At 46.2% G+C, this 288,358-nt stretch overlaps 1 protein-coding gene and 1 long non-coding RNA gene across 2 annotated transcripts; one reads left to right on the top strand and one right to left on the bottom strand.

The window, feature by feature from the left end:
- Window positions 1-27,097: 27,097 nt before the first annotated feature.
- LOC146782785 (uncharacterized protein F54H12.2-like) lies at window positions 27,098-28,225 on the bottom strand. Its single transcript, XM_085637250.1, has one exon. It carries the CDS (start codon window positions 28,223-28,225, stop codon window positions 27,098-27,100), a length of 1,128 nt encoding a protein of 375 aa, XP_085493376.1.
- A 124,502-nt stretch (window positions 28,226-152,727) lies between these two features.
- Window positions 152,728-282,828, top strand: LOC146782784 (uncharacterized). The gene is made up of 5 exons (XR_014972409.1): window positions 152,728-152,859; window positions 223,526-223,624; window positions 223,800-223,940; window positions 224,106-224,215; window positions 282,567-282,828. It is a non-coding gene; the product is annotated as an uncharacterized LOC146782784 (long non-coding RNA).
- Window positions 282,829-288,358: the final 5,530 nt, after the last annotated feature.

Genomic DNA, 288,358 nt, shown 5'->3' with positions numbered 1-288,358 from the left:
AGATTAGTCTGATCTTAATGATGTTTTGTTATTATGTGTATCTTTCATGACCTGTCTTCGGAAGGACGATTAAAGAAAGAATTGAATTGTGTTCATTGAGTGCTGAGCTTCATTGAGTGTGCATGTGAATAGCAACAGCAGCATTTACAGGATGTGACAGCTGCAAGACTGCAGGATAAGACAGCATAAATTAGAGCAGCAAGGGCAGGGGTCAAAGTGACTGAATAGGGCACTCAGGATATAACAGAAAACACAGTGACAACATTGTGAGTGAAAGCAATAGGCGCGAAAGAGAGTGACAGTAAGTGTGCTGAAATAATGTCACGAGTTGAGATAGCACTTGTATTTTCACTCACTCATCCACCCTAGTAGATGAGGCACTTGCTCTGCACGTATGTGTGTTACCTTTATGCAACATGTGCTTTAATACACATGTTCTGTGAGCAACGAAAGCTTGCACTTCTGTTCCAATATCATGTGTGTTCTGCAGGAAGGGAATCTTGCACAGTGGCTGTCTTCGGTGAAAAAGAAAACCTTGGCCAAATGTACAACGCCATTTTGCAATTTGCAACTGTAAAATGGCTTTTTGCAGTGGCGGCTGGCATGTACAGAGGGTGGTGTGACAGGGGGCACAACAAAAAATAATAATAAATAAAATAATAATGTCTTCTGGAAGCTCAGGATGCAGGAAACTGCACTACCCAATCCTGGCGCTGCTCTCACAGCATTAGAGCAGCATCAGGAGTGGATAGAGCAGGCTCTCTCAGTGCTCCTAAGTCCGGCCCCCGGAAGTCCCGCCCCGGAAGTTCGGGCCCCGGAAGTGCAGCCCCTGAAGTGGGGCCAGTGTAATGTGTGCGCCCCCTACCCTTGAAATGGCAGCGGTGCAGGTGTGTCATAGGCGTAGAAGGGTGGTCTGGGGGATGGCTGGGCTAGCTGCAAACCACACAGCAGGGCCTACTAGGTGTGTTTAGGGTTATGGGCTGGCCGAGCAGAGACTTACTTGTGTGCGCCATGTTGGTTGGTCAATCAGGGGCATGTCCGGGCATATTCAGCGTGGTTGCGGCTGTAGGCTGGCGTTTGAGCAGTGGCGACGTTCATCTGTGGAATGGGAGCCCTAGAGGGGTGCTGGGTCTTTTTTGGGGTCGGCCAAGCCCCCAAGGAGGCGTGCCTAGTACATGTGGGCTCCTAATTGGCAGACCAGGGTGTGGTGGCGTAGCCATGGCCAGCCAAGGGCTGGATTTTCAATGTCACCGCTGCTAGTTTGCTGATGCAGTAATTTTTCCGCCTAATTTTACATAGTCTGATGTAAAATGCCAGTAGTTATGAAAAAAATAATAAATAAAATATATGAAAAATAACTAAAAATCAGCCAAGGGCGGGAATGCCAGTGTCCCCACAGGAGGCCGGGAGCTAGACTGGGAGTTTGCTGGTGCTGTAATTTTACCGCCTATTTTTAAAAAAAGTCTCTGATGTAAAATGACGGTAATTATGAAAATAAATAAATAAATAAATAAAAATGAATAAATGTTAAGTCAAGCCAGGGATCTGGTATGCACACTGTCATGACCCTAGGCTGTAAGGTTGCTGGCTGAACATTTTGCACAGCCTAATCTTAAAGTCTCTGATGCATAGTGATACTAGTTATGAAAATAAATAATTAAATAAGACGTGTGTTATACCATTATGGTCTCTTTCTGAGTGGGGTGTCAGGGCTGATAAACATGGCAATCTTGTAAAGCACTCGTTAGGGGTATGGTAACATGCCCCGTGCAGGTGTCTGTAATGGTGAAATATGCTATAGCAACCAAGAGTGAGTTGGATGGCTCAAGTTTCACCTAAGAGGAGGCAAACCAAACAGTATAGTTATGTAACAGGGTAGAAAAAAGTACTGTTGCAACCCAGAAAGAGCGGGACGTACCAGAGTTTCATAAGAGCGGTAAAACTAAAATGTAAGGTGACTGATGTAACATTTTCATGGTCTAATTTTAAACCACCTTAAAAGGCTGCAAAGACACAGAGAGGCTTCTACATAGGAGTCAGCTGGGAGGGCCTGATAAGCAGGACCGTCTTGTAAAAGAGTGGCGCGAAATTTACACATGGTGCTTTTAGGCGGGGCGATGCATGAGAGAAGCAGTGAAAGTATGACATTTTTAAAGGCGCGCTTTTACACATTGGGAGGGTGCAGAGGGAAAAAAAATTGAAATGTAGCACGCAAGCTTTTTCTTCATGAGATTCCCGCCTGCTTAGAGGGAATCCTCGGGGTCTATTTATCAGGATGTAACAGATGTTAAAGCACAACATTTTAAAGGGCGCGCTTTTTACACACTGGGTGGGTGCCGGGAAAAAATTGAAGCATAACACGTAAACTCTTTTTCCGTAAGTTTCCCGCCAGTCTAGAGGACGGCCCCCATGGCCTATTATCAGATTGTAACAGGTATGAAAACAGGGCCCTAACTTAAACACGTACTGACACTCTGAAAAGTGTTTTGGAGCACATACCTGCATCTCGGCGATTGAACAGGCGCGGGCAGAAGACTGCAGGGTTAACATGGCACACCGTGGCAACAACCATGAAGATAAAGCAAACTCTATACTTAATGTAAGTAGCTATGAATGTTGTTTTTAAACTTAGAAAGTATTACTGGCATTAGTTAAAACTCTAAACAAGGAATAACTGTAAAAGCATGAACGTATATGTTGTTGTAGTACTATGACATAGAGGCTTAGCAGTTTTAGGAGGGTGAAAAATGACAAAATAAACCATTCCCTGTTATACACATACCTTAAATGCTGACTGTCTCCATGGTATGTGGTGAGGGTTGTTGGGGTGGTCTTCCATAAATACCACGATCGTGAATGTTGTACCTGATGCTGGAGTCGGTAAAAGAGGGGCTCTTAAGGTGTTAGCAGGGACACTGGAGGCTGGCATGTGGTTTTATAATTTAAAAAAAAGAATATAGCCCACTGGGGACTCGAGGTGAGGGGATCTGTGGGGGCTGTCTGGATGCACCCATAGCAAAGACTTCAAGGCTATGGAAGGCACTGAGGGTGATTTTTTAAATATTTGCGGGGCTGTGGAAAGTTGTGGAGACTGTCCCATAAGTCTCCAGCATCAGCAATCTATTTTTTAAAATGGTAGCAGGGGCTGCAATGTCACAGCTCACCCAACAGCTGTTTTAAGGGCACAGCCGCCCGCCAGCAATGCCTTCAGGCTGGCGGGTCGCGGAGCTATCGACCTAGGGGCCTCCGACTTTGTTATTTTAAAAATAAATGCGGACCTGATGAGGAGCAGCGGAGGCTGCCCCTAACGTCTCCGCCGCGTGGCACCCGTGGTCAGGCGTCTGCAACACCCCCAACTTGCCTCCGAGGGGCTGGTGGCGGCGTGCTACTGCACGCTCGGGGGACTGCGGCGCATGTGAGCCAGTCGCGGAGGCCATCGGCTTCTTTGTTGACTTGGCTGGGGATCGGCGGAGGCTGCCCGTAATGCCTTCCTCCCTCAGGGGGGCTGATAGCGGCGTGCTCCTGCTGGGGGACTGTGGAGCTTGTGAAACGGCGAGGCTCAGACCGGATTCAAGCCGCTCTGAGCCCCGCCAAGTAATCCTGTAGCCACGATGGGGGCGGAAGCGCTTAAACAGTGCGCCCGCCCCCATCAATGTCGCGCTGTGCACCAGCCATGGTGTCACAGCGTATTAAGCCCCCGTTTTATAAGCACACATCCCAGGCCCCTTAAAAACGTGGCGAAACATGCCTCGCGAGGAGAGGCGATAGTTCTGTATTGGAGCAAGTGTTTATGACCCATGGGATAGTAGGGAGTCACAGAGCCGGCTCAAACATCCTGTGATCCAGGGCAAACCGTAATGTTAGTCTATAATGCCCCATGGTGCTCATGTAAAGTGCTCTGAAGCCCTCTGGGTCAGCTTCACGCATAAATAAATCAAGATATATTTTAATGAATATAGGTCTTTTATATATATATATATATATATATATATATATATATATATATATATTTCATTTCAAACTTTATTTCGGCAGTAAGCCATAAAAGTCAAGCAAGAATATATACATATATACAATTTATGATTATTAATATAAAATTATTACATACAGTTGGAAAGAGATTTATGGGTATCTCCATGAATAAGCAATACCACATATAAAACTATAAATAACAATTTAAATTAATTAAAAGCCAGAAAAAAGTTAATTACATGGACTGAAGAGAACAATGTGTCATATACCTAAATAAGAAGGGGAAAGCAAGGTATACATCAAAATTGTTTACAATTTATAACCAAAACGTTTTCTGATAAAGTGCACACTATATAGAAATCTACTCGTGCCAAACACCACTAATTGTGAGGTGTTTGACTTCAATATACGCTCTGCTTCTTTATAGGATCTTACCCCTACATAATTGCAGACGGGTTTGATCCAGCAAGCCCTTGATTTCTTATATGTCGGGCAGAAGAAGAGTAAATGAGCAACATCTTCTTTAGCCCCTAAAGAGCAGAGGGTGCACAGATCAGAACCTTTTGCCCCTCCCCAGCTACATGAATATGCGTTAATCTGTAAAACCCCATACCTGAACTGCAAATATAATGTTTTTGCTAAAGGGGGGCCGATCTCATCCATAAATTGCTCTAAACTAGGTGTATCTTTAAGATTCAAAAATTCCAAAGTCAGTCTACCGGACGTTGAGCTATGCAATAGCTCTCTGTTAACATGCGACCAAAATGTATCCTTTACAAATTTCCTGGAAGATAAGGTCATATTCTGGGGAGCTTTCCAAAGATGTGTTAGCCCTAATCTCTTATACCACTTTGAGACATACTTTAGCCAAGGAGTATTCAAATGGCCCTCAATCTGGGTTAGTTCAACCAATCCACTTTTATAAGCACTCAATTCCGGGGTTACCCATAACCTGACCCAATACAGCAATGGTCTTAGTATTGCTTGATAATCTGTTTTTTTGAGATTGATGTCAAGGAATACGGGAACCAAGGGAGTTTTAATTGGTATTTTAAGTAATCTACGCACAAAGTCGTTTTCCGCTTTTACAAAGGTATTGTTACAATAGTAACCCCAAACCTCAGCACCATAAAGGGCAGCCGATTGTGCCTTTGCTTTGTATACTTCAAGTGCCGGTGAGATAGCTTTAGAATAGCTAGCTCCGTGCAATTTTAGAATGGGGATTGAGTTTTGCTTAAGTGCTAAGGAGCTTTTATCCATCTGTCCTTTCCAGGACAAATTACTGTCCAACATTATCCCCAGATAATTAAAGCTCCCTACCTGTTCCAATTTTTTATTCTCTAAGAACAGGGTGCTCCTAGGGGATTTCTTAGGGTTTATGGACATGTACTTAGTTTTGCTAGGATTTATCTCTAGCCCCTTCCCCACACAGTATTTCTGAAAGGTATCAACCAAATTTTGTAAGCCTCTCGGAGTCTGAGAGATAAGGATGGTATCATCGGCAAATAATAATGCTGTGACCGCTTCACCACCTAACTTCGGAGAGTGATGCACACAATTCCTTAAATAACTTGGAATATCGTTAACATATAAGGAAAAAAGTGTTGGGGCTAGTACGCAACCTTGGCGCACACCACGCTCTACGGGTATGGCCCTTGGGATTTCGCCATCCTTTCCCCATCTGATTTTGGCATAGTTCCCCGTGTGGAGCCTGATGAGTTCTTTGAGTAATTCCCCTGGGACCGCCATGTTCTTTAGTGTTCTCCATAGCAATTTACGCGGAACAAGATCAAAGGCTGCCCTGAGATCCACAAACGCCACATAGAGACTACCCTTCCTTAAATTTATATACTTCCAGCAAATACACATATATATTCACTTAAAAAACCATAGGTTTCACACATGTTATGGTTAGCTGGGCATTTCCCTCGTAAAAAAACAATGAAATTCCCCGTTATAGTTAGTGCAGGCAACTATAACTCACGCGACCGCAATCCGCTGCTGATGACGTCAGATATTACATCACTGTATTTAGACACTTATTTACCCATGTCTTCTTCCATTCATCTTTAGCTATACATATATTTCATTTTTTCTTTTTTCAGAAAGACACATATGTCATCAGTGATGTAATATCTGATATCATCAGTAGCGGATTGCGGTCGCGTGAGTTATAGTTGCCTGCACTAACTATAACGGGGAATTTCATTGGTTTTTTACGAGGGAAATGCCCAGCTAACTATAACATGTGTGAAACCTATGGTTTTTTAAGTGAATTTGCAAGGTTTTTTAAATGCTAATTCCTAACTATAACGTGTGTGAAACCTATGGTTTTTTCAGTGAATTTGTACGGTTTTTTAAATGCTAAGTTATGTATTTATTAATTTATTTTTTTAAACAAAACTTTTTCTCGGCGCGCGCGCGGTCGCCAGTAGATAGTTATAGTTAGGACCGTGTTTCCATAGGAAATCCGCAACATTCTATTTGGAATAACTTTATCGCCGATTGACGAAACCTCGCGAAATGTTCAAAATAGGTGGGGCGCTCCGCTCCGCTCGTACCCTGAAAGTCTCGGGGGGATTCGTCAAGCGGGGGCTGTGAAAAAAGGGGGGTCCCAAAACGCATTTTTCCCATGCAATTTTCCATAGGGACCTTTAGTCCAAGCTACAGCCCAAACGGCTGAACAGAATTACTTTGAATTTGGCAAAGAGGTAGTCCTCAGGTCAGGAATGTGCCTTTTGCATATCTGGAGTCAATCTGTTCATTAGTTCCTGAGAAAATTGCAGTTAAAAGTACATACATATCTATAGGTGTGTGTGTGTGTGTGTGTTCGTGTGTGCGTGTGTGTGTGTGTGTGTGTGTGTGTGCGTGTGTGTGTGTGTGTGCGTGTGTGTGTGTGTGTGTGTGTGTGTGTGTGTGTGTTTATTTTTCATGATAGTTCCTGACGCTGGGTACTACCCAAGAGAGTGTTAAAGGGAGAGCCGTGAAAAGGACAGCACGACTCTTAAAAAGGGGTCGCCTCCGAAGAAATGCGCCCGACAAACACCACCCCCACTTAAAAGCCGAACTGCCACCAAGAAAAGGGCTCTACAAACACCGGCTGTTTTCAAAAGCGGATCTCCTACTGAGAACCGTGTTCTACAGAAGCAACAATCAGGTGAGCTTTTAACAAAGGGGGGACTAAGTTTTTAAAAAGCAGGTTGCACTCGTATCTCAGTGTAAAGTAGATTGACCCAGTATTCATCACAAATGTTTGTAAGAAAGCTCAGTGTGGGTCACTGTCACTAGTTTATACTTTTCTAGTTTTTAATATATATTTTTGTTTACATGTGTAGAACCTGTACAAGAGCATGGGGGAAAAGAAGAGTCGCTCATGGTGGGCCGTTTGTCTATACATCTAAAGGACATCACGAAGGCGATGCAAAATGAACCAGAGGCAGCAGCTGGTGAGAGAGGGGATGAGCTGATGGACTGTATTGGCGAAGGTGTTAAAGACAATGGGTTCGTACATTTACCAACGCAGATGCAGCAACAGATTTTTTGTAAACCTGTTGAAGAGACGGTTGAAGGCTGTAAAGCACCTAAAGTAAAGCCTTCATGTGTAAAAAAGTTAAAGACGGATCTACCAGCTGCTCCCAAAATTCCAAACCGCCACGTAGATTCATCTTTTAAAAAAAAAAAAATGCAGCAGAGAGGCCTCAGCCACCCTTTTTTTCCCAGCTGCCTAAAGTTCTAGCGGGGGGACAGGTCCCAATAGACACCCCCTCCCGAGACCTTTCCACACCGCTTAGTACGGATAATAAACAGAGAGTTAGAGGCGTGATCGCTAAACGCTGCAAGAAGTCTGCAACAAACAAAGACTTAGGTCATCTACCCTTAGATCTCCAAGGGGATGGGAGTCCCCTACCACATAATGACCCAAAGGTAGGTGTGGAGGTTCATGAATGAGTCAGCGCAGGCATTGTATGCAAGTTGTATAAAGCTTCTTCAGGAGATGTCAGTGTTAACAGCTAGTTCTGAAATAACACCAACAGAAGCGCACAACAGTCTTTCTAATGTAAGCTATGCGGAATACAGAGTCCCGCCCCCTAGCCCCCTCTCAGCTCACGCCTCTGCGGCCCTGGATTATTATGATCAGCATTTAAATTTCGCTCAGCAAGTGCCACCCTCTACACCCGAGGGGTCCTATGAACCTACTAGTCCCGTCTCAAGTGTAATAATACTGTCTTCCCCCTCTTCAGACCATAATTATAGTTCAGCTTTGAACGGGGTTGAAAAGCTGCATTACGAATTAGCATCTGGACCCGAGGCATCCGCAGCGGGTTGTTCGCATTGGGAGCCTATTTCTTTAGACACTCTCGATAATAATATTGAAAAGCCCAGAGGAGCACTGACACTTGTCGTCTGGACTAATGCACAGATGTGCTCACAGTGGGACCCCTCTTTAACAACAAGCAGAGCCGATAACAGCCATAGAACAGTTAATACTGACCCGGGGGTAATCCTAATGAGTACCCAAAGTAATATAAACCCTACATTAACAGACCCACCCTCCAACAACGGCAATTCTGAAATAGTTCCTAAAACGGTTTTACTGGCCGATATCAAAGAAATGCAGCAGGCTATCAAGCAAGTAAAAGCTAGGGTGAACTATAATCTTAAAACATGGGAGGGGAAAAAACAAGAACGACCATTAAATAGCGTGTTGGCTGAAATAAATCAGGAGGTAAAAAGGTGTAAAAGCTATGTGTTATCAGCCTGTGAATTAACAGCTACCGGCCTAATGCTCATGCCATTATGACTAGGCCCGCAGGTTCCCCTAAAAATTTCTAATTCTGGACTTATGAATAAAGCTACATATATATCAAAATAGAGAAAAACTATTCGTAAGATACCTAATAAGGTTCAGCGTATCTTGTGGCCTGTTAAGAACACAAAGGCGTTAGAAAAGGTCAGCGCAGGTTTAACGACCAAGGAGGCCCTGATAATAATGTGTAAAAACAACCCCATTGAGCCTGAAACAACACCAGTCTGTAGACCACGTACAGCTGAAGTAGCGTTAGGGGAGCCGTCACAGCATGTAACAGAGGGTGATAACTGTACAACATTCGCGGCTACAAGTTTTCCCGTTCAATCAGTACGCGGTAGGATACCTCAAGACACACTGAGTGATAACAACCGGAAATGGCTTAATAGATCGCGGCTTAATCGTCGCTTAATAACTACCTTAAAGAAAGCACGCATGCATGCCAGAAGACGGTATAAAAAACTGGTTACGCAGGCCCAAAGACAGACCTCACAGGAGCCCACCCCTTCGGGTTCTCCCCGTAGCCCCAGCCAACCAGCTGAAGACTTAGAGACAGTGTTTTTAGAGAGCGTCAGAAGGTACACGCACCCTGTAGAAAAATTTAACGCCGTAGAACATTACGAGGAGTTTAGATTTGTCAACCTTGACCGCATAAACTCAGCAGATCAAGGCATGCTAGCTATTCATCAGGCTATACAAGCACTCATCGAACGCTTGTTACAAGATGTGGGACCTAATGATTTTTTTCAGCTGCGGTTCCAAGGACAGGGTCTCGATAGTCCTTTATTTACAAGAAGAACACCCCGCGATGTCTTTGATGCTGCAGACTTTTTAGAAAACCTCTCTAGTCTATTGCAGAGTAAGAACGAGATAATGGCTCACGGGACCTTTAGAATAGTAGCTTTAGTTGTTCGAGGTCGTGCGGGGGGTGGTTCTAGACCTTTAAAGACTATTCTGTACAGTAAAATCATAGGAAAAAAACAACAATGGCTGCTGGATTTTAACACCCCGACATCTAATACATGCCTGGCAGCTAGCATAGCAGATCTATTGGCGGCCCGTAACACCGCCGATGCTGTTATCTTGTCTAGAGCTAAGGCAGCCCACACAGTGCTTAAAATACCTACAAATTACCCTGTTGGTTTTGGAGACCTTGGGCTTTTTGAGAACTATTTTAACATCACCATGAAAATTCTGTACCACAACAGCTCCTGGCGGTACTTCACTACGGGGCAGCCTCTAAAAAACAAGACCCTTTATGTTCTTCACCACGAAAAGCATTTTTACGGTATCCTGAATTTAAAAGGATTTTTAGGAGCTAGGTATGTGTGCCCATATTGTGATCACATTTACAGCAATCAGATAAGTCATGACTGTGCAATGTATTGTAAAATGTGTCAGACGGCTGGATGCGAAGTCGTTGCCGAGCCCAAGGTGCGCTGCAGCATATGTAATCTATTCTGCCGCTCACAAAAATGCCTGCGCATACATAGTAGGGTTGTGCGCTGCAGCCTTAAAACAGACTGTGCGCGCTGTGGGCATTATGTCACAGCTGGTCACAAATGCCGGGGCATGAAGTGCCCCTGTGTAAGGCGTCTTTACAAGAGGCTGGAGCACACATGTGCTACATGCGTAAGGGCCAACAGCCCCCTAAAACCGAAGATTATATCATTTTTGATATAGAGTGCACCCAGGAAACATCGGTACACGAGCCCAATTATATTTACGCTCATCATCTAACTTCGAATGAGAACTGGGAGTTTGAAGGTCGCTCATGTGTGAGTGATTTCCTAGACACCTTCATGCAGCCCAAATATAAGGGGTATACCATGATGGCTCATAACTCAAAGGGGTATGACTCATTTTTCATTTTACAAAAGATGAATAGCGAAAAGATGCCTGTAAAACTTATCACCCAGGGCTCAAAGTTAATGCTGGTAACGGCTGTAACCTTACAAATACGCTTTATAGATACCTTACATTTTCTGCCCATGAAGCTAAGTAAGCTGCCAAAAGCTTTTGGGTTTGCAGGGTGTAAAGGTTATTTTCCCCATTTTTTTAACACTTGGGCTAATCAGAATTATGAGGGGCCTATGCCGCCGCCGTCCAGCTATGGAGCAGATTATATGATGCCTGATGAGAAAAATAACTTTTTACAATGGTATGCTGAAAACAGTGACAAAACTTTTAATTTTCAAGCAGAGTTAAAAGCCTACTGTCAGGCGGATGTTATTATATTGCGCCAAGCTTGTAATCTTTTCAGAGATGCAGTTGTAGAAATGACTAAACAAGTGGAAGTAACTAACCCAAACACGCCTCGGGAGACCGAATCTATAGAGTACATTGATCCTTTTCAAAGTATTACGTTGGCTTCCATGTGTATGTCTATCTATAAGCACATGTTTTTACAGCCGGATAGCATAGCTTTAATACCCCCAGACCTCTATAGCGGTAAACAAAAGTGCTACTCCACACCTTCGATACAATAGCTCATTGTTAGACCTGGCATCATTGGCATGAGTCTCTCCTCCATTTTTTTCTGTTTGCCTCCTCCGTTTACGATGTTTTTGCTGGATTATTGCTTTGGGCACTGTGCCACTGCTGATCAGTGCCACAGTGCAAGTGCTCCCTATGTTAAATTGTTACATTGATTGGTGTTACCATGATTGGCTTGGTTGACTTACTGTTCAGACCCTAGTCTAGTGCACTGAGTGTGCCAAGGGCGTGTAAGTTAACTGCTGCTGGTGGGCTTGCAGCACTGGTTGTGCCACCCACAGAAGCAGCGTGTAAAATGTGTCTCAGGCCTGCCACCGCAGCGCCTGCGTGCAGTCCCTGACTGCCATGTCGACTTGGTAAGGAAACCTACTTACCAGTCTCTATACCTTCACTTTGCCACATTTCAGACACCTCTATGGTAGGCCCTAGGGCAGGGTGCATTGTTGGTAAAAGGTAGGTCATGCCCTGATGTGTGTGGCATGACCTAATAGTGAATTACAGCCATTTTTCGTTTTTCACTATTGAAGGGCTACCTGCCTCCAATAGGCCAGACTGGGCAGACTGATTATTAACTCCATTATAATCTATCTGACTCAGGGAGCATGGTAGCAAGTCGAGTTTAGTATCCCTGAACTCAGAATTTAATAACACACCCTTTAGGATGGATGGTTTTTAAATTCTATGTTTGAAAATAGCACTTTTAGAAAGTGGCTATTTTCTTGTCCAACTATCTACCGGTCTCTGCTGGTTTGGTGTGTGTGTCAGGGGCTGGGTAGCTCCAGAGGTCTGAGTGAGTCAGTGTGGGGTGAATGGGGCGTTTACACATAGAGTGAGGGAAGAGTAGCCTGCCCTGCCTGACACAATACTGGCTCCGCCTCCTGCTGGGCGACTGATAGCCCTGCTCCTGCCAGTGACAATACTGGCTCCGCCTCCTGCTGGGCGGCTGAGGACTCTGCCCTGCTCAGTGAATAGGCCAGGTGCCTCTGCCTGGCAACACCCACAACAAACCTGAGATGGTGGGAATCTCCCTGTTGGGACAAAGGGAACAAAGGAGAAATGGGGTATAAGAGAAGGACCCCTGAACCAAGAACTGAGATCACTTCTGACAAGGAAACCTGTACCAAGGACAAGAAGCCTGCTGATCTAAGGACTTGCCCCCCCTTTCTGCCAGAGTGCTGATTTGCTGTGGAGGAACCTGAAAGCTGCTTCTTTATTTTTGCCAAGGAACAAGGAGAGAGGAACTTGGTGTGTACTCTCTGAACACTTGCTAGGAAATCTCCAAGGACTGGAAGAGTGCCAGTCTCCTGCTGAAGTCACAGGGCCAAAGGACTTCACCATTTGCTGAATTGCTGGAAAGTGTTGTTTCCAGTGCACCAGGGGAAATCTGCAGTCTCGACGCCGCCGACGCCGCCGAATCCAGCTCGACACCGTGAGTAACGGCTCCAGTGTCCCGAGCCTTCGACGCCGGCCGCCGGGCCCGATCGACGCCAGCAGCAACGCCAGTGAGCAGTGGGTATCGGCCCCGGCTCCAAGTGACCCCGTCTCGACGCCGGTATCGACGCCAGTGAGGAGTGAGTATCGGCTCTACCTCCAAGCGACCCCGTCCCGACGCCGCTGCTGATCGCATCGACTCGACGCCCTTCTCGACGCCGTGAGCGCTGCTCCGGCCCGACATCCCTCGACGCCGCTGCGGATTGACCCGACTCCGAGGCACGACCTCGACGCCGATCTCGACGCCGTGGATCATCGCTTTCTTCGTTTCTCAAGGTACTGTACTTGTGGGGTCGGTTGCAACTCCAGGCTCGACGTAGCGCTCCTCGCGGTCGACGCCGAACCTTGGGAATCTTGTAGACTCGACGTCGTGTGACTCCTGTGGGGGTTACATTGTTGCCAAAGAACTGTGCTCAGAAGAATACTTTGCTAAAGAACTATTTGCCAAGAAGAAACCTTACTTGAACTATTATTTTTCCTTCCAAAGAGTATTTATTAAGACTGTGGTATATTTTTGTCGTTATTTGGTCTTGTGCTAAGCCTTATATAAAAATACTATTTTTATAATAACTTCTGTGTCGTGTCCATCTGTAGTGTATTCACTTTATTACTGTATGTGGTCATAAATGCTTAACACACTGCCTCTGAGATAAGCCTGTCTGCTCTGCCAAGCTACCAAGGGGGTAGCAGGGGTTATCTGAGTGTGTAATCCCCTTTCCCTGACTAGAGTTGGTTGGTCCCTATTTGTCAGAAGTGTATACCTCTGCCAACTAGAGACCGCCGGTTCTAACATTGGTGGTCAGCGGTGAGGATTGAACTTTGCATTTATGACTCATGTGCAGTGACTAGTGTACGCTACATAGTGAAAGCAGACCATAACGCAGCCACAGTCTGGTTGGTAGGATTGCCTATTTTTGTTCTCCGCTTTCCTGGAGCTTATTTTCTTAAACACTGCCAGTTTTGACCATGGAGAATGCCGGAGCTGCTACACCTGTGGAGAATGTTGTGGGGGAATTCGATAAGGAGAAGATAGATTCCTACACGCTAAAAGATCTAAAAGGATTTTGCAAGCAGTTTAAAGTTCCTACCACAGGTGTCTCAAAGAAAGAGGGCTTCCTCAAAGCGCTGAAGGCCTGGTTAGAGGCCAGAAATCCCTCTGATCCGGTGGTGGTACCGGAAGAGGAAGAAGAAGAGGAAGAGGAAGAGCCCACAGGTGGGCCAGTGTCATCTCCAGGCAGTAGTGCGTCCTCTAGGAGCCTTTCCCCCGAAGAATTAGAAGACAGGGAGAAGGAGAGGGGGTACAAGTTAGAAATGGCAAAACTTAAATTAGGAGGGCAGTTGGAATTAGAGAATGCAAGAAGCAAGAGAGAAGCTGAAATGGAGAGCAAAAGATTAGATTTTGAGAGAGAGAAATTAGCGTTTGAACGTGAGAAGATGGTGAGGGAGATGGAGCTTAAAACTAAGAGTTTAGAGTTGAATCCCTCTGGTGGCAGCACTCCATCCGTGCCTGCAGAAAGTAGGTTTTATTTTCCTAAGGATGTGATCAAAGATTACAGTAAGAATGAAGATATTAGCCAATGGTTTAAAGCATATGAGTTAGCATTGTTGGCCCACCGGGTCCCTGAGAAGGATTGGGGAACGGGGTTGTGGAGCCGCTTTACAAACGAGGGGAGAGATACCTTGTTGAGCCTTCCTGCTGAGGATAGGATGTCTTATACTCATATGAAAGATGCTTTAATGCTGAGATATGGCTTAACCCCAGAAAAGTACAGACAAACCTTTAGAGAATGTAAGAAGTTGCCTGGTACTACGTGGGTTGAATATGTGTCTTTTTTCTGCAGAACCATGGATGGTTGGATAAAGGGTAGCAAGGTTGATAGTTATGATGCTCTTTATGATTTGTTTGCTTGGGAGCACTTGTCTAATAACTGTTTTCCAGAGCTACGCCAGCACCTTGTTGACAGCAAGCTATCTAACCCTAGAAAACTTGCTGAGGAGGCGGACCGCTGGGTCAGTACCAGGGTCCACAAGGGTCCAGTGGGAGACTCAGCCAAAGGTGGGCAGGGTCCCCAGCAGAAGAGTGGGGGGGACAGGGGTAAACAGAGGGAGTTTCAGAAAGGGCCCCAAAGTAGTCCCCAAGGGAACCAAGGGAAGGGTTCCCAGCCTCCCCCTGTAAAGAAACCAGAGGCCCCGACAGGTAAACCTGTTCACAGGGGCCCCATGACCTGCTATGCCTGTAAGCAGGTGGGACACCGTTATTATGATCCCCAGTGTCCCATGAAGGATTCGAATGCACCGCCGCGTGCACCCCCTCGTCAGGTAGCGAGTGTAGCCCTGGGAGGGGAGGAGATGGGTGCCCCCGGTGGGTGGGGTCCCGCAGAAATGTCCCTGGTCTCTTTAGGAGACGTGGAAATGGTCCCTCCAACCCCTCTGCCTAGTAACACTAAGAAATATAGGCAGTGGGTGACCATTAATGGCCATAGGGTGGAAGCTCTCAGAGACACCGGAGCGAGTGTGACAGCTGTCAAGTGTCACTTGGTGTCCAGAGAGCAGGTGGTCCCTCATGCATTCTACCCCGTTGTAGCTGCTGACAACTCACAGAGTAAGTGTGAGGTAGCTCAAGTTCCTTTTGAGTGGGGGGGGGTCTCAGGTACTCTTCAGGTTGCTGTGAGGCCCGCCATGCCTGTTGATTGTCTCTTGGGCAATGATTTGGAGGACTCCCCTTGGGCTAAGGTGGAGAGAAAAGCGCATCTGGAAATGTTGGGTCTGCCTGAGTGGGTGTGTGCGACCACCCGGTCCATGTCAGTCAGTAAGGGTGTTGATGGGGGCCCGGAGCCTGAAAGTATGGCCCAGGTCCCAACCGTGAAGAGAAGAGGCAGGGGGCGCGGGAAACCGTCCCCCATCGTTCCCGCGGTCCAGGAGGGAGCAGACCCTGAGGGGGATGCCCTGGAACCGACAGGAGAACAAGTGGCCGAACTGGGAGACCTGCCCGAGCTGACCCATTGGCAGCAGGATGGTGGTCCCTCCAGGGAGGAATTTTGTGCTGAACAGAAAGTGTGCCCTTCTCTTGTGGGTATGAGGCAGCAGGCCTCAGCCCAAACGACAGGTGATCAGTCAGGATCACATTGGGTCTACTGGGAGAACGACCTCCTGTATAGCGAGCCTAAGGCTGCTGAACCTGGGTCAGCCCGTGTGCTGGTGGTACCCCAGCGCTTCAGAGCCTTCCTACTGGGGTTGGCTCATGACGTTCCGTTAGCTGGACATCTGGGGCAGGACAAGACCTATGACAGGCTTGTCACCCATTTTTATTGGCCCCAGATGAGAAGGGATTCAGATATCCATTGTAGGACCTGTCAAACTTGCCAGGCAAGTGGGAAAAGTGGGCGGAAGCAGAAGGCTCCCCTCCAACCTTTTCCCGTCGTCAGTACCCCCTTTGAGCGAGTGGGAATTGACATTGTGGGGCCACTGGACCCCAAGACAGCCATGGGCAACAGGTTTATCCTGGTCTTGGTGGACCATGCCACCCGGTACCCGGAAGCCATCCCTCTCCGAACAGTGACGGCCCCCGTGGTGGGACGGGCACTGATGGGGGTTTTCTCCCGCATGGGGTTCCCCCGAGAGGTGGTGTCAGACCGGGGCACCAACTTCATTTCGAATTATATGAAGTCTCTGTGGAAGGAGTGTGGGGTAACCTACAAGTTTACCACTCCTTACCACCCTCAAGGTAATGGGCTGGTTGAGAGATTCAACCGGACCCTAAAAGGCATGATCATGGGTCTTGAAGAACCAATGAGGCGTAAATGGGACGTCCTCTTGCCATGCCTGCTGTTTGCTTACCGTGAGGTGCCACAGAAGTCTCTAGGGTTCAGCCCCTTTGAGCTTTTGTATGGTCACCCGGTAAGAGGACCTTTGAGTCTGGTCAAAGAAGGCTGGGAGCAATCTCCCAGGAAACCTCCCCAGGATGTATATAGTTACATGCTGGCCTTTAGGAACCAGACTCGGCGCTTCAGAGATCTTGCTCAGGCAAATCTGGAGGCCAGCCAGGAAGAGATGAAGCGGTGGTACGATCAGAATGCCACTCTGGTTGAGCTTCAACCTGGTCAGAAAGTTTGGGTCATGGCCCCTGTGGAACCTTGTGCGCTCAAGGACAGGTGGACTGGACCGTTTGAGGTTGTGGAGAAGAAGAGCGATGTCACCTACTTGGTGGACTTGAAATCTCCCAGGAACCCCTTAAGGGTCCTGCATGTCAACCGGTTAAAGCCCCACTTAGAAAGGTCCGAAGTGGGCATGCTCCTTGCCACAGATGCTGGGATGGAGGAGGAGAGTGAGCCTCTTCCTGACCTCCTGTGTGCAAAAGAAAAAGATGGGTCAGTGGATGGTGTTGTCCTCTCTGACACACTGACCCCTGAGCAGCAGCAAGATTGTCGCCATCTGTTGGTACAATTCCCTGATCTGTTCTCCTTAATCCCTGGTGTCACTCAGTGGTGTGTCCATGATGTGGACACCGGGGACAGCACTCCTGTGAGGCACAAGGCCTACAGGGTGACTGACAAGGTCAGAGCATACATCAAGGAGGAGGTCTCCAAGATGTTTGCCTTAGGGGTGGTTGAGTCCTCTAGCAGTCCTTGGGCCAGCCCAGTGGTCTTGGTCCCAAAGGCTGCAGCGCCTGGTGCTTCACCAGAACTTCGGTTCTGTGTGGATTACCGAGGACTCAATTCGGTCACCAAGACTGACGCGCACCCCATCCCCAGAGCTGATGAGCTCATCGATCGGTTGGGGGCTGCCCGGTACCTTAGTACGTTTGATCTAACGTCTGGGTACTGGCAGATCGCCTTGACTGATGGGGCAAAAGAGAGGTCTGCATTCTCCACACCAGAGGGGCACTACCAGTTCCGTGTGATGCCCTTTGGGATGAAGAATGCCCCTGCCACATTCCAGAGGTTGGTTAACCAGGTACTGGCCGGGCTGGAAGATTTCAGCGCCGCCTACCTGGACGATATAGCAGTGTTCAGCGCCAGCTGGGAGGAACACTTGCGCCACCTCCAGGAAGTGTTGTTGGCCCTGCGCAGAGCAGGCCTCACAATCAAGGCTAGTAAGTGCCAGATTGGGCAGGGTTCAGTGGTGTACTTGGGGCACCAAGTAGGGAGCGGCAAGGTGGCCCCCCTGCAACCCAAGATAGATACCATCCTGGCTTGGGAACCGCCCAAAACCCAGACTCAGGTGAGAGCCTTCTTGGGTCTCACGGGTTACTACAGGAGGTTCGTCAAGGGGTATGGCAACATTGTGCACCCCTTGACCTCGCTGACTTCCAGGAAGCAGCCGAGACTTGTGATCTGGACTGACGCCTGTCAGAAAGCCTTTGACACCCTGAAAACTGCAATGTGTACAGCACCGGTCCTCCAGGCACCCGACTTTTCAAAAGAATTCATTGTCCAGACGGACGCTTCAGAGCATGGTGTGGGGGCTGTTCTAGCACAGATGAATGAGGAGGGCCGAGACTTACCTGTAGCCTTCATCAGCCGGAGGTTACTTCCCAGGGAACAAAGGTGGAGTGCGATAGAGCGTGAGGCATTTGCTGTGGTCTGGGCGCTGAAGAAGCTAAGACCCTACCTGTTTGGGACTCACTTCCGGGTTCAGACAGACCACAGGCCCCTCAGATGGTTAATGCAGATGAGGGGTGAGAACCCAAAGCTGTTGAGGTGGTCCATTTCCCTACAGGGGATGGACTTTACGGTGGAACACCGCCCTGGTACAGATCACGCCAATGCTGATGGTCTGTCCAGATTTTTCCGCCTTAGTGATGAGGACTCCCTGGGTGAAGGGTAGTTCTCCCCACATTTCAGCTGGAGGGGACACGTGTTAGACCTGGCATCATTGGCATGAGTCTCTCCTCCATTTTTTTCTGTTTGCCTCCTCCGTTTACGATGTTTTTGCTGGATTATTGCTTTGGGCACTGTGCCACTGCTGATCAGTGCCACAGTGCAAGTGCTCCCTATGTTAAATTGTTACATTGATTGGTGTTACCATGATTGGCTTGGTTGACTTACTGTTCAGACCCTAGTCTAGTGCACTGAGTGTGCCAAGGGCGTGTAAGTTAACTGCTGCTGGTGGGCTTGCAGCACTGGTTGTGCCACCCACAGAAGCAGCGTGTAAAATGTGTCTCAGGCCTGCCACCGCAGCGCCTGCGTGCAGTCCCTGACTGCCATGTCGACTTGGTAAGGAAACCTACTTACCAGTCTCTATACCTTCACTTTGCCACATTTCAGACACCTCTATGGTAGGCCCTAGGGCAGGGTGCATTGTTGGTAAAAGGTAGGTCATGCCCTGATGTGTGTGGCATGACCTAATAGTGAATTACAGCCATTTTTCGTTTTTCACTATTGAAGGGCTACCTGCCTCCAATAGGCCAGACTGGGCAGACTGATTATTAACTCCATTATAATCTATCTGACTCAGGGAGCATGGTAGCAAGTCGAGTTTAGTATCCCTGAACTCAGAATTTAATAACACACCCTTTAGGATGGATGGTTTTTAAATTCTATGTTTGAAAATAGCACTTTTAGAAAGTGGCTATTTTCTTGTCCAACTATCTACCGGTCTCTGCTGGTTTGGTGTGTGTGTCAGGGGCTGGGTAGCTCCAGAGGTCTGAGTGAGTCAGTGTGGGGTGAATGGGGCGTTTACACATAGAGTGAGGGAAGAGTAGCCTGCCCTGCCTGACCCAATACTGGCTCCGCCTCCTGCTGGGCGACTGATAGCCCTGCTCCTGCCAGTGACAATACTGGCTCCGCCTCCTGCTGGGCGGCTGAGGACTCTGCCCTGCTCAGTGAATAGGCCAGGTGCCTCTGCCTGGCAACACCCACAACAAACCTGAGATGGTGGGAATCTCCCTGTTGGGACAAAGGGAACAAAGGAGAAATGGGGTATAAGAGAAGGACCCCTGAACCAAGAACTGAGATCACTTCTGACAAGGAAACCTGTACCAAGGACAAGAAGCCTGCTGATCTAAGGACTTGCCCCCCCTTTCTGCCAGAGTGCTGATTTGCTGTGGAGGAACCTGAAAGCTGCTTCTTTATTTTTGCCAAGGAACAAGGAGAGAGGAACTTGGTGTGTACTCTCTGAACACTTGCTAGGAAATCTCCAAGGACTGGAAGAGTGCCAGTCTCCTGCTGAAGTCACAGGGCCAAAGGACTTCACCATTTGCTGAATTGCTGGAAAGTGTTGTTTCCAGTGCACCAGGGGAAATCTGCAGTCTCGACGCCGCCGACGCCGCCGAATCCAGCTCGACACCGTGAGTAACGGCTCCAGTGTCCCGAGCCTTCGACGCCGGCCGCCGGGCCCGATCGACGCCAGCAGCAACGCCAGTGAGCAGTGGGTATCGGCCCCGGCTCCAAGTGACCCCGTCTCGACGCCGGTATCGACGCCAGTGAGGAGTGAGTATCGGCTCTACCTCCAAGCGACCCCGTCCCGACGCCGCTGCTGATCGCATCGACTCGACGCCCTTCTCGACGCCGTGAGCGCTGCTCCGGCCCGACATCCCTCGACGCCGCTGCGGATTGACCCGACTCCGAGGCACGACCTCGACGCCGATCTCGACGCCGTGGATCATCGCTTTCTTCGTTTCTCAAGGTACTGTACTTGTGGGGTCGGTTGCAACTCCAGGCTCGACGTAGCGCTCCTCGCGGTCGACGCCGAACCTTGGGAATCTTGTAGACTCGACGTCGTGTGACTCCTGTGGGGGTTACATTGTTGCCAAAGAACTGTGCTCAGAAGAATACTTTGCTAAAGAACTATTTGCCAAGAAGAAACCTTACTTGAACTATTATTTTTCCTTCCAAAGAGTATTTATTAAGACTGTGGTATATTTTTGTCGTTATTTGGTCTTGTGCTAAGCCTTATATAAAAATACTATTTTTATAATAACTTCTGTGTCGTGTCCATCTGTAGTGTATTCACTTTATTACTGTATGTGGTCATAAATGCTTAACACACTGCCTCTGAGATAAGCCTGTCTGCTCTGCCAAGCTACCAAGGGGGTAGCAGGGGTTATCTGAGTGTGTAATCCCCTTTCCCTGACTAGAGTTGGTTGGTCCCTATTTGTCAGAAGTGTATACCTCTGCCAACTAGAGACCGCCGGTTCTAACACTCATGTACATCTCTTTTTTATTTTTTTTATTTTTTTATTTTTTTATTTTAATTTTCTCGATTCAGCAGCACAATTCATTATTTACAGACCATTATTTGTAACAGAGAAATAAACAAAGCCCGTACATAGAGACAGAAAAAACAAAGCAATCAAACCAAAAATGCATTATTAAATATATCATTGCTGTATCCAAATTCTGATCGGTTCCCAAATGGCCGCCCCCAACTTTTTCTTTGCAATCCCTTTCAATTTATATAATGCCCATTCCATATTATATATAGGAATAAGTTTTGCTCTCCAGCTTGTGAAGGCAGGAGGCTCAGAATCCAGCCACTGAGATGTTATACAAGACCGCAAAACTGACATACAGATAAATTTAAATCCTCTATCAGATAACGACTGCCTACCCATATCTGTACTGAATTCTATTCCAAACAAAACCAAAGAGGCCGTGACAGATATTGGTATTCCCAGAGATTGTGACAGGAACCGTTCAATATCCAGCAGGAGTGGCTGTAAGGCAGGACAGGAGTAAAACATGTGCAGTGAGTCTGCTGCGTAAAGTCCACACCTTGAACAATTAGCCCCCTTACCAGCCTTCCACTTTGCTATCCTTCCTGGCGTATCATATAAATGAAACGTGGCCATATATGATTGACTTCTAAGACTACCAGAAAGCAAGATAGAGCTAGCCGTTCGCATTACTAATTGTAAGTCCAAATTAACTATCGACGCTTTCTCCTCCCATATTGCCTCCTGCCTTCCTAAGTCATCAGTTTGTATTAGCATAAGCTCTGCATATAATTGCCCTATTTTACATTTTCCTTTTATTAAATCCAAGACACGGATTTGTAATGGGTAACATTCTCTCCCCACAATAGCGGCCTGTAAGGCACTTCTTAATTGTAAATACTTAAAGAAATCCGCCTTTCCAACCCCGCATCTGCTTTGTAAAGTTGAGAAAGATACGATCTCGCCCTGCTCCAGCAAATCACCTACTAACCTAATACCAAGCTGTGACCACCTACGCATAACGGAGTCCTGAAACACCACATAGGATAAGACTGACGAGTCTAACGGTGTATACCGTGTAATACAAGGAATAGAAAACAGTTTGCAAAGTCTCTTCCAAACTACATAGGCCGCCTGAATGATTTTAAACCTAGTCTTTTTTTGTAGTAGCTTGGCTCTAATACTTTTTAAAGTAACCCTTGTGCTGAATTTCCCAAACACCACTCATAAATAGATGGAGAGAAAGCAGAATCCAACACCGTCATCCTGCCCCAAATCAAAACACCCATTAATTGAAACAGCGAGGCTGAATAATACAAATAAAAATTTGGGAGTGCCAGACCTCCACGTTCCGATGGCAAGTAAAGCCATTTAATTGCCCTTCTAGAGCGGTGGTATCCCCAAAGAAATCGTGAACACATCCGTTCTATTCTGTCAAATAATTCTTTTGGAAAGAGGATAGGGATAGCCCGAAACAGATACAGCAATTTAGGAAAGATAGACATTTTCAAAACATTAGCCCTTCCATATAAGGAGAGATGCAGCCGATTAATTCTCTCCAAAATTTTATTTGAGGAAGCAAGTATCGGCTCTACATTAATACTCGGAATGTTTTGAATTTTAGATGAAACAATTATACCCAAATACATAGCCTCTGTGGCCACACCCACCCCTAAATCCCCTAGAGACCCAGCTTCTGAGTGCAGTACTTGAGTCTTCCCCAAATTTAGTTTATAACCAGATACTATTCCGACATCTCTAACAAAGAAAACATCTACATTCAACACGCCTTACAGGGTGGTGAATATCGTGTAGGGCCTTATTACTTGGATGGGTACGCCATGATCAATGGCAGGCCAACAGCGTTTGAATACAATGGTTGTTTTTACCACGGATGCCCCCGATGCTACAAACCCCATGAGTTTAATAAACTGCTGGGCACCAAGTTTGAGCATCTTTATAGGCGTACACTGATGAAAGCTCAATATGTTGAAAATGCGGGTTTCATTATGAGAACCCTCTGGGAACATGAGTGGGCTGACATGCTAGCATCAGACGCCAAGCTAGGTCCTTTCTTAAAAGTCAGCAGCTACCTGAACCAATGGAACCTCGCCACGCCTTATTCGGGGGCCGTACAAATGCTATACAGCTGTACCGAACTTTGGGTCCGGGTGAGAAAATACACTACTATGATTTCACAAGCCTGTATCCCTTTGTCAATAAAGTGAAGTTGTACCCCAAAGGGCACCCAACAATTATATACAGGGACTTTAAATCTCTAGACACATACTTTCGATTAGTTAAGTGTGAAATTTATCCGCCCCAGGGTCTTTACTTTCCAGTGTTACCCTACAGAGTCGATAGTAAGCTCATGTTTCCCCTTTGTCGAACCTGCACTGAAAGTAAGGAGGCTGCCTTATGCATGCACAGTGAAGCACAACGGATGTTGCGGGGTACCTGGTGCAGTATAGAGGTTCAAGAGGCTCTAAAAAAAGGATACCGGATGGGTAAAATATTGGAGATTTGGCACTTTGAAAGGACAACAACCCACCTTTCTTCCGAGTATATTAATTTATTTCTCAGAGACAAACAGGAGGCATCGGGGTTTACAGAATGGTGCAGTGATGAGGACTCCAAACAACACTACATCGATGAGTACTATGCTCATGAGGGCATAAACCTGAGGCCAGATTTTATAGAAGTCAACCCCGCAAAGCGCCAGCTGGCAAAGTTATGCCTTAACTCCTTATGGGGAAAATTTGCGCAACGCACAAACTTGTCAAACACAACCATCGTCACAGATCCTGACGACTTGTTTAATTACCTTTTTGCACCCGGTTATGACGTCTCCGGCTGTGAGTTTATTAATGAAGATACTGCTATGCTGAGTTGGAAACATGCTAAAGAGTACCCCACAACGTGTAACAATATAAACATCTTTATAGCCTGTTTTACAACTGCACATGCTCGTCTGGAGCTTTACAAGTTGTTAGATAAACTGCAGGAGAGGTGCCTGTATCACGACACAGACTCTGTTATATTTGTAAGCAAAGTAGGGGACGAGGACCCTCCTCTAGGAGATTATCTGGGGGATTTAACTAGCGAACTAGAACCTGATGAGCACATAGTCGAGTTTGCTTCAACTGGTCCCAAAACGTACAGCTACAAAACGTCTAACAATAAAGTCTGTATGAAAGTCAAAGGTATAACATTAAATGTTAAGAATACCTTAAAAATAAATTTCGACAGTCTGAAGAATCTAGTGACCGAGTATGCCGCAAAGACCGATCATTCCTGTGACGGAACAATCGTTGTAAATCAGCCTTCTATAGTGAGGACCAAAAAAAGATGGGAGATCACGACACAGCCGTTGCATAAAACCTTGAGAGTAGTGTTCGATAAAAGGGTCTTAATGGCCGACTACAAAACTATCCCTTACGGTTATTAAAGATGCATTACTACGGAGAACCTCTAACAGCATGGATACCAGATTGCAGCACCCCTTTTCATGCGTTATAGCGGGGCCCTCCAATTGTGGGAAAAGCTATTTTATAAAAAAACTATTAGAAAATGCACCAAGTGTTTTATCCCAAATGCCTAACAATATTATATGGCTTTATTCCTGCAGGCAAGATTTTTATAATGACCTCACGTACCAGTTTCCTCATATTCGATTTATAGAAGGGATACCTAGTAGCCTTAATGACGATGACTTATTACCCAAGGACCATGTGAATATGATAATTGTAGATGATCTTATGCGGGAAGGAGGGGACCATCCTGAGATAGAGCGATCTTTTACTCAATATTCGCACCATCGTAATCTGAGTATATGTTACATCGTACAGAACTTGTTTTACAAGGGTAAGAGCAGCAGGTCTATCGCTCTCAACGCCTCCTACCTAGTTTTATTTAAAAACCCCAGGGAGAAACAACAGATAGCCATTATAGCTAAACAAATGTATCCTGGCAACACCCAGTTTTTTATGGAAGCCTTTAACGATGCGACCACTAAGCTCCACGGTTACTTACTGGTAGACTTAAAGCCTCGTACTCTAGAAGACTACAGACTGCGGGGTGAAATTTTCCCACCAGAGCTACCGGTTGCCTACACCCCTAAACCAATACCCAAAGGTTATAAAAAGATTCGCTAAAACGCCCGAAACCCATTTACCCGCTAAGCTTCACGCCATAAGGTATTAAACATGTCTGCTCGTTTACGCCGTAATATGGCTCTCCTAAAAATGTTGATTACAGCCAGTCCCCCACAGAGAAAAGCCCTACTGTGTGCTGCCTCGGACGACTTAGTTGGTGCCATTTCAGAAATTGCTCTAAATACCCTAAAAGGTAACATTCCTATTTCAACGAACCAGTACAAGGTGTTGAAGAAGAAGTGCCAAATCATCAAGAAGCTTAGTAATAAAAGGGTCTCCCTTACTTCTAAGAAGAAACTGGTAAAACAGTCGGGTGGATTTATAGGTTCACTGCTGGGTATAGCTATACCTCTAATTACAAGCCTCCTGTCGCGGAACTGATGGATTATGCCCAGAAAATGTATCTAGTACCCAGCATCAGCTTGAGCAGCTGGCACCTACTACTGGTGATACATGGGACATAAGGAGATCTGAAACGCTCCGTTTGGATGCTGAAATTAAAGATATTTTGAACTGCACAGACTTAAAGCCTGAAGCTAAAGCGGGGCTTTACTCCCAAGCGCTTCAAAATTTCTTGCAATATTATAAGCAAATGCAGGGTGAGAAAAACAAACTGACTTTATATACTGCCGCTGGGGAGCAGCCTCCGATAACCGCTGCAACACCACAAGAAGCCACAGCGCAAGCGCAGCAACACACATCCCCTGACGCTTTTGTTGAGAGTTTGTTACATAATATAAATCAGAGGTATAAAGGGGCAGCACAGATGCTGTTAAGTAAAATGGCCGATTCTAAAGACCTGACAGCTTGGAATGACCGCGGGGAGTTCATCTACAAAGGTCGGCCAATTGCTGGGTCACACATGTACGATCTGATCAAAAGTTTCACGCATCCTAAGACGCTCTCATGATAGACGGCCCCTAGAGGTTGGGAGCAGTTTCTAAGCGCTGCTGCGGAACTTAAGATTCCATCATCGCTTGTAGGTAGCACCGGACATCGCCAGCAGCTTGAACTTCTGAAGCACCCCAGGAACGGGGGTGTCGAATCCCCACCGCTATCATCTGCTTTTCACACCCCTTCAAAATCACCCACTTCACCTTTCTTTACGCAGCTAACCACCTCGAGTAACCCTAAAGATGTGCCTCTGGAAGCTACAAAGTCTCTATTTAAAATGAAGGGTTGGCTCCCCTATTAAAATGTAATATTACTGCATATTTGTATATTTTGTTTATATAAAAAAGTTGTACAAAACTGTGTTTACCTTACAGTCTTCACTATGTGTTTCTTTATTAGCTCGATGGTAGCTTCTACGCGTGTTATTCTTTGAATATTTCGAAATACATGTAATAAACATTTATAACTTTTCAACACTCTCCTGGCTTTTTTTCTTATCGCAGAATGAAAAACATGGAGTCGGCGCTGTTGTTAAATATAGGCTTTTATTTTTTATTTTGAACATGAGCATTACAAAGCTTTACACTTTTGACAAAAATCATACTCGGTTGTAACTGCGGTGGGACTAGGCTTCAAGCCTTCTTTCATAAAGCGAGTGACAAGTCTATCATTGTTTACACGATCATTTGAATATAATTTTAAAAAATTTCTAAAATTCAGACCCTGCGACATTTTACAGATAAAATATATACAGTGTTCCCCACACGTAATAGATAGAGAATCTTGTATCTGCAGTTTGTTATATTCAACTCTAGAAGCCACTTTTTTAAAATACTTGCATATGGGTCTGGTATAGATGCTGTGCTCCGGAAACTCTGCGAGGCTGTCAAACACAGTGACCCTGTCAATGTCCAAAAACATAGCAGCCCAGTGTGTTCCCGGCTCGTGATGAGGATCGGTGTTAAAGACCAAAGATCGAGGTCTTTCATAACTTATTTCAGTCGGCAGGCCATCACTTGGATAAACATCTAGAAAGTATTTATTAGCGTCTTTATGGCGGCTTAAGAAGTCTCGTAAGTGAATAGTGTCCATTTTATATATTTTTTATTTATTGATTTTTAAAGATAATCAAACAGAATCTGTCGGGGCGTGATTAACTTGTATCACACTATCAAATACAGCAAATACAACCTTGTTCACATTCGTCGTTAGGGCTGCGCTAAAGCGGATTTCAGATTTTACATTTCCATTTTTAACCAGGCTGTAATGGTCCCCATCTTCCATGTCAGGGGTCAGATCAAAGGCAAACAATGTATAGCCGGCACCATATCCTTCGCGTGATACGACGACCCCCGAATCACGCAGGTGTTTCCCGGTTATCGACACTAAGCCGAGATATTCTCTAATAAAATTTCCAGATCCAAAATTGGGTGTGTAGGACTTTGCAGGTATGACAGCTCCCTCGTGAACCAGGGCAGCGTAGTTGATACCGTAGTGCTTGAAATTAAAAAGGTTGGAGGTGTGTACTCCGCTAAAAGCTGTATTGTCAACAAACCCTATAATAACAAGTTTTGGTAGCTGGCCCAGGAACAGATTTTGCTGCTGTGTTAATCGGGTGCCTACCGGGATGCTGTAGACTTTCATAGAGACTCTTTCAATGGCATATTTAGCATTTGACTGTTGTAGAGCTTCAGCATGAGCCAATATGACCGACGGTGACACATTCACTCTCTTTACATACAGGGTAGCAGACTGTATGAGCAGTTTATACTGCTCAGCATCCCCTGTAATGAGGCAAAAGGCATCTTTGTTACGGTTGAGTTTGATCTTGAGGTCGATGCCATTAACGATTAGTTTATCCTGGAAGAAGAGGTCTGAATGTATTCGCCGCAGGAGATCAAACTCTCTACTTCCGGCCGCAAAGCCTGCTCTTTTTACAAAACCTGTATTAGGTCCGTCTAGAGCAGTGTTTTCAAACTCCGCATAAGTGTCTTTGTAGAAAAGCTCAGCTGAAAGCTGTGTGTCCAAAACGTCGCTGCTGTAGTTCAGGATACTCTCCATGTAAGCCCTGTAGGCGTACATGTTGTCATTCTGCGTGATGAGTCTGTCGCCCAGGGTAATGTCCACCTGATTAAACAGGGTCGCGATGGGGTAAGCAATGGTCGCTACTTTAGCGGTTGCAGCAATAGCGGATCCATCCGCTTTTACAATTTTACACACCAAATGTAGCAGAGTATTGTTGAGATCTAAATACATATCCGTGGACCCTGATACGTAAAACTCTATCGGGGCCAGTGGTGTCAGGGCGGCTAATGGCGATACCTCCATGAAAAAACTGTTTTCAATACTAGTCTGGGTGTGCTTTAGAGAAAACAAATCTAACTCCAACTTAGCGCATTCACCCGAGGCGCAGTGTACAAAAGCCATGTTTTAGGGTGACAAGTCTTTTAGAAAATGTTAACGGTGGATGCTGTTCTCTTCTTCGTAGCTCTCTTCCGTCTTGGGGACCATCTTTTGTGAGCTCTTTTTGAAGTACGCTTCCTTTTTTTATAGGGAACCGGGGGCCCCTGCGCTGCGAAGACCTCCGCTTCCTTTTAATACTAAGGTGCGGCTTATACAACAGTCCTGACCCTTCTTGAGGTTGTCTGTTCATACGCTCAATGACTGCCGACTTCACCGAACCCACCACATCTTGGGCAATATTCTGGGCTGCTGTCTTTACATGCGGTTTTGCTATTTCATAGCCTTTTCTCAAAAAAGGCATCGCCCTTCTGAACAAACTACGGAAAAACCTCCAAGACCTGCCCCGTACATAACAGGTGCTCCTTGAAAGTAGGGGGGCCCTCCATATCCCGCCTGATGCTTGTAATACTCTCTATACATAGATGGGTTACCATAGGCTTTCATGGCTACCATGCTGATCTCTTAATAGTCACCTCCGCGGCGTGGCCTGAAATGAAGCTTGACAATAACTTTCCCGTATTTAAAGGACACGGGCACAGACTGGTCATCAAAGACCATGATTGTTATAGTGTCAAAATGACTTTTAGAAATTGTCACATAGTCAGGCTTAATATACTGAATATTAGCTATTGTGTTGTTTTCGCCCTTCACTTGAACCCATCTCAACAGCGGAGCATAACTTTCTCCCACTCTCTGCGTTCTATTATACCCGTATAAAGATGTATGATGTTACAACGCATGCTTTTACAACGCATGCTGTTACAACAACATTTTAAAAATGCAAATGCAGTGACAACGCAAGTCTTTACAACGCAAGTCTTTACATCGACTTGCACTAGATGGCGTGCTAACATTAAAAAAGTGTAATTTACTATTCTAACTCCAGTCCACGTAACAGTAGGGAAGGTGTTTGGATAGTAAACTACACTATTTTTAATGTTAGCACGCCATCTAGTGCAAGTCGATGTAAAGACTTGCGTTGTAATGGCATGCGTTGTCAATGCATTTGCGTTGTAACAGTTTCGTTGTAATGGCAGTGCGTTGTAAAAGTTGCGTTGTAAAGGTTGTTCCCCCCGTATAAACATAGAGGGTATAGAACCCCCCAGCAATTTTGAAACACGTCAGATCTGGCTCTTGTATGTTTTTTATATGCTGTACAGTTCCTAAAACCTTGCTCAACTTCTCACTAGTGACAAACTGTGCATCCTGGCTGGGGGCTTTAATAAAAACCTTCCTTTTAACGCTATCTAACACCAGCTGAACGTCAGATAGCCCATCAAGGCCGGACATTGTCTTGTTAATGGCATCCACCACAGCATTGACAGTAGGGTAGTACCCGTGGGGAAAGCCTGTGATGTATAAAGGCTCGGTCTGGGACTTCTTTATACTAAATTTAGCTTCAGCCCTTTTAAAAGTATTCCATGTGCGAGGGTATTGGATTTCGGTTAGGGCGACTTCCCAATCCCCTTTCAAATCCACAGGTTTAGCCAATTTGACAGTGTAATTTGATATCTTATTATCAGGGAACATACCCAGCGATGCATTAGAAGGTAATGTAATATAAAAGGATGCCGTCTCCATATTGCTTTCTTTTAAGAGCTAACGTCCTCACACGTCCTGCATTGAGTTGGCCGGCACCCAACTGTTAAATTTCTCTGGCCACCCCCGCCATTTAACAAAGGCTTGTTTTTTTGCCCCCCGGCATTTCCACTCTAGAATCTTTTCAACCCTGTAAATCCTATCTACATCCACAGGGATCTTTAACTCTTCACTGTAAAAAACACCTGTCACAGGTTCACTAGAGTAGTCCTTCAGCCTGTAAATGTACACATCTTCTTTAAGCTCAACACTATTAACTATGAATATCTAGTCGCTGAAGGTCTGCTGATAACCTTTCGTAAAGGCCCCTTTCAATTTTGAAACCCTGACATGATCCCCCTTTTTAAAAACTGGGTCCTTTACTCGGGCTTCGGAGTAACGGCCTTATACCGTCTGCCACACGGATAGAGAATTGTCGGACGTTACCTCTACAGGAGCCATTCTGATAGTTCTATGATAGCTGGCATTATAAACAGCTACAAAATCTTGTAGAACAGGTAGGTATTGATAGGTGTTGTATGCCGTGAAGTATCTCCACATCTTAGATTTTAATGTTCTGTTAAAGCGCTCTATAACAGCTGCTTTTACCTCCGTATGCGTTTCAAAATGTTGTACCCCATACTGCTTTAATAATTTTTAAGTTTTTAAGTTTTGTTTAAAAATTCTTTTCCGGCGTCTGTCTGCAGTTTTTGAGGGGTTCGGCCCTTCCTGAAGATTACTTTAAAGGCCATGGTGACGCTTGCTCCGCTTTTATCATTTAGAGCTTCTGCAAAGGCGTATTTAGACAGTACATCTATAACTGTTAAAATGTAACGGGCTCCGTTATTATGCTTTGCCAGATCTTGAAGGCTTATTATGTCAGCCTGCCATTGATAATCTATTTGCGCATTAACAATAGTGGGCCTCCTCTTAAAACGTCTCCTCGCTGGCTTGTGAAGTGAATACGCCTCTTCACCGGATAGCCATGCCTTCACCAAGGTTCTGCTTAACGGCTCATTTTCAGCTTTAGCCCTTCTAATCAGCGCTTCGCCGCTACCGAAGCCCGCTACATCCTTTGTATCATAATAAAGCTTCTTTAACAAAGCCCCCGACATGTTAACACTTCTGAACCACAAAATGAAAGACGCTTGTTTTGTGTATAAACACTTTATTATAAGTAACTAAAATAACAAAATATCACAGTTCCATAGTTTACACTGTAAGTAATAATAGTATTAAAAGGGCCTATACAAACGAATCAAGACGCATACATATAGAATTGGTCGTTTGTCTTGAATGTCTGCGTAAAGTCACATATCTTGATATTTTTAAAGATACATAGTCAATAGCACTGTATAGGCTGGCCCTATCACCCCTCCAATAACTTTGTACGGCTAGGATACTAGCGGCTGTCAATAGTTCATACAATTCACGATTGCACATCAGGAACCCATTGTTTCTAAAACAATTCTCTGTTAGAAGTTCAAAGGCTAAATTTAAGCTGTACATCCGGGGTAGTATTAAGCCACGCCTATAGTATATGTACGTGTTCCAGAATGCCTACTGCGCAGTCATCCACATACTAGTACCGCATCCGCATAAGCATCTAGGGCTGCCATGCCGTTGAGCCTCTAGCAGCCAGACCATTTTTGAAAAGCACAAATCTGCCGGCTGTAATTCAACTATTCTTTCTTTAACCAAATCGTATAATACTTTAGCGATACACAAGTAGCCGGGCGCTGACTCCGAAACATCGGGGATCTCCAGCTCCTGCTCCATGTCCTAAAATAAGTAGTAAACAGTCAAACAGTCATTTATAACAACAGTGTTTCAGGGCATCCCATACATTCACACATTGATTCCCCGGCTCTTTGTAACAACAAGCTAATATGCGTTGACAATTTATTTTACTTTTAAAACATTTTTCGAGGGTCCATACAACCCACCTGCTTTCTACTTTTATAATAAACATCAGCAACATGCTTTTCTATATATCGTTCTGCCCTCTTTCTAATAGCTGCCCTCATGTTAGAAAGTTTTGCACAAATGTGATACGCGTTTTGAATTTCTCTGAGTGCCTGCGACAAGACCTTCACCATAGCGGGCCTGACATTTTCTTCACCAGATAGCTGATACACCGACTTTAATAGATTATATAACTTACGAGGGTCTATCAGGTGACATATATAGCGAGCGGTTACAGCGGTATAGGAGGGGAATAGACAGTCATGAGCCGTCTGTTGTGGATCCTTAATTTTATGCCCATAACATCGAGAATTAAAGTCCCGCTTCAGACAGGCGTACACAACACTAGCTGCAAAACCTTTAATATGCTCTCTATCAGCGCATGTTACACATGGGGTCTCCTTTTCAAGAGCTACAGATTCCAATGCCTTTTTATAGTACTTACAGAGTTCATTGTTCTGACTGGTGGAGCTTTCAATCTGTTTTGAACAGCACAAGCAGTTCATAAGGAAGGTCTTAGCAGCCCTGGGAGTCTCCTCAACCTCATCGCATTTTTCTGCTGCTTTCTGCAGTTCAAAAAAGAAAGAAAAAAGGCTATTAGTTGACAAGACCTAGCATCACATATGCTTAAAATGTCTACATTAAGATAACACTAACCTCCACATCTGCAGGGGCCTCCACTGTTGCTCTGGAATCTTGCGAAGTGTTAAAGTCCATTGACTCATGAGCTTCCTACAGTTCAAAAAGAAAGAAAAGGCTGTGAGTTAACCAGGCCCAGCATCACTTATGCTTAAAGTGTCCACTTTTAAGATACGCACCTCTACATTTTCACGCTGCTCCAAAATCTTGAAAGATGTCAAGATCCATCGCCTCATGACCACCACTGTTCACCGCAGCTTGTTGGTCGCCGATAGCCTCCCAACCTGCTTCCTCCTCCAGATATCTCATATCTTCATACACCTGGCAGTGGGGTGGGGTTATAGTTTCTGCCGAATCTTCCATGTCTGTGAAACTATTTTCATCCCCTGCTTCTTTACACAAAGTTTCGCTGTCGCTTGTTGACACCTTAATAGGTAATATCAGCTGAGGCCTATCCTCAAGGCTGAGAAGGGCCATCCTCCAACACAGATCCTCATGATAACCTGTGACTTCGGAGCTCTCCTCTTTAGGGCCCTCTTGCAGCGTCTGCTCATCTATTACCAAGGGACTCAAGCGGCGAAAATACTTGTCAATAGTGTTCACCCTGTGATCAGTGGTATCCTTCCCCGTAAGATAGTTGTATCGCTTCATGATACAGAGGTTCTCTCCTGGTGTAGAGTTTAACACTAGCTGTTAAGGGTCTCCCTTATATACTGTGTAAGCCCCGTAAAGGGGTGTATCCTTCTACGTCAGTCTCCATGACTGTGCATTTATTTTCATAACTACGGTCATTTTACATCAGACTTTTTAAAATTAGGCGGCAAAATTACCGTACCTATAAAGCAGCAGTCTAGCATCCCGCCTCCTGTGGGGACACTGGCATTCCCGCCCTTGGCTGATTTTTATTTATTTTTTATATATTTTATTTATTATTTTTTTCATAACTACTGGCATTTTACATCAGACTTTTTAAAATTAGGCGGAAAAATTACTGCATCAGCAAACTAGCAGCGGTGACATTGAAAATCCAGCCCTTGGCTGGCCATGGCTACGCCACCACACCCTGGTCTGCCAATTAGGAGCCCACATGCACTAGGCACGCCTCCTTGGGGGCTTGGCCGACCCCAAAAAAGACCCAGCACCACTCTAGAGCTCCCATTCCACAGATGAACGTTGCCACTGCTCAAACGCCAGCCTACAGCCGCAACCACGCTGAATATGCCCGGACATGCCCCTGATTGCCCAACCAACATGGCGCACACAAGTAAGTCTCTGCTCGACCAGCCCATAACCCTAAACACACCTAGTAGGCCCTGCTGTGTGGTTTACAGCTAGCCCAGCCATCCCCCGGACCACCCTTCTACACCTATGACACACCTGCACCGCTGCCATTTCAAGGGTAGGGGGTGCACACATTACACTGGCCCCACTTCAGGGGCTGCACTTCCGGGGCCCGAACTTCCGAGGCGGGACTTCCGGGGCCCGAACTTCCGGGGGCGGGACTTCCGGGGGCGGGACTTCCAGGGCGGGACTTCCGGGGAGGGACTTCCGGGGCGGGACTTCTGGCTCCTACGTCACTTCCAGGGGGCGTTCCCACCTGTCAAAAAATGAATGGTGACGAAAGGTATCACTGTATACTACTATAGCCTGTTTACCATCTCTCTGACAGGCTCTGTTTGTCCTTCCACAAGTTTCTGCTTTTCTGGATTTCTTTTTCTTTTCCGAGAAATATTCCATGAGATTGTATGTTTCCCTCTTTCTCCTTGTTTTCCCATTTTTCTCAGCACATTTTCATAACATCACAAAAATGTCATTTCCCACCACCTTGTCCTTCGTCCTGCTCTTACACATGCGTTCCCTTTTTCCCAGCTTCTCTCTTCAGGCTACTCTCCATGCTTCAATCTCTCTCGTTTCTTCGCTTCCACCCACTCCACGTGGATCTGTCTCTGTTTGTTTACCGCTCTACGCTCTCTGTGTTGCTTCCTCCTGCCTGCACCTTCTTGTGTTGTTTGTTTACCCCTGCCCTCCTTTTGCTTCCCTGCCCTCTGTAATTCCACCCTCCGTGTTGCCTCCCCCACCCGCCTTCTTCTCCACTGATCTTCTTTCCCCCACTTGCTTGTGTTGCTTTTTTAGGTCTCGCCTGACCCAGCGCATGCGCTGGTCTGGCGAGACTTATTGAGAGGGCTCCAAAAAGTGCTACCAGACCGGCCTAGAGCTACAGTGCATGTGCGCGGGCACGCGTGCCGCGCTACACCGCGATTACTTTCACTTTCGCAGCCGCACGGCCGCTTTGATGTTTGATCGCGATCCCTTTCGCGGCCGCACGGCTGCTTGGCATAGCCAATAGGTCTCGCTTTTGGGACCTTATAAGTATTTAGTTATGCAACTGTTGCATGGCTAAACACTTAGAAGGTCCCAAAGGCGAGACCTATTGGCTATGCCAATGCTTGTTTGTTTTCCTATCCAACTCAGATCAGTAAAGAGAAAAAAACACTTGCGTCATTTCGTAGTAATGTGCGTGTTTGGCGTATGCTCCTACAAAATGCCTCAGCCGGCTGCGGGGGCCTTTTTATCTTGTTTAATAATGAGCCAGGCTGCACAGCATCAGGGATGCTCTACACCCAGGGCACGAATCGGGGCGGTGCGGATCACCACACTGAAATGCGTTAGGCGAATGCCAGATGTGTGGTACTTGTCAGGGCTGAATTAGATGGCGTGGATTTGGACAAGCTGTGCACGCTAAGGCTTTTAGGTCATGGGGTAGAAAGTGGAAGTTTGACTACTTTTCTTTGTAAAAATAATATGGCTGTTTCTGTCCCTTCAGGTACATTTCTGAACAATTTGTTAAGCTAAATTCTATTGTTGCATTGTGTGCGCATGCAGGGAAGAACAAGTGTCTGGCAGACATGCAAAAAATCATCCTACGTCTCAGTATTAACTTCCACACTTCTAAGCAGTAATTCCAATCCTAGAATGAGTTACCTGTTTGCTGTACAGTGACAGTTAGTAAAATGAGTAAGTGCTTTGCGAGCGTGTACAAGTAGCAAAGGTTTTAAAGGGACTTGTTTTCGTGCAAGGTATTGCTTTTCCCAGTTCACAGAAGGGATAAAAAACATCTCCAGATAATAATAGGGTTGACAGGAAGATGCGATAGTAGAATATTGATACTTGTGGATCTGGTGAGGACTGCGGGCAGCAAGTGCTTGATACACTATTTGCATAAGAAAATACTATATATTTTTTTCATTATCCTCCATTAGTTATTAGTAAGGAAGGGGGAAGAGAAGCGTGCACCAACAGCATTCGGTTAGTCTTACGGAGACAAAGAATGCTGTGGACTGTGGTAGATGCCGCCCAGAAGTCATAGCTATTTGTATCAGGAGATGCCATTGAAAGGAAGTGGAAATGCGCCTTAGGTGTTGCCGGTATTGATGGCTACTGTGCGGTTGCAGACTTTGCTGGGCTGACAGTGGGTGGGGAAATGCTACGTTGTCACTGTAGGTTTAATTACATGAATCGCGCATTCTCTCTGGTGTTTGTCCTTGGGGTACTTGCTGACTGGTGCTACACATGGGATCAGGTTTGCCTTTGACAGGAGGTATGGTTTAGTGGGGTGCATAGTGTAAACTAATGTTGGCGTGAGAAAACAAAAATCGGACCCTCTGTACATTTAATATTATTGTGTGCATCATGCAGAGGATGGAAAGTAGCAGGAACGGCTTTGATGCCGTAGAGGCTAGCAGCAAGAACTGTTTTGGGGTGGTCAGTTGAAGAGATTGTTTAACATGTTTTAAACTACCACAGTGGCATTGGGGAGGGCAGCAGCTGAAAGGCTCGGTCTTTACTGGTAGGCAGTGGTTAGATGGGAACCGGCCATCAGTCTTTCTGTCGGTGGTGGACAGGTGAGCAGTGAGCGGCGGTCACGGGTTCACAGTGACATCCGAAGGGTGGTTTTAAAGGCGGGCAGAAAAGCATAACTGCGGGTTTCGTAGGGTGAGAGTAGAGTTAATGGATGTGTTAGTAGCAGGCACGACGGCAGTGGTCTGTGTTTGGAGGTGGTTAACTGAGCGGGCTTCGCTTGGAGGTGGGTCATCAAGTAGGAGGATGTGTTTGGTGGGCCGGCTGGAGGCAGTGTTATGTAACTTTGCTGGAGGGTGTAGCAGTATTTACTGAGATATGTAAATCGCCGAATGAAAGGGCGGATGTTACCAATGGAGGAACCAGAATCCTTTTATTATGGCTGGAGTGAGCCCCTGCAGTATGGCGGGTCGCTGGCCTGAGAGCTCTTGACTGACGCAGATAATGGGAGGCCCCCTCCATGTACTTTGCAGGGGAGCCACTCGAGTTTTGTTACGCCACTGCTTGGCAGTCTCTGTGACATGAAGAGACATGGCACTGCAGTCTCTTGACATGGAACAGCCGAATTGGGTAGTCTCGGGCACAGGAGAAGGCCAGGCTCTGCAGTTTCTGCAAGCGGGAGAGGTCAGGCTGGACAGGAAGAGACACAGCACTGCAGTCTCTCTAGCACTGAACAACCGGACTGTGCAGTCTCGGCCATGGGAGAAGGCCAGAGGGCTGAGATTGCAACAGGGAAAAGACAGACACGGCAGTCTCTGCGAGAGGAAGAGACATGGCACCGCAGTCTCTCTGGCATGGAACACCGAGCTGTGCAGTCTCAGGAGAAAGAAGACAGGCATGGCAGTCTCTGCGACAGGGAACGGGAGGCTTTTCAGCCCGATTAACAGGGAGACCTGAAAAATGCTATCAGTGGACCATCCGATACAAGCTGTCCGCAAGCGGTCCCTTAGCTGCAGTTGGTAGTCCCATGAAGATTCTTCGTCTGCAATAGGAGGAGGCTTCTCTTTCGTCCTGCAAAATCTGAAGAGTAAGATGTGTGGTCATTACTTGTGTCTCGACTTGCCAATCTTGTTCACCCCTCCCATGGAGCATGGGTACTTTACCATCACTTTTAATTGGCTGGCTTTTAGAAAGTAAACTTTTCCTTGCTTAAAGCATGTGTAGGCTAATCAGTATTTGCTCTCCAATTTCTCCCAACTACTGCCCCATTATGTCTGCACTGCAATAACAGATGTACAGAGTATCGGGTTGATACAGTACAGTGTGCACCTTGCATTTTTTTTTATCATGGTCACGGTGTATTAAACTTGTCAGTATAATTAAATGTGGTGTTCTAGGTAGCATAATAAAAGGTATAGTTTTGATAATCACAATTGTAGTTTCTAGCATGTGGTTTTCTCTGTTTTTTTTACAACGCACAAACTCTGCTTTTATTCATGGTGCCATGTTTTAGTATACCTCGCTTACAGCACTTAGTGGCTTGATTAAAGTAGTTGTACACCAAACCGCATCCACATTTGGGCTGTTAATTCCTCCATACAGGGACCTTAAGTCACATGCTTAAGTACTGAGCAGCTTCAATTGTTCGATCTTGCAATTCGTGCAAATGATAGACCTGCTGCACATGTAATGTCACTTCCTGTTTGTGATGTCACTTCCTGTTGTGATGTCACGTCCCACAACGTCACTTCCTGTGACACCACCTAGCTCAGGGAATCCCCCCACTTCTTTTTTAGGTCTCGTCTGACCCAGCGCATGCGCTGGTCTGGCGAGACTTTTTGAGAGGGCTCCAAAAAGTGCTACCAGGCCAGCCTAGAGCTACAGTGCATGTGCGCGGGCGCGCGCTCCGCGCTTGACCGAGATTACTTTCACTTTTGCGGCCGCATGGCCGCTCTGATGGTTGATTGCGATCACTTTCGTGGCCGCACGGCCGCTTGTTTCTCTTTAGTAACGCATCGCCTTCACTTGCTTTTGTGCTCAGACTCCTTCAGAATTTCGATGCTTTTCTAACTTCTAACACCCTCCGCAGAATTCGGCCTCTTCAACGAAAATTTACTAGCGTTTGGGATTTTTTTTCCTCGTTCCGTTTCCTTTGTTCATCTCTATAATCTTCATGCTTTCTTCTCTTTATTTTACGCACCATAAGTGCTTTTCTTTAGAGACCATTCTGTGATTCCAAGGCTGCCTCGGTAGCTGTACGTCTGTTCAGAATTTCAATGTGATTTCCTTCATTGCTTATGCATGCATGCTAACAGTTGGGCAGGGCGATGAAGGAAAACAAGTCATTCGGAAAAAAAGCAGAGGTAAGTCATGGGGGAGGGGGTCCAGGTCTCTGGCTGCTTTATAACACCACTCTCCCAATTCCCAGTGATGACCAATAATTATAAACCTTAAGGAAATGTATGAGATCACACATTCGACTGAGACTTGTGGACGAGACTTTTTTTGTTTCACTGCTGCCAGCCCAGGTGGCAGAAAACACTCTTTCTCGTGTTAGGTGTGTGTCAGTGCTAACAAAGCACCCTTTGGTTTGGTGGTTTATAATGCTTTCTGATCTGTGATGTGTCAGCATTTCAGCAAAGGTCTAATGAGCACAAGCTATACAAATGTACAGAATGTATTCTCTTAAAGGTGCGCAGGGTGTTCAGCAGTAGGTATGGAAACAAAATTCTAAAAATCCTCCAAGCTCATTCAAAGCTAGGTGCAAATAAAAGTCAATCCTAGTCATAATAAAACATGTTAAATGAGCGCCAAAACGCCGCGCCTTTGTGTGTGCCGTTGAAGAAATCAAATGTCCACCTAATTAATCTCTGAACATTTTTGTGGTTGAGTAAATTAAGAATGTTTGCTTCGCAATGGAGATTTCTGCTCTTCTTCTCGCTCGTATCTGCTCCTGTGGGCTTATTAATGAAGCTTATTTTAAAGGTGATTCTTTACTGTAGTTACACACTACAAACATCATTTGTGGATAACATGGAGGTCATTTAATTAATACACTGGCCTTCTCCCCCCTCAAACCTGTCAGATGGGGCAGACCCAGCACAACCGCCAGCTGGTTCACCTTGGAGTTCAAATCCTCCAAACACACCTGCAAATGACTGGAAAGAACGTGGGGCGCCAATAAAATGCCCAACGACCAAGCCAACTTCAACAAGCATTGCCATAGCCAATAGGTCTTGCCTTTGGGACCTTATAAGTGTTTAGCCATGCAACAGTAGATGTTGTTGCATGCATATTGTGCTGCATAACTAACTACTTATAAGGTCCCAAAAGCGAGACCTATTGGCTATGCCAATGCTTGTTTAGAACTTGTGCCCTGTCTACACCAGACCTAAAACCATGGGCACAGTCAATAGGTCCCAAAGGCACGATCTATTGGCTTTCTTGAGGCACTTAAATGTTAATACTGTAGTGGGGGACAGGGCCGGACTGGCCATTGCGGGCACTGGGCGTTTCCCCAGTGGGCTGGAGGGGTGGGGGCTGGTTTTGTTCCCATGGGTGCTGGTTTTGCTGCAATATCGGCCCCCTTTAACAAAAGTGGGAGTGATGCTTCACACTAGCACCCTGGGGGGCGGGGGGCGGTGTTGCAGCAATCTGCCAGGGCTGGTTGCTGTTCTCATTTCGACCGTGGTGAGGGAGATAGCTGTGATAGCCTTTCAGTTGCAGACGCCAGCATCTTGCCCCTTGTTGGTTCATTAGCACTGCCCTAAAATAAATGAGTGTTCTAAAAAGTCCTCAGTCCCAGTGGGTTTGGGCACTCAAAGACAAGAAGACCGGCAACCCCCTCTCCTGTGATTAGACTGTGCCACCAGCCACTTAGTCTGTCTAAAGAGACAAGAGATAACCAAAACAAACTTGCTGACGCTTCTCTTCTTGAGCCTTTGCCAACAGTTTGGCGCTTCCCATGGCGCACCTGCAACCCCTATGCTAAGCACACTGGCTTGAACAATAATTATGACATGGCTGGTAGGAAGCCCTAGGTCATGTGTAATATTTTCAGCAGTCCTGTCTTTTTGACCAACAGACTGTACGTACTTGGATTATTGACCTTAATGTTACAATGTTAAAACTGAAACTACAAGTCCCAGAATGCAATGCGTTGAGTGCATAAAAGCCAAAGCTGGCTAAAGGTGGCACACATGCGTGGCAGCTATTAAAATATAATTCATAGTGAGCATTATGTCTGTTAATCATTATGAAAAAATTTGCCGATAACTTTGCTATAACGTGCACAAACATTTCATCAAAAAAGGCAACGCATTTCACCCATCCTTTTATGTTTTTTAGAGATCAGACAAGGAGGGAAAGGTTTGAGATGAGCCACATATTTGTTTTCCCTGGAGAATGAAAACAAATGTGACATGGACAGAGAGGCCAGATAATTTAAAAAATTTGGTGCTAATTAGTTGAGTACCTTTTGAGAAATTGGTAAAAAAGAACTCTTTTTCAAATAGTATTCAAGAGGTTAATTTAATGTATAACTTTCTATCTAGTTCGCCAACTCTTTTAGGACTCTTGTGTGTGCAAACAAGAATGGGAAGCACCAAAATCTGCATGTTATTCACCATTATCGTGGAAAAACAAGTAATAGGTACTATTTATTGCACCTGATCAATTGCGACACCTGAGGGTTCGGATTTTATCAGTTGCGACAAAAGAGTGTATCAGGCGCTGGACCAGTTCTAACGAGGGCTAGTGTGTTACCTGGTTATAACCGAACCATTTGGTTTAGGGGGCTTGAAAATTATTTTTTCCTGTTCAAGGGATTTAATAGTGCTATTTTTAAATAAATCCCCAACCATCGTACACTTAATTTCAAACCATCTGTCCAATAAGGCTAGAGTGAATTCATGGTTACGCCCTATTGGCTGAAGGGGGAATAAAAGGGTAAATCTCCTCAGTAGAAGGGAGGGATACCGTCAAACATCAAACAAAAGTGACAGTTGTCCCGCCCAGGAAGTGACGTCATCATTGACCAGGACTTCCAGTCCCCGGGTCCCTTCCCGGAACTGACATCAGTGTAGGTGTGGTGCCACGTGACCGTGAGGGGGTCAAGTGTGTTGTGACATCACTACGGTCACGTGTTAGTCACTTGTTCATGGCCACTGTGTCTAGGTGCAGGGCCAGCTTTAGTACTGGTGGCGCCCTGTGCGACAATGTTTGTTGGCGCCTCTCCAATGACCACCTTGCCAAGGATTCTCTCAGTACCACCATTTGACAATGCCCCCCAAGTCTCCATAACCACTGTCTGTTAGATTCATTTAGGTTTATAGCGCCATTCATACCAGTTTAAGGTGTGGGAACACTTTACATCACACACACATTGCATGGAGACAATCATAGGTGTGTAAATCAGTGTATAGGAAATGTTACAAAGGACAGAGGCCTACAAGGTGTAGGAGTCACATGTCATCCATACTGGTAGGCAGTATAGTTTGAGAGTCGTTGGTCTGGAAAAGCACAGATTCAGAATTTAAAATGTAACACAATTGTTAGGGGTTTTCTTTAATAAGAAGAATTGATTTCTACCCAAATGAACCCTTTTCGCAATATTAGAATAAGGAAAGACTGAGCAAAAAAACATGTAGCTGTAATATATTCCTTGCAGTTTGCAGCCGGCTCTTTGACCACAGTTAATTGCTCACTGCTCTATATTAGGATTTTAACTTTTAAACTTCAAGTAACAAAAGTATCTCTCTAACAAATGCATTAACCCTTTGACCTATTCATAGGTATGCACTTTGTGATCTGAATGGGACATGTTCTTTGCAGCAGGCATATTAACCCCTTGGGTGCGGGTTTATTTCCCGCGCTGTGCGGGAGAAATAAACGGTGGGCGGGATTACGACAGCTCCCGGCCGTCATGCGCACACGCCCACCGTGATGCATGACGGCCGGGAGCCGTCGTGCGCATACAAGGGGTTAACCTTCTGGCTATGATGAGCCAAAACCTGCACTACCAGACAAAGCTCTGGTCTCTCTCCGGGAAGAACATTAATCACCGGAGTTATCTTGACATTTTTATCGATGCTTGAGAACTGCTGGGACAAGGAATGTGGCAGGTGCTTTTTTTAAAAATTGTTTTTTAAATTTATTTTTTACAACATAGAACATATAAACCTCAGCGCATTGTCGTTACAGGGTTGCAGCCCTCATTGGCTGTGTTAATGGTAGTACAGTTTCACAATAATATGAGCTTGGCTGCCCCCCTATCCACTGTCGCCATAAGAGGAGAGGAGTGTGAGGAAAGGGGAAAGGATAGGAATTAAGGAAGAGAGCAAAAAGAGGTAGCATACAGAGGTTTACTTTCTTCTCGTCAGTGTCTTGATCCTGTGGGGGTGTGCTACAGAGCCAATTGTTTCATTTTGTTAGTACTATTCATGGCGGTTCATATGGGTCTAGGAGCTCGTCCAAGGACGCCCACATTCCCCTGTAGGGATGTCTCCATGGTGAGTTTCGCAGGGCAGTGTTGTCAGCGCCTCTAAGGTACGTCACCCAGTTGATCCACCCCTTGAAAGTTGCCTTGGAGGTGTCTTTCCACTTGATGAGTACTATTTTAACTGCCGCTGTTAGTGGGAGATCCAGTAGGTCTCTGTCTTGTTGTGAGTCTAACTCTGTTGTCATGAATGCGGTGGCGAGGGTAGCAAAGTCTGCTTTTAGTGTGCATCCTAACGTCCTATTTATGAAGGTGAATATTTTCTCCCAACAGTTTTTAACTTTGGGACAGTGGTAGATAAGGTGTGCCAGGTCCCCCTTTTCCTTGTTGCAATTCCAGCACTGGTGGCCTATTCTGTTGAGGTTCGCCATGTATTGAATGATTGAGGGCTAGTGCTTTTAGAGTTTCGCTTTGGACACGGCTGTTCTGATTTTAAGGAAGTTGTACAGTTCTATGTCTGGTAGATTGTGCTTTGTGATTAGCATGCTGAAGGAGGAGGGACTACCTCCCTCTTCCAGCTGCGCTGGGTATGCAATACCTAGCCTTTTCCATGTATCTATGGAAAGAGGTTTTACCCTGTATTTTATCTTTGTGTTTGCCTACAGTGATTCCCACATTGAGTTTTTAACGCTGTGTTCCATTTTTTGGTCTATTTTCAGCAGGGCAATTCTTGTGTTTTTGAGTATTGGGTTTGCTGCTTGTGTCTGTTTGTTGGCTGTGAGGAGAGCTATTGGCTCCAGGTTGTCTAGCATGGCTCTTTCAATAGTGAGCCAGACCGGCGTATACTCCTGGCTAGGCAGGACCCAGAGGGCCCCCTGTTTCGCTAGAAAAGCACCTTTGAATGTTTTGAAGTCTGCCACATTTAGTCCTCCCATTTTCTTGTCTAGCCTTAATTTTTTAAGGCTTATTCTCGCTTTTTTCTCCCGCCATAGGAATTTATTTATCATTTTGTCAATTTTGCGGTGGAACTCGTCAGTGAGTATAAGTGGGAGCATACCCAACAGGTAGTTGACCATTGGAGTGATCATCATCTTTATTGTCTCTATCCTCCTCCACCATATCAAAAATGTGGGTGACCAGGCCTTCAATAGCGTCTTTGCCTTTTCTAACAGTAGTTTTTCATTTTGGTCGAGTGCACTTTTGAAGTCTTTGCCGAAATGTATACCCAGGTATTTAATGAACCCCGTTTTCCAGGCTAGGCCTGAGTTCCCCAGAATCTCTTTAGTGGTGTGGATGTTAAGTGCAATGTAAAGCGGAATGGTACAATAACAAAATAAAATGATTATTGTCCGGATGGGCCACATGTGAATTAAGACCAAGAATTGGGCCTTTTCAGGTTATTGAGCGGGTACCAACAACCAAAAAGTGGCAAAAGGAAACCACCCCCCCCCCCTTTTTTTTATTTGTTAGGTATAGCTAATTCAAACCGGATAACATAGCCTTCTCATTAAGCCATATAAAACAGATCAAATTATCAGGTGACCCTGAATAAGTGTATATAGCATAGAGGTGGACAGCCATTATTGCCCAGTTAGGCTCCTGGCTGGGTACAAGTAATAACAGGCGGGAGTCCTTTACTAGAATACATCCTCACCCAGAAATATGGGATACCAGAAGCTCAAGGGGAACTTTGGTGGACATCGGTGCAAAAAGTTATCAAAAATTTAATGCTTGAGTGGTATATTAAAGTCATACCTAAGAGATTATTAGTAACCATTGCTGTGTTTTTGTTCTACTTCACAGAGTGCAGAGCGGTGCTGGGCGATCAAATACTGTGACCTTTCGAGGGCTACAGACAGAGCTGGCGGCAATTAAGGGGGGATTCAGCATTGTTGCTTTCAGTGGTGATGGTGCACTGCTTTAAAGATTAGAACGGGCCGCACCTGGTCAGCAAATGCTATATTGTGATCACTGACTTCGGTAGGAGACAACTTCCCAATTATAGGAAGCTCCCCAAGGCCCCTAGTTCAGGTGAACAGGAAGTAAACAATTAATTACACAACTGAGGGCAGAGTCTGTGGCATGGAAGAAGAGGGGTACCGGTTACCGGGTCACCTTCGCAGAGAGGGGTAGGGGAACAATGAACGAGGTTTGGCGGGCGGGAAACACATTGACTTGCCCGGGTAATAAAGAGGGACACAACGGAAGTTAAGAAGCACATGGTTGGGGTGGGAACAAACGCTTACCCGGAAGTAAAGGTGTGGACACCAGAAGTGAAAGGTCACCCGGCCGGGTGGGAACCGGCTGGTTACCCGGGAGTATGTGGGCACCGGAAGTCAAAGGGTCATCCGGTTGGGGAAGCAGACGCTTACCCAAGGAGTGTTTGGCAACCGGAAGTAAAAGGTTACCCGGTCGGGCTGGAAGCAGAAGCTTGCCCGGAGTGAAAGGGAAGGGTTGCGTCCCCAGGGATAGGTCACCAGGGCAAGGAGAGCTGCACTGAAGGTAAGGCACAGTGCAGCATGTATTACACAAAGTGGGTTACTCTGAGATTATTCCCTGGAGGTCCCTGGCAGGGGCTCCATCCCAAGAAGGGAGCTATACAGTGGTCAAATAAATAAATAAAACGTCAGGCCAAATGTTCTTCGGAACATATGGGCAATATTTAATACAAACTGTTGTAGGTGTATTAGAAGAATTGAGGCGCAGTTATGCAGGGGGGGGGCCTTCCTGGCAACGAAAGCTCCCAGAAAGGCTTGGCGGTACTTACTAAGCGATCCTACTTAAACTTAGCATCTGCCGAACTAGAACAGGCCACAAACAGGTAACAGTCAGGACCCAGGGGGTACTGGCAAGCCACCACAATGGCCTTGGGGGTTGAACCGGAAAAAAATAGTCAAGGGCGGAGCCTGTGGCCTGGAAGAAGTTGGGAGGCGTGATGGCACCGGAAGGGTAAGGTCACACGGTCAGGTTGGAAGCAGGCGCTTACCCGGAAGGAAATGCATGGTGGTACCTACCGGAAGTGAAAAGTCACCCGGTCGGGTTGGAAGCAGATGCTTACCCGGAAGCAAAGGTGGTTGCACCGGAAGTGAAAAGGTCACCCGGTCGGGTTGGAAGCAGAAGCTTACCCGGAATGGAATGTGTGGGGCACCGGAAGTGAAAGGTCACCCGGTCGGGTTGGAAGCAGATGCTTACCCGTAACGAAAAGTGTGGTTTCACCGGAAGTGAAAGGTCACCCGGTGGGGAAGTGAGTGATGGCCGGCACTGAATGTAGGGCACAGTGCTTCTGGCTATGGTACAGAGGTCACAGGCTTTCAAATAAATTGAAGTAATGCAGGTGGAAGGATCTCTTGTAAGTTTAAACTGCCTGATAAACTGCGGCCTCAATTCTGCCATAACGTGAAATTGGTGTGGTCTAAGTTTGTGGGATCCGGGTGGGGCGACCAGGTGGGGGGTGCCTTCACTATGCCCCTTGGTTCGGCCCCCCCACCCCAAAAGGGGGGGATGTGGCTGGACCGGGGGCCTTAGTGGAGGCCACCCCCCGGGAGCAGAACCCGGGCTGGAAAGGGCGGGGTTAAGGGGAGCGTAGGCAGGGAACTGGCTGGGCAGCAGATTAGGACACTGGGTTCAGCCCAGCCATAAATTTAGGCAAGGAATTTGGCTGGAGGTGGTGGTGTAATTAAGCAGAAGCGTGGGTCGCAACACCCTCTTTCTCCTGGGAATGTTACGGAGAAGTTCCACCCACCCACCCGCTGAGAAATTCAAAAGTGGAGAGCGGGGTACACTTAGGAAAAGTCAATCGCAGGGGCAGAGGAGACTTACAGGAGGGTGTGTTACTAGTAGAGGATAGTGATCCTACTTAAACTTAGCATCTGCCGAACTAGAACAGGCCACAAACAGGTAACAGTCAGGACCCAGGGGGTACTGGCAAGCTACCGCAATGGCCTTGGGGGTTGAACCGGAAGAAAATAGTCAAGGGCAGGGCCTGTGGCCCGGAAGAAGTTGGGAGGCGTGATGACACCGGAAGGGTAAGGTCACACGGTCAGGTTGGAAGCAGGCGCTTACCTGGAAGGAAATGCATGGTGGTACCTACCGGAAGTGAAAGGTCACCCAGTTGGGTTGGAAGCAGATGCTTACCCGGAAGCAAAGGTGGTTGCACCGTAAGTGAAAAGGTCACCCGGTCGGATTGGAAGCAGAAGCTTACCCGGAATGGAATGTGTGGTGCACCGGAAGTGAAAGGTCACCCGGTCGGGTTGGAAGCAGATGCTTACCCAGAATGAAACGTGTGGTTGCACCGGAAGTGAAAGGTCACCCGGTGGGGAAGTGAGTGATGGCCAACACTGAATGTAGGGCACAGAGTGTAGGGCAACACAACGCTCCCACCCCAAGTCAGCGCCGGTGCGGAGGCAGCGATCGCACAGCCCTAGAGCTGGCCCTGTCTAGGGGTTCGGAATATGCAAAAATTGCAGCACTAAAGTTGTGCGTAGTGTTTCTGAGGTTAACAAGGCAAGGCATGGTCAGTCAGGTGACAGGAACCGATGTCTGCCTCTTCACAGGAAAGAGCAGGGGAAATACACAGCCAGCCCTGCAGCCCCAATGACTGCCTAACCCAAAGGGGCTGGTCAAATGCGGCTTTAAAAAAAAATCTTCATGCAGCACATGTACAGACTGGATCAACGAGGGAGTATCCTGCCTTAGAGCAAGATAGCTAAAAACCACAAATATAGATGCTTTGATGAAGGAAACTGTGTGTAAAGGGCAGATAAGTGAGGCCAACACGCCCGTAAGGGTTTCATGCAGATACACATTTTCTAGAGGAGTTACTACCCCCACCCCCTATTATCTTATGTGTCCTGCTTGTTACTGCTTACTTCAAATAATGAACTTTCAACATCTGTTTTATTTTCTATGCTTTTCACAGTAGCATCCAGGTGATGTGAAGTGAAACCCAAAACCCCAACCCATATTCCTGTGACATCCCTCACCAAAGTGAGACCTATGCATAATTAGCAAATGTGCCCCTACCATGTATAGAAATGCCTCCCCAAGCGGCTCGACACGCAAGCAGTAGCAGAAGCAGCCACAAACCTTCTATTTTATATTTGAGGACCTTTGGCCGCCACCAGCCTCAATGGAGAAAAGCGCGGATCAGAACGGCAGTGAGCAAACTGGTACAGGTCAACTGGTACAGGTAAGTAAGGGTGGATGGTTGCATATTTACGATAGATTGTTTATGTTTCTCCCAATTATAATGGCTTTTGCATTTTATTGTAACTGTCCCCTGCAACATAGTGCTGGTGGATGTGTGTCTCTGCAAGCCTTCTTGATAACCAGGCACAGATCCAGCTGCAAATGGCTGTAATACACCCATGTTTATAGCAAGGCGTGTGGCACAGCTCATAGAAGCAGCTTAAGTGTGTGTTCGGCATGGCAGGGATGTTGTGTCCTCAATATAGTATATCCACAATATAGTAAACCTTTTTCAAATACAAACAAAAATAATGTGCAGCTGTACTCACCCTCAGCGATAGGTCCGGGGGGGGGGGGGGGTATGTAGTGCATCCCTAGGACTCTGTGGTGCTGCCCCTGCTCCTAGGTAAGGCAGGCAGTGCGTGTTGTGGCCCAAGGGTCTCTGGGGTGGGCGCTGGGACTCTGTGTTGCGGCCTCTGCTCCTGGAATGTGGCAGGTGGCCCCTGATGGAGCCTGGGGTTCTGGGGTGGTGCCCTGTGTGCCTTTGGTATGGTGGCCGCTGGGGTCTGTGATGTGCACCGTGCTCCTGGTATGTGGCAGGTGGTCCCTGGTGGGGTCCCTGAATCAGGGGTGGGGCCCTGTGTGCCGTGGGCATGGTCCCAAGGCTCCGTAGTGTGGCCCGGGGTTCTATGATGTGGCCCCCGCTCCTGGTATGTGGCAGGTGGTCCCTGGTGGGGTCCCTGAATCAGGGGTGGGGCCCTGTGTGCCGTGGGCATGACCCCAAGGCTCCGTAGTGTGGCCCGGGGTTCTATGATGTGGCCCCCGCTCCTGGTATGTGGCAGGTGGTCCCTGGTGGGGTCCCTGAATCAGGGGTGGGCCCCTGTGTGCCGTGGGCATGGCCCCAAGGCTCCGTAGTGTGGCCCGGGGTTCTATGATGTGGCCCCCGCTCCTGGTATGTGGCAGGTGGTCCCTGGTGGGGTCCCTGAATCAGGGGTGGGGCCCTGTGTGCCGTGGGCATGGCCCCAAGGCTCCGTAGTGTGGCCCGGGGTTCTATGATGTGGCAGGTGGTCCCTGGTGGGGTCCCTGATTCAGGGGTGGGGCCCTGTGTGCCGTGGGCATGGCCCCAAGGCTCCGTAGTGTGGCCCGGGGTTCTATGATTTTGGGCCCCGCTACTGGTGTGTGGCCGGTGGTCCCTTGTGTGGCCAGGGCTCTCGGGTGGGGTCCTGCGCTCTGTTGGTATGGCAGGCAGTCCATTTTGAGCCGAGGGTGGTCCGCTGATGTCTGGAGCCATAATACGGCTGCCTCCCTCCTCCACCGACGTCTGACACATGCAGCCTCTTACAAACCGAGAAGTTGTATGGCTGTACAGGCAGCCGCCAAACAACCCTCATGGGTCGGAAGAGGCTGCACGTGTCGGTCCTCACGGCCCCACCTAGACCAGGCAACACAAGCCTGACAGTGTTCCGGCACCTGGAGTATGGCAGCTCCAAAGTAAATGATGAGCATCTGGTATATTGAGCCATGCTTAATACTTTATATGTGTTTGCAGAATGGAGTCATTCTCTAAGTAACTGTACACCTTTTCTGACTGCTGTTTGGAATTATAGGTGTCTTTTGTTCTGTAACCATTCTCCATCTTGAATCATTTTGTGCACAGCAGCAGATGACTGCACGGAAGAGTTTGGCTTCAGTTTATTTTGATTTTCTGGCTAAGAAAAAGCACGTGGAAGGGGGTGGGGCATAATAATGTAATTAAAAGCCTGGCTTAAGGGACAGATCTGGCGCCTGGGGAGCAGGGTACGAGCCCTTATGCTGGTGCAAAATCCTGTGATTCTGTACAAATCACTTAATTTCCCATTGCCTACCAAAAACAAATGCATCCAGGTGTAATGTGATAAGTGCTGACGTAAAACACCTAATGCTCTCTCAAGATAGAGAATGGTCTAGGTGTATGCTTCTTGAACACTGTGGAACTTACATAGAACTGCTACATATGCATGCTAAGCTATGCAAGTATGAAGTGCGCATGGCACTGTGGAAACCCTTCTGACAATAAGGAAATCTGTAGGACTTTTCGTGGATAATGTAGAAACAGATATGTTGTTTTGTCCTTAAGCCAGGAATGTGAACAGGTCCCACAGGAAAGTAGCAATGTAACTTTCTTGGGGTGCAGTGTAGAAGGTTTCATGGAAATGTGTATATAATTAATGAAATATTATGAGAAGATACAAATAAATGATTACATTAAATGGTTAATATAAGAAGGCTAGTTTGGGAAATTGGCTAGAGAATGTAGACATGGCGCAAAGCTAAACAGGCATTAACATTTTCTGTTGGAAATGTAGCAAATGCCACAGTGCACTGAACAGCGGCTAGGGTTGTATTTGGTAATTATGCAGCTTTGTTTAAAGCAGTAATATTAGGCCTTCCAATTACATCTGTTGATGGTTTGACAATATTGTTGAGAACTACTCCATCTTAGACAAAGCAATGTCTGGTAGTGCTTACATGAAAATTGGCGTTTACAAAAATGTACAAATAAAACCTGTTTTTCAACAGCTGCATGCCTGATAGGAGAGTGAGTTAGGGCAACCCAGAGATTTAGACTTCTTAATTGATTAGTGATGTTTCAAACCCCCTGTTCAATGACCTGCTGTTGGATCCGCAATATGTTAAGAAAGGGTGCTCCAACAACTGTAAATTAATTTATATTATGAACAACACTTTTTGACGTGTGTTGTTTGTTAGAGTTGATCTTAAAGCAAACCTGTCTGCTCTACCCCCACAGTATCTTCCAGAAATAACATTTGACCCACGAAGAAACAGTTGTCTTTCAGCAAGCTATAGGTATTTAGAGTTCTATAGTTCTGAGCCCTTTGTTAACAGTTTTTTTTTCTTCTAATTGGATTCTTGTGTATGTGTGATTTTTACAGGTTATGATGTCGAGGTTCAATTTGCGGTCGATGTCCTAAAACAAATCGTAGAGGCTCAAGACGCAACGCTCACCATACAGCATAATTCTGCTCTAACAGGTAAGTAAAAAGGGTGGGCGGTCTGCTGTAAACTCTATGTAATCATTAGTCCTTTAAAGGTCCAAAACACCCTAGAGGTTCTACGGTGGACCTCCGAGAGTGTGCAAAGTCGTTGTATTATATTGTAAATGTAACAATTATTTATTTTTCTTTGAAGTTCCAATGGTGGCGTACAAGGACAGTGTACCGCTACCGCTGCAAAAGGTAAAACCGCAAGCAAAAAAGGAGGTCCAAAAAAGGAAGTCTTCAGCGTCTAAAGACAGGCCGCAACAAAGAAAGGGACTCCCCAAAGGAGCGAAGCAGGTGTGTTTTACAAAATTCAGCGTTCAAAAGAACCCTGAAGTATTTTTGTCTCACACAGTCTGTTCCTAGATAGCTGAGTCACTGGGCGAAGGAGGAGGCGGTTATAAATGTAAAGCAAACGGTGGGCGTGGCTAGCACCCGTGGAAAATGGCGGGCGATTAATCTCCTGCACGGACCCCAAATTGGCAGCATAATTGTTGGAAATGTAGCGGCTCGGATCGAGGAATTCCCGAGTTGCTGCGGTAAACTGTAAGTGGCGTTTTTTCTTGAATTATGTAGCGGAGCACTTTCCTCTCAGTCTCGGCCGCCATTTTGCTTTGCGCTCCGTGAGGAAGCTCTACCGTGCATTTCTCTCAAAGAGGCTAATCTCTTTATAAAAATCCTAAAACCCTCAGTTATCTTAATAATTTGCTCCCTTCAGGATGTGGAACACCTCATTTTATTCTGGTCTTTTACTGAAAGACTAAAATTTGCTATAAAAATTAACATTATCTCTGCATTGAATTTGTGCTTTCTCTGGCGTTTTGCGCCATATTGAACTGCTCTGGGGAGCCCAACACTCCACTCATTTTTTATTTTTTTTATGTGAAAAAGCTTGGATGCTACCTCCTGCCCTTTCATCTCAGCGTCTTAAGAGGTACCTCACTAAGGTCTGAGGTTATGGTTGTCTCTCTCCTCATGTGCCTCCCTGCTGATTTGACACAGTCCTGGCTGCGCCTGACCTTGTTTGTAAGCCATTGCCAGCTAAATTCAGTCATTGCGCACCCTCTGGCTTGAGATTAAATGCAGCTACTGATGTGGTTATCAGACAGTGGCGCCTACAGGATGCTACTTTGAGTGTCACACAGTGGCCACGCCTTCTATTTCTATTGATGTGGATTTTCAATTTCATAACACGTTTATTAGACTTTGAGACTGTCTATACTAAAACACTTTTTCCCAGTCTGGATGCATGGGCAAACTACTTAAAGTTTCTTCCGATTCATCACCTCTGATACGCAATTCTTCAACTCGCTCTAAATCCCGCTTGTATTGTTCATCCATGGATGACTCATCGAATACTTCGCTTTAGGACACCACAGCCTCCACTATTGCGCCTTCCTCTGGTACGAACAAAATGCCAAGCAAACGTTTAAAGAAAGATCCTCCTTCTCCTCCCAAGCAACCATCTTCGGTTTCTTTGGACTTACTTCTAGAGGAAATCATAGCTCTCCGTCCATTTGTTGAGGAGACCAACTCTAAATTACAGATTCTAACAGACAGATGGTCAAGCCTGGAAGACAGGTTTACTACAGTGGAGCAGAATCTTGAATCTTTAACTTCTGCCAGCAGCAAAATGGATGCCCTACATTCTCAGGTGTCGACCCTTCAAAAAGCAAGTCGAAAACGTGGAAAATAGAAACAGGCGGAATAATCTTCGCATATATGGATTATCAGAAGGCTCAGAGGGTTCAGACCCCATCAATTTCTTTAAATCGTTTCTACCCAAGGTCCTTAGTTTGCCCCAGGATACCCAGCTCAACATTCAACAAGCTCATCGCTTGGGGTCCTGTCTCTGCAACCCGAGAGGGGTTATCTTATATTGTTTAGAATATACTGACCTGCTTAAAATTCTCTCAGTGGACAGAGCAGCTAACCGTGTTACTTGGGCAGGCAATACTTTGTTTTTTTCTCAGGACTACTTGAAACCCACTGCTGATCAACGTAGAGACCTTCTGGCAATGAGACCACATCTTCGTTCTCCTGGAGCACGGTATGGCCTTTTTCACCCATGCCTTTTCAAGGTGACCATCAACAATAAGACTACTACATATGAAGACCCTATAAAATTGAAAAGTTTTCTCAACTCTTGCCATGCGAAGTCAATGGACACATCTTCATCATCCTCATTGTTTAACAAATAGTTGCTGTTGTTCCATTTTGACTGAGTTCTTACCTGAGTCCTTAGCTTTTCACATTTACTGTTAATGACTCTCTTCATTTTTGCTTGATTGAGGACAATGCTCCTCTCTGCCGGTTTGTTTTGAGTTGTTCATTAACCTCTTTTTCCTTCCTTGCAGGTTTTGTTCCCTAGTTGTACTTCCCCATGTATTGTATTGTTCGTCAGTTCTCGTTCCTTGACGTTCCCTGCTAGAAGTCTGGATTCGTCATTCTTCCATGTGGCCTCATCTCCCCCACCTTACATGTGTCTCGGATTATTTGTAAGTATGTCTTTTGTGTCTTCTTTATTGGCTCTCATACTACTTCTTTTTCTTTACCTTCTTGCTTTTTTCACCTTTTCTCTTCTTTCTTATCATCACACTTGCTACTTCCTTAGCTGTTTAGACCTTCTTTCATATTCTCTTTGATTGACCTTTTTAACTTACCTACCCCTTTTTTCTCTCCCTCTTCATTTTCTTAAGTTTCAAGGTTTACCTACATCTAATTGCATCTTACTTGATATATGCATTAGGGCTAGTTCATTTTACTATTTATTTAGTTTCCTTGATTTATGGCTTTAAAAATCATTACATGGAATGTTAAAGGGCTAAATTCCCCTATTAAGAGACAACGGATATTATCCTACTTATCCAAATTGTATGCTAAAATTGTTTTGCTGCAAGAAACCCATACAGAGTCTGAGTCTTTAAAGCTTAAGAAAAATTGGGTTGATGAAATCTTTTTTTACCTGGCGATGGCAAAAGAAATGGTGTTATTACTCTAGTTCACAAATCATTGAAGACCTCTCTTATTTCACAAGAGAGAGATGATGAGGGTAGATAGCTGTTTACCAAGTTAGACATTGATGGTGTTTCGCTCTCTCTTTTTAGGTCTCGCCTGGCGAAAGCAGCGCATGCGCTGTTTCTCGCCATGGAGAGGACCTTTTGTAATCGATTCTCCCGAGGGCTTACATGCACGCGTCTCTATGGACAAAGATGGCTGTTCTCGCCATTTGTCCAATGCAAACAGAATGCGCATGTCCGTCGGACTGTGGACAGTCCGACGCCATCTTGTTTGGACTGGTTTCAATGTGTGTCGGTGTCTATCTGTACTTAATTACTCTTTCGACTCCTAACTCGTTTTTCTTCAGCAGCATTACTGTCTTCTGCCACATGGTGACAGCGGAGCAACACAATCACAGCACCTTATTGACTCAAGTAATTTGTTTTAACCTGTCGCTCTCAGGTTCTTTGAGAGGCGAAAAGTCAGCCCCTCAGAAGGCAGGAGACCACAAGTTACAAAGACCTCTTTTTCTTAGGTTTGCTGTTCTAACGGATATAGTGGGTGCGTGGCTCAACCACAGAATTAAATTTCACGAAAGAAATACCAGCGACACGACATGGCAGATTGTACTATTAGCAGGGCAGAATGGGGAACAATGTAAATTGTAGGTTAGAGGGATAAAAACACTTCCATCATTGTTTAATCAGATTTTGGGAGCAAACCTATTAAGAGCATATTCAGCGAGCTTCTGCCTGCTGTCTCCTTTGACCCCAAGCCCCTGCTCTACTAAGGACACATGTACTCCGCTAACCATCCATTATCCTCCTGTGATCTTCCCGAAACATGCTTGCTTTTCATCATTTTAGGCATTCTATACATTACTCCGGAGCATAATGCAACTTTCTTACTTTTCTTTAACAAGACGCATTAATCATCGTTGCACAACAAGCCCATCATTTCGTGTCAGTGGGAGTGGGGAAGTGACAATAAAAGCTCAGGCAAGATGGATGGGCCTGACTGCAGGTTCGCACAACATACAGGTTAATCAAGTTTATTTACATTTTTGGAAGTTGCCCTTCTTTTGTTTTTATTTCGACACGGTTCGTGACCATCCGCTTCTGGCAGTGGATTTTTTTTTTGGGTGAAAGAGGCCCTGTTCTCCCTTCTCTGCTGACTGGTGCGCCAAGGGGAAACGGTGGCGTTCATTAATCATGCGTGTCTCCTAATGCAATAATAAAAATGATCTTCGAGCAGAATATTAATTATTTCTTTCTGGACACCTGTCCTTACGCACCTCTGCTTCTTGTGAGGAGGCGTCCTACTGACAAGCCTCAGCTCTTATTAAAATCTTATATTTTACAATGCTTCCGTGGGTGCGGCGAGTTTGGTAATAGTGCCAGCAATAACATGCCTGCTTCGGGCCGGTTCTGTGGTGACTACTGAAAGAGGCTCGGGCGCCGCCCAGGTCGCCTTCACTGGCCCACCAACACAGCTGGTAAATCTACAGAGCGCGTGATTTTTCTAATTCTCCGGTTCTACGTCAAGGTGAAGCTTTGCCTTTCATTCTACATCGGAATTCTATTTTTGGTTTCATGACGGATCCGTTTCTAAATCTTCAAATGACACTACAGTGGCAAACGTTATAAAAAAGGGTATTTTTTTGGTCAAACATGGTTTTTGGGGGTGAGAATGTCACACTTCTCTTAACTTGCAAAGCCGACACCTAGGATTCTATATTCTTCCAAGCTTTTTATTTTTATTTAGTGTCCATTTTAGCATGGATGTGCTTTCAAGAAGTTTGCCCTTTGTTCCTTAATACCTGCATTTTGCAATATTTGAAGGGATCACACGCCCCTCCAGTGATTGCCAACGTTTTATAATTTGTGTGGAACTTCACATGGACATTGCTTACACCCTGTCCTGTTGTGGCTTCTAAATTTAAATGCAATTTATTCGTGAAGAATACTTGTATGCTGTCTGTTGCCAAGTCAAGGGATTTAAGTGGGATGAAAAAACCGGGGGGTCTCTCAAAGAGGAGTGTCCGGTGTAATTAGGGTATGGTTTAAAATATGTAAGCTAAAAAAATGTGTTTAGCATAGTATGCCACCCGACTTCTAATTTGCTGTTTCGGTCATTGCATCCAGATATATCATACAACAAGTAACATTACACCTACAACAAGGCCGGAGTATTGGCTTTTCCAGTGGTTCTTAGTTGCATAAGATAAATAAGCAACAACTATGGCTTCCTGTAGGGAATATTGAAAATGCTTCATTTCTGAAATGATGTGACTGTGAAATAACGATAACTAGTATCTTTGAAGTTACATCAAAGGCAGTGAAGCATGGTACTGCTAAAGAGTTAAGATTTTTTTTTCCCATCCTGAGGGTGGGGTCAAAAATGAAGCGCTCAACAGGGACCCATCCCAGCACCTGCTTTTTAGAACTGACGGTGCTGAGCACCGGCAGGACACGGCCCACTTAAAGCCCCGGCTAAGTCTGATTCTTAGTCCCGGCATTAAGCAGAGTTCCTCAGAGCTGCATTGTGCTTCCGTTTATCATCAGTAAAAGATTTGAATCAAAAAGCCTCTGCAATCTGTTTTGCAGAAACATATCACCGCAGACCTGCTTATCACCCTGACCTATTTACGCTACTCTTTTACTTTAGGCACTTCCTGTTGGAGATGGGATATTGTTATATAGTATTTATAATGTGCCAAATGAGGCACCAGTGTCCTCATGAAAATGATGGTCAGAAGGATTGACTAGTACTGCACAAGCATACCAATAACAAACATTGGCAAAACTAGAAGGTCTCGCCTGTTGGTTTTGCCAATGTCTTCTAGCCATGCTGTAATGCATCCTTGATGCTTTGCAGCACGGCTAATAAAACAAGCATTAAAAATGCAATAGGTCTCGCCTTTGATTAAGTTTAAGCCATTTGCTTTGCTATACAATACCATTAGCAAAGCAAATAGCTTTAACTTAATCAAAGGCGAGACCTATTGCATTTTCAATGCTTGTTAATGTATGCCCCTACTTCTGGCGACGCTCCCTTTTGGTCCCATATCCATCAACTGATTTCTCATAATTTTGATTACAACGTAATTCTTGCTGGGGATTGTAACCAAGTTTTTGACCCTTGTTTAGATTGGAAATCTGCAGTTTCTTTCACTCCTTCAAAAGCACATAAAACTATCACACAAACTATAAAGCACTTACATTTAACAGACGCCTGGAGACTGTGTGATCCGTCTTTGCAAGAGTTTACTTTTTACTCTCCACCTCATCAGACCCAGTCAAGAATTGATTTTTTTTTTTACATCACACAGTGTCCCCCAATCTCTAATATATGCAGATATAGGCCCCATACTCATTTCCGACCATGCCCCTGTCTCCATCCTGTTAGACATACTGCCTCATTCTGACCACCCCAGGAGATGGCGCTTTAATAATTCCTTGCTTTTAGACCCTCATTTTAATACTTCCTTTAAATCTTTCTTCAACGATTATTTATTTTTAAATAACAATGACTCTACCCCCTTTTATATAATTTGGGACGCCTTTAAAGCCTCTGCTCGTGACTTTATTATTCGGTATACTTCTAACGAACGGAAAACAGCCCAGGCTTTAAACAAAGAACTTCTCTCTAAGATAAAAAAATTAGAACACACTTATTACACTTCCAAATCGAAATGTTGTCTAACTGATCTTATTAATGCCAAGATTCAGTATAACAAGCACACGACTGATGCTGCCTCTCTGTTTCTTTTAAAGACCAGTGCTAAATTCTATGATGGACAAAATAAATCTGGTAAACTAATTGTCTAAAGACCAAACATAATAAACTTCATATTGAATCCATAATAACGGACACAAACACTTCTAAATACAAGGACGCTGATATTTTACAAGAATTTGTTCGGTTTTATGAACAACTGTATACCCCTGAGTTCTCTCCCACTGACGATGACATTTCCCTTTATCTCTCTTCAATTCATAAGCGTTCATCCCCGTCTCTACATCTTGATCTTCTTGAAACTGATTTGACTCAGACTGATTTACTTAATGCTCTTACATCCCTTAAGAAGTATAAGGCCCCCGGTCCTAACGGTCTCACTGTTGAATTCTTTTTGCATTTTGCTCAAATAATCGTACCCAAATTGCATGCTTTTTTCCTCTTTTCTTTCTTCTGCTAGTACCTCTGGCACTTCTCTGGAGGCCTTGATCTGTCTTATCCCAAAGGAGGGAAAGGATTTACATTACTGCAAAAACTACCGACCCATTTCCCTAGTGAACTTAGATTACAAAATCTTCTTGAAGTCATTAGCTCTTCAATTAGAATCTTCATCTCCCTCATCTCTTAGGCAGGGAACAATCGGGCTTTGTCAAAGGACGATCTATTAATGACAATACACATTTGTTTTTTGACATTATCTCCAATCGCCAAACTTTCCAGGACCCCTTGCTGCCATTGCCCTAGATGCCGACAAGGCTTTTGATAGAGTATACTGGCCTTTCATCATTCAGACACCAAAATGGTTTGGTTTTGGCCCAAAAATTATCTCCTTGATTTCTCTGCTCTACTCAATTCCTAAAGCACCATTTTTGCTAATGGTCTTACATCTCCCTACTTTACTCTCCATAGAGGAGTAAGGCAATGCTGTCCCCTGTCTCCTTTCCTTTTTAACCTAGCCCTAGAACCCTTCTTGTCTAAAATAAGACAGAATCAATCCATCACGGGTTACACCTCTAATTCTTTACAGGTTAATTTAGCTGCATATGCTGATGATGTTCTTTTGTTCCTTTCCCAACCCATTTGAATGAAGTCCAATCATATTCTTTAGTTTCGGGTTACAGACTTAATAATGACAAGTGTGAAATTTTACCCTTAACTAAATATACTTTTATAAAGGACTTTTCTATTTCCAACTTTACTTGGAGTCCACTTCACATAAAGTATCTAGGTATATGGTTCACCTCCTCCATTAAATAATCAATTCCTCTTAATTTTAATAAATGTATTGAGAAGCTTAGCTCCCTCACATCCAAATGGCACCCTTTATATCTTTCATGGTGGGGACGTCTTGACACCATTAAAATGATGCTAATGCCTATTATCCTCTATCTTCTTTCTAATATTCCAATACCCATTCCTACAAAGTGGTTCCACAAAATTAACTCCATCCTTACTTCTTTTCTTTGGTTGAATAAAAAACCTAGAATGTCCTTATTGAAGCTGTCGTGTCCGAAATCTGAAGGCGGTATTCGTTTCCCTGATTTTCCCAAATGTCATAAAGCCTTTCTACTAAAACATATATCCAAGTGGTTGTCTGTCCCTTCTCCTTATTTGCCTCTTTGGATCGATCTAGAGAGTTCCTTCCTTTCTCCATTTTCTTTTCAAGAATATTTATCTTTTACACAAAAACCACAAAACTTATATACACCAATTATTAAACATACGTGTAACAGTCTGAATAAACTTCTTCATACTGAGCCGCACGACTTCAATACCTTTTTCAACTCCACCATATGGTATAATAACTATATTTGCATTAAGAAAAAAACGATTTATTGGAGGACTTGGAGAGATAGAGGCCTTTTATGGATGCATAAATTATTCGAAAATGACACTTTTCTCACTTTTTCAAAAGCATGCTCTCTTTTTCATTTACCTCCCTCTTTTTCACATACATTTCTGATGACAACTTACATACGTGATACCACTGACTTTCTCAATAAAATCAACACCATTGAGCTGAACGACGAAGATACAATTACCTTATGCATCATCGATGTGTGTGCTCTATACACATCCATTCCGCATTTGCAAGGAATTGAAGCAGTTGAATCATTTTTAGTTGAGCAACCCCTTGAAGAAAACTTGAAAGTGTTCATACTAGAATTGTTACAATTCACTTTACACCATAGCTATTTTAGATGGAATAACACATTTTTCCAACAACTATCTGGTACTTCAATGGGCAATTGTGCAGCTCCATGCTATGCTAATCTCTATATGCAGAAACTGGAACGTGATCACATCTTATTCAACTCGGAGTGGTGCGATAAAATCTTACAGTTTTGGAGATATATAGACAATCTTTTTTTGATATAGCGGGGAGAAATTGCTGATCTTCATCAATTCCTAGAATTCTTGAATACCATCGATGATAGAATTCAGTTTACTCATAATATCAACTCTAATCAGATACCGTTTCTGGATGTACTTGTCATGAAACAAGGCAAAAAATTGATGACAGACCTCTATAAGAAAGATACTGACAGAAACAATACTCTACACTATAACAGTTGCCATCAGACCTCACTGAAAAAACATTTACCTTACTCACAAATCCTAAGGATTAAACGAATTTCATCGAACAAGGAAATTTTCGAAAAAAACTAAGAATTCTTTATCACCAAATTCAAAGAAAGAAAATATCCTACTCCCGTCATAATCAAAGCCATCGAGAGAGCAGAGGCTATCGAACGAACACAACTACTTAATAGCCAAAAGAAATCGGATACCATTAACAGACCAGTATTTGTGTCCAAATACTCAACAAAAAGTCTACAAATTAAAAAAGTGATTCTGAAATATTGGCCTATGATCTGAAATGAAAGTGACTTCAATGGGATTTTCAACTCACAACCACTATTCGCATACCAACGCACAAAAAATCTGAAGGAACTTTTATCTAAACCTTCCAAACCTATAACTACTATTCACAGAGGAACAATCCCTTGCTTAAATTGTGGTCACTGTAATAACATCATCAAAGGCACCAGCATTCTACATCCCACCAAAGGAACACCAATTCGGCTACACACCACTGCTACATACGATTCAAATTTTTTAATTTACTTATTAAAATGTCCCTGTGGACTACCATATGTGGGAAAGTCCGAACGAAAAATCAAGGTGAGACGAACAGAGCATAAGAGCAATATCAGAACTAAATCCGAAAAATCACCGGTTGCGGTACATTTCAACAAGGAGAGACACAACATCAGTCAATTGAGATTTCTGGTACTAGAAGTCGTGAACATGATACAAGGAGTTGACAACAACAAAAAACTTTTACAAAAAGAACTTATCTGGATAAAAAAACTTGATTCTTGTCACCCAAAAGGGCTCAATAACCGTTTGGAATACAGCTGTTTTTTGTGAACTATGTATCAGGGTACTGCACACCTCTTTACTATGTCACTGGTACCATTTGCCCTTATCAGTTTATTATTTTTTTATGTTTGAACTTTAACTAGCTCTCTTTTTCTTTCATCAACCTTTTCCTCCACTTTACCACATTGCTTGTCGTTCCACTTTTCCCATTCTCATCCTTTCTGTTTTTACACTATGTTAACATGGCATTCACTTCCTCTTCCGAGAATTGTCAGTTTTCTCTTTCTACACTTCTTCGCTCCTCATTTCAACTGGTCTTACACCATCTCAACATGGCACCCATTCTATTCTATCCATTCAGAATTGTCCGTCTTCCCTCCTTGCATTTCTTCGCACCGTGCCCTCTTAAGTATCTTTGGACGCGCCGGTAACATTTTAGTCACAGAGAATTACCAGTCCAATATGGCACGTTTTTCCTTTTCCGTTAGTCCTGTTTCTTTGTCCTACCATTTTGACGTGTTTAAAAACCAGCACGTTCGCAACCCTTCTGATACCTCCTTATGCTGTGGTTTATTGGGAGATCTCCGATCTATAGGTAAGCTTCCATTTTTGACGCTCTGTTTCTTTGAGCGTTTTGCTCCTAATGTAGCACGCTCTTCACTTTTCTGAATTTATTTATAGATACTACGTCGCATTGAACTCCGATTACTGTCACGGATCCACAGTTCTGCGTTTAACTTTAAACAAGGTAATTTCACTGACGGTTTGTTTTCACTGATATGATTTACTTCGATTTTCTCTGTTTCCTGAACTCTTATGTTGTTTTCACGCTCATCATTCCGCATCTAATTTAGTCCCTCACTTGAACTATTGGTGCACACTACTTTCTCCACCATTTTTTCTTATTCTCGCAATGGTATACAATTGTTTACAACGTTTACTTTTGTACCTCGTGCACTCTTTTCATAATGTAACATTTCACCATCCCCTGCGTTTTTGTAATGGTATCCAGTTGCCTATTTAATATGCCTTTTACTTACTTTCCATGAGCTTAATATTATGTTTCCCATGACATTGTGAATTATGGCATTATTTTTAAATTGCTCTTAACCCTAGGTCCTGTGTCTTGAAAGTGACCCTAACTTATTTATTCATTTACAGGATTACTAACCCCTGATGAAGAGTCTTCTGAATCGAAATGCATTGGGATTATTTAAAGGACATTCACATATAACCCTGCTACTCAAGATGTATTGAATCTTATTTATCTGTATACATGAAGAGCATCATGATTCTGAATTATGGTGATTAATTAAAAAGAGTTTTTAGATTTCAAATACACAAAGATTGTGAAATTGATTTAAAAATTCGTTAGGCCCTTCGTGGACCAAAGACGGAGTGCATCTGAGGGACGCTAAGTACTTTATCTTGGTTCTATTTACTAGCCCTACGTTCTGCCATATTAGAATCTTACTCCTATTTTCAATCCTTTCCTCACACCCCCTTACCATTAGACCATACCTGGGTTGAATATCCTTTGTAGATCGCCTAAGGCTTCCATCCTTTATACCCACTTAATATCCCCACTTTTACCAAGATCCAAAACAAAGCTTGAGATTTCTTGGCAGACTGATTTAGGTACACACTGGCCCATCTCTGTTTGGGATAAGATCTGGACGAAAATTAGAAGGTCTTCCAGAGCAGCTAGTGCTACCCAAACCCTTTTTAAAAAAAATTATAACAGACTGTTGTTAACACTATTTCCTTGCACAGAATGTATTCCGATACTCCTGATACTTGTTGGTCTTGTTCATTCCCACAGACAGATCTTCAGCACTTACTCTTTTCATGTCCACATGTTTATGCAGTTCTGGAAATCAGTTTGGTCTCAAATTAATGTTATTTTTGGGACTAACATTCCTCTTACATTTGCAAATAGATATCTAGGTAGTCTCTCCACTAGATGGAATAAACCAAAAATACAAACGCAAATCATTGACCCATTAGTAGCTACTGTCTTTCAGCAGATCACAAAAAATTGGAAAGATGCTTCCAACCTCTTGTATTTAGCTTGGTGGTACTCTGTATGTCATAACCACAGACTTGACACAACTTTTGTATTTCCCATGTCTCTGAAACAAAAAAGACTACATTTATGGCCTCCTGTTACGAAGTTTTTGGATAGTAGTGCTAAAAGATCTTTTGCTCCAACACCATGTATTCAGGAAGTTGCTCAACCCCCTTGATCTCTCTGATTTTGTCATTTTTCTAAGTTTTTACCTGATCAAATGTAATTTTGTTTTAATTGTATGCCTATCAATATCCGAACCAGTTTTCCTTTTCTTTACCCTTTTATCTTTGCCATGAATTTTATTTTCTTGTATGACTACTTGCCTATATGCTATTAACGATATTTCTCGTAATGTTTCTTTTTGCTGTTATGCTATTTGATATTTTGATGTTTCCTTCTTGACATACTTTTAATAAACTTAACTTTTGAAACTTAAAAATAAATGTAAAGCAAAAGTTATACAGGCATTTCCAAGCATGGGCTTGTAAAGAGTTGTATATGTTCTTTTTTTGTTTTCTAATATGTATTTTATTTTTATGTTTATATCCTAGAGCCATTGCAGAAGGTCTCTGTTGGAGTACTCAGAAAGGTTAAGCGGACATCGATGCCTTTAAAGGACATAAAGAAGCCCTTCAAAATGGGCAGACAACAAGCGGTGAGAGATGCACTGTGCGCCACGACATACCATGCACGGACTATGCAAGCGCAGACCATAGAGACATTCTTTACTCTACACCCTATAATACTTTACCATTGAAACCCACGAACAATACATTGAATACTCCTACTGCTAGCCCTTTTCTGGCTAGGGTTGTAGACCTCAAAGGTTGCACACTTCCAGCCGCAGACACTCAACAGCCAGGGTTGTGTAAAATCCAGGAAGGTGATCTCAAGCTATGCAAAAACCCAAAAGTTAGTCGCCTTTCCTTAAAGAACCAGAAGAAGCCTGAGGTCCGGGGCCTACATACTGTCGCTTTAGATATGTCCTTAAAATAAAAGTTACAGCTCAGACACGTCTCCATAATCCACAGGTAGCTAAATGTTCAACATCTGAGAGGGTGAATGTAGATGTGCTCCCCAGAGGCGGATCCCCAAAACCACCTATAAATATAGCGCATACATTTTGGGATTAAGGGCTTGAATGCAATCAACCCCAAGAGGACAGACCTATAAAAATCACTCAGACTCTATCTGATGTAGGGCTTGAAAACGATGATCCAGATCAGGACTCTTATTCTGCATGTATAAGGCTTCTCAGGGGCCTGGCAGGGGTGTCAGAGAGTTCTGAAACACCAGCCAAAGACGAAGCCGGTCACAGTGTGCTTTCTAGTGTGGACCCTAAGGGGCTGCAGACACCTGTTATCAGTCGCTGCACTTCCTACACCTTTACGGCTTTGAGCTATTATGACCAGCATTTAAATTCCCCATATCTGATGTCACTGGTTACACCACCAGGCGCGTACGATCCCACCAGCCCCCGTCAAGTATAAATCTACCATCACCCGCCTCAACATACCCCAACAGCAGTACAGGGTAGAGTGAGTGTCAAAATCAGAGTTTTGAAACAGCATCTAGCGGTGATCTTTCCTCAGGAGTAGCCGGGTGCTCGCATTGGCACCCCCATTTTTTGATCCCCCAAAGCCCAGACCTTCAGAAAGGTGTTAGTGGGGGTGGCCAGAGAGCTCTGCTAGGTGAGATTCTGGATAATATACACCACACCCATGCTGTCACAGATGATGTCACGGAATATGAAATGTTAGACCATAAAGCTCTACTAGAGGCATATATGAAAGACATGCACCAGGCTGTTAGAAAACTAAAATCCAAGTTGAACTCTAAGGACCCAAAACTGGGCAAGCCACAAAATGAGAACAGGGCTTTGAGTGATGTACAGCGAGAGACAATCATGAGGGTACAAAGGTGTAGAAGAGTGGTGTAACAATCTTGGTTGCAGACATAAGGATTATGCCATCCTGACTGGGCCAGTTGCGCTCCCTAAAGAGCTACTGCTCCTCATTTATGAATAAAAAGATCCAAAGGCCAAAATATAAACAGAAGGTACAAGATATACTTGCTAAAGCACACCGTTTCTTAAGGGCCTTCATGACCAAAAGAAGTTAGAGCACGCCAGAGAGGTGCTAAAAGTTCCAAATACCAAGACACCTCATCCTGAACTTACTGCGGTTAGACCCCATAACACAAATATAGGAGAGGCCCCCAGACACTCCAGACATTTCAAGCGTTCTTGTGGTAAAGTTGAGAGACCTGGATACAGCTAACTATTAGGAACCAATCTGGGAAGATGAACGTTGGAACGCGTTCTTCTCTCTGCTGGACACGCAGAGGTAGCTGGACCCCAACAATCCCCAGAAATCCTCCGACGAACACTAAACCAGAGACACCAGTGCTCATCCGATAATCTCAAGGGAAGGGGGTTTGGGAACAAACAATAAAACTAAAATAAAGAAAGAAACAACTGGTGCGCGTTCATGCCGGTGGAGAAGCAAACTCCGGGTCACAGAACAATCTGGGACATCTGTGCTAAAGCTAGGAATGAGTATGGAGACCAGCACCTGCAGCAGTAGTAAAAGACATCAATAAGAACACAAATAATCAATGACATAAATCATGCATAAACGTCTGCATTGGGTCACGATAAAAGAGGTCTTTTAGAATGATTAGAATAAATTAGAACTGCACTCACACCATCTGGCGCCAAAGATAAATACACACTCACAATATTGTGCCAACGAAGATTACACATAAGCACCTCATACATTCTTATTTCAATGAGATAAGACATAATCTGTATCCTTCAGCTGAAGTATGTCCAAGGCTTGGGAGCGTTACCAAGACCTTCTTTCACTGAGAAAAAACAGAGACGTAACAGGATAACAATAAACACTGCAATACTAATATACACTTCTATCAGCAAGAACTATACACGAATTACATAAATGATATGAGGAGGAAATGACCAAAATCCAAGCAAGTAGCTTAAAGTAAGCTGAGCGGGAAAAAGAGGGAACTGTGATATAGGAAACGAAGTCAGGAAGTCTCTGACTGCGAAGAGTTTCGTGCATAGCTACCCAAGATCTCCCTGATAACCAGAAATGAGCCGGGAGTCAAAGCAATTGAATTCCACTGAGCACAAGAGTTAAATGTAGCCCAAAAAGGATTTAGACTTATCTGCGAGTAGCAGCAGCAAGGATGGAACAGGACTCGTCCGACCACCACCTGCAGAGAAGAGCCGTCAAGCCGCAGGATCTTCAACAGGAAACTCAATGCGAAGCACTGAAGCCGAGCCTGGGTGAGAGTTAAATACCTTTTGCCAGGCTCATGAGTCATGTAGGCTGCTGAGTCATGTAGGCTGCTGAGTCATGGAGGCTACTGAGTCACGGATGCTGCTGAGTCACGGAGGCTTGTTGAGTCATGGAGGCTTGTTGAGTCATGGAGGCTTGTTGAGTCATGGAGGTCGCTGAGTCATGGATGTTGCTGAGTCACGGAGGCTGGTTGAGTCACGGAGGCTGGTTGAGTCACGGAGGCTGCTGAGTCACGGAGGTTGCTGAGTCATGGAGGCTGCTGAGTCATCCGGTTGCTGAGTCATGGAGGCTTGTTGAGTCATGGAGGTTGTTGAGTCGAGCACTGGCATTGCTTGGGAAACAAAGATAAGGAAAATACCACCACATACCAGAGCAGAGAATTAAAGAAATATAAGTCAGCTTTTCTTCCTCAGGGAACACGGGGAGTAAAAAAAGGGCGAGAGGCATGTGTTGAGAACCTGCTAGGAGTCCCTACCCGACAGGCAGTTTTCCTAGGTAGGATGTAAGTGAGTGAAATGCATCTAGCTCCCTGGGGTTCACCCTGAATAGTTCCCCCACTACTGCTGGAGTGCGGAAGGCGGTGGGCAGTCCGATGGATCCTGACACTAACACACAGAAGGTGTCAGAGTACGGGCTGTAGGTAGAGGGCCGGTGAGCGCATTTTCAACAAGCACAGCCGAGCTAGTTCAAAAGGGTTGTGGGAGGTTGCCTAAAAGCGGGAGACTGGTAAGAAACAAAAGTGGGCTAATAGTGCCAAGCAGCGTAGGCTTTTCATAAGTAAAGCCAGAATTTTTGCTACAAGGAGGCTTAAAAATACTCCGCCTCAGAATCAGTGTGAGCTACCCCATAATGATTCTTCAGAGAGCCCCACACAGAAAACCCAAGCTGAGGATTCGTAGATGTTGTTTTTAGAGAGGGTCAGAAGGTACCATCGAAATGTTGCGAGATTTAATGCTACAGAGCATTATGAAGAATTCAGGTATGTTGACATAGAACGCATAAACTCCTCTGAGCAAGGGGTTTTAGCTATTCACCAGGCCATGCGAACGCTCATAGAACAGCTGTTACACGATGTGGGCCCCTAATGATTTCTTTCAGCTCTGGTTCCAGGGGCAGGGTATTGACAGTCCCTTGTTCACCAAGCGAACGCCACACGATGTGTTTGACGTTGAGGAATTTTTAGAAAACCTCTCTAATCTTTTACAGAGTAAAGCAGAAATAGTAGCAGTTTTGACCTTCAGAGTAGTCGTCCTAGTTGTTGGTGGTAGTGAGGGGGGTGTTTCTAGACCTTTAAAGAGTATCTTGTACAGTGAAATCACTGGAAAGAAACAACGCTGGTTGCTCAACTTGAACAATGGCGCAACCAATGTGCGTGTCTGGCGGCTAATATGGCAGGGTTACTATTAGATCACAGTACCACTGACGCGATCGTGCTGTCTAGAGCGGCTGAAGCCCATGCAGCGCTTGAAATACCACCTGACAGACTGGAAGGCTTTGGGGACCTAGGACTTTTTGAGAACTATTTTGCCATTATGGTAAAGGTTCTATACCGTAGCAGTTCTTGGAAGTATTTCACAACTAGAGAGCTTCTGAAAAACAATACGGTTTACATTCTACATCATAAAAATCACTTTTACGGTATCTTGAACCTGAAGGGTTTTCTAGGAGCCAAGTATGTGTGCAGTCATTGTGATCACATCTACAACACACAGACTGCTCATCAGTGCGAAATGCATTGTAAAATGTGTCAAAGGGATGGTTGAGTCGTTGCCACTGATCAGAAGGTACAGTGTCCTAACTATAATTTATGGTTTTTGGATTGATTTTGGTATCTCCCTGCATTTTGTGATAATGCTGTTGACTCCCATGAGTCCTCCATCTTGGCGGTTTCGTCCGATCCTCATTCCTGCTGGACTACTCCGTGTTGCCTGAATTGACCTTTCTTCTAGTTTACCCCCCACCTTTGGCCTCCCACACCCCTCTCTTTGTATACTTTCTCCTATACTTGGGTTGTTTTGGACCATTGGTCCCCAGCCGGTTTGTCTGTCTCTCACTTGACTGCTTTGTCCCCCTGAAGTACTTTCCCCTTGCTGGTCTGCCTGACACTTTCTGTATTCCTTTCCCCTTTTAAGGCCTCGCCTGACCCAGCGCATGCGCTGGTCTGGCGAGACTAATTGAGAGGGCTCCAAAAAGTGCTACCAGGCCAGCCTAGAGCTACAGTGCATGTGCGGGGCGCGCGCGCCGCGCTTTACCGCGATTACTTTCGGTTTTGCATAGCCAATAGGTCTCGCTTTTGGGACCTTATAAGTATATAGTTATGCAACTGTTGCATGGCTAAACACTTATAAGGTCCCAAAGGGGAAACCTATTGGCTATGCCAATGCTTGTTACCATTCCCCCTCTACTTTCCATTCCCCATTAGACGTGTGTCCTGGCCTTGCTATGCGCTAATAACTCTTGTTATTGTGTTATAACTGTTTTCTCTTTGTTTATACTTGGCTCCGTGTAACCTATGTAACTTTGTAACCTGTAACTCGCTGATCCTCATGTAAAGAGCTCTGATACCTCCGGGTCTAGCCAGCGCTATATAAAACTCTGCAAATAAAAACAAATAAATAAAAATAAAATCTATTTTGTCACTCCCAAAACTGCTTGAGCTTACTCAGGGTGGTTATTTGCTGCATCATTAAAACAGATTGCGCGGGTTGCAGGCGCTTCACAGCTGCCGATCACAAATGCAAAGGCATGAAATGCCCTAGGTGTAAGGTGTCTTTTCGCGCTGAAACAGAACACATGTGTTATTTGACTAAAGGCATGCTCTAGACCAAAACAGAAGACTACACAGTGTTCGATATAGAGTGTACCCAGGAGACCGGTGTGCATCAGCCTAACTATACTTATGCATACTGTAGGAGAGTGGCTTCGACTGCATAGTTGCCCCCAACTTTTTGCTGATGTTTTGACTGTTTTATGACTTTAGCCAGGCTGTGGCCCTGCTATCCAGGACCCCAGCCTATCTGCTTCCTCTGGTAAACTATGTGAGTACCCTAGGTACCAACCAATTGGATGCTGGGCATGCCCTACCAGTCCCTGGTAGATGGTACCCTAGGTACCCAGGGCATGGGTCCCCCAGTAGGCCTACCAGGGCTGCAGCACTTATTGTGCCACCCTGGGACAGCCACCCAAACTGACACCACCAGACCACTACTGTAGTCTGGGTAAGGTGGTGCTAGCACCCCTTACAGGGATGTAGGTACCCTATATCCCACACCATTACAACACATATACTCTCATAGGTCACCCCTATGGCAGGCCCTGGTAATCCTACAGGGCTGGGTGCTGAGGTATGTGTGAGGGGGGACCCCTACGTGAGTAGGACCTCTCTGCAACCCTCGTAAAACCGTTACTGGTTTGTTTGTAGTGTAGCCATACCATATACTCTAAACCTCATTATAAGTGAATCGCGTCATCGCGATAACTTGAGAATGGCTACACAGAACCATATCGTGTTTGGTGTCAAACATGAAGGAATCATACCCCCAGTCCAGCCATGGGCATGGGGGCACGATTCCCCCTTGCTAGGAGGGTGATATGGGAAAAGCGGCAGAATTTAGACACCAATTTAAAAGTGCACATGTACCACAAAATGGCTACTGTCCGCCACCTACACGACTCTGGCTGGCTGTTGCTGGGGAAAACCCCAGCCTCGCCAGCTGGACAATAGGGCTCCTGTGGCAGGGAGGTGCCAGCACCTCCCCAGACAGGATAATATGGATTGGAACAGGGTGGGTGCACCAAATGTCCTTTCAGAGTTGCACGTAGGCAGCTGCAGAGCCCCAATTCTGCATACACCGCCTGGAACCGGTTCAGGGGCATCCTGCCCCTCGCCCAGGCGGGAAACACACAAAGGGGAGTGGGTGTAGCCACCCTTTCCCGCCTCTACTCTGATTGGTAGGCTCTATTTTGGACCATTCCCTAATCTTGGGGATATATGGGAATAACTTTGCCCTAGAGCCTTAGATTCGTCCAGAACTTCACAGAACTGACCTTCGACGAGCTGCTGCCCAGCTGACTGAAGAAATCTCCCTTGGGATAAAGGAGTTATCCCCCTGCTTGGCAGGCACCTAAAAGACTGCAAGATACCCGGTTGGAACTTCGCTACTCTCACGAACTTTGACGCCTTCCATCAACCTTGAGGTGGGTCTCCAGTGCATCCCAGAGTCCTATGAGCGTGCCCAGCAAGTCTGAGCACCGTGGACCACGTGGGTGCCGAGATCCCTGCATACCCCGAGACCCCGGCCACCTCTTGCATAGCACCCGACCCCGACCAGTGGGGAAGTGGTGCTTTGGCCCATTTCTGAGCCAACCTTCCAGCAGCATCCGCGCCAACGCTCAGCTCCCTAGCCCGCTCCGGTGGCCCGTGGGAGCCCTTTTACGCACTCCATTTTGCTGCCCCCCGCGGTCCCTTGTCTCTCGACTTGTGGGCCCTGACGGAGGAAAACCTATCTTTCCAAGAGTTCCCCTGGTTGCTCCAGGCCTGCTCTACGCTCCCTGCAAAGGTGAGCACCCTCAGACCTCGTGGGTCTGCACCAGCAGCTGCTTTGTTCATCTTGCGTGGGTTGCGGTTGCCAATGCTTAGTGGATCCAATCGGGACACTAACACCGCAGCGACCCTCAGCCGACGTGGGACAGTTGCCCTCCAGAAGCTGGCCTTCCTTGAAGCCTCCCGGAGCCCGTGACTGCAGAGCCCAGCTGTACCTTCTACACCTGAAGCACCCGACTTCCACGAGCTCCTTGCTGTGAGCTCCCTGATCACTTTGCTGTGACCCAGACTCTGTCCCCTCTGCTTTCAGGTTCATCTTTATCTTCTCTTCAACTTTAATCTTCACGACTTCAACGACGCTTTCAGCTAGCAGCAGTTTGGACTACTTTTCCATAGAAAATCAGCCCGCGACCCGACACCAGAATCGACCTATGCACCCGGCTTCCCTGGGGCAGGTAACAGTGGTACTTCGGTACTCCAGTGGTGGTGGGCTCTCCAAAGCCTTAAGTCTCAAACCTTAACTTTGTACTGTTGCTAGAAGTGTCCTTAAACTTTAAATATTCAACCGCGACATTCTCCATAGGCTAACATTGCGATCCCGATAGCAGCTCTTTGCACTGCACGCGTCTCCCGTGGGTCCCCTCTCTCTTAACTGTGGGTGGATTCTGAAGGGGCAAGCGATCCTGAATGCCCTAGGCATTGCCTGTAGAATTGTCGTGGTTCTTATACCACTATTTTAGTATATGGTCTGGTCCCCCCCTGGGGCCCATTGATTTCTGTGCTATTTATTGTGTTTATAAACGCTTGTTTGCATTGTAACTTTGCCACTAGCCACATAAAGTGACTGTGGGATTCTGTCTAGAATAAATACATATATTTTATATATATACACCTGTGTGGGCTACTCTTTCATTTGGTTATTCAAGAGGTTATTATGGTAAAACAATAAGCTTAACACTCCTTCAAGACTTAGCCTGAAGGCTGCTCTCCACAGCTACCACTAGGATAGCTTTCTTTAAAGGTTGTCTTAAACCTATCATCAATAGGAGTCGAATTGGACTGGTGCAAGGTGTCCCTATAACTAGGAACAGCATATGCCAGGCCAACTTCTCACATTGGTGTGCAGCGGTTGGATTCAAGCTTGCCATTGTTTTACCAGATAACAAATTGAATTTCTAAAGTGAAAGCCACTTGGTACCAAAGGTACATATAAATTCAAGCTAGAATACAATAAGTTCTACTGAACTTAGAGTTGTGTGTAGAGGGTTTAGCACACCTTGACTACAACTCAAGAGAGGGTTCAGTAGGCCACACTTAGTGTAGGTAGATACACCACTATCACTACACTAGACATGTCTTCAGGAGCAGGTGCCACTAAGGCTCTGGAAGGACCCCAAAGGGTCCCAGTTGATAAGTATGATCATCTCTCCTTTGCTGAGCTCAGGGAGATGTGCACCCTTAGAAAACTGAAGACAAACAAAGGTGCCAACACCCAACGTCTCAGGGAAATCCTGCTCATAGCAGACTTTATGGAGTCCATAGGGTCCAGTGGGGTAGACAGAGTGGGTGGGCATCCTTCAGAAGAGGACACTCTCAGAGTGGACTCTGATGAGGATCAGGAAGAGGATGAAGATCCTGACCTGGAAGAAACAAACCACTCACAACATGGAGGTGATGGCTCAAGAGGCACTCCCTCCACCCTTAAAAGGAGAGTGGTGGATCCAAGAAGGAACAGATCCCCCTCAGTGGGATCCAACCATTCTGGGAGATCCAAAGGGTCCTCTGCCTCTTCTCAGAGAAGAGAATCCTCCCATGAGAGGAAATGCAGACTGATCAAATTTGAGCAGGCTAAGCTTCAGCTTAAAAGAGAACAGTTAGCATTGGACAGGGAAGCCCTGGAGCTTCAGAAAGCTTCAATAAAGTGGGGTCTAGAGACCCCTGGTGGCAGTAAGGAAACCCCTAGAGTTAGAGAGAAAGTCCCTGACAATAGGAACCTCCACAAGATTGTGCCCCCCTATCAGAATGGGGATGATATCCACAAATGGATATCTGCTCTTGAAAGGGCCTGTAGAGTACAGAGGGTCCCAGTAGAGCAGTGGGCAGCAATCCTGTGGCTCTCCTTTTCAGATAAAGGAAGAGACAAGCTCCTCTCTGTAAGAGAAGAGGATGCTGATGACTATTATATCTTGAAAGCTGCTTTAATAGATGGGTTTGGCTTAACCACTGATCAGTACAGACTTAAGTTCAGAGACACCCAGAAAGCACAAAATCAGGATTGGGTAGACTTTGTGGATTGTGCAACCAAGGCACTGGAAGGTTGGTTAACTGGCAGCAAAGTAAATGATTATACAGGATTATACAATCACATAATGAGGGAGCAGATCCTTAATAATTGTCAGAATCAGCTCTTACATCAGCACCTGGTTGACTCTGATCTGACCTCTCCCCAAGAATTGGGAAAGAAGGCAGACAAATGGGTCAGAACCAGAATTAAGCAAAAGGTCCAGCCCTTGGGAGGTGCAACTAAAAAGGAAGATGCCAAAAACTCTGACAAGGGTGGGGAAAAGGGAAAAGACCAGCAGTCTTCAACAGGCCCCCAAAAAGCAGCATCTGAGAATACCAAGAATAGCAAACCCAAACAACCAAGGAAGCCATGGTGTAAATACTGTAAACAGACTACCCATTGGACTTCAGACTGTAATAAGGCCAAAGACTCCAAAAGCACCACACCTGCCCCTAAGGCTCCTGTTCCCCCTAGTACAGTTATAGGTGTTGGTGCACAGAACAAGGGCATAGTAGGGTTGACCCTGGGATCTGGAGAGGACTCTGGCCTAGTCAGAACTCCTACTCAGGCTGTTCTAGTTTGTGATGGGGACTTGTCCCTGTTTGTGAGCCCCAGTGGTCTGGGTAAATACAGACAACAGCCAACCATAAATGGAAGGGAGTCACTAGCTTACAGGGATACAGGGGCTAGTGTCACTATGGTGACTAAGGACCTTGTAGACCCTAGCCAGATCATACTTGGAGAGACATACCAAGTGACCAATGCTAGCAACGTTAGTACAGACCATGCTCTAGCTGTTGTGAACTTCTCCTGGGGAGGGGTAACTGGCCTCAAGAAAGTTGTGGTGAGTGCAGACCTACCTGTTGAATGTTTACTAGGGAATGATTTGGAGACCTCAGCATGGGCTGAGGTGGAGCTAAGTACCCATGCAGCAATGTTGGGTATACCAGCAGAAGTATTTGCCCTGACAAGGTCAAAAGCAAAGCTGACAGGAACTGAACAGGCCTTGGATCCTGGAAAAATGGACCAAGGGCCTTCCAAGAGGAGGAGTAGCAGGGGTAAGGCCGAGCCTTCCCCCCAGGATCAGTCTGTAGAGACTCTTTTAGCAGAAGAGGATCTATCTCCTGAAGAAGGAACTGCCCCAGAGGAACTGGAACCTGATCAGGTTGAGTTCTTGGGGGCAGGGGGACCTTCTAGGGCAGACTTGAGCCTGGAGCAGCAGAGCTGCCCCACTCTTGAACCCCTCAGACAGCAAGCTGCTGCTGAGGCTGCAGGGGATGCCAGTGGGACCCATAAGATTTATTGGGATGAAGGGCTCCTTTACTCTGAGGGTCGAGACCCCAAGCCTGGTGCAGCCAGGAGGTTGGTCATACCTCAGAAGTTTAGGAGCTTCCTGCTCACACTGGCCCATGATATCCCCTTAGCAGGACACCTGGGCCAAAATAAGACTTGGGACAGAATTGTCCCACACTTTCATTGGCCCCACATGAGTGAAGACTGTAAGAGCTTTTGCAGCTCTTGCATTACCTTCCAGGCAAGTGGCAAGGCAGGTAAATCCACAAAGGCCCCCCTGATACCATTGCCTGTGGTGGGGGTGCCCTTTGAGCGGGTGGGGATTGACATTGTTGGTCCCTTGGACCCACCAACAGCATCTGGGCACAGGTTCATTTTAGTGGTAGTGGATCATGCCACTAGATACCCAGAAGCTATTCCCCTTAGGACCATCACAGCTCCTGTGGTGGCAAGGGCCCTCCTTGGAGTCTTCTCCCGGGTGGGGTTTCCTAAGGAGGTATTGTCTGACAGAGGTACAAACTTTATGAGTAGTTACCTGAAGGCAATGTAGAAGGAGTGTGGTGTCAACTACAAGTTCACCACCCCTTACCATCCTCAATGCAATGGTCTTGTTGAAAGGTTCAACAAGACCTTAAAGGGTATGATTAAAGGACTACCAGAAAAGCTTAGGCGAAAATGGGATGCTCTTCTGCCCTGCCTTCTCTTTGCATACAGAGAGGTGCCACAGAAGGGGGTTGGCTACAGCCCTTTTGAACTTTTGTTTGGCCATCCTGTTAGAGGGCCACTTTGTCTAGTGAAGGAGGGATGGGAGCAACCTCTCAAACCCCCTAAACAGGACATAGTGGACTACGTACTTGGTCTCCGCTCCCGGATGGCTGAGTATATGAAGAAGGCAACTAAAAACCTGGAGGCAAGTCAGGAATTACAGAAAGCCTGGCATGACCAAAAGGCTGTCCTGGTGGTGTACCAGCCAGGACAGAAGGTATGGGTGTTGGAGCCAGTGGCCCCAGCAGCTCTCCAAGATAAGTGGAGTGGACCCCATACCATTTTGGAGAAAAAGGGAGAGGTTACCTACCTGGTAGACCTTGGCACTCCCAGAAGTCCCCACAGGGTACTTCATGTGAATAGATTGAAAGCATATGTGGACAGGGCTGACATGGGCTTGCTCATGGCAACAGATGAGGGACAGGAGGAAGAGAGTGACCCTCTCCCAGACCTGCTCTCTCAGAACCCTGACGATGGGTCAGTTGATGGAGTAGCCTTGGCAGGCAGCCTCACTGACCAGCAGCAAGCAGACTGTAGACAGGTTCTACAAGCTTACAGACATATGTTTTCTCTGACTCCTAGTCAGACCACCTGGTGCACTCACGAAGTGGACACTGGGGACAGTCTGCCTGTCAAGAATAAGATCTACAGGCAACCTGACCATGTCAGGGACTGCATAAGGACTGAAGTCCAAAAGATGTTGGAGTTGGGAGTAATTGAGCCCTCAGATAGCCCTTGGGCTAGCCCAGTAGTCCTAGTACCAAAACCTCACACCCAGGGTGGTAAGAGAGAGATGAGGTTCTGTGTAGACTACAGGGGTCTCAATGCAGTCACTAAGACTGATGCTCATCCAATTCCCAGAGCAGATGAGCTCATAGATAGGTTGGCCTCAGCCAAATATCTGAGCACATTTGATCTGACAGCTGGCTACTGGCAGATAAGGTTAGCTGAGTCTGCAAAAGCCAAAACTGCATTTTCTACCCCTAGTGGGCATTATCAATTTATTGTGATGCCCTTTGGTTTGAAAAATGCACCTGCCACTTTTCAAAGGTTGGTGAACCAAGTCCTCTCAGGCCTGGAAGACTTTAGTGCAGTATATCTGGATGATATTGCTGTCTTTAGCTCCACCTGGGAAGATCACCTGATCCACCTGAGGAAAGTTTTAGAAGCCCTGCAAAAGGCTGGGCTCACTATCAAGGCTACTATGTGCCAGATAGGGCAGAGTCAGGTTGTATACCTGGGACACCTTGTAGGTGGAGGCCAGGTTCAACCTTTACAGAGCAAAATCCAGACCATCATGGACTGGGTTGCTCCAACCACCCAGACTCAGGTTCGAGCTTTCTTGGGCCTGACTGGTTATTATAGGAGATTTGTAAAGGGATATGGATCCATAGTGACCCCCTTGAATGATCTCACCTCCAAGAGGATGCCCAAAAAGGTTCAGTGCACTGTCAGCTGTCAGAAAGCTTTTGATGACCTTAAACAGGCAATGTGCTCTGCTCCAGTGCTCCAAATCCCCAACTACTCCAAAGAATTCATAGTTCAAACTGATGCTTCAGAGGTGGGGGTAGGTGCTGTGTTATCACAACTGAATGAGGAGGGCCAGGATCAACCAGTAGCTTTTATTAGCAGAAGGTTGACCCCCAGAGAGAAACGTTGGTCAGCCATAGAGAGGGAGGCCTTTGCTGTGGTCTGGGCCCTGAAGAAGCTGAGGCCATACTTGTTTGGCACTCACTTCATTGTTCAGACAGACCATAAGCCCCTCCTATGGCTAAAACAGATGAAGGGTGAAAACCCCAAACTACTCAGGTGGTCCATTTCCCTACAGGGGATGGACTATACAGTGGAACATAGACCTGGGAGCAACCATGCCAATGCAGATGGCCTCTCCAGATATTTCCACTTAGAACATGAAGACTCAACTGGTCAAGGTTAGTTTAATGTCCCTGCGTTTGGGGGGGGGGTTGTGTAGGAGAGTGGCATCGACTGCATAGTTGCCCCCAACTTTTTGCTGATGTTTTGACTGTTTTATGACTTTAGCCAGGCTGTGGCCCTGCTATCCAGGACCCCAGCCTATCTGCTTCCTCTGGTAAACTATGTGAGTACCCTAGGTACCAACCAATTGGATGCTGGGAATGCCCTACCAGTCCCTGGTAGATGGTACCCTAGGTACCCAGGGCATGGGTCCCCCAGTAGGCCTACCAGGGCTGCAGCACTTATTGTGCCACCCTGGGACAGCCACCCAAACTGACACCACCAGACCACTACTGTAGTCTGGGTAAGGTGGTGCTAGCACCCCTTACAGGGATGTAGGTACCCTATATCCCACACCATTACAACACATATACTCTCATAGGTCACCCCTATGGCAGGCCCTGGTAATCCTACAGGGCTGGGTGCTGAGGTATGTGTGAGGGGGGACCCCTACGTGAGTAGGACCTCTCTGCAACCTTCGTAAAACCGTTACTGGGTTGTTTGTAGTGTAGCCATACCATATACTCTAAACCGCATTATAAGTGAATCGCGTCATCGCGATAACTTGAGAATGGCTACACAGAACCATATCGTGTTTGGTGTCAAACATGAAGGAATCATACCCCCAGTCCAGCCATGGGCATGGGGGCACGATTCCCCCTTGCTAGGAGGGTGATATGGGAAAAGCGGTAGAATTTAGACACCAATTTAAAAGTGCACATGTACCACAAAATGGCTACTGTCCGCCACCTACACGACTCTGGCTGGCTGTTGCTGGGGAAAACCCCAGCCTCGCCAGCTGGACAATAGGGCTCCTGTGGCAGGGAGGTGCCAGCACCTCCCCAGACAGGATAATGTGGATTGGAACAGGGTGGGTGCACCAAATGTCCTTTCAGAGTTGCACGTAGGCAGCTGCAGAGCCCCAGTTCTGCATACACCGCCTGGAACCGGTTCAGGGGCATCCTGCCCCTCGCCCAGGCGGGAAACACACAAAGGGGAGTGGGTGTAGCCACCCTTTCCCGCCTCTACTCTGATTGGTAGGCTCTATTTTGGACCATCCCCTAATCTTGGGGATATATGGGAATAACTTTGCCCTAGAGCCTTAGATTCGTCCAGAACTACACAGAACTGACCTTCGACGAGCTGCTGCCCAGCTGACTGAAGAAATCTCCCTTGGTATAAAGAAGTTATCCCCCTGCTTGGCAGGTACCTAAAAGACTGCAAGATACCCGGTTGGAACTTCGCTGCTCTCACGAACTTCGACGCCTTCCATCAACCTTGAGGTGGGTCTCCAGTGCATCCCAGAGTCCTGTGAGCGTGCCCAGCAAGTCTGAGCACCGTGGACCACGTGGGTGCCGAGATCCCTGCATACCCCGAGACCCTGGCCACCTCTTGCATAGCACCCGACCCCGACCAGTGGGGAAGGGGTGCTTTGGCCCATTTCTGAGCCAACCTTCCAGCAGCATCCGTGCCAATGCTCAGCTCCCTAGCCCGCTCCGGTGGCCCGTGGGAGCCCTTTTACGCACTCCATTTTGCTGCCCCCCGCGGTCCCTTGTCTCTCGACTTGTGGGCCCTGACGGAGGAAAACCTATCTTTCCAAGAGTTCCCCTGGTTGCTCCAGGCCTGCTCTACGCTCCCTGCAAAGGTGAGCACCCTCAGACCTCGTGGGTCTGCACCAGCAGCTGCTTTGTTCATCTTGCATGGGTTGCGGTTGCCAATGCTTAGTGGATCCAATTGGGACACTAACACGGCAGCGACCCTCAGCCGACGTGGGACAGTCGCCCTCCAGAAGCTGGCCTTCCTTGAAGCCTCCCGGAGCCCGTGACTGCAGAGCCCAGCTGTACCTTCTACACCTGAAGCACCCGACTTCCACGAGCTCCTTGCTGTGAGCTCCCTGGTCACTTTGCTGTGACCCAGACTCTGTCCCCTCTGCTTTCAGGTTCATCTTTATCTTCTCTTCAACTTTAATCTTCACGACTTCAACGACGCTTTCAGCTAGTAGCAGTTTGGACTACTTTTCCATAGAAAATCAGCCCGCGACCCGACACCAGAATCGACCTATGCACCCGGCTTCCCTGGGGCAGGTAACAGTGGTACTTCGGTACTCCAGTGGTGGTGGGCTCTCCAAAGCCTTAAGTCTCAAACCTTAACTTTGTACTGTTGCTAGAAGTGTCCTTAAACTTTAAATATTCAACCGCGACATTCTCCATAGGCTAACATTGCGATCCCGATAGCAGCTCTTTGCACTGCACGCGTCTCCTGTGGGTCCCCTCCCTCTTAACTGTGGGTGGATTCTGAAGGGGCAAGCGATCCTGAATGCCCTAGGCATTGCCTGTAGAATTGTCGTGGTTCTTATACCACTATTTTAGTATATGGTCTGGTCCCCCCCTGTGGCCCATTGATTTCTGTGCTATTTATTGTGTTTATAAACGCTTGTTTGCATTGTAACTTTGCCACTAGCCACATAAAGTGACTGTGGGATTCTGTCTAGAATAAATACATATATTTTATATATATACCTGTGTGGGCTACTCTTTCATTTGGTTATTCAAGAGGTTATTATGATAAAACAATAAGCTTAACACTCCTTCAAGACTTAGCCTGAAGGCTGCTCTCCACAGCTACCACTAGGATAGCTTTCTTTAAAGGTTGTCTTAAACCTATCATCAATAGGAGTCGAATTGGACTGGTGCAAGGTGTCCCTATAACTAGGAACAGCATATGCCAGGCCAACTTCTCACATTATACCATCTAATTTCTGATGAAAATTGGGAGTTTGAAGGTCCTACATGCGTGCACGATTTCCTTAATACATTCATGCAGACAAAATTCAAAGGTTACACCACTCTTTCTTTATTTTGTAAAATATGATACGTGAAAAGATGTCTGCAGGGGGAACAACCTTTACAACGCAACTTTTACAACGCACTACCATTACAACGCATTTTTTACAACGCATAATCCATTACAACGCATGACATTACAACGCATGACACTACAACGCATTTTTAAAAACTACCTTTACAACGCATTCCATTACAACGCATACTACCATTACAACGCATACCATTACAACGCATAATATTACACTATACTATCCAACACTTACCCTACTGATGCACCCCCTGGAGTTAGAATAGTAATTTTTACCCCTACACTATCCAACACTTACCCTACTGTTGCACCCCCTGGAGTTAGAATAGTAATTTTTACCCCTACACTATCCAACACTTACCCTACTGTTGCACCCCCTGGAGTTAGAATAGTAATTTTTACCCCTACACTATCCAACACTTACCCTACTGTTGCACCCCCTGGAGTTAGAATAGTAATTTTTACCCCTACACTATCCAGCACTTACCCTACTGTTGCACCCCCTGGAGTTGGAATAGTAATTTTTACCCCTACACTATCCAACACTTACCCTACTGATGCACCCCCTGGAGTTAGAATAGTAATTTTTACCCCTACACTATCCAACACTTACCCTACTGTTGCACCCCCTGGAGTTAGAATAGTAATTTTTACCCCTACACTATCCAACACTTACCCTACTGTTGCACCCCCTGGAGTTAGAATAGTAATTTTTACCCCTATACTATCCAACACTTACCCTACTGATGCACCCCCTGGAGTTAGAATAGTAATTTTTACCCCTATACTATCCAACACTTACCCTACTGATGCACCCCCTGGAGTTAGAATAGTAATTTTTACCCCTACACTATCCAACACTTACCCTACTGTTGCACCCCCTGGAGTTAGAATAGTAATTTTTACCCCTACACTATCCAACACTTACCCTACTGTTGCACCCCCTGGAGTTAGAATAGTAATTTTTACCCCTATACTATCTAATACTTACCTTAAATGTAATTTAATATTATGCGTTGTAATGGTATGCGTTGTAAAGGTAGTATGCGTTGTAATGGTAATGCGTTGTAAAGGTATTTTTTAAAAATGCGTTGTAGTGTCCTGCGTTGTAATGTCATGCGTTGTAATGGATTATGCGTTGTAAAAAATGCGTTGTAAGTGCATGCGTTGTAAAAGTGTGCGTTGTAACGTCATACATGCTGTCTGCAGAGCTCATCACCCATGGTTCCAAACTAATGCTGTTAAAGGCTGAACATTTACATATAAAGTTCATAGATACTTTGAATTTTCTGCCCATGAAACTGAGCAAGTTGCCTAAAACCTTTGGTTTTCCAGGTTGTAAAGGTTATTTCCCCCACTTTTTTTAACACCTGGGCGAATCAGAATTATGAAGGAACCAATGTCTCCCCTTGATAGCTACGGTGTTGAGTATATGATACCTGCTGAGAAAGAGAAATTTCTACTGTGGTGCAGTGAAAACAGTGAAAAGACTTTTAATTTTCAAACAGAATTGAAAGCATACTGTCAGGCTGATGTAATGATCTTGAGACAAGCTCGCAACCTCTTCAGAGACGTTGTTGTAGAGATGAAAAAACAAGAAAAGGTTCTGAAACCCAACACTCCAAAGATGACAAAATCCATAGAGTACATCGACCCTTTTCAACACGTCCCCCTGGCTTCCATGTGTATGTCTATCTACAAACACATGTATTTACAAACTGAAAGCATAGCTATAGTGCTGGACGACCTCGATAACGGTAAACAAAAGTTTTATTCCCCCCCGACTATTCAATGGCTCATGTACGTCTCTGGCAAGAAAAACATCTTCATCCAACACGTCTTGCAGGGCGGCGAATACCGGGTGGGATCTTATTTCCTAGACGGGTACACTATGAGTAACGGAGTACAAATGGCCTTTGAATTCAATGGGTGCTTTTACAATGGTTGCCCCAGCTGTTACAAGCCCCACAAGTTTAATAAACTGTTGGGTACCAAATTTGAATACTTACACAGGCGTATTCTGTCGAAGACGTAATATGTTGAAACCTGTGGTTTTGTTCAGAGATCCCTCTGGAAGCATGAGTGGCTAGATATGTTAACTTCTGATGAGGAACTTGTCTCTTTCTTTGGGAGCCGCATGGTACACCAACCTTTGGAACCCCAAGACGCCTTATTTGGGAGGGCGTACAAAATCTATACAGTTGTACAGGGTGAGAAAATACATTACTACAATTTCACAAGCCTGGTTCCTTTTGTGAACAAGATGAACTTATACCCCTTAGGGCACCCCCCATCATTTAGAGGGACTTTAAAGCCTTAGATTAATATTTTGGGCTAGTTAAATGCCAAGTCTACCCGCCACAGAGGCTTTACTTCCTCGTACTATCCTACATAGTAGATGATAAGCTAATGTTCCCCCTGTGTCAAACATGCACTGAAAGTAAAGAGACTAGCAAATGCAGACACACTGAAGAGCAAATGATTCTCACAAGGACCTGGTGTAGCACTGAGGTACAGGCGACCCTAGAGAAGAGTACACCAAGTTTAGCACTTTGAGAAGACCACAACCAAACTCTTTTCTGAGTATATTAAATTGTTTCTCAGAGACAAGCAGGAGGCATCGAGGTTTCCAGAATGGTGTACTAGCTAAGCCTCAAAGCAAAAATACATTGATGATTACTGTGCTCACAAGGGTATAGGCTTACGGCCCGAGGTAATAGAGGTCAACCCCGGCAGATGCCAGTTAGCCAAGCTATGCCTCACTTCATTATGGGGAAAATTTGCACACCGTACAAACTTGTCAAACACGACCATCAACACAGATCATGATGAAATGTTTGATTATCGTTTTGCGCCCTATTACGAGGTGTCCAGCTGTGAGTTTATTGATGACGAGACTGCAGCTCTGTGTTGGGAATACACAAAAGACTACCCCACAACCTGCGACAATATAAACATCTTCATTGCCTGTTTCACAAATGCGCACGCTCGTTTAGAGCTTTACAATGGAATGGAGAAACTTCAAGAACGGTGTCTGTATCACAATACTGACTCAGTTATTTTTGAGAGCAAGGGCTGAAGATCCCCCACTCAGAGATTATCTAGGCAATTTGACCAGTGAGCTAGAAAAGGATGAGTACACCATCGAGTTCACCTCATCTGGAGCCAATATCTATTCTTAGAAAACGTCTAACAACGCAGTGCTTATGAAGGTCAAAGGCAACACCTTAGATGTAAACAACACTGTCAAAATCAATTTTGACAGTCTAAAGGATCTAGTGAACAAATTCTCAACCTCCAACGATCATGGAAATGATAAAACAACCATTGTAAAACAACCTAGCATAGTCCGGTCCAAAAAAGGGTGAAAAATTACAACCCAGCCGCTGCATAAAATCTTGCGCATATTGTTTGATAAGAGGGTCCTGACAGAAGACTATAAAACCCTACTGTATGGTTATTAAAGCTACATTAGTGTCTCGCAACCCTTCTATGAACACCAGGCTGCAACACCCCTTCTCCTGCATTTTAGCAGGTCCCTCAAATTGTGGTAAAAACTACTTTATAACGAAACACTTAGAAAATGCTTCCAGTGTTTTATCCCAAACCCCTGACAATATTATCTGGCTTTATTCTTGCTGACAAGATCTTTATACGGAACTATCCCTAAGATTCCCACACATCACATTTATAGAAGGTATACCCAGTAATCTCAATGACGATACTTTATTACCTACAGACCTTGTAAACATGGTGACTGTACACGACTTTATGCACGAAGGTGGGGATCACCCAGAGCTAGGGATAAACCTTTACTCAATATTCGCGCCATTGCAATATAAGCATATGTTACATTGTGCAGAACTTGTTTTACAAGGGTAAGAGCAGTCGTTCTATAGCTCTGAACGCCTCAATCCTGGTTTTATTTAAAAAGCACTGCGTCAAACTACAGATATCCATTATAGCTAAACAGATGTACTCGGGAAACAACCAGTGTTTCTTGGCAGCCTTTGATGATGCTGCTGAGAAACCCCATGGTTACTTACTGGTAGACTTAAAACCCAAGACTATAGACTCCGAACCGGTATTTTCTCACCCGATCTCCCCGCACTTACACACCTAAAACCAAGCACAAAACCTATTAAAAGCTTTGTTAAAGAGTCTCCAGTACATCTACACTTTAGACCTTATAATACACGGTGTTGGCCATGTCGGTGGGTCTACGTCGTAATCTAGCCCGCCTAAAAATGCTAGTTATAGATAACCCCCAGCAAAGAAAGGCCATCCTGTGCGTGGCTTTGGACGATTTAGTGGCTACCATTTCAGAAATAGCCCTAAATACCATAAAAGGTAATGTCCCTATATCAGAGCGCCAGTTCCATGTTTTGAAGAAGAAGTGCCACCTTATCAAGAAGCTTAGTAATAAAAGGGCAACCCTCATTTCTGAGAAGAAACTGGTAAAACAGTTGGTAGGTTTTATAGGATCTTTGTTGGGCATAGCTATACAACTAATTACAAGCCTCCTAACTGGGAAGTGAAGGAGCATGCCTAGAAGATGTACTTGGTACCGAGGCAACAGCTGAAACAGCTGAGGCCATCTACTGGCGATGGCTGGGATTTATGGAAAAATTAGATGCATCGTCTGGATGCTGTGATTAAAGACATTTTGAACCGTACAGTTTTAAAACCTTACGACAAAGCAGGTCTTTAATCTGGCGCTCTTCAAAACCTAAAAAAATATTATAGGCTGGGACAGGCTGAAAAAAACACACCTGACTCTATATACCATTGACTGGGAACAGACGCCACCACCCCCTTCAACGCCTCCAGAACCTCCCCCAGCCACAGACATTTTTGTTGACGACCTGTAAAAAAATATACGTCAAAGGTACAGAGGGGCAGTGCAAATGTTTCCTAAGTAAAATGTCGGCTTCTAAAGACTGAGCCTCGTGGAATGAGTGAGGTGAATTTCTCTACAAAGGTCAACTGGTTGTTTGATCTCACATTTATGACCTAGTTAAAGGTCTTACGCACCCCAAAACACTCTCACTCCAGAATGCACCTAGAGGTTGGGAACAGTTTCTGTGAGCCTCTGCGGAACTCAACATCACGCTCGTTGGTAATGCCGACAACAGACGGATGCTTGAAAGTTGGAAGGCCTCCCTCCCTCAGTGGCCAGCAACCTCTGTCGTTCCTCGACTATCACCCTCTTGGAGCACCGCTGCTCGGCCTGTGGAACCTAAAAAAAAGACATTGGCTGAAGCACACATGTGGTTTACCATCTGATGTTTCTTCTGACTTTTGAACCTACTCATATTTGTGGGTGTGTTTGATGTGTATAGTTTTGCCATAGTTAACATTTTGACTGTTTTCTTCTTTTATTTCTTTAGTAAGTTTATCAGCGCGTTGCTTGTACTTTGAAAAAACTGTTTTGTTACTAAACCTTTTTACTTTTATCATCTTGTTTCTGTCAACTTTTAAAGCATATTAAATTTGTGTCCTTGCGTCAGAATAAAAATGCTGAGTCTGCACTCAAGTTTTTAGTCTTTTATTTTAGACATCCACCAGTACACATTAAAGTTGTTACACGACATTACACTTTTGACAAACTGCGTATTCTGTTTTAACAGACCTTGCTGTAGACCTAGAATTTTCTTTCACATATTTCATAACAATACTTTCATTGTTAACTAGATCATTCGAATATAGAGTTTAAACATTTCTAAACATCATACTCTCAGACATTTTATGAATAATATATAGGATCAACTCTTTCCCCTACCCTCTTCAATCTCTACGTCGAACCGCTAGAAGAAGTACTACATACCACCAAACATACCACCAATATCTCCTACTACAAGCATGCCGATGATACCCAGATCTACAATAAAATCTCTTTTCCGGAGGAGATTTATTCCCTCAATGAGCCACTGAAGTAGACTGTTCAATGGCTCACCTCCAACCAGCTCAAACTAAAAGTTCCTTCTAATCTCCCCTCCCAAAACCAACCCTGACATTCGGGAATGGACTAAGTCGGTCACAGCTCTAAACTGCTCGCCGACCTTAGTGGATTGTGCCAAATCTCTCGGAATAATGTTTGACAGCAACCTGAATATACGTGACCATATCAACTCGATGGCTAAAACCGCCAGGTTTCACCTGAGCTACCTGAGATAACTAAAACCATTCCTTGACACTTCTGACCTAAAAATTGCAGTCCAGGAACTAGTTATCTCCAGAACCGAATATGGATGCTCTACCCTCTCTGGCCTACCCAAGATCTCCACGTCCTGCCTCAACGCCGCCGCCAGACTCCTAACAGGTTCAAAAAATTTGACCACATCTCAACATATCTGAAAGCTCTGAACTGGCTTCCTCTTGAAGCCAGAATCCTACTCAAACTGGCATGTATCACTCACAAGGAGCTACACACTAAATCCCCTGCATTTTTCGCTCAGAGGAGGAGACAGAAACTTACGGCCCACCAGAGACCTTTTGCTCCAGCCACCCCGTTTTCAAAAGAAAAAAACCTACAATCGTACATTATCTGGGGCCGCACCAAGAATCTGGAACTCACTGCCGCCTGCCATCAGAAGAATTCCCTCTCTGGTACTTTTTAAAAAGGTAGCCAAAACATTTCTAATTGGCAAGTTCCTCTCGGAACACTTGCATTGCACACATTGTTCAGCGACCTTGTTTTATTTTGTTGCTACTACACCCTGGACTGTCCGGCTGCTATCCACCTTGCACCTCCCTGTACTCCCACACATCTAACTCTTGGACTTTCTCTACATTTCAACTTGAAAATTGTATGCACTTGTTTTAGTCCCTAATGTTTCAACTCCCTACCTACGTCTTACTTGTATGCAACTTGTAAAGTGCTCTTATCGAGTCATGTTCGCGCTCTATAAAACACTAAATAAATAATATACAATGCTCCCCACATGTGATGGAGCGAGAATCCTATACTTGTATTGTGTTATACTCCACCCTCGTAGCAGCTTTTTTTACATACTTGAATATAGGTTTTGTATAGATGCTTTGCTGGGGCAGCACCGCCACTCTGTTAAAAACTGTAACCATGTCATTATTTAAAAACAGGGCCGCCCAGTGAGTTTGTTCCTTGTAATGCGGATCTGTGTTGAAGACTAGCATGCAAGGTCTTTCAGACCCTATTTCACCAGGTAAACCCTCGCTTGGAAAAACACCTAAATAGTATTTCTTAGTGTGTTTATGGTGGCTTAAGAAATACCGAATCTGAGCAGTGTCAATTTTACAATATTTTAAAGATAGTCAAACAAATTCTGTCAGGCGTGGTTGATTTGAATGCCGTTATCAAATACAGAGAATACAACGATGTTCCCATTCACAGCCAAGCAAACAGCGTGTAGTCGGGTAGTCTTGTAGTCTGTCCCATAACCTTCTTTTGACACGACGGCTCCCGAGTCCTGCAGATGCTTCCCTGTTATCGAAACCAAGCCCTGATAATCTCTGATAAAATTAGCGTCTCCAAAGCTGGGTGTGTAGGGTTTTGCAGGTATCACAGCCCCCTCGTGGAACAGCGACACAAATTTGATATTGCAATGTTTGAAATTGAAGGGGTTTGAGGTATAGAGACCACTAAAAGCTGTGTTGTCAACAAAACCTATGATAATAAGGCTTGGTAGCTGCCCCAAAAATAATATCGCTGATGTGTTAATTGGGTACCAGCTGGAATGCTGAATATCTTCAGAGCTACTCTTTCAACGGCGTACTTGCCGTTTGATAGCTGTGAAGTTTCAAAGTGAGCCAGTCTGACGTTTGACGACACCTTCACTCTCATTACAAACAAACTAGTAGACAGTATGACCAGATTATACTGTTCCGCATCCCCGCTGATGAGACAGAATGATTCATTTGTTGCGGTTAAGTTTGATCTTAAGATCAATACCGTTGTTGAACAGTTTTTCTTGGAAGAAAGGTCTGAATGTGTACCCCCAAAGAGGTGAAACTGTGTACTGCCGGTGGAAAAGCTTGCTCTTTTGACAAAACCTTGATTGTTACCATCCAGCTCTTTATCTTCAAAATGTGCATAAGTATCCTTGTAGAAATGGGGAAATATATGGCTTATGTCTTAACGCCTCTAAATCAGTCGCCTACTCCTTTTATGATACCTATACTTCGCACTATTTACAATTTGTCCAGATGCAATTTAGAGTTGAGCCTGTTACCTTTAAATATTTGGGAATTCGCATATATGGATCCAACGCAGATACCATTGATGGTAATGTGGTGCGGACAGTAAATTCACTACGTTCCCAGATTATCTTCTGGAATACGTTACCATTGACAGTGGCGGGCCGCTTGGCGGTGTCTAAAAGTTTCAAAGTGAGCCAGTCTGACGTTTGACAACACCTTCACTCTCATTACAAACTAGTAGACAGTATGACCAGATTATACTGTTCCGCATCCCCGCTGATGAGACAGAATGATTCCTTGTTGCGGTTAAGTTTGATCTTAAGATCGATACCGTTGATGAACAGTTTTTCTTGGAAGAAAGGTCTGAATGTATACCCCCAAAGAGGTGAAACTGTCTACTGCCGGTGGAAAAGCTTGCTCTTTTGACAAAACCTTGATTGTTACCATCCAGCTCTTTATCTTCAAAATGTGCATAAGTATCCTTGTAGAAATGGGAAAATATATGGCTTATGTCTTAACGCCTCCAAATCAGTCGCCTACTCCTTTTATGATACCTATACTTCTCACTATTTACAATTTGTCCAGATACAATTTAGAGTTGAGCCTGTTACCTTTAAATATTTGGGAATTCACATATATAGATCCAACGCAGATACCATTGATGGTAATGTGGTGCGGACAGTAAATTCACTACGTTCCCAGATTACCTTCTGGAATACGCTACCATTGACAGTGGCGGGCCGCTTGGCGGTGTCTAAAATGGTTATGTTGCCCAGACTCCTTTATCATTTTGTGAATCTTCCGGTTGTCCTACTGAGCTGGATTTTTAAAACACTAGATACCCTGTTGTCTTCTTTAATTTGGGGGGTGGGTATACATAGGTTGGCGTTGGCTAAGTTGCCGCTACCTAGTAATGCGGGGGGCTGGGGGCACCTGATTTTAAAACATATTGTATAGTCGGACAATTACAGTGGTTGGCATATGGCTTGGCGGGAAAGAATTTATTTGAAATTGGGCATTCACCTGACTTTTTAAAACAAGGAACCCTTCAATCACTGCTATGCCCGGGTGCGGAGAAACTGCGAGATCCTCCTTATCTTCTACATGTTGCACTACACTATTGGAAACAAGCCCATAAGTTAGCAAAGCTGCCCTTTCCATACGCCCTGAATATCCCGCTCTGTGGTTTACCTACTAGACGTGGGATAGTATCAATGAATCGGATAAAGGGGTGGACACAATTGGGGGTAGGGACAGTCGGTGAGTTCTTCCTGTATGGCCACCTGATGCCCCACGAGGAGTTTGTACGCAATCATTCCGTGCCTGATGCTTTGTTTCTCACTCATGCAGCAATATTGCATTTTATTTGGAAATATTGGCTCATAGACCAGAGGGAACCTTCAACTTTCCAATTATTGAAATCTATTCACATAATGGGGCATGGCCGGCACCTAGTACGTTGGTTCTATCGGGGTTTGAGGGACCACTTACATACCCCATTACAGCATCTCAGACAGAAATGGGACATAATACTTCTGCGTGAGTTAGAAGATAGAGAATGGGCCCTAATTTTAGAACACCCTCAGCGAGTCTCCTGTAATTGCCGATTAAAAGCGATACAACTATTCATATTACACAAAGCATATCTTGCCCCGACAACATTACGGAAGATGTTCCCAAATGCATCCTCGGTTTGCCCGAGGTGTCCGACACAAGATGCTGATTTTATTCATATGCTATGGTACTGCCCAGTACTGAGGGGGTTCTCGTCAGAAATTGCCCAGAGTCTAGCAGTACTGACAGAACACACACCATGGGCCACGATTGAGGCCTGTCTCCTGGGGCTCTTCCCGCTCCCCAAGAAGGCGAAGTTATTACGTCGTTTTACAGAATTGGCTCTGATGCTTGCCAAAAAACTGATTACGCAGCGCTGGAAATCTCGCACGGCGCACCGTGTAGGCAAGTGACGTGAGGAGGTTATCAGGTGGGCGGTTGCAGAGAAGGAGTCATTACAGCGTGAGGAATATAGGGGACTACGAAAGCATCCAATATCCTTAGAATGGGCGCACATGATAGAACTTTTTAAAGCAGGCACAGGTGAGGAGTTAGAAGACTCGCAGATTACAGTGTTGGAAAGCGGTACACTAGTTTGATTACTGTTTGTGAATTGATTGTGTTCCTTTCTCCCCCCCTTTCCCCTTCCTTTCTCTTTCCTTCTCCCCCCCTCTCCCTCTCTCCCTCTCCCCATTTCTCTTACCCCCTCTTTCACCGTGCCCCCCTTCCCTTTCCCCTGTAGTTTCAGACCTGACAGTCACTCAATACGAAACATCTGGTTGGGTGTATTGTCTATGTAGCTGCAATAGTTATTACTGTTTAGTTTGGGTATTGTTTGGGGTGGGTTTCATTTGGTGGGGGTTAATGGGTACTGCGATTTCCGTCAATATTCGTAATTCTACACTATATGCACTTATAAAGTATGCACATTTATATCTTTAGAATGCTCTCACACTTAATAATGAGTGGATCAGAATTATACATAATGAAAACACAGAATATATATGTGACTAATGTTATCTTGTTATAGGAAAATGTAAACAAAATGTCTAATCATGATTAAGTATGCATGTATACCATCCGCAGTACTCAATAAAAATTAGTGTAAAAAAAAAAAAGTATCCTTTGTAGAAGAGCCCAACTAAAATCTGTGTGTCCAGGGCGTCACGCCTGTAATTAAGAATACTCTCGATGTATGCTCTGTACAGCAGCAGTGCGTCCATTAGGGCAGTGGGGCGTAGCCCCCCCGCCCGCAGCTTCCTCGGCGTCTTTGAACTTAAGTAAACTGAATCACTTTACTTAAGTTCAAAGGCCGAGGGAGATCCGACAATCATGTCAGTCAGCATGACGTCGGACCGCCCACCCCCTTCAGAGTCTGAAGGGGGTGGGCGGTCGGCGTCATGTTGACTGACATGATTGTCAGACGGATCAAGGGCAACAGGCAGCAGCTGCAGCACAAGTCGCATGAGTGGGGAAGGTGAGCGAATTTTCGCGCCATACCCAGTCATGCGCACTAGTGACTGCACAGGCTGGCACAAGCCCATTAAGAGAGCGAGGGTTGAGCAAAGGCTCAAACCTCGGTCTCCTAATGGGCAGGTGGGTGAGCATTAACCGTGCCGTAAGCCAATCCTGGCGCTGCTGGCAGCGTCAGTATTGGCTGAGATGGACTGTAGGCGCCATTGCGCCAACGGACCTGAGGCGGCGCGGACCTGCGCAGGACCTGGGTATGATTTTTTTTTTTTTTTTCATTGAATATTTTATTGAGTTTTTCCAACCAACGTACCGATAAATCACAGTTACATACAATAGCAACATGTAGCAGATCCAACCATCAATGTACATAGCAGGAGAAATCGGTTCTTCAACATTTACTACCCTAGCCCCCCCCACCTCCCTCTCTACCCCCACCCCCCCGCTGTCAGCGTGCCCGCGTCAACCCCTCCTGAGCCTAGCCATTAAGCACCCACAGGTCCGTGACAGTCGAGCTCAAATCAATGGAAAAGCCATCCTCCTTGTTCGCAAAGGACCAGAGGCTCCACTTCCCCAGCCATATGCGCTCCATGCTCACGCCCTGATCACCCAACCGCTTCTCAGTATTTAGTGTAGGTGCTGACTCCTCCTAAGTATGCCTAGGTGGTCTCGTCCGGGGTATTCTCCCCGACAGTCCTAAAGGGACCCACCCCAGGTCCCGCAATCTGGTCAGTGTCTACAGAAGCCCTATCCCCCTCATCCAGCTCCTCCAAGGAACGAAGCCCCTCTACTAGAACTCCCCATTCCCTTGCCGCATCCAGCGCCTTGTCATTAGAAGCCCGCTGGGCCAATTGTAGCCGAAGCGTCCCTTCGCTCCCCGCCCATGCCAGGAATCTCGCCTTCCACCTCCGAAAGCTTGGCCCAGCCTTTGCCTTCCAGTGCATGGTGAGCTCCCTCTTCGCCATTATCAACCCCAAATCATAGAATTTGCTCGTAATTTTAGTACTGGGGGGGACCTCGGGTATGATAAGGATTTTTATACTCCCACCCCCCCCAGCCCCCACGCGACACCCCCCACCCCCGAGCCGCGACTGCCTATCACACAGGTATGGTGCCGAGCAGGGTTAAGGATGTGTTGTTGGGCATGTATTCCATGCGGGTGTTGCTTGCCATAGGTGGATTGTAGTAGTTGTGCGTCAGTACCTGCCACGGACATCCAGGGTGTAGCGTTCAAAGCCCGTCCCCTTGCAGACCGGTACCCGCTCTCTGTTGTCCTCAAGCCATGACCTGTCTATGTCGGGGGAGCTGCGGGCATCCATCTTACTGAAGAGATGAAACCCCACCCCCACGTGCATTGACTATCTTTCGTGAGCGCAGCAGCGGTGCATCCATTAGGGCGTTGGGGCGTAGCCCCCCCGCCCGCAGCTTCCTCGGCGTCTTTGAACTTAAGTAAACTGAATCAGTTTACTTAAGTTCAAAGGCCGAGGGAGATCCGACAATCATGTCAGTCAGCATGACGTCGGACCGCCCACCCCCTTCAGAGTCTGAAGGGGGTGGGCGGTCGGCGTCATGTTTCATGTCAGACGGCAAAAACCAAAAGAAATGATGGACGGAGTGTTGAACATTGCAAGCACTCACCCCCAGTCAACTGATCTGGGTTTAATCCATCACCGTTCTTTAGCCCACTCTGCCACCCCAGTTCAGACATGGCCATATGCAAATCAGTCTGACCCTGTGCCTCATGGGAACAGTCCAGCCCGAACTGCCAAGCCATGTCTTTCCTGGACCGGAAACAAGCTTCCTAGGACCGGTTTCTGGCATTTCAACCGTCTTCAGCCAGGCTTGCTTGAATCCAGTTGCAAAGTGAGCAAGGGACTCACGTCTGAGCATACCCTGCCAACTTATGGCGAACAAAGCAAAAACCAAAGGAAATGATGGACGGAGTGTTGAACATTGCAAGCACTCACCCCCAGTCAACTGATCTGGGTTTAATCCATCACCGTTCTTTAGCCCACTCTGCCACCCCAGTTCAGACATGGCCATATGCAAATCAGTCTGACCCTGTGCCTCATGGGAACAGTTCAGCCCGAACTGCCAAGCCATGTCTTTCCTGGACCGGAAACAAGCTTCCTAGGACCGGTTTCTGGCATGATTGTCAGACGGACCAAGGGCAACAGGCAGCAGCTGCAGCACAAGTGCGCATGAGTGGGGAAGGTGAGCGAATTTTCGCGCCGTACCCAGTCATGCGCACTAGTGACTGCACAGGCTGGCGCAAGCCCATTAAGAGAGCGAGGGTTGAGCAAAGGCTCAAACCTCGGTCTCCTAATGGGCAGGCGGGCGAGCAGTAACCGTGCCGTAAGCCAATCCTGGCGCTGCTGGCAGCGCCAGTATTGGCTGAGATGGACTGTAGGCGCCATTGCGCCAACGGACCTGAGGCGGCGCGGACCTGCGCAGGACCTCGGGTATGATAAGGATTTTTATACTCACCCCCCCCCAGCCCCCACGCGACACCACCCAGCCCCCACGCGACACCCCCCACCCCCCGAGCCGCGACTGCCTATCACACAGGTATGGTGCCGAGCAGGGTTAAGGATGTGTTGTTGGGCACGTATTCCATGCGGGTGTTGCTTGGCATAGGTGGATTGTAGTAGTTGTGCGTCAGTACCTGCCACGGACGTCCAGGGTGTAGCGTTCAAAGCCCGTCCCCTTGCAGGCCGGTACCCGCTCTCTGTTGTCCTCAAGCCATGACCATGACCTGTCTATGTCGGGGGAGCTGCGGGCATCCATCTTACTGAAGAGATGAAACCCCACCCCCACGTGCATTGACTATCTTTCGTGAGCGTCTCCCAAGCTTTGTTTGTGAACATCACACACTTTTGAATGCTTCGACATTCCAGGCAATTACCGCTGCGCTTGTTTTGATGGCTTCATGTTGGCGGACGATGGTCATAATTGTCTCGGTAAGGAGGCGGCTTTCACCACTTGTCCTAATGGCACTTTAAGCGTTCACACTGATGGCGATCTGTAAAGGCTCTGAAGTGTGTGATGTTCACAAACAAACCTTGGGAGACGCACACGAAAGATAGTCAATGCACGTGGGGGTGGGGTTTCATCTCTTCTTTTTACATTTAGAACTTTTTTTGCAAATGGCACAGCAACTGCTACCTGTTTGCCTTAGACGCAGCTGTGGTGGGTGGGAGGACGGAGCACAGAGATGAAGAGACAGCAGGTGAATAAATCCATTAATCGGATTTATGGTGGTCATTTGTGCAGCACTGGAATGTGTTTATGGCAGCACCGGTATGCATGGGATGACGAAGACGGCGGGATCGTGACATTTCACAAGACTGGCCTCAGTGTGTCAGGAGTGTGTTTGAAGGGACAGGTGTGTTTATGATTTCACACGCGCTGCTTGTGATGGGGCAATTAGGCTCAATCTGGGGCTTTATCTCACGGGGTGGGTTGTGATAGGGGACCTGTGCACTGGTACGTTTATGTGTGTGTATTCATTCCATTGTATAAACTGGGTGTCGTAGCACAAGCGATGTAGTGTGATTGCACAAGTGCGTTTACGTATGTCTGAATTCACTGTATATTTATAGTGCCAGAAGTGTTTACAGGATAGCGCCTACCATCACTACAGTGCTTAGAAAGGGACATATGTACATCAGTTTGTGCATGACATCACTTATAGATTACCCCCACCCCCATGTTTTGCCAGCCGCGACTGCATAAGCCCTCCGATGCCACTTGACCAAGTTTGCGCTGTATAAAAACTACAAAAAAGGCCGTTGACCTGCCTTTCAGGATAGCACATTCTGTTGTCTTGCTCAAAAAGATCATTATATGCAAAGGGCTGCAAAGCGTTTGAAAATTATACCAATTTGTCACCATTGAGTTTAATTTCACTTTTCATAGATCTTCACTCGTTTATTTATTTTGCATGTTTGTTGTCAGTTTTTGTCTCGGTCAAGGTTTGCTAACTAACATACATCGGCACAAAAGTTGCCTGGATTTCCGCCCTACCACTTTCAAATGTCACCAGCCGCCACTGGCTCTGTAGGCATATATGTTATCACTTTGGGTGATGAGTCGATCACCGAGGGTGATGTCTACCTGATTAAACATGGCCGCAATGGGGTAAGCAATCGTCGCCACTTTAGCAGCATCTGGTTTGTTGGCCCCCTCCACTTCTACGATTTTACAAACAAGATGCAGCAGAGTATTGATGGGATCCAGATACTTATCTGTGGACCATGACTCCAAGAACTCTATGGGTCCAGCGGGGTCAAAGCAACTAGAAGCGAAACTTCCATGAAAAAACTGTTTTCTATACTGGTCTGAGTGGGCTTTAGAGTGAACAGGTCTAACTCTGATTTGGCACATTCGCTTAATGTGCAATGTACGAAGGCCATGTTTCACCTTGTTGCGTTTAAAAAAAAGTTTACGCTAGCTGACATTCTTTTGTTCCTCGAGGCTCTCTTCAGCCTTGCGTATATTCTTTTGTGACCTCTTTTTGAAGAGCACCCCCTTTTTTATAGGGGACAGGTGCACCCCGATGCCTCAAAGACCTTCTCTTTCTTCTAATTCTTGCGCACAGCTTGTACACAAGTCCTGCTCCTTCTTGGGCTTGTTTGTTCATGCATTCGGAGACAGCCAAAGATCCCACCACATACTGGGCAATGTTTGAAGCCGCCTCTTTAACATGGGTTTTGCAATTTCATAGACTCTTCTCAAGAAAGGCATGACTCTTCTAAACAAACTACGGAAGAAACCCACCAGACCTGCCCCGGCTCTACCTGACTTTTTATATGTTGTATTGTTCCTAAAACTCTTCTTAATTTACCCGTACAGCTGAACTCTGTATCGTGATTTGGAGCTTTAAGAAACACCTTCCTTCTAACGCTATCTAACATAAGCCGAATATTGGAATAGGTTTCAATATTGGCTATGGAGTTGTTGATGGCCTCGACAACCGCTGCAACGGTGGGGTAATAGCCGTGGGGGAAGTCAGCATGAATGCTCAAGTTCATGCTTTATGTTAAATTTAGCCTCAATCATAAATGTATTCCATGTTCTTGGGTATTGTATTTCGGTTAGGGCTACTTCCCAGTCCCCTTTTAGGTGTACATGTTTAGCCAATTTCACAGTGTGATTAGAAATTTGATTGTCAGGGAACATGTCCTTGGAGGTGTTGGATGGTAGGGTAATATAAAATGGCTCTGTCTCCATATTGTTGCCTTCAGAGAGCCCCCGTACTCACACACCCTGCAAGGAGCTGTTGGGGACCCAATTGTTACTTTCTCTGGCGACCCCCGCCATTTGACAACGGCCTGTCTGTGAGCCCCCCTTCCTTTCCATTTCAAAATCTTTTCAACCCTGTACACCCTATTTGGATCGTTCGGCACCTTTTGTGACTCTTTGTTGTAAAAGCCACACGCCACCGTTTCCATGTCATAGTCCTTTAACATGTTAAGATATCTATATATATATATATATATATATATATATATATATATATATATATATATATCTTCGGAACAACTTGGCAGTGTCCCCCACCAGAGTATCCACAGCACAAAGGGATTCCACAGCACGGCAAGGCAAGTAATTTGATTTATATTTATTTAATTTTTTTCTTTTTAACACCAAGTGCAAAAACAACAGGGACGGTCGACGCGTTTCGGCAGATGCCTTCAACTGGACCATAGAGTCCCCTCATCTAGACTATCTTTTTACAGTGATAAAGTGCAAAAAAAAGGGTTACATTGTTTGTTTCCATTAAACACATAGACTAGAATGTTAACCCACATTCCGCTTATCCTAATATGGCATATAATGGATGCCATTTTCTTTCAATTTTACTTTTTTATTTTCTATTTTCTATTTTCATATTCAAACATTATTGGCGGTATTTTCAGTAAAGTACTCTTACTCTTTTCGGGATTAAACATTTTTGGGGAAAACATTCATATATAAACATTAAACATTAAATGCTTAAAAGATCATCAAAGTCATGCTCATGGTCGTATATAAACTCAAATTAGAAAGAACTACTGAGTTTGAGCCCCAACTAGACTGTAAATGGAACTCTAGATAAAATTGATATTAAAGTAAAATCAAGAAGGTTACAATGAATAATAAAGACCATGGCCTCAGGTGGCTTATTCCCAAGCGATTTCAATTAGTTCTTAAAAATAGGGAGAAAGAAGAGAAAGTGACCCGTGCAAAGTGCAAATTACATATCGACAAAATATCAATTTCGATTTATCATTACTTCCTATTTAGCATGTTTCCAATGTTTGGACAAGGAAGTTATAATAGAGTGAAGTTCAGCAGCCTCATGAGACATATTTTGGATCCTAAGAGTTAAAGTAACTATGTATATATATATATATATATTTCTCCAAGCGTTTCTTTGTCAGGGACATAAAACGTGGCGCACACACTTCGATAATCTTTTCAAATTCTTTATTCCGCTCCAAGGGCAGACAAACGCGTTTCGGCCATGCTGGCCTTCGTCAATGTCAATGCACGCAATGTTTGCACCGGATAAATAATCATTGTTTAACCCACGTCATCTCAGACTAAAATAGAAAGAGGACTGCAACATTCAGAAAGACTCCTTCACAGCCGATCTAAGCAGTTGCCATTTTAAGCTAGTGAGGAAATGCTATATAATCCTATAGCTAGGTTCCGCCAAAGTGCACATAAATAATTAACAAACATGTTGTTTTCAATTTTTTGCCAGGATTATTCATAAATTCATTAGAATAACCTTTCATCACAAATTACGCCCTGAATGAGCTTTTAAACATATATGTGCAATTATAATTACAGTGAACATTTCATTCATGTTTTTTATGGCTGTTCTTTAGGCAGCTCAATTGGCCCTCCTTCATGATGTTACACCCAAATTGGCTGGGAACATGTTGCATTTAATCCATGAGATTTAGCCCTGAATGGGCATACATCATTACAGACTCACAATTCCTATCAATCATTCTATGGGTTAGACCTGTTAACAATTAAAAACAATCAAATTCTTTACAAAATGTAAACTTTCTGGGAGGGAAAAGCTTTCATCAAAATATATTTAAATATATGAAGTTTTTCACCACAGTATTGCCATCAATTCATTTGAGATACTCTGTTTTTACCACAACACATGCAATTATGATTCTTTTCTTATAGTAATTTCATTCTTTTCTCATTTTTTCACCATAGATTTTTCAGTTTTTTACTCTTATACCTTCCATATCCTCATTTTTCCTTATGACATATTATTGCATTTTCTTATGTCACAGTTATTTATAACAATTTTTCGATTCCTGCTTTTTGGTATTTTAGCCAACATGTATCCACAATTCTTCCTCACAGTTTAATCCATTCGGTGCCAGGGTACGAAGCTCTATGATGTATTTTGATTCTAACTGTCTAAGAGTTCTTATCCTGCCACCACCTCTTCTAAGGGGTGGGACTCGATCTAGGCAGAAGAATTTTAAAAGATTGCTGTTACTTTTATGTTTTTCGGCAAAGTGCCTGGCCACAGGATAGTTATTATCAATTTTAGTTATTGCACGCATGTGCTCTAAAATTCTCTTCTTTGTTTGGTGTATTGTGCTCCCCACATATCGAAGGTTGCACGGACACACCAAACAATAAACTGTGAAGTCTGAATTGCAGTTCAATAGTTTAGTAATGTTTCTCGGCCGCTCATTGCCAGGAATCAAATAGCTTTTTGTAACTATGCTGTTCTTACATGCCTTACATTTTAGACAAGGATAGTAGCCTTTGATGTTATGATGGCATGTATCTTTTTTAGAAAAATAACTGTGTACTAGCATATCCTTTAACAAAACATTCTTCCTATATGTTATGCTAGGTTGTTTTGGAACTTTTTTGCCAATGGTTATATCTGCCTGAAGCATACCCCAATGTTTCTTAAGAATCTTACGAATTTCACCAGAGTCTGAGGAAAAGGTTAAAATAAGTCTAATGGTGCCATCATTTTTTACTTTTGGGGGCTTTCTTAGTAGATCTTCTCTTTTCCGTGTTTCTGCCCTGTCTGTTGCTGCCTTAAGAATATGCTTAGGATACCCTCTCTGCTTGAAACGGTCCACGGCTTCTCCAGTGGCTTTTTTATAATTTTCTTTTGTAGTGTTGTCCCTTTCCAGACGAAGACATTCCCTATACGGTATACTGTTCACCAGACAGCGTGGATGCTGGCTGGTGAAATGCAGAGTTGCATTTCCTGCAGTAGGTTTGCGGAATAGTCTTGTCTTCAGGGTATCATTATCTGCATATACCAAAAGGTCTAAATATGGTACTTCCCTTTCACTGATGGTTCTTGTGAAGTGGAGATTAATGTCATTTTTGTTCAAACTTTCGAGGTATTCCTCTAATTCCTGTCTATTACCTGTCCATGTGAAAAATATATCATCAATGAAGCGGGTCCATATTCCTATCTTCTGTGCCCACGCTTCATTGATCCCTGCCCAGGCCACGTGCTTCTCCCACCAGCCCACGAAAAGATTCGCGTAGCTGGGGGCGAAGCACGTGCCCATCGCAGTACCTTGTTTCTGAATATACAGTTGTTCACCGAAGGTAAAGATGTTATTATTCAGACAAAATGACAGAAATTGTAAGATCATTTCACTGTGTTCTGTGTATTTCAGTGATCTCGTTTTCAGAAAGGATTTTATGGCCATTTCTCCCTGACCGTGGTGGATACTTGTGTACAAACTGGTAATATCTAAAGTGACAAGAAAGAAAGAGCTATCCCAGGTTATATTGTCAATTATCCTGATAAAATCTGTGCTGTCCTTTATATAAGATACCAGATCAAATACAAATGGACATAGCACATTATTCACCAGGATTGAGGTGTTTTCCAAAAGGCTACCCATGGATGAGACTATTGGTCTCCCTGGGGGTCTTTTGTCATCTTTGTGGAGCTTTGGAATGTGATAAAATGTGGGGGTAACAGGATGTTCTGTTTTGATGAATTCATATTCATCTGGACCTAAGATCCCCTTGCCTTTCCAAAAATCAATCATGCCATAACATTCTAGAATGCTTTGATTGTAATCTTTAGTTGTAATTTTTTCATAGCATACATGATCATTTAAAAAAAAAAAAAAAAAAAATATATATATATATATATATATATATATGTATATACACCTTTTTCAGGCTCCACACTTTCCAATATAAATATCTCATTGCTAAAAGTCTGCTGGTAACCCTTTTTAAAGACCTCTTTTAACTTTGACACCCTAACATGATTACCTTCTTTTAAAAGAGACTTCTTTACTCATGCCACAAAGCGGCTCCCGTACACCATTCTCCACACTTCTAAGGAATTGTCTGTCATTACTTCTACGGGAGACATTTTGATGGTTCAGTGATAACTGCCATTATAAGCCTCTATAAGAGCCTGTAGAACATCCACATATCGGTATGTGTTGTAGGTCGTTAAATATCTCCACATCTTAGGGGCATATTCACAAGGAGCTATCACCGAATTAACTGCACTTTATCGCAGCCAAAGTCATGTTAAATTTACCTCCCCATTCAGAAGCTGGCGCTAACAGCCCACAGCACCAGTTTACCCGCGATAGCAGCTGCAAAAAAACATTGTCACAGAGGATCACCGCAACTATCGCTAATGAGATGCAGAGTGGGTGTTCCCGTGCCAAAAGCCGCGACCACACCACATCTCAACATTCTCAACCACCAGACAGATCGGCGATCAAAACACAAAACAGGCGATAAGGTGTGTCAGCACCAGGAAATCTACAGCTGCTCTGACCTGGTGTTAAGTTGGACAGCAGCCAGCACCACAAAAGGGAGACCATCCCAGGGCCATATTGGAAGGGCAACAGATGCCATGGAGCCACACATCATGCGGCCCGGACACCCAGGAGGGCCACAACACCCACCACCACCACTCCCTGGCACCCCCCAACAAAGACATGCCACATCAGCTACACAAAAACATGTACAATATATTCTGCATGATGTCGCACAATCACAGCAGTTGAAATGCATGTATCGGCACAGAAATGAGCATCACACATTCACTTTTGAAGAAACAAATAAAACTTTATTAACATGAACACCGAAATTAAATGAAGACACATGGCGGCTCCCCGCGGGACAGTCCATAGGTCACAGCCTGCAAGACAAAAAACATGATGAGAAGGTGTGTCCTGCGCACATCAAAGGACAGAGAGAGAGTGAAGGAGAGAGATGAAGAGAGGGGGAGACAGAGAGAGAGAAGAAGAGAGTGAGAGAGAGAGAGAGAAGAAGGGAGAGAGAGAGAGAGAGGGAAAGAAAGAGAGAGAGAAGAAGGGAAAGAGAGAGAGAGAGAGAAGAAGGGAGAGAGAAAGTGAGAGAAGAAGGTAGAGAGAGAGAGAAGAAGGGAGAGAGAGAGAGAAGGGAGAGAGAGAGAGAAAGAGAGAGGAAGGGAGAGAGAGAAGAAAGGAGAGAGAGAGGGAGAGAGAGAGAGAGAGCCACCCCTGGGCACCCAGGCCACACTGCTCACCTGCTGCCACCGGTGTGCCTCCAACCACATGCCGGTATGTAGAGCAGTACACCAGGACACACATCTGAGTCAGAGCCGTCATCTGAAACAGAATCCAGACACATGACTGGCACAGTACACACACTTGCACAAGACAACAACAGCGCCTGCCCGCCCATGCACACCCAGTCAGAGGCATCACAAAGGCACCCGCCGCCCACGGAGCATGCCCACCCATGCACACCCAGGCCTCACTGCTCACCTTCCGCCACCGGCGTGTAGACTGGATGTCCCACCACGTGTCACTGCAAGCCACAAGACCGGGGCCCGCGGACATGGCACCCTCCACACCATGCAGCCACGCTCCACAGGCCAACAGGTCTCACGTTTGTTGCTCGGTCATGAATACTCCATGGCAGAGGACATACCAGTTGCACCCGGCAAGATCGCAGGCTGCACACCCGCTCAGTTTTGATTTGTTCAGCATTTCGTACTTCAATTGTGTGTCTTTTGCACACCCGCTCAGCCCAATGGGTGCCACAAAGTCTGTGACCCGGGAGCGAGGCCACGAGGCGGTAGGCCCGCGCTGCCCGCTGGCTCTGGCCTACACTGCGGTCCAGCAGGGCTCACGAAACCTGCGTTGCCCGGACCGCCAGGACAGGGCATCATCGCAGGGTGCCCACCCGCTCAGCAGTTTAAGGTGCCACTGAGTCAGTGCACCCAAAGTCACAATCCCGTGGCGGGATGCGACTAACCGTGTGCAACCCCAGTCTGCGCCACGTGGTGGTCAGCCTGTGCCGACCACCACGTGGACAACACATGGACACCACGAGACAACAATCTCTTAGGCCCTTCATGATTGGGAACCGTGGCATCCCTCATCCAGTCGCCACGGTCAGAACAAAATGTGACGTCGTCAGCCCCTTATGTTGGCGGAGTCACATTGCCTGTGACGCCTGTGCCGGATGGGTGTGGTGTGCGTGCAACACTGTCCTCAGGGAGTGGCTGTGACATGCTGACAACTAGACCAGTGACCTGCACACCACCAGCGAGTATGCCTGCCACGGGAAGCAATGAGGGCCCCCCCTCTGAGCGTAAGCAGAGTGGTCTGGCCTGTCGTACGCCGGACCAGCGCAGGGCTTGCCACAATGACACATGGGCTCTGGGCGTGGTTCTGTCCATGTCCGGACATGGAAGTGAGTGATGCGTGTGTCCCTGTTGTAGTGTTCGTGGGACCCAGTACACAAAATGCAATGTAGCACCCTCTGACTGGCATCCCACAGGATGAGCATCATTGACGCAAGGGTAATCACTGCCCCTACATTCATCCACACATGCATACATGACTGATGAAAGATGTGACACAGCAGTGCGTCAATAGATGTTTATTGCACATCCAGTGCAGTTATGCAGCTGGAGTGGTTCAGGGCAATGGCCAGCACACTTCACAATATGGGCCAGTGGAGGGCCAGCCAGAGTCCATGCGGGGATGACAAGTCCTGCTGAAGGGAAGGGTACATTCCGTAGCCTGGTCGCCGTGTCATTGGTCACCAATCCGGAAGTGGCGGTCCATGTCGCTGTCCAAGGTGAGTGCATCGGAGTGTGTCGTGGGTCAGTGTAAGGTCATGAGGCCATGTGCGGGACCAAGCAGAAACAGGCCAGGTGGCGGTAATGAATGCTAGTGCCTGGTCCTTCTGACCACAGTCCCATCCACGTCCTCGTCCCCAGGTGTGTTCCCTGCTTCACCTGTGGGTGTTGCTGAACCGGCTGCCGCACTGTGTGCCACTGACACATCAGGGGCCTGAGTGGATCCGGCTGCCGCACTGGGTGGTACTGACACACCAGGGGGGGCGGGGATGTGGATGGTGTGGGGGCAGCAGCATTCATCTGCGCCATGCCTTGTGGCGGTAATGCCATGGTGGAGGTCAGTAGGGCATGATAGATACCAGCTACATTTTGATGATGTGCAGCAGTGGCTGCCATCCTTTCTGCCTCCATATGCACCATGTCCTCCATGAGCCTCCGTACGTGTGCCAGCTCACGGCTGGCATCGCTGGAGCCACCCTGAGCGGACAGGTGTTTTTCTCACCGTGTCATGACTCAAGCGATGTCAGTCAGGGATCATTGGAGACCATGGGGCGGACATAGACACCCAAGAATGGCGTCCAGTTTGGCAGCCATGATGCCGCAGCCCACCCGCACCTGCTCAGCCGTCTCCATCTGGCACTCCAGCACACGGCATTGGAAGGCCATGTGTTGTTCCTGGAGGTCTTGGGAGGGTGCCGGGGCTGTGGGTGCCTCCTGCTGGGTGGCTTGGGTGGTGGGTGGGGTCTCATCGATGTAGCTGGCCTGCCCTGAGCCTGGAGGTGAGTGGCGGATGAGCTCAATGATGTCTTGGATGGTTTGGGTGTCGATGCTGGCGTTGTCCTCCTCGTCATCCATGAAGAGTGGCTGGAACTGCTCTGCCGGAGGTGTTGATGGTGCCTCTGCGATGTGAAGGGGAGATGGTGTATTACAATGTCTCCACATGTGTGTAGACGCATGGTACAGGTTGACATTCTGACAGCATGGCATTGTACATTGTGACAGTCTGTGGATCTGGGCGATGACCCAGTGTCATTGTGGGTGTGTACTGTGCCCTGCTTGAATGTGCATGTGTGCCATTGTGCCTATCTCCACCCGTCCCCCCAGGACCTGGTGGTCACTCACGCTGTTGCGGTTGTGTTGTGTCCTGTTGAGCAGTATCCGGTGCCCCGACTACGGCCACAGTCTACACACTTATGACTGTCGACACCAGCTCCTCCATGTCATCCAGCTCCAGCTGTGGCGCTGGGCCCCCACCTCCGGTCTGCATTGCTGTCTTCTGGTTGGCGGAGAGTTTCTCCTTGGTCTTCCGCTTGATGTCATTCCATCACCTCTTGACCTCGTCCATTGTCCACTTGTGCTCTCTGACGACATTCACCTTGTTGACGATGTCCCCCCATATTGCAGTTTTGGTGCCCAGTGACACGTTGGAGGTTACGAAGAGTTGTTGATGGTGTTCCTTCACCTCCGTGACTATGATCCTGTTCACCTGCGGACTGAACTTCGTCTTCCTTGTCTTCTTGTCCTTGACCTTCCCTGTCCCCGAGCTCCCAGGCTGGTTGTCCGGGGTGCTTGTGGGGTTGCGCTCGTACTCTGCCCTGCTCCGGCTGCCTCCATGGTGCTTGGGTGTAGGTCAGTTTGTGTGTGGGTGTTTTTTATGTTTTTATGGAGATTTTTCCCACCCACCAGATGTATGTTGCAGGCCTGGCGCTGCTTATCGCTGATTTCCTCATTGCGCTTTGGACCATCGCAGGTTTTTGGGTGTTGTGGTTTGTGTTTTTATCTCCATCGAGCTGATTTTATCGCAGGCATTCTCTACGGTTTCGGCAGACTATCTATCACATGCTACCGCCTTGTTGTGAATCCCACGTTGTCACGGGGTTATTTTCCCGCGATAGGCTGAGATATTGAAAGTTGCGTTACGCTACTCTTGCAGTAGTTATCACACGTTCTTGTGAATATACCCCTTAGATTTTACATTTCTGTTAAAACGCTCTATAACAGCAACTTTCATCTCCATGTGCATTATAAATTGGTGAACTGCATGTTGTTTTAATAATTTCTGAAACGATTTAAGAATTCTTTTCTGGCATGTGTTTGCAGTTTTGGAGGGGTTTGCCCATTTCTGAAGATGTTTTAAAGGCATTGGTGACGCTGTACCCCGTTTATCGCTTAGCACTTTTGCAAAGGCGTACTTGGACAATACATCTATGACTCTTAATATATATCGAGCTCCGTTATTATGTTTGGCTAGATCTTGAAAACTGATTATGTCCGCCTGCCACTGATAATCTGACTGCATAATAACGATATTCGGTCTCCTCTTAAAATGCCTCCTGGCTGGCTTGTGGAGTGAGCTTGCCTCTTCCCCAGATAACCACTTCTTCACTTGCAGTCTGTTAGCCGGCACATTTTCAACTAGTGCCCTTCTTAACAGAGCTTCGTCACTTCCGAAGCTTCTGACCCACGCTTGTATCATAATAAAGCTTCCTTAACCCAGCCCAACATGTTATCATCTCATACAGGCCATGTAATGAAAGACGCTGGTTTTGTGTAAGGACATTTTATTAAAAATAAAGAATGTTAGCAACACATAAACAGAGGCATGGTTTACAATTTAATGGTACATGTCTTGTCGGTGTTGTTGGACTGTTTGCTGACCTTTCACTACTTATACATAATATGAAACATGCTACATACATTACTAGGGACCCTACAGATAATTTGTCTCAGTGTTACAAGTTTTGATATTTTTACAGCAATAAACTCAATGGCTCCAGACAAGACTTCCCATTCACCCCGCCTATAACATTGTACACTCAGGATACTGATAGTATTCTAAAGATAGTGCAATTCTCCGTCGTGCAATACGAAACCTTTATTTCTGAAATACTCATCGGTCAGAAACTCCAAGGCGACATGTAAGCTGTTTGTGTCAGCCAGACAAACTTCTTACGATCAAGGCGATGCTCAAATGGGTCCACCTCTCGATCTTCCCAACTGCTGCTTGCCGTTAAAGCACAAATAGTTGAAAATTAAGCGAGGGAAGGAAAGGAAGGGGTCAGCTGGGAGACGAGATTTAGAAAATACAACAAAGCCACTGTATAAATCACTGCAAGTACCATATAAGTACTTCGCTAGTATGCAGACTTGTGATTAATACCACCTTACCTGAAAAGAAAATTAGTTCAGCTAAACCTGTTCTAGGAGCCTTTAATGGGATGGATTCTCCCCTTGACTCTTAGTCACTGAAAGGGCACCGGAAACATCTTTTACTCTCTCTTTTCCTATTTAGCGGTAAAAGGCAGGTGATCTGATACAAGTATTATTCTTTATTCCTGCATGCTAATAGTGAAGTTCTCTAACTCCATATTACTGTTATTTGCACAGTCTACAGGATTGTTCAATCTTCGATTAAAGCGAAGTTTCCTCACATCTCACTAATCCTATGTTTATTTGAACACAAATATCTAAGAAAGTCTTTAGCAGAGCCCACAAGCTCTTTTGCCAACAAGATTTGTACAAAAGTGGAGCCCCCCGCGTTACAAACTGACCTGCACTTGCCTTTTGTTTGATGTGCCAGCGTGGGTTGTGCTGTTCAAACTGCCACCAACTGCGCAGGATCAACCGGGTGAAGACTCTCACACCGCTCCGACTGAAGTGACGTTCTTGGTAGCATTGAAGTTCTCTACAGCTTTTGATGCTACAGCTTCCTGATCACTCGCTGTTCTTGTTCCACAATTCTTGTAAGAAACTGATGGGACCCTGCTCACTCGGTCTTTTGCTTATCTCGGGGTTTGCGAGTGTTTCATGGCTTCGACTGGTCCTGCTGATGTTGGAGAGTAACAAGCAAGGAAGATAGGCCACAGTCATATTTATAGAGCAGTCTTACCTAATGTTTAACCTCTAGGGATTCAGCAATCACAGCAATCACTGTGAAATTCCTATAAGTCATCAATCACTGTGGCAATCACCATGTAATTTCCTATGAGTCATCAATCACTGAGGCAATCATAGTGTTACTTCCTATGAGTCATCAATAACAATGGCTGGAAACTGTTCGGGCTATCAGTCAGTGACCTAAAACTGTGTGCCCTGTGAGGCAGCTCAAACTTCTTGTAAATGTAGTCTCTCTTAAGCCTAACTGAAAATGCAACATAGAAAGTAAAACAGAAGAACACATGCCCCTTTAGAATAGCCCCTGAGCCAAGAACGACTCTATGGTTTTTTAGCCATAATCAACATAATATCCTTAATGTATATATGGAATGCCTTGTTAGGGGAATGGTAGCGGAGATGCCTGCAGCATTTAAATATGTTGAAGGAGATTTGCGGGTCATGACAGTACACCCCCCTTTAGGAGAACACTGACAGGGTCCGGGTTTAAAAGGGAACTTGACATGATATCGTTCCTGCAAGTGTGGGTCATGTACGCAAGAGACGGGTTCCCAGGAGTTTTTCAAGCTATCAAATACCATAACTTGGTACTTCTCCATTTGGAATCAAGGATTGCCTTGACTTCGTATTCCTGTTCGCCATTGATTACAATGGGTTCTGGTCTCTTTGTCTTGATTCCTCAAGCAGGTTTTATGAAAGAAATGTGAAAGACCGGATGCATTTGTTGTGAATGAGGTAAAGACAACTTTACTGCCTCTGGGTTTGCTAGTTTTACCACCTTAAAAGGCCCAATGAATCTAGGATGGAAAATGCTGTGTCTTTTGTAATTTAGATTTCGTGTAGATAGCCATACCCTGTCTCCTTTTTTTATAGATCAGGCTCTCTTGTTGATGTTTTTCTGCCTGTATTTAATATTTTTTCTTAGCTTCTATGAGATGCCTCTGGCTTTCAGAAATGTATCTTTTTAAAAAAAAATTTTATTATCATTAACAAAATAAAATAATACAAAAGAAATAGCTTGGTACATTACAGAAATGTATCTTTGATGTGCTTTCTTTGTTGTTGAATTCCATGGAATTTATTCTGTTTAGCCGTATGATATAACAGAATGTATCGAGGATTAAACCCATAGTTTGCGTAAAAGGGGGTGAATTTAGTAGATGCAGGTTGAGCACTGTTACATGCTACTTCTGCCAACCATAACCAATCTACCCAAGCTTCAGCTGTGGAGTCAACTTAGCATTGTAGATATTGTTTAAGGTTTTGATTTAGACGTTCAGTCTGGCCGTCAGTTTGCAGGTGAAAGCAAGTAAACAGTGCGGGAGACATTTGTAAGAAGGAACACCATTCTTTCCAAAAACATACAATGAACTGTGGTTCACGATCAGACATGATTACTTTTGGTAACTAATGTAAACAAACCACATGAGTCAACAGCACATGTGCTAATTTTCTTGCAGTTGGTACTTGTTGACAAGCAATGAAATGTCTCATCTTGGTTAGACTGTCAACCACTACTAAAATTATGGAGTAACCCTTGTCTCTTGGTAGACCAACAATGAAATCCAACTAAATGGTCTCCTAAGGTAAATTGGGTGCTGGTAAAGGGTGAAGAAGACCCTGAGGTTTAGTATGGTCAGATTTAGCCTGAGCACAAATGACACATGTTTGCACGAAGAGTTCAACATCTTGTATTACAGTTGGCCACCAAAATTGCCTAGAATCTCGTCCCAAGGTTTTCTTGAAACCGTTATATCCCGTGCAAGGGGCTGAATGATACCAATCCAAGACTCTGTCTCTTAAATCTTTTGTGGGTATTAGAATTTGAGACCACTTAGTTGGTATTCCTTTTTTAACTTTAAAATCCGTATGTCCCAAAAGCCCCTTTTTATACAAGGGCTTTTGCATAGCTGCTCATAGGTGCTAAAGGAAATTGTGAGCTTGAGTCGCACATATGACTTTAAATGAATCTATGATTGCTTTTTTTGGTTCAGCAGGCAAACGTTGTTCACTTCCTTGTCTAGTTAAAGTGTCTGCTTCTGATCTAGGCCGGTAAGTTACTATGAAATTGAATTTGGTAAAAAACATCTTCCATTGCAATTGTCGTGGAGTCAGTAAGCTTGCAGACCTCATGAATTGTACATTTTTGTGATCAGAGTACACAGTGATGGGATGTTTGGCTCCTAGTATATAATGCCTCCATTTACGAAAGGAATCTTGAATGGCAAGCAGTTCTTTTTCAGCAATAGTGTAGCCGCTCTCCACCTCATTCAACTCTCTAGACATATAAGCATTAGGATGTAATTGCCCAGTTTCAGAATTTCTTTGGGACAAGACTGCCCTGATGGCATCATTGGAGGCATCTGCCTCAACAATAAATGCTTTGTCTGGGTCAGGATTTGCTCAATTTGGTGTGGACGAGAATGCATTTTTTAGGTGAATGGAGGCGTCATTAGCCTCCGGAGTCCAAGCAAAGGAGGTGTTTTTGCCCAGCAATTTGTTAATTTGTCACTATTATTGAAAAATGATCTGTGAACCGGCAGTAGAAATTTGCAAACTCCAAGAAACATTGGACATCTAGAACACTCAAAGGGATTGGCCAACTCTAAATGCCCTGTATTTTACATTCAGCCATTTCTATGCCTGTAGGGGACAGTATTACTTCCAGAAACTCTACCTTGGTCATATAAAACTCGCAATTCGTGATCTTACAGAACAAATGTTGTTTTTAAAGTGTTTGTAACACCGTACAGACATGTTGGCAATATTCATTCACAGAAGGGGAAAAAAATAAAATGTCATCTATATAAACTATGACGAATAAATCTAAGAATTCACGTAAGACGTTTAGGAAGAATTGAAATGCAGCTGCAGTGTTGCATAATCCAAAAGGCATAACCCTATATTTGAATAATTCATGGCGAGTTCGAAAGGTGGTTTTCCACTCATGGCCATTTCAAATACGAACCAGATGGTAAGCCCCTTTCAGATCCAGCTTAGTATAAATGACTGCCTTGTATACTTGATCCAGAAGCACAGGTATCAATGGCAAAGGATAATGATATTTCACAGTCACATTATTGAAGGCACGGTAATCAATGCAAGCTCTAAGTTCACCGTTGGCCTCGGGGATGACAAAGAGAGGTGACTCTGCCAGAGACTTATAAATCACTTTATTTTCTTGTAAAATAATATTAAGATTTTTAAAGTATATTTTCCTATTTTAATAGAGACAATCTCAGCTATTGAAAACATGACTCCAGTAATGTTTGTTCTCTCAAAAAAAGATTGTGGGGAGTACGATAATTACAGGGAAAGATGAACTGTTCCCAGAAATCACTGGAAGTGTATGAACTATTTCTCTGACCATTGCATTAGCAGAGCAGTTACTCCTTGTAACTTTGTAGAAAGAACTTCAGAGCATAACCACGTAGTTGCCCGAGAAAACCGTTGAAAATAATATAAACAGTTGCTAACACTTTTTGTGAGCCGATAGTTTCAATTCTGCATGCGGTTTCACTGAACATACCCAAACTTACTCCAAAATGTTTATAGAGAGAGATGCTTACTAAATCCAATTTTAAAAGACTAATTACCCAGAAAAGGCAAGTGAGTAGGGATCTTCCACTCCAACTCAAAAAGTTGCCAGATATTAGCATTCCTGAATGACCCTTTCCCACTTTATCATAACGAGGACTCTCAAAAATGTATGGTAATATTCCCCCCACATAACCAACTAACAGTTGAAAGAACAGATATTTGGATGATGGATGGGACCCTTAAAACCTTTCTCAATCTATTCACCCAAATATATACCTACACCGTAGTGTTGACTAAAGTTACATACCTCTAGTGTATGGACTACTGTATAAAATTGAATTCTCATACCAAAGTTATATCATTAATATATTTAAAGAAAACTAACAGAAAAGACCTGAGAAAATAATAATAGATTTAGAATTGGTAATCATTACTGTTGAGCTGCGAGCCGCCAAAACCAAATGTAAGACTCTTGAGCGTAGATGGAGAGTGGATTACGCCCCTTCACTACGTGAAGTCTACAAGAGTGAATTAAAGTCTTATCATAGACAGATTAGGGAATCCAAAAGAGACTACTATAATAAGAGGATTGACTGCTCAGAGAACACCTCTAAAGAGCTATTTATGATCTTGAAGGAACTCTCCACCCCGCTAGCAAGTTCAGGGGAAGTCCCCCCCTCGACAGAGTCATGCAATGAGATTGCAGACTTCTTTATAGGGAAGGTAGAAAAGATCTATGACTCTTTTCAGACTATTACAGAACCTACATATTCGCCTAACCCTAACTGCGAAAAACAGGTTATGAACAAACTTGGGAAGTTTGTGGTCCCCCAAACAGAGGAGCTAATTAATATCCTATCGGACATCCACTCTGGCTCTCCCTTAGATGCGGTTCCAGCGAGGATTCTTCGCAGTCATCTCCCCCAGGTAGCGGAACACTTAGGTAACTTGGCCTCTCGTTCCTTTCAAGAATGTCTAGTTCCAGACGACTGGAAATTGGCCCAAGTTGTCCCGATAAAAAAGAAAGCCCATATTAGCATATCACAACTAGACAATCTGAGACCTATCTCGCTCCTCCCCTACTGTGCGAAGGTAGTTGAGAAATTGGTTAACCGACAGCTGGTGAGCTTTGTGGAGGAAAATAAGCTCCTTCACTCGTCTCAGTCGGGATTTAGAGGCAAACATTCGACGGAGACCGCTCTCCTTCTTTCTACGGAACTGTTGCGGTGTCAGGCGGATGAGGGTCACACGGCCGCACTGGTCCTATTGGACTTAAGTGCGGCGTTTGACACCGTATCACACTCCGTATTATTGGACCATCTGAGTGAGAAGGGCATAACTGGGCCTGCCCATGAGTGGTTGGTGTCCTTTCTTAATAACAGGAGATTTCAAGTGCATTGTCCACCATGCAAATCTAGTATAAGATGTCTTAGACAAGGGGTTCCACAAGGCTCGATTTTGACACCCACGTTATTCAATCTGTACATGGAACCCCTTGCCATACTGGTGGAGTCATATGGTGTTGCCATAGTCTCTTACGCAGACGATACACAAATGGTGATCAACTTGTCTCGTGATCCAGTTGTGGAGGCTGAGAAATTCTCGGCCTGCCTGGTGGCACTTGATGGGTGGATGAAGCAGAACTATCTCCGCCTCAATGGTAATAAGACGGAAGTTCTTATTGTTGGCCCCTGTCCTTCCATCTGGACACCTGCCTGGTGGCCCATAGAACTGGGCTCTGTCCCTGTCCCGGTAGACACAGTCAAAAACCTCTGCATACTCCTCGATTCTAATCTAGCCTACACTAATCATGTGGGTAATGTTGCTGGTAAATGCTATGGCATTTTGAAGGTCCTGAGGAAGGTCCTGGACCTACTGCCGCCTAGCACCAGAAAAACAATGGTACATGCCTTGGTTACTGTAGTATCCTCAGGTCATGTTATTATGTTCCCTTCATTCTGTACCTAGCTGCTCAGCCAGTGTCAGTGTTCCGCGTAGAATGTTAGTGTGGGTGGAATGCTTGGATACTGTGTGGGACTGAGACAGTTGGGAAGATGGGCTGAGCAGCTAGGAGGCTGCTCCTGGTGGGGTTAATCCTGGGGCCTATGTTGGGGCCTATTGTGGAGCCTGTTCTGGGTTTACTACTTCTACACCTAAGATCTCAATAAACTTCATCTACTCCTACCTGGCCACGTCTACAGCGTCTACTTGTACATCCTGCACACGTGGGGCCAGCCCACTACATTTATGGCGACGATCTGGAGAAAATCTCACGCTTAAAGCAACATGAAGTCAAGCAAAAATGAAGAGTGGACAAAGAGAACGTGTAGAAAAGAACTAAGGTCAAGAAAAATGAAAAAAAAAGAAACAAGCGTCAAGAAATTTAAAGAAGAGAAAAGAAACATGCTGAAGAAAAAGAAATATGTCAAGCATGCCTGTTTGCCCCACCAGTGTCCATCACACCGGACAGCCCAGCCCAGGCATGCTGTGTCTTCATCTCATCATCTACTATATCAGAAAAAAAAAGTTACAAGCCAGTCTACTTCTACAGCCTACAAAAACGTCTATTGTGCCACAACCAAGGAATTTTGAGCCAAAAGTGACAAGGTAATCTCTGGCTGTTTGTGACTTTGCCCACCAGTGCGGGGTTAAAATGTTCTCTTTGGCGAAAGGAAACCAGTTTTAAATTTGTGGCTGTTCAGAAGCTTTAGACTTCAATTTTCCATGGGCTCTGAAAGTGTGTTCTACAGTTGCATGTTTTGGACTTGCTGTGTAAATCTTCGTGTGCTACTTCGTGCTCAAGTCTGCTGTTGTTGAAGTTTCGCTTATTGACTGGAACTGTGGCATCTTAATGGATGCAATAAATTACTATCTGCCAAGTTGTAAGAAAGTGAGCAATGTACGAGGAAAGAATAGCTGTCAAGTTTGAAGGAAGCGAGTGAAATACGGAAAGATTTATGAACCGAGCGATGGGCTGTGGGGAAATGTGACCTCATGTTGACTCTTGACCCTTTTCGACTAGTCTGCCGCTTTGGGCCATCTGTGTGAGGAAAATACATTTACTATACTGCTTGGCTGGTGAGGAATTACTGTTGCGCTTATTTAAAAATTCAAATCTGGCTCGTGCACCTCACCTGGTCAATGTGTTGCGCGAAGCAGTTCCTATGACGTCCTTTTCATTCTAATGCACGTTTTGGCTGCCAAAGGTTGTATCTATGCTGGGAGATGCCGGGAGCCATCCGGTACAACGTCAGACGGCGTGCCTCCATTTTGTCATTGGTGATGTGTGTTCTTTCGTATTTCATCATCTGCCAACCACGTTTGTTTCATAATCTGCCAACCACGTTTTATTTTTCTCTATGTCTTCATTAAAGTTTCGTGGAAGCAGGAACAAGCGAGTACGGTTGGCAGCCAAGTCCCATGTTAACTCAAATTGTACAGGTAATTTATTTGGACAGCATTCTGTTTTCGACCTGACGTTAGCGCAGCAATTGGAATTTAAAAGAAAAAACGTAGAGTTTGTTTAAAGTTTTCTCTGGTTCAAGAACTTGGACACAAATACTATTTACATTTATTAGTGCTCAATTTAATAGTGCTTAATTGTTATTTGGAACGCCTGTCGCGGTGACAGGCACACCATTGACTTTTGAATTACAAGTTTGTGGTACATGTTTTAGAGATTTCACGCAACATGTTTTTTTTTCATAAGTGGAAGAATTTAATGCAAAAAAAGAATGTTTCACATGAGAGTTGGTTTATTGCAAAAATGGTTATTTCTTTCTACAATGTCTTATGATTTGCTGTATGCCAACGTTGTTTTATCGCTATGTCATAGATCTTGTTTTGTTGGCATGGGAGTGGGTACTAGTCCCAAGTCTCTTATTTACGCATCCCTGCTTAGGGGATAGGGATGGGTTTTTAGTCCCATGACCCTTGTGTCAAAAGTTTTATCCCTGCCTGCCTAAGGGATAGGAGTGGGTTTTAGTCCCATTTCCTCTTTAGATAGTTGTATCCCTGCTTAGGGATGGGAGTGGGTTTTTAGTCCCATCACCCCACGTTCACGGTAATTTATATAGGAATGGGTTTTAGCCCCATTTTTAAAAGGGGGTTTTAGTCCCACCTTTGTTATTTTGAGTTTGGGTGTCAGTCCCATTTACTCCGTTATAGGGGGTTAGAGTCCCACCTATGCAATTAGTAATGGGTGCCAGTCCTATTTACTAAATTAAAGGGGGTTTTAGTCCTACCTTTACGTGTATGTTGGGTATCGGTCCTTTCATTTACGTTTTCGCTGTCTTCTGTGTGTGTGTAGCCATCTTTTGATGCCACACTGTGCTGCGTGTCGGTTTTACATGATTCACGTGTCAGTGGGTTTCAGTCCCATGTGACGTATTATTTACATTTGGGTGTTAGTTCCAAACACGTGGGTTTTAGTCCCATAGTGTCCCTTACATGAGAGGTGGTGTTTTGAGTTGTCGTCACAGTTTTCTCACTTGAGAAGTACTTTCTTGGGTGTTGTTCTACCCATAGACATTTATACCCGTAGGATTCTACTCTGGGTATCATATTCATTTGTCGTATGTGAGCTCTTATTTCATTTCTAAAAATTTTCTTTGTTCAGTATTAAGGGAAGGGGATGGTGTTAGTGTGTTGATCTATGCTTGCATCTTTCCTTTCTCCTTAGTGTGTCTGTTTTCCCTCTCGTGATGTATTTCTACATGCATTCCTGGGTTTATGGACTATTCATATCTTGTGTACATTTCTGTATTTATTTGTTTGCTTATTAGTAGTTTGGGTTTATTTTAGGTTTTATTAATTTTCAGTGTAAAGGAAGAGGATGTGTAGTATCCTCAGGTCATGTTATTATGTTCCCTTCATTCTGTACCTAGCTGCTCAGCCAGTGTCAGTGTTCCGCGTAGAATGTTAGTGTGGGTGGAATGCTTGGATACTGTGTGGGACTGAGACAGTTGGGAAGATGGGCTGAGCAGCTAGGAGGCTGCTCCTGGTGGGGTTAATCCTGGGGCCTATGTTGGGGCCTATTGTGGAGCCTGTTCTGGGTTTACTACTTCTACACCTAAGATCTCAATAAACTTCATCTACTCCTACCTGGCCACGTCTACAGCGTCTACTTGTACATCCTGCACACGTGGGGCCAGCCCACTACAGTTACCTCCCATTTAGACTATGGGAATTCCCTCCTATGCGGACTCAGTAAAAAAGGTCTAATGCAGTTGCAACGCGTCCAAAATGCAGCTGCTAGGCTCGTCCTGAACCTCCCTAGGAGGGCCTCTGGGAAAAATGCTTTGCGTTCCCCGCATTGGCTCCCAATAATGGAACGAATTACATTCAAAACGATGTGCATTACCCATCGCATTGCTCATTTAAAAGCACCTTCTTATCTCCAGAAATTGGTTCCTGTTTATCGACCTTCACGCCCTCTTAGATCGATGGGCAACATGTTATTAGTAGTTCCACGGATTCACAGAGCAAGGATGGGAGGACGGTCCTTCAGACACCTTGCCAGTAAAGGCTGGAATGACCTACCCATCGAACTGAGGATGGAACCGTCCAAAATTAGGTTTAGACAAGGGCTGAAAACCCATCTTTTCCCCAAGACATAATTCAGTATAGTTTCTCCTGCCCAAGTACTCCACCTCCGTGAGCGATGCTCTTGAGATGTTAGTGGGATTGTCAGCGCGGGGACGCACTGTTCCTTGTGCAACCATGCTCTTAATAAATGCCATTAATAATAATAATAATAATTATTGTTAATAAAATAATTTCCCCAATAAAAGAAATTCAGGGATTTTATTTGCCTCTTTTCCCAGCAATCTGGCCTAAATTACAAAAGATATCCCATGCAGATAACCACATGTCATACAGTAAATTTCAGTCTGAAATTAAATAAACTATCTACTTTAGCCTTTGCACTCCCCATCAAGTTGCTAAACATTTTACCACCATTACTCAAAGTCAGTAATTTGCTAATATTAAAGAAAAATTGGCTTCTTTACTAAATTACTTTGGACATATATGGATTGACCATCTAAGCAGATCAGGTTGCAGAAGAAAACTATGTTTTAATATTGAATGGTAAAAGCTCTACACAACCTGTTTAGAGGGGGTGAAAAAACTAACCATGCCATAGGGGATATGCATAACTATTTTGCTTCTTCACTTGGAAAATCACATCCTACATTCTCTCATTTCTTGGGCATTGTTTTAAAAAAAAGAAAAGGGCTTCCAAGAACTGAGAAAACACAATAATTCCTGAAAAAGCAATTAATGGATGCATGACTTCATTCAAAGGTTGAACAGGTCAACATATTTTTAGAAGTATACCACCTTCAAAATGTGGCTTATACAGTAAACTACTAATTGCTTCTAAATAAAATCCCTACTCACTTGCCTTGCCATGCACAGTGTTGTAATCAATGAAACCATTTCAGATGCTGCATTGATGTTATCTGTGATGTCATAGAACATGTCATGAGTGATGTAATATTTGAGGTAATAAGTAGTGCATGGCGAGGGTTGAGGTATAGTTACTTCAGTTAAGTATAACTGGTAAATTTAAGTGTTTTTATCATTACAAATTGAAGCGTTTTAACTGACATTTTCACCTAACTATAATGTCACTTTAGCCTTGTTTTTCCAGTAAATTTCTCAAGTTTTTTTTAAATGTAATGTGAGGTGCTCAAACATCATGGGTGGCCAATCCCCGTGCAATGCATGGGCTTGGTGCGTACCCCTACACTGCCTCCTTATTCCTTATTTTTATTTGCTGTTTTCTAAGACTGAGTCCCAGGGTTATACAACATTCTCTTCATGTTGCAGTGAGTCAATTAGATCTTGTGTTTGGCCCTTGCAGTACTGCGATAGTACAGAGGGAGTATGGCCCCGCCAAGCAGATCACGTGTTTTCAGCATGCAGTACTGCAGTACTCAGAGGAAGTACAGCGAAGGTAGCACATTGCTTGATATCTATAAATGTTGAACCTTTATTTCCCAATAACTACTGAACAGATTTACACCAAATCACAATCCAAAATACTTTCAGGCTCAAGATCTAGCTTTCTGCCAAATTTGGTGTAATTCTTTGGCACCTTTTACACTGTCTCTGTCCTGGTATGTAGAGCTGCAAGAAACAGCGGATCATCAGTCCCTCTTTTATTTCCTCTAAGGTCATGGAAACAGAAGATGGATCGCCAATAAAGTAATCATTCACCATTCAATGCATTGGCAGCCCTTTTATTTTTACAAACCATAGTGGAAATAAAAGAGAGGCTATTTTTCACACTCTTAAACACTGTGCCTGCTGAGGCGACGAGCTGGTAACTATCAGCAGTGGTTGGATACTCCAGCTGGTAGTGCGCTGCATCTAATGATAACAAAGTGAGGAAGGTAAGGTGTTGGGGTGGAATAATTCCATGCATCGCAGCAGACGTGCATCCTTGTTCTGAGTCCTCCAGTTGCAACGAAATCTGGATCTGTGATACTGATTTTTGGTCATGTGTGAACTCGGACCATCTGTCAGCGCCATGACCTAGACCTGTTTCACAGTAATGCAGTCTGATTAGACTTGGGAAGTAGGGGGGCACCAAGTGCTACCCTCATGAAAGTAGGGGTCTAGTACCCGAACCTAGAGTTAAGTGACACAAGAACAGTGGTGGCAGCATATCCGTTTTGCGTTAGTAGAATCTGTAATGTGAGCAGGCTTTTTACCTGTGTCACAGGAGTGGCGCATGATGACCCACTTGTGTAAAGTTCTGTGGCTGTTTACTTAATTTACCCTTGAATCTGTGGATTGTGGCACTCTCTGGTAAATAAAACTTCAATCAAAAAGTATTCAAGTCTATCCGATGTGGGGTGCCAGTGGGTGTAGCCCTCTGATCCGGGGCATCAGTGAAATAATGTAAACAGATGTGCTGTCTTAGATTAGAACAGCATCCCCACTAGGCACACCCTTCCCTTTTCGTGATTACAAGTGATTGTTTGATATTACTTTGAGTGGATCCTGTTTTATTGCTGGTTATATCCGTTTCTTGGATCAAAGAATATATGCGTTGTGTTTCATCTGTAGAGAAACCAAAAGTGTCGGCTCTATTGTTTGTGATAGGTGTGCCTAGTGGGGACGCTGTTCTAATCTTAGACAGCACATCTGTTTACGTTATTTCACTGATACCCCGGATCAGAGGGCTATACCCACTGGCACCCCACATTGGATAAACTTGAATACTTTTTGTTTGAAGTTTTATTTACCAGAGAGTGCCACTATCCACAGATTCAAGTTATATTTCATCTCTGATCAACTATTGTGAGCACCTAAACTGAATATGTCCTATGACGATATATCAAATATCACAGACAATAGAGCCAACACTTTTGGTTTCCTCTACAGACGAAACACAACGCATATATTCTTTGATCCAAGAAACGGATATAACCAGCAATAAAATAGGATCCACTCAAAGTAATATCAAACAGGACGCTGTTCTAATCTTACACAGCGCATCTGTTTACTTAATTTACCCTTGACATGCATGGGTTGTGTACAGCGCTGGACAGCGTGTGATACTTGTGTGTGCGTGCATGCTGGGGCAGTGAGTGATACCTGTGTGTGAGTGCTGGGTTACATGTGTTTGTCTGTGGATGGTATATAACATGGAGGCCTGTGGGTTCCATTTTTGAAGCACTACTCCTGCAGAGGCGGAGGCTGGAGAGGTGAGGACTTCAACCCCGAGACAGAACTTGTGTATTGCTGACACTCCTGAGAGCTAGGGTGGAAGACATACACTGAAGAGAGAGAAGCAGAGCATCCTCGGTGCATAGCAAGGGGTTCTTTGATTCCAGGAAGAGTTACAGGTCAGTGGGGCATCAGCTGATTGTCAGAGAGGTGAGGGAATTGTTAAGGTTGGCATTACTAGGGAATCTTGATAGAGAGGAAGTCTTAGTCAATTATGGGGCATATTTCAGTGGAGGCTGACAGCCAGCTGGGATCCTCGGGTACTCATTTAGCGTATGTTATGGGTCACTTCTGCTGTGGCAGACTGTCCCTTTGACAAAGAGCAGTCCAGTGGATAGGGCACTTCAAAGGAGCTGACACTACCAACATAAATTTCAAATGGCAAGACAGTAAATCACATAAGTGTCTGGATTTGGACTATAAAGGTGGGAACCTCTGCCCTATACTTTGTTGAACACAACGTCTCATCAGATGGGGGAAGATTGCAAAGACTTCTTGCTGCTGGCACCAAGACTTTGTAACCAAGGTCTGTCAGTCTCCTGTTTGGGTAAGGGCCATCACCCAGGAGTTAAAATCACTTGTCCTGTGCCTGTAGCAGCAGCCTTCTGCCTGCCTGCCAAGACCAGTGCGCCATGTGAGCAGCGAGTCTGGAGAGAGCGAGGCTCAGCGGCGATCCTGGCAAGTGGATTGTGGTGAGCAGAGTGTAAGGACCCTGGTCCAATCAGGATCGGTGTTGTGAGGGAAGCATCCTCACTCATGTGGAAATCAGCAATAGCACTCATCTTTTTGAGGCTGTCATCAGTGTCCGTGACCCCCGTCAGGCAGGAGTAGGGCTTTTGGGAACATCAGGGCCATCACCCCTGCAATAGAGACTGTGAGCCGTCACCCTTGCAAGTGGACTGTGGGCCATCGCCCATGTCTATGACCCCCATGTGCCAAGGAGGGAGAGAGGTCACTGAGATTGTTGGTCACTTGCCCAGAGGATCCAACCTGATCAGGATTGTTGCTCGTATTTGTGACCCTCGTAAGCCAGGAGGGAGCCATGAGGAGTCCCTGCGACCAGCGTAGTGTCTCGGAAACAAGTTTGGAAGCTGCCTATCAGGGATGCCGCTGCTTCACTGACTTACTGGCATGAAGTGTGAAGAAGAAAGAGCAGCTGCACCTGCAAGCCATTGCCATCTGCGACTGCCCACCACACTGTTCCCGCCGATCATAGGAGGGTGCACTGCAGACTGCTCAGTGTTGAGTGTGGGGGAGAGAAGCACCCCGGTGTTGGGAGGACACAGACATAGAAGGAATGCAAGGACTAGCACCTTCTGAGAATGAGCCCCATGACAAGATGCCCAGCACATAGGCTCCCAGGAGGAAGTGCACACATCATGCACACACGCACGCTGCCATTCCAAAGATATGGATTGTCATTTGTTAGGGATGATAAAGGCCACATTTAGCATTAAGCTCATGGACAGGGTGGACCCTAAGTAGATTTGAATGTTAGTGACCTCGAGAAACAAGGAATCAGTGTGAATGATCTCATGCATTAATCAGCAGCGGTTTCTTCTTGAGGGCAGGGAAGCGTCGCCCCGCTGCCCGCTTTGAGCTGTGGTAAATGTGCATCAATTAAATGGCAATGAAATAACTTCATTGCCATTTTATTTTTCACGAGGCGCGCTGCAGCCGTCAGTCGGAGAAATGGGGCGTGTCCTGTCCTCTGCTTCCGATTGATAACATGAAGGACTAGAGGAAGGCTGCAAAGTATGAATGTCAGTTTGGCCAGCTGTCTTTTGACGGCCAGCCTGACATGCGCACCCTGCAGGTCTTCACCCAGATGTCTTAGACAGTTAGGTGAAGACCAAGCACAGGCCTCCAGGACCTTATGGAGCATCTAGCCAGCCCGCTCCATCCAATCCTAGCGCTGCTCTCATGGGCGGCGTCAGAATTGCTTAGGGAAGTTTGCAGTTTGAATTGTGCTTGGAGCCAGACAGCACACGCAGGATGCAGCCCGGGTAAGTCAATTTATTTTATTTTTTATTTTATTGAAATGCTTGCCAAGTTTTGCATGCTTGTTTTATTGTCTGTTTTGGGAAGCGGTGGGGCACTTCACTGCCTCACCACTTTTGTATGTTACCAGCTGCCCCTGGCATTATGCATAATAGTAATGACTGCGCCCCCACGAGATTTCCAAGTCCCGCGAGATTGGCTGCCATGTTGGGCGCAGCAGGCTATAAAAGCCATGCCCGCCCGTGACTCACTCACTTGTTATCTTGCTTGCCTGAAGGAAGCAGCATCTCTGCTCCTGATCTCTGCGCCTCAGTGATTTTCCCGATGACCCGAGTTCCCAGAAGTTTCTTCACTCCCGAGGGAGACCGCGACCTCAACCTGAAACAGAAGAAAAAGAAACATTAACTATTGCAGCATCTGCTCTGTGGCAGCACAGTAGTGCGCATGCGGGTGACTCACGGAGAGCTGATACTACAGTGAGCTCTGAACTCACGAGGCCTCAGTGGAGGAGGAGAGAGAATCTGTAAAATAAAATATAGTGTTTAATATTTGCTTCACGAGCAAACTTGAACCCCAACAGGCAAAGCACAAGTGTGAATAATGGTCGCAATAGGAACAGGTTGACTTTAAGCTTATGTTACTTTGATATTTGTATCAAGAAATGAGACTAGCTAGTTGTGGTAAGCTATTTAGCAGTAACAACGCTGTAGTCTTCTGGAGATTGTATGATAAGTTCTGGAGATTGTATGATAAGTTTATTATCATAAGCACAGGTAAAGCATGCACTGCTCTCGCTGACCAGACACCAACTGCCGGGTCTCGAATCTCACACACATTCGAGGCAGGTGCTTTAGAATACAAGAATAGGAACGGACACAAAGGAAGGGCTAATTCAAAAGAGGACGATTCGTGAATACATAAAGTAACATAACTATTTACAACACTAGTCTGCAGGCTGAAGAAATGTTCGAATGGATCATAGTTGACAACCTCCTAAAAGCCAGTAGAGGTACAAGGTTGGCTGGGCGAAAGGTCACAAGTAAGGAGAGAACTGAATAGCAGTTACTCACTGTACTCATTTACTTACAAAGGGGTGTGGAAGGCACTACAACCTCAGAGGTGAGAAAGTGGAAAATTTAAGGTAAGGTCAGGAAACGTTAGATGGAAGTAGCTGGAAGTTAAGTGACAGTAGGGAACAGTTCAACATTTACAGTTTTTGTTCACACTCACGGCAGGCTACCTCAACACGGACAGCACCGGTGACAGAAAGGGCTTAATGAGCACATGCATGCCGGTCTGGTGGCTTAGTGGACTAATGCGTTAACTATAAGGACCTATGTTTGACCTCATGGTCACAGGTTCAAACCCTGATGGGTCCACTCAGCCTTTCATCCTTCTGAGGTCGATAAAATGAGTAACGTTGGGTAACAATAAACATCTGTTGTTCAGTGCCAAGATGCCGATGGGTTAACGTGCGCTTTACAAATACACATGTTATATTGTTATACAGAACAGAGGACGCTCCGACTACACAGAACCGAAGCTGACTCTTTCTGGTCTCTTTCCATTCCGTTGTTCCCTTGTGCGGATAACTCAAGCCTCGAGTTACCTTGGGCTTTGGAGTGGGAGTGGCCTCTGTGATTCCGCCCAGCTCCTGCAGGATCTCACACACCGCAGGTCAGTGTGGGCCTGGTGCTTGACACCCAACTTCCAGACTCCTTTGTAGACCGCAGTAGCGGTACGGTGAAAGGAGGGCTGTAAGCCTGTGTGAGATTTATTGAAGCTCGACAGTTATCTGCACGAAGAGCTGAGAAACATTCAAGGCCAAAACCAGGCATTGATGCACATCACTAGTATGGGCAGTACCTGGTGTCCCCTCCTAGAATCCGCCAGGGATGCAGAATGTAGCGTGGAGGAGGAGGGGGAAAGAGAGGACCCGCGGGTAGAGCACGGCCCTGACGATCACTAGAGTGCTATTCATGCGAGACTACTGTGTGGATTATTTAGTGAGCTGTGTTTTGTGTGTGTAATAAATACTACTTTTTACACCGAAGATCAGTTTTGGAGTGGACATCTTATTGGGGTCAGTGGGGGCTATTTTGGGTTCTGAGCCCCTGCATGCTTTGCATCAACCTCCATCTGAAAAGCCTTGGACTGCTCAACGGACGGTATCACTGAGAGTCAAGTGTTGAATAGGTACTCGTCAGCCCAGTTACTCAGAGCCCATAGTAGGCCCGGCCCGCGGACATCAAAAGTAAAAGGCCACAACCCCCACTGTTGGGCCCAGTGGCTCCTGCTTGCCCCGTGGCCCACTGAAAGGGGTTCTGACATAATGCCTACCTGCCAGATTTTGGATACCAACACTTATGTTTTACAAATTTAGCAATGCATGGGAATTGTATGTGAAAGAATAAAATCAGCATGTTTTTAGCTTGGGTTGTGGTTCGCACTACCATGCTCTAATCCGGCCTCCTTAATCATTTCTATGTGGGCTCTAATTGTTCCTAGCCCTGCTCCCTGTCTATGAGGGCATCTGTCCATTGAGTGTGCAATTGAAGTGTCCAGCCCGGATTATTAGGGACTCTAAATGTGAGACAGATACCTCCAAAAGGGTCAGAAAAAAATTGGGGCCATTGCCATTCGTGACGAGTACTTCAACTAAGCGAAACCCCTGAGCGTCAAGTTGGCCATGGACTTTCATGTATCTCTTATTAGGATCCACCACCATTTTGGTAAGCCTGAAAGGGTACCAACTGCCCTCCATTTCACTAACTCTTGAAAAATTTAATTATGACTGTGAGAAAATGGGTATCCACCACTTCCTGGCTGGCTTCACATTGTCTTGGGTTGTCAAGTGCATCTCCTGCACCAATGCCACTGAAACACTTCTTTGTAGGTAAGCGTATACAAGCTGTTAACCAGCAACCCATTGTATTAACTGTACTTGGCCTCCCATAACTCTGCTGAGGTCAGTTTTATAAATCAAATATTTCCCTCCCGACATCCATGTGGACAGTTCAATCAATCAATCAATCATGGAATTTGTAAAGTGCACTACATACCCGCAAGGGTCTCAAGGCGTTGGGGGGGGGGGGGGAGCTGCTACTGTTCGAAGTGCCAGGTTTTGAGAAGTCTTCTGAAGGTCAGAAGGTCTTCGGTCTGCCGTAGGCAGATGGGGAGGGTGTTCCATGTCTTAGCGGCGAGGTGGGAGAATGATCTGCCATCGGCGGTCACTCTTCGGATGCGGGGGACAGTGGCAAGGGCGCGGTCTGCGGAGCAGAACTGGCGGGTGGGGGTGCAGAGGCTGAGTCAGCTGTTGAGGTACGTTGGTCCGGTGTTGTGGAGTGCCTTGTGTGCGTGGGTGAGGAGTTTGAAGGTTATCCTCTTGTTGACAGGGAGCCAGTGCAGGTCTCTCAGCTGGGGTGTGATGTGGCTGTGGCGAGGGATGTCGAGGATCAGGTGCGCGAAGGCATTCTGGATGCATTGAAGCCGTTTCAGAAGTTTGGCCGGGGCTCCTGCGTAGAGTGCGTTTCCATAGTCCAGTCTACTGCTGATGAGGGCCTGGGTGACCGTCCTTCTTGTTTCGGTGGGGATCCGCTTGAAGATCCTGCGAAGCATGCGGAGATTGTTGAAGCAGGAGGAGGAGACGGCGTTGACCTGCTTCGTCATGGAGAGGGTAGAGTCGAGGATGACCCCTAGGCTGCATGCGTGGTTGGTGGGTGTGGGGGGTTTTCCTAGTGCAGTCGGCCACCAGGAGTCGTCCCAGGCTGATGGGTTGGATCCGAGGATGAGGACCTCCATCTTGTCAGCATCAGTCGGCTGTTCCTCATTCAGTCGGCGACGGCCTTCATTCCTTCGTGGAGGTTGGTTTTGGTGGTGTGGGGGTCCTTGGTGAGGGAGAGGATCAGCTGGGTGTCGTCGGCGTAGGAGATGATGTTGAGGTCGTGCCGTCATGCGATGTGGGCAAGTGGTGCATTGTAGACGTTGAACAACGTTGGGCTGAGGGATGAGTCTTGGGGTACGCCACAGATGATCTCGGTGGCTTCGGAGTGGAAGGGGGGAGGCGGACGCTCAGTTATAGTGCAAATGCCAGTCCATGATCTGAACGGTCAGCCACAATCCATCCATATCTGTTAACCCCCTAGCCACGAATAGTTCTATCCTTAAATGAGCTCAACCGCACCAACCGAAGGCAAGGAGTGCAGAAAACTACCACTGGCGGTCCATGACCAACTATTCCTGGCGGTAAGCTTAGTGGCGTCTCTAGAAGTGATTTTTAGGGGAGGAACACAGTGAGTGACAGGCTGAGCTGGTAGGGCTACCTGCAGTGGGCAATCTTGAATACAATGTTTATATGCATATATGTATATGCATAATATATTTGTATACATTGTTGTGTCAAATGTTTAAATATGACTTTCTATAGATGTATATACCTCTACATTTGTAAATATAGATTGATGCACACATTCCTAGAAGGTTATTACCAGCTCCATCGAAGATTACCAACAACTTGGAATTAGTGCCATGGAGGGAGGTGGGGAATCCAGAGCAAAGACCAGCCCCCTCCTTACTAACTCTGTTGAGAGTATTAACAGCTGGCTTTATGCGAGAATGTAAAATTGCAGCTGGATGTGTTAAGTCTATCCTATAATTTTATAAAACCAGATGCACACCTCATATCAACAAACCCATAACTAGAGGAGACGGTCTGTAAACTCCGCATGGCTTAGGCTCACTATAGGGCTGGTAAGTGTTTAAGTAGTAAGTAGGGATACCTTTCCTCATCATGCGTGTCCTTAAAAGTGACAGGTGCCACGCCCCCTCGCTGTGTCCTTAAAAGTGACAGATCCCAAACCCTTATGATGGATGTAGGTGTCCATTTGAGCCAAGGGCTGGTCTGCCATGGGGCGGGGCTGCTTTTGGAGACATCTGCGAACAAGAGCCCTATGACGACTGTATGCCCTTGTTGTGGTGTAGAGGTGCACACACCCTTTTAGAGGCTGTTTAGGATACATATAAGGTATCCTTAAGAGCCTTGTGGAGCAAGCAGATGCTTGAATACAAAAAGGTGCCCACAGCAAAATGAAGAGATACAGCCCGCTTGTGACCGGTGTTGGGTGGCTCCCAGGCCACTATCAATAGATATTACTGCAGCATAACACCCCGGGTAAAGGACGAGAATGCTCAACAAGAAACACCTAAGGATATGGGCTGCGACCTTACTGGTTTTGGCAATAACCTTTGTAGGAGTGTGGAAGAACTCAGTCTCAAGAATTGCATGTGCCTGATGTCCCCGATTAAGTGCGATAGTAGCGAAAGCGAAAGTGAGGGCTCGTGTAGTGGCAGCGTGTTTGCTGACCTCAGTTTCGTGGACATGGAGGAAGATGAAGAATCGCTAGTTCCACCTAACACACCCTTCGATGAAGACATGAGCTTTCAGGAGGAAACGGCACCTGAGAAGGTCGTTGTGCAAAAGCCGGGTACGAGCGTCGAAGATGATGGGGCATCGCAGGACATTAGCGACTCTGAAGATTTCAGAGCAGCCATGAAAATGCGGAGGTTAGTAAAAAAATTAATTAATAAATAAATAATAATAAAAAAAAATGTTATGAGCAGGCAGTTACATAAGGATGTATTTTATTTCTTCAACTAATGGCATGTCAATCTTTCTTCTTTTTGACCCTAGAGAGCAACCCCAGCTGGATGCAACTACTTCATAATACGCTATAGTGAAGAAGCTGTAGCATCTCCTAACACACCCGTCTATGAAGACATGGTCCTTCAGGAGGATACGGATCCTGAGAAGGTCGTTGTGCAGCAGCTGGGTACAAGCGTCGAAGATGATGGGGCATCGCAGGACATTAGCGACTCTCAAGATTTCAGAGCAGCAGCAGAGGGCGGTGAAAATGCGGAGGTTAGTAAGAAAATGTTATGCGCAGTCAGCTACATAATGATGTATTTTATTTCTTCAACTAACAGAAGGCCAATCTTTCTTCTTTTGAACCCTAGAGAGAAGTCCTAAAGAAGCCTGCGACAGAGTGGCGACATGCAAAAGCAAGCAACGTGATTTTCAATTGCCTGTGGTGTTCAAAACAAGCTGAAAGTTCCACATGCCAAAACAGTGATGGGTGTTACAAGTGCGTATGCGGCTCTAAGAGCGGCACGTGTGAAAAGGAAGATCCAGGATTGTCCTACTATGACCGGCAGGCTGTTAAGGGTTTCGCAGAGGCTGTGGTACTAAACTGTGTCAAGCATGACTATTACAGCCTTTGTCACGGACATCAAATGAACAATCCGCAGCAGGTGGCTCACAAATGTTTGTGCGAATCATACAGAACAAGAACAATACGATATATTTGTGGTTTGTTAGACCCGTACAAGGTGTATAAACTGATAAGGGTGGTGTACGGCCTGTACACTGAAAAGAAATATGTCCACCCTGATATGTTGAGGATCTTGTCAGCGGCACTCAATGAGATCCGATACGCCCATGACCCAAGCTTAAAACTACCTGGTATGCAGGGGATGTGCACGATTTTTGATAGGAAGATGATAGAAAGACTCGCAGAAAGACGTATGAGTAATCTGTATAAAAAAAAAGAAAAATAGGGTCTCTGGCCCCCCGAAGACTATTTAACTAAGGTCTTATGTAATGTTACATGATAGCGTGTATTTAGAACAAATTAGTGGAATGTTACACCGCAAGGTGGCTATGTGTTAATCCGTCCTCACGACGCTTACTGTGAAAATGTAAAGTACCTTCTGTGTATGTTTTGTTAACATGTTTCTTTACTTTTAATAAAAGGTCCTTATGCAAAACAAGTGGCATTCAATGCCTGCGGTGTAGCGGATAACATGCCGGGGGCCCGGTTAAGAAAACTTTATTATGATACACGGGGTGTTGGCAGCTTGGGAAGCGCCGAAGCTCTGTATAGAAGGGCTGTAGATGAAAGCGACCCTGTAAGCAGAGACCTGGTGAAGACGTGGTTATCAGGAGAGGAGGCGTATTCACTCCATAAACCCGCCAGAAGACGCTTTAAGAGACGCCCTACAATCGTTAATGCGCAATTAGATTATCCATGGCAGGCGGATATCATCAGCCTTCAACATATAGCAAAACATAACAACGGCGCTCGTTATATATTAACCGCCATAGACGTGCTGTCCAAGAACGCCTACGCAGAAGCGCTACGCGATAAAAGTGGGGCGAGTGTCACGGCCGCTTTTAAAGCCATCTTTGAGAAGGGTCGAATTCCTCAAAAATGACAAGCAGACGCCGGTAAAGAATTCATAAACAAGACATTTCAGAAATTATTAAAGCACCACGGGGTTCAACATTTTGTAACACACACTGAGGTTAAGGCTGCAGTTGTAAAGCGGTTTAACAGAACTTTAAAGTCTAAGATGTGGAGGTATTTTACTGCCCACAACACCTACATATACGTCGATGTTCTACAGGCTTTTTTAGCTGTATATAATGCTCGTTATCACAGGACCATCAAAACAACGCCCGTAGAGGTAACTCCTAGTAATTCTTTAACTGTAATTTTGCTACAAAGGTGAAGAAGCCTATTTTTAAAAAAGGTGATCACGTAAGGATTTCAAAATTGAAAGGTGTCTTTACGAAGGGCTACCAACAGACCTTTAGCGACAAAATATTTATAGTGGAAAGTGTGTATATTTACAGGATAAAGGACTACGATGGGGAAGCGGTGTTGGGGGTCAAGGAAGAGTTGCAAAGGATACCCGACGATCCGCACAGGGTGTATAGGGTTGAAAAGATTCTGAAAAGGAAAGGTAGAGGTGCTAATAGCCAGGCATATGTCAAATGGCGGGGATGGCCGGAGAAATTTAACAGTTGGGTGTTGGCCAGCTCCCTGAAGGGTGTGTGAGCTGAGGACCGTCTAAAAGCTGCTGTTAAGATGAAGACAACACCCTTTTATATCACCCCGCTGTCCAATGCTTCTAAGGGCATGTTCCCCGACAACCAGATTTCAAATTATACCGAGAAATTGACTAAGCCTGTGGACCTGAAAGGGGATAGGGAGGTAGCCCTAACCGAGATCAAATACCCTAGAACCTGGAATACATTTACAAAGAGCGAGGATAAGCTTTACATAAAGCATGAGCAGGACCCTGTGAGCATGCACAAGAGCATCCCATACAGCTACTACCCAACCGTTTCAAGTGTTGTCGACGTCATCAACAAAGCCATAGGCAGCATCGAAACATATACGAATACTCATCTGTCGCTAGATAACGTCAGACGGAAGGTATTTCTCAAAGCCCCTAATCGCACCACGATGTTTCACTGCTCCGGTAAATTAAGAAGAGTTTTAGGCACAGTACAGAATGCCAGAAGGCTGATCGAACAAGATCACACGTGCCCTGATATTAAAGGGGGATTTTACACGCTCTATGTGTATAGCGATATTGTAGAGGCCAGAGGATCGGAGATAGTTACTCGCCGTTGTTAAGGTGGGTCCATATACAGGGTGAAAATAATACGATGGTCAATATTCAATTCAACAAACCCGACTACGTCGCAGTCTCTAAAAAACATTTTGACACTATTTCAATTATGATCTTCGATGATCAGTCCGACCCTGTGTCCTTTAAATACGGGAAAGTTATTGTTAAGCTTCATTTAAGACTGAGACACGATATGGAGGCCCACCGTACTTTCCAGGGTCACCTGTTATGTACGGGGCTGGTCTAGGAGGTTTCTTCTGCAGTCTGTTTAGAAGAGCTATGCCCTTCTTGAGAAAAGGCTATGAAATTGTAAAACTGCATGTTAAAGCGGGGGCTACGAACATTGCCCAGAACGTGGTAGGGTTTGTTACTTCGGCGGTTGCCGAACGCATGAACAAACAGCCGCAAGAAGGCGCAGGCTTGGTGAACAGACCGCGTACGCATGTTAAAAGGAAGTACCGCGCTTCGAGACGCAGAGGACCACCTGCCCCCTATAAAAAAAGGAGGAGTTCTTCAAAGCGCGCTCAGAAAAGAAAAACCCCAAGACAGAAGAGAACTTCAAAGAAGAAGAGAGCCGCCTCTAAAGTAAATATTTTTTAAAGCGGCGCAAACTAAAGCATGGCCTTCGTACATTGTGCATCGGGCGAGTGTGCCAAATCCGAGTTAGACTTGTTTACTCTAAAGCCCACGCAGACAAGCATCGAAAACAGCTTCTTCATGGAGGTATCGCCTTTAGCCACTTTAACACCTCTGGCCCCTATAGAGTTTTATGTATCAGGGTCCATGGATATGTATTTGGATCTCAACAACACACTACTCCATCTTATGTGTAAAATCATAAAAGCGGATAGTTCCGACATAGCAGCAGATGCTAAAGTGGCGACGATCGCTTACCCCCTAGCAACCTTGTTTAATCAGGTGGCCATCACCCTGGGCGATCGGCACATCACACAGAGCGATAACATGTACGCCTACAGAGCCTACCTCGAGAGTATTCTAAATTACAGTAGCGATGCCCTCGACACGCAGCTTTCAGCGGGACTCTTCTACAAGGACACAGCCGGACACTTTGAAGCCAAGGACCTGGACGGTGACAATCATGGTTTTGTAAAAAGAGCAGGTTTTGCGGGGGGGCAGTCGCCAGTTTGACCTCCTGGGGCGCATACATTCAGACCTCTTCTTCCAAGATAAGCTGCTTATCAACTGAATTGATCTTAAGATCAAGCTCACGCACAACAAGGATGCATTCTGTCTCATCAGCGGGGATGCGGACCAGTACAAGCTGGACATACTGTCAGCGAGTCTGTTTGTAAAGCGGGTGAAAGTGTCCCTGAGCGTCAGACTCACTCATGCCGACGCTTTGCAAATATCAAACACCAAGTACGCGGTGTAAAGAGTAGGTCTGAAGGTATTCAGCATCCCTGCAGGTACTCGGTTAACTCAGCAACAGAATTTATTTATGAGACAACTGCGCAAGCTTATCATCATCTGGTTTGTGGACAATACAGCTTTTAGCGGCATCTATGGCTCAAATTCCTTCAATTTTAAGCACTACAACATCAACTACGCTGCGCTGGTCCATGAGGGCACCGTGATTCCTGTAAAACCCTACACACCCAGTTTTAGAACCTCCAACTACATCAGGGAATACCAGGGGCTGGTTTCGATAACTGGGAAGCATCTACAGGACTGCGGGGTAGCCGAGACAATAGAAGACTGTGGGGCCGGATACACGCTGTTCGCATTCGACTGACTCCTGACATGGAAGACGGTGATCACTACAACCTGGTCAAAAACGGCAATCTAAAAGCTGAAATACGATTTAGTGATCTGCTAACTGCGAATGTGAACATGGTCGTATTCTTTGTATTTGACAGCATCATTCAGATCAACCACGCCAGACAGATTTTGTTTGACTATCTTTAAAAGTTTGTGAAATGGACACTGTACAGATACGGGACTTCTTAAGCAGACATAAATACGCTAGGAAATACGTTTTAGGTGTTTTCCCTAGCGATGGGTTACCAACCAAAATAGGGCCAGAAAGACCATGCACCCTAGTCTTTAACATAGATCCTCATTACAAGGGTGGAACCCACTGGGCGGCAGTGTTTATAGATAGTTACATGGTTACGGTGTTTGACAGCACAGCCAAGTTCCCCGAACACAGTATCTATACGCAGACCATATTCAAGTTTGTGAAAAAAGCCACAGCGATGGTTGAGTATAACAAGTTAAGGGTCCAGGATTCGTTAGCCATCACATGCGGGAAACATTGTATTTATTTTATCAGTAAAATGTCGGCGGGTGTGGCGTTTAGAAATTTCTTAAATCTATATTCGAGTGACCTTGTTAACAATGACAGTATAGTTGTGAAATATGTAAAAGAAAACACAAGGGCATCGGTCAGACCTGCGAAAACAGAATTAACGTTTGTCAAAATTGTAAGGGCCTGTAACTTGTGTATGTTTAACGATGAACGTTTAAAATAAAGTCCTTTTTAAAACACGTATTCAGACTCTGTATTTCTATGCTGCCCCATACCTCATAATTAAAAAAATGTTTTAAAAGATGAGTGAGACATTTTGAAAAGATATAAAAGTGTTTATTACAAACAGTTATGTAGTTTGCGCATTACAATGACATCTATTGCTAAAGAAATATATGAAGAAAAATCAGACACGGTTATACACGTAATAGGTACAGTTATTCAAAAGTCTGTAGAAACATTAAGGATGAATCCATGTATGGGCTTTGGACAGAGGCCTTTTTCTCTGTACAGATGGTGCAAGTGGGGTACTCCAAGAGAGGGATAGTCGTGGGGCGTCAGAGGCAGCCAGCGATGGAGGGAGGTGTGTCTTTAAACTTTCAAGCATACGGCGGTGATCGTTATCACCCACAAGTGTGGAAGGGATTTTGAGTTCAGCGGCTGCTTGTAGAAACTGATCTTAACCTCTAGGAGTGTTTTGATGCGTTAGGGTCTTGAGGTGAGTGAGCTCTTTGACTAGATCGTACATGTGTGAACGAACTACCGGCTGCCCCTTGTAGAGAAATTTGCCTCGCTCATTCCACGCTGTTAGGTCTTTAGAAGCGGCGAGTTTACTCATCAACATTTGCGCTGCCCCCCTGTGCCTCTGACTTATATTTTTTAGGAGGTCGTCAACAAAGATATCCAAGGGTGGGGTCTGGGCCAGTTGTGGCTGTTGGGGCTGGGTAGCAGGCACCGGCAACGCTGGCTGTTCGGAGTCCAGGGCATATAAAGTTAGCTTATTTTTTTTGGCATCCCACTGCTTGTACTTAGAATTTTTTTTAGGGTGGTGGTGTAAAGGGCCGCTTTGTCGTATGGGTTTAGATCCGTTTGGTTCAAAATGTCTTTAATATCAGCATCCAGTCGTAGAGTCTCATTTCGCCGTATATCCCAGGCATTGTCCGCAGAAGAGCCCAGTTTCTCCATCTGTTGTCTAGGAACCAAATACATCTTTGTGGCATGATCCATCACCGGCCTGAGAGGAGGCTTGTAACTAAGGGTATAGCTATGCCCAGCAATGAACCTATAAAACCCCCAGACTGTTTCACCAATTTCTTCTTGGTAGTGAGTGAGGCCCTTTTATTACTGAGCTTCTTGATGAGATGTCGCTTCTTCTTCAGCACCTGTAACTGCCTCTTTGATATAGGGACGTTGCCTTTTAGGGTGCTTAGGGCTATTTCTGAAATTGCCGCCACTAAATCGTCAGAAGCAGCGCAGAGGAGGGGTTTTCTATGCTGAGGACTGGCTGTGACCAGCATTTTTAGAAGAGCTAAATTGCGGCGTAGGCGATCAGACATGGTCAACACAGGGTGTTTTAGGGTCGGACTGCAAATGTCTCTAAAGGTCTTCAGCGCAACTTTTTAGAGGCTCGGGATTTGGTTTTTGGGGTGTAAGCGACGGGGAGATCAGGGAAAAAAATATCAGCCCTCAGTCTGTAGTCTTCTAGAGTGTTATTTTTTAAGTCAACCAACAAGTACCCGTGGGGTTTTGCAGTTGCGTCGTTAAAGGCCTCCTTGAAGAAGTGTGTGTTTCCCGGGTACATCTGTTTAGCTATGACGGATATTTGCTGTTTGTCACAGGGATTTTTAAATAAAACAAGGAATGAGGCGTTGGGTGCAATAAAGCGGCTGTTCTTACCCTTTGTAAAACAAGTTCTGCACAATGTAGCATATGCTTAGATTGCGGTGGTGTGAATATTGAGTAAAAGCTCGCTCTAGCTCAGGATGGTCACCATCTTCATGCATTAGGTCATCGACAATTACCATGTTTACAAGGGTCGGCGGCAGCAGCTCATCGTCGTTGAGATTATCAGGTATACCTTCTATAAATCTGATATGAGGGAAGCTGCAGGACAGATCGGCATAAAGATCTTGCCAGCATGAATAAAGCCACAAAATGTTATGTGTTTGGGATAAAGCACCGGCAGCATTTTCTAAGAGCTTTTTTATAAAGTAGCTTTTGCCACAGTTTGAGGGCCTTGCTAACAAGCAGGAGAACGGATGTTGTAATCTGGTGTCCATAGTGCGTTGTTGACCTCTCTAATGCGCCTAATAACCATACGGCAGTGTTTTATAGTCCGTAGTCAGGACCCTTTTGTCAAAAACAACGCGTAAGGTTTTATGTAGGGGCTGTGTTGTAATTTCCCGCTTCTTTTTGGATCTGACTATGCAGGGCTGATTCACAACTATGGTTTTATCGTTTTCACAATCGTCCGATGCAGAGTATTCGTGCACCAGATCCATCAGACTGTCAAAATTGATTTTTAGGGCGTTGCTGACATTTAATGTTATACCTTTGACCTTCATGCACACTTTATTGGTGTTTGTTTTGTAGGAGTATGTCTTAGGTCCGGAGGAGGTATATTCTATTATATGTTCATCCTTATCGAGTTTGCTGGTCAAATTACCTAGATAATCCCTAAGAGGATGGTCTTCATCCCCCGGTTTACTCAGAAAAATCACAGTCAGTATCCTGATACAGGTACCAGTCCTGGAGTCTATCCATAACCCCGTAAAGCTCTAGATGGGCGTGGACGGTCGTGAAGCATGCTATGAAGATGTTTATGTTGTCACACGTTGGGGGGTACTCTTTTGTGTATTTCCAATGCACAGCAGCGGTCTCATCATCGATAAACTCGCAGCTGGACACCTCGTAACAAGGGGCAAAAAGGTACTTAAACAGTTCGTCAGGATCGGTTATTAAGGTCGTATTTCACATGTTTGTACGCTGTGTGAATTTTCCCCATAAGGAGTCGAGGAAGAGTTTGGCTAACTGTCGGCGGGCAGGGTTGACCTCTATCAAATGGGGCCGTAAACGTATACCCTTGTGAGTGTGGTAGTCATTGATGTATTTCTGCTTTGCATCTTGACTAGTACATCAGTCAGGATATCCTGAGGCCTCCTGTTTGTCTCTGAGAAACAAATAAATGTAGCGTGAAAAGAGGCGTGTCATGGTCCTCTTAAAATGCCACACCTCATGTACTCTCCTGAGTGTTTAGCCTTTCTCTAATTAAGGCCGCTTGGACCTCGATGATGCACCAGGTCCCTGTGAGCATCCTTTGTTCTTCGGTGTGATTACAAACACCGACCTCTTTAAACACAGCGCAGGTTCGACAGAGGGCGAACATCAGCATGCCATTGACTCTGTATGGTAACACTGGAAAGTAAAACTGCCTTGGAGGATAAATGTCACATTTGACTAGCCCAAAGTATTCGGAAAGGGGCTTAAAATCTCTATATATGATGGTGGGGTGTCCTAAGGGGTATACCTTCATTTTGTTCACAAATGGGAACAGACTGGTGAAATCATAATAGTGTATTTTCTCACCCTCACCAACAACCCGGTACAGTTGTATAGCATTTGTACGACCCCCGAATAATGCATCGCGGGGCTCCAGAGGTTGTGGTAAATCACAACTCTGAAGGAATGAGCGGAGCTCTGTGTCAGTTGTTAACATATCTAACTACACATGCTCCCATAGGACCCTCATAGCAAAGCCACATTTTTCAACATATTGGGCCCTCATCAGAGTACGTCTGTGTAAGTGCTCAAATTTGGCACCCATCAGTCTGTTAAACTCGTGGGGTTTGTAACACTGAGGACAGCCGTGGTAAAAACAGCCATTGTATTCAAAGTCCGTCGGCACACCCTTAATTACAGCATACCCATCCAGGTAATAGGGACCTTGCCGGTATTCACCACTCTGTAAGGCGTGTTGAATATGTATGTCTTCCTTCTCAGAGACTAACATGAGCCATTGGATAGATGGTGTTGAATAACGTTTCTGTTTACCGTTATAGAGGTCTGGCGGCACTAGAGCGAAACTTTTTGGTCTTAAAAACATGTGTTTGTAGATGGACATACACATGGAGGCCAATGTGATGTTTTGAAAAGGGTCTATGTATAATATCCACATTTGTAAAGCGCGAACAATCACCCGTAAGGGTCTCTAGGCGCTGGGGGCCGTCGGGAAGATTAAGCAAGCTATTGCCCAGAGTTACGTGGTGCTGGGCTAATCTGCCGCCGGCGCCGGGGATCGAACCATGATCCCCTGATTCTGGAGTCAGTCGCCCTGGCCGCGGCGCCACACCTCTTCCAATGTATTCGACCGTCTATGTCCTTTGAGGCGCCTTGGGTTTCAAGACCCTGACTTTCTTAGTCATTTGAGGTGTCTTGGGTTTCAAGACCCTGACTTTCTTAGTCATAGACACCACAACATCTCTGAAGAGGTTGCATGCTTGTCGCAGGATCATTACATCGGCCTGACAATAAGCTTTCAGCTTGGTTTGAAAATGAAACTCCCTTTCACGGTTTTCAGAGTACCATTGTAGAAAACTCTCTTTCTCAGCAGGCATCATATATTCAACCCCGTAGCTGTCTGGAGGCGGCATGGGCCCCACATAATTCTGGTTCACCCAGGTGTTAAAAATGTGTGGAAAATAACCTTTACACCCGGGGAAACCAAAGGCTTTTGGCAGCTTGCTCAATTTCATGGGTAGGAAATTATTATTTGTAACTGGCCAGGCATTAACAACATCAGCTTGGAACCTTGAGTGATGAGTTCTACTTGCACCTTTTCACGAATCATATTTTGTAAAATAAAGAATGAGTTGTATGCTTTTGAGTTATGGGCCAGCATGGTATACCCTTTGAATTTGGATTGAATGAATGTATTAAGGAAATCACCAACTCACGTTCACCCCTCAAACTCCCAGCAGTCATCGGAAGTTAGACGGTGTGCGTAAATATAGTTAAGTTGGTGTACCCCCATCTCTTGTGTGCACTCTATATCAAACACTATGTAATCTTCGGTTTTGGTCTGGGGTCTGCCTTTAATCATGTAACACCAGTGTACAATTCCTACCCTACATGGAGTCTGGCACCTTGGGCATTTCATGCCTTTGCATTTGTGATCTGTCGCCACATATCGGCCGCACTCTCGGCAATCCATTTTAGGGATGCATTTAACAGCTTTGCGGTGTATGCTCAAGCAGGCTTGCGAGTGACAAAACATTTTACAGTTGCGACATCTCACCTTCAGGGAGGGGTCTACGACGCACCCTTCCTTCTGGTACATCTTACAGTGTATTTCACACTGATGATGTGTCTTATTGTTGGATATATGGTCGCAATGTGTGCACACATACTTGACTCCCAGAAAACTTTTAAGGTTCAAGATACCGTAAAAGTGATTTTCATGGTGAAGGATATATACGGTCTTGTTTTTCACATGTTCCCCGGTTGTAAAGTAATTCCAAGAACTGTTGTGATAAAGAACTTTCACCGTAATGGTAAAATAGTTCTCAAAATGACCTATGTCACGAAGCCGACCATGCGGCCTGGAGGTATTTCAAGAACCTCATGGGCTTCAGCCGCTCTAGACAGGATGGCCCCGTCGCAGGTGTTGCACCCCATCAGTAACTCCACGATGCTGGCCGCCAGACAGGTGTTGGCTGCTCCGTTGTTAAAGTTGCGCAGCCATCGTTGTTTCTTACGAATTATCTTACTGTATAGCACGCTCTTTAAAAGCCTGGAAACACCCCCCTCACGACCCCGTACAATGAGGGCTATGACTCTGAAAGTGCCATTGGCAACTAGTTCAGCCTTACTCTGTAAAAGCCTCAAGAGGTTTTCTAAAAATTCCATGGCATCAAACACATCGAGGGACATTTATTTGGTGAACAAAGGACTGTCAATACCCTGCCCCTGGAAGCGTAGCTGGAAAAAATCATTAGGTCCCACATCGCGTAACAACCTTTCTATGAGTGTTTGCACAGCCTGCTGTATGGCTAAAACCCCATGAGTGGAGGTCCTTACCTGCTGAAGGTTAATAAACCGAAACTCCACGTAGTGTTCTGTAGCGTTAAATATCGCTACAGTCCTGCTGTACCTTCTAACACTCTCTAAGAACACAGGTTATGAATCCTCATCATGAGGAATCTGACTTGTGGGAGAGTTTGCTGCTGTATCATTTTGGGTATTCTGGTTTAGCATGGGCTCTGGCGGCTTTTTAAGCTACCGTGTAGCGCATATTCTGGTTTTCTTTAGTTTACTTATTAAAAGCCCGCACTGCATAGCGCTATTAGCCCACTTTTGTTTTTTACGGGACCATGTTTTTCTAGGTAGCCTACCACAACCTATCTGAATAGTATGGTCTGTGCCTGTGGTTGCCGTGCTCATAGAGGCCTCTGCTACAGACCCAGCCCTCGGCCCTTCTGGGTGTTCCCGGTGTTGGCGCTCTACCCCTCAATCCCTTCAATTGCACCCCCCTCGGGCTGTTCTCTCCTGAACTTGTGTAATGCCGGGTGCATGGTACTGGTGTATGTGATTCAGGCGCTGTTTGTGAAACTGTATGACTATGTTTGAGGCGATCCATGTACTTTTTTACGCTTGAGCAAGCGTAAGAAGCGCAGGGACTTTGTCAGTACCGTGTGGACTTTACTGCTATATTTAGATTTGTGCATAATTTTATTAATACCCTGGACATGTTGGTACTTTAAGGGATGGCGTAGGCCTAGTCACGCAGGGATACTCCATATGTCGGCCATTGTTGCCTGACACATTTGGAGGATCACCCTTTTACACTGGTCAACCATTTGTAGTATCTTCCGCTGCGCCTCGAGCCCGGCCCCGTCGTCGCTATCGCCTAGCCCCAGTTTAAGGTGGTGGTGTTCGCCTGGCGTTTTAGCTTTCTGACTGCCAGCTGTATGTCTTTCACATGGGCTCCTAGTACCTCTTTTGGGTTTACAAAATCATTTTGCGGCAGATTAGGAAGGAATAAAGTGCTTGGTTGTACAACTGCCTGTAACACCCCTGGACCTTCTCTTGCCGGGCCACCACAACACCATTCTGTAACTGAGGGACCGGTGGGATCATAGAAACAGGGTCCCAGTGCGAACAACCCGGGGCGGCCGTGTAAGGGGCCTCACTAAATAGGCCCCCCGAACCCTGATTTGACCAGTCGTCCCAGCCCGCACTATTATCGCTGTATATTGCTGGTGGTGATGTGTGGTTTACACTGGACGTGGGGCTGGTTGGGTCGTACGCTCCCAGAGGGGTGACATAAGGGTTGGGGAGTGTAAATGGCCATCGAAATAATCGAGGGCCCTATCGGCTAAGGAATTGTCGGGGTTGTGGGCGGGTGAATGTCTAACAACCGTATACAAATCCCCATTGTACGTTTCAGAAGGACCCTTGTACGCTGTTTCTGAGGGCCTATCAAGTTTGTCTACCAGACCTGTCAATGCCTTAAGACACCCACTGCTGCCGTTATAAGGTGGTCCTGAGGGTTGAGCATTTTCAGACTCTGAGTTCCTAAGCATGATTATAGCCGGTTTTGGGGGTTGGTCTAGGGGGGACCCCTCTACAGATGCCGTTAGTTTATTTGAAACTATAGAGGGCTTCAGGGTATGTGTAGGGGCCTGCGGTGTAATGGGCTTGATTAAGGGATCAGCTACTGTTTTCCCTTGTAACGTCTGTACCCCTTGCTTCTTCTTAAGATATTTTCTTGAGAGGCGATTCACTTTAGGGGGTTGGGGCTGTACCAGATCTTCTGCAACGGCCTTCACAGCCGCTGGCCCCTTAGAAATCAGGGATGTAGAGGGCTCATTCAAAGATGTCACAATATTTTTTATTGAGAGCTCTAGAGGCATAGCTTGGGGTTCAAGGACCACAGGTTTATTCTTGAGGTCTAAAGGCTTTGTTTGGGACTCTGGGACCCCAGTCATCCTCTTGAGGTTTAAAGGACATGGTTGGGGTTCCGGATCCCTCGGCTTCTTGTTAAGGGTAGATTTGTTTGAGAGGGGGCGCCCTTTTGAGGCATGGAGAAGGTTCAGATATGCAGGATCGCTTTTACATCGAACAGGCATTACGTTGTCTGGGCTTGTAAGCACGTCTCCGCTGTTGTCCCCCTCCCTGTGTAGAATAGACATTCCTGTAGGAGTGTTCAACATGTTGGAGGAGGGCTTGATTTGACAATTCACAGCAGTGCCGGTTCTCTGTTGTCTGTGCGCGTAGTATGTGCAGAGATGGTCCTGGCGTACACACCTACTCACACATTTTGCAGCAGGCTCAGCATTCTGAACTGTCTTTGTTATGTCCCTGTCAGGGAACCGGTTCCTCAGGAGCAGTAACCTCAAGAGGCCCACCTCCAGGCAGCCTTGACTCTGTATTCTAAAATTAGCAGAGTATCAAGATGGCCGGATGGGGGGAAGGGAATTAGGGAGGGTACTGCAGGGAGGGAGATCTGGAATGGAAGAAAATGTCTGTTGAGTGAACTTCTTCAATGTCTACTCGAACTCACAAACTTTTCATGACATTCTACAAAGCAAGCCATTAATTATTACCTGAAAACAAGAAACCAGTTAAATGGAGCTGCTGCCGCTATTTCAGTTTTTGAATAATATTTATACTTATATGCTGTTCACAGATAGATCTTGGGTTCTTTAAGTAAATATATCTTGTCTTTGCTTTGTATGCTGCTTTAGGTTTGATTCAATGTTCATGAGCTATATCAAGAAACCTTGGATTCAACTCTGACCTTTGCATTAAGTTCACTTGCATTAAGTTCATGGTTCGTTGGATTCAACAAGAAAATATAATAGTCTTTGAATTTCACAACATCACATTCACGTTTTAAATACTGTTGCCAATAAGAGTCATACACCTCAAAAGTCACATATACTCTAAAACTGTTCATAAAACAATAATTATGCCCTGAGTAAATCAAATGATTTTCTGAAAGTATCGCTCCACCAAGTCTATTTGTCGATGAAGTTCTTGAAATTACGTTTTTACTGCATACGCGATAACATCGTCTTAAGTAATCACTTGTTTAACCAATCTCAAAACTGTTGTGCTTTTAGCGTTTTTGCTTTCTGCAGATTGAACGATATTTCCGGGAACTGTGGCCATAAAGTAAGCGAACGAAGTTCCTTACCTGACAATGACTGGATCATAGACTGAATAGAGCTGTCTCTTACCAAGCAGGGAATCTCTTTGAAGACGGCAGGTGCAGTAGCGCGGACAGGATAGAAGAACCGGAAGGCTCCAGAATAACCAGCAGGGTGTGACTGGGTGAGGCCGCTTTTTATAGTGAGAGAACAAAGTACGGCGGCAGCTGAAGGAAAATATTTAGCGTGAAACAGCAACGCGCCTGAGTTCGGAAGAGGTTAATTTGCATATTAACAATGGAGCATGGTGAAACGATATGAAAGAATACAAATGGGCATTTCTCCATGAAAATAACGATCCGCCGAAGAGTGTTTGCCAAAGAAGGAAAGGATTTGTGATTATGTCTTTGGCAGCAAAGGTGAACAAGGGCAACAACAGATACAATAAGGCACTTAATACAGTGTGTGGTAGAATGTTAGTACGTGTAAGCACAAAAGTCTCCTTAAACATAAAGCACTCTTAGGAGTTCAATGTTAAGAGAAAAGCGCTTCAATGTTAGGAGAAAAGCGCCAAGACCAACGTGTGTCCAGACTAGAGGAGCGTGACAGTCCCTTAATGGTTTTGCGGACCTCTTGAACTTACACGTATTTTCACCGGTGTTCTTTTGAACGGCGCCTAGAATGTAAGATAAAATATATATATATATATCAGAGAAAATAAAGAACCTGTATAAGGTTCTTACACTACCCTCAGACACCCTGACGCAATGATTTCTACACATCCCCCTTTATACATCCAGTACTACATGGCGGTGGCCCCTTCTACTTGCGAGATTGAAACCCAGAGAGTTTATTTTTATTTTTTTCGCACCCTTTTGTATAAACACACTTGTTAGAGGTCTTTTCCTAGCTCTTTTCTTTGTCACGCGCCCCTCTTTAGATGTTGAAGCTTTCCTTTTCAGCAGCCTTTCTTTTGGTGGCTGAGCCGTCTCTTGGACATCCCCACCGACCGTACATGACTCCAAGGGCACTGCAAAGAAAAAAATAATCACATTTGCGGTATAAACACAGCCTTAGCAGCCCCTTCCGAAGAGCCCTCCTACATTTTACCGCTGTGGTTTTTGGTCTAACAAAGTCTAAGTCTTAGACAGTTTAAAGAACCCTGGCATTTTTGATTTACCTGTAAGAACAGCGTTATCCTGCACACTATGCGACGCGTCTTGAGCCCCCAGGTACTGCTCTAGATCGCCAAAATCTAGTTGTAGAGCTGCATCATAATCTATAAAAGCATACATACATGAGAATACCATTAGAAAAGCAGAGCTTCTGAGACAGCAGTGTACAAAAACTACTCAGAACTCTACACCTCTAAATACATATACCTGCTGGCAGGGTGAGCATTTCTGCGTCGGTGAAGGTTATTACAGGGATGTCCTGTGTTTAGGGTTGGATTAAAAAGGCTGTTTTAAAACTACGTCTCATAAATACGGCATTACAGTTTGTTACAGTCACCTTAGAAACTGTAAATACATATTAGATAGACACGCATCCTTACACTGGGTATACGAAAAAACAACAGCTAGGTACATGCCGCTTACTTTTTAATAAGAACCCATGGTTACCACCCACATGTCCCACCATATATACACCCACATCATTTGTGCATTTCCATAGTATACAGTCCTCAAGATGTTCTTTTAAACCCCTTTAATAACCATAGCAACAGGTTAGAATTGTACTTATAAACTGCAAGTGGCAACAGGATATCTCCTAGGGAAAAAACAGGCCCAATCTGACCCCAAATACATTAATGCTCAGCGATGACTACATGGACACTTTCTTTACCACATACCTCTTAAACCTCTCGGGTATTTTTAGGAACATCCAACACCACGACCACTAACAAAACCACACATCTCACCATAATGAACATTAATCAACTATGGTATCTGTCCATTTATTGATTTACTTATTGCCTGGAAGTTGCATGAGCCATGGTGTATGGCATCAGCCACTTTAAAAATACATAAATAAACTGCAATCCGGGGCCCTTTGAAAGACAGCATCCTGTTTATGGGTGGAGGGAGAGGGTGAGCTACAACTGGAGAAGTGCTCTCCCTCTCCCTGAATGGCTGTGCAGTACCCTTCACATTTAGTCATTTTATTTTTTTATTTATAGCCAGGGTGTTGGACAGGCCTCACAGACGGCTTGCTCCCTCCCCGCTCGACAGGGCCCGAACTCCGGCCCACCTGGCATATCCCCACGACAAGCACCTGTACTCTGTCTCCCGACGGACCCTCTGCCCTCGGACCCCTACTCATCACGGGGTCCAGCCCCACCGGCTTCCCCGGCCGGGTCAAGCCGCCATCGGGGGCCCTGCACCACGCGGCCGCATGGCCTCCCCTCGACCCTAACCCCGGGCCTGGCCGGCCCCGACATCCCGGCACCACCATCCACCCAGGAGGTGAGCGGACCACTTGGCAAGTCAATGGGAGAACGAACTGTCAAGGGCTCTCCCCCGCCAGGTGCCGATCGCCCCCAGCTCCCCCAGGCACTGGCTCCACCCCCTGCTGGGTGTCTGGACACCTTCATCCTGGACCCTCCGACCTCCAAGTGCGAGGGTCCGGACATCAAAGGGCACCAGCCCTATAACTGAGGCAGCTCCGGAGCAGGAAGGCAGTTGTATCCTGGAGTCGAGAGACACCGAGTGAACCCAACCTTGACGGTCTACTGGCGCTGCCGTAGCCCGCTCTTGTGAACCATCGTCCTGCCTGCTGGTGCTGCCACGGCCTTCTGCAACAGTCATCTTCCTGGGACCTGCTGGCGCTGCCGCGGCCCGTTGTAACGACCATCCTCACCGGGACCTGCTGGCGCTGCCGCGGACCGTATATCTCCCGGGGACCTGCTGGCGCTGCCGCGGCCCGTTGTAACGACCATCCTCACCGGGACCTGCTGGCGCTGCCGCGGACCGTATATCTTCCGGGGACCTGCTGGCGCTGCCGCGGCCCGTTGTATCGACCATCCACACCGGGACCTGCTGGCGCTGCCGCGGCCCGTACCACCTAACCACCAAGCTCGAGGATTGTGAGCTCATCATCATCTCATCAGAACTACCTGATTGGTAAATAGACTGCCCCGCTACCCCCTTCCCTACCTTGCGAGACTCTAATCGAGGGGACCCCTGAGTCCAGACCTCCTTGTACCATTCAACCGTACCTTAAATAAGTGCTTATAAAGAACGCTGAACCTTATCCGTGTGTGATATCTGTCTGTGGGGGGGGAAGTTACTTGTCTGTACGATCGCTGGAGACGGCTCTCCCCGGAGACCTCTCCTCCTGACCCCGGCCGACCCTCCCGGTCCGTCTACCTTTTCTAACATTGGTGGCCAGCGGCGCGATCCGAATCAACGCGTAATCGTACAGAGAGTAGCTCACCCCACGACAAAACACGATGTCGACCAAAGATAGCAGCTCCACCGAGAAGTTCCAAATGGAGAAATTAGAAGAATACAACCACCGCGAACTGAGACAATTTTGCATAGAACTTGGCATTGCTACCACCGGCCTGAGTACCAAGGATGATCTAAAGCGCGCTCTTGAGTCATGGACAGAAACTGGGGTCGCAGGACCCTCCGACCAAAGCAGCGTCACACCAGACCAAAACAGCATCACACCAGAGGGGAACGCCACGGCTCCCGAGGAACGGGGAACGGGCCTCTCGCAGGAGGAGATACGAGAAAGAGACAGAGTCAGATTACACGAATTAGAGATGGCACGACTCAAGATGGATGGGGAACTCAAGTTAGCTGAACAGAAACTCAACCTCGAGCATATGCGGCTTCGAGAGGAACGAGAAGAAAAGCAGAGACAGAGAGAGCTGGAAGAGAAAAAAATAACGCTCGAGCATGAGCGCCGACTGGCGGAAATAGAACTGCGCAAACAGAATAAGGAACTGGGGGTGCCTGAGCGACCACACACCCCGGGGCCAATTGAGAAAAAAGTTCACATCCCCAAGGATGTGGTCCGCGAGTATGTCCGAGAAGACGACATACAACAGTGGTTTAAAGCCTATGAGATCGCAATGACCTCCCACCGGATCGACCGGAGTGATTGGGAAGCCGGACTTTGGGGGAGATTTATCAACGAGGGTCGCGATGCCCTACTACAGCTCCCCGATCACCAAATGTCGTCCTACGACCACATGAAGGCTGCCCTCCTCGCCCGCTACGGCCTCACGCCCGAGATGTACCGCCAGAGGTTCCGAGACTGCACCCGGATCCCAGGTACAACTTGGGTAGAATACGTGAACTATTTCAGCCGGGCCTTCGAGGGTTGGATCAAGGGAAGTCAGGTCACCACCTACGAACAACTCTTCAACCTTATGGTATGGGAGCACCTGTCAAACAACTGTTTCGTCGAGCTCAGGCAGCACCTACTCGACAGTAAGCTGACTGACCCCCGGCAGCTCGCCGCCGAAGCTGACCGATGGGAAAGCACCCGAGTGGGCCGGAGAGGGCCACACGAGCAGAATCGAAGCAACCAAAGCCAGCACCGTCCTCGGGGTGGAGGAGGAGGCCAGGGGCGAGGGAGAGACGCCTTGCCGGCAACCCCCGTGGCCAGCACCCCGCCTCCGGCCGGCCGGAGCAACCCCCCGTTGCGTCCTGGGTTCCGGGCCAACGTCACGTGCCACCGATGCCAGCGAGTCGGCCACTACGCCAATGACCCGAGCTGCCCGCACAACCAAACACCCAAGCCCCGCCAGGTAGCTGCCGCTGCCCTCGGGGAAGAGCAATCATCGGAGGGACCCGAAGAGTATGAGCCGGCCCAGCAAGGGTGGGAACCGGCCGCCATGGTCCTGGCATGCTTAGGGGGAAGAGACATGGTTCCGCGGGCTCCCCTACCCGCCAACACCAGAAAATACGGTCAGTGGGTGACCATTAATGGACAGAGAGCCGAGGCCTTGCGTGACACCGGCGCCAGCGTGACGGCCGTCCGCTGTCACCTGGTAAAGCCCGAGCAGATCCTGCCGAACATTCTCTGCCCCGTCCGCTCGGCGGATAACTCTGAGAGCATGTGTAAGATGGCCTGCGTCCCGTTTGAATGGGGAGGGGTCTCCGGCCTACTGAAGGTGACGGTCCAGGACGATGCCCCCGTGGACTGCCTCCTGGGGAATGACCTCGAGAGTTCCCCGTGGGCCACCGTCGAGAAAAGAGAGCACTTGGGGATGCTGGGCCTCCCGGACTGGGCCTGCGTAACCACCCGATCCATGGCCGCCCGTGCCGCCCCCCGATCAGAAGAAACCGAATGGCCAGCACCTCCGCCCCCGGTTGCCCCCGTAGAGGACAACGGCGAGTCCGACCTCCCGGACCCGACTACCGAAGAAGACGCGCAACACCAGGACCTCCCGGATCTGGCTCAGTGGCGGCAAGGAGGGGGGCCCACCCAAGAACAGTTCCGCCAGGAACAAAAGACCTGTCCCTCCCTCGAGGGACTCCGCCAACAAGCCAGCACCCAAAACGCCGGGGACACCACCGGAACCCACTGGGTCTACTGGGATAACGACCTGCTCTACAGCGAGCAAAGAATCGCCGAGCTGGGGGCCGGTCGAGTTCTGGTGGTACCGCTCCGCTTCCGAGACTTTCTGCTCAACCTGGCCCACGACGTCCCCCTGGCTGGACACCTGGGCCAGGACAAAACGTACAGTCGCCTGGTGACCCACTTTTTCTGGCCGAAAATGAGGAATGACGTCCTGAACCACTGCCGATCTTGCCCCACGTGCCAAGCCAGCGGGAAGAGTGGTCGGAAGCTGAAAGCCCCTCTGCAACCCTTCCCTGTGGTCACCACCCCGTTCGAGAGGGTGGGGATAGACATTGTGGGACCTCTGGACCCCCGCACGGCGCAAGGACACAGGTTCATCTTGGTACTAGTGGACCATGCCACCCGCTACCCCGAGGCGGTGCCCCTACGGACAGTGACCGCTCCGGTGGTTGGCCGGGCCCTGATGGGGATCTTCTCCCGGGTAGGCTTCCCCCGAGAAGTCGTCAGCGACCGAGGTACGAATTTCATATCCAAATACATGAAGTCCCTCTGGCAACAATGCGGGGTCACCTACAGATTCACGACCCCCTATCACCCCCAAGGGAACGGACTAGTGGAGCGTTTTAACCGCACTCTCAAAGGGATGATTGGGGGATTGGAAGAGCCTCTCCGTCGCCAGTGGGATGTACTGCTCCCGTGCCTCCTCTTCGCCTACCGAGAAGTTCCCCAGAAGTCCCTCGGTTTTAGCCCCTTTGAACTCCTCTACGGGCACCCTGTGCGAGGGCCCCTCAGCCTAGTCAAGGAAGGTTGGGAGATGGCCCCCCTCACGACCCCTCCAGACGTCTTCAAATACATCCTGGCCTTACGAAACCAGACCCGGCGCTTCAGGGAGATGGCCAAGGCGAACCTCGAGGCCAGCCAGGAGGACATGAAGAGGTGGTATGATCACAATGCCTCCTCCGTTGAATTCGAGCCTGGACAGCAAGTATGGGTGATGTCCCCCACCGAACCATGTGCCTTGCAGGATAAGTGGACGGGGCCCTTCAAAGTGGTCGAGCGCAAAAGCCCCGTCACTTACCTCATCGACATGGGGTCTTCCCGGAACCCCCTTCGGGTCCTCCACACCAACCGGCTCAAACCACACTTTGTGCGATCCGAACTAAGCCTCTTGATGGCTACAGACAGTGGCACGGAAGAAGACTCCGAGCCCCTCCCGGATCTCCTGAAGACTCAGGAGAAGGACGGCTCCGTGGACGGGGTCCGGCTCTCTGACGCCCTCACTTCGGAGCAACGCCAGGACTGCCGGGACCTCCTGCTGCAGTTCGCTGCCCTGTTCTCCCTCACCCCCGGGGTCACCCCCTGGTGTCTGCACGACGTAGACACCGGGGACAGTCCCCCTGTCCGGCACCGGGCCTACCGCGTACCAGATCGGGTACGGGCCTGCATACAGGAGGAAGTGGCCAAGATGCTCACGATCGGGGTCATCAAGCCCTCGGACAGTCCCTGGGCCAGTCCGGTCGTATTAGTTCCCAAGGCCGCTGCCCCCGGCTCCGTCCCTGAACTGAGATTCTGCGTCGACTACCGGGGCTTGAACGCTGTCACCCGGACCGACGCTCATCCCATCCCCCGAGCAGATGAGCTGATCGACCGGCTGGGTGCCGCCCGCTACCTTAGTATCTTCGACCTAACGGCGGGCTACTGGCAGATCGGCCTCACACCCAGGGCCCAGGAACGGTCAGCCTTCTCTACCCCCGATGGCCACTATCAATTTAAGGTCATGCCCTTTGGCATGAAGAATGCCCCCGCCACGTTCCAACGCCTTGTGAACCAGGTCTTGGCGGGACTTGAAGAATTCAGCGCTGCCTACCTGGACGATATCGCTGTATACAGCCGCCACTGGTCCGACCACCTCCGTCACCTCCAGGAGGTCCTACACGCCCTCCAGCGGGCCGGCCTCACCATTAAGGCCGGCAAGTGCCAGATTGGCCAAGGGTCTGTGACCTACCTTGGGCACCAAGTGGGGAGCGGGCTGGTGGCCCCACTACAACTTAAGATTGCTGCCATCCAGTCCTGGCAGCCCCCCGTTACCCAGACCGAAGTCCGAGCCTTCCTGGGGCTCACCGGCTACTACCGGCGGTTCGTGAAGGACTACGGCAGCATCGTGGGGCCCCTCACGGGTCTCACATCCAAGAACCAACCGAAGCGGGTCAACTGGACTCCTGATTGTCAAGCGGCCTTCGAGGAGCTGAAGGCCGCCCTGTGCACCGCCCCGGTGCTCCAGGCCCCCGATTACAGTCGGGAATTTGTGGTGCAGACCGACGCCTCCGACCACGGCATCGGAGCCGTCCTCTCTCAGTTGAACCCCGAAGGTCATGACCAGCCGGTGGCCTTCATCAGTCGACGTCTCCTGGCCCGAGAACAGCGTTGGAGCACCATCGAGAGGGAGGCATTTGCAGTAGTGTGGGCCCTCAAAAAGCTCCGACCCTATCTCTTCGGTACCCACTTCCGGGTACAAACCGACCATCGACCCCTGCAATGGCTGATGCAGATGCGGGGGGAAAACCCAAAACTCTTGCGCTGGTCCATTTCCCTGCAGGGAATGGACTTCACCGTGGAGCACCGACCAGGCCAAGACCACGCCAACGCGGATGGCCTGTCCCGCTTTTTCCGCCTCGACGAAGAGAGTCCCCAAGGAGATGGGTGACTCTCCCCGCCTTCAGCTGGGGGGGACGCATGTTGGACAGGCCTCACAGACGGCTTGCTCCCTCCCCGCTCGACAGGGCCCGAACTCCGGCCCACCTGGCATATCCCCACGACAAGCACCTGTACTCCGTCTCCCGACGGACCCTCTGCCCTCGGACCCCTACTCATCACGGGGTCCAGCCCCACCGGCTTCCCCGGCCGGGTCAAGCCGCCATCGGGGGCCCTGCACCACGCGGCCGCATGGCCTCCCCTCGACCCTAACCCCGGGCCTGGCCGGCCCCGACATCCCGGCACCACCATCCACCCAGGAGGTGAGCGGACCACTTGGCAAGTCAATGGGAGAACGAACTGTCAAGGGCTCTCCCCCGCCAGGTGCCGATCGCCCCCAGCTCCCCCAGGCACTGGCTCCACCCCCTGCTGGGTGTCTGGACACCTTCATCCCGGACCCTCCGACCTCCAAGTGCGAGGGTCCGGACATCAAAGGGCACCAGCCCTATAACTGAGGCAGCTCCGGAGCAGGAAGGCAGTTGTATCCTGGAGTCGAGAGACACCGAGTGAACTCAACCTTGACGGTCTACTGGCGCTGCCGTAGCCCGCTCTTGTGAACCATCGTCCTGCCTGCTGGCGCTGCCGCGGCCTTCTGCAACAGTCATCTTCCTGGGACCTGCTGGCGCTGCCGCGGCCCGTTGTAACGACCATCCTCACCGGGACCTGCTGGCGCTGCCGCGGACCGTATATCTCCCGGGGACCTGCTGGCGCTGCCGCGGCCCGTTGTAACGACCATCCTCACCGGGACCTGCTGGCGCTGCCGCGGACCGTATATCTTCCGGGGACCTGCTGGCGCTGCCGCGGCCCGTTGTATCGACCATCCACACCGGGACCTGCTGGCGCTGCCGCGGCCCGTACCACCTAACCACCAAGCTCGAGGATTGTGAGCTCATCATCATCTCATCAGAACTACCTGATTGGTAAATAGACTGCCCCGCTACCCCCTTCCCTACCTTGCGAGACTCTAATCGAGGGGACCCCTGAGTCCAGACCTCCTTGTACCATTCAACCGTACCTTAAATAAGTGCTTATAAAGAACGCTGAACCTTATCCGTGTGTGATATCTGTCTGTGGGGGGGGAAGTTACTTGTCTGTACGATCGCTGGAGACGGCTCTCCCCGGAGACCTCTCCTCCTGACCCCGGCCGACCCTCCCGGTCCGTCTACCTTTTCTAACACAGGGGTGCTCTGCTTACAAGACCCCCCTGGCTGTATAATACCCCACATTTATTTATTTATTTATTTTTATTGATTGGCAGCCCCTTGGGGTTGCAATCACCACATCAGCCCAGCAGCCCCTGGGGAATCCTTGCAGAGAGCTTCCCCAGCCGTGTTTGTGGTGGAAGGCTCCGCCCCTTCGTGATGTCAAGGGTGTCTCTGGGGGCATTATCATCGAATCCTGCCTCATGCCCCCAGAGCCACGCACAGAACACAGCAGACTCTGGCGGTGCTTTTATTTCATAAACAGGCCTCAAGCCCCAGCTTGCACAAAACCCTAAGCCCTCACGGACCGGCAAGGGCTCAGGTATTCCCCCAACACAACGGACACCTACTTTAGTCCCCCGAGCAGCACCCCCAGGTAAGCGGGCTCGGGTTCTTACTTAGTGCTTCGGGCCCTCCGGCCCCATGCCTCACAGCGGCACAGCTCACCGGACCCCGCCACACTCCCCCAGAACCGCTCTCGGGCCACCGCGGGCTCTGGGGGCTTCTAATGTAAAGTCTAATTATCGGCACAAGCCTCAGAGTCCCACACTTAGACAGCGGACTCTGAGGCCTTTATTTTTTTTTTATAAAACGGGGACTCCGCCCCACACCCCCACTACGGCTGCACATGCATCCCGAGCGCCCCACGGGAGGAACCCTTTGTGCTCTGGGGGTCAAGGGATACCCGCACTGCCGTCATCCATCATGCAGCCATTACTGCCCTAGAGTGGCCCCCGTGGGGGTCCAACGGATCCGCATACCATGATCCCCAGCCCCCGGAGTACCGCTCGGGTTATGCGGTCTCCAGGGGCCTTATTTACAGCCTCTGCCGCCTCGTGAGCCACAACGGACCGTGGCGCACATTTGGCCCCTCCTTCACCTGCCCCTCAAACCTCCAGAGCAGCACCCTCGGTAAGCGGGCTCTAGGGGTTACAGCTACAGCTTTGGGCCGTAAGGCCACAACGGATCCCTGCCACACGTACCCCCGGAGACCTAATGGACCTCAGAGGGCTCTGGGGCAGTCGCAGCTGTCCCACACCGACCCCTCCACCATCAAGACCCACGCGGAGGCCAGGGGACGATTCTACAGCGGCCCCACAACCCCAGAGCAGCGCCCACAGTAAGCAGGCTCTGGGGCTTTATTTAATACTCGCGGGGGTCCCGAGCCACCCTGCCGGACATAGCCCCAGAACCCTCCCAGACCTCAGAGGGCTCTGGGGGTCAACTTCAGAATGTTTGGGCAGATGTCCCGAACACGGCCCAGAGCGCTGCACGGGGGCTCCGGCGGCCTTAATTAAATTCCTTTTTGAGACCGCCAGCCCCATACAACACATAGCCCCAGAGCCCCATCTGGATCTTAGGGGCCTCTGGGGGGCTACAGGATAAACTTTGGGATCTCGGGCCCACACTAGGCCCATGCCGCATTTTGGGACACAGACCTCAGAGCCCAAGCATGTTGGGAGAGGGCTCTAGGGGTGAAAGCAAACCAAGAACAAAACACACAGAACCCCGACCTAAATGCCATGGACTCGGGTACTGCTTTAAAATCATCGGGACCCAGCAACGGCCTTAGTTGATCCTGCCAGATCCTGGAGCCGCGTAGACCACTCAAAGCAACCCTTGAACTCATCAGAGACCTAGGATCGGCCATTGAGGGTAAGTACAAATCAATAATTTATTTTATTTTATTTCTATGGCTTTGGGACCCTAAAAGAAAGAGTGAACCACATAAAATGTTTCTAGACCTTGTAAAAGTGTTAAGCATATAGCCCTGTGCATACTCAAAGCCATTAGTGGCATTCAATTTTTAAATGAATGCCTACAGTGCTCTACACGGTATTTAAAGTCCTGGAGCCACCCCTCAGAACTATCCACAGTATTCAATTCATATTAATCAGCAGGCCACAACTCTTTAAACATTATTTAAAACACTATAAACACCGGCCTACATAGCGCTAAACCCCTTTTAATATGCAACCTTGTTCACATTAAATGCGCTGCCCCAATACTTTTCAATAAAACCTTACATCCTTAAACATACAACATTGTGCCACGCCCCCTATTTTACTTACATCCATTAACGTGTACCAGGCGGCGTCAATCTGTGACAAGTTGCTCTGATCCATTGTGACCTTAAGTTTCTGATGCAGGTCTGCGCAGCAAACAATCCAAACACGGCGTTCCAAAAGTGATTTTTTTCTGAATGGCTATTTCTGCTGACCACCCATAGTATGCTTTTTAGGTCTCACCTGGCGAATGCAGCGCATGCGCTGGCCTCGTGATGGAGAGCACCTTTTGTAATTGATTCAGCCAAAGCTGAATGCACGTGCGTCCAAATGGACAAAGATAGCTGCTCTCGCCATCGGCAAAGCTGAACATGTACGCGTAGGGACAAAAAAATGCACGCGCATGTGGACTGCCCGACACCATCTTTGTGCACACGCGCGTGCATTTTTTTGTCCCTACGTGTGCATGGCGGCGTGATTTTGTTTTCCCAGACAGGCTGAAGGGCCCGGCGGCATTGCTGAGGACTCCGCCACAGCGCACGCAGCCACCGCTCGACCCCAGAAGCTGGTGTGAGTCTTCCCGCAGGCATTGCTTGTTTATTAGCGCCAGGATACCCACCCAGGCAAGTTGTGTGCTTTAAAAGTACACATAACATAATTTAACATAACATACAAGTTATCAACACTCACAATGAGTGAGACTGGGAAGTCTCTGTATATTGTAATTGTAGACGAGCTTAACACGGAAGAACTTCTCTAAATAAGGCAACTAAGTCACCACTTTCGTGTACACAGACAGCTAGCAGTACGTCTACGAACTACACCAATGGATGTGAAAGTACTGGGAAAACATAAATAATTAAAATTTGGTTTTATACTACATCACATATGCAGGACGTATAACTATTATGTAACTGTGCTACATTTTTTCTGTTCAACATCTTCCTATGGAACCCTAGGACATATTGTTTCTTTTAAATACAACGAGCAGAGACCTGCAAAACGCTAATTTTTGATCTCCTTTTCCCCACATCAACGGCAGCTTGCGATGCAAACTATATAGTGATGCTCATTAAAGATGGCCGCCAGATTCCACCATATCTACTACTTAAGCCCTTCTCTAGTTCTGTCACCTCCATGAATGTCTCTGGCAGGCTGTCCGTAGTGTGTGCACCGGGACTCTGTGACGTAATACCGCCACGCGAGACATGCGCGCCGCCTCCTGTTTGGAACTTAGCGGCAAGCAAGAAGACACTGAAATCATGAACCAGCACCTGCAGGAGATCCGCGAGCGGCAGAAGCTGTGCCGCCAGCTTCTGGCTCAGCAGGTGAGGAAGTCTGGCTTTCAGTCTGGAATGGAAGTGGCCGCGCGTAAGCCACCGATTAAAGACTTGTGATTTGCACCGAAGTGCAAGCAACGTAACAGGCATATGTCATTGCCATTCTACTGCCCATCATTTGGAGGTGACACCATCATCTGATGGGCATTACTTTCATTTTGAGCGCATTGCCTTTTCGGAACTCATCTTCATGTTACAATGAAGCAATATTGCCCATAGACTTCTGTTGACTAACTCAGCCTGCAAACCTTTTCCAAGAAAACGTAATCTTTGGGATCAGTTTTCGATCATTCCTGATGTCACCCTCTTTGCGGACTCAAACGGTTAAGAAAAAAAAGGCATTTAGCTCCCAGCATCGGTCCTGGCTGCATGTGGAACAAGCATTGGCATAGCCAATAGGTCTCGCCTTTGGGACCTTATAAGTATTTAGTTGTGCAGCACAATATCATTGGTACAACAGCGTCAACTGTTGCATGGCTAAACACTTATAAGGTCCCAAAGGCGACACCTATTGGCTATGCCAATGCTTGTTATGCTTGTCCTGATAATAAGTAGGTCACCACCTTTTATGGAGGTGGGGTTTAGAACCAGGTAGTGGGGTCCCTTGGTGGGAACATTTTCAGCCTGGTGTACAGCTTATGCTAGATGCCACTTTAACATTTAACCTCTGTTAATTAAACCTACGTGCCTGATGCTGGGTGATCACCTGTGCTCAAGAATCATTCTCCTGGGAAGGATGGCTCCGGCTGAAGTTTGGGGACATGACGGATGACCAGGGTACATTTTCTAATCAGGGCTTTGTTTGTTAAAAACACCCATTAGCATTCTGACAGCTTTTTGTTAAACCTACGGCCTGTCGTGGGAAGAGCTGCGTAATCAGCTGTGCTGGTTACTCATCCTCCTGGGAAGCTTGGGACTGGCTGATTAGTTTTTTTCCTCCTCACAGTCTTGCTCTGCACACATTTTAAACATGCCTCAGGCATCTCCCTCTTACTTGAGGGCACTTTTTGCATACACATTTCTCTTTACATAACCTAAATGCCCTGCTAACCTAACACAGCCTTCAACACTGTCCAACGCTCTGACACACCCCCACACAGCTCAGCTCCGTTTAGGGCTGCCACACATACATCATGTCCAGAAACTTTTTGCGCACAAGCTGTCACTTTTAAGGACAGAAACACCCTGGCACTTTTAAGGACAAGCGTTTCATGAACCTCACACTGACACCCTGGGGGAGGGGGAATTTGAGGACGGCCTGCACATTCACAGCTCAGCATGACTAAACACCATCTGTCACAGCCCTGCCGTCACAGTTTTAAAACATGCCCCGACATCTCCCTCTTACATAAAGGCACTTTTTTGCGCACATATTTTTCTATAAATAACCTAAATGCCCTGCTAACCTAACAATACATTCAACCCCTGCTCACACTCTGACACAAACCCTGTGCCACACCCCACAGCTCATCTCCTGGTAGGGCTGCCACACATTCATCATGTCCCCAAACTTTCTGTGCACCAGCTGTCACTTTTGGCGACACACAGACCTGTCACTTTTGGGGACACGCATGATGAGGAAAGGTATCCCTACTTACTACTTGTTTGCAAGCGCTAGCTTTGCAGTTTCATATAGCAGCTAACTTGGCCGAAAGACATTAGAGTGCTTTACGTGGGCACCCCGTTACATAAGGTCAGATAAGGGCCGGCTTTAGCTCTGGTGACGCCCAGTGTGACAATCAGTTTTGGAGATTCCCCCTTCCCGCCCCCCCCATGACCTCCTGCTTCACGGATTCCCTCACTACCACCCTCCAACAGCACTCCTCATCTCACCATAGCCCCTCTCTCACTTACATTTCATTTGTTTTAAAGCGCTGGGTGTGGTTGGCTTTACTAATAAGAATGGATTTCTACCCAAAGGAACCCTTTTTAGCAACTATATATTGAAAGGCTGGGGAATAACACACATCTCCTAAGGTATTTTATGCAGTTTGTATGCGGCACTGTGATGGCAGTTCATAAGTCACTGTTCTATTATAGCGTTGTAGTTTACGAACTGCAAGTAACAAAAGCATATCTGTGACAAGAACAGTAACCCACTGAGCTATCCACATAAAATACAGTTCTGTCATTTGCATAGCACACATTCTTCCTCCTCTACTTTATGATAAGTCAAAACTGCCACCAGACAAACCGCCAATCCCTCTCCAGCAGGAATACACCAGCGGTATCTTGACATTTTTATTGTTGCCTGAAATCTGCTGGACACACAGGAGACTCTGCAGCAGGTGCTTGTAAACACATAGTTATTGCTATACCCTGCCCCCCCCCCCCCCTCTCCCCCCCATCCCCGCCAAGTCAGTGCTAGGTGTGGCTGCACCCGGCGCATCACCCTTGAGCTGACCCTGGGTCCGATTATTTTTTTGGGTTCTTTTTGAATCATAGGATATTGAGCCGATGCCAGGACTCAGAACCTGGTTCCCAAGATCCAGGGACAGGTCTGGCTGTTAAGTTACATCTCCTCCGTAGTAATGTGGTAACAGTTGTTAATGGCCAGTCTGTATTTACTATTAATCTGCCTGGACAATGTAGGCCACCCCCCCCCCTCTCCGCCCCCTGTGGAAGCTTCCTATTCGCGCTGTGGGGGGAGCAGCTAGAGCTCCCCGGGGTTCCAAACGTGCATTTTGATGTTTCCCAACCTTACAGTCAATTCCAGGAGCCCTTGCGGTTGGCAGAGAAATATGATTTGTCCTCTCTACGGTTCCTAAGGCCTTTTGCCCAGTAGCACTTGTAATGAAGCTGGTGCCCCCCAATGATGTGCTGGAGGCAGGACTATTGTAAAGGTGCCTTTATTTCACTTTAGGCGTCACACATCCGAGAGAGCGCTGGGCAACAAGCTCCGATCGCTTCTCTCGCGCTGCGCTGACTCGCGCATGCGCAGTAGCGTCCAATATGGCCACTACGCGCATTCCTGCCGTAACGTAGTGCGCGTCAACTAGACCGCAACACTACATATCTCCCCCTTTTATACCACACAACACAATGTACCTGACTGGATGGTTAGTCCATTTCATAGTCTCTAAACTTGGATGGTCTCACCACCGCTCACCCAACCCGGGTGTGTCTTACCGGGGTAGTATGTCCTTCTTGACCTCCTTCTGCGACAGGGCTTCCCCTTCTTCCTTCCAGAGTGCCCTGGCCTTCTCTCTCTCCGTTCTCACCCCCTTCCCGGGTCCTTTCCTCCGTGGCCAGTCCTTCATGTAAGTCTCTCTCACCGTTTTGCTCTTCATCAATGTTCTCTCCACACTCTCCCTTTGGAGCTCCTGCTTCCCTTGTCGCCCCTTCTGGTGGTGTTGCCCCTTCCGTGTCCTCCCGGGGCCATTGTAAGATTTTGTTGCATTTGGCCATACGGTCGTGGGACCACATGTTTCCATCGCTGAGCAACGCTGCTCGGTCATACACTTCTTCCACTCTTAGGGGTGGGGAATACTTGCTTTCTCCCTTTCGCTTTAGAACAGCCAGCTTCACTCTGACCCACTCCCCTTTTTCCAACGCTGTCTCCTTCACCTTTCTTTTGCGGTTGTAGTATTCAGTGTAAATGCATTGTGCCTTCTCCAGGTTGTGTTGTACCACCGCTGGAGACCACTTGCTCGTGATTGTCTTCTCTTGTCAAGCAACGTTGTCTCTGGTGAAGGGTTGCCTTCCTCGTAGGATTTGGAAGGGGCTGTACCCCGTACAGGTGGGGGTGATGCGATATGCCCAGATTGTACTTTGTACTTCTTTTTCCCAGTCTTTGCCCCTAGTGATTGCAGCCTGTATGGAGGCCATGAGCACCCTATTGAACCTTTCTACTTGTCCATTACTGGCCGGGTGATATATCGACGTGTGTCTGAGTAGAATGCCGTTCCTTTCCGCGAATCTGGACCATTTGTCCGAGGTAAATTGGGAACCATTGTCACTGATTATGGTTCTGGGGATGCCCTCCCTGAGGAATACCGCCTTGAGAAAACGCAGTATTGTGTCAGTGTCCATTACCTCTTGGATGTGTACCTCTGGCCACTTTGAGTACTTGTCCACCAACACGCATAGGTATTTGGGTATCCCCTGATCGTCAAGTACAGGTCCCAAGATGTTCACTGCCACTTCTTCCCATGGGTTACTGGGATTCATGAACTTTCCTAGAGCAGGCCTCATCGGTTTTAGTATCTTGTCAGCTCCTTGGCACTGCACGCAGTCTCTTACGTGCCTCTCCACCTGCATATCCATCCCCGGCCACCAATACGTTTGTTTGGTTCTGGCTTTCGTCTTCACGATTCCCAGGTGTCCTTCATGTATTATAGACAGCAGATCCGGTATTATGTTCTCCGGTGGAACCACTCTATTTCCTCTGTATACGAACACCCCGTCGTTCCCCACCGACAGCTCCTCTCTAACCTCGTAGAACTGTCGGACCTTGGGCCTCTGTTGTCTCCTCTCCGGCCACCCTCGTACGATGTACTTCTTGATGTCTTCCAGGTCTCCATCAGCTGCATACGCATCCTTCCACTCCTGTCTACTGATGGCCTTTTCCGGATCGTCTTTCAGGGCTACCATCTCGTCTTCTTCCTCGGTGCCGCTGGTGGCGTTTTCCATTGCTGACGCCCTGCTGAGGTAATCCGCTATCTTGTTTCTCGAGCCCGGTATGTACTCCACATCGTACCGATACTCCAAGAGTTTTAGCGTCATTTTTGCTATCCGGGGTGTTGCGCTGGCATGGCCACTTGACGTCAAAACCTTCACTAGAGGTTTTTGGTCCGTTTTCACTTGAAATCGCGTGCCCCACAGGAACTGGCGGTACTTTCCCATGGCCCATACCACGGCCAACATCTCTTTTTCGATCACACTGAACTTTTGTTCAGATGTCGTCAGTGTCCTGGACGCGAAGCTGATCGTCTCCGTCCCGCCTTCTTGTCTTTCTTGCATGAGCACCGCTCCTAACCCTTTTTCGCTTGCGTCTGTCATCAATATCGATCTACCCAGGGGATCGTACCCATGCAGCGGGATCGCCTGGCTGATTTCACGTTTCACCGTGTCAAACTCTTCTTGCGCCTCTTCCGTCCATGCAAACGCCGTCTTGTCCTTCGTGAGTTGTCTCATGTTGTGTGTTTTCGTGGCGAAGTGATGGACAAACTTGCTGTAGTATTCCGCCATCCCTAGAAAGGACCTTACTTCTTCTTTGGATGTAGGCGGGGGCGCGTCATAGATAGCCTTCACGTTCCCTTTCTTCTGTGTTATCCCGTGTTCTCCTATCTCATGCCCCAGGTATGTGACTGATGTCATTCCGAAATGACATTTCTCCCACTCTGCCGTTAGTCCATTTTCCTCCAAGACCTTTAACACCGCTTCCAGCTTCTCATTGTGGTCTTCTAGCTCCTTCCCCATTACTAGGATATCATCTTGGAAGTATTGCACCCCGTCAATACCCTTGAATAGGCAGGCCATTAGCTTTTGGAACACTGCCGCTGCGGATGCTAGTCCAAAGGGCATGCGGCAGAACTGATAGCATCCAAACGGCATTATGAATGACGTCAGTTTCTTGCTCGTGGGATGCAGCACTACCTGGTGGTATGCCGATTTTAGGTCGATGGTGGAGAACCATTTCACGCCTTTTGTGCGGGCCAGCATTTCCTCTATGCGTGGTAACGGGAATTTTTCTACCACGATGCACTTGTTTAATTCTCGGAGATCCACACATAAGCGCACCTTGCCTGACGGTTTCATGGCCACTACCAGTGGCGCCAACCACTCTGCGCTGTCGATCGGTTCAATGATTCCTCCGTCCTCCAGTCTGTGTAGCTCCTGTTGCACTGCCTCTCTCACAGCGATCGGTATGTTCCTTACTTTGTGCGTAACGGGGCTGACGTTCTCCTTGAGGACGATCTTGTGGGTAAATTTCTCAATTTTGCCGCCAAATATTTTTGGGTGTTCGCACCGCCATCCCGCTGCCGTCGACTCTTCTCCATCCAAAGTCACCAGCACTTGGGTGTCTCCTCCTGGATTCAGCTGTACGCCCAACTCTCCTTGGTCCATCCACCCGAGGACTGATGGTCCCTTCTCCGCGACGTATAGTTTGCAGTGGGCGCTGCGTTCTTTGAACTGGAACAGCAGTCTCCTGAATCCTACCATTGGAATGGGTTCCCCCGTGTAGGTGACCGGTCGTATGTCAGGCGGCTCTAGACGTGAGCCAAGTGTGGGTTTGAATCTCTCGTTCCACACGGATCTTTGGACGATCGTGTAGGGAGACCCCGAATCCGCCACTATGGTGATTCCTACTCCTCCAATGAGCATGTCGCACTGGGGCTTGCGCGCTCTTCTCCCGTCGATGCCCAGTACTTGGTCTTCCACACATAGGACTTCATCGTCTTCCTCCTGACCTTCTTCTTCCTCTCCTATGTCCTGCGCCACGAATTTCACTGCGTGTTGTTTCCCTTTCCTTCGACACACCTTCTCATAGTGGCCGACCAGGCCACAGAATGCGCACTTGGCTCTGAAGGCGGGGCACCGTTTGTCGTGCGCCGCGTGGGTCGGGCTTCCGCACCTGTAGCACCTCGACGTTCCTTCCTTTTCTTGCTTCCACGGTTGTCCCGGTTTTCCTTTCCCCTTGTATGGTCCTTTGTACTCTCCTGGCGCCGTTTTTCCTCTTCCATACTGGTCCGCGTCGTCCACCTTATTTATCGTGAGTCTCGGGGCTTGGTCTCTCTTTGCTGCTTCTGCGCAGCGCTTAGTTAGTTCTGCCCTTTTCACTATGGCTATCACGTCTTTCAGCGTCGCATCTCCACTCGCCCACAATTTATCTTGTACTGTCTTGCTTGTCGTGTGCATCACTATTTGGTCCTTAATGAATTCGTCCTGTAATGCCCCATATTTACATGTTATCGCAAGTTTCCTCAGCGCCGCCACGTAGTCGTCTATCGTTTTCCCCGCTTCTTGCTTCCTCTGCTGGAAATTGTAGCGGTCGATGGACGTGCAAACTGCGGGACGATAGTGGTTGTCCAAATCTTCAATGGCGTGTTTGAACACGTCGGTGTCCGCTGCCTGTCTGGTGACCGGTGTTAGGTTTTGGAACACCCGTATGCCTTCTGGTCCCAGATTATGTAAGAGTATCCTCTTCCTCCTGGCGCTGGAGAACGCCTCCTAGTTCTCGTCTTCCAGTGCTTCGAGGTAAATTTTAAAGTACTCCCTCCAGTCTTCCCATTTCATTTGGGGTTCTCCAGGCCTTGGAAGGAACGGGACTGGCGTCGTTAATGCTGACGCCTGCGCACTCATTTTGGCTTCCGCTTGTTTCCTCGGGCTGCCTGGCGCCTCTGTCCTTTCCCCCCTTCTTCGGGTCATCGGGTTCTCGTCGGAGCTGCCTGCGCCGTCTCCACCCGATTCCGCCAGGGTCTCTGCTGCGCCTCACTACGGTTCGCCCACTTACGTTCCTCTGCCTCTTGGTCGGCACGCTTGCTTCTCACGTGCCTCCCTCTGGTGTCCGTCTGCCACTGCCGCGCTCTCCCGGTGTGCTGGTGTCCGTCCTCTACCTCCCAGGTCTGCTCTCCACGTGGGACGTCGTCCCCTCCGGTTTTTCCTGCAGGTTAGGGGCTCCTCCCTCACTGGGGATCAACAGGGTCCGCTCCATCCCATCCTCGTCGCCACTGTAATGAAGCTGGTGCCCCCCAATGATGTGCTGGAGGCAGGACTATTGTAAAGGTGCCTTTATTTCACTTTAGGCGTCACACATCCGAGAGAGCGCCGGGCAACAAGCTCCGATCGCTTCTCTCGCGCCGCGCTGACACGCGCATGCGCAGTAGCGTCCAATATGGCCGCTACGCACATTCCTGCCGTAACGTAGTGCGCGTCAACTAGACCGCAACACTACAGCACTGTCTTCGTATGTGTCTGATATGCTTAAAAAATATATTCGTCCCAGACTGCTTCGCCTGACCTCCCGCTGTCTGATCAAGGCACCTTAATACCGGAGAGCAAGGCAGGGAGGACGGGCTTTTCTGTGGTTACAGGTCAGGCATAGAACAGACTGCCGCCCGACTTACACCTACAGCCACATATCTCATAATTTCACAGGACTCTACAAACCCATTTGTTTACATGGGCTTTGCCTGGAGCCATAGAGTAGACACATTGCTGTATAGAGTGTATTAGTTTGCTAGCTCCAGGACACCATCGGGTAATTGCCTGCTCTAGAAAGCTAGTACATTAATAAATACATGCATCTCTACGCACTTTCAGTTTTTGCCGGATACATCCTCATATACTAGACAGTAAGAGACAAATGTACTCATTTTTCATGCAACGCTGAGTTGCCTGCGTAATGAATGAATGAATGAATGACTTCTTTTATATAGCACAAACAATTACCCGAAGTTCGTCAAAGGCGTAAAGGGTAAACACAGTGCAGCCCCATATCTGTTGTGAGATTGTGAGCCTGCTGAGGTGCACCCTGTGATGGCAATCAAAAAAGGGTGCGCAACACACAGGCTTGCAGAGGCCGGTGCAAGTTGTCTAGCTTAGGGAGCACACCCTTCCAGTACAAAGTCCTACATCTAGACAAACTCAGGATCCCAAAGCACTTGATGGGCACTGTGCACTTCAGCACACACGCAAGGCATGGCTTGTTTGGGGAACTAGAAAGGTTTCTCCTTGTTAGTGCTTATGTTTTAACACAAAGTGCAGTGTAGTTATCTTATAGATGGGGCTTTTGCACTTGAAAAAAGGGCACATTTCCTGTTTAAAATACCTTTTGCGCTTGGAAGTAAATACCTGTATTTTGCGTTGCTTAGATTGGCTTTGTGACGGTCTAATATGCTAGTAAAGGTGGGCCTGAGTTTTCGCATGGGTGTTTGATAGCATCTTTCCTTTGCTTTTGCACCTGCTGCGTATAATCTGTATTTGGTCGTTATGGCCTCTTCTGAGCTGCTCATGAAACAATGGATGAGTCCTGGAATGCTGGAGGTTTATACATTCTATTTTCAATAGGAAGTGCCGGAAGCACGTTGCCCCCTCCTCCCAGGCCGGGAGCCACACCTTGGCAGAAGGACGTTGCCCCCCCCCCCCTCCCAAGCCGGGGGCCACACCTTGGCAGAAGGACGTTGCCCCCTCCTCCCAGGCCGGGTGCCACACCTTGGCAGAAGGACGTTGCCCCCTCCTCCCAAGCCGGGGTCCACACCTTGGCAGACTTAGCCCGACTCTTGAACTTTAGAGATTGTGATAACCTCCTACATACCAGCAGAAAAAATTCCCCATGACCCACGAGGGCCAGTGCATTCAGGTGTTTTCCAATGTTGTTATCAGGAGGAGGTTAGTACTGAAGTGTCAGACGCCGCCACCCCCAGTTGAGGAACTAAGTATATGAATTACAGATATTACCAGAATTCAATAGAGAAGAGCATATGCGGGTGCAATGAAGAGTTTATTTCTTTTTACAGGGAATCACTCTTTAAGAATTATGGGCCGGATGTGCTAAGATTAGGAATAGCAATTTAAAATTGTGATTTTCTGAGAATCACAAGTTGGAAAACGCTTTTCCAAATGCATGAAACTTTTTTTTATTTTAATTGGTGTATCTTAGTGGATTGCAAATTGCTAGACCACCTTGTCTGTGACTGCTTTTAATTAAAGCATTTTTTTTGCAATATAGCCAATTTAAAAAAAAGGAAAACAGGATGCTTTAAAAAAAAAGAAATTAAAAGATTAACATTCAATTTTTAACATCATAAAATAGGAAGAGGTCCCATAGGGACCCTTTCCCAATTGCGAATGGACCCCTTCCCCTTTGAGAATGTAAAAAAAGTGCCAACTCTTAAAAAAGGAAAGGTAAAATTGTTTTTTTTAATGGCATCCCATTTCCTTTCAAGGAAATTGGGCTGCATTTAAAAAAAAAAGAAAAGTTTGCTTTATTTATAAGCAATCACAGGCATGGTGGCCTGCTGATTTCAGCAGGCTACCATCCTTCTGACGGCTATCATTCCTAATGGGTCACAAACTGCGGCTTACCTCATTAATAATCATACCACCATGTCTCTGATTCCTTTTAAATAAAGCAATCTTTTTTGTAAATCTAACCTGTTTTCCTAGAAATAAAATGAAAAGTGTAAGTTTCCTTTTTTAGTACATACCACCTCCCGTTCTAAATACCGAATTGCAAACCCACATTTCGATTCTGTAGAATCACAGCTAGTTTGTTCATAAAAAAAGCATTTTTAGGAAAAGAACTTTCCTAATTGTTATTGGCAGACATGCTGTTCAGAGACACTGCTAGTTGCCTCCACAGAAGTCGTGGGACCCTGTGTGCTGCAAGTTTTTGCTATTGCCGATATTGCCTGCTGTGGAGACACTCTCGAAACCTGGTGGGCAGTTTGTCAGCAGTGCCGAGGGGGATCCGCTGCGACGGGCAGCCGCTGGCTGGGAACTCAGCGTTCCAAACCCCCGCCAGCACCTCAGCGGATCACAATCAGCGCTGTTTAAGCCAAGACGAAGCCTGGGCCAAGGGCGGGCCTGTCTGTGCCCGTCAGCGACAGGAAGAGACAGGGCGGGGCCACTCCGCTTGGCTTGGCTATGTAAAGTTACCTGCCCCTATGGGCCATTGGATACAGTGTGCTTATTGAGGTTTGCCGAACTTTGTTCCTCCTGATCTGATCATTGTTTAACTGCAACTAACCGTAACCCCTTGTTTAGGTTCTGGCCCCAACTTGGGGCTGACTCAGTGGAAGGGGAAACTCTTCTTAATGAACTGTTTAGTTTTGTTTGGTTCTCATTGTATGTCTCTCTCTTTTTAAATACATTGAAAATGATTTTTACTTAAGTAACTTTTGAAGTTTAATAAGCAATTTGGCTGTGAAAAAATGGGGAAAAGGAAACACCCAGGGATGGTGACTAAATCACCTAAAAAAAGCCGAGCTTCCATTATGAATTACATCATGGGTGCCATGGGGGCGATAGAAAAACAGATTATGAGTGTGGCAGAAACTTTAACCAGTTGCACTGACAGCGCATCTGGGCTTCAATACTGACTGATGTTGCAACTTCAAATCCAGCCTTAAATAAAACCTCTGGCGGGGAGATGACAAGTGCAATAGATAGGGGTACAAGTAATTCGAACCCTAGCTCAACATGTGTCCTTGACTTTCAACCCCCATTGAAATGACCTAGGACACCCGGTTTCCGTGCTGGCCCTTCCTGAAAAAATCTACAACTGGGAGGGGGAGATCGGATTATTACACATAAAAGTTCCCAGAACCCTGCAGTCACAAAATCTTCAGCCAGAGCACCCACTAATAAGATGCTTATGGAGGACTATAGAACTCTTGTTTCATTGGCACAAGCGTGGGACACTCTGGTTGTTGGAAACCGGGCAACTGGGTTAGCAGTCACCAGGTTCCCAGCACAGTGGTAGCTTGGCTCGAGCGGTTGGGGGTCAGGCACCGTGTTAAGCGTACGTCACACCCTCACAATAACCATGCGTTCATCCGTTCCAAAAACGACACTACACCGTAAAAATTATGGAAGACAAGTTGAAAATATATATGTCTTTATCTTATTTTCTCTTAGTTGCAGGTTTCATAACATAAATACAATACAATAGGACTTTCTTTAAAAGAGCAGGTCAAATAAACAATGCTACTTTGGGATTTCAATAAATAGGTTCAGGTCATCATTAAGCAAAGAATAAATAGATGTGCAATAAATATAGACGGCATATAAATACAGTCAGACAATAAATACAGTGCAAGAATAAATTAGTGGAAGACTATAAATAAAGCACCTTCAATAAATAAGGTGAAGCAATCAATGACAGTATAGATCAGATCACTTTCATGAGGTAACTTGGTCTTACTTTGCCCATACACAGCTTGTGGTCATTTGGATGGCATGGGGGTGTCCCATCTAGATTGGTCAAGGCTGGGGCCTAAGCTGCGGCAGAACCAGGGTAACCTAAAGATCTGGCCCTCCAAACTACACAGCCCCTCACAGATGTCACTGCACCAGTCTTAGTTCACCCCTGGCACTCCCAGGCTGGTTCTAACACCCCTCTAGCCCCTTAGAATGGTCTTTTAGGGCTCCACGGGGCCTCAGACGCCCCCTCTACCACTTACTGCCCTTTTCACGATGATCGGCTCCGCTCGGCGCCGGGTCGATGTCGTGAGGCGGCTCCGGCTCGACGTCGCTGGGCGGCCTCATCTCGATGTCGCTGGGCGGTCTCGACTCGATGTCGCTGGGCGGCCTCGTCTCGATGTCGCTGGGCGGTCTCGACTCGATGTCGCCTTCCGGCGTCGCAGGGACACGGCCTCCCCGCTTCCGGGTGTCTCCGGAGTGCGATCTCCACTCCCGACCTCCGGCGCGCTTCACGACCTCCGTCGGCGCCCTCACCTCGACCTCGGGTGAATCTCCACTCGACCTCCGGCGCCTCTCCACGACCTCCGTCGGCGCCCTCACCTCGACCTCGGGTGAATCTCCACTCGACCTCCGGCGCCTCTCCACGACCTCCGTCGGCGCCCTCACCTCGACCTCGGGTGAATCTCCACTCGACCTCCGGCGCCTCTCCACGACCTCCGTCGGCGCCCTCATCTCGACCTCGGGTGAATCTCCACTCGACCTCCGGCGCCTCTCCACGACCTCCGTCGGCGCCCTCACCTCGACCTCGGGTGAATCTCCACTCGACCTCCGGCGCCTCTCCACGACCTCCGTCGGCGCCCTCACTTCGACCTCTGGCGGCTCCAGGTACGACGTCTGCTTTCTGTCAGCGCCGCTTCTCTACCTCAGGCCCCAGGTCTCCAGGCTCCTCGACGTCAGGACTCCAGGAGGACACCACTGAACAGGTCAGGAACTTGCTGTTCTTCCTCTTTAAGGCCTGTTTCAAATGTTCAGTTCCTTAAGATGGTTCTTCTGGTCTTGGTCCCACACAGGGCTTTAGGCTGGGCTTGGTCAGTAGGGACTAGCATCAAGGGTGGGTTTCTGGACCCCACTCCAAGCACTGGTTTCCACCCCTGCTGCCTTACTCCGACCTCCTTCTATATCTGTCCTCTCCCTTCTCCAGTCAGTTGCCAACTGCCACACTGAGATGGCCTCCCAACATTCTAAACGGCCTCCCACTGTCACAGGGTTCTAGAATGTTACAGAAGGTTCTGGTGATGTCACAGGTGACAATGGGTGACCACCATTTTGTGTCTCAGGCCCTCAGACAGAAGTTCCAGGGGTAGGGAAAATGGCTCCCTGACCCTGCATCAACACTAAAAAGTCTGGTGGTTCCCAAAAAGGAAAAATTATAACAGGGTTTGAGGCAAAAGTGGGACAAAATAAATAATGATGAGGAGGGTCCACCCAAAGGGCTGACAGGTCTAACACTGGTGAAGACCTCTTTTCGCGCACTTACTGATAGACAAACATGTGGAAAGTATTGTGTCTGCGTACGTTGAATTACATGGGAAGGTACAGCCGCAGTCTGTCAGATGTAAATCGTCGGTGGCTGGTAGGGATATACCCCAGACATCTAATGATGTTAATAGACCTTGCATAGAGTATCGTGATTTACCCCAGCTACTACAGCCCGCGGCTGGATTATCCAGACTTCCGCCAAATATAATCCCATCACTTACTATTGCGGATGCTCAGACTCCAGTGTGTCCACAAGCTTGTGCGTTTGCTGGCACAAAGAGCCCTAATACCTGTGAAACGTCTCCCCTTCCACCACTGACTACATTCCCTATAAGGGACCTTCCAGTAATGCCCCGGTCCAAAAATTAGATTTTTTTGGATTTAACCCCCGCAGTGACACGCTTTGTGGTAATTCTGGCCAATGTCCCAATTCTACCTATCCAATTTTTAAAGCGCGTGCACAGCTATGTGTTTATTAAAGTTGTTGGATTGTGCGCAAATTGTTCCGTGCTCCTGGGTGTCACTTCTCTGAGTAGAAGTGCATGGGAAACAAATCCAAGGTAGCTGACCCTGAGTAGGGTGAGTCCCCAGTGCCCTGGGGACTCACCCTACTCAGGGTCAGCTACCTTGAACCAATTCTACCTATGCCAGAACATGAAACATGGGATTCACTCAGAAACAAATCATTAAACTGGTTGAATAACGGGGTGGGGTTAGGAGGAGCTCTTTTTGCTGACATAATGATGGCAAGGAGAGTAAAATGGGTTCACAGGGGACACAAATTATACCAGGAAGAATGTGTGGTCTTGTCTTTAAAACACCAGACTTGGTGAAACCATCCTAGGCAGAGCCTGTTCTTTAACCATTAATTCACATCAAATTGCAGTTTTAACACTGGGGCATTTTTACCAACCCTTGACTGTGAGAAAAGTCCATAATCAGACAGTACACACCAGTCAGGAGCACTCTTGTTTACCGTTATACGCAATTCCGATTTATAATCAGGTTGACAGATTATCCTCATTCAATGGAGTAAATTGACCGATGGTGAATCTCTAATCATGGAGAGTATGGGTGAAGGTTTAAATAATGGTCCTAACTATAGGACAATTGGTCTCGAAGATGCAATGGCACATTGCTGCTCCCCGCTCCCTAAGATTTCTCCGAACAGCCATAATCTCGCCCATACTGTAAAGCAGGGCGAATGCACCCTGGATAGCCCTAATTCTACCTATATGGAGGTTTTATAGTGGGATGTTCCTGGTTATAAAATAACTGCAATACTATAGAGTGGTTAGACTTTGCGCCTAAGTTTAAAATTGTTTTTTTACAGGAAACATAGACTGTTGAACGATTCACGTTAATGGATTTAAAACGTTTCATCCTCCAGTTACTCCCTCAAATTTCGTTTGGCCCAAAATAGGCAAATGTATCTATGTATCAAAAAAGGTGACGTCTATTCATATTGTCGTAGAGGCAACTAAAGTATATTATTAAATCACCACTGTTTAAATGTCGTTGATCTCTAATCATTATGTGACAGGGTTTCAAAGCAATGATTATTTTGTGGGGGGAGCGATTTCAGCCTTCGCTAGTGTCCTTTCCCATCCCAAAAGGTATGCGGTCTGATAAACCCAGATAATAGTGATATAACACACTTCCTACACAACTGTTATGGAGACACATTTAATGAGTTACGTTTTGAATATGATTTGGCTTTTTACAACGAATTATGTAATCCACCAGTCACATTTAATAGTACATTTAATGGAGAGAACAGCGTAATAGATTATATGCTGTTTCCCAATCAATACTCTGCATTGGTTTCAAAATTTGTTACCTATGATATTACGATAAGTGATCACTTTCCCCAGAGTGTAGATCTGAATATCAAACTTTTTAAACACCAGGCTGAAAACTATAGGGCACCAACTATTGAAACTATTGAAATTTCCCGCTTAAATGAATATGCCTTGCGATGGACAAAGGTAAACCCCAATACATTTCTAGAGCACTTAATTTCTACTCAGAGTGAAACTTTTGGGATTTGCCTACGTGATACAACTAGGGCAAAATAAATCATTGACGCATTCATGTCCATAACAAAGGGAATTGAAGAAGGGCTAACCATATACCGGAAGTGAGAAACATCTTAGAATAGGGGTTGGTTTGACTCTGCATGCACCAAGGCCCACAAGAGATTAAAAGCTGCCTTATGTAAAACACTTAGGAATACCCAGGAAGTACAGGACTGTAGACGGGCATACAGGTTAGCCCAGAAACTGCAAAAAGACGGCCAGAAAGGGGAAGCCTTGGAGAATTTACATGAGGCATGCCTTAGTAAAGATAACACAGCTTTCTGGAGAGCGATTATTTCCCCTTCCCTAAAAGAGGCCGATAGCCCTCGCCTAGACATTGCTATCAGTGGGGCTGAGTGGGTGGCTCATTATACAAATATTGATTCAAACCGTGCACAGAGTCTAGTTGATTTTCGTTTACTGGCAGCTGCGTCTGATTCCTCAATAATGTTTTTTCCCCATGAACCTCCGGGGAATGTACACAGCCATTCAGCATAGAGAGAGGAGTCCGGCAAGGTTGTGTTCTAGCTCCCTTTCTGTTTCATTTATATATTAACAGACTGGGTAGGGTTTCAGGAAGCAGATGTAATGTTCTCCCCCAAGTTGGCCACCAACCTATTCCAGCCCCCCTCTATGCTGAAGATGCAGTGCATATGACCCGTACCCCCCTGGGCTTACAGCATCTTCTTACTGAGTTTGCTATGTTTATGCAGGACTTGGGATTCCAAGTCAACATAAGTAAAAGTTTTATTGTGAAAGTTGGGAAAAGAGCCATGAAATGCCGTGATATACCGATTGAGATCACTAAGATCAGCTTTACATCACATTTTTCAAACCTGGGCATTTTATTTGATTTAGAAGGAACCTGGACATGTGCTATCAATTCCAGGAGGCTCCCATTTATTAAAACCATTTCGGCCCTGCTTAATTTCTCTAGGAAACTGAGTAAAAAGTCCCCAAGAGAGATGATGATTATATATAAGGCTCAATGCTGGGCTACCGCTAGGTATGGGGTGGAGCTGTGAGGCTACATCTAAGTTCTATCATTGCAACTGGTTGAAAATGCTTTTTTAAGGAACCATCTTGCTCTTCCCAAAAGTTGCTCCACTTTTGCCTCTCACTTGGAATTGGGGGTGCCCTTTCTAACAGAACTGAACAAGATTCAGTCTGTCTTGCTCTGGCACAAGATCTGGACATCTGAGTCTATGGGATTAAATCGTGACATTATAAAGGGCTGTTTCAAATCTTCAAACGCCCTTAAAATCCCACGGCTCAAGTATGTTAAACATCTTTTTGCAGATCTGGAACATTCTGACTATTTTGATCAACCAGAGTCTCCGACTAGTATTTCTAGGAAAGAGCTCAAATCTGAATGTTTTCCTCTGCCTGGGGATCTAAGGTTATCTACAGAACTACTGAAACCTACCGTTCTTAAGAATCAATTGATTTTGACTACACATGATATGCAACCTTATTTAATAAATGTGCATAATGCTCGTCATAGGTGTGTATTAACACGACTCATGATGGATATTTTTCATCATCGAACTAGTTTTCCTACTGTAAATGACTGGTCGCAAGACTTGGTAAAATGCCCCTGTGACAGCGTTTCCACCCAGAACACCATGCACATTGCTTTATATTGTAAATACTATTCTGTCCTGAGAAAATGTTTAGTCTAGCCATTGTTAAGATCTCAGATTTATAAAGGGATACCTTTACTCATCACTTTAAAAGTGACAGGTACCACGTCCCCCTGACATGACGTAGGGTTCACACGTCCTAGGGGTGGGATTACGTATGGGCGGGGGCTTGTTGGAGACCCCAGTGAACCAGAACCCCAGGACGCCCTGTGATGTAGAGGTGTACGCCTCTTTTAGGGGTGCTTAGAAGACATATAAGTCATTCTTAAGCGCCATGTACTGCAACCAGGAGGTGGTATACAGAAAGAGCACCTTATCAATATGGAGAGATACAGCCCGCTCATCAAAAGGACCCCGTTGCGAGGTGGTCAGGCCACTATCGATAGATATTATCATAGCATGACAACTATGGTATTGGACAAGAATGCTCAACAGGAAGCTCCTAAAGATGTGGGCTGCTATGTTACTGGTTTTAACAATGACCTTTCCCATCAGATGGAGACAGTCAGTCTCAAGGATTGGCCACAAGTGGTGTTCTCGATTAAGGGCAACAGTATCGACAGTGAGGACTTGAGTCCTAACTCACCTGGCTATGAAGATATGTTTTTTTTTAGAGGAAGTTGTTCCAGAGCCAGTCGTTGTGCAACAGCCTGGTACAAGCTCCGAAACCTGTGGGGCCTCGATGGACCTCTGCGACTCTCAAGATTTCTGAGCCGCCGCAGAGTGCTGTGAAAATACTGAGGTTATAGTCAGTCAAAGTGCATATCATTGTACTGTATTTTTAACTAACTGGTTGCCTTTCTTCTTCCGAACCTTAGAGAGCATCCCTAAAAAGAACCGGTCCAGAGGGCAGCCTTCGAAAGTTAACAACGTAAATTATTACTCTCTTTGGTGTTAAAAACAGATTGAAAGTTCCACATGCCAAAACAACGATGGTCGCAGGAAATGTGTCTGTGCCTCTAAGAGCGGCGCTTGGGAAAAGGAAACGCCATATTACCTGCTAAAGGTTTTGCTGCAGCTGTTGTACTAGCCTGTGTTAAACGTGAATATTACAGCCTTTGTCACAGACATCAAATTAAGACTCCTCAGCAGGCTGTGCACGAATGTCTGCGAATCATACAGAGCAAGAACAATACAGTATATATGTAGTTTGTTAGACCCGAACAAGGTGTATACACTATTAAGGGTGGTGTATGGGCTGTCCGCTGAAAAGAAATATGTCCACCCTGATATGCTGAAGATCTTGTCATTGGCACTCAATGAGATCTGATACGCCAGCGAACCAAGGTCAAAACTACGCGGTATGCCAGTGCTGTGAATGTGTTTTGATAGAAAGACTCGTTGAAAGGCGTATGTGCACTATGTATTTAAAAAACAGAAGAATAGGTTATAATTTAATGTTACATACTATTTAGAACAAAACCATAGATTGTCACAGCGCAAGATGGCTATGCAGTACCCCATGGATACGGCTGTAGAAGCAGCTAGAACCAAGGAGTGTATATCTGTAAAAAGTGTAGAGCCAATAGGGCTTGTTCTGTGAGAATGTGAAGTATGTTCTGTTTATGTTTTGATAATATTCTTTATTTTTAATAAAATGTCCTTACACAAAACAAGCATCTTTCAATTCCTGGGCTTTAGCGGTTGATAACATGTCGGGGGCCCGGTTAAGAAAACCTTAATACGATACAAGAGGGGTTGGCAGCTTTAGAAGCATCAAAGCTCTGTATAGAAGGGCTTTAGTTGAAAATTAACTGGTAAACAGGGCCTTGGTGAAGACTTGATTATCAGGGGATGAGGCGTATACACTCCACAAACCAGCCAGAAGGCGCTTTAAGAAACAACCTACAATTGTTAATGCGCAAATAGATTATCAATAGCAGGAGGACATCATTAGCCTTCAAGATTTAGCAAAACATAATAACGGCGCTCCTTATATATTAACCACCATAGACGTCTTGTCCAAGTACGCCTTTGCAGAAGCACTACGATAAAAGTGGGGCCAGCGTCACAGCTCCTTTTAAAGCCATCTCCGAGAAGGGTCGAACCCCTCAAAAACTACAAACAGCCGCTGGGCAAGAATTCTGAAACAAGGCATTTCAGAAATGAAAGCAGCTCGTTGTTCAACTTTTTGTAACACAGGCGGAAGTAAAAGCAGCAGTTGTAGAACGGTTTCACAGAACCGTGAGCCTGTTTGTAAAGAGAGTGAAAGTGTCCCCAAGCGTCAGACTAGCTCACGCCGACGCTTTACAACATTTACATTTACAAGTACACAGTGGAAAGAGTAGCTCTGAATGTACTAAGCATTCCTGCTGGTACCCGATTAACCCAGCGGCAACATTTATTTCCGGGGCAACTACCCAAACTTATTATCATCGGTTTTGTGGACAATGCAGTTTTTAGAGGCATTTATGCCTCAAACCCCTTCAATTTAAAGCACTACAGCATCAACTACGCTGCGCTGGTCCAAGAGGGGGCTGTGATTCCTGAAAAACCCTACACACCCAGTTTTAGAACCTCCAATTTTATCAGGCAATATCTAGGGCTAGTTCCGATAACCGGGAACCACATGAGGGACTGCGGGGTAGTCGTGTCAAGAGAAGGAAATGGGGCAGAATACACACTGTTCACATTCGATCTGACGCCTGACATGGAAGTCGGTGATCATTATGACCTGGTCAGAAATGGAAATCTAAAAGCTGAAATATGATTTAGTAATCCCCTTCCTGTGAATGTGAACATGGTTGTATTCTCTGTATTTGACAGCGTCATTTAGATCAAGCACGCCAGACAGATTTGATTTGACTATCTTTAAAATATTGTGAAATGGACACTCTGCATATACGCGAGTTCTTAAACAAGCATAAATACGCTAGGAAATACTCTTTAGGTGTTTTCGCAAGCGACGGACTGCCCCCTGAAATAGGGGCAGAAAGACCCTGCACGCTCGTCATTAACACAGATCCTCATTGAAAGGGTGGAACACGATGGGTGGCAGTGTTTATGGATAGTGATGAGCTTGCAGTGTTTGACCGTACAGCCGAGTTCCCCGAACATAGCATCTATACAAAACCCATATTCAAGTATGTCAAAAAAGCTGCAGTGCTGGTGGAGTATAACAAGATGAGGGTCCATGATTCGCTAGCCATCACATGAGGGGACACTGTATATATTTTAGTAGTAAAATGTCAGAGGGTATGTATGACGTTTACAAATTTCTTAAATCAATATTCGAATGACATTGTTAACAATGACCGGATAGTTATAAAATATGTAAAAGAAAACACAGGGGCCATGGGCCTTTCTGTAAAATCGGAATACACCGTATGCCAAAATTGTAAAGTTGTGTAACAGCTGTATGTTTAATGATGAATGTCTAAAATAAATGAATTTAAAAACACAGATTCAGACTGTGTATTTTTATTCTGGAACATACAACATAATTAAAATGTTTTAAAAGATGAGCCAAACAGACTCAAAAGTTAAGTGTTTATTATAATACGTTTTAGAGGATGAGCATTACATTGACAGCATTACTAAAGAAATATATGAAGAAAAAATCAGACACAAATGTCAGAATATACACACGCACAAGTGATACAGATGTTCAAAAAGTCTGGAGAAATCAGGTTGTAAGCCAGGTGTGGTGTTTGGACAATGTATTTTTTCGAGGTGCAGCAGATATAACAGGGGTGCCACAAGTGGGGTATAGTCGGGGAATGTCTGAGATGGCTGGTGATGGAGGGAGGGGGGTCTTCAAACTTTCAAGCAGGTGCCAGTGGTCACCATTACCCACAAGCGTCGAAGGGATGTTGAGTTCTGCAGAGCCTTTTGGTGCATTATGGGTTTGGTGTGCATGACTAGGTCGTACATGTGTGACCCAACAATCGGCCGACCTTTGTAGAGGAATTCGCCACACTCATTCCACGATGTTAGGTCTTTAGAAGATGCAAGCTTACTCATCAGCATTTGCACGGCTCGTTGTACCTTTGACGTATATTTTTAAGAGGTCATCAACAAAGATATCTGAGGTTGGTGATGGGTCCTTCTGCGGTTGTTGTTGATGTGGAGGCACTAGAGGGGGTGCTGGGTGCTGTTCAGAAAATGCTTTAGGGTATTGGTGTATAGGTTTGCTTTGTTGTGCGGATTTAGATCTGTCCTGTTCAAAATGTCTTTAATTTCAGCATCCAGCCACAGAGTCAAATTTTTTCTTATATCCCATGACTCCGTAGACGGTCCCAACTGTTGTCTAGGCACCAAATACATCTTTGAGGAATGCTCCTTTACTGCCCCAAGAGGTTACTTGTAATTATGGGTATAGCTATGCCCAACAAAGAGCCTTTGAACCCGCAAGACTATTTTACCAGTTTCTTCTTGGAAATGAGGGAGGCCCTTTTATTATTGAGCTTCTTGATAAGGTGCCGCTTCTTCTTCAACATCTGTAACTGATGTTTTGATATAAGGACATTACCTTTTAGGGTGTTTAGGGCTATTTCTGAAATGACCGCAACTAAATAGTCAGAAGGTGTGCACAAGATGGCCTTCTGTGTTGTGGACTGGCTGTAACCAGCATTTTTAGGAGAGCTAAATTATGCCTTAGGCGGCCAGACATGGTCAACACCTTATATTATAAAGTTAGGATTGTGGTAAATTTCACTAAAAGTCTTCAACAAGTCTTTTTATACGCTCTGGGTTTGGTCTTGGTTGTATAAGAGACGGCGAGATCAAGGGGGAAAATATCTGCACGTAGTCTGTAGTCTTCTAGAGTATTATTTTTAAAGTCTACCGACAAGTAGCCATGAGGTTTTTCGTTAGCATCGTTAAAGGCCTCCATGAAGAACTGGCTGTTTCCCGGGTACATCTGTTTAGCTATGATGGATAATTGCTTTTTGTCGCAGGGTTTTCAAATAAAACAAGGTATGAGGCATTGGGAGCTATAGCACAACTGTACTTATCCTTGTAAAACAGGTTCTGCACGATGTAGCATATGCTTAGATTACGGTGGGGTGAATATTGAGTAAAAGCTTTCTCAGGATGATCCCCACCTTCAAGCATTATGTCATCGACAATTTCCATGTTTACAAGGTTCGTTGGCAGCAGCTCATCTTCATTGAGATTACTAGGAATACCTTCTATAAACCTGATATGTGTGAAACTTCGGGATAGTTTGATATAAAGATATTGCCAGCAAGAATAAAGCCACACAATGTGTTAGGTGTTTGAGATAAAACATCTGCCGCATTTTCTCGGAGCTTTTTTATAAAGTAGCTTTTACCACAATTTGAGGGATCTGCTAAAACGCAGGAGAAGGTATGCTGTAATCTGGTGTCCATGGTGTAGGGGTCAGCTGCTACATTGTGTCTAATAACCGTACAGCAATGTTTTATAGTCCTCAGTCAGGACCCTTTTATCGATAAAAACGCGTAATGTTTTAGGTAAGGGCTAGGTTGTCATTTCCCACTTCTTTTTGGATCTGTTTTTGTAAGAATAGGTTTAGGCCCTGATGAAGTGAACTCAATGATATATTCATCCTTATTAAGTTCGCTGGTCAAATTACCCAGATAATCACCTAGCGGAGGGTATCATCCCATGGCCTACTCACAAAAATATCCGGTGCAGTATCATTATACAAACATCGGTCTTGTAGTTTATCCATAACCCAATAAAGCTCTAAATGAACATGAGCGGTTGTGAAGCATGCTATTAAGATGTTTATGTTGTTACACATTGTGGGGTGCTCTTTTGTGTATTTCCAGCACACTACTATGGTCAGTCATCGATAAACTCACAGCTGGACACCTCGGAACACGGCGCAAAATGGTACTTAAACAGTTCATCAGGATCTGTGATTATGGTTGTGTTTGACAGGTTTGTACGCTGTGCGAATTTTCCCCATAACAAGTTGAGACAGAGTTTGGCTAACTGTCGTCTGGGGGGTTGACCTCTATCAAATGGAGTAGTAAGCATATACACTCGTGAGCGTAGTAGTCATCGATGTATTTTTGCTTTTTATCCTGGCTAGTGCACCAATCTGGATACCCAGAGGCCTCCTGCTTGTCTCTGAGAAACAAGTTAATATACAGAGAAAAGAGATGTGTCGTGGTCCTCTTAAAATGCCAAACTTTGTGTACTCTGCCCAGCCTGTAGCCTATCTTTAAGGCCACCTGTACCTCAATACTACACCAGGTCCCTGTGAGCATCCTTAATTCTTCGGTGTGTCTGCACTTGCCAGACTCTTTACTCTCAGCACATGTTCGACAGGGGAGAAACATTAGCTTACCATTGACTCTGTATGGTAGTACCAGAAAGTAAATCCTCCTAGGAGGGTAGATTTGACACTTAACTGACCCACAGTATTCCAATATGGGTTTAAAGTCTCTACAAATGATGGTGGGGTGGCCTAAGGGGTATAACTTAATCTAGTTCACAGACGGATACAGACTAGTGAAATCATAGTAGTGTATTTTTTCACCCGTGGCCCTGTACAGCTGTATGGCGTTTGTGTGACCCCCAAATAAGGCATCACCGGGCTCCAGAGGCTCTGGCAAATCCAGACTCTTAATAAAAGAGCAGAGTTCCATATTGGATGGTAGCATATCTAACGACTCATGCTCCCAAATAGCAAAGTCACATTTTTCAACATATTGTGCCTTCATTAGAGTATGTCTGTGTAGGTGTTCAAACTTGGTACCCAACAGACTGTTAAGCTCCAGGGGCTTTTAATACTGAGGACAACCATGGTAAAAACAACCATTGTATTCAAAGGCAGTTGGAACACCCTTAATTACAGTGTACCCATCCAAGTAATAACGTCCCAGGCCGAATTCACCACCCTGAAAGGCGTTCTGAATATGTATGTCTTCCTTTGGATAGAGGTTGATGAATAACGTTTCTGTTTAACATTATAGAGTTCCGGTGGGAGTACAGTGATACTTTCAGCTCTTAAACACATATGCTTGTAGATAGACATGCACATGGAAGCCAGAGTGATGTTTTGAAAGGGGTCTATGTATTCTATGGATTTAGTCATTTGAGGTGTGTTGGGTTTCAAAATCTTTACCTTCTTAGTCATCGCCAACACAACGTCTCTGAAGAGGTTGCAGGCTTTTCACAGGATCATTACATCCACCTGACACTAAGCTTTCGATTCTGTCTGAAAATGAAACTCATTTTCACAGTTTTCACCGTCCCCCTTTAGTAAGCTCCCTTTCTCATTAGGCATCATATACGCATTCTCTAGGGATCTCTTGCAGAAATGGCATTGATGTAGGAGTGTTCAATGTGTTGGATGGTGGCTTGACTTGAAATGTCACTGCAGTGTTGGGCTTCGGGGGGATATGTACATAGGCAGAGTATAGTTTGTCCTGGCGCACACGCCTACTCACACCTTTTGCTGTAGGAGGGATGTTCTGCAGGGTCTTTGTGATGTCGCTTAAAGGGGCCGTCGTCCTCTTGGCCTTACACGGTTCCTCTCCAGAGAACATTTGAGGCGTTTCTAGGATGTAAACATAAATGGATATATATCAGGGAAAAAAAAGGAGCCTGTACAAAATACTTACATTAGCCACAGACACTCACATGGGCCCCATAACTTCTGCACAATCCTTCATACAATCGTACTATATGATGGAGGCCCTTTCTGTTTGAGTTAATAAAACCGAAGAGTTATTTTGACACCTTTTGTAAAAACGCACCTATTATTGGTCTTTTCACAGCTAATTTCTTTGAAGCATGTACTTTTTTAGGTGGTGAAGACTTCTTTTTCGGTAATCCTTTTTAGGTCTTGCCTACGCAGCGCGCATGCGCTGCATAGGAAAAAAGACCTTTAGCTATCGATTCATCTTTGCAGTGAAAAACGTGCATGCGTTGCATTGCCTTGAACGGCAACGCGTGTATGTTTGGAGATTCCCTTGCGGGAGCGAACTTTGAAACCATCTGTGCTCGCTCACGCAAGGGAAACAAGCACAGGCCCCCTCTTCTCTCCCCTCCCCCTGCTGCCTCTCGTGAAACATTTTTTTTTTTTTTTACATTGCGCGCGAGGCGCGCGCTCTTCGGGACAGCGCCTTATCATGTGGAACAAGCGCTATGACTATGCTATACCGAAGGACGTTTCATCTCAAATTCGAATAGGAACACATAAATGGTCCTATTGGTAATGCTGCTGTCTGATTACAACACAGTTCAAATCGGCAATCCACAGGAAAGAATAACATGAATTCTGTTTACTCGATCCTGCGCCGCGCCAGTCTAGAAGGCCTCTTTTGCTTGCAGAGTCTGATAGGCATCATGCTTCTGGTGTCGTCATTCACTGAATGGCTGTGTTATTGACCGGGCCTGCTGTCTGCTGTGGGGTATTAGCGCATATCTGCCACGGAGTGTTTGCGCGGTGTCTAATGGGGCTTCCAAGGCCGTTATTGAGGGCATCTGATAACCAGTAACATTACGGAAGGATGGGGGTGCAGGGTGCGGAGTGGGACTCTCAACCTGGACTCCGATTTAAACAGATAGTCACCTCTTACGCCGAGTAGGTTAACTCGCCCTGCTCTCAGACACCCTCGCACCACCCCAGTCAGTAATAAGGACAGGAATCTGTTTTCCATCCGTCACTTTCAGCACAGCCTCCAATAAAAGTAATTAGGGCACACAGATCCGCCTCCCCGCTCACCTTGCGCCAAACATTATTTAAAACGTTAAGACTGTGACAACACCATAACCAGCCGCATTATTCACATTAAATTCATTCCCCCATTGCCTTAAGTGACATTTAAAACCTTGAAACTACAACAATATACACTCCAAGACCTCTAACATTATTCATATTAAACACACCACCACTAGGCCTTAAACATTCTTTCAAGCGTTAAGGATGCAAACCTTTGCCACCCGTATTCCAACTGCATTAATCACATTAAATGCATTCCCCACCAATACTTTAAATACACCCTTAAGACCATAACAATGTGCCACCCTTAGCTATTTACCTGCAGCACAGCAGAGCATGGAGCACCATTTTGCGCCTTGTTATTCTGAGCCTTTATTTTTCTCCTTAAGGTCCTCAAACGTAAACATAGATGATTTGTGGCTGTTTCTGCAACTGCTAGTGTGTAGAGCTGGCGTTGAGGAGGCCTTTTTATACATGTGACAGGAGGGTGTTTGCTAATTATGCATAGGTCCAACTCTGGTGAGAGGTGGGCACAGAAATAGGTGTTGTGGGTTTGGGTCTCACTTAGCCTCACCTTCTTGCTCTTGTGAAAAGCACAGAAAAAACCTGAGGTTAAAAGGTCATTATATGAAGTGTGCATTAGCAGGCAGACCAGCATAGAAAATAGCGATGGTGGTAGCAACTCTTACAAACAAGCATTGGCATAGCCAATAGGTCTTGCCTTTGGCACCTTATGTGTTTAGCCATAAGTTATGTTGTAGAACATTGTGGCTGCTGTGCATCATGTTCAAAAGTTATAATAAAAAGTGTTAAGCATTTTTGTTACCTTTATACAAACCAAGCAGACATTATATACAACTGAACAACCTGATTAAAAAAAGATTCTAACATAAAAAACTGTCTTCTAGTTTTTTTGCACTTGCACTGCTGGCAACATCTTCCTGCCTGTTGTCATGCTTGTTTGTTATAATTTTTTTTGTTATGGGTAAGCGGGACATAAATAACGGGGTAGTGGAGGTTGTAAAACAGTAATTTAATTAGAACACGAGCAGCGGAGGGACACTAGGGGAGAATCAACAGATGCCAGATTCTGAGGGCAGACTGACGTGATGCTTAGGTGATGTTTAGGTGATGCTTAGGTGGTGCACTGAACCAAATTGACGGTGTTGAGTGATGTTTGGTGCTCAGGTGGTGCCACTATATGGTGTGGATTGGAGGTACGTTGTGGATCGTGGAGTTGTGGAGTTGAAATATGTTGTTTGGTGTGTAATTATGTGGTGTGTATTGGAAATGTTTGGAGTTGAAGTTGTTGGCCTGGAACTGTGGTGTTGAGTGAAATTATGCTTAGTGAAATTGTGTCATAGTGTTGAGTGCATTTATGTTGATTGGTGGTATGTGGCATTGAGTGCATTTATGTGGAGTGTATATATCTTGCATTGAGTAGAGTGCAATTATGTGGCGTGTAATTATGTGGTACTGAGTGGTATTATGTTGAGTAAATTTATGTTGCATTGAGTAAAGTTTAAATATGTGGCGTGTAATTATGTGGCACTGAGTGGTATTATGTGGAGTGTATTTATATTGCATTGAATATAGTGTAATCATGTGACATGTTATTACGTGGTACTGAGTGGTATTATGTAGAGTGTATTGATGTTGCATTGAGTAGAGTGTAATTATGTGGCATGTAATTATGTGGCCCTGAGTGGTATTATGTGTAATGCATTTATGTTGCATTTAGTAGTGTAATTATGTTGCGTGTAATTATGTGGCACTGATTGGTATTATGTGGAGTGTATGTTGCCTTGAGTAGAGTGTAATTATGTGGTGTGTAATTATGTGGCACTGAGTGGTATTATGTGGAGTGTATTCATGTTGCATTGAATAGAGTGTAATTGTGACATGTGATTATGTGGTACTGAGTGGTATTATGTGGAGTGTATTTATGTTGCATTGAGTAGAGTGTAATTACATTGTGTGTAATTATGTGATACTGAGTGGTATTATGTGGAGTGTATTTATATTGCATTAAGTAGAGTGTAATTATGATGCATGTTATTACGTGGCACTGAGTGGTATTATGTGGAGTTTATTTATGTTGCATTGAGTAGAGTGCAGTTATGTGGCACTGAGCGGTATTATGTGGAGTGTATGTTGCTTTCATTAGAGTAATCATGTGGCGGGTAATTACGTGGCACTGATTGTTTTTTTTTGAGTGTATGTTGCATTGAGGGTAGTGTAATTATGTAGCATATAATTATGTGGCACTGAGTGGTATTACCTGAAGTGTATTTATGTTGCATTGAGTAGAGAGCAATTATGTGGCTTGTAGTTATGTGGCACTGGTTGGTATTATGTGGAATGTATTTATGTTGCATTCAGCAGAGTGTAATTATGTGGCGTGTAATTATGTGGCACTGACTGCTATTATGTGGATTGCATGTTGCATTGAGTTCAGTATAATTATGTGGCATATCATTATGTGGCACTGAGTGGTATTTTGTGAAGTGTATTTATGTTGGATTGAGTAGAGTGTAATGATGTGGTATGTAGTTGTCACTGAGTGGTATTATGTGGAGTGTTTTTATGTTGTATTGAGTAGATTAAGTATCTGGCCATGAATGGTATTATGTGGAGTGTTTTGTGTTGCATTGAGTAGAGTGTAATGATGTGGCGTGTAACTATGTCTCACTGAGTGGTATTTTGTGGAGTGTATTTATGTTGCATTGAGTAGAGTGTAATTATGTGTTGTGTAATTTTGTGGCACAGTGGTATTATGTGCAGTGTATTTATGTTGCATTGAATAGTGTAATTATGTGACGTGTAATTATGTGGTACTGAGTGGTATTATGTTGAGTGTATTTATGTTGCATTGAGTAGATTATAAATATGTGGCGTGTAATTATGTGGCACTGAGTGGTATTATATGGAGTGTATTTATGTTGCATTGAGTAGATTATGATTAGGTGGTGTGTAATTATGTGGCACTGAGAGGTATGTGCAGTGTATTTATGTTGCATTGATTAGAGTGTAAATATGTGGCATGCAATTATGTAGCAATGAGTGGTATTATATGGAATGTATTTATGTTGCATTGAGTAGAGTGCAATTATGTTGTGTGTAATTATGTGGCTCTGAGTGGCATTCAGTGGAGTGTATTTCTGTTGCATTGAATAGTGTGTAATTGTGATTATGTGGTACTGAGAGGTATTATGTGGAGTGTATTTATGTTGCTTCGAGTAGAGTGTAATTATTTGGCTTGTCATTATGTGGCACTGAGAGGTATTATGTGGAGTGTTTTTATGGTGCATTGAGTAGAGTAATTATGTGGCACTAAATGGTATTATGTGGAGTGTTTTTATGTTGCCTTGATTTGAGTGTAATTATGTGGCACTGAGTGGCATCATGTGAGTGTTTTGTGTTGCATTGAGTAGAGTGTAATGATGTGGCATGTAACTATGTCGACTGAGTGGTATTTTGTGGAGTTTATTTATGTTACATTGAGTAGAGTGTAATGTGGCACAGTGGTATTATGTGAAGTGTATTTATGTTGCATTGAATAGAGTGTAATTATGTGACATGTAATTATGTGGTACTGAGTGGTATTATGTTGAGAGTATTTATGTTGCATTGGGTAGAGTGTAAATATGTGGCATGTTATTTGTCACTGAGTGGTATTATGTGGAGTGTATTTATGTTGCATTGAGTAGAGTGTAATTATGTGGCATGTAAATATGTGGCACAGTGTTATTATGCTGAGTGTATTTATGTTGCATTGAATAGAGTGTAATTTTGTGACGTGTAATTATGTGGTACTGAATGGTATTATGTGGACTGTATGTATGTTGCATTGAGTAAAGTGTAATTATGTAGCGTGTAGTTATGTGGCACAGTGTTATTATGTGGAGTGCATTTATGTTGCATTGAACAGAGTGCAATTATGTGACGTGTAAGGTGGTACTGAGTGGTATTATGTGGAGTGTATTTATGTTGCATTGAGTAGAGTGTAATTATGTGGTGTGTAATTATGTGGCAGTGAGTGGTATTATGTGGAGTGTATTTATATTGCATTGAATAGATTGTAATTGTGACATGTGATTATGTGGTACTGAGTGGCATTATGTGGAGTGTATTCATGTTGCATTGAGTAGAGTGTAATTATGTTGTGTGTAATTATGTGGTACTGAGTGGTATTATGTGGAGTGCATGTTGAATTCAGTAGAGTGTAATTATGTGGCGTGTGATGACGTGGCACTGAGCGGTATTATCTGGAGTGAATTTATGTTCCATTGAGTAGAGTGTAATTATGTGGCGTGTAGTTATGTGGCACTGAGTGGTATTATGTTGAGAGTATTTATGTTGCATTGGGTAGAGTGTAAATATGTGGCGGGTAATTATGTGGCACTGATTGGTATTATGTGGAGAGCATGTTGCATTGAGTGCAGTGTAATTATGCGGCATATAATTATGTGGCGCTGAGTGGTATTATATAGAGTGTATTTATGTTGATTAAGTAGAGTGTAATTATGTGACGTGTAATTATGTGGCACTGAGTGGTATTATTTGGAGTGGTTCTATGTTGCATTGAGTAGAGTAAATATGTGGCACTGAATGGTATTATGTGGAGTGTTTTGTGTTGCATTGAGTAGAGAGTAATGATGTGGCGTGTAACTATGTCGCACAATGGTATTATGTGGAGTGTATTTATGTTGCATTGAATAGTGTAATTATGTGACGTGTAATTATGTGGTACTGAGTGGTAATATGTTGAGTAAATTTATGTTGCATTGAGTAAAGTTTAAATATGTGGCGTGTATTTATGTGGCACTGAGTGGTATTATGTGGAGTGTATTTATATTGCATTGAGTATAGTGTATTCATGTGACATGTTATTACGTGGTACTGAGTGGTATTATGCAGAGTGTATTGATGTTGCATTGAGAAGAGTGTAATTATGTGGCATGTAATTATGTGGCCCTGAGTGGTATTATGTGTAATGCATTTATGTTGCATTTAGTAGTGTAATTATGTTGCGTGTAATTATGTGGCACTGATTGGTATTATGTGGAGTGTATGTTGCATTGAGTAGAGTGTAATTATGTGGTGTGTAATTATGTGGCACTGAGTGGTATTATGTGGAGTGTATTTATGTTGCATTGAATAGAGTGTAATTGTGACATGTGATTATGTGGTACTGAGTGGTATTATGTGGAGTGTATTTATGTTGCATTGAGTAGAGTGTAATTACATTGTGTGTTATTATGTGATACTGAGTGGTATTATGTGGAGTGTATTTATATTGCATTGAGTAGAGTGTAATTATGATGCATGTTATTACGTGGCACTGAGTGGTATTATGTGGAATGTATTTATGTTGCATTGAGTAGAGTGCAGTTATGTGGCACTGAGCGGTATTATGTGGAGTATATGTTGCTTTCATTAGAGTAATCATGTGGCGGGTAATTACGTGGCACTGATTGTTTTTTTTTGAGTGTATGTTGCATTGAGGGTAGTGTAATTATGTAGCATATAATTATGTGGCACTGAGTGGTATTACCTGAAGTGTATTTATGTTGCATTGAGTAGAGAGCAATTATGTGGCTTGTAGTTATGTGGCACTGGTTGGTATTATGTGGAATGTATTTATGTTGCATTCAGCAGAGTGTAATTATGTGGCGTGTAATTATGTGGCACTGACTGCTATTATGTGGATTGCATGTTGCATTGAGTTCAGTATAATTATGTGGCATATCATTATGTGGCACTGAGTGGTATTTTGTGAAGTGTATTTATGTTGGATTGAGTAGAGTGTAATGATGTGGTATGTAGTTGTCACTGAGTGGTATTATGTGGAGTGTTTTTATGTTGTATTGAGTAGATTAAGTATCTGGCCATGAATGGTATTATGTGGAGTGTTTTGTGTTGCATTGAGTAGAGTGTAATGATGTGGCGTGTAACTATGTCGCACTGAGTGGTATTTTGTGGAGTGTATTTATGTTGCATTGAGTAGAGTGTAATTATGTGTTGTGTAATTTTGTGGCACAGTGGTATTATGTGGAGTGTATTTATGTTGCATTGAGTAGATTATGATTATGTGGTGTGTAATTATGTGGCACTGAGGGTAGTGTAATTATGTAGCATATAATTATGTGGCACTGAGTGATATTACCTGAAGTGTATTTATGTTGCATTGAGTAGAGTGCAATTATGTGGCTTGTAGTTATGTGGCACTGGTTGGTATTATGTGGAAAGTATTTATGTTGCATTCAGTAGAGTATAATTATGTGGCGTGTAAATATGTGGCACTGACTGCTATTATGTGGATTGCATATTGCATTGAGTTCAGTATAATTATGTGGCATATCATTATGTGGCACTGAGTGGTATTTTGTGAAGTGTATTTATGTTGGATTGAGTAGAGTGTAATTATGTGGTATGTAGTTGGCACTGAGTGGTATTATGTGGAGTGTTTTTATGTTGTATTGAGTAGATTAAGTATCTGGCAATGAATGGTATTATGTGGAGTGTTTTGTGTTGCATTGAGTAGAGTGTAATGATGTGGCGTGTAACTATGTCGCACTGAGTGGTATTTTGTGGAGTGTATTTATGTTGCATTGAGTAGAGTGTAATTATGTGTTGTGTAATTTTGTGGCACAGTGGTATTATGTGGAGTGTATTTATGTTGCATTGAGTAGATTATGATTATGTGGTGTGTAATTATGTGGCACTAAGAGGTATGTGCAGTGTATTTATGTTGCATTGATTAGAGTGTAAATATGTGGCATGCAATTATGTAGCACTGAGTGGTATTATATGGAATGTATTTATGTTGCATTGAGTAGAGTGCAATTATGTTGTGTGTAATTATGTGGCTCTGAGTGGCATTCAGTGGAGTGTATTTCTGTTGCATTGAATAGTGTGTAATTGTGATTCTGTAGTACTGAGAGGTATTATGTATTATGTGGAATGTATTTATGTTGCATTGAGTAGAGTGCAAATATGTGGCATTGTAATTATGTGGTACTGAGTGGTAGTATGTGGAGTGTATTTATATTGCATTGCGTAGAGTGTAATTATGTGGTGTGTAATTATGTGGTACTGAGTGGTATTATTTGGAGTGTATTTATATTGCATTGAGTAGAGTGTAATCATGTTGTGTCTAATTATGTGGTACTAAGTGATATTATATGTTGTGTATTTATGTTGCATTGAGTAGAGTGTCATTATATGGCGTGTAATTATGTGACACTGATTGGTATGTGGAGTGTATTTATGTTGCATTGAATAGAGTGTAAATATGTGGCGTGTAATTATATGGCACTGAGTGGTAATATATGGAGTGCATTTATGTTGCATTGAGTAGAGTGTAATTATGTGGTGTGTAATTATCTGGCATTGAGTGGCATTACGTGGAGCGTATTTCTGTTGCATTGAGTAGAATGAAATTGTGATTTATGATTATGTGGTACTGAATGGTATTGTGTGGAGTGTATTTATGTTGCATTGAGTAGAGTGTAATTATGTGGTGTATCATTATGTGGTACTGACTGGTATTATGTTGAGTATATTTATGTTGCATTGAGTAAAGTTTAAATATGTGGCGTGTAATTATGTGGCACTGAGTGGTATTATGTGGAGTGTATTTATATTGCATTGAGTATAGTGTAATCATGTGACATGTTATTATGTGGTACTGAGTGGTATTATGTAGAGTGTATTGATGTTGCATTGAGTAGAGTGTAATTATGTGGCATGTAATTATGTGGCCCTGAGTGGTATTATGTGTAATGCATTTATGTTGCATTTAGTAGTGTAATTATGTTGCGTGTAATTATGTGGCACTGATTGGTATTATGTGGAGTGTATGTTGCATTGAGTAGAGTGTAATTATGTGGCATGTAATTATGTGGCACTGAGTGGTATTTTTTGGAGTGTATGTTGAATTGAGTGCAGTGTAATTATGTAGCATATAATTATGTGGCACTGAGTGGTATTATCTGGAGTGTATTTATGTTGCATTGAATAGAGTGTAATTATGTTGCGTGTAATTATGTGACACTGAGTGGTATTATATGGAGTGTATTTATGTCGCATTTAGTAGAGTGTAATTATGTTGCATGTAATTATGTGGCACTGATAGGTATTATGTGGAGTGCATGTTGCATTGAGTGCAGTGTAATTATGTGGCATATAATTATGTGGCACTGAGTGGTATTATGTGGAGAGTATTTATGTTGCATTGAGTAGAGTGTAAATATGGGGCGTGTAATTATGTGGCACTGAGTGATATTATGTGTTTTTTTCATTTAGCATTGGGTAGAGTAATTATGTGGCACTGAATGGCATTACGTGGAGTGTATTTATGTTGCGTTGAGTAGAGTGTAATTATGTGGCATGTAATTATGTGGCACAGTGATATTATGTGGAGTGTATTTACGTTGCATTGAATAGTGTAATTATGTGACGTGTAATGTGGCACTGAGTGATATTATATGGAGTGTATTTATGTTGCATTGAGTAGATTATGATTATGTGGTGTGTAATTATGTGGCACTGAGAGGTATGTGCAATGTATTTATGTTGCATTGATTAGAGTGTAAATATGTGGCATGCAATTATGTAGCACTGAGTGGTATTATATGGAATGTATTTATGTTGCATTGAGTAAAGTGCAATTATGGTGTGTGTAATTATGTGGCTCTAAGTGGCATTTAGTGGAGTGTATTTCTGTTGCATTGAATAGTGTGTAATTGTGATTATGTGGTACTGAGAGGTATTATGTAGAATGTATTTATGTTGCATTGAGTAGAGTGCAAATATGTGGCATTGTAATTATGTGGTACTGAGTGGTATTATGTGGAGTGTATTTATATTGCATTGTGTAGAATGTAATTATGTGGTGTGTAATTATGTGGTACTGAGTGGTATTATTTGGAGTGTATTTATATTGCATTGAGTAGAGTGTAATCATGTTGTGTCTAATTATGTGGTACTAAGTGATATTATATGTTGTGTATTTATGTTGCATTGAGTAGAGTGTCATTATATGGCGTGTAATTATGTGACACTGATTGGTATGTGGAGTGTATTTATGTTGCATTGAATGGAGTGTAAATATGTGGCGTGTAATTATATGGCACTGAGTGGTAATATATGGAGTGCATTTATGTTGCATTGAGTAGAGTGTAATTATGTGGTGTGTAATTATCTGGCATTGAGTGGCATTACGTGGAGCGTATTTCTGTTGCATTGAATAGAATGAAATTGTGACTTATGATTATGTGGTACTGAATGGTATTGTGTGGAGTGTATTTATGTTGCATTGAGTAGAGTGTAATTACGTGGTGTATAATTATATGGTACTCAGTGGTATTATGTGGAGTGTATTCATATTGCATTGAGTAGAGTCTCGTCATTTGGCGTGTAATTATGTGGCACTGAGTGGTATTATATGGAGTTTATTTATGTTGCATTGAGTAGAGTGGAATTATGTGGCGTATAATTATGTGGCACTGAGTGGCATGTGGAGTGTATTTATGTTGCATAGAGTAGAGTGTAAATATGTGGCGTGTAATTATGTGGCACTGAGTGATATTATATGGAGTGTATTTATGTTGCATTGAGTAGAGTGTAATTACGTGTTGTATAATTATGTGGTACTGAGTGGTATTATGTGGAGTGTATTCATATTGCATTGAGTAGAGTCTCGTCATGTGGCGTGTAATTATGTGGCATTGAGTGGCATTACGTGGAGCGTATTTCTGTTGCATTGAATAGAATGAAATTGTGATTTATGATTATGTAGTACTGAATGGAATTGTGTGGAGTGTATTTATGTTGCATTGAGTAGAGTGTAAGTATGTGGTGTATCATTATGTGGTACTGAGTGGTATTATGTAGAGTGTATTGATGTTGCATTGAGTAGAGTGTAATTATGTGGCATGTAATTATGTGGCCCTGAGTGGTATTATGTGTAATGCATTTATGTTGCATTTAGTAGTGTAATTATGTTGCGTGTAATTATGTGGCACTGATTGGTATTATGTGGAGTGTATGTTGCATTGAGTAGAGTGTAATTATGTGGCATGTAATTATGTGGCACTGAGGGGTATTTTTTGGAGTGTATGTTGAATTGAGTGCAGTGTAATTATGTAGCATATAATTATGTGGCACTGAGTGGTATTATCTGGAGTGTATTTATGTTGCATTGAATAGAGTGTAATTATGTGGCGTGTAATTATGTGACACTGAGTGGTATTATATGGAGTGCATTTATGTCGCATCTAGTAGAGTGTAATTATGTTGCGTGTAATTATGTGGCACTGATAGGTATTATGTGGAGTGCATGTTGCATTGAGTGCAGTGTAATTATGTGGCATATAATTATGTGGCGCTGAGTGGTATTATGTGGAGAGTATTTATGTTGCATTGAGTAGAGTGTAATTATGGGGCGTGTAATTATGTGGCACTGAGTGGTATTATGTGTTTTTTTTATTTTGCATTGGGTAGAGTAATTATGTGGCACTGAATGGCATTACGTGGAGTGTATTTATGTTGCGTTGAGTAGAGTGTAATTATGTGGCATGTAATTATGTAGCACAGTGATATTATTTGGAGTGTATTTATGTTGCATTGAATAGTGTAATTATGTGACGTGTAATGTGGCACTGAGTGGTATTATTTGGAGTGTATTTATGTTGCATTGAGTAGATTATGATTATGTGCTGTGTAATTATGTGGCACTGAGAGGTATGTGCAGTGTATTTATGTTGCATTGATTAGAGTGTAAATATGTGGCATGCAATTATGTAGCACTGAGTGGTATTATATGGAATGTATTTATGTTGCATTGAGTAGAGTGCAATTATGTTGTGTGTAATTATGTGGCTCTGAGTGGCATTCAGTGGAGTGTATTTCTGTTGCATTGAATAGTGTGTAATTGTGATTCTGTAGTACTGAGAGGTATTATGTGGAATGTATTTATGTTGCATTGAGTAGAGTGCAAATATGTGGCATTGTAATTATGTGGTACTGAGTGGTAGTATGTGGAGTGTATTTATATTGCATTGCGTAGAGTGTAATTATGTGGTGTGTAATTATGTGGTACTGAGTGGTATTATTTGGAGTGTATTTATATTGCATTGAGTAGAGTGTAATCATGTTGTGTCTAATTATGTGATACTAAGTGATATAATATGTTGTGTATTTATGTTGCATTGAGTAGAGTGTAATTATATGGCGTGTAATTATGTGGCACTGATTGGTATGTGGAGTGTATTTATGTTGCATTGAGTAGAGTGTAAATATGTGGTGTGTAATTATATGGCACTGAGTTGTATTATATGGAGTGTATTTATGTTGCATTGAGTAGAGTGTAATTATGTGGTGTGTACATATCTGGCATTGAGTGGCATTACGTGGAGCGTATTTCTGTTACATTGAATAGAATGAAATTGTGACTTATGATTATGTGGTACTGAATGGTATTGTGTGGAGTGTATTTATGTTGCACTGAGTAGAGTGTAATTACGTGGTGTATCATTATGTGGTACTGAGTGGTATTATGTGGAGTGTATTCATATTGCATTGAGTAGAGTCTCGTCATGTGGCGTGTAATTATGTGGCACTGAGTGGTATTATATGGAGTGTATTTATGTTGCATTGAGTAGAGTGGAATTATGTGGCGTATAATTATGTGGCACTGAGTGGTATGTGGAGTGTATTTATGTTGCATAGAGTAGAGTGTAAATATGTGGCGTGTAATTATGTGGCACTGAGTGGTATTAAATGGAGTGTATTGATGTTGCATTGTGTAGAGTGTAATCATGTGGTGTGTAATTATGTGGCACAGTGGTGAAACCCCCACCTCTCCACACACACACTCACCTTGCTCCACTTATCAATTCCATGTTTGAGGGACTCTTCATTTTATCTGTAGTTTAGAGTGGAAAACAGGCCTATATTTAAGCACTGCTTCTTGAGGTATTCCTGCCTCCACAGACCCAGGGGCCCCCTCACAGTTGGCGCAAGGATAATACATTGCACACCATTACTTTGGTTGGAACTAACACTTGTTATTTAACCTCCAAGAAACAGTTATTATGGTGGTCTGCGCTGTATAAATATGTCTTTTTATAATTAATCTCAGCACTCAACCTTCAGAGCAGCAGGACACGATAGTAGCTGGTGTGCCCTTGAACAGGGCGGATACATTTCGTCCTGTCCCTGGGGTCATCCCCAGCGCGAGGTGGTGCAGAAGGCGCAGCAGCCAGGGTTCTAGTGATGAGGGAACAGGCTCTGGCCTCCAGCATCTATACATGTTATAATTGTTGGTAACTGACAGCGATGCTCGCGGTCTTACATGATGGGAAGCACAGAATGTGCCTCGTCTGTGCAATTCGTAAGCCCCTCTCTATGCTTCGCTCCTGGCCTGAGGAGCCAGTACAAGCAGTCGCTAAATTAAGAAGTAACGAGGGGTTCCAGGTCTGTAGGTGATGTGTGGTAGAACATGCCAGTGGCATCTCACCTATACATCTGGGGGCTCGTACAGCACTGGCGGAGATCACAAGCTGAGCTCTGACATATATTGTGGCATCCCAAGCGATGCTCTCCCTCTTTTTACCGCGTGATTGTTCGTTCTCCTTCTCCACTCACGCCGGTCCCTCCACGCAGACATTAGGCATCATACAGTTTCTGTTTTTAGGCATGGGGAGAGCTAGTGATCGGTCCCGATTCGTACGGTGTTGAACCAACGCCGGGACTTGAACGTGGTTCCTGAGTTTCAAAGTCGGGAACTCCGACCTTTAGCTCAAGGTACATGTTTGTCTCTATTTAGTAACAAGCGATGCCTTTTAGCAGTGTCCAACTCCTGGAATCGTCTTGGGGTGTATCTTCAGAGATTATTCAAAATGTTAGCTGTCCAGCAGAAATGCATTAGTTGAATACATGAGTTGCCAAGGGGCATTAGGAAAAAAAAAAACTGACGGCCCCTGAACGTGCCGCTGATCCAAAAACAACAAAAGTATGAAAGCTCATTAGAAAATAAAACAGTTGGCCATGTAATTGTGAGTATGTGAATCCTTGCACTGGTGTATACATTTGGCTATGTGTGTTTGTGTGTGTGAAAACACGAACACGAAAGTTAAAGCACATTCCCAAAAAACAGATGGCCCATGAACGCGCCGCTAATCGAGTAGCCAAGGGGCATTAGAAAAAAAAAACAGTGGCATTGTTGCTAATTAGGAGCAGCCTGCCACTAGCTTTATAAAAGCGGGCACCTGCTGTGAAGGACAAGTAACCTGATACTGGAATGCAGCCTGCCCTCCAGCTGGCACACTGCGCGCCGCTGATGACTGCGCTCGCTCCCGAGACACATAGGCTGTGGGAGGGAACATTTAAAGATAAGGTGGGACATACTGGAGCCTTTGGCCATTTGCGAGCTTTCTTTTGTGGAAGCCTTACGCAAATGGGCAATCAAATGCCTGCCCGAAAAAAAAAAAACGTGCGGGAGAGATGTGTTACATGAAAGTCCTTACTAGTTGCCTCGCAGAGCAGCACATGCGCGCTGGCTCAGGCGAGACCTGAAAAGGCATATCTGCACGAAACCCCCTTGGAGTGCTGGCCATCCTTATCTGACCGTTACAAGGGTTTCCTGTGTCAAGAAAACTCGGCCTTACAGGTTTTTTAGATACACTGCTCTAAGATGGGATACACCCTCATTGCTTCTGTCTAGACATAGCCTAGGGAGTACTGGACACTTATCTGACCTTTACACAGGATTTCCTGCGTCAAGCCCTCTCTAGCTTACAGTTTTTTACCCGTCTTGCTCTAAACTGGGCAACACCCTTCTTGTTCCTGTCTGGTCATTTGGTGCGTGAAACCCCTTTGGGTGTGCTGGACACACTTATCTGCCCTTTACAAAAGCTTCCCTCATCAATACCGCTATGACTGACAGTTTTTAGAGCCCAGGGTCTAAGGAGGGACACACCCGCGCTTCCATGATGGCAGGGGTTGCATGAAGATTTCATTTTTTTTAAAAACATTTGCCCATCCCTTTGGTTCAGGCAACCACAAGGCTGAGGGCTGGGGGCTTGGGCTGTCTGCTTATTCTCAGCTCCTCTTGCTGAGACCCCCCTTCTGTCACATCTCTGCAGACATGTTTTTGAACATGCCCAGGCAAGCTCTCTTAGGCTCAGACACTTTTGCGCACATCCAGCTAGGGCCACAATTTTACACAACCCTAAACACATGGTGCCAGGAACCTAACACCGCCCTCCAAATGTGCGCACATGCTCTCACAGCACACGTGACACAGCCTACACAACCCTCAGTTCCAGGGAGGGCTCTCACACACCCATCTACATCTTTTTCACATCATTTCTGTGTCATTTCAGGCTCCTGGGACCTTTCACTTTTAAAGTGATGAGTAACGGCATCCTATAATACTACTGATCTCGAAACTTTGTGCAGTACCCCCCAGCTTTTTTTGTTTTTCCAGTCCCTTCCGAGTCTGTATGTCTGTGTTGTTATGTCACGTTATGTATGGGCTGTAATCACTCGCAGAAAGATTTTAGTTCATTTAATTGCCTATATAAAGTGATTGTTCTTCTATTCGTTTTAACTGCATTGCATGTTTTTACCATACTTTTTAATACAGAGCCTTTATAATTTGAACAATGAACTAATCTTATTTTTTTGTATGCTTTTATGGTTTACAATGTGAAATCAAAGAAATTTTATTTTCGGTTTCCAGAAAATCACTATTTGGAAATCGCTATCCCTGATGTTAGTACATCTGGACCTGGTTCGCAAAGGAGAATTGTGATTTGGTAACAAGTAACTGAATCGCCGTTTGGTGTTTGTACCTTTAAAAAAAGCGTTGTGGTCACAAACGCCCTGATTCTCCAAACCGGGCCACTTGAGTCCTTAAAAACGCTTTGTACAACAGGCCCTATTTTATTTTCAGTGTACAGCAAAACCGATTCCTGGTATTTCTAGGTAAAGACCCAGTAGGTTTTATTGTATCATTTTTTTCCCTTTTCGGTTCATTTTTAGTTCATCTCTTTTTGATAAGTGAATTTGCATGCGATTCTCTCAATTATGCAATTAAGTAATTGCTGCTAAAACCGGTAGCTTTAGCTGTATCTGTTTTGACCGCACAGCGCTTTCTCGACCAGTTTGGTTCCAATTTCTAACTCTTTTCTGCCATCTGCTGGCCTCATTGTAGAACTTCATGTTGGATTTGTGTAAAATGTGCATGCTGCAAAATCAAGTTTGAGTGGTCGTGCTAGACTTAAGTTGTTCCAGTTGTTAGTAGCTCACTCTCTGCTGAGTCTTTCCTTGCATTCTGGTACTCATAGTGCCTCATTTGAGTGGGAAAATCAGAACTGCAGAGGAGAATAAAAAAGGAGAGAATTTGCTACTAGATGACGCAGCATAGCCTAAAAGCTCTGGCGTTAGTTTATCGTTAAAGGACTCTTTCCGAGCCTTCCAGGGCTTTCGAGGCAGGCCAGAGAGCTTTGGGGAAGTGATGTCGCAAAAGAGTTTTTTATTCTTTTTTTATCTCCTGACCCCCTTCAAATTTTGGGGATGCACCTTTCCTTTCCCACCCTGTAAAGAGATTTGCTCCTGCCTTTGTCAGGACTGACTCTCCATGTTCATTGTTGGTAGGCGGCAGAAAAAAACATTTGAGTCTGTGGATGTTCCCTAAGTTTCCAGGGCACACCGAAGCCTGGGGTCCCTACTCCCTGCCCCTGGGGTGGGATTTATGAATGAGCAATGCTATAAAATCATGGGGTATTCCAAATCCTGAGTGATTTCGATGTCTCTTAAATCATTTAGTTTGGCACCACTTAGAGAGAATGATGTTTTATTTTTATGCCAGTTTCAGTCTGTGAAAAATCAGTTAAAGGGCAAATGTATGACTCAATTCCAGGACTGAAATTGTTTAACAAATAAATGAACCTCGATTTATCTTAACTAATACATCTGATTTCTCATCCGATGCCTTCCTCCTCCTGTGCCCCATCTTCCTCTTCTTGCCCCTCCTCATCGGCCTCCTTGTTTGTTTCTCTTCTCTCCCTCTTTCTCTGCCTCTTTCTCTCCCTCTGCGTACCTCCATTCTCACCCTGCATCGCTCCCTAATTAACCTTCTTTCAACTCAACTCTCTCCTCTCCATGAGTTCTCTTCCTTCTCAGTTACACCCCTAGTGTCACTCCCTCATCTTCTCTCCTATCTATAGCTCTTCCCTTTATCCATCTCCCCTTTTTGCCTTTATGTTCTTCTGCAAGGGTCTCAGCCTTTGTCTCTGTCTACTTCCGGCTCCCTCCTTCTGCTTCTTCGCTGACCCACCCTGCAGGTCCATCCCTTTTATTTTGGTCTGGCCTTTGAGACCTAAAGCTGTCTCACCACACTACTTTTTTTCTAATACTTCATACACAAGATAGATCCAAGAAGGGGCTTTCGCTCAGTAGGCTTCATCTATTGGTCTTTTCAATTGCCATTCGCATTTTGCTTCCCCCATCACAGCACACTGGTTGGGGCAACGGTCAGCCCACTACCCACTGGCTCCCTTCACTTTGAGTTATTGCACAAAGTTTGGGCACATTTTTCACCTCCATCTAAAATCCTTTCTTTCACTTCAGTGGCACACTGGGCTCAAAGCATACGTTCTATTGCATTTTGTATATTACCCGTAATTACGGCTATTTATTTCACCTGCATCTCCACCGGGAGGCGTCTCATGCCAACCAAACATCCTTGGCAGAGAATACAGCTGCAAACAGCCAGTTATCTGCTGGGCTTGAGGGCTCCATGCGGCGAGTTCAGCATCTGTATCAAAAGAAGCTAAAAATAGTGAACAGAAAACTGCAGCACGTGCCGCAATGGATTTCATTTGGCCTCAATAATGCGGCCAATCAATTGGCGGTAAGCCATCAAAAGATGGGCACACACATTCACAGGCTCACCAATGCTCTTGGGAAATGATCTCTACAACTGACAGGAGAACACCAATCAGAGCCATCGAGAGAACAGCGCTGCAGCACGGAAGCATGAGTCGACTCGTTTCACTGGGAGATTGGCACATGCCACTTCACCCTCCTTGAGGCGAACAATCAGCCTCCAAGTGGAAACGGGCCCCTTTAGTGGGGCCGTCCTAAGAGCTTAGGGCAAATGGCCTCTGATTGAGGCTCTACAAGCTGCCCGAGCAGCTAGTGGAGAAGCTGCTGAACCTCAAGAGAGCGAGGAAATCTCTGGAGTCAGCAGCATCTCTGCTACAGATGCACACTCACTGAGCAGCAGCAGCAGCTGTATCCCCGCTGCACAGGTGGCCCCAACCCTTTCAAGAGGCATCCGCAACAAGCAGTAAAGTCACAGCACGGGAAGGACCAATAGTGCTGTATTTTTGTGTTTCCGGAGACTTTACTTACATTCTATGTTGACATCACTTCCCATTTAAATGTTTAACTAAACAATATGATAAAACGATTTAAACAATTTCACAATAAAGGTCTTTACATTGACACATCAAACAAGCATTGTACATTTTATTTTATGTGTACGTTCACATGTGACTTGCCTTGAAAAGTAATTGCTGGCAATGTGCTCTGGTCGCCATCTCCCCTCCACTGCCCTCCTCTCCACTGCCCTCCTCTCCACTGCTCTCCCCTCCACTGCCCTCCTCTCCACTGCCCTCCTCTCCCCTGCTCTCCCCTCCACTGCCCTCCTCTCCTCTGCTGGCTTCTGAACAGGTGGCGCGAGATCTCCATCCTTGGAATCCAAGTCTGGCCGGGCGAAACTAGGCCTCTCCTGGTCGCCATGCTATGTAGAATGACACAAGGCACTATTGTGTATGTAGTTTGCGGTGCCTATTGTAAGGCACCACCACATTTAATGCGGGCACCGGAAATGACTTTTCAGCAAGCCAGATGTCCTCTCAATCACACCCCTGGTGCCACACTGTGCTGTGGTGTATCGCCTTTCATTTTGGGCAGTGGGGGATAGGGATGGTGGCAACATACAGGGACGTGGGGTATATGCACTATCACCTAAAACAAGAAAAAAACTTTGGGTTTTCTTTCATTTTGCATTTGATAAACTTAAACATATGTGTCATTATATTTATTATCATTACCTAACAAATAGTCATCATCAAAATTCCCTCTTTCCAGCCGCCTGTATATTCCACTGTGCCCAAACATGAAGGAGTCATGGGTGCTCCCTGGGTATTGTGACACAATAGCAGTTCTTATATTGTTTGCATCACACCACTTGAATGTTAAGACAAGGCGTGTTTTTGCTCTTTCTAAACAAATATTCTAGTTGAAATAGAGGACAAATAGGAACATGCATTCCATCTACACACCCTATGACGTGGGGAAATTTAGCAACCCTGTGAAATGTTATTTAGTGGATTGAAATTCCTGTGCGTTTCTGGGTAAGTAAATGTAGCATTTGATATAGAGTAGCATGGCATCTAGACATATGTGGAAAAAAATGCAAAAACACACTTTGGGAAACCCCACAAGCAAGAGCAATCACACCCTGGTACCTGCCAGAGGCCAGGAGGCCAGGAGGTGTGAAGAGCACAGCAGCTGAACATGGATGGGGATCGAAGCGCTGTGCAGAGTGCTGCTTCCTAGGAGAGGCTTTACAAGTGCAATAATCTCTACTCTGACAATCCTCTCCTGTCTCCTCCTCCTCCTCTGCAGAGGAGCCAGTATTTGCATCCTATTTGCAACCACATAGAAAGCTGTCAGCATGGAAACCCCATATGCATTCTGTGCCAGCTTTTAGAGTTTGCACCAAATTATCACCTAAAATGAGCTGAAGGTAAATTGCGTGTGCAAACAAGCCTTTTTGCAACTAACCGCTAATTGTGACAGCCCTGAACATACGCTTTGTGAGTCGTAATTATAGATTTTGTGAATATGATTCGCTAAATTGGGTCACAAAAAATAACGTTTACCAAAACAATCCCATTGCAAAAAAATTGCAAATGGCTTTCGCACATCGCAAAAACCCCTCAAAACTGCGATTCACAAACTCTTCTACACCTGGCACCAAATTTCCGGCATTTCCTTTACAGATCATGCGTGTCAGGTGCACTCATCCAATTGTCTCCAGTGAAATCCAGTGAATAATACAACCCTCAGAATGCAATGAGCTCTGAAGTGAAAGTTCAACCTGAAACATGTCCTCCTGACAAGGAGTGGAGTGAAACCTGGCAACCCCACCTGCAGCACTGCCCTTGCAGCCCGGAGCATATGTCGCGTAGCACACCTGTGGAATTGTTTTGCTGAAAACTAAGCAGAGTTGAAAGATGCAAATATCAATGTGAGCCTATAGGACGATGCTGACTCCTGTAGGGGTAACATGAGCTGAAGCCAGCCAGGCAACCATACAGCAGCTCCCATAGAAAGAAAGAATGATCAGCATAAGTATTACAAAAACATAAGATCCCTTGAAGCAGGACGGAACCTCCAAGATCACAAAGTCAAAAGAAACACGATGACGCAAATCAGGCGCTATCCCTAAGCCTTGCCTCGCGCTTTAACATTTGTGGGGTAGAGATGAGGCACAACTTGCAATAACCCTAACACATGCTTTCACAGATCCCACCTCCACATTCACCACCAGTGTTTTCAGGTTGAAATGGGGTTAGTTTTCAACGGCGGCTCCTCATCTGAGGCGGAGGAGCGCCGCCCCACTGCTCTTTGAGCATTGGAAAAAGGAAAAAGAAAATGACTATAACAGAATGTTCTTATCATTTTGTTTTTCGATACGGAGGCAGGTTTACAGGGCGGGGCAGAACTGGGCTGTTGTCACAGCAGGATTGGTTGGGGGACTTAAGTGCGTATGACAGATTGGCCGACCGTCTTGGGCCGGCTAAACAGTCATGCACACTTAGCATGTTCTCCACCGGGCTGTAATGCCCTGTCTGGGTGGAGATCATGCACAGGCTCCCAGTCCCTGTCTAAGCGCCGAACCACGGTGCTCAGACCACTCATGATGCTGCTGTCATGATGGAGACAGCAGCGTCGTGATTGGCTTAGGGAAGCCTGTGTGTGCTTCCTGCTTCCGGCATGAACTGAAGAGGACAGTGGCGAAGTGGCGGCCAGCAGCCGACAGCCAGGTAAGTCACTTTTATTTATTTTTCTACCTCCACCCGCCCCCTACCCCCCTGCCCCCACCTGATCTACTCGGTAGCAGCCACCACTGATAGATTTGTGTTCCACAAAGCAGTTCTAGCTTGTCACTGGAGGGGTAATAATGCAGCATACAGAGGCTCCCATTGCTGAACTCAATGGCCCGGGTTCCTAGTTGGTTGGATTGAAGGAACCATTTATTGCAGCCCATAAATAATGATACCTGGAGTACATTATTTATCAGGTGTGATAAATAGCAACTATTACAAGTTTTTGGGGAATAACAAGCAGATTATGGTGCTAAATGCACCATAATCCTTATTCTATGGTAAATGCTGTACACTTTCTCAGTTTAATTCCAGCAGGTTTGATCTTTCAAAATGTAACGGAGGGTGACACATATAACACGCCCTGTAATTAGAAGATGCATCAGAAATAAAGTGATCTGTGGGGATTCAGACATGTCATTCTAACATGAAACTAGGCCATGATTAAAATGGAGAAAGAATAAATCAGAGTGGTTAATACACTGTTTGGATCATATAACGTAAAAGTTATTTGTCTAGGTTTGTTCTGATTGTCACTTCTGAACCTCACATGCTGCTGGGATATTTCAAACTTAAAAAGTTTAGTTTGTAGAGCAAGTTATTGTCTTTCTTTGCATGCATGTTAGGAAGCATTTGACATGCTGCACCCTTGTCCTTTAACACACTGGTGTGCACCAGTGAGAGAATAACCAGGCAAATGTTACATACTTCCTACGCTTGGGGTCTGATTACAAGTTGAGGCGCTGTTTATCCCCCCTGAAATATAACGATACCAAGAGTTATGTCATTTATCCGATGCTATGGATAACACTTATTACGAGTTTTTGGGAAATAACATGCAGATGTTGGTGTTTAACGCACCAAAATACGCATGATACAGTAAATACCGTATGTTTTCCCCTGTTAAAGTTCAGCAGGTTTGATCTGCCGAAGTTTAACTAATGTTGGGTTATATAACAAATCCGATAATTATCGGATGCGTTACATGAAACCAAACTTGTAATTCCGGCCCTTGGAAGTGAAAGGAAAAATAACCCAATAGATTTCTCCATGTTAAATTCATTAAGAAAAGTTTGCAATAAGATATTGCGTAATATTTGACCCTGATTTAGATTTCGGCGGATGGGTTACTCCGTCACAACGGTGATGGACAACCTGTCCGTTGAAATATAAATCCCAGAACATGGACTTCTAGTGGAGTTCTCCAGGGCATATTATCAAGCCCATTATTGCCGCTTTAGCAGGAGTTTTCTGCCGCTAAACCGGCGATAATTTTTAACGCCGTTCTAGATAATATGCCCCCCTATTAGTAAAATGGAAAGGTGCATGTTTAAAAGCAGAATAGTGACCCAGAATTGTTCTTTTTTCCCCACCAGTTCAAAGTCTATGACCCGGATTTGGAGTTGAGGAGTTATTGATCGCCCCTGATAAATAACGATTCCATGGAGTACGTTTTTTATCAGGCGCGATAAATAACACCTATTATGAGTATATGGGGATGAACATGCGGAATTTGGTGACTAACGAACCAAAATCCCCATGATGCAGTAATTACTTGATGTTTTCCCTTGTTAAATTTCGGCAGGTTTGACCTGCTAAAATCTAACAAATGTTGGGTTATTTCACGCATCCGATAATTATCACATATGATAAATAAAACCAAACTCGTAATTCCATCCTGTACGTACACAAAGATTTAGGCCCGGAATGGAATTAGAAAAACACTCATAATAATGCCTTTTGATAATATGCCCCTAAGTCTCTTCCAAAAGCTGGTACTAAACACTTCTGTTCTGTGCATGCGACACCTTCAGTCTCAAAACACACTCTAGCCGCAGATAACCAGGTGATCAGATCAAACTCCCAAAGAACCCCCTCAAAGGGAACCAGGCCTGTAGCCAGAAGTATTTTTTTCGGGGAGCATGGCCCACAGGTATGATCAAACATTAAAGCTGTGCGCAATAGGGGCATTCTTTCCCAAATACTTGTCGGGAAAATGCCACATTATGCAAGGTTTTTAAGCACGCAATGTTTTTTGTTCTTTTTTTATTATTGGTGTGATTGGTTGTACTACTAAATTTGTACCCCCCCCCAGAATATCGTGGTACGAAAATATTGAAGGCAGAATATCGAAATGTAAGTGCATATAGGAAAGTATAGATTTACTACTCCTAACTCCACATCTACGTATGTTTAATATATACATGTCAGGCTCAGCCTCATCTTGAACTATGGGAGTCTGAGGAGCTGGTTTCCTATGTCTTTTTTTGTCTGGTCACTGGGCCATTTTTGCTGTCTCTAGGTCCTCTTGACTTCTCTCTCGTGTGGCCATGGACCATGTGGATCGGCACACCCTCTCAGACAACCCTAACATCGCCAGGTGGGACCGTAGCTCAGACTCTTTCCGTATGGTGCGCTTCATGTTGTTACCAAGCAGACAGTCCACAGGTATGGCTGGACTCACAGCTGCCGTTAAGGAACTTCAGACCCCAACCGCATTCAAAGGGAACTAGAGCTATTGGATAGTGACTTTCACGGTTGTGCGCTACTACAACCTGGTGTAATACATTAGGGGTTACCTGCTCTGAGGACACCTGATGACAACTAACAGTGGTCATACTGGCTCTTGTGTCTCTCAGAGCCTCTACCGCTGCCCATTGAGGGTGACCCGCTGCCTATACTTGGAAGTATTGGTAGGCATTTGAGCTTTTGGCACCATCTATTTGTTACCCAGGGACACTAGGGTAACCTCTGCCCTACCCACATGCTAACTGGGACAAACTCCTCCCCAAGCGCTACACTAGCCACCCCTGGTGTCTACCCACCAGTAGGTGCTGGGGCCTTTCAGGGCCTTTGTGGTCCCCCTTGATGTGTTCGTACCTGTAGCGCTAGTAGCATTTGGGGGAGAACTTCCCTGAGGATTTCTTCTCAGGGAAACTACTCTTCTTTTGATCATGTTGGGCCTCGGAATCCTTTCCCTAAGAACTGTTTTAGGGCATTTGGAGAATTCCTAGTTTTTATTTTTGTTTCTCCCCTCTTTCTTCTGGTGGGGCCCCTTCCAATCCTTTTGATGATCGTCCCCAGATACCTTCTTAGGCAATCTGGTACGACTCAGAGGTTCCCATCCTTGGCAAGCTCTCTGTGTGAACTGAGATTGTTATCAATCAGGTATTGGGGCAACTCTGTAAATCAAGTACTGAATCTGAGAAGCTGGCCTGGTATATGATGTACACTTATGTAAGTGGACACCTTGCACCAGTCCAGACAACCTTGTTGGTGATTTAAGAGGTCTTAGACGACCTTAGAAAGCAGCTTGTTTTACCAGAATGCAATCTTATAGTATAGATTAAGTGAAAAGAATCACATCATGTATTTATAAAAATATGTATTTATTTATTGTATAATATTCTCTAGTATGTTCAAATATCTCAAACACGGAGATAAACGCAATGAATACAATACTTTAGCTAGAAACACAGTGATTAGCACAGAATACACAGTGGACCTGGGGGTGGGGGGGGACAAACCATATATTAAGAAAGTGGTATAAGAACTACGCCTTGAGTCAGGACGATGTTGAGAGGACGTAGAATTGCCGGGGCCTCACAGAACCACCCAAGGTATGTAGATAGGGACCTCACGGAGAGCATGTGCAGTGTGGGAACACGACCACGTGCTCCGTACAAGTCTACATGTAAGTCGCAGTTGTATTTTTAAAGATTAAGGACCCTTTCCAGTGGACCCTGATGAAACCCCGTGGAAGACAGAAGTTTGGAGAGCCACCCCACCCGTGGATACCCTAGTACACACGTTACCTACACCAGGGAAGCCGGGTGCATACGTGAGAAGTGGTGTCAGAAACCACTGTCGAACCCAATGGAGGACTTCAGGAAAGTGCCGCTGTAGAGGAAGGAGAAACTGTTCGGTGGAGTCTGAGGATGGATACTTGATGAGAAGTACCTGCAAGCAGAGGGGATAGAGTCTATGTCACTCAGGAGTGACCAGGAGACTTGGAAGACGAATGCCCTCCGAGGTCGGGTGTTACAGGATGGGTGATGAGGACCTTGACTCTGCAGCTGTGAGGACCAGACGACACTGAGGAGGACCAAGAGCCGTGCAGGAGCTGTCCCACGAAGGATGTCGAGTGCTGAGGGGTCGTGTCTGGCGGGAGCACCAACAAGCCTTGGCAAATGCAACCAACGCAGGAATCGAAGAAGGAGCAACCTCGGACCAGCAAGGTCTAGGGGACTCACCACAAACAAGGTAGTCGGGGCAGGCCTGAGTAATCAGGGGAGCCCAAAGGAAAAAAAAGTGACCCTCAAATGGACCCACAGGCCAGAGGCACTGGAGTTGCGAGAGGACCTCAAGCAACTCACCAAAAGATGCAGGCCACGATGCACATGGTGCAGTGTGGCTGAAGATTCTGGTCACTGGAGGTGCTCGAGGGTGGGGCTACTTGAACCCCGAAGATCTTCTTAGAAGGAATGCAACAAGCCTTTGCAACTGCAAGTTGGACACGGGGCACAGGGGTTCGGTTATTGCAACCCCCACGAGGGATACTGGCCTCAAACTTGGTGAGAGGGCAAGGCAGGCCTGGAGAGCTGTGGAAAACCACCACCTGTGTCGCAGAGCCCACGAAGTCCGGAGGAGCTCGGGATCAGCAGATCGGTTGGCTTAGTTGCGGTGCCTGCTAATACAGGGGAGTGACTCCTTCACTCCAAGAGAGATTCCTTCAAGTGTCTTTGATGCTTTACAGGCCTTGGAAGGTTTCTGTATGATGCACAGGTGATGCAGCAGACTGGAAGAGAGACGAAGTAAGGCCCAAATAAAGTCCAGCGAAGTCCAGAGTGCCAAGACGGTAGAAGATGTGGTGTCCGATCTGAATTTTATCCTACGACGAATCTAGGGACCTACACCCAGGTAAGCCTTTAAGTACCCTAGGGAAACGGTTGGGTAGGTTCAGGGGACCCTGCAGTGAGGTGATCACTGCTGGTAATCTTGAATAAAGTAAGCACTAAGGTAATCTTGTGTGATGTGGTCACTAATATACCACTAATAATATTAGTAGCTTGGGGTGCTTTTCATTGAACATCAGTAGCTCCTATTATAGAAAAGGTTGGCGACCGCAGGTCAAACGTAACTGATAGAAAGGTCTTAGCAAGGCTGCAGTGTCCCAAGACGTTATTAGATTCCCTTAGTTGCAAATTAGATGTAATTGCTTAAAATGTTCTTCACAAAGCTGAGTGCTGGGGGTTCAACACATAAATTTGCATATATACTCTTGTGCTTTAAGGATTTCTGCTTGTTTTCTAGAGGATACATTAATATGCCAAAGCTGGTTGGCGATGGCGATGAGCAGTAAATATTGCCCCTTTCAAAAACAAATCTTGATTACTATGGAGCATTGTGATGACACCAACATAAAAAGAGGTATCAACAATCACTGGTAAATTCAGGTGCCTTCGCCCTTGTTTTTAGCAGACTACTTTTTAACTGGCGGTACATCTGTGCACCAGTAAAGTTTAGTTGCTTATCCTGAGGACAGGCTGTGGAGGAACCACTCAGTGATGGCTCGCAGAGGGAGTGCTGTGGGGTGGGGGAGGGGCAGGGTGGGGGGTAGTAGAGTCAGACATACAACGGCAAAGAGTAAAGTAAATAAATAAATAAATAACACTATTTACCTTCCGCGCACTTCATCGACAACTCGGCAATGCAGCGAGCTCAAGGTAAATAGTTTTATTTATTTACTTACTTTACTCCTGGCCACCGTATGTCCGACTCCACTACCCCCCCACCCTGCCCCTCTTCCGCCCCACCGCCCAGCAGCACTTCCTCGCCGAGCCACCAGTGAATCCACTGTCCCATGTTGTGTTCTGTAGTAGGAGGAAGCACAATGTCAGTGCCTGTTGAAGATACCAATAGTATATATATTACTGAATTTTTCTTGCAGCCGGTAAGACATTAACAAAACCTGTAGAACCTCAAGTCGTTACTAGATGTCTTTCTCGAGTCAGATGAAAAAGTCAAGTCTTTCACAAAGCTGCCGTGCCTCACGTTGTTACTAGATCCCCCTTTCAAGTCAGATGCAACTTCTTCAAATGTCCTTTACAAAGTTGAGGGCGTGTGGCTTCAACATATTAATTTGCATGTACGCTTTTGCTATTTTAATAACTTGTGCTTATCCAGTGTAAAATTGTCTACAGAGTGCACCCAAGGGCAGCAACTGGGTGAACAATAGGCATGCACTAGATACATACAGGCAGTTATGATTAAAAATCAAGGCTCCCAGTTTTCAGTTTTTACTGATTTTTACAGATAAATACAAACAGAAAACAGTATGTTTTTAGACTGTATTTTTTTTTTTAATGGAAAAATACAGAAAATTGGGGTCCTTTTGGGTGACTATCCATACCGTCTTTAATCAATTCCAGGACAACAGCTGAGCAGATAGCTTGGCATGTGGCGTTAATAAACAGGATGAGATTACCTTAAATTACGACATATGTCAGCATCCATTTGTAGTATAATGCTTAGATTTACCTTTGGGTGCATTGTCAAGTAATATTTTGCTACTTAATTTGCTAAAACACAACAGGCGTCAAAGATTTTGTGCACATTTATTCGTTAAATAAATGTGTAAATATACCATTTTAAAACTTCATTTATTGGCAGAACAAAAAAAGAAATATGGAAAAATAACAATAAGATGGCCAAAAAAGAAATATGGATAAATACAGACGCAAATGTTTGAAAAATAAATACCATACAACGGGAAGCCTTATTAATAATTAAAAGTGAATTGGTGAATGACGCAGAGTAAATCACAGCTATGCACTAGTTATAAGCAACCACGATTAAACGATTGGAGGGGTCGGTCCATCCAGGTGTGACAGCAACAAGCACAGGTGATATGCAGCCATAGTAAATGTTTTCTATAAAAGACTCCCCGGCAGCCACAGATGAGAAACCCCATGTCATGCGCTTGTTAAAGGCAGACAGTGTACCTTGGCATTGCTATATTGAGGCAAACAACAACTGAGTATGATTGTAACTTTAGTAAATGTAAAATTACACACTTGTTGAATAAAAGTTGGTCTGAGCAAGACACCAGGTGTGCTCGTCTGGGCTTTCAACTGACAACAATTTACCCATTAGCTGTTGTGCTTCTATTGAACTCACTGACTAGAAACATCTGACAATAGTTCTGCAATCTCTTAGTGAGATGCCACCCTAAGTCCATACATTCTGTATGGTGCACAGGTCTGTATTGATGCCTGTCACCATGTTCTTACAGTACTGCAGGAGCATTCTTTTAGCCAATCCAAATAAGGGGCTCCTCAAAGGGAGAACATAACAAAGCTTCATGTGTCAGCCTGGGAATTGAATCAAAATAGGAGCCTAAGACTGATCCAGGAAGGGAGGATACTTTTTACACACATCAGTGGTCTGAATGTGTGCTGCTGAATTGGCACACAATATTCTGGCCACAGGGCTCAATCTGATACACCCAAGAGTTAGCGTGGCTGTCATACAAAACAAGCTAAATGGGGAGATTATTGAAAGGGCCTTAAGATGCCTCCTGGAAATCTATGTTGTCCTGCAGCTCGCAAGTTCCTATCCGCATTAGAGATTTCATCCTTGAGAAATAAAGCTTGCCACTAAGTTGCAGAAACATTACACAAGTAAACTTCTCTGCTTACTAGAAAAAGTCCAAAATTGTATTTAAAACCCTGAATGCATCTCCATTTAAGTTTCTTACCAGAAGCACCTAAAGATGGAAAAGAGGTTTCGAGGTATTTGATACTGCACATGCCGTGCTCTAAAGAGCGGACGATTGCTCTATAATTTAAGCTGAAGGTTTGCAGTCTAGCAGAACATTAAGGATGAGGTCACACAGTTAGAACTGAGTGCAGCGTCTGCTCCGGTTGACAGGGTTTGAACAAGTACCTGGCTGTACTTGATACTTACTTACGTATGTCTACTACCCTTCCTGGGGTATGGGCCCTCAACCAGGACTCTCCAGCCATCTCTGTCCTGGACTTTTCCTCCAGTCTTACTCCAGGTGTAACCGACCTCCTTGCAGTCAGCCTTGAGGCCTCAATGCCAGGTGTTTCTTCCTCTTTTCCTTTGAGGGTTCCAGGTCAGGGCTTGCCTGGCGGTGTTTGATGCGAGCTTGCAGAGGGTGTGACCTATCCAGCCCCAGCGGCTTTTCATGAGTTTCTTCATGAGCAGGGAGTTGGAAAGTCTGCTGCCATAGATTGCTGTTGCTGATGGTGTTTGGCCAGTGGATATGGAGGATTCTACTCAGACAGGTGTTGATGAAGGTCTGGACTTTGTTGGTGGTGGTCACTGTTGTCCTCCAAGTTTCTGCTCCATACAGAAGGACCGATTTTATGTTGGTGTTAAGAAGCCTGCACTTGGTTTACAGCAGTAGGTCCTTGGAGCTTCAGATCTTCTTTAGCAAAATGAAGGCTGCCCATGCTTTGCCCATTTTTGCTTTGAAGTCGGTGTCTGTGCCGCCCTGACGGTCTATGAGACTGCGCAGCCGGGTGAAGGCCTCAACCTCTTCCACTGCATCACCAGCAAGAGAGACTGCAGTGCTGGCTGTGTTAGCCTTCAGGATCTTGGTTGTTCCCCTGAGGACGCTGAGGCCAACTTGTGCTGTATTTGTTGGATACTGAGATGGAGTGCACAGGAAGAACAAGAGAAGGGCTGTTGGGGAACACAAAATTCTTTAAATGTTTTTTAGAAAGGAGATATGGGGTCCTCATGCCACAGATTGGCAGCAAATTTCTAATATAGCTTTGAGACTAAGCTGTTCAGACACTGAAGTGCCTGCGAGCACTCACATCCACCCTGGGTTGCTACTGTTGTCACAAAATACAAATGACTGGTTTTTAATGGCAGCTTGTGTGACAAACCTGCCTTAAAAATTGACTTGTGTCTTTAAGGCGAAATACTGCAATAATGACTCCTTATCTGACAAAAAGAAGCATGCAACTTTATGCAGCAATAACAGAACGAACAGGAAGACGGCCACCTGAACCCTTCAAGGAAGCAAGCAGGAAAGAAAATCTCTGGATCAAAAATTGAATACAATATATTAGTATATGGTTCCATAGGTTGTGCTCTGCAGCTTTGTGATTGTTTTGCCTGCTCAACTATTGACCACTCATAGAGCTGGCTTTCAGAAGTTAAACCAACAGCTTGCTAAATAGAACCTGGGTTACTGGGGCTACCTTGGTGGGTTTCATTTCAGTAGCCTACCACCTAGATGACATTCTTTCTGAATTTCTAATATTGTGAAATATTGCAAAAAAAAACCAAATGGCACAGGACAAATGTTTGCGAGGAGCCGCAATGGCGATCAAGCCTATCCTCTTTGTCTGATGTCTGCAGTGCATGAAAAGCCAACAGAGAAAGGGGCATATGTACAAGCCCCTATCTCCACTTTTGGTGACGTTCCCGTGGCGATAGAGGCCTCGCCTGATGTACAAGGCAGCGTTAAGCCACTTAACGTGGCTTAACTCTGCCTTGTACATGAGGCCCCCTTTCACGCTATGTTTAGCGTGAAAGGGGCGTGCAGTGGGTGTTGCGGTGGGCGTTCCACCGCAACACCCATTGTATTTGACGCTGCCCCTTATGTACAAGGCTGGTGTACACAGGAGGCAGCACCAAAATTAAAACCAGGAAAACCCTGGTCTTAAGGTGGCAAAAGGTGGAGAAATGCTTTATTTCTCCTCGTTTTTGCTTTTTCCATGTGTGCCTTCTTGTGCAGCTCACATGGAGAAAGCAAAATGTCATGGTTTGTTTATGTACAGGAAGGCGTCCCTTCCTGTACATAAACAAACAAACCTTTTTAAAAAAGGCCATTTTGTCACTTTCATGTGTGCTGCATGAAGCAGCACACATGAAAGTGACAAAATTGCATTTTAGGATTGTTTATGTGCCGCAAGGGACACCTTCCTGTACATTAGTAAACCTCCCTGTTCGCAGACACCCTTGCACTCTGGTGCAAGGGTCCCTGCGTTGGCGCTAAGTTGTGAAACGTAGCGCCATCACAGGGGGAAACGCGAGGCTGCACTGCATTCTTGTAAATATGGTGCAGCCTTGCGTTTCAGAAGTGGCAGAGCGTGTCCTTGAGTCCAGGAGGCTACCGACACGCCCCACCACTTCGTCGTACATATGGCCCAAAGAGTCTTCTGAAGTCTTTCTTCTGCCCGTGCTGTTGTTGATCAATAGACTGTATTAAGAGGACGGGCTGATCGATCCAAAAGAGCAGCCCGCTGGCCCCGGGCTGAGACATTTGTAATCTGAGGCTTCAGGGGTGCTTGACAGGCCCTTCTCGGAATATCTTCTTCCATAGGCGGTGGGGTGCTCTGAGGGCAAGCCACTGAAAACTACCCGCCTTAAAATACTCGCAAACGCATTCTCTGTTCAAGATCCATGCAGACTCGGAGCATGTTTCGGCTCATAAACAGGTAATAAAAGAAGCTCGTCCTCAGGTGAACAATCCATTCATTTCCAAGTGTTTGACTGGTCACAGCGCCCACTCCCTCCCTCCGTCCCATCTGCTTGTCCTGCTGCTTGTTTGACCTCTTGACACCCACGCGCTGTTGCACAGACACGACCTAGAAACCTTGAAGCATTTTAATAGAATCCCGGCACTCTGGCAGGAAGTGAAACTTTGATAGACTGCTCTGTTGACCTGAACATCCAGGGCCATATTCATAACAAGCATTTGCAATGCAATAGGTCTCGTAATTGCGAGATTTTGAGCTATTGGCATTGTTAATGACAAGGCCTTTTATTTACGTTTTAAACACCAAAACAATGCTAATAGCTCAAACTCGCGTAAATGCGAGATCTATTGCATTGAAAATGCTTGTTTATTATATGATGTTATTCTGAATAATGTTGAATTGTAGCTTTTGATCCTTTTTTGTTGTTGGAAATGTATATAGAGTGATTCCTTACATTTTTGCATTTTACACGCCTAATGCGCCCCTTTACTTTTAGCGCCTTTTTAACTTTGATGAAAAAATAATCAATAACCCATATTTTCCAATGTGTTTATGTAGGAAAGTCCTTATGTCACTGAAGAAATGGAGGTGAGTTGTATGGGCGTGTAAACTGGACAAAAACTTACCAAGTTAAAACCTTAGCACCACTCTGCTAGCAGAGAGTGCGTCCAACCCTGCTTGGTCTGTATTTTTGAAATGTCTGAAATAGATGCTATATTTTGAGACCCCTGCCTGCCTGCGTGGGTGTTGTTCATGGGGGGTGCAGCGGGTGGAAAGGAAGGCAGAGCAGTGTGCCTTTCCGACGCCGGAGCCAGCTCGGGCTTTGCTCATGGAACGTGGGGAGCGCGGGCAGTAAGACCACAAAACTTGTTTTTAAAGTGCTTTGAGAAAGCATAACTACTGTAAAAAAAAAGCGCTGATAAAAAAAACAGGCCAATATTACCAAAACGACTGACGAGAATATTTTTAAAATAAAAGTGTGTCCATAATAAACATAGCTGCAAATGACCTTGGGGCCTTGTGAGGAGGCAGGGGGTGGGTCCTGACCGACAGGGTGTGTGGAAAGAGCCCCAAGGTATAGAGGGGGCTGGTCCCCATTTGAGGTGATGTCAAACCTTAAAAGAAAACTGTAAGGCCCTGATTACTGGTGGCCTGGGGCGGGGTGAAGTAATTTTTGGAGTAAATAAAATATGAAATCCATGGGTGCCAAATGTATTAGAAGTTTAACTCTAAGGTAGGGGAAAAACGACTGTATTACGGTGCTTATCGCACCAAAATCCGCATGTCCCAGTTTTTATTGCCGTTTTCCCCTTTTGTAATTTTTGGCAGGTTTGAGAGTTGGTGAAGTTTAAGGAGGGCGCGGTGTTAATGGCACCCCGTGATTACGGCGAGGGATACATAACATCACAACATTTATAAATGTGATTTGTGCACGATTGCAATTTCCCGTACGGGACATGGAAGAACATAATCTTTGGGTTATGTTTCGCCTCCTGTTTTTTGATTGGAAGCACATACTTGTGAGAGTGGTAGGTTTCAACAATCTGTTATAATTGCAGACAGGTTACTGTAAGGGAATGCCACCCCCAGGAGAAACTTCACAGTACCAGTAAAATCATCCCCAAAACACTATTTCTGAAGTGTTTAGGAAACGGGTGAGCTGTAACATGCCAATAATTCGCCTGTTTTGAGAGAGGCCCGCGTTGGAACAGATTATCTGTAAGAGTAGCCCGGGTCTGCGAAGGAGTGCACGGGAGTAGTCTAAACAGATGCCATTGATCACCATGCGTGTCTTTAAAAGTGACAGGTCCCCCCAGTAGGTCCCCCGCCCTTCGCTGTGTCCTTAAAAGTGACATGTGTGGCTGCAAAAGTGACATGTGTGTGTGTCCTTAAAAGTGACATGTGTGGCTGCAAAAGTGACATGTCTCTGTGTCCTTAAAAGTGACATGTGTGGCTGCAAAAGTGACATGTCTGCGTGTCCTTAAGAGTGACAGGTCCCCCAGTAGGTCCCCCGCCCTTCGCTGTGTCCTTAAAAGTGACATGTGTGGCTGCAAAAGTGACATGTCTGCGTGTCCTTAAGAGTGACAGGTCCCCCAGTAGGTCCCCCGCCCTTCGCTGTGTCCTTAAAAGTGACATGTGTGGCTGCAAAAGTGACATGTCTGTGTGTCCTTAAAAGTGCCAGCTGCGTGTCCTTAAAAGTGACAGGCATCAAGCCCCTGGACATACCGCAGTGTGGCGCAGGGTTTGTGTCAGAGTGTGAGCGTGGAGCATATGTTGAAGCCTATGCTAGGTTAGCAGGTCATTTAGGGGGGTGTGTAAAAAAGCATGTTCCTTTAAGAGAGAAATGTCGGGGTCTTTTAAAAAACGAGGGCTGTGGTGCTGTGGCAGTTGTCATCGAAGCAGGCATCCCCCAACCCAGGGGCAGCATTGCTGTCTAACACAGGGGTTTACGGTGCAGAGGTTTTTTTAAAATGGTCTTTTCTTTAGAATCAGATCTTGCAATTTGAAATGCGTTCAAGCCACAGACGGGGGCAGAAAACTAATCATTAGCCTCACAAGTCACAACGTGAAAGCACAAGAACAAAAGTCACAAGTCACAATGTGAAAACACAAGAACAAAAGGCCCGTTACCCCTACAGAGAGCCGTTGAGAACTGGAAAAACTAATCACCAAGTCCCTAGCTTCCCACGAGCCTTAAATTGTATAGTACAAGGTTTGTTTATAAAACATCAGTCCATCCTTCCCAGGAGCAGGAGACCCAAACATAGGTGATTAGGCGAACAGGCCTGTTGGTTTAATTAACAAAATGTCAAATGCTGAAGTGCGTATCTAACAAATACAATGCAATGGTCAGAAACGTACTCAATACTGACCCTCACGTGGTCATACAGCATGTCCCTAAAACTTCAGACGGAGTTCTTCCCAAAACAGGCCGCAGGTTTAATTAACAGATACGCAGGTTTAATTAACAGATGTCAAGGGGGGAAAAATGGCATTTACAAGGCAGTGGCGCCCTTCCAATTAGCAGACCAGCCCCCTAAAACTTCAGCCGGAGCTCATCCCACAACAGGCCCGAGGTTTAATTAACAGATGTCAAAGGTTAAAATGGCATCTAACAAAACAAGCCAATGGTCAGAAAACGTTCCAAATAACGACCCTCACTACAATGTTCTATTACCAATAATGAACCTTACTACAAGATTCTAAACACGCAAAGGGGGTCGTCCTTCCAATTAACATGCCCGGACAGGTATAAAAAAGCATACTTCAGGGTACTCTCATAAACGCCTTTCAAAACCATTTGGACCGACGTGCGTGGATTGTTTTGCTGCACAGGCCCACCAGCCCCGAAGTTTAAAGACCTCCAATGGATCAGAGCAACTTGTCCCAGATTAACGCTGCATGCGACAGTTTAAGGGAGGTAGGTAAATAAGGGATGGATCAGTGATGCATGCTTATGGGTTATTTAATGTGTTGGGGAATGTATTTAAGTTAAAAAGTTGCATTTTTAAAGGGGTTTTAGAGCTATGTAGGACGATGTTTATATGGTTTTAAATAATGTTTAAGACGTTGTGATCTGTTGTTTAATGTGAAAAATGGGGGCTGTGAAACATGGTTGTAATTTTTTTATTTTTTTAAAAGACGCAAAGCGCAATGGGGAATGCATTTAATGTGAACAAAGGTGTATTTTTAAAGGGTGCTTAACGCAATGTATGCTGGTGTTTACGCTGTTTTAATTAATGTTAAATGTGGGTGCTGGTAGGCTGCTTAATGTGAATAATGAGGGGTGTAAAGTATGGTTGTAATTTTAAGTTTTAACAATGTCTAGAAGCATTTTTGCATAGTTACCCATTGCTTTGGAGTCCCCAGAGTCCGCAAAATTTAACCCCAAACAATTTGACAATAAATAAAAATTGTTTAAGTACTTACCCATAGGGCTGTGTCTGTCGTGCTGCTGGTGAACTGTCTGTTGATAGCTGTCCAAGGCTGTTATGCTCGAGGTCAAAACTCTGTCAAGTCAACGCTGTGATCCAGGTCCCTAATAGATGGAGCGCTGGTGAGGGATGGGTCTGGGGTGTGGATGTCGACAGTAGGATTTAAAAATAAATAAATAAATAAAAGCATCCCCGAGCCCACTAACCAAGGGCGCTGCTAGGGGTTTGTGAGGCGTGGTGGGGGCTCCGATGACGCCTGGGGGTGTGGGCGCAAGACCCCAGTTGTTTTTTTAAAATTGAAGACCCCCGGAGCTCGCTGTGCTCCATGCGGCACTCCAGGGGTATGCGAGGCTGTGGTGGGGTCTCCGATGGCGCCTGGGAGGCGCGGGCGCAAGGCCACAGCTGATTCTTTAAAATTGGAGCCCCCTGGAGCCCGCTGTGCTCCATGCGGCGCTCCGGGGTTTTGCAAGGCCGTGGCGGGGGCTCCAATGGCGCCGGGGAGGCGCGGGCGCAAGGCCCCAGCTGCTTTTTTTAAATTGAAGCTCCCTGGAGCCCGCTGTGCTCAATGCGGAGCTCCGGGGGTATGGCCGGGGTGGGGACTCCGGTGGCGCCTGGGAGGCGCGGGCGCAAGGCCCCAGCTGCTTTTTAAAATGAAGACCCCCGGAGCCCACGGTGCTCCATGCGGCACTCCGCGGATATGTGAGGCCGTGGTGGGGGCTCCGATGACGGCTACGAGGCATGGGTGCAAGGCCCCAGCTGCTTTTTTTAAAAATTGAAGCCCCCGCGGAGCCCGCTGTGCTCAATGCGGAGCTCCAGAGGTTTGTGAGGCCAGGGTGGGGGCTCCGGTGGCACCTGGGGTGTGGGTGCAAGGCCCCAGTTTTTTTTTTTTTTTAAATAGAAGCCCCCGGAGCCCGCTGTGCTCCATGCGGAGCTCTGGGGGTTTGTGAGGCCTTGGTGGGGGCTCCGACGACACCTGTGGGAGCGGGCGCAATGCCCCAGTTGCTTTTTTTTTAAAATGAAGCCCCCAGAGTACACTTGAGGAAGGTGCTGCTCTGGGGGCTGGGGCGGATGGCAGCATTTCAAAGCAGCCCACGGGGTTCCCGATGGCTGCTGCAGCGGTGTAGGGAGCTTCCTCCCCGTGAATGCTACGGTCGGCCCCTTCAGTGACATCACCGGGACTCCTGGTGATGTCACTGAAGGGGGGCGGGTCCTACCTCAGCATCCACGGAGGGGTGAAGCTCCCGGTAGGGATTCCCCAATGATGCAGCATTGTCGTGGTGTCACCAGGTTTTTAAATGGAAGCTTTTTCAGTATTATATACGCGCCATAGTTGCTGTTTATTTATCTGATGCAACTAACAACCTGTGACAGCACCAATAGTCCTGCTGATGTTACTTGTTGCATCATATAGCAGGACACAATGTCAGAAACATTACATGCAAAAAATAAATAAATAAATGAATATATATATATATATATTTTTAAACGTGAATGCACGCCCATAGCTTAAGGGTTTATTTATTATAAAGGCCTCAGATACCTCCCTATTATTGTTTCCTCTGCTTCCAGGTTAAAATAAAATAAATAAATAAATGTCATGGTAACTCCTGTGATTAATACTTATTCTAGAGAGGGAGATATGATTTTGTATAGCGGCTGCTTTGAGGGTGCATCAAATACCCATATGTTTTATATGCATGCTGTAAAGAATGTGTACAACGCCATAAATGCAGGGGTTTTGATTTCAATTTTGATTTTTATGTTTTCCCAAACTTTAACCAGGATGTTTAGCTGGGGGTCTGACATGTTGTGCCTACAGTATGTACACCCATAACCGTTGTAACATATTCCTAGATACTGTTTTCCGTATACTCAGTGTAAGGATGCGTGTCTCTATGTGATGTGTATTTGCGTTTTCTAAGATGTATGAAATTGCATCATGTTTATGAGGTGTGTTTTTAAAGCCGACGCTTTTTTATATTTAACCCAGACGCAGGACCTTCCGGAATTAATCCTCACAGATGATGAAATGCGCGCCCTACAGACAGGTATATGTATTTAGAGGCGTATATGTGGGAGCCGGCCTCGTGGCGTGGGCCTGTTCCCCCTCGCTAAGCCGCACGAGGTCCCATGCACCTCGGGGCTCCTCCATTTTGGATTATACGTCACTCCACGTGACCACCTGCGTGACCCCGCTTCAACCGGCCTCTGTCCCAGCGAGGCCCGACATCAAGGCGCCAACCCCTGGCCCGGGGCATACCACGTGAACCCTTCCCACTCCCGGCGGAGGGCAGTATCGATGGGACCCCCAACCGTCCTTCCACACCTAGGTGCGATCGCCCCACAGCTCTCTGGGGCCTGGTGCCTCTCCTGCTGGGCGTCTGGCCGCTCCCTACCCGGCCTCTCCGCCCCCTCCGGGCGCAAGGGTCCGGACATCAAAGGGCTCCAGTCCTATATCTGGGGCGACCCGACAACAGGCCAACAGTTGTATCCTGGAGTCAAGAGCCCTGCTGATAGGATCGCGGCTGACCCTACGGAAGAAGACTCATCCTGAACCCACCCTCTGAGCCCTGCTGACGACGTCGCGGCTCCACCGTGCTTAAAGACCTTCACGAACCTTTGGGGCCCTGCTGACGCTGTCGCGGCCTGACCTTGTTGAACTTTACCATCAGAGCCCAGCTGACCTCGTCGCGGCTCGACCGAAGCGGACCTACCACCGGAGCCCTGCTGACTGTGTCGCGGCTCGACCCAAGTGGAACTACCACCCGAGCCCTGCAGACGCCGTCGCGGCTCTCCACGTCCGAGCCGCTCCGAGACCAGCACTCAAGGTCTGGCGCAGAGCCTTCCCGTACCTGGCTGGTACTAAGACTGTCCCGCTACCTTATCCCTCTAAAGACATTGAGACTCTTACTGGATCCCTCGATCCCACTGTAAATATTGAACGTACTACTATTGATAAAGAACCAAGTTAAGCAACTGATACGGAGTCCTGTGTGGTGGTATTACTGGGCCTAGTACGAACATAGGAGAAGGACCTCCCCTAGGGGGCTTCTCAGCGGCGCTCGGCTATAACTTTGCGGTAGGAAGGTGCCCTGGAGTAGTCTCCCCGACTCCCCGGTGGTCCTCCCTCCAACATTTGGTGGCCAGCGACGGGATCCGAGCCAGACGCAATCGTACAGGCCAGTAACGCACCCACTACCTAACCAGACAGAAAGAAAAGGGAACCATGGACGGCCAAGAGGCAACCGTGGCCGCAACCTTCCAGCCGGAAAGGTTGGAAGAATACACCCACAAAGAACTGAAACAATTCTGCAAGGACAAAGGGATCCCAACCACAGGATTGGGCACCAAGGAAGAAATGCAGAAAGCCCTGAAAGCCTGGGCAGAACCCGAGACCACTCCACCCCGAGCCGAAGGGACCTCGGCCCGGGACGGAAACCTGCCAACCCCAACCCCGACAGATGGGGGGCGAACCGTCCCAGAAACCAGCCTTTCCCACGAAGAAATGCGAGAACGGGAGAGGGTCCGGACACACGAAATGGACCTCGCCCGACTCCGGCTGGACGGTGAGCTCCTACTGGCGGAGAAGAAAATAGCCTTGGAGCAACTACGGCTGCAAGAGGAAATCGAGGAAAAGAAACGGCATCGGGAACTAGAGGAGAGACGGCTAACCCTCGAGCACGAGAGGAGCCTCAAGGAACTTGAACTAAAAGCTAAAACGGGGGAGACCAGCACCCCCGGAGCCCGGGACGCTCTGCCACTGACCGAGCCAAAGGTTCACATCCCCAAGGATGTCGTCAAGGAGTACTATAAAAATGACGACATCCAGCAATGGTTCCGAGCGTACGAAGTAGCCATGACCTCCCATCGGGTACCCCGGAAGGATTGGAGTGCCGGCCTATGGGGGAGGTTCCTCAGCGAGGGCCGGGATACCCTGTTGGTTGCAACTCCCCGACGCGGTGTTGACATCATAAGACCACATGAAAGAAGCCCTCCTCACACGCTACGGCCTATCAGCCGAGATGTACCGGCAGCGCTTCCGGGACTGCAAGAAGCTCCCCGGTACCACGTGGGTCGAATACGTGGACTTCTTCAGCCGAGCATTGGAAGGATGGATCAAGGGAAGCAAGGTCACCTCATACAATGAACTGTTCGACCTCATTGTCTGGGAGCACCTCGACAACAACTGCTTTGTTGAACTAAGGCAACACCTCCTGGACAGTAAACTGACCGAGCCCCGGAAGCTCGCCGTCGAAGCAGACCGATGGGTCAACAGCCGGGTCCCCCGGAACCCCGTGGGGGACTACCAACGGAGTACCACGGGACCTCCCCGCCAGCGAGGCGGAGGAGGGGGGTCCCACCGCAGTCGAGAATTCCCGGCCGGGCCACCCAGAAGCCCGCCACGAGGCCAAGCCACCAACCACACGTCCCCGACCATGGGCCGAAGGGGGACTCCTATCGCACGGCCTGGACCACGACCGACAGTGACCTGCTTCGGCTGCCAGCAGACCGGCCACTATGCGAGCGACCCGGCCTGCCCCGTGAACCGACGGAACGGGACCGCTGGGCCCCCTCCCCGGCAAATAGCCGCCGCAGCCCTGGGGGAGGGAGAAGACGAGGAGGAAAACCACGATGGCGGGTCCCCCGAGTGGGAACCAGCTGCCTTGTCGCTTGTATGCCTGGGTTCCCGAGAAATGGTGCCCCGAGCTGCCATCCCAAGCAACACCCAGAAGTACCAACAGTGGGTCACCATCAATGGACGACGGGCCGAGGCCCTCCGGGACACTGGGGCCAGTGTGACCGCTGTCCGCTGCCACCTGGTGACCCCCGAACAAATCCTGCTGCATGTCCTATGCCCTGTCCGGACCGCGGACAACACCGAGAGCATGTGCCGGATGGCCAGGATCCCCTTCGAGTGGGGAGGAGTGTCCGGCACCCTAAAAGTGACTGTCCGCGACGACGCCCCAGTGGACTGCCTCCTGGGGAATGACCTAGAGAGCTCCCCCTGGGCCCAGGTGGAACGCCGAGAGCATCTGGGGATGCTAGGACTGCCCGAGTGGGCCTGCGCCACCACCCGGTCCATGACCGCCCAACCAGCCGCTGCCAAGGCCCCCGACAAGCCGACGGGCCCCGAACCATCACCCCCCTCCGGCACGGAGGAACCTGACGAGGAGGCCGGGCCATCCGAACTTTCTACCGACGAGGCCGCCTCCCTCTGCGAGATCCCCGAGCTGGCCCAGTGGCGCCACGACGGGGGCCCCATCCACGAACAATTCCAGCAAGAGCAGAAGGCCTGCCCGTCCCTCGAGGGGGCCCGACAGCAAGCGGCCGCCCAGGCTGCGGGGGACCCCACGGGAACCCACTGGGTCTATTGGGACAATGACTTATTGTATAGCGAGCAGAAAGTCGCCGAACTAGGGGCCGGCCGGGTGTTGGTGGTCCCCCTCCGATTTCGAGAGTTCCTCCTGAACCTGGCACATGACGTGCCCCTCGCCGGACACCTCGGGCGGGACAAAACGTACAGCCGCCTAGTGACCCATTTCTATTGGCCCCGAATGAGAAGAGACGTGGACCATCACTGCCGGTCCTGCCCGACCGGCCAAGCTAGCGGGAAGACTGGGGGTCGAGTGAAAGCCCCCCTACAACCATTTCCAACCGTCAACACCCCGTTCGAACGAGTGGGGATCGACATCGTGGGGCCCCTCGACCCCCGAACCGCCCTGGGACACCGCTTCATCCTGGTACTGGTCGACCCCGCCGCCCGATACCCCGAGGCCATCCCACTCCGCACCGTGACAGCTCCAGTGGTGGGTCGGGCCCTGATGGGCATCTTCTCCAGGGTGGGGTTCCCCCGAGAAGTGGTGAGCCACAGGGGTACGAACTTTATTTCAAAGTACATGAGATCCCTCTGGCAACAATGTGGGGTCACCTATAAATTCACCACCCCTTACCACCCCCAGGGGAACGGACTGGTCGAGCGGTTCAACAGAACCCTGAAGGGGATGATCAAGGGCCTGGAAGAGCCCCTGAGGAGAAGATGGGATGTCCTGCTGCCCTGCCTCCTGTTCGCCTATCGGGAGGTACCACAGAAATCCCTGGGCTTCAGCCCCTTCGAACTATTGTATGGGCACCCCGTCCGAGGGCCCCTCAGCCTGGTCAAGGAGGGCTGGGAGGCGCAAGTCCAAGATGCCCCTCCCGACGTCTACCGGTACCTCCTGACCCTGCGGAGCCAGACTCGGAAGTTCCGGGCCCTTGCAGAAGCCAACCTCGAAGCCAGCCAAGAAGACATGAAACGCTGGTATGACGAAAATGCCTCAACCATCGAGTTCGAGCCGGGCCAGCAAGTCTGGGTCATGTCACCCGTGGACCCCTGCGCCCTGCAGGACAAGTGGACCGGGCCCTTCAAGGTAGTTGAGAGGAAGAGCCCCGTCACGTACCTAGTCGACATGGAGTCCCCGAGGAACCCCCTCCGGGTCCTGCACGCCAACCGGCTCAAGCCCCACTTTGCCCGAACTGAACTAAGCCTGCTGCTGGCTACCGACGATGGGGGCGAAAGTGACTCCGAGCCCCTTCCAGACCTCCTGGGGTCCTCGGGCCAAGACGGCTCCTTGGAGGGCGTCCGCCTCTCCGCCACCCTGACCCCAGAACAGCGCCATGACTGCCAGAAGCTGCTGCAACCCTTCGCTGCCCTCTTCTCTCTCACGCCCGGGGTGACCCCCTGGTGCGTCCACGACGTGGATACGGGGGACAGCCCCCCTGTGCGACACCGCGCTTACAGAGTACCTGACCGAGTCCGAGCCTGCATACAGACCGAGGTCGCCAAGATGCTCGCCCTCGGAGTCATCGAGCCGTCCGACAGCCCGTGGGCCAGCCCGGTGGTCTTGGTGCCGAAGGCCGCCGCCCCCGGCACTGCCCCGGAACTCAGGTTTTGTGTCGACTACCGGGGCCTGAACGCAGTCACCAAGACCGATGCCTCGGAGTACGGGGTCGGGGCGGTCCTCTCCCAGCTGGACGCCAAGGGCCTCGACCGACCTGTGGCCTTTATCAGCCGCCGACTGCTGCCGCGAGAACAGAGGTGGAGCACCATCGAGCGGGAGGCCTTCGCCGTGGTATGGGCTCTCAAGAAGCTCCGGCCCTACCTTTTCGGCACCCACTTCAGGGTCCAAACTGACCACCGGCCCTTGCGGTGGCTCATGCAAATGCGGGGCGAGAACCCCAAGTTATTGCGATGGTCCATCTCGCTGCAAGGGATGGACTTCACTGTGGAACACAGGCCCGGCAACGACCACGCCAACGCTGACGTACTGTCCAGATTCTTTCGCCTCGGCGAGGAGAACCCCCAAGGAGATGGGTGACTCTCCCTGCCTTCAGCTGGGGGGGGACGCGTGTGGGAGCCGGCCTCGTGGCGTGGTCCTGTTCCCCCTCGCTAAGCCGCACGAGGTCCCATGCACCTCGGGGCTCCTCCATTTTGGATTATACGTCACTCCACGTGACCACCTGCGTGACCCCGCTTCAACCGGCCTCTGTCCCAGTGAGGCCCGACATCAAGGCGCCAACCCCTGGCCCGGGGCATACCACGTGAACCCTTCCCACTCCCGGCGGAGGGCAGTATCGATGGGACCCCCAACCGTCCTTCCACACCTAGGTGCGATCGCCCCACAGCTCTCTGGGGCCTGGCGCCTCTCCTGCTGGGCGTCTGGCCGCTCCCTACCCGGCCTCTCCGCCCCCTCCGGGCGCAAGGGTCCGGACATCAAAGGGCTCCAGTCCTATATCTGGGGCGACCCGACAACAGGCCAACAGTTGTATCCTGGAGTCAAGAGCCCTGCTGATCGGATCGCGGCTGACCCTACGGAAGAAGACTCATCCTGAACCCACCCTCTGAGCCCTGCTGACGACGTCGCGGCTTCACCGTGCTTAAAGACCTTCACGAACCTTTGGGGCCCTGCTGACGCTGTCGCGGCCTGACCTTGTTGAACTTTACCATCAGAGCCCAGCTGACCTCGTCGCGGCTCGACCGAAGCGGACCTACCACCGGAGCCCTGCTGACTGTGTCGCGGCTCGACCCAAGCGGAACTACCACCCGAGCCCTGCAGACGCCGTCGCGGCTCTCCACGTCCGAGCCGCTCCGAGACCAGCACTCAAGGTCTGGCGCAGAGCCTTCCCGTACCTGGCTGGTACTAAGACTGTCCCGCTACCTTATCCCTCTAAAGACATTGAGACTCTTACTGGATCCCTCGATCCCACTGTAAATATTGAACGTACTACTATTGATAAAGAACCAAGTTAAGCAACTGATACGGAGTCCTGTGTGGTGGTATTACTGGGCCTAGTACGAACATAGGAGAAGGACCTCCCCTAGGGGGCTTCTCAGCGGCGCTCGGCTATAACTTTGTGGTAGGAAGGTGCCCCGGAGTAGTCTCCCCGACTCCCCGGTGGTCCTCCCTCCAACAGTATAGTTCTGAGTAGTTTTGTACACCTGGATCTTAGAAGCTCTGCTTTTCTAATGGGTTCTCATGTATGTGTGATTTTATAGCTATGGATCCCAAACTACAAAGAATTCTTGAAGATCTACAACGCCGCACGGGTGCTCAAGACGCGTCACCAAGTGTACAGGATAACACTGTTCTTACAGGTAAATCAAAAAGGCCCTGGTTCTTTAAACGGTCTAAGACTTGGGAGTGTCTAGCCCCCCCCCCCAAAAAAAAACAAACCCAAAAAACCCATCTGTGAACTATAGGAATGCTCCTCAGAGGGGACTGCTAAGGCCTGGTTTATACTTCAAATGTGATTATTTTTTTTCTTTACAGGGCCCGCGGAGTCACGCCAGGACGCCGTGGTTGTGCAAGAGACGCCGCAGCGACCAAAAGAAAGGCCTATGTAAAGGAAATCCACAGCATCTAAAGATGGAGCTGTGACAAAGAAAGGATTTGGGAAAAGGTCATTAACAGGTGTGTTTTTACAAAAGGGTGTGAAAAACGAACTCTCTGGGTTGTATTCTCTCAAACAAAGGGGGCCATAGTCATGTAGTACCAGGTGTACTACTGTGGGTAGTGTAAACATCTTATACGGGTTCCTTATTGTTTCTAATATATATTTTTTATGTTACATTCTAGGAGTCGTTCAAAAGAACACAGGTGAAGATACGCATGAGGCTGAGAGGGCGAAGAAACCGCTGGCGGATATAACAAAGACTGTCCTGAACACCGGGCCTGCAGCGAAAGGTGTGAGTAGGCGTGTACGCCAGAATAAGATCTACACATACTACACCCACATACAACAGAGAACTGACACATCCGCTACGTATCTGAACCCTCTCAAGCCCTCAAAAGGGAAGTTCTCAAGCAAACTAACCCTTAAGAAGAAGCAGATGAAAGATGAACTCAGTACCCCAAACAGGTCCTTTAAACCTCAAGAAGAAGTTGTTGGTCATGGAGTCCCAAGCAGAACCTTCAGACCTCAGCAAGAAACCTGTGGTCCCTGAACCCCTAATGCCTCCATTAGATCTCTCATTAACATTTTTTGTTAAGCACGGGAATGAACCCTATACCCCTGAGCTCTCTATGGACCCATCATCTGTGACGCCGATTGCGGAAGCTCTGTTACAACCCCAAACCCCTAAAGTCAACAGGCTTTCAAGAAAATATCTTAAGAATAAGCAAGGGGTACAGGCGTTACAAGTAGAAACAGTGGAAGTGCCCTTAATCAAACCCATTGCACCGCAGGACCCTGCCCATCCTCTGAAGACCTCTATAGTTTCAAATAAACTAGCGACATCGGTAGAGGAATGCCCCATAGACCAAGCCCCGAAACCTTCTATAGTCGTTCCTTCTGGGTTTAGGGCCAATGTGTCTCAAAATGGGCAACCTTTAGGAGGAGCTTATACCAACAGCAACGGGTGTCTCGAGACAGTGGCAGGTTCTGTGGACAAACTTGACAGACCCTCAGAAGCAGCGTTCGGGGGGCCTTCTAACACAGACAATGGGGTTTTGCAGGTGCCTGTTACACATTCACCAGACCACCACCCTGACAATGCATTAGACGTTAGCACCAGCGATTATTTCAACAGGCATTTACACTCGCCATGCCTTATGTCCCCATCACCCCTTCGGAAGCATACGACCCAACCAGCCCCTCGTTCTGTGTAAACCTTGTATCACCACCAGCAATATACACCCATAACAGTACGGGCTGGGATGACTGGTCAAATCATAGTACGGATGTGGCATTTAGTGAGGCCTCTTCCCCAACCGTCCCGGGGTGGTTGCACTGGGATCCTGTTTCTATGATCCCCCCCAGGCCCTCAGTTAGAGATTGGTGTTGGGGATGAAGGCCCACGAGAGGACCCTGGGTTGTTAAAGGTTGTTATACAACCAAACACAGTATTCATCCCTACCCCTCCACAATATGACAGTGTAAACCCAAAACCGGTACTAGACGCTCATGTAAAGGATATACAAATGGCGGTCAGGAAGCTAAAACACCAAGCGAACACCACAACCTTAAAATTGGGGCTGGGGGGGTAGCGGTGACAGGGCCATGGTGGAGGCACAGCAGAAGATACTGCAAAGGGTTGACCTATGTAAAAGGATGATCCTCCAAACGTGCCAGGAAGCGGGATCGGACATATGGCGTATACAGGCGTGACTAGGGCAGCGCCATACCCTAAAGAAACCCTATGCCTCTGGCGTTAATAAAAGAACACACACATCAAAATACAGCAGTAAGTTCCAAACAGTACTGACAAAGTCCCTACGCTACTTACGCTTACTCCGGCATAAAAAGTACATAGAACACCGCAAACACCGTCATACTGTATCACAAGCTACGTCTGAACCACATACAACAGTACCAGCCACCCACCAATACACAAGTTCAGGAGAGAACAGCCCCAGGGGCTGGCAATTGAAGGGCGTGGGTGTTAGAGCGCCAACACTTCCCCACAAAGAACACATAGAGGGGTCGCGGGGTGGGGCTGTAGCAGAGACAGCCATGAGTCCAGCGCACATAGGCACATCCCATACTGTTCGGATAGGCGGGGGCCGGTTACCTAGAAAAGCCTGGCCCCGTAAAAAACAAAAGTGGGCTAACAGCGCTAAACAGCTCAGGCTTTTAATAAGTAAGCCAAAGAAAGCCAGAAAATGCGCTACACGGATGCTTAAAAGACACGCAGAGCCCTTACTAAAACAGAACCCCCAAAATGATACAGCAGCAAGCTCCCCATCAAGTCAAATCCCTCAAGATGAGGATTCAGAGGTTGTATATTTAGAGAGCATTAGAAGCTACAGGCGTGATGTAGAGAGATTTAATGCCACAGAGCACTACGAGGAGTTTAGGTTTGCTATCCTTCACCAGATAAGGTCCTCCGATCATGGTGTTTTAGCTATACATCAGGCGGTGCAAACGCTCATACGGTTGTTACGCAATGTGGGTCCTAATGATTTTTTCCAATTACGTTTCCAGGGGCAGGGTTTTGACAGTCCATTGTTCACCAAAAGGAGGTCCCGAGATGTGTTTGACGCTGTGGAATTTTTAGAAAACCTTTCGAGGCTTTTACAGAGCAAGGCTGAACTAGTCGCCTATGGCACTTTCCGAGTCATAGCCCTCATTGTACGGGGCCGTGAGTGGGGTGTTTCCAGACCTTTAAAGAGCATGCTATACAGCAAGATAATTGGTAAGAAACCACGGTGGCTGCTCGACTTTAGCAACGATACAACCAACACATGTCTGGCGGCCAGCATCGTGGTTCTGCTGATGGGGCGCAACACCACCGACGCGGCCATCATGTCTAGAGCGGCTGAAGCCCATGAGGTTCTTGAAATACTTCCAGACCGCATGGTCTGCTTTGGCGATATAGGTCTTTTTGAGAACTATTTCTCTGTGACCGTATATGCCCTTCACCACGAAAATCACTTTTACGGTATCTTGAACCTTAAAAGTTTTCTGGGTGTCAAGTACGTGTGCACACATTGCGACCACATATACAGCAGTAAGGAACGTCATCGGTGTGAAATGCATTGTAAGATGTTCTAGAGGGATGGTTGCGTTGTAGATGCCGCCCTGAAGGTGAGGTGTCGCACATGTAAGATGTTTTGTCGCTCTCAAGACTGTTTGAGCATCCATAAGAAAGCTGTTAAATGCAGCCCTAAAATGGATTGCTTTGAGTGTGGTCGGTACGTGGCAGCTGATCACAAATGCAAAGGCATGAAATGCCCGCGATGCCAGACGTCTTTTGAGGCGGGTACCAACCACCGGGGCTACATGGTTAAAGGCAGACCCCAGACCAAAACCGAAGCCTACATAGTGTTTGATATAGAGTGCACACAAGAGACGGGGGTACACCAACCTAACTATATTTACGCACACCATCTAACTTCTGACGACAGCTGGGAGTTTGAAGGCTGAACGTGCGTTGGTGATTTCCTTAATACTTTCATTCAAACCAAATTCAAAGGGTATACCATGTTGGCCCACAACTCAAAAGCCTGCAACTCATTCTTTATTTTACAAAATATGATTCGTGAAAAGGTACAAGTAGAACTCATCACTCAGGGTTCCAAGCTGATGTTGTTAACATCAGGGCCATTTACAAATAAGGTTTATAGACACCCTGAATTTCCTAACCATGAAATTGAGCAAGCTGCCAAAAGCCTTTGGTTTCCCAGGGTGTAAAGGTTATTTTCCACACTTTTTTAACACCTGGGTGAACCAGAATTATGTGGGCCCCATGCCAACTCCTGACAGTTACGGGGTTGAATATATGATGCCATCCGAGAAAGAGAGCTTTCTACAATGGTACTCTGAAAACCGTGAAAAGGAGTTTCATTTTCAAACAGAGTTGAAAGCTTATTGTCAGGCTGATGTAATGATCCTGCGACAAGCGTGCAACCTCTTCAGAGATGTTGTGGTGGAGATGACTAAGAAAGCCAGGGTCTTGAAGACCCCTAAAATGACAAAGGAGGTTGAATACATAGACCCTTTTCAAAACATCACTTTGGCATCCATGTGTATGTCCATCTACAAACACATGTTTTTAAGACCAAAAAGTATCGCTCTAGTGCCGCCAGACCTCTATAACGGCAAACAGAAACGTTATTCAACCCCCTCGATCCGGTGGCTCATGTACATCACTGAGAATGAAGACATACATATTCAACACGCCTTACAGGGTGGCGAATATCGGGGGGGGTCCCTATTACCTGGATGGGTACGCTGTAATTAAGGGAGTGCCGACGGCCTTTGAATACAACGTTTTTTTTTTACCACGGCTGCCCTCAGTGTTACAAGCCCCACGAGTTTAACAAACTGCTGGGTGCCAAATTTGAACACTTACACAGACGTACTCTGTTGAAGGCCCAGTATGCTGAAAACTGTGGCTTTGCTATGAGGGTTCTATGGGAGCAAGAGTGGTTGGAGATGTTAACAATCAACACAGAGCTCCACTCTTTCCTTCAGAGTCGTGATTTACCAGAACCCCTGGAACCCCGCGATGCCTTATTCGGGGGTCGTACAAATGCCATACAACTGTACAGGGCTGTTGTTGAGGGTGAGAAAATACACTATTATGATTTCACCAGTCTGTACCCATTTGTGAACAAAATGAAGGTATACCCCTTAGGGCACCCCACCATCAAATATAGAGATTTTAAACCCATATCCGAATACTTTGGGTTAGTCAAATGTGAAATCTATCCTCCAAGGCAGCTTTACTTTCCTGTGTTACCATACAGAGTCGATGGTAAACTGATGTTCCCCCTCTGTCAAACATTTTCAGTGTTTAAAGAGGTTGGCTGTTGTAGACACACCGAAGAACAAAGGATGCTCACAGGGACCTGGTGCAGCATCGAGGTAGAAGCGGCCTTAGAGAAAGGTTACAGGCTCGGGAGGATACACGAGGTGTGGCATTTTAAGAGGACCATGACACGGCTCTTTGCCCCATACATTAATCTGTTTCTCAGAGACAAGCAGAAGGTTTCAGGGTATCCCGAATCGTGTACTAGTCAGGATGCAAGGCAGAAATACATTGATGACTACTACACTCACGAGGGTATCCATTTGTGCCCCCATTTGATAGAGGTCAACCCAGCCCGTCGACAGTTAGCTAAACTCTGCCTCAACTCCTTATGGGGAAAATTCGCACAGCGTACAAACCTATCAAATACCACCTTAATAACAGATCCTGACGAGTTGTTTAAGTTTGCCCCTTGTTACGAGGTTTCCAGCTGTGAATTTATCGATGACGAGACAGCGGCAGTGTGTTGGAAATACACAAAAGCTTACCCCACAATGTGTAACAACATAAACATCTTCATAGCATGCTTCATGACCACCCATGCCCGTCTAGAGCTTTACAGGGTTATGGATAAACTACAGGACCACTGCTTGTATCATGATACCGACTCTGTGATTTTTCTGAGTAAACCAGGTTAATGAAGACCCTCCTCTTGGGGATTATCTGGGTAATTTGACCAGCGAGCTCGATAAGGATGAGCATATAATAGAATACGCCTCATCCGGGCCTAAGACCTACACCTACTGCACAAACAAGAACAAAGTGTGTATGAAGGTCAAAGGCATAACCTTAAATGTCAGCAAAACCCTAAAAATCAATTTTGACAGCCTAAAGAATCTGGTGCACGAATACGCAGCGTCAGCCGATTGTGAAAATGCAAAAACCATAGTTGTGAACCAGCCGTGCATAGTCAGATCCAAAAAGAAGTGAGAAATTACAACCCAACCCGTACATAAAACCTTACGCGTTGTTTTTGATAAAAGGGTCCTGACCGCTGTCTATAAAACACTCCCGTATGGTTATTAGCCCCATTAGAGAGACAACCCCCACACCATGGACACCAGATTACAACATCCATTCTCCTGCGTGTTAGCAGGACCCTCAAACTGTTGTAAGAGCTACTTTATAAAAAAGCTCTTAGAAAATGCTGCCGATGTTTTATCCAAAACCCCTAATAACATTGTGTGGCTTTATTCATGCTGGCAACCTCTCTATACAACCCTGGCCCTTAGTTTCCCCCATATCAGATTTATAGAAGGTATACCACACTTTTATAACTTTTCAAGCCGTCTCACGCATCATTTTAAACCATTTTTTAATTATGGTGCATGTATAAGCAATGAAATACAAAGTCTGAATGTCTGCTTTTTAAAAAACATTGTCTTTATTTTAGACGTTCATCATTAAACACATACAAGTTATAAACCCTTACAATTTTGACAAGCTACATATTCTGTTCTCTCAGATCTGACTGATGCCCTTGTGTTTTCTTTTACATATTTCACAACTAGACTGGCGTTGTTAACAAGGTCCCTTGAATATAGATTTAAGAAATTTCTAAATTAAATACCCTCTGACATTTTACTGATTATATAAATACAGTGTTCCCCGTATGCCATGGCTACCGAATCCTGTACCCTCACCTTATTAAACACCACTCGCTCTGCAACTTTTTTCACAAACTTGAATTTGGGCTGTGTATATATACTGTGTTCAGGGAACTCTGCTGTACTGTCAAACACTGTAACCTTGTCACTATCTATAAACACGGCCGCCCAGTGTGTTTCACCCTTGTAATGCGGATCGGTGTTAAAGACTAGGGTGCGGGGTCTTTCTGCCCCTATTTCAGCCGGTAGCCCATCGCTAGGGAAACACCTAAAAAGTATTTCCGAGCATATTTATGCCTGCTTAAGAAATCCCGTATCTGCACAGTGTCCATTTCACAATTGTTTTAAAGATAGTTAAACAAAATCTGTCAGGCGTGGTTGATCTGAATGATGCTGTCGAATACAGAGAATACGACCATGTTCACATTCGCCTGCAGCGGATCACTGGTCCGTATTTCAGTTTTTAGATTCCCGTTTTTGACCAGGTTGTAGTGATCGCCGTCTTCCATGTTGGGTGTCAGGTCGAATGCGAGCAGCGTGTATCCGGCCCCATAGCCTTCTCTGGACACGGCTACACCACAGTCTTTTAGATGCTTCCCTGTTATCGAAACCAACCCCTGATATTCCCTGATGTAGTTGGAGGTTATTAAACAGGGTGTGTAGGGTTTTGCAGGAATCACATTGCCCTCGTGGACCAGCGCGGCGTAGTTGATGCTGTAGTGTTTGAAATTGAAGGGGTTTGAGGCGTAAGTGCCGCTAAAAGCTGTATTGTTCACAAAGCCGATGATGATGAGTTTGGGTAGCTGTCCCAGAAATAAATTCTGCTGCTGTGTTAAGCGGGTCCCTGCTGGGATACTGAATACCTTCCGAGCTACTCTTTCCACAGCGTACTTGGCGTTTGATATTTGTAAAGCTTCGGCATGCGCTAATCTGATGCTCGGGGACACTTTCACTCTCTTTACAAACAGGCTCGCTGACAGTATATCCAGTTTGTACGTTTCCACATCACCGCTGATGAGGCAGAATGAGTCCTTGTTGCGAGTGAGTTTGATCTTAAGATCAATTCCGTTGATGAGCAGTTTATCTTGGAAGAAGAGGTCTGAATGTATGTGTCCCAAGAGGTCAAAGGCGTGATTGCTGGCTGCAAGCCCTGCTCTTTTTACAAAACCCCTATTGGCACCGTCCAGAGCCGTGACTTTGAACTGGGCGTGTGTATCTCTGTAGAAGAGACCCGCTGAAAGCTGTGTGTCAAGGGCGTCGCTACTGTAATTTAGAATGCTCTCGATGTAGGCTCTGTAGGCGTAAATGTTATCGTTCTGTGTGATGAGCCTATCGCCCAGGGTGTTGTCCACCTGATTAAACATGGTAGCTAGGGGATAAGCGTTCATCGCCACTTTAGCGTCTGCTGCTATGGCGGACCCATCCGCTTTTATGATTTTACACACAAGATGCAGCAACGTGTTGTTGAGATCCAAATACATATCCGTGGACCCTGACACAAAAAAACTCTATAGGGGCCAGAGGTGTCAAAGCGGCTAAAGGCGATACCTCCATTAAGAAGCTGTTTTCGATGCTCGTCTGCGTGGGTTTTAGAGTAAACAAGTCTAACTCTGATTTGGCGCACTCTCCAGATGCGCAATGTGCGAAGGCCATGGTTTAGTTTACGGGGCTTTAAAAAATATTTACTTTAGAGCCGTTTCTCTTCTTCTTCGCAGCTCTCTTCCATCTTGGAGCCCTTCTTTTCTGAGTGCGTTTTGAAGAGCTCCTCCTTTTTTTATAGGGGGCAGGTGGGCCCAGGTGTCTCGAAGCACGGCGCTTCCTTTTAACACTTGCGCGCGGTGTCTACACCAAACACGATCCTTCTTGCGGCTGTTTGTTCATGCGTTCTGAAACAGCCGAAGTAACAGACCCAACCACATCCTGGGCAATGCTCAAAGCAGCCGCCTTAACATGCGGTTTTGCAATTTCATAACCTCTTCTCAAGAACGGCATAGCTCTTCTAAACAGACTCCTGAAGAAACCCCCTAAACCAGCCCCGTACATAACAGGCGACCCTTGAAAGTACGGAGGACCTCCATATCCGGCTTGGTTTCTGTAATAGTCCCTGTACGTAGCAGGGTCCCCGTATGTTTTCACGACCACCATGATGCCTGCTTAATAGCCGCTGTCGCGTCTCGGTCTTAAATGAAGCTTAACAACAACGTTCCCGTATTTAAAGGCCACTGGCTCAGACTGATCATCGTAGATCATAATTGAAATAGTGTCAAAATGGTTTTTAGAAACTGCGACGTAGTCGGGTTTATTAAATTGAATATTGACCATCGTATTATTTTCACCCTGTACGTGGACCCATCTTAACAGCGGCGACTAGCTATCCCCGATCCTCTGGGCCTCTACTATATCGGTATACACATAGAGCGTGTAGAAACCTCCGTTAATATCGGGACACGAGTGATCCTGTTCCAACAGACTTTTCGCATGCAACACAGTGCCTAAAACCCTTCTTAATTTACCGGAGCTGTTAAACGTTGTGCCGCGACTCGGGGCTTTAAGAAACACCTTCCTTCTGACGTTATCTAGCGACAGATGAATATTCGCATATGTTTCGATGTTGGCTAGGGATTTGTTGATGGCGTCTACAACACTTGCAACGGTTGGGTAGTAACCGTACGGTATGCCAGTGTGCATGTTCACATTGTCCTGATCACGCTTTATGTAAAACTTAGCTTCGCTCGGTGTAAATGTATTCCAAGTTCTAGGGTATTGAATTTCTGTTAGGGCCACCTCCCAATCCCCTTTCAGGTCGACCGGCTTAGCCAATTTCACGGTGTATTTAGAAATCTGATTGTCGGGGAACATGTCCTTAGAAGCGTTGGATGGTAAGGTAATATAAAAGGGCGTTGTCTCCATCTTATCAGCTGTTTTTAGACGGTCCTTAGCTCACACACCCTTCAGGGAGCTGGCCAAACCCCAACTGTTAAATGTATCCGTCCAGCCCCTCCATTTGACATATGCCTGGCTGTTAACCCCTCTACCTTTCCTCTTCAGAACCTTTTCAACCCTATACACACGGTTTGGATCATCAGGTACCAATTGTAACTCTTCCTTGTAAAAGATCCCCGACACTGCTTCCCCATCGTAGTCCTTTAACCAGTAAATATACAACCCTTCTTTAAGCTCCACACTTTCCACTATAAATATTTAGTCGCTAAAAGTCTGTTGGTAGCCCTTTGTGAAGATTCCTTTCAATTTTGAAATCCTCACGTGTTCTCCATTTTTTAGAATAGGCTTCTTTACCTTTGTAGCAAAATTACGCCCATACACCGTTCTCCAAACAGCTAAGGAATTACTAGGAGTCACCTCTCCGGGGACTGTTTTGATGGTCCTGTGATAACTGGCATTATGTACATCTAAAAAAGCCTGTAGAACATCCAGGTATCTGTAGGTGTTGTTGGCCGTAAAATACCGCCCCATCTTAGACTTTAAAGTTCTCTTAAACCGCTCTACAACTGCTGCTTTTACCTCCTTGTGTGTTACAAAATGTTGAACACAGTGGTGGTTTAATAATTTCTGAAATGCCTTGTTTAAGAATTCTTTACTGGCGTCTGTTTGCAGTTTTTGAGTAATCCGACCCTTCTCGAAGATGGCTTTAAAAGTGTCTGTGACGCTAGCCCCACTTTTATCGCGTAGCGCTTTTGCGACTGCGTAGGCGTACTTGGACAACACGTCAATGGCGGTTAATATATAACAAGCGCCGTTGTTATGTTTTGCTACATCTTGAAGGCTGATTATGTCAGCTTGCCACTGATAATCTATTTGCGCATTAACGATTGTGGGACGTCTCTTAAAACGTCTTCTGGCCGGTTTATGGAGTGAATACGCCTCTTCTCCTGATAGCCATGTCTTGACCAGGTCTCTGCTTACCGGTTCATTTTCATCTGCAGCCCGTCTGTATAGAGCTTCGACGCTTCCTAAGCTGCCGACCCCGCTTGTATCTGTTACGCGCTCCTCCACTTGCCCAGTATTCACACTTCCCTCCCCCTCACTACAATTCCCATAATGCATCAGTAGGGTTCTAGGTTGTGTACCGTCCCACTTCCGCAAGCGAAACGAGCTAATTGGCTGAGGAGGTGTTTAAATCCAGGCTCCTCCTTGCGTTCAATGCTTGGCTTTCGAAGCTCTTGGGAACCTCGACACCTTGCCTCACCTGTATTCGGATTTCTTGGATTCCTCCAACGTCGGAACGCTGCTGCACTGAATCAACCTCCTGCTGACCTTTGGGGTTGATCTTCCCTGCACGTATCGTTGCCCCCTGTATTCTTGTCTCTAGGATTGCGCCCGCAACTGTGGGTCCTCTTTCTGTTTCCCCGGAATCCAGGAACTTTGCCGTGACGCCTGCCGGGACATTGCTGGTTTCATTTCACTTTCCATGCTCGCTGGGAGCATTGCCGCTTTCCCTTCTCGTCCCCGTTTTGACCGGGTGGATCTCTAGTACTATTCACGGATTGCCAGCTGATTGAGCAGTCAGCGCCAGCCTCGAGAAGACATCAGTCGCTTCTGGACACAGGCGTTTCTGGTACGTTGCAAGCGCGGCGCGCGTGCAGTGTTAAAGAGTTACTTGTTGCTCCGACTCCTAACTTCCTAAACTGTGCAAACTTGATTTATTAGGAACTGGGAAAGTACACATCCTACTCACACGTACCTGAGAACATTGTGGTGTAAGCGACTTATTCACTCTCACTGACTGCTGCCTGCTTGTGGATTTCACGTTGTTTTTTGTGTCCTCATCAAAAACTTTATTGACAATTACAATCCTACCAGGAAACTCTGCCCTGCACTGGGTTCCTCTTGGAAGGACACTGCTCTGGGATTTATTTACTCCTCTTATAGTTTCTCCCCTGCGGATTGTGAAGGTACACAACTCCTTTGTCACATTCTCATTACTATACATATAGGGGGAGGGCAGACGAGTGTTCAGATAGTATCTTCCCTGCATTAATTTCTCCTTCTCTGTTTCTTTGTGTCCCTGTTTATTGTTTTGAATTACTGCAGTTCTTATAACTTCTTATCTGGCTACTACCCACCGAGAGACATCAACCTCCCTGTCAAGCCACCCGGCGATCCCTTGATGTTCCCAGCTCTTCCCGGGGGTGCCGCTTACTTCTCAGTTTCTGTGATAGTACTGAGGGTAGTGATACCTTAGGGTAGACTGGTAATCCTATTCTTCGCTCCCGTGGATGCTGGCTATCACCCTCGACTTCCCCAAGTAAGTCAAGTAGCAAGAGTGACACAAAGCCAAGCCCACGACTTATACATCCCCCGAGCGAAGATGGATCGTGTCCTTCTGGACGCTACCCAAGCAGGTGCAAATCCTGACATCACCATGCATGAATTGGCCTCAGCGGTAGTTAATCTCCAGACAGAACTCTGTCTATTACGTACAGAGAATCAGAGACTAGTTACAGAATTAGAGCTTTGTAAAAACCAAGGATGGAAGGGGGCGAGTGTAGAGGAAGTAGATACCAGACCCAAAAAGACTTATATCCGGCCTGCTACCTTCCCTGGTCCTACACATACCCCTGCCTCTTCTGAGCCATCTCGTAGGGACAGGGAGAATGCACCTGTTAATGTTACCGTTCTAACTCCGTCTCCTACCCCCTTAGCCATGCCTGAAAGATTTAATGGAGACAGTAGCAAGTATGGGGTATTCATAAATCAATGCCATCTCCAGTTTCTCTGTCGTGCCTCCTCCTTCCCTAATGATGCCGCCAAAGTGGCATTTATCATCTCATATTTATCTGGTAATGCAGCACTATGGGCTGTGCCTCTAGTGGAAAATAACGACCCCATCTTATACAATTGAAACCTCTTCACAGACAAGATGAAAAACCTTTTCGCTCGGCATTCTTACATGCAAGCCAGCGATAATGAATTACTCGGATTAAAACAGGGTTCCAAAGATCTCTTAACCTATATCACTACTTTCAATAGATTGGTTAGTGAAACGCATTGGCCTGAGGAGAAGAGAACTTCCTTGTTTTATAGAGGTCTGAAGGATGAATTGAAAGACATCCTCTCCCAGATTGTAGATCCCCCTGAGGACTGTGCCTCATTTATTGACCTTGTAGTGAAATTGGATCACCGATTAAGCGAAAGAAGAGGTGAAAAGATCAAACCTGAAGGGCCACGTCTTTTTTTAGGAAAAACCGAGAAGAAAGATCTCGGTGAGCCAATGCAAATAGGCAGTATAAGGGGTCCACTATCAAGTGCTGAGCGGGAGAAAAGAAAGCTCAATCTATGTTTACATTGCGGAAAAGGAGGTCACTATGCGAGAGAATGTCCTATAAAACCTAAGAACCCTGGGAAACTACCTCCTGTTCTGAGCGGTAATGCTAATACCTCGGAAAACTGATAGACTTGGGGAATTCAGAGGTCGATCCTTCAAGTCTTTCGGTAATGCAGACCTCTCATGTATTAGCAAATCCACTTCCCCTGGTACCCAAGCATTTCAACTTAATGGTGGTGTTGATATTACCGTCTCGATATAAACAAAACATGCCTGTACTTCTTGACTGTGGAGCAACAGGGAATTTTTTTGATATCACATTGGCCAAGTCTTTAGGGATAGAATTCGTGCCTAAGACTCACCCTGAGAAAATTAGCGCAGTGGATGGGACTGCCTTGTCATCTGGGCTGCTTGCCTTTCAAACACCAAAGATGACTATGGTCTGTGATAATGGTCACTCAGAAACAATTCAGTTCGATTTAATTGATACGCCCAACTTTGGGGCTATCCTAGGGGTACCTTGGCTACAGATCCATAACCCCCAGATAGATTGGGTAGCCCGCACGGTCACACTACGGTCTCATTTTTGTCTACTGCATTGTTATCAAGAGTCACCCACTTGGCACACATCGTTATGTTGTGCTATGGAATCTTCTGGGACCACTAGCTTACCCTCTGAATACACGTCATTTACAGATGTCTTTGATGATGTTAAGGCTGTCGCATTGCCCCCACATAGGGCCTACGATTGCCGTATTGATTTGATCCCGGGGGCTATTTTGCCAGTAAGCAGAATATACGCTCTCACAGAGCCAGAAAACAAGTATCTGTATGACTATTTACAGGACATGCTGAAGAAGGGCTTTATCCGGCATTCTACCTCACCAGTCTCCTCTCCCATTTTTTTTATTCCCAAGCGGGAAGGTGGATTAAGAGCATGTCTGGATTATAGAGCCCTCAACAAAGTCACAATCAAAAACAAATACCCTCTTCCGCTCATCTCCACACTTCTTGATCAGGTTCGGAACGCTAAGATCTTTACCAAGCTAGACCTAAGGGGTGCGTATCATCTAATACGTGTAAGGCAAGGAGACGAGTGGAAGACGGCTTTTCGCACGAAGTTTGGTCTCTTCGAATATTGTGTAATGCCGTTTGGCTTATGCAATGCCCCTGCGGCTTTTCAATTTTTCATTAATGAAATCTTAAGAGAGTACTTAGACGTCTTTGTGATTGTCTATATCCATGACATCCTGGTGTTCTCGCAAACCGAAGAAGACCATGTACAACATGTACGCTTGATCTTGAAAAAACTACAAGAAAACCATCTCTTTGCCAAACTAGACAAATGCCTGTTTCATACCACCAAGGTGGATTTTCTGTGATTCGTTATCTCGCCTGAAGGCATCCACATGGATGCCTCGAAGGTGGAGGCCATAATCAACTGGTCCAGTCCTAGTTCAGTAAAAGAAATACAGTCGTTTTTAGGATTCGCCAATTTCTACAGGCGATTTATTGAACGTTTCTCAGACCTCATTGCTCCAATCACCAGACTTCTTAAGAAAGGAGTAATATTTCAATGGGATGAAAAGGCTGAACAAGCCTTTCAAGCACTCAAGCGAAAGTTCATAACGGCCCCTGTTATCAGACATCCTGATACTTCCCAACCTTTCTATTTGGAAGCGGACGCTTCCCAATATGCGGTGGGTGGAGTTCTCTCACAAAGACACCCTCAACATGGAACGTTGCATCCTGTGGCCTATTTCTCCAAAACGCTCTCTAATGCCGAACAAAATTACACCATAGGCGAGAGAGAGTTATTAGCCATTAAAATGGCATTTCAAGAATGGAGACATTATCTTTTAGGATCGCCACATGTTATTACCATATACTCAGACCATCGAAACTTACAGTTTTTTAAATCAGCCAAAGCCCTAACTCCAAGGCAGATGAGGTGGGTGTCCTTTTTCAGTGAATACGACTTTGTTATACATTTCCAACCTGGGTCAAAGCACGGTAAAGCCGATGCGCTATCAAGACTTGGGAAAGAAAACAAACACATTGAAGATAGTCCCCCACTAATCATACCAGAACATAAGATTGTGGCGTTAGGAGAGACAGAAGGGTAAGGCCTCTTTATGACTCGACTCGCCTCTGAGTATTCCACATTGACACGAGAAGACTGGTTAAGTAATCCCCTGAATTCCATTAACAATGGTTTATTTTATCATAAGGGACGTCTATTCGTTCCCTCTCAAGAACTCAAAAGGTTAATTTTGGACTGGTGTCATTCGTCCCCTTTAGCAGGGCATCCTGGAGGGGATAAGACGATACACGCCTGCCAGCGTTGGTTTTGGTGGAAGGGAATGACACAAGACATACTAGAGTATGTAAAGGCTTGTCCCACGTGTGCGAGACAAAAAGCCCTTCATTGTGCTCCAGCTGGGCTGTTACAACCCTTGCCTATTCCACACACTCCATGGTCATCCATTAGTATGGATTTCATTACTGATTTACCTGTGAGCAAAGGCTATCAGACCATCTTCGTTGTAGTGGATATGTTGTCCAAGATGGCTCATTTCATACCTCTTAAGAAAATACTATCGTCGAAAGAGCTTATCCACATATTCATACAACAGATTGTGCGCTTACATGGATTGCCTTCTATCATAGTTTCAGACAGAGGCCCCCAGTTCGTTTCCAAGTTCTGGCAAGGACTGTGTAAAACTCTCCATATTGATCATCGACTGTCCTCAGCCTATCATCCTCAAACAGATGGACAGACAGAAAGGACAAATCAAACCTTAGAACAGTATTTACGATGTTTGTTAGGGACAGTTACTAGTGATTGGGTACAAGCTTTGCCACTAGCAGAGTTTGCTTACAACAACACTTGTCATGCAGCCACTCAGGTTTCCCCTTTTTATTTTGTAACTGGGCATCATCCACTTTGTTTACCTATACACCTCCCGCCCTCCTTGACAGACATCCCTGCTGTAGATGAACATCATGCCCATTTGTCTGCCATCTGGGACACAGCTAAACAAAGATTACAAGAAGCAAAAAACCATATGAAAGAACAAGCAGACAAACATAGACGCCCTGCTCCCAGTTATCTAGTGGGGGATCAAGTATGGTTGGCTACAAAAAATCTTAGATTAGCTGGGCCAAGGAAACTCCAACCCCGATATATAGGACCTTTCACAGTCTCTCGTATCATCAACCCTGTAGCCCTTAAACTTGACTTGCCCCCTGAGTTCCAAATACATCCTGTTTTTAATGTTTCTTTACTAAAGAAATATGAACCCCCTTCTTGTCCGGAACCCCCTCCTCCTCCCATTTCCGTTGAAGGACAACTGGAGTACGAAGTCAAACGAATCCTCGATTCCAGAAGGAAACGAGGTCGACTCCAGTACTTGGTGGATTGGGTGGGATACGCACCAGAAGATAGGTCATGGGAACCGGCTGAACATGTACATGCCCCCCGTCTAGTAAGACGCTTTCATGCTTTGTTTCCGGACAAACCACGCCCTGTAAATAGGCCTTTGGGGGGGAGAACTGTTACGCGCTCCTCCACTTGCCCAGTATTCACACTTCCCTCCCCCTCACTACAATTCCCATAATGCATCAGTAGGGTTCTAGGTTGTGTACCGTCCCACTTCCGTAAGCGAAACGAGCTAATTGGCTGAGGAGGTGTTTAAATCCAGGCTCCTCCTTGCGTTCAATGCTTGGCTTTCGAAGCTCTTGGGAACCTCGACACCTTGCCTCACCTGTATTCGGATTTCTTGGATTCCTCCAACGTCGGAACGCTGCTGCACTGAATCAACCTCCTGCTGACCTTTGGGGTTGATCTTCCCTGCATGTATCGTTGCCCCCTGTATTCTTGTCTCTAGGATTGCGCCCGCAACTGTGGGTCCTCTTTCTGTTTCCCCGGAATCCAGGAACTTTGCCGTGACGCCTGCCGGGACATTGCCGGTTTCATTTCACTTTCCATGCTCGCTGGGAGCATTGCCGCTTTCCCTTCTCGTCCCCGTTTTGACCGGGTGGATCTCTAGTACTATTCACGGATTGCCAGCTGATTGAGCAGTCAGCGCCAGCCTCGAGAAGACATCAGTCGCTTCTGGACACACGCGTTTCTGGTACGTTGCACGCGCGGCGCGCGTGCAGTGTTAAAGAGTTACTTGTTGCTCCGACTCTGTTCCCAACTTCCTAAACTGTCCAAACTTGATTTATTAGGAACTGGGAAAGTACACATCCTACTCACACGTACCTGAGAACATTGTGGTGTAAGCGACTTATTCACTCTCACTGACTGCTGCCTGCTTGTGGATTTCACGTTGTTTTTTGTGTCCTCATCAAAAACTTTATTGACAATTACAATCCTACCAGGAAACTCTGCCCTGCACTGGGTTCCTCTTGGAAGGACACTGCTCTGGGATTTATTTACTCCTCTTATAGTTTCTCCCCTGCGGATTGTGAAGGTACACAACTCCTTTGTCACATTCTCATTACTATACATATAGGGGGAGGGCAGACGAGTGTTCAGATAGTATCTTCCCTGCATTAATTTCTCCTTCTCTGTTTCTTTGTGTCCCTGTTTATTGTTTTGAATTACTGCAGTTCTTATAACTTCTTATCTGGCTACTACCCACCAAGAGACATCAACCTCCCTGTCAAGCCACCCGGCGATCCCTTGATGTTCCCAGCTCTTCCTGGGGGTGCCGCTTACTTCTCAGTTTCTGTGATAGTACTGAGGGTAGTGATACCTTAGGGTAGACTGGTAATCCTATTCTTCGCTCCCGTGGATGCTGGCTATCACCCTCGACTTCCCCAAGTAAGTCAAGTAGCAAGAGTGACAGTATCATAATAAAGTTTTCTTAACCTGACCCTCGACATGATATCATCCGTTACAGCAAATGAAATGAAAGACGCTTGTTTTGTGTAAGGTCATTTTATATAAAAAAAAAACAACAATACTATCAAGACCTAAGCAAAAGATACTTTACATTTTCACAGTAAGTGTCATAAGTGTGGATTAACACATAGCCACCTTGAGGTGTAACACGCCACTAGTTTTGTTCTAAATACACGCTATCCTGTACCGCTACATAAGACCTTAGTTAAATAGTCTTCAGGGGGCCAAAGCCCCTATTTTTTTTATACATATTACACATACGTCTTTCTACGAGTCTTTCTATCAGCTTTCTATCAAAAGTCGGGCACATCTCCTGCATAGCAGGTAGTTTTACGCTCGGGGCATAGGCGTGTCGGATATCATTGAGTGCCGCTGTCAAGATCCTCAACATATCGGGGTGTACATATTTCTTTTCAGGGTGCATCCCGTACACCACCCTTAGCAGTTTATACACCTTGTACGGATATAGCAAACCACAAATATTGCGTATTGTTCTTGTTCTTTATGATTCGCACAAACATTCGTGAGCCGCCTGGTGTGGATTGTTCATCTGGTGTTCGTGACAAAGGCTGTAATAGTCATGCTTGACACAGTTTAGTATCACAGTCGCGGCGAAACCCTTAACTTCTCTCCTCTCATAGTAGGACACTCCTTCATCGTCCTTTTCACACGCATCGCTCTTAGAGCCGCATACACACTTGTCGCAACCCTCACGGTTTTGGCATGTGGAGCTTTCAGCCTGTTTTGAACACCACAGACAATTGAAGATTACATTGCTCGCTTTTGCAGGCCGCCACTCTGCCGCAGGTCCTTTTGGGGCTTCTCTCTAGGGTTCAAAAGAAGAAAGATTGACAGGCCATTAGTTGAAGAAATAAAATACAGCAATTATGTAGCTGACTGCTCATAACCTTTTCCTACCAACCTCCACATGTTCACCGCCCTCTGCGAAGGCTCTGAAATCTTGAGAGTCGCTAATGTCCTGCGATGCCCCATTATCTTCGACGCTTGTACCCGGCTGTTGCAGAACAACCTCCTCAGCAGCCGGAGCCTCCTGAAGGTCCATGTCTTCATAGACGGATGTGTTAGGAGGTGCTGCAGCCTCCTGACCATAGTGCATTATGAAGTAGATGCATCCAGCTGGTGTTGCTCTCTAGGGGTCAAAAAGAAGGAAGATTGACATGCCATTAGTTGAAGACATAAAATACATAATTTTTGTAACTGACTGCGCATAACATTTCTTTACTAACCTCTGCATTTTCACCGCCCTCTGCAGTGGCTCTGAAATCTTGAGAGTCGCTAATGTCCTGCAATGCCCTATCATCTTCGACGCTTGTACCCGGCTGTTGCACAGAGACCTTTTCAGGCTCCGTAGCCTCCTGAAGATCCATGTCTTCATAGACGGGTGTGTTAGGAGGTGCTACTGCTTCTTCATCTTCCTTCATGTCCACGAAACTGAGACAAGCAAACACGCTGCCACTACATGAACCCTCACTCTCGCTGCTGGCGCCCTTAATCGGCGACAGCCTGCATACACACTCCTTGAGACGTGAGTTTTTGCACCCCCGACAAAGGTCATTACCAAAACCAGTAACGTCACAGCCCATATCCTGAGGTGTTTCTTGTTGAGCATTCTCGTCCATTACCAGGGGTGCTAAGCTGCGGTAATATCTATCGATAGTTGGCTGCCTTCCACCCCACATGGGGCTTTTCACGAACGGGTTGTATCTCTTCATTTTGCTGTGGGAACCTTTCCGCATTCAGGTGGCTGTTTGCTGTACACGGCTCTTAAGGAGGCCTTATATGTATCCTAAACAGATCCTAAAAGGGGGGCGTGACCCTCTTCACCACAACAAGGACATACACGCGTCATAGGTCTCTGGTTTGCTGTTGTCTCCAAAAGAAGCCCCGCCCTCTGCCAGCCCCTTGGACCAGATGGGCGCCTACATCCACCCTGATGGTTTGGGACCTGTCACTTTTAAGGACACGCAGCTGGCACTTTTAAGGACACACAGACATGTCACTTTTGCAGCCACACATGTCACTTTTAAGGACACACACATGTCACTTTTGCAGGCACACATGTCACTTTTAAGGACACAGCGAAGGGCGGGGGACCTGTCACTTTTAAGGACACGCATGGTGATTGATGGTATCTGTTTAGACTACTCACGCGTGCATTAGTGACCATTGTGCAGGGGGCTTTAGTGCAAGCGAGGAAACGGGCCATACGACTTCTGTATAGGCAGTAAATTATAGCTATAATCACAATCCACTGGTTCCCGGTGCCACTGCAACTGATGCACTGTTGGCAGCTACGCCCCTGTCTAAAATACGGTGTGTGCGAGTCTGGTGCACTGTACACAGATCAGTGAGAGCATAAGCTGGGCAGAACAGGGTGTTCTGAAAGCAGGAGTTATGGACAACGTTAGTCTGTGAGCGAGCTGGGGACTCTGCACGGCGTGTGCGGGGCTAGAGTGTCCGCAGGACTATGTGTCTGTGAGCGCCGGTGGCGAGCTGTCGAGAATTCCAAAGAGGCGGACGTGTGGGTCCAGCCAGATGTCGCACAGACCCGCCCGAAGGCAGCAGCTGCGCGCAGGTCCTGGGTGTAGAATATGATGTCTGTGAGGGCAGCTAGGGCCTGTGTTTGACCGAAGAGGGCGAAGGCAGGGGTGTGCGGTGTACCGTGAATGTGAGCGTTTGAGTTTGTTCCTTAGTGACAGAGACGTGGTCACACAGGGGCATAGTTTCGTTTCGTGCCACAGGTGGAGTGGCACCGGTGCCCCAGTGGGCCTAGTAAACCCTGATTATTGTGGTTGAAGTAGAGGGCGCAGTTGAACAGCATACATTTCCTTTTGTTGCCCATGACACACTGATCCACTGGTCAGTCACCCGTGTGCCGAATTTGCTGTGAGATAAGCAAAATATACCTGAGCGAGGAAGGCACGCATTTGCTCAGTATGGCGTCTGTGAGGGCAGCCAGGGTCTCTCCCAGAACCAAGAAAAGGGGCCACACGTGTGCACAATATGAGAAGAGGACACGCGTCTGCGCAAATTGGTGTCTGTGAGAGTAATAAGGGGCTGTGCCTCAGGAGAAGTGTGTACGTAAGAGGTTACGAGTGTGCACAGTGTGTAGTCTGTGAGACCAGACAGGAGCTGTTCTTCTGTGTCAGAAACAAGGTCACAATTGGTTGTTGGAGAGAGGAGCCAAAGTCTGTATGGGGATGGAGGAGAGGAGGCCATGTGTGTGCAGATTTTAATGTCTGTGTGAACGGCCAGGGTCTGTCCCTTTAATGAGGAGACATGCGTGTGCAGAATACGGTGCCTGTGAGAACAGTCACAGTAGGGGAGAGGGGGTGATGTGCAGCATTGAGTTGTGTGCGGGTGCAGGCAAGGTATCTCTCTCCTTCAGTGACTGATACAGGGAAACGCGTGTGCGCAACATGGCGTCTGAGTACAGAAGCGAGCTGATCAGAATTGTCTGCGAGTGAACTGGGGCCCTGTAAATCAGAATTAGGTGTCTGAGAGCAGAAGGGGTGTACATATGGTGTGCACGCACGTCTGTGTGCACCATGTGGTGTCTGTGAGGAAGACCCCTGTGCAGTTTAGATCCTAGATGAGCTGTAAATTATGAGCAGAAAAGCTAAAACCAGCGCTGTTTACAATTTATTCTTTGTATATCTTAGTTCTTTATATTATTTTATAGTTTTTTATTCATTTGTTTACTATATATGGTCTAATCATCTCCAGTAAGAATGAGTGAGTGATTAGAGTGAGGTTTCGCATAGGTCTCAAGTGTAATAGTCTGTCAAGCACGTATATTACGTAGCTATGTCCAAAGGACTCTCTCTTTTCGCACTGAATAGTGCCCTACTCCTTTGGTCTTGAAGGGGCCCCTCTTCTTTTTTGATAAACACGCACTTTGTACTTAAAATCGTTGCTTAAGAGAAGCAAGGTTGGCAGTAACTGCGCCTCTTTTACTGCGAGCCTTGTTTGTCGTAAGCAACGATTCTAACTTTAAGAGCTTCACAAATGTACCTGCCTTTAAGAACAATGTGTGGAATGCAGGGAGCTGGGCAGAGGGTGGGATGAACACAGAGCAGGATTGCACAATTGTGGGAGAAAAAACAACCACACCAGAAAAAAATGTTGAACAACTGATTAAGGTCTAAGAAGATATTTTGAAACTGAGATTTCACGCGTATTGTTAATAAATGTTCTCCCCACCTATCAAAACAAGCAGCACCAAACGATCTGGGGTCAGACAGAACGCCATGGGTGTATTTACACCACGCTTGGAGGATAGCGCTTGACTGGGAGGGAGGACGAGGGACGAGACGGCAGCTGGAACTCTTGTTTACTTCTTCGTTTCCCCTCCTCCGCCTGGAGACTCGGCTCGACATCTATGCAATGTTGACACTGCCGGGGAGGGGCCCATGGCCCAATCTGGAGCATCGGAGCCTGGTGAAGACATGACTTAAGGGAGAGGGACTAATTGAAAGAGACAGTATAACGCCACAAGTAAACGATCAAGTCCTGATGGGTGGTCCCAAAAGGAGACAGGGCGGTAACAAGGAGGAACTAAGAAGCCTCATTATCAATCGGAAGCCAGTGTTTACCATGGACGATGACACTAGCCAATGAAAAATAGTGGCGGGGCTTCCACCCCACTTCTAAAATATACTCTAATACAGCATGCCTCCCAAAGCGAATTAGCGTGTTGCGCTGCAACGCTATGCGAGACCTAAAAATTCACCAGAGACAAAAGTTAATGGCTGGCACACATTCTTCTTCTGACACTGCCACTAAAGAAGATTACTTTTATGGTGAACATGCACAGTGTGCACAAGCTAAATGCTGTCACTCACCCATAAAACGTCAAGTGAACCTGGGTGCAATGCAGTGAGAACAGCAGTTGGTCCTGACGATCCTCTATGGAAGAACCACAGAGGACATAACTTATGAAATTATCACTAAGTCCTTGAGACATTTATGAATAATCATTTAAATACGAGAGTAAATACTCTTCAAGAATACACCAGAAAGAGAGACATAACAAATAAAAATCAGGGGAAAGAAATACCTTTTTATATTCTTTTACTTATGCAAATGACATATTCAATAAAACATATGGAAAGATATCTATGAACGGTTGCTCTAGTAAGAAGTGCAAGGAGAAATGCTCGTGTGTAAAGTGAGTAAAGAATGGGAAATTCAGGCAAAAAACAGTAGTAGATCACAGTATCATGATTTTGTACAGACAGTATTGGTTACCATTGTTATGAGAAAAGTAACCTAGTGTTCTAAGGCCTGAGTACAGAACAATTTTCTTATATTATTTAATGTCCGCTTATCAGAATGATGCTGCTATTTATAAATGCATCATCCAATCCAATCTACAATACAGTGTAATTCAGGCCATGAGATGGGAGGCGTCGACGTTTTGACCCGACTTGGGCAATGAGGGTGGCTTAAAACCTCTGCGTGCGGGTCTTCATCAGGGCAAGGAAAGATACCGAGACAACCGTGGTGGTTGCCTGACCAGGCTAACCGGGTCAATCCAAATCTTCCATTACTGAGGTAATCCGTAGAGCAGGGGTCTCTAGCCTTTGCTGTATTGAGAGCTACTTCAGCTCAAGGAAAGTAGTGTTGAGCTACTAGCAAATTTTATCACTGTAAAATCTTGACAACACATGTAAACATTACACTATGACCACCCTAAGCAGGATTATCATAGTGCCACCCAAGTATTCCAGGTGATAGTACCAGAAGAAATGCTAGGGAAACATTTATCAATATTAAATGCTAAATGCCAACACCTGACTGATAAAGTAACATTCAAATCTTCACATGCCTTGTGGCACAACGGACATAACCACAGCAATAAGTCTCCTCAATTCAGCTTGACTTATCTTTCAAGTATCAACTTTAAATGTGTTTTGGAATTGCAACCTTTTGTCTTCATCAGCATATCAATTTCTGAAAATACACAGATTTTGAAAAAAATGCCTTTAAAATACACGTTTTCATTTTTTGGAAATACATAGTCCCCAAACATCAGCTAGTCATTTTAATTGGGCACTCACCGGTACAAATGCCTCACATGGACAGACTGCTTCAAATGCTCAGGTATTACAGTCATAATCCATGGCACCGTAGCACAGAGGGCGACTGTATAATGCCAATAATGCCCATCAGTATAAATTGTGCCAAGTCTGGACACCATAAGGACCAGGATGGCCACCATATTATTAGTCATGGTCATTATTATGCAAGGGGCAGCCACAATTACATCAGGGACAACTAAATATAGAGCAGTCATGCTCCTAATATGTCACTGATGGCTGCCAGTATACCATAACTAGACCACGAATTCCCAAAATAGTAAAGGATGGCCATAATTATGTCATTGCCACTATTATGCCATGAGCTGATACAATTGTGCCACAGACAAAACCCATATGATGGGGCTAGCATACCCATTTGGTAATCCTTGACACCAGGTGTAGCTTACAGGAAGCAACAGTGTTTATATTGGAAGCACACATAGATGAATGCAGATGAGGCTCTTCATTTTCTCTGCTCAGGATCATAACTTTCCTCAGCCCTTGCCTGCTCATGCACCCAACTCAAACATTTCCACTGACTCCTGCAGTCCCACACTTTAGTGGGTCAGCACTGATTACTGCTCAGGCTACCACTGCCACTCTTCAATTATGACCCACTGTTCACACACATGGTGAAATGTATAAAGCAGGGGACTACCACATGGCTAATCACCTTGTGACTTAGTCCAAGACTGGATGACGGTGACCATGTGGCAGACTCAATAGGCCGACACAGTGTGTGTTTGATTGTTAATATGAGTTCTTGCTGTAGGCTGGTTGGCTAAAGATCTTGAGAAGTGCTGCCTTTTTCGGTCTCGCTGAGTCAGCGTGCATGCGCTGCTTGGAGAGACTTTAGTAGGTGAGTTTTCAAAGTGGTGCTGGCTGGCGACAAATTTGCGTTCACACGAGCGTGCACGCGCGAACCGCCAGCCTTCAGCGCCATCTCTTTCCTCTTGCTTGCTCCCTGCCTCCGCCCCTACCCCGCCTTCACGCTTACATATGGAATTGATGTTTTCTCCCAATAAACTTCCTCCTAACAACAATTATGACTCATGTAGATAAATGAACTGGTATATTGCTTTATATGTATATGTATACAAGGGCATTTGGTACAATACTAATTATTAATTATGAAAACGTTTTGATACCAATATTAAAGCTATAAATTAATTTAATTCAGATTGTTCTTTGCTTCTTACATCTCTGAAGTCTAATGATGGTGGTGTAAATATGTGAAATATTGCTCAATGCAGCCTGAGCAGGAGATTTATGAACTTGCTTGTATATGGAGTTGTAGGTGATTGATCCTTAATTGAGAATATTTATGCAAGCTAGAACAATTTCCCATATTGGGATTATATGGACCCTCTTTCTACATTTAGCTAAACAAATCCTGTTGGTCAGTCTGTCAATTAGTTAGGTTGATAAAATAATAATATTTTAATTGATTATTGGTAATAATGATTATTAGCAGAGCTATAAACAGCAAGTGTTTTCAAAAGTAAGACTTTCATGATAGGTTAATGGAACACACACACAACCACACAACCACACACAAAACCACAAACACAACAACACACACACAACAACACACACACAACCACACACACAACTACACACACACACAACCACACCCAACCACCCAACCACACACACAACCACAACCACACACACAACCACAACCACAAGCACACACACCCACAACCACACACAACCACAACCACACACACAACCACACACACAACCGCTCACACAACCACACACACACACAACCACACAAACACACACACAACCACACACACACAACCACAGACAACTACACACACAACCACACAAAAAACCACACACACAACCACACACACAACCACACATACAACCACACACACACAACTACACACACACAACCACACACAACTGCACACACACACATAAACACACACATAAACATACACACACAAGCACACACACTCACACACACAACACATACACATGCAACCACACACACAACCACACACACAACCCCACACACAACCACACACACACAACCACACACACACAACCACACACACACACACAACCACACACACACAACCACACACACAACCACACACACAACCACAACCACACACACAACCACACACACACAACCAACCACAACCAACCACACAACCACACACTCAACCACACACACACACAACCACACACAACCACACCCACAACCACACACACAACCACACACACAACTACAGCCAACCACACCCACACCCACAACCACACACACAACCACACACACAATCACACACACAACCAAACACACAACCACAACCACATGCAAAAAGGTAGGAGACAACTGCAGCAGGACCTTCGGCTTGATCAGGACAGCAGAACCACCGGAAAAGGAACCCCTCGACACGACCTGGGCAGCAAGAAGTTGTCACTGGAGACATCGTGACCCTATGAACAATTGTGTCATCAATGATCTAATCCAAACTGTATACTGTGAGAAATAACATCCCTATGTATTGCAATACCACAAAAACAGCAACAAGCATTGGCATAGCCAATAGGTCTCGCCTTTGGGACCTTATAAGTGTTTTGCCATGCAACAGTTGTTGTTGCACCAAGGATATTGTGCTGCATAACTGAATACTTATAAGGTCCCAAAAGCGAGACCTATTGGCTATGCCAATGCTTGTTTAATATGCTTAGAGTCTCTGTATAGACTCTCTGAATGAGATTCTGGGATTGACTTCACCTCTGAGAGCAACTTTGAGGGTACTGGCGACCTACCAGTAGCTCCCGAGCTACTCGTTGGAGACCCCTGGTCTATACAGAGACTCTAAGCATATTAAACCCTGGTGTATATTATATATTCTTTTATTAAACCAATAGTCTGGTGAGACGGCTAAAGCTGTCTCAAAGCCAGGCCTAAAAAGTCTCATACTGTTGCAGTGCCGGCAAGCATACTACATAATGTAGTATTCCTCTGCTGGATTAAATTTGTGGTAGTTCACGTCACCTCTGTGACGTAAAACAAATATGTTTTTGCACTTCTCAGAATGTGTGCTTCCTGGTCCCAAAAATATAATTTTTTAGATATATGTATTTATATTTTTAGATACACAAAATATTGTGTGCATGAAGGAATGCTGCACATTGGTCGTGCACGCCAGGTGGCAGCTGCTGTTGCACTCTCCAGGGCGCCGTCTCTTCATTTGCTGTTGATTTGACTTTCTTTGAAAGCTTTGCCTCGAACCCACCGCAGACGCCATAAATATGAAAATATTCTTTCCCCGCTTTTGTTTGAAAAAACGTTGAGGGTTAAGAAAATAGTCACAATCCCAGCTAGTTTGCAGCTGGTGCCATTATCACTTTCACTGTTAAATGTACTGTGTTTTTGCACGAGCGACAGTCTGACAGCCGTGATGTCGTTGTTACTGTCTGGTAGGGTTGAGAGTACATGTACATGTCTGAGTAAGGACAGTTCGCGGGTTTGTTGGTAGTGGTCACACATGCGGGAGAGCACAGATGGGCTCAAATGCTATTTGCATAGGTTTTAACGCAAGCACCTTCCGCGGATTGTCCGCGGATTCAACTTGCTCAGATATCTGCACAGCTCTGTACCTGTCTTTCGATGCGATTTCAGTCTAAGGCGCCTACGTTTAACTCAGAATTTCTCAAGTTAGTGCATGCGCTGTAGACTGCATCGCCCAGAAACAAAAGCGTTTGCCTCTCTCCGTTTCTGAAACTCTAGCAGTGGCTCATTGAAATACCCAATTTAGGGGCATATTATCAAGCCAGGCGATAAAATTATCGCCGCTTTAGCGGCAGGAAACTGCCGCTAAAACGGCGATAATGGGCATGATAATATGCTCTATGGAATTCCAATTGAAGCCCATGTTAGATGTGAAGGACATCTAACATGGGCTTCAATTGGAATTCCATAGAGCATAATATCAAGCCCATTATCGCCGTTTTAGCGGCAGTTTTCTGCCGCTAAAGCGGCGATAATTTAATCGCCTGGCTTGATAATATGCCCCATAATGTTTTCTATTCAGTCAGTGCAATTTAATATAAAACGGTGCACAGCTGCGCCCTGCACGAGGGCACGTGCACATGATACAACCCCTGATCTCCAAACTGGTAAAACAATAATGTTGGCTAACATAGAAGTGGGAGAGTCACTGAAAGCTCGAGCCAGGCTCGACCCGGAGGCCTGGGTCTGGCTCAGGTGCAGGTCCTGTTGGTACCTCGAGCCAATAAAGAGCCGAGCTTTCACGTGGCTTCTGCCTGACTTCCCTCCCTCTACCCAGGATGTGGCATTATGGTCAGAGCTGCTGACTGGGGGACCAGGTTTGAGGCCTGGAGCCGGCTCAACAGCATGTGATTCTAGGCAAATCACTGAATCTCCCTTTAAATAATGCATGTGACCTTGTGTAATGTAACTGGTGCTCATGTAAAGCGCTCGGAAACCTTACTGAGTGGTAAAAGCAAAACCTTAACATAAGGAAAGGCAAATAGATACCCATTTTCTGGCTGATTTGTACAAAGAGAAACCAGAAAGCCTGGATAAATCGCGGCTTCCCTGATTAAAGTGTGTGATCTTAGGCAAATATTTTATTTCACCAAAACTCTTTTTTCTTCATTATCGTGTATGAAAGCACTTTCAGATATGGGACTTCACACTACCAGTTGTACAAAACTATCACTTTTAATAAGTACTTCTCAATGTAGTAGTTTAATGTGTCCTATCAATGTAAAATCTTCCACGTTCATGAAATACACTTTTTGAATTTTGAAGAAAATGTATCCTATTTTATGTGATGTTTGGTGTATGACTTACATAGCAAATATTTTCAGGGCTGGGCTCGTGCACGGGCTCTAAGGTCCGAGCCAGACCCTTGGCGCGGCTCTCTGTGTTAATTTGTTGGCTCGCCCACCTCTGGGCTAACGTTCTTCTCTCAAGGGTAAGAAGCAATCTCCGGATGAGCATGATCCACAGACGAAACTTGCTCATGGAACCCTGAATTCACAAGCACACATGATGTGTTTTCTGAGTGTGAAACATTCGCAAAGTTCAGTGCAGCTGGAACCAACATTTCACTAGTGTGTCCAGTTATCAGTCTCTACATTTCGAGGGCTCGAGGGGGTGAGGGCACAAGGGAGTAGGCAGAAAAATAAAATACCCCCCACTTTGACCAGATGCATAGCAATAAATGTGCGAGTAAAGTGAGCGATCTCAACCCTTCCTATGAAGTGTAATCGAAATTGTACCCATGGGAAAAATTAGCAGAAAATGGTGCAAAATATTGACTATTAGAGCATGTTTTTAAAGGGATGTGGCCAAAAATTACACATTTACAAGTATCAACCTATTTCTCTCATTCATCCTTTCCATTGTGCTTCTTTTGTTCCTTGTTTCCATCATCTTTCTTTTATCTTTGTGTGTATTTCATTCTTTCTTTCCTTCTGTCTATTCCTTCAGTCCTTTTTTTCTAGCTTCTTATCCATCTTTATATCAGTTTATTCTTGTGTTGCTCCTGGTATTCTTTACACCTTCTTTGTGTCTTTTCTTTTTGTATTCCTTGCATTCTTTAATTCTTTCTTTCTCTTCTTTCCTTCAATCAGCCATCATTTCATCTTACATTTCTTCTTTATTTCATTATATTTGTCTGCTTTCCTTATTTATCTCCTTCCCTTTTTTATGTCTTTGATCTTTTATTTTCTTCTTTCCTCCCTTCAATGTTTATTTTCCTCCTTCCTTTTCTTCATTAACACCTTTTTACCTTATTTCTTGGGTTCATGTGTACCCTTTTTAGGTCCCACATAGACAATGCGCATGCGCTGTCTATTCGAGACATACAGTAATCTGTATAGCGAGAGTAATCCCGCCTGCTGCTTTCCTGATTCTTGCAATTGGCTTATTTATACGTCACTGTGATTTCCGGCCTCCCTATTGGTGGCAGGTCCGATGCATCACTTCCGTTTTTATCGGAAGCAGCACCGACCAACTACAGTTTTATTTCGCTGTAGGGCTTTGTCAGTTTAATTTAGGGACTAATTGTTAGGTCTCGCCTATGCAGCAAGCATGCGCTGAATAGGGAAAAGACCTTTAGCCATCGATTCAGTTTGTGTCCCAAAAACGTGCACGAGTTGCATTGCTTTCAATGGCAACGCGTGCACGTTTGGCGATTCCCTTGCGGGAACGAGGTTTGACACCATATGTTTGTAATTAACTTGCAAACACATGGTGCCTCTGGCTTGCTCCCGCAAGGGAAACGCTCAACCCTCCCACTATTAGCGCGAGGCACGCGCACTTGTTCATTTTAGTGCCGATGTGGAGTCACATGGGCAGTTGTTGGCTACCATTTATTTCCATGAAGTTTATCTTGGTTTCTTAATCATAAAATCAACATGCAGTTTTATGTTGTAGAAAAATGTGAAAAGCTGTTTTGAAGCCCTTTATACCAAGGCCTGTGGGCAGGGCAGCAGTGTTCATTGGCCAGAACTTCTCACTGACGTAGGTGCCACTTCAAAGTCGAGGATTGTGCCAGCCCCTTTATAAAACTTAATTCCATTTGGCGGAGGAATGCATCCCTCGCAAGAAGTTGCAGGAACAACTGGCACACAGTCTTTAAGACACATGATAGCGGGTGTTTGTAAAAATGTCACTTTGGATTTTGGCAGCTTGTAAAGGATGCATTAAATTGTCGCGGGACTTCACCTGGTCAGCTGAGCTTGCATCCCTGTCTTCCATCCTGGTCTACTGTACCATCGATGCCCCTGGTTTACTCAACGTTTGGTTCAGCCCATTCGGGCATGCAGCCCGCTTCCTCACTGGATCATGTTCTCCGTCATGTGACATGATGTCCTAGTGTCTGACTGATGTGTGCACTCTACAAACTAAACCTTTTCTACAATCAGTCCTCACGGGAAGATCTGGGATCAGGGCATAAGGTTAGAAGAGAAATCATTGGATGACCAGACGAAAGGGGGGATAGGGTCTGGCAAGACGGCGAGAGAAGTACCAATAACTGGCTGCGTTACCCAAGTGAAGCATTCAACTCCACTTTCCTCTCCTTTTACCTCACATTGTTATTAGATCGAGCCTTCCTCTCCATACCCCTCTTGCCCTGTTACTGGGTTGATTGATCTACAGTTGGCAACGCTGGAATTGTGCGATTCTGCAGCATTTTGTGCCTATTCCTAATTATGGACCTGCCGCACCACCCTTCATCTGGTGAATAATTTGCAGATTTTTTAACTAAGCGCATATGCATTTTTTTTTAACTCATGCGCATCAAAAATTTCTAAAGTGCTCCCATGTATCATGCAGCACAGTGGCAGACCCTTTGCAAAAATAACTGGTCACTTTAAAGTTGCTGTATTTAGGTGTTATCCCTATACTACTGAGGTGAAATCTTTGCCCAGACAGTTTAACGAGTAAAAACTACCAAATAGTAAAGTTACACTGCCACAAAAAGGCCACATAATTAGCCTTTTCTTACCTCCTAATTTAGTCAGCACTGCCACATAACTTGTTCCTGCCCTGCTGCATAGTTCCAAAACCCTATCTATTGTCCTGCAGTTACTGCATTTGCCCCTGCTTTTTTGTGACCCCCCCACCCCCCCAAGCAGCAGTCCTCTTGGGTGCTAACAACGTAATTCGCGATGATTTGCAGGTGTTTCAATAAGGAAGACCTTTTGTGGTTGTCTTATTTAACTTAATATTAAGTATACTTTCTCCTTATAAATTGTCGGAAGGAAGGTGTATTGAGCTTTTCAAAACGTTTATCCTGGCTCCACTAAGAGCAATCCTTCACTCTGTTCCCAAAAATGTACATGAAGTTCCCTAAGCATCACTCAGCGCAACAACAATATCACTCAGCATCACCACAGCATCGCTCAGCATCACAACAGCATCACTCAGCGTCACCACAGCATCACTCAGTGCCAACACAGCATCACTCAGCACCACCACAGCATCACTCAGGGCCACCGCAGCATCACTCAGGGCCACCACAGCATCACTCAGCGCCACCACAGCATCACTCAGCGTCACCACAGCATCACTCAGCATCACCACAGCATCACTCAGCACCACCACAGCATCACTCAGTGCCACCACAGCATCACTCAACACCACCACAGCATCACTCAGTGCCACAACAATATCACTCAGCACCACCACAGCATCACTCATCACCACCAGAGAATCACTCAGCCCCACCACAGCATCACTCAGCACCACCAAAGCATCACTCAGGGCCACCACAGCATCACTCAGGGCCACCACATCATCACTCAGGGCCACCACAGCATCACTCAGCACCACCACAGCATTACTCAGCGCAACCACAGCATCACTCAACACCACCACAGCATCACTCAGTGCCACAACAATATCACTCAGCACCACCACAGCATCACTCAGCGCCACAACAGCATCACTCAGCAGCACCACAGCATCACTCAGCAGCACCACAGCATCACTCAGCACCATCACAGCATCACTCAGAGCTACCACAGCATCACTCAACGCCACCACAGTATCACTCAGTGCCACAACAATATCACTCAGCACCACCACAGCATCACTCATCACCACAACAGAATCACTTAGCGCCACCACAGCATCACCCACTGCCACCACAGGATCACTCAGGGCCACCACAGCATCACTCAGCATCACCACAGCATCACTCAGCGTCACCACAGAATCACTCAGCACCACCACTGCATCACTCAGCACCACCACTGCATCACTCAGCACCACCACAGCATCATTCAGCACCACCACAGCATCAATAAGCACCACCAAAGCATCACTCAGGGCCACCACAGCATCACTCAGGGTCACCACAGTATCCCTCAGTGCCACCACAGCATCACTCAACGCCACCACAGCATCACTCAGTGCCACAACAATATCACTCAACACCACCACAGCATCACTAAGCGCCACCACAGCATCACTCAGCACCACCAAAGCATCACTCAGGGCCACCACAGCATCACTCAGGGCCACCACAGCATCACTCAGCACCGCCACAGCATCACTCAGCAGCACCACAGCATCACTCAGCGCCACCACAGCATCACTCAGCGTCACCACAGCATCACTCAGCACCACCACTGCATAATTCAGCGCCACCACTGCATCACTCAGCGCCACAACAGCATCACTCAGCACCACCACAGCATCACTCAGCGCCACCACAGCATCACTCAGCGTCACCACTGCATAACTCAGCGCCACCACTGCATCACTCAGCGCCACAACAGCATCACTCAGCGCCACCACAGCATCACTCAGTGCCAACACAGCATCACTCAGCATCACCACAGCATCATTCAGTGCCACAACAATATCACTCAACACCACCACAGCATCACTCAGCACCACATCAGTATCACTCAGCATCACCTTTGCGCCACCACATCATCATCACTCAGCAAGACCTGAGTATCATTCAGCATCACCTCAGCATCGTCTCCGCACCAGTCACCACCACCACCACTACCACCTCAGCATCACTCAGCACCACCTCAGCCCGCTCTCGGAATCTGGCATCTGTTGATTCTCCCCTAGCATCTGGCCGCTGCTAGTATTATAATACAGGTACTAGTTCCCAGTCTTCACCCTCCGATTGTTTATGCCCCCTCAAAAAAAAGCTTTAACAAACAACCATTGGAATAGGCAGAAACAAGTTGCCAGCATTGCAAGAACAAAAGAAAACTGAGGAAATTTTTTATTGTAAATACTTTTTTTAAATATGGTAGTTCAGTTGTACATGATGCCTTCTTGGTCATATATAAGGTAACAAAAATGATGCTGACTCTTTTTTATTATAACTTTTCAGCATGCTGTACAGAAGCCACACTTCTCTATAGCACAGCTTGAAGACATTGGCAAAGTCAGTAGCTCTGGCTAAACACTTATGAGGCCCAAAAGGCGAGACCTATTGGCTATGCCAATGCTTGTTTTTAATTGCCATGGCGACGCTTCATGTGCCACTGGTGGGTTCGCTTTTAATGGCGGCCACGGTGCCACGTCGTTCATTGGCTACAGGGCATAGCGTCGTCTTTACAAAACTCGTCTTTTGTGGATGGCTGTGGTAGTGCCACGGTGGCATTGTGCCATCGGCTGGTGGGCACAGGGATGCTCTTGGATGGAGGAACAGCTCTTCTGGTACCCGCTGGGGTGCTGGGAGTGGAGATATATCTCTCCTCTCTCGCACTGATTTGTGTGATAAGCCCCCCCCATCCGCAGCCCGCTCCAAAGGTTGTGAGATAAAATGTTGCTTAGGATAATGTAATTGGCCTTAAGGTACAGAAGCTTAATTATTTCCCGTGATTTATAATCTGTAAATTAAGGACTCACTCATTTTGTAATTTAATTCCATCTTCTAAGGGAAAATGTTCACTCTGAATTAAATGGGCGAATAATGCTTCTAATTCAAATGCAGATGTAATTTCGATTCTGGAAGCAGTCTGGGGTGATTGGCCACCCCCCAATGGGTCGTTACAACTTATGTCCTAAACCCTACAAATTCTGCCGAGCTATGGTAATAACTCGAGCTGTGCAGACAGGAGCGCGCGGCAATTGCCACTGTGCGCGCCATATCATTGTTGCCTCGGCGCTGACTCTAAATGCGCTTTTATTACAGATAAGGACTATGCGGGAGACGGATGGCTCCTTTTAGTGCCCCTCCCCGGCAGATCACAAACTTTTTATTGTGTTTACCGAGGCTCCTCGCCGGCCGGCGAGGAGACGGCCATGGGGCTGCTGCCCGACGGGGCCTGCTTGGGGTTTGGAGAACAGGACTCGGATGGGGTCAGGAGTAGGGGCGGGCGGCATTTGCGAAATTCACTTTCGCAAATTATCGCGAAAATGTTAAAAATCTCCGCAAACACGCGGAAATATCGCGAAGATGCGGAAGTTTTTTTCCCGCCCATTCACGGTATTTACTGCATGGTCGCGGCTCGCCAACTTACCCATGTGGTTGCTCGCGGGCGCAGCCATCTTGTTTTCAGTTGTCTCGCGGTGCATGATCGCGAGAAGAAAGACTTGATCGCGGGACAAATGACGTCACTGCGGGCGCGAACTGTCGCGAGACAGCGCAAATGGCTACCAACAACCCAACATCTCATGGAGAACGCGACCGGATCGGGAAAACTTGTCGGCGAACGCGGGGATTCAGGTAAGGCGATCGCGCGCACGCGAGAATGTATTATTTTACAGCGCGAGCAAGAAACAAATTATGGCTAAGCTGCGGAATGCGGAAATGTTGACATTTTCGCGCTTTCCGCGGAACGCAAAAATGTCAAAATATCACAATTTCCGCGACCGGAACGGAATTTTAGCCCAGGCCTAGTCAGGAGCCAGGGCTGGAGGGTTGATGTAGTTAGTGGGGGCCTTGTGTCTACTCCTGTCTGAAATTGCGATAACATGTATTTAAACACGAAACCAGACAAGATGTTAATGAAATTAAAGTAGTATTTGTGGCACCGTCTGACTCTGAGCATCGCCCTTCTTCTCAGAGAGTGGTGAACTGACACCCCTCACCCCGCCCCATCCCGCTTCTATCTGTAATTGGTGAAAGTGCTGAAGATAAAATACATCGACACGGAGCACCCGCACCTGACCACACAACCAGCGTAAACATGCAACCGGTTGTAAATACCTTTCTATCCCTTCTCTGCTGAGACAGCTCAAGGATTGGACCCTCACTTGTGTGGTCATTACCTGTGCTTGTACTGATTGCACTAGTTGTTCTGGAAGCCAGGAGTAGTGGAGAGGAGGTGGCCCAACGGCTAGGGCGGTCGCCCTTGAATCTGGGGAACTGGGTTCGAGTCTCGGCAATGACGCTGAACATCCTGTGATTCTGGGCAAATCACTTAATCTCCCCGTGCCTAACAAAGAAAAAAAATGAATGTGTCCTCATGTAATGCAACTGGTGCTATGTAAAGCGCTCTGATACCAGATTAGGTTCAAGTTCGCGCTATACAAAACTGTGCAAAATAAAAAATAAATAAAAAGTTGTTGCTAACAAAACTAATTTGAAAAAGCCCTGTTGTCACCAATTTTTATGTTTGGCTGGGTAATTATCAGCTTTAAGAAAGACACACAGTAACTCTTGGAACACGTTTAGGTGCCTGTGCATGTGCCTGCATTGCTAAATGTTTCTTATATTTGCATTGACTATAAGGTTGGCAGCGTAAACTAGTCTTTGCCAATGTATTTTGTTTTTCTGTAAGTAGCTGACATTGATGGACAGTTACATTATTATCAAAGCCATCATTGTGGGTACACCACTGCCACCTCATTGCTTTGATTCTTTTGGTCGCGTATTCATTCTATGCGCCCTTTTTGTTCATCTCCCATTATTAAAAAAAGAGCACTTTACAATACTGCAAGCACTTGCAATGCAATAGGTCTCGCATTTTAGATACTTTGACTTATTGGTATTGTAAATAACAATGCCTTGTATTCCTTGCTTCAAAACACAGAAATAAAATTTACAATGCCAATAGCTCAAAATTTCGCAATTGCGCGACCTATTGCATTGCAGGGAACCCCGCTCCAACCAGTAGTGAACCCACAAACCATTAACCAGTCCAAAGGTGTGGTTAAAAAACGGCCATGTTTAATCAAACAGAACATTCATAAGCTTGACAAGCAAAACATTATTATCTTTCAAAATTACAAATTCACTTAATCACACTTTTAATATTTACAAGCGTTCATAATTCATAATCCCTATTTATGATACTAAATCCTCCAGCACTAAGGGGCCTCCTGGCTCGTATCCCCTAAATTGAGAACCACGCACGGCGCAACCCAGGGCACAAGTCCTAAAAAAAGAAGTGGGGGGACGCTGTCACCGGAAGTGACGTCACAACAGGAATCCCATGAAAAGAAGTGGGGGGACGCTGTCACCGGAAGTGACGTCACAACAGAAATCTCATGAGTATTCACATGCCTTTAGATGACGGGGCATTTCACAGCACTGCTACCCCTGGTCTGTTCCTCGATGTCCTGTGCAACCCCCCCTCCCCCCGAGGGGGTGCCCCAGTTGCACAACGAAGTGCTCAAAAGTGCACAAGATACAGAAGGACACACATTGCAAGCGTTAACCGCCAACGCCTGCTCGCTCCGCCTCCCAATCACTCCAGCCTGCACACACCACCCGGTGCCTCTTAAAGTCTCCAATTACAAATATTAGCATATCTTTGGTAATTTACGGGAAACTTCCCTCCCACCCGGGCTCTCTGCTCACACAATGCTGTCCAGCTTTTGGGCAGGGGGGACGGCGTCCACCCGGAAAAACCTGGTAAAATAAGTGGGGGGACGCCGTCCACCCGCGTGGTACCCCGACTCGAGCCCTGGCGCAACCCACCTGCGTCTTTGAGCGGTGAGCCCCCCAGCCCTCGGTCCTTGCCCGTCTTTTCCCGGGGGGCCCACCCCTCACCACCAGGCTGTCAAGGAGGCTCGTGTGACCTTTCGCCCTTGCCTCTCCAGCTGGTGTCCCCATTCTCCCTGCGGAGAGCTTACCGTCTCTACCCTCAGTGCTGGCCTCGGGATTATGCCAGCGGGCATCCCGTTACCCTGAAAATCACTGTTCTGTGGCCTCTTTTCCGCAAAAAACCCTCCCTCCTAACCTATCTCCAAACCATATATCTTAGGGACGGGTGGGTGGGAGAGCGCAACAGTCTTCCAGGAGGTCCAGGGCAGGAGCAGGAATGCAGGAACAGAGGAGGAGTGGAGGTGAGTACGGGGCCTAAACAGCCCCCACCCTGTCTCCACCTCCCCCCCTGCATGTTGTCTGCGTTGGGCCCACGTTGTGGTGCCCCAGAAGTACTATCTCTGGCCAGCAGCCAATTAGGCTGCTGGCCGGGCTAAGGGGGGTGTGTCGCGTGTACGGGGGGCCGGTCCTAAGTGTGCGCTCTCCAAGGGTCGCGCTTGGCAAATGCTTGTTTCTGCCTGCTTCCTTTTCCTTCCCTCCTGTTTGCATTTCACTTGATTTCTTTTGCTGTTTCACTCCATTGACCTCTTTTTTGCTTTCTCATTTTAATAGCTTGTCTTTCCCTCTGTCACCATTTTAGGCTGCTTTTAGGTTTCCTTTTGGGTCCCACCCCACATCTGTGTCATTCTAGTTTATTCTTGCAGAATGTGTTAGTTTTAACTTCTGATTTGCTGTTGACCTGCCAGCCAAACTTAAAAGGGCCATAAAACAATTTAATCTGCCTCAGTCGCACCCCCGCTTAACTGGTAAAGTGGGCGGGTCATTGCGCCCTTCTGGCACGCTCTGTGCAATGACTCCCCCTGCCTGCTGATATGACTGTAGTGCCCATCCCCTGGGCCTGTGCTGTTTATTGCAGGGGAGGTGGTGTGGGAGGAGGGTGGGGGGGGGGGGGGGGGGTTGTTAAGGGTTGAAATGCGAGTTTCATTTCAGAGGAAGAGAAAGCGCTCCTGTGACTGGGATCAGGTTCCAGCCCTCGCAGAGCAGGCGGGGCGGTTTCCTTTTCTCCAGCCCAGGAGAAGGGATCCAGGGCCTCGTGTTTAGTTGGTCGAGGGAGGGCAGTGACCTTCATCACTGCTCCGAACAGATGCGCACAACTGGAAACAGAACATCTGTTCCACTAATCTGCTAAACCTCACTCTACAAAGCACCTCAGTCCGCCTGCAGCATTCCAGTCATTCACGCACTGGGACCCGCACACAGCTCTGGCAGTGCACCTCAATCCTGGCCTGCAGCATCCCTGTCATTGACACACTGGGACCCGCACACAGCTCTACCAGTGCACCTCGGTCCTGGCCTGTAGCATCCCTGTCATTGACACACTGGGACCCACACACAGCTCTGCCAGTGCACCTCAAGCCTGGCCTCGTGCATCCCTGTCATTCACACACTGGGACCCGCACACAGCTCTACCAGTGCACCTCAATCCTGGCCTCGTGCATCCCTGTCATTGACACACTGGGACCCGCACACAGCTCTACCAGTGCACCTCAATCCTGGCCTGCAGCATCCCTGTCATTGACACACTGGGACCCGCACACAGCTCTACCAGTGCACCTCGGTCCTGGCCTGCAGCATCCCTGTCATTGACACACTGGGACCCGCACACAGCTCTGCCAGTGCACCTCAATCCTGGCCTCGTGCATCCCTGTCATTCACACACTGGAACCCGCACACAGCTCTACCAGTGCACCTCAATCCTGGCCTCGTGCATCCCTGTCATTCACACACTTGGACCCGCACACAGTTCTACCAGTGCACCTCAATCCAGGCCTCGTGCATCCCTGTCATTGACACACTGGGACCCGCACACAGCTCTACCAGTGCACCTCAATCCTGGCCTGCAGCATCCCTGTCATTGACACACTGGGACCCGCACACAGCTCTACCAGTGCAACTCAATCCTGGCCTGCAGCATCCCTGTCATTGACACACTGGGACCCGCACACAGCTCTACCAGTGCACCTCAATCCTGGCCTCGTGCATCCCTGTCATTCACACACTGGGACCCGCACACAGCTCTACCAGTGCACCTCAATACTGGCCTCGTGCATCCCTGTCATTCACGCACTGGGACCCGCACACAGCTCTGCCAGTGCACCTCAAGCCTGGCCTCGTGCATCCCTGTCATTCACACACTGGGACCCGCACACAGCTCTACCAGTGCACCTCAATCCTGGCCTGCAGCATCCCTGTCATTCACACACTGGGACCCGCACACAGCTCTACCAGTGCACCTCAGTCCGCCTGCAGCATTCCAGTTATTCACGCACTGGGACCCGCACACAGCTCTGGCAGTGCACCTCAATCCTGGCCTCGTGCACCCCTGTCATTCACACACTGGGACCCACACACAGCTCTACCAGTGCACCTCAATCCTGGCCTGCAGCATCCCTGTCATTTACACACTGGGACCCGCACACAGCTCTACCAGTGCACCTCAATCCTGGCCTCGTGCATCCCTGTCATTCACACACTGGGACCCGCACACAGCTCTACCAGTGCACCTCAATCCTGGCCTCGCGCATCCCTGTCATTCACACACTTGGACCCGCACACAGCTCTACCAGTGCACCTCAATCCAGGCCTCGTGCATCCCTGTCATTCACACACTGGGACCCGCACACAGCTCTGGCAGTGCACCTCAATCCTGGCCTGCAGCATCCCTGTCATTGACACACTGGGACCCGCTCACAGCTCTACCAGTGCACCTCAATCCTGGCCTCGTGCATCCCTGTCATTCACACACTGGGACCCGCACACAGCTCTACCAGTGCACCTCAATCCTGGCCTCGTGCATCCCTGTCATTCACACACTTGGACCCGCACACAGCTCTACCAGTGCACCTCAATCCAGGCCTCGTGCATCCCTGTCATTCACACACTGGGACCCGCACACAGCTCTACCAGTGCACCTCAATCCTGGCCTCGTGCATCCCTGTCATTCACACACTGGGACCCGTACACAGCTCTACCAGTGCACCTCAATCCTGGCCTCGTGCATCCCTGTCATTCACACACTTGGACCTGCACACAGCTCTACCAGTGCACCTCAATCCAGGCCTCGTGCATCCCTGTCATTCACACACTGGGACCCGCACACAGCTCTACCAGTGCACCTCAATCCTGGCCTCGTGCATCCCTGTCATTGACACACTGGGACCCGCACACAGCTCTACCAGTGCACCTCAATCCAGGCCTCGTGCATCCCTGTCATTCACACACTGGGACCCGCACACAGCTCTACCAGTGCACCTCAATCCTGGCCTCGTGCATCCCTGTCATTCACACACTTGGACCCGCATACAGCTCTACCAGTGCACCTCGGTCCTGGCCTGCAGCATCCCTGCCATTCACACACTGGGGCCCGCACACAGCTCTACCAGTGCACATCAATCCTGGCCTGCAGCATCCCTGTCATTCACACACTGGAACCCGCACACAGCTCTACCAGTGCACCTCGGTCCTGGCCTGTAGCATCCCTGTCATTGACACACTGGGACCCACACACAGCTCTGCCAGTGCACCTCAATCCTGGCCTCGTGCATCCCTGTCATTCACACACTGGGACCGGCACACAACTCTACCAGTGCACCTCAATCCTGGCCTCGTGCATCCCTGTCATTCACGCACTGGGACCCGCACACAGCTCTGCCAGTGCACCTCAAGCCTGGCCTGCAGCATCCCTGTCATTCACGTACCTTGACCCGCACACAGCTCTACCAGTGCACCTCAATCCTGGCCTCATGCATCCCTGTCATTCACACACTTGAACCCGCACACAGCTCTACCAGTGCACCTCAATCCTGGCCATGTGCATCCCTGTCATTCACGCACTGGGACCCGCACACAGCTCTGCCAATGCACCTCGGTCCTGGCCTGCAGCATCCTTGTCATTCATGGACTGGGACCTGCGCACAGCTCTGGCAATGCACCTTGATCCTGGCCTGCAGCATCCCTGTCATTCACGCACTGGGACCTGCGCACAGCTCTATCAAAGCACCTCAATCCTGGCCTGCAGCATCCATGTCATTCAAACACTGGGACCCGCACACAGCTCTTTCAATGCACCTCAATCCGCCTGCAGCATCCCTGCCATTCACACTCTGGGACCCGCACACAGCTCTTTCAATGCACCTCAATCCCCCTGCAGCATCCCTGTCATTCACACACTGGGACCCACACACAGCTTTGTCAATGGACCTCGGTCCTGGATTGCAGCATCCCTATCATTCACACACTGGGACCCGCACACAGCTCTACCAGTGCACCTCACTCCTGGCCTCGTGCATCCCTATCATTCACGCACTGGGACCCGCACACAGCTCTACCAATGCACCTCAATCCTTGCCTGGCCTGCCGCATCCCTGTCATTTACACACTGGGACCCACTTGCAGCTCTGGCAATGCACCTCGATCCTGGCCTGTAGCATCTCTGTCATTCACACACTGGTACCCCACACAGCTCTTTCAATGCAGCTCAATCCTGGCCTGCAGCATCCCTGTCATTCACGCACTGGGACCCGCACACAGCTCTGCCAATGCACCTCAATCCTGGCCTGCAGCATCCCTGTCATTCACACACTGGTACCCGCACACAGCTCTTTCAATGCAGCTCAATCCTGGCCTGCAGCATCCCTGTCATTCACGCACTGGGACCCGCACACAGCTCTAACAGTGCACCTCAATCCTGGCCTCGTGCATCCCTGTCATTCACACACTGGGACCCGCACACAGCTCTACCAGTGCACCTCAATCCTGGCCTGCAGCATTCCAGTCATTCACACACTGGGACCCGTACACAGCTCTACCAGTGAACCTCAATCCTGGCCTCAAGCATCCCCGTCATTCAAGCTCTGGGACGCACAAGCAGCTCTGGCAATACACCTCGATCCTGTCCTGTAGCATTCCTGCCATTCACACTCTGGGACCTGCACACAGCTCTTTCAATGTGCCTCAATCCGCCTGCAGCATCCCTGTCATTCAAACACTGGGACGTACATGCAGCTCTGCCAGTGCACTTCAGTCGTGGACTGTAGCATCCATGTCATTCACACACAGGGACCAGCACACAGCTCTGCCAGTGCACCTCAAGCCTGGCCTCATGCATCCCTGTCATTTACACTGGGACCCGCACACAGCTCTGCCAGTGCACCTCAGTCCTGGCCTCATGCATCCCTGTCATTCACACACTTGGACCCGCACACAGCTCTGCCAGTGCACCTCAATCCTGGCCTCATACATCCCTGTTATTCACACACTGGGACCGGCACATAGCTCTACCAGTGCAGGACAGGATTTCCGGCACACAGCTCTACCAGTGCACCTCAATCCTGGCCTGCAGCATCCATGTCATTCATGAACTGGGACCCACACAGCTTTGCCAATGCACCTCAATTTTGACCTGCAGCATTCCAGTCATTCACACTCTGGGACGTACACGCAGCTCTGGCAATGCACCTCGATCCTGGTCTGTAGCATCCCTGTCATTCACACACTGGGACTAGCATACAGCTCTTTCAATGCACCTCCGTCCTGGCCTGCAGTATCCCTGTCATTCACATACTGGAACCCGCACACAGCTCTACCACTGCACCTCAGTCCTGGCCTGGCCTGCAGTATCCCTGTCATTCACGCACTGGGAGCCGCACACAGCTCTGCCAGTGCACCTCAATCCTGGCCTCAAGCATCCCTGTCATTCATGAACTGGGACCCACACAGCTCTGCTAATGCACCTTGTGAGACCGGCCTCACGGCGTTGCCCTCCCAATCATCCAGCCAACCTGCAACCACCCTCAAGACACGACATCTCCGACTCCGGCCGCCCCAGCCACCCAGATCCGAGGGCCGGCCAGAGCCCTGACAGACTCGACACCCTACCACGCATGTCCGACCGAGGGAGCGGGAACCCTCGAGCAAGACCCAAAGGCGCCAGCCCAGTCACACCTCGGGTCGCCTTCCCCGGAAAGACTCGATCGGCCACCAGGCCCCTGGGGAGCAGGCGCCTCCCCTGCCGAGCGTCTGGGGTCCCTCCCAGATCCACCTGAAAAGACCAAAGAAGTGAGCGGCAGGAAATCCCGCCGAACCCCCTCCGTCACCCCAGTCCCCCCTCTGCGAGGACCCCGGACTTCAAAGAGCAAGCGGAGTATAACAAGGGGTGCCGGAGAAACGAAGGCAGAGAAGACCTGGAACCATCCGAGCCTGCTGACGCTGTCGCGGCTCCTGAACGCTGAAGTCACCTGGGCCTGCTGAGTGACTCGCGGCCTCTTGCTATTGAACCATCTGAGCCCTGCTGACGAGGTCGCGGCTCCCGAGCACTGAACCACCTGGGCCTGCTGAGTGACTCGCGGCCTCTTGCTATCGAACCATCTGAGCCCTGCTGACGAGGTCGCGGCTCCCGAGCACTGAACCACCTGGGCCTGCTGAGTGACTCGCGGCCCCCAGCTATTGAACCATCTGAGCCTTGCTGACGGAATCGCGGCTCCCGAACTCCGACCACCTGTGCCTGCTGAGAGACTCGCGGCGCTCCCCTTGAGGACGACTCGGTAAGAGATCGCCCAGAAAATCAACACCCTCCAGCTCGAGGATTGTGAGCTATCCGCTGGGTATTTCGCAGAGACCCTATCTTGAAAGACTGTCCCGCTACCCCCATTCCCCACGACCGATTTGTGGTACTTCGTGCCACTGCTGTACTACTTGCATCTTGGATCATAAAGATCCCTTGAAAATCATCGATAAAAAAGACCTATCGTCCTACAAAGAATACGTGTGGTGTCACTCTGTTCGTAGTGTATATCAGGGTGTGCGCGCCTAGTTCGGCCTACGTGGGAGAGGTGGGTCAAAGGGGTGGGCAAGACGGGCATCGAACCCCCCTCCGGCGAACGCCTTTCCAACACACCTCAATCCTGGCCTTCAGCATCCCTGCCAGTCACACACTGGGACTCACACACAGATGTGGCAATGCACCTCTGTCCTGGCCTCAAGCATCCCTGCCATTCACAGACTGGGACCCGTTCTAAGCTCTGTCAGTGGACCTCAATTCTGGCCTGCAGCCCCCCCTTCCATTCAAACACCAGGACCCGCTCTCAGCTCTGTCAGTGGACCTCAATTCTGGCCTGCAGCCCCCCCCTTCCATTCATACACCCGGACTCGCTCTCAGCTCTGCCAGTGAACGCTGTCTGTCTGTCAGTGGATGCTGTTTGCTCTGTCAGTGTACCTCAATTCTGGCGTGTAGTGTCTCCTGCTGTTCAAACACTGGGAACACTTTCAGGTCTGTAAAAGCACCTTGAACCGGAAGTGTAGCACCTTTTTCTAATGAAACATTAAAGGCCTTATTTTGAGTCCCCCTTGTTGGATGTGATAATCTCATTACAAGACTGGAGGCTACCATTATGCATTATTCTTTCAATGCAACTTCAAGCAGCCGTTTTAAAGTTATACATCACAAAAGCAAAGATCTAGAATAGAATGCTCATGTGTTACGATGGAGACAAGCCTAGATAGATCTGCCTCTTTTAAATGCGGCTTCAAGCAGATAAGTTCTAATACCTTCTACTGAGATATTGTGAACTGTTTTGTTTAACAATTGTATTACTATATACCTTATCTTACCTTGTTTGATTGTATAATCTTCTGCGTTTTCTGAACTTTGTTACAGATTGTTTTGTGTGCTTTTGGCACTTTCAGCGCGACGACCGTTGTTTCTGCGGCCTTGTCAGACTGCTGCTCTGTGTCACCTTGCCTGTTTTCTCTTGCGTGAGCGCACCGCATACTTGCCACTTTTTCTTCTGCCTAACCTTCATGTAGGCACGACACGGCCCTCTCAGGCACTCCAATTTACAGAGTGTGGTCCGCGCCGATACAGTTTATGGATTTGGGAGCCTTCCGGCTCACTCCGGTCTCGGTCTACTCCTCCATTCAGACCGGGCTTGCTGGCAGTACTAATCTGTGCCTGACGATTCTCCTTTTGCTCTCGGCTTTTCCTCACCAAGGAGTCTCTCCTGTCTTTAAGGAAAGACCCTTGGCAAACACTACGCGACGTGCTATCCACGCATCGCGCCCGTCGCTGAGGCCCTGTGAGGCCTCCAATTCACAAAGAGAGAGCCTTCACAAGCAGCAATCGAGTTACTTAGCAACACACAAAGAAAGAGAAGATCGCTCGCGCTGTCACGTTTCAATGAAATATTGGCAGTTGGGACGCGAGTTGTGAGAAGTTTGCCTGGAATAGCTGTCCACTAATTAAAGTGGGCACCCTGTACCAGTCTAAACAGCCCTTATTGATGATTAGGTTAGAGACAACCTTTATAGAAAGCTATCCTAGTGGTAGCTGTGGAGAGCAGCCTTCAGGCTAAGTCTCGAAGGAATGTAAAGCAGCTTGTTTTACCAGATCAGAACCTCCTGAATGACCAAATGAAAGGAGAACCACACAAGTGTTATATAAAATATATGTATTTATTACTAAACACTCTCTAATAACCTCTTTATGAGATTAGAGCACAAGGCACCCAATACTTAATCAATAGAACGACAGTTAATAGCACAATACACAGCGGGCTTCAGGGGGAAACCCAACCATATACTAAGAAAATGGAATAACAACAACGACTTCACTAGACACAGTGCCTAGAGCACGTAGAATCACTGGGACCCCAAAGAACCACCCAAAGGAGTGACACAGGGACCCAACAGAGGATGGGTGCAGTGGGAGAACACAGACTCGAGCTCCGTACAACTCTATGGGAAAGTCGCGGTTGGAAAATTATAGTTTAAGGAAACTTCGAAGAGGACTTCAAGCAAACCCTTTGGAACATAGAAGGTTCTAAGGCCAGCACCCTTGTGAGTACTGAGGTACCCGTGTCTCCTATCCCAGAGGAGCCGGGTGCATAGGGGTCAAGTGGTGTCAGAAACCCTCGTCATTTTTAATGGCGTGATGCAAAGAAGTGCTGCTGCCGGGAAGATGAAAAGTGTCCGGTGGGATCCAAGCCTGGATCAAAGGTGAGAAGAACCTGAAAGCAGAGGGGTCAGAGTCTGGATCACTTCAGGGTGACCAGGGGCTTGGTAGACGAATACCCACCGATGTCGGGTGCTTCAGGTGAGAACATAGGAGGCTTGACTCTGCAGCCACGGGGACCAGGAGATCTTGATGATGACCAAAGTCCAGAGGTGAGCTGTTCCACAAAGGATGTTGAGTGCTGGGGGGTCAGTGTCCGGGTTGAACTCCAACAAGCCTTGGCAACGGCAACCCATGCGAGCATAGGAAAGAAGCTACGGTGAGGACCAGCAAGGTCCTGCGGACTCTCCAAGCAATGGAGAGTCAGGGCACATCTTGAGCAACCAGAGAAGCCCAAGGAAATTCAAAGTTACCTTCACAGGGGCCCACAGGCCAAGGGACCAGGGATCGCGAAGGGACCTCGAGCTGAATCACAAAATACCAGCCCACTGAACACTCATGGAGTGTAGGCCAGAAATCTTCAGTGGAAATACTGCTTGGGGTCAGGACTAAAAGTAGCCTAAAGCACAGCCTCAGGGATCACCAAAAAGCATTTGCTGCTGCAAAAGTACACAGTGCACAGGGGTTCGGGCTGCACAGTCCCCACGAGAGATACTGGTCTCTGAATTGCTGAGAGGTCAGATCAACCTCAGGGATTCTCGGGAACCCACCTCCTGTGTTGCAGAAATCTTCGGAGTCCTCAGGAGCTTGGGAGATACAAACTGGTCAGATGCATTAAGGTGCCTGCTGCTGCAGGGGAGTAACTCCTTTACTCCAAGGGAGATTCTTCAGTCGTCCAGCGAAGTGTAGACCGTCGAAGTACGTGGTTTCTGCTTGCAGAGTTTAGTCCAGGTAAAATCTAAAGTCCTGTAGTCAGGGTTCCTACTTTATACCCAAGGAAGGGGTTGGACAAACTCTGGGGACCCACCTATGGGAGGGTCAGGACAGAGGGGTGGCTACACCCATGTCCTTTGTCCAGTTTTGCACAGGAGCAGGAGCAGGAGCAAATGGCTCCTGCAGCCGGTTTGAGCTGGACTATGCACAGGGACACCAAATGTGCCCCCAGTGCAGAATTTTTGGCACTCTCATAGTGCACCCACCCAGCCCCAATACACTAAAGCCTGTCTGGGAGGTGGTCACACCTTCCTGTGACAGGGAAACCTTTTTGTCAGGCCTTTCTCTGCTCACGCTTGGCTCAGCAGCAGGAGGGCAGACTCGTGTCTGTGGCTGGCAGCATCCATTTTGTGATGCCCAGGTTGAGAAACCTGGTACCGGATGTACTGGTGTTTCACATAAGTCCCTCTAGAAGGGTGGAATCATACCTCCCCCGCCAGTTACTGGCGAGGAGGTATGATTCTAAGGTGTTTGACAACAAACATGACATGTTTCTAAGCAGCCGTTTTAAAGTTAGCATTTACCGCAAGGTTATAATGCACTTAAATATATATGGTTGGCTGCATCACAGACAACCCCGGAAAATAGGTTTCGAAGGCTGTAAAGGGGCTCTGCTCATGCAGGGGCACCCTTTCACATAAAACACAGCACCCTGCCTTCAGGATTGATGAGGCCTGCCATAGGGGTGACTGATAGGTTTATATGTGCCTTGATTTAGAATAGATATAGGTAACCTATATCTAAGTAAGGGGTGCAAGCACCACCTTACACAGGCTGAAGTAGCAGACCTGTGGTGCCAATTTGAATGGGCTCTCAGGGGTGGCATAATACATGCTGCAGCCCTGGGAGGACTCTGGGGTATCTATGCCCTGGGTACATGGTGTACCTTATACTAGGGACTGATAAGGGTACCCCAGTATCCAATCTGGAGTGTACCTAAAGTACATGCAATCAATTTAGAGGAGAAAGCAGATAGACTGGGGTTCTGAATAGCAGGATCCCAGTCAGTCTAAGTCGAAAACAGTGATACATCAGCAAAAAGTTGGGGTAACCATAAGTAGCAGATCCTACTCTGCGACACGAGTGATCAGCTGAGTCTCCCTCATTATTTAGGACTACTTTTTGGGATAATTTCAGACCCTCCTTCCAGTTACCTCTGATTATTTAATATATCAGGGCAGGCTACTACTGTAAAGCACAGTTCCCAAGAGACCAAGTGTCTTAACCCTTGGGATATTTATTTACCAAGCATTTCTAGCCCTTGGGATATTTATTTTTTAGAATTCATTTCTGGATATTTATATTTGCAAGTCCCTTACCTTGGAGTTAATTAGGTGCTAACACCTTGGGTATTAAGTTAATAAGGATGTATCCCTTTGGGATCACTAACCTATAATGTCGTGAATCAGACGATTCCCAAGCTCCGGCCCCCACTCCCAACCCTAATGAAGAGCTTATTAAACAATTAATACAAAAAGAGATGCGCTCATGCATGAGAGAAACCATCAGCCAAATTGTTACGGAGGCTAACAACCCCACGGCACTCCAAGGAGGGCACATTGAAGACTTTACTAAATGCGAGGGCAAAAGGTCAAGGAAAATCAATAATTTAGAAAGGGTGAGCCCATTGAGCACACTGGAAGGTCCCAGCACCTTGAACCTATTGGGAGGCCTATGCACCTCACACCCTATAGGAGGACTAAGAGCCTCAAATTGTAAGGGAGGCCTGCGTGCCCCAAAGACATGAGGTGTTCTTAGCAACACAAACTACCAGGATGCCCCAAGCAGCACACTCTATCCAAGTGCTCTAACTGAACCCCAATTAATTGACATTGATCAAGGAGCAACTGAGTCTATAGATGAATATATCCTTGACTTAGATCCAGATGAGAACGACCCGGATTTTACTCTTTCAGAGGAGGAACTTCCCTCTTCCTCTAAGGAAATAATTATTGATCCCTTAGGTGGGGAAATGTTCTCCCCCTATAATATACAACATCCTAGGAGCTCCCAATTGTGGCCCCAGAACCACGTGGCCAAGTTTATCAAGAGGAGGTTAAGAAACCCCCTTGAGAGAGACACAAAAAATATCTTAAAGACTGAATGCCCAAGACCCATGGTCCAAGATAAAATCTGCCTCACTCCAAACCTAGACCCAGAACTTATTAAGTTCTTATTCAAACTGAGCAGGGACCCTTGGAAGGGCATGGAACGCTCTCTGAAGACTTGCCAGGACCACATGCTCGACATGCTGGGTCCCTTGTGCAGAATTATTGACCTAATTGAAGAGAGCCACATTAATGGCTCGAACCCAAACATCGAATTACTGAGGGGATGGAGCCAGAGGACACTAATCCTCCTTGGGAACACTAACGCAGAAATTAATACTGAAAGAAGGAAAATTGTCTTATCCAAAATAGACCCTAAACTTTGTGAGATGGCCAAAAAGGAACCCTCTGTCAACCGAAATGCACTTCTTTTCGGGGAGGACATGATCAAGGGCCGAGGGAAATATGTGTCAACCTTGACTGCGCTGGATAAGGCGCAAACTAACATGCGCAGAACTTTTAATCCTAGTTCTTTTTTTTAGGGCTGGAAGAAGGGGTCGCTCTGCCAGCCGTCCCTACCAAAGACCCTTCTTCAGACAACGGGGTTTTGGCCGCCCCTACCAGACCAACCCCTCCTTCTACCCTCAGAGAGGAAGATCCTTCCATTCAAAAGGCTTCAGAGCCAGAGGTCAGAACTCCTCCAACATTTCAAGTAAGTACCAATTCACCTCATCCTTCCTTTTTAACAGGGAAAGTGGGGGGTCGCCTAAAACATTTCTTCCAGACCTGGGAACAAATTACACAAGGTCCTTGGGTTCTAGAAACTGTTCAGGGTTTCAAAATAGATTTTATAGAAAAACCCAAACAACTTACAACACCCAAAGTGTTAAGCCTGACCCAGGAGCAACCGTCTATTGTGGCAGAGGAAGTGAACTCTATGCTGGAGAAATGGGCAATTGTAGAGCTCCCGTGGGAACGTTTGAATTTCCTGAGCAATATTTTCCTAGTGGAGAAGTTGGACAAAGGCTGGAGACCTGTAATAAATCTCAGAGAACTGAACAAATCTCTCACCTGCAGACATTTCTTGTGATTTCTCCTGAGGCTCAGCCGGGAGTACATGTTTGTTGCTGCTTCTAATGCGATATTTGCACACTGATGTTTTAACCTTTTAAAAAACGCTTCTAATCTGCTATTATTTTTCTCTTTGTTACCTGCACCTCACTTAGGGCCTCATGTAGGTAGCCCAATACCGGTCGGTAACGGCCGATTTTCGGTAATTATACCGTTACCGACTGGTATTAAGGCTTTTGCAATGTAGGGGGCACATTACAGGATTCGGTAATTTACCGAATCGGTAAAATTACCGAATCGGTAATTTTACCGATTCGGTAAATACCGAATCCTGTAATGATATGTAGGGGGAGTGTGTGAGTGTCGTGTGGAGTCGGTATTTACCACCATCTAATAGTTGGTGGTAAATGAAGAATGGCTCTGTAAATGCATGTTCAAGCGCTTAGAAGTGTGCAATGTGGCAGACATACATGCCCTTAGGGCATGTATGTGTGCCACATTGCACACATGCAGGAATCAGGGTTGCAACAGGGTGTCAATGTGACACCCTGCCACCCTTGATTGTGTTCCCCCCATTACCGAATCGGTATTTACCGATTCGGTAATGAGGCATACCTTCCCATTGATTCAATCAATGGGAAGGTATGCCTCATTACCGAATCGGTAAATACCGATTCGGTAATTACCGAATTTCTACGAATCGGTAATTTTTACCGCAGGAATACCTACATAGCATTTACCACTTCATAAATACCGAATCGGTATGATTCGGTATTTATGAAGTGGTAAATGCCAGGCCACCTACATAAGGCCCTTAATATCTCGTAGTACTGATCTCCGGTCCGCCATCTTGAGTTGGTCGGGGTGTTAGCGGGCTATGCTTTCTCTTCCCAGATGAAATTTAAATGCAGTGTGCCGCGAGTGCGCAGCGGGCGTGCCAGTGGCGCGCCGCAGGCGTGCCAAAGGCAAGCCCGTCTGCGATGGTCCGCGATCGTACCGCGCTCAGCGCCAGCTCCTCTGCCCTGGGAAGTCCAGATAAACTTTTTAAATTGCATTGAGATGGTTTTATATTAAAAAGCCTCAATGCCAATATTAAATCTCATTTATGCCCTTGTATTGGTCCTGATGCGCAGCCCCAGGAGCCCCTTAATGTTTGTCAAGGGTGCGGGACTACAATTCCAAAGTTACTGTTTGATACCTTAGAGAGGTCTAGAACTCACGCAGCAAAGATAGAGAGAGACATTAGGACTTCAACTTGGAAATTGGCCTTGATGAATGTTAGATCACTGATTAAACACAGCACAGAGTGTGGTTTATTCATGGAAGCTGAAAACATTAAGATAGCTGTTATAACTGAATCCTGGACGGATAATGCTTCTGGCCCGGACCTGCTCAAGGTGACGCCTCCTAATTTTGTTTGTCATACTTTGAACAGGCCTAGGGGGAGGAGGTGGCTTAGCGGTCATTTATCACTCCTCCCTTATTTCTTCTTTTAGCCCGGGAGAGTTGGAAGGCTGCGAGGCGCTAGACTTCTCCATCCACTTATCTCCCCATTATACTTTTCAAGGCTCACTTATTTATAGACCACCAGGCCCTAGAGGCCGTTTCATTGAGCAGGTGGGCAAACTCATTGAAATAGGTATTTTGGCTAGTTCCTGCACTATTTTAGGCGATTTTAATTTCCACTTGGAAACTTTTTTAGATCCATACACAGCCAAATTGCTAGACTTGATGAAGTGTAGTAATTTAGATCAACGGGTGACTGATGCGACTCATCAGGCAGGACATATACTTGATGGCATTTTTTCTAATAATCCACAGTTACTAGTCACCAATATTACTCCGCTTCCATGGTTGGACCACAAAGCGGTTCTATTTAACCTCACTATTCCCGAGCGCCTCTCTCAGAAGCCAGTAAAAAAAAAACTGGTGAAAAGAGCGTGGAATAAAGTAGGGGCGGAGGATTTGTGCGACATCCTCAATAAGACCGAAGGTATGCCCCCCTCAAATTTAGAAGAGGCAACATTTTCCTACACTAGCTGGTAGAAACAGCAGGGAATATGCTTGCTCCTAGAAAAATGTTCTATCCCACCAGACGGCGGCCCTCCGCTCCTTGGTATTCACAGGCACTTAGGGAACAAAAATTGATTTGTAAACTTCTGGAGAGAAGGTGGAGAACAGAGTACAAGGATACTGATAAGGAGGAGTATAAACGGGGTCTTGCCATTTACAAACAGCAGATTCACCAGGCAAAGCTTCTATTTTTTTCCACGAAGATTAATAGAGAAAATAACTCAGCTAGGGAACTGTTTAATACAGTCACCAGCTTGGCCAATCCAGTGGCGATTACATCCACGCCTAGTCAGGATTTTTGTGAAAAATTGGCCAGTTCCTTCTATGGGAATGTGGATGACATTTTCTCCACTTTCTCTAATGCTACCTCTAAGAATATGGTGGGCCAAACTGTTGACCGACACATAGAAAAGAAAGTGCTACTGGACAAATTTGCCCAGCTTACAGTTACAGAAACTGGTAATCTTCTTATGCAGGTGAAATCCGAATCCCCTTCGGACCCTTGCCCGATAGCGATATTAAAGTTAGCGGCAGAGCCAGTCTCTCGAGTTTTGATACCCATTTTTAATTCAATGTATTCAGAGGGATATTTCCCGTTAGACTGGAAAAAAACTTCTATTCTGCCCCTTCTGAAAAAACCTAATCTCGATACAAAAGACCCTAACAATTTTAGACCAATATCCAGACTTCCGTTACCTGCTAAAATCATTGAGAGAAATTTAAATATGCAACTTAGCCAATTTCTGGAGTCTACACAAGCCTTGGTCCAAACTCAGTAGGGATTTCGAGGGGGCCACAGTACCGAAGTTGCTCTTTTGAAATCCACTGAAGAGATACAGACTATCCTAGATCAAGGTGGCAAGGCTGCTCTGATGTTGTTAGATCTCTCTGCAGCATTCGATACAGTCCACCATGATTTGTTGATGGACCGGCTGCAGGAGATTGGTGTACAGGGTTCGGCTTGGAGTCTCTTAAGATCATTTTTGTCAAACCGGAGCCAGCTGGTGGCGCTGGGGAAATTTGTATCCAAACCTTTCTCACTACCATGTGGGGTCCCGCAGGGGTCCTCACTGAGTCCAACACTGTTTAATATATATGTGTCCTCTCTGGTGCCTCTTATTCAGTCATTTGGGTTTAATCTGACTACTTATGCGGATGACACTCAAAATGTGGTGTCTCTTCTACCAGCTGAATCAAAGAGCACGGCAGTCCATTTTAAAGATTGTATGAATGCAGTAGGGATCTGGATGGCCCAAAACTGCCTTAAGTTAAACTCCAGTAATACGGAGTAAGTTTGGTTTGGGAATGATCCTAATTTTTGGACTCCAGAATGGGGGCTAGATACCTTGGGCCCTCTTCCCGCACCCAATAGGAAGGTTAAAAACCTAGGTGTGTGGGTGGACCAGAAGCTCAATTTCAAAGACCAAGTTAACTCGGTGGCCTCTGCTACGTCTTTCGCTCTTAGGTCTTGTAAGAAAATTTTGCTATTGTTACCTACAGAATGTCGTAAAACAGTGATCACAGCTCTCACTATGTCGAGGCTGGACTACTGTAATAGTCTGTACTTCAATATCCAGGAAGGTTTAACTCCTGCAGAATGCGGCTGCTAGACTGGTGTCTGGCATCCCAAAATACGCTCCAATAGCTAAAGAGATTCAGAAACTGCATTGGCTGCCAGTTAGGAAGCGTACCATGTTCAAGGCGAAGTGTCTGGTTCACAAGGCACTTTATGGAGCAGGGTCGGCCTATTTAAAAGAACGACTGTACTGGTACACGCCAAACAGATTACTACGCTCATCTGATGCTAAACTGGTTTGTGTGCCATTTGTTAAAAAGGCCACCTGGGGTGGAAAAAGCTTTGTAGCTAATGCAGCCAAAGCTTGGAATAAGCTTCCCTTAAAGCTTAGAGGTATCTCGAGCCTTATGGCTTTTTGAAAAGCTTTAAAAACCTGGCTGTTTACTGATTAGCATGACATTGGTTCGATCCTCAAGCAAGATTTCACATAGCGCCAGGACACCTACGGGTAGCAGTAGCGCTCAACAAATGTTATAATAATAATAATAATAATAATAATTTCAAGATAGAAGGTATCCATCTCTTTAGGGACACGCTCTTAGAAAAAGACTGGTTAGTGAAGCTAGGCCTAAAGGACGCCTACTGTACAATTCCAATGGCGCCAGAATCCCAGTCCTTCCTCCAGTTTGCTTGGAACAATCATCTATACCAGTTCCATGCTCTTCCCTTCGGTCTATCCTCTGCCCCCTGGTGCTTCACCAAAGTTATGAGGGCCATCGCCACAGTCTTGAGGGAAAGAGGAATCCGCCTTATAATTTATCTAGATGACATTCTCCTCATGTCTCAAGACCACTATCAAATACTTAAAGACTTGAATACAACCGTAAATGCAATAGAGAGTGCAGGTGTTATTATAAACAGAGAAAAATCAATCATGACTTCCTTTAGGTCTGTAGAGTTCCTGGGCTTCACAGTAGATACCGTGAAGTCTATGCTGTTACTCCCTCGGAAAAAGTTAACCAAGATTCGAAGAGAGATGCAACACGTTCTGAAGCAAGACCCTAAGAGAACTAGCCAGACTCCTGGACCTCCTCTCATCCTCCATCCAAGCTATTTTCCCGGGTCTTTTACGCTATCGGGCCCTCCAGAGGCTGAAAAGCAGAGCCATTCGATCTGGCCTCTGATACGGAGACACAGAAGTCAAGACAGAACTGACCTGGTGGTTAGAAAATCAGGCCGCATGGAATGGCAAAGCCATATTTGGCATTTCTCCAGAATTTGTCCTGGAATAAGACGCCAGTCTTCAGGGCTAGGGTGCTTGTTTTCAGAATCAGAACACTGGAGGCTTATGGTCCATTTTGCAGAGTACACACCACATAAATTATTTGGAGTTGACCGCTTGGCTCTATGCTTTATGAGTTTCAAGCAATCCCTTCAGGGCAGGTCAGTCATTCTCAAGATGGACAACATGTCAGCCGTAGCCTACATAAATCGCCTAGGGGGTAGAAAGTCGCCAGACCTCTCCAACCTAGCAAAAAAGCTATGGATGTTCTGCCTGGAACACAAAATATCATTCAGAGCAGAATACCTTCCAGGAAAAAACAATGTTTGTGCGGATTTGAATTCCAGATTCCTAGTAGATCACACCGACTGGAAACTGAACATGAACATCTTCAGAAAACTAGATTACCTTTGGGGTCCCTTAGAAGTGGACCTCTTTGCGAGCAGACTGACGTCCCAACTACACAATTACTTCAGCTAGATGCCAGACCCAGGTGCTCTGGCAGTGAATGCCTTTCTTCAGCCTTGGAAAGGGATTCGGGGATATGCTTTTCCCCCCTTTGCAATGATCCAGCGCGTCCTACCGAAGTTGAGATTGGAACAATGTTCAATAATCCTAATAACACCCTTCTGGCAGTCCCAACCTTGACTTCCAAAAACCTTGGAATTAGCTTACAAAATTTCCTTTCTACTCCCAGCTTCACCAGGCCTCCTAAGAGACATAGACGGCTTGGAACACTCCTGAGAGGGCCTTTGAACCTTCTCGCCTGGAAAGTCAGGAGAGCAGTGAAATCACTGACCTCTCGGCACAGGCTTCTTCTCTCCTCCAAGAATCCTGGGCCTCAGGTACACACTATAGATACAACAGCATCTAGAAAAGATGGGTTCGTTGGTGCTTGGAAAGGAACCTGGATTCCGTGGAGGCTCCTATCGTACATGTAGCAAACTTTCTTGTTGAACAATTTGAAAGAGGCCTTACCTATAGATCAATTAACTGCTATAGATCAGCTATTTCTGTGGGTCACTCCCTTTTAAATGGAAGAACTATAGGGAAAAACTAAATAATATGTAGAATTATGAAAAGCATTAGGCTTAAAAGACCACCTAAACCTAAATACGAACCACTATGAGACGTGAATTATTACTTTATCTATTTTGTAACTGGCCAAAAAACAGTCTGCTAGATAATAAAAAAACTCTCCATCAGACTAGCTTCTCTTCTGTGCCTAATATCCTGTCGGATAGTATCGGATGTTAAAGCATTAGAGATAACTAATAGATCCTATGTTGCCTTTGGTGTCAGACTCGAAATTATAAAAAGAACAAAAACCATGTCTGACATGATTTTTTACCCAAGTTTCGATGCTTGCAAAAAGTTTTGTGTGGTAGATTGTATGAAGGAGTATGATGCAAGGATCAACAAACATTGCACCGCTGGTATAAACCAGCTTCTTATTTCCTTTGTTAAACCTTCAAACCCATCTCCGCTTCCTCTATTGCTAGATGGGTTAAATTAGCTATGCAACTGGCAGTCAAAGACCTCCAGAGATTTCAAGCACATTCTTTAAGAGGCGCTGTGACCGGCCAATCCTTTTGGAGAAGGAGGTAAGTTAGACGATATTCTTAAGGCGGCCGATTGGTCCAGTTCCTATACCTTTGCGAAACACTACTGTAAACCTGTTTAACACATATCTGATGTAGTTTTACTAGACTACCAACATGCATAATGGTAGCCTCCCGTCTTGTAATGAAATTGCAATTCTCCTATTACCTTGACCAGAGAATCTGGATTTCATTCAAGACACGGAGGCTAACATTATCACAACCGTTCCCTCCCGGGAGTGGACACTTATGCTAGTGATCTAGCGCAGACCCAATAATTTTGGACAGGGACGAACACTCAATTATTTCACTTACTTTGGTCCATACACATACACCCAAGTCCCTGTAGCGCTGGGTCAGGTTTACAAATTTCTTTCCATTTCATAGTCAATAATTTAAATTTTGGACAGATCATATTCTACACAATAAACCTTTTTGTTCAAATTTCCATCTTCTTGGCCGATTAGTTGAAAAATTGAAGGCAACAGTTACACAAATAATAATCGGACAAAATATTCACAGACTCATTGTTTGCAATTTTGTTAAATTTATCTAACTCAAAATGCATTATTCTTAGAAAAATACCTCATGAGAGAAAATACACTCTAAACTGTCAACAATACTCAATCTCGAGATAACATAAATTGCATGGAGGGGATAGATGAAGAGACAGCAGACATGTCCATAATCAAATATCGATTTGAGAAAGATAGATGAAGATACAAAAGAACATGGATTATAACTTCGAATTATAAAAGATACCAACCCAAAGAATACGAACAAGGAAAACCACCACCCAGGCCTAGGTAGCGGCGGGGGACCCCCAAACAAAGAGTCAGGGATCAAAGACTCAAAGATCAGGATAAGGATAGGACTTGAACAGCTCGGCCTCTCTGCAACCCGACAATCAGCAGCGCACCCTTTCTCTCCTTCCTCCTAATGCAGCAACTGCATCTGCCGCCCTCGCTTTCAACCCCGCCCCTAAATGACCTATTCTTTATACCCTTACCAAACAGATTCCATCCCACTAAAGTTTCTAAATCACCTTTTCTAGCTACAAGATTGGTCAAAACGTGGGGCGGATGATCCCTCTATCATTAAGTCATGCTCCCTTTGACTACCTCAGTGTCCGGTTATTCGTTCCCACATATTCAGAATGCATCCCTATTCTCTCATGAGGTAAATGTATCGAGTTAAGGACAATTTTTAATACAGTTAACATTTTGTGGATTTTCACGCAGGGTTCACTGGAGTTGGCTGCATGTCAATCGTCATGTCCTTCACCGTGCCATGCTCTTTCAGCTTGTTCAGCATCCTGGCTATGTCGTCACGTGGTTTACTCGCTGCAAGTTTCACTTAACCACCCACCATAACTCTAGTCCATGTTAACAGTTATCCTAGCATAGCATAAACAAAAAGCAGCATTAATTATTCATGACAAAGCAACTCACATCATGCATTTTTCTACATATATATGCGATATGCCGTGCAACGCATTCATAACACGTTCTACACACAATATTATTACAGACTTGGTTATTTATGTACTGTTAAGATTAATTCCATGCATATTGCGACGCAAATTACCAATGCATGTTAATTCTATTTCCTACTTAAAGTTAGTACGTATTACAGGGGTACTTTATTCAAGCGGGTTTCTTTTTTGCGAATCCCTGCTCCATCACTAGCATGTTAATAATTTACTTTAATGCCTTTGTTTGAAGATTAGAATTAAAAAACAAAAAGTGTAATGAGGAAACAACACAGTTATTTGAATGTATTATGTTTTAATAATTCACTATTTCACATCCTCAATATTCACCCTTTTACATAGGGCTTATTAGTGCAAATTTTTTAATATTTTTTCCTTTTTCAGATAATTCAGCTTAGCTGGTTCTTCCTCAAGATGCACGCATAGGATTTTACCTCTGGAGATTCAAGACTTCCTCCTCTTCCCTCCAAGCAAGCCTCGGCATCGTGCTTTGTTGTTCTTATGGAATTCACCTGTTTCTAAAGAAGACGTTTATTTCTTTTCTTCATAGTTGAACTTTGTTTTCATTGCATTTAAAAGAGGCAGATCTATCTAGGCTTGTCTCCATTGTAACACATGAGCATTCTGTTCTAGATCTTTGCTTTTCTGATGTATAACTCTAAAATGGCTGCATGCAGTTGCATTATAAGAATAATGCATAATGTTAGCCTCCGTGTCTTTAATGAAATCCAGATTCTCTGGTCATGGTGATAGGAGAATCGCAATTCTCTCACCCATACCGAGGTGTTCGAAATATATGGGGTGAGGCGACATGCAGATTTTGCAGTGCCATCTTTAGGATTTTTGGGGCCCGTGCTGAGCATATTTTGGGACCCACTTTACGGAACATCTTTAAGTTTATTAATCATTTTGCTAATTCAGCCATCATGAAGCCAATATTGATGAACTTCACATCACACTTTCAGAAATGCTGGCAAAAAAAACAGCAAAGAGCCGAATTTGCCCAGCAGTCACCTGCCAAATAGTACCAAGAAAGCTTGAACAACCATTGATAAAGCACATGGATCTAGAATTTTTTTTGTCTTGCAACAACAATATGTAACTTGAGTTCAGTGCCGAACCAGCCTGTTCCTCCCACTGTAGAAAGGACAAGGTAGAAGGGACTTGACGGATGTTTAGAGGACTAGTGTCATCAAACTAAGCTATATGCACATACCTCCTGTGATTGTAGCTTTAACTTTGAGGTACTCAAGGTCACACATTCCCTTTCATAACTGGTACCCTTCCCTAAAAGGGAAGGAGGCAGGAGACAGGGCAGGACAGAGCAGGAAAGAGACCCCTGGAGAGAGAGGCAGATGGCAGGGGTGCATCAAGGAGTGCGGTATAGACAGAGGTATGGTGGAAAGGGTGGTGATTCTGAGGGAGGTAGTAAGAGGGAAATATAGACAGTAATAGAGGCGAAAGTGTGAGAAAAGTATAGAGATATGCAAGGCAGAGCAAGAGAGTGGTAAGGTAAAGAGAAAGGGGTCTAAAATGACAGGAGGAATAGACAGAGAGGTAATGAGAGGACTGAGGGAGAGTGGAAAGTAGAAAGGAGAAATGTAGAAAGAGTGATGCAGTGTAGGCAGAAAAGAGTTGAGTAGAGACACAGAGCTCAAGTAGAGAGAAGCACAGTGGATACAGTGGTTGTGAGAGTGGTAAGGCACAGAGTGAGGTACAGGCAGAGAGGTGGGGTAGAGAGATGCATAAGAAGGAGCACTAGAGAGATGGATGAAGTGAGTTGAAATAGACAAGGGAGTGTAGGGAGAAGTGTGAGAGAGAGTGGGGTAACGATAAAGAAAAGTAGTCAGAATTAAATAAGTTAATAAGAAATTACGTAGATGAACAGAGGTAAAAAGAATGAGAGTGGGTATGAGGTAGCACCACATGGTGAGGTAAACTGAGAAGCAAGGTAAAGAGGGATGTAGATTAGGGAAAAAGGGGTACCAAGACAGATGTGAGGTAGGACAAGAGATGAGGTAGAGGAGAGAGGAAGAGATAATGGGAGATCGGGTATAGACAGATAGAGAGGAAGGTAACAAGAGAAGAGGTTAAGAAAGAGGAGAAGCAGACGTAGAAGAGGTACAGGAAGGTTGGAAGGAATCAGAGTTGTGAGGCGCTGAGAGAGAGGAGTAGAGAGACGACTTGCGAGGTGGGGATGCAGAGGTAGGCACAAAGAATGATAGAGAGGTGAGGTTGTAAGAGAGTGAGGTAGATTAGAGAGAAGTGCATTGAAAGAGATGTAAGGGAGACACAGGTGAGCTAAAGAAAGGTAGAGGTAGGTACGTACAGATACAGAGACAGAGGAATAAAGAGACAGGGATGAGGTGAGGAGAGAAAGAGGCAGAAAGATAGATAAGGTAGCGAAAGAATGGGCAGTGGGGTAGGCAGTGGTGACATAGAGGTTTGCGGATAAAGGGGTAATTTAGAGAGGTAGGGAAGAGAGAATGGCAATGATTTAGTTATTAGTGAGGTAAAGAGAGCTGAGGTATAAGAATGTAGAGAGGTAAAGAAAGAGAGATGAGGTAAAGAGAGCTGAGATACAAGAATGCGGAGAGGTAAAGAAAGAGAGATGAAGTAAAGAGAGCTGAGATATACGAATGTTGAGAGGTAAAGAAAGAGAGATGAGGTAAAGAGAGCTGAGATACAAGAATGCGGAGAGGTAAAGAAAGAGAGATGAAGGAAAGAGTTGAGATACAAAAATGCAGAGAGGTAAAGAAAGAGAGATACATTTGATAAAGGTGGGCGAGAGAGGTTAGAGGTACAGAAAGAAGCAAGGTACACCGAGGAAGTAAGAGTAAGTTAGGGGAGGTAGACAGCAGAAGAGGGAATGAGGGATAAGGAAGGTAGTGAGAGAGAGTTAATAGCATGAGAGGTGAAATAGGGAGAGTGAAGTAGATTGAAAGGTAGGGTCATGAGGCAGGGATAACTAGAAAAAGATGGGGGCAGATTTACGTTCCCTGGCGCATCCCTGCAAATCAGCAAGGATGCGCCAGGGAAGATGCGTCACGCAAGTTTGCCCTTGCGCCACCACTGATGCGCCGCATTTACAATGCAGTGCATCATAGCGCAAGTATAAGCAGATGCGTGACGCATCTGCCGGTGTAATGTTGGCGTAGTGCTGAAGTTGTGTCGCAAGCGCGACGCAACTCCAGCACTGTTCCAACCTGCCCTATCCCTAACATGGTGCGTCAGAAGCAGGCGCAAGGATTTGACGCACCAGCGTCGGAAAAGCGACTGCATGAAATCTTGTAGATTTAACTGCGTCACTTTTCCGAGGCGTTCCTGCGCCAGAACGCCCCCCCTGCGCTGGAACGCCCACATGAAACCTGATGCAGGTTTCATGTGGCGCAGGGATTTACAACGTGACGCATCTAGAGAGATGCGTCCTGTTGTAAATGGGGCACAACGTGGTGCATGGTTTACGCTGCCGCTGCGTCACAAAAGTGACGCAACGGCGGTGAAAAAGTGGCGCAAGGGCATTGTAAATCTGCCCCATAGTGTTTTAGGTATGCAGAGAGGGGGCTAGAGCCTGAGACAGAGACAGAGACATGATATATATATATTGACCCCGAAGAAGGCCTTAGGCAGAAATGCGTTGGTCTTTCTTTTCAACTTGCACTTTGCTGATATTTGAAAAAAAGAAAAAAGAATAAAATCGTTTTCCAAAAACAAACAATGGACCCGGATGCTTCTCTTACCTGAGTACGAGGGAGTGCTGCGGGGCGGTGGGGTGGGGTAGGGGAGGGGCAGGGTGGGTAGAGTAGTGGATTCTGACATACGATGGACAGGAATAAGGTAAGTAATTAAATAAATACAACTATTCACCTTGAGCGAGCTTCATCGCCAATTCGGCAATGCAGCGCACGCAAGGTAAATAGTTTTATTTATTTATTACTTACCTTACTCCTGTCCATCGTATGTCGGACACCATAGGTTTCAGGTATGTTATAGTTAGGAATTAGCATTTAAAAAACCTTCGAAATTCACTGAAAAAACATTCAAATATGGTACTCTGTATTTTACAGTGAGTGATGAAAGGTTATCTTAGTGTATGATGAGGTGTATCTGATTGTCACGTGGATGATGTCATCAGTGATGTCATCAGTGATGTCGTTTGAGATGTCATCAGTGATGTCATCGGTGATGTCACTGACCATGTCATGAATGATGTAATATGTGACATCATCAGCAGTGGATTGCGGGCGCGCGAGTTATAGTTAGTAGAACTAACTATAACGGAGACATTTCTATGGTTTTGTACAAGTGAAATGTCCAGCTAACTATAACACCCCTGAAACGTATGGTTTTTTCAGTGAATTTCTAAGGTTTTTAAATGCTAATTCCTAACTATAACATAGCTGAAACCTATGCTTTTTTCAGTGAATTTCAAAGGTTTTGCAAATGACAATTTTTAAATGTATTAATTGTTATATTTATTTTTTTATACTGATTTACTACATTTTTTAAAACTATTTATTTTTAGATATTTTATTTTTTAAATTACATTATAATTACATTATACATTACATTACAAAATATACTTTCTTAGAATGAATTACTTTAGTTTTAATACTTTGAAAATAGGCAATAGACTTTTAAGTACAGTAGTTACAGTTGTTGCACTGGGCAACACAATTTCAAACACAATGCAACATTGAGCTCAATGTGAATTTCTAGTTAAATGCAATTAGCTACTTTATGGATTACTTTTCTAACCACAGGACTGGATCCTAGATTCAGTCCTGGGACATCTCCCGTAAACAGTTGAGTAAAAGCGTTTTGGTTACAGTAGTGATTTTTAAGGAATATTATTGTATTTTAAAAGTTGACACTTAAAAACTTTTTCACATAGAATCACCAATGCGGTCCTATGGGAGGGAATTCACTTAGCAGGTAAGTAGTATTAGCGTTACTTTTTCAGTGGTGGATCCTGGATCTAGCACTGGTGTATCTCCTGTAAACAGTTGAAAGAATGTGTTTAAGTTATACAGGCGATTTGTAAGGAATATTTGTAGTTCGTGAAAATAGACACTTAGAAACGTTTCTTGTGAAAACCAGACAATGGATTCCTAGGGAAGGAAATACAAGTTACTGGTAAGTACGATTAGAATTACTTTTCCGGCTCAGTGCTGGGCTAAAAGATGCAGCACTGGGTTGTTTCCTGATAACAGGTGAGTAAATTGGAATTCGTTGTTCGAATGATTTTAGGTGAATATTTGTAAGTTCCAAAACTCCACACTTAGAAGAATTTCCAAGTGAAACCAGTCAATGTTAGCCTATGGAAGGAAATTCAAGTTACTGGTAAGTACGGTTAGAATTACTTTTCAGGATCAGTACTGGACTCAAAGATGCAGCACTGAGGTCTCTCCTGATAACAGGTGAGTAAATCGGAATTCGTAGTTCGGCTGATTTTACTTCGTTCCAGTATATAGAGAGCCACTTTCCTACACCATGCCCTCCCTTCACCACTATGCAAACACGCCCTGTGGCGTGTTTTAAGTTGAGGAAATAATTCCCCTTCAATCCTGAGGGTCCCTATAGTCCAACTAGCCCACTAGGTACATCCAGTAAGCGTCACAGAGCTGCGTAGCAGACAGATGTAAAAAGGGGCACGGCCTGCACCACGTCTCTGCAACGCAGCGCATTGGCGCTTCCTGGAAGCACCTGGTGGGCTACTTGGCCCCCAAGGTCCCTCAGGATTGAAGGGGAATTTTTTCCCCAACTTAAAACGCGCCACAGGGCGTGTTTGCACACATCACCTCAGGCCCCGTCCCCTCCTTTCACCACTGTGTAAACGCGCCCTATGGCCATTCTAAGTTGAGAGATTAACTCCCCTTCAATCCTAAGGGTCCCTAGGTTCGAACTAGCTCCCTAGGTACCTCCATTAAGCGCCACAGAGCTGCGTTGCAGAGAGGTGTAAAAGGGGCGTGGCCTCTGAACACCTGTCTACAACACAGCTCCCTGGCTCATACTGGAGATACCTGTTGGGCTATTTGGCCCTCAGGGACCCTCAGTATTGAAAGAGAATTAATTCCCCAACTTAAAACGCGCCACGGGGTGCGTTTGCACAGTGGTGGAGGAAGGGGGTGTGGCCTGAGCTGACATGTCTGCAAACACGCCCTGTGGTGGGTTTT

This window comes from Triturus cristatus, chromosome 12 (assembly GCF_964204655.1).
Source record: "Triturus cristatus chromosome 12, aTriCri1.1, whole genome shotgun sequence".
NCBI classification, from domain to species: domain Eukaryota; kingdom Metazoa; phylum Chordata; class Amphibia; order Caudata; family Salamandridae; genus Triturus; species Triturus cristatus.
Note: the sequence above shows the minus strand (reverse complement) of the source record. Positions and strands in the feature narration are given on the sequence as shown.

Bases quoted from the DNA above. Each gene is read 5' to 3' on its own strand.
- LOC146782785 (XM_085637250.1), bottom strand. From the start codon at position 28,225: ATGTATTTAGATCTCAACAATACTCTGCTACATTTGGTGTGTAAAATT.